The sequence below is a fragment of the Drosophila ananassae genome (genome assembly GCF_017639315.1).
Source record: "Drosophila ananassae strain 14024-0371.13 chromosome 4 unlocalized genomic scaffold, ASM1763931v2 tig00000061, whole genome shotgun sequence".
NCBI lineage: Eukaryota > Metazoa > Arthropoda > Insecta > Diptera > Drosophilidae > Drosophila > Drosophila ananassae.
Window position 1 is genome coordinate 790,534 of NW_025319038.1, and position 266,409 is coordinate 1,056,942.

The window sequence follows — 266,409 nt, forward strand, 5'->3', positions numbered from 1 at the left end:
ACTATTATTGTACAACATTTTGAAAAAATTTAATTTTACTTACTAATTAGATAACACAGTCCTGCGAGGGTGACTTTCTAGAATGGCTGTACTTGCCTTCATATTTGAAAACTTTTTTTGGGATAGAAAATTTTTGTGTTTTATTTTTTGGCGAAAAGGTTGCATAGTACATAAATTTAGCTTTTAAACCAATTTTTTAAATTATTCTACGATTTAAAAAAATAAAAGTTATGACATTTTGAAAGTACAATCTTAGTTATGCATAATGTTATATCGCTTTTTTTGATTGAACTGCAACTGCTATTTTCAAAATGTCATCTTTTTTTACAAAAATTGTCAACTTTTTTTACAAAAATTGTCTTTTACTATAATTATATCCCAAAAAAATTATCAAAAATGGCAAAAATGGCCACATGTTGACTATTTAGGCTTCATAATCCAAAAATCTTGACGTGATGGAGCATTTTGGAGGTCACATTCGAATTTTGCCCCTAAAAAAAATACTCGAAACAAGTACAGCCATTCTTGAAACTGAAAAATGTTAAATTTCGCAGGCCTGTGAAATTAGTCTATCGTTTTTCAAAAGCTGTTAACGACATTTAATTTTATTCGATTCGATAACGTAGGAACCTTTATATAAATTGGCATATGCGCAAAGTGTTTAATAAACAAAGGTTAACACCAAATACACTTTTCTAATTAAAAACTTGTCTCTTATTCTTTCGCTGTTTGCTGCGCTGGGAAAAATAATTATCACACCAAACATAACAAAATATACCAAAAAATAATAATTCTTTTCATTAAACCATATTAATTTCCGAATGAGGAAAGTTTTTCTTTGAACTCTAACTCACTTTACCAAAATTTTCAATTATTCCCTAGTTTCCACTTTTTCTCTACGTTTGCAATAAAACTTAAAAATAAGCATTATGAATTCTTAAGCTATCCCTCTCAGTTCTTTCTCTAGAGTTCAATGAACCCTCTGGGGGACATTTGGGAGCTATGCTCTATCGCACCTTCACTAACGAGATGATCCACCTCGTGCTATCACCTATTTCGCTTTGGCGATCAAAACTGCAACGGGGCTTTCGCACTGATTCAGTCCGTCTCGCTCACTCCTTCATACCAACATGCAATGGGGCCTGAACTCGGAGCTTTATTCCTCTTCGGACTCGTCGGAGTGCAGGGATTTTGATGGAGGGATTTTTTGTAAACTCAAATCATTCTTTAACAGCTAAGCACTATTTAGGTATTACATAGGGATCACCAAACTAACCAAATTATCTGGACTGGGTCGGGTGAGGTTAGGTTTACTTATGGGTCACATTATCCCCTCTAACCCTCTCAAAGATTCCCTTTTTAAGCTGACTTTTCTTAAAAAAACTGAACAATTTTCTTAAATAAACCCACGACACTGTAGTCTCATTGCGCCGAGGGCCTCCTGCAACCGCACCAGGGGTTTCGCCGAATTCCGTCGTCGATGCTTCGATGCTTGTGGACCGCGGACTGCCTGTTCCCAGAGCTTTGCCTCTTTCGCTTAGGTATTCTGCTTTTGGGAGCGATGCTGTTGTGGCCTACCCAAAAAGAATATCGCGGACTTAGAAATCTCCTCTCTTATAATGACTAATGTTCCCCCAAACGCTTACCTTCGGAGTCAATGCCAACTGACTACGTTCCAAATTTTCACATTTATCTGCTACAAACTTTTAATTGAATTTATGTTTTACCACTTTCAACTGCACTGGTCTGAGTCTCGATGTGAAACCCAGGGCCAGCTATTCGGGAGTTTTTTTGCCAAGTTTAACCGGTTACAAATTTCTCCACCCATTTCTATCGCTAAGTGAGAGCGCTGCCACTAACAGTCCCTAAGCCTACCCGTTCCTTCATGACAGTTTTAGAGCCAGTCGCCTCAAAACTACATCAGCAATGCATCCGATACAAGCCGGTACAAGGTTGCCTCCATCAACACACTTCCAACGAAAGTGTCTGTTTAAAAATGCTAAGTAAAAAATTCTTCATCAAAATCAAATTTTATTTGTATATTTTCCACATTCTATTATTGAAATTTTTTATTCATTTTAACAAAATATAATATTATACATATATTTGTTGCAAGTCTCCATTTCTTTACAGTCTATTTATTTTAATTGTATATGCGAATAAACAAAATAATATAAACATGTATATATTTCATTAATAAACACTTCAAGCTTTCAGTTAATTACACTCATATATAGCGTAGATTTATATTCACAGCCAATTTTTAAACACATTATAAATATTTTTTTTCACTTGACCTATGCGAATAATTTAAGACTATTATTGTACTACATTTTGAAAAAATTTAATTTTACTTACTAATTAGATAACACAGTCCTGCGAGGGTGACTTTCTAGAATGGCTGTACTTGCCTTCATATTTGAAAACTTTTTTTGGGATAGAAAATTTTTGTGTTTTATTTTTTGGCGAAAAGGTCGCATAGTACATAAATTTAGCTTTTAAACCAATTTTTTAAATTATTCTACGATTTAAAAAAATAAAAGTTATGACATTTCAAAAGTACAATCTTAGTTATGCATAATGTTATATCGCTTTTTTTGATTGAACTGCAACTGCTATTTTTAAAATGTCATCTTTTTTTACAAAAATTGTCAACTTTTTTTACTTTAACAAAAAAAAAATTGTCGTTTAAAAAATTGTCTTTAACTATAATTATATCCCAAAAAAATTATCAAAAATGGCAAAAATGGCCACATGTTGACTATTTAGGCTTCATAATCCAAAAATCTTGACGTGATGGAGCATTTTGGAGGTCACATTCGAATTTTGCCCCTAAAAAAAATACTCGAAACAAGTACAGCCATTCTTGAAACTGAAAAATGTTAAATTTCGCAGGCCTGTGAAATTAGTCTATCGTTTTTCAAAAGCTGTTAACGACATTTAATTTTATTCGATTCGATAAGGTAGGAACCTTTATATAAATTGGCATATGCGCAAAGTGTTTAATAAACAAAGGTTAACACCAAATACACTTTTCTAATTAAAAACTTGTCTCTTATGTGAATGAGTCTCATAATGATCGCCACATACTCGCAGTTTGGCCTATACATTAAGTTTTCTTTAACTCTAAATGTTGTTTAATGAATATGTATGTCTTCATTATTTCGTTAAGTTTATAAAGGTAAAATTAATTACGTGTTCAGAATCAATTTTTGAAAATACTCTAAAGCAGGGCAAACTCAAATTTTTCTTTCATAGGGCCCTAAATTCTGCTCCTAAACTTCAAAGCCCAAGCCTTAGAATTGAATTTTTTCAATGAGTTACACAAGACGACGATTTTCAATTTTTTTTCTTCTACGTAAAATATTAACTGTTCCATAACCTTTAGGCTCCCCTGAAATAAAGTCCAGTCCAGAATAGGTTCCATCACCTGCAGTTTCCGCGGTACACCTAAGAGAAAAAATTTATCAAATTTTACCAAATATTGAATTATGTAGGCCGTGAAATTTCCCTGATCATCATTGTTTTAGTAAGTAACATTTGTTAAATGTATTTATTTAAAAAATACAAGTTGTATTTTACCCACTCTGAATTCTAAAGAAGTTTTCAAATTTACCGCGTGAAACGTGAGCGCTGTTTGATGCGCGCTGTTTGATTTTTTTTTCGATAGACATATTATATGATGACTATACATAAAAAAAAAATTCAAGATCACATGGCGCAATCGATGACCTTTTTTAGGGAAAATTTCGAACTACCCACTCAAACTAAAAATGATCTGCCGGGCCTGACTGTGGGTGATGGAACCTATGTTTGTCTGGACTTCGCCCTATAATAAGGTGTAGAAAGTTAGTTCAACCAAGTCCAACTTTGAAACCTATTTCACGTCATAGAGTAATTAACTAATTTTCGATTGTATATTTATAGTTAGATTGAACACTTTCATATAGCTCATATCCTCATTTGAGTTGCATTTGCAACATCTCCGATTTTTTTTATACCCTTGCAGAGGGTATTCTAATTTTGGTCAAAAGTATGCAACGCAGTGAAGGAGATATCTCCGACCCTATAAAGTATATATATTCTTGATCAGGATCACCTCCTGAGTCGATATAAGCATGTTCGTCTGTCTGTTTCTACGCAAACTAGTCTCTCAGTTTTAAAGCTATCGAGTTGAAACTTTGCACACATCCTTCTTTTCTTTGCAGGTAGTATATAAGTCGAAACGGCCGGGATCGGTCGTCTACATCCTATAGCTGCCATACAACTGACTGATCGGAAATGCCATAACTTTGGTGTTTTTTAAGTTAGACGGTTGAAACTTCCCACAAATGTTATATTTTTTTATAAAAAATTGGATGTATGTCTTGTAAATTGAAATTGTATTTTGGCATAACTTTGGTGTTCTTTAAGTTAGATGGGATTTGGTACAAATTCTATTTTGGGCAAAATAATACGATTTGCCGAATTTCATAAAGATCGGCCGACTATATCCTATAGCTGTCATATAACTGAACGATCGAAATTAGCAAACCTTTGGACTTTTTTATATATATAGATATTAAAAATAAATCTTTCCTACTTGTAAACGTTTGATATAATATCATAGTTACTTTGACTGTTTTTGAGTTTTTGAGTTACAATTGAAAGCCTGACGTATAGGCCAAATAGTAAGTATAAGGCACTAAATAGTGGACTGAAAATCTATAAAAAGTTTTTAAATAGGAAATGGAAAACATTTTCCGAGAACATTGAAATAATATCCATACAGTAATTTTCAATGTTGTATTTATATAACTACATTAATACATACATAGATACATATGTAAGCTTACATACCTGTGAAAAAATATTAATTGAGCATAAAAAACAAAAATTACTTTTCTTTCAATTCCGTATCTGTATCTGGTATCTGGTGCTTAAGACCTTTAAAGAAAATATACTTGAATAGTTCTTGGTTTTAATCAGAACTTTGATAGTCTATTTACATTTTATAATACGCTATGTAATGAATGTTTCAAAATTTAATCTTAAATGTTCATTATCATTATCATTATCATCATTATCATTAGAGCTTACAAATTCTATGAATTTACTATTTCTGTCCAGATATTTGTAATAATTTGAATGATCACTGATCTAAAAAAGGATACATATAAATATACATACATATATATACAAATATACAAAAATATACATATATAAACCTACATAGGGGGCGTTCCAGTATTACGTGACACTCATGGGGGTGGGGGGGTGTTCTCAAAATGATCATAATCCATCACTCTGGGGGAGGGAGGGGGTCGAAGCCCATGGTCACGTGATATTATCCTCCTTTCACAAAATAACTTTTTCTTTATATTCTCAAAATAACTTCAATATATCACGTTTTTCATACTGGGGTTTTGTTCATATCATGCGTTATCATTGTAGGGGGGGAGGGAGGTGAATAAACCAGAAATAAGTATCACGTAATACTTGAACGGCCCCATATATGTATTATATTGAACATTTTTCAGATCAGACAACTTTATATGTATGTATATTATATACATACACCACTGTGGACGGAAGTCCACGAGGTGACGACCTGCATGCCTAGGCGTGCGCGAGGAAACTCTATATATAGCCGAAGAATTAAAAATTTTTTGTAGGCAACCGATCTAACTGAATGATATACCAATCAAAAGGTATTGTTTCAATTAGATAATTTTTGTCGAAACATATTCCAAAAGTTTTATATATTCGCATTCTAGAGCTAAATACGCGTCGATTGGTACCTCAATCGACCCGATCCGACATTTCATTCAGAAGTTATTCGAAAAATTCGATTTTTTCTTCTTCTTCAAAATGAAGCCAGTTGTCGGTTTGTCTGTTTGCACTATTTTTATCTTAAAAATCCTGAAAAAAAATTGGAAAATGTTTGATACTATCATATGAGCAACTATTGTTCTACAACTTTTTGAAATACCTTAAGCTTACGTCAAAAAATTAAAAAAACTTTGTTAATGAAAAAATTCATAACTTTATAATTAAGAAAGATATTAAAAAGAGCTTTGCATCGTTGAAATGGTTTTTTAAATATCAATTTCACTTTCTTTGGGACCAAACGTCTATATAGTACACAAAAAAAATACACTGAAAATAAACTTTTTTTTTAAGAAAAAAAATTATTTTTCAAAATTTGGTCGACTGATCCTTTTTATATTGCACGTGGAGATAGCTTTTGAGATGACGCAACTTTTGATATATCGCTCATATCTGGCAAAATCCGATAACTCAAGATATAGTCCTGTAAGTGCAGCTTCCCATTTTGTACAGCCTCCTGTGAAGCTTGCATTTACTTATATGTACATGTGTGTGTATTTGATTGGCAACTTTGCTTTTTGCATATATTTCGTCTATACCCTAAAAAATATGGAGTATATCTTTTCAGATTTTAGTTTATTTATTTAAAAATAAAATCCAAATAAAAAAAGGCTTCAAAAAGTAAAACGTAAACATTGACTCAACTTGGACTCGAACCCAGGCCCTCCGTGTTAGGAACCACCACGCTCTCCACTCGGATAACCTCGAACTTTGTTGCTTGATGGCAACTTTTGATGTAATTCTGCTTTGTGTTTCAGTGTCTCATGTCTTAATGAGAAGACTCAGAAGATTGGTACTTCAACCCGGTCCGACATTTCTTTCAGAAGTTATTCAAGAAATTCGATTTTTACAGTTTTTTCAAAATGAAGCCAATGTGTCTGTTTGTCTGTATTTTTTTCTTGGCAATCCTGAATAAAAGTGGAGATTTTTGTTATTGTCATATAAGCAATTATTGTTCTACAACTTTTTGAAAAAGCTGTAAAAATCTAATTTCTTGAATAACTTCTGAAAGAAATGTCGGACGGGTCGGTTGAGGTACCAATCTTGAGGTCCCAAAGAAAAACAAGAAAGGAAAGCTAACTTCGGGCGAAGCCGAACTTGATATACCCTTGCAGTTGTGCCATTTCCAATCGTTCAGTTATATGGCGGCTATTGGATATAGTTGGCCGATCCCTATGAAATTTGGCCAATAAGATTATTTTGCCCAAAATGGAATCTGTACCAAGTCCCACTACCCTGCCCCCACTGAGCATATAAGGCATATAAATAAATGCAGCCACCACCGTTTTGGGCCAAATCATGGATTAAAAGCTAAAAAAAAAAAACCAGACAAACCAACTCCAATACTTTTCTAATATTTATTATTTTATATCGCACACCCAAAATAAATTGTTACATTCAACAATTGGTTTAACTAGAAAAACTGGAAAAACGTAATTTCCAGTTTTTTTTAACTCTTTAGCTTTGCGCATTTATTTTAGATATAATACATGTTTATTATATGATTGATCGGATATGCCATAACTTTGTTTTCTTTTATAAGTTAGAAGGATGGGACTTACTACAGATTGCATTTTGGGAAATCTTATCCAATTTCAAAATTTTATTAGGATAATTGGCTTAACTTTGTTGTTTTTGAAGCTAGAATGATGGGACTATCTATGGTTTCCGTTTTGGGCAATCTAATCCTATGTTTCATAAGAATCGGCCAACTATATCCTATACTTGCCATATAACTGAACGATCGGAAATGGCACAACCTTTCTATTTTTAAAGATGCTTGGGGCTGTTTCCAATATTTTTATTAGAAATTTTGTTGATGGTGAAATTCTCATAAGGATCGGACAACTATATAGGATCCGATATATATAATAATAACATAAGCTTCTGCTTAACTGCAAGGGTATATCAACTTCGGCTCCGCTTGAAGTTAGCTTTCCTTTCTTGTTTTTTATACCCTTGCAGAGGGTATTATAATTTTGGTCAAAAGTGTGCAACGGAGTGAAGGAGACATCTCCGACCCTTTAAAGTATATATATTCTTGATCAGGATCACCTCCTGAGTCGATATGAGCATGTCCGTCTGTCTGTCTGTCTGTCGGTTTCTACGCAAACTGGTCTCTCAGTTTTGGAGCTATCGAGTTGAAACTTTGGACACATCGTTTTTTTCCTTGCAGGTATATAAGTCGGAAATGCCATAACTTTGGTGTTTTTTAAGTTAGAGAGTTGAGACTTTCCATACATGTTATATTTGACCAAAATATTTAGTGTACAAAATTTTATAAGGATCGGCTGACTATATCCTATAGCTGTCATAGAACGATCGGAATTGGCATAACTTTGGTGTTTTTTAAGTTAGAAAGATGGGACTTGGTACAGATTACTTTTTGGGCAAAATAGTTCGGTATGCCAAATTTCATAAAGATCGGCCGACTATATACGATCCGCTATATATCTAATAATATAAGATGCGTGGCGCCACCTAGCGGACTGCGACTGACTTTGCAAGGGTATATCAACTTCGACTCCGCCGGAAGTTAGCTTTCCTTTCTTGTTTTGTAATAATTTATTATATAGTGGAACTCTCATAAGGATAGGCCTCTCATCTGTTAATTTGTTCAAATAATTTGGTTTCCCACAATTACGAAACAATTTTGGATTTTAAATACATTTTTGGGCAAATTTTTAATTAAAATTTTTAAACTAACCAAATTCTAAAACCTTTGTAAATTTAAAATACCTATAACTTCAGAGCCACTGAAGCTATCGAAAAATTCTTTACGTCTTTGGAAAGGTTTTTAATTATTCCACCTTCTTGAATGTCAAAATCTACAGAGTTAAAAAAAAAAGAGTTTTGAAGTTTATCCTTATAATTAAGGTATTGCTTACTGTGTGAATCGCCTGTCCAGAGGTTACTTCCATATATATATATATTCTATATATTATGCGTTCTGTTTTAAATAATTGAAGATCAATATATACAAAAAAACAACTGATATCATATAAAAAAACCTCTTGACGAGGTAAAGTACCGGTGACGAACCTGCATGCGAAACCCAAAATATCTGATATCAATTTTAGTGACGAAAATATGCTACATAGGTGTACAAAATTGCATATAAAAAATATTCTTGTTCGGCACGTGCAAGAAAAACAAAAAAAAAATCAGTCACGTGCCGAACAAGAATATTTTTTATATGCAATTTTGTACACCTATGTAGCATATTTTCGTCACTAAAATTGATATCAGATATTTTGGGTTTCGCATGCAGGTTCGTCACCGGTACTTTACCTCGTCAAGAGGTTTTTTTATATGATACATACATACATAGCTGACAGGAACGGTCGGCTCAACTTTTTATTTTTCACACCTGATATTTTTATACCCTTGCTCAGTGAAAGAGACGACCCTATAAAGTATGTATGTATGTATATACATTTATTCTTGATCATAATCACCGATATAAATATGTCCATCTGTCTGTCTGTCTTTATGTCTGCAAGTTTGCCTCTATGTTTCTACGCGAAATAGTCTCTCAGTTTTAAAGCCCTCGACTCTAATCTTGGTACACATTCTTCCTTTCTTTCTATACAGTAGCCATAGACACATATCCATAAGGCCGGCATATAAGGCCGGAAATCAGCAAAACGGCGCCACCTAGAGCAAAAAACCAAACAGATTATTGAAATATACATTACTGGCTATCGTTCGACATATGGGATTTTAAATACATTGATTAGAAAAAAAACGCCGTTTTGCTGATTTGCTGTCAACCAGGTAGTTTCAAAAAGACTAGAGAAGAAAAACATGGCCGCCAAAAAAAAAAAAATTTTTTTCGATAATTCAAACATTGATTAACATATTTGTAAAGTGTAAAGTTTATCGGAACGTCCGTTTTTCTGTAATAAATAAAATAAAAACCATTTTTTTTTGACAATTCAAACATTGATTAACATATTTGTAAAGTTTAAAGTTAATCGGAACGTAAGTTTTTCTGTAATAAATAAAATAAAAATCATGTTTAAAATCGCAGTTTACAGTGTTTGGGGCCCCTTAAAGCTCGTTGAACTCTTACTTTATCAATTTTTATATCAATTTCAATATCAACATTTTATTGGCTTTACACAAAAATATAGAGGTGGTCAACTATGTCATTGAGAAGCTTAAGCTGAAAATTATCGAAAGGCGCCACGATCGAATGACAACGTTGTTAAAAATTTTATTTTTTTTGCCAATATCGAGTGGCATCACGGTTGAAATGACAAAATCGAATTACAACGTTGCAAAATTTTTTTTTTCTCAAAATTTCTAGAAAATACCAAATTTTTCATGCTTCGTGTTTTGTCGTGTTTTGGAAGGTCGGCACGAAAACGCACGCACGCGTGTTAAATTATAATTTTCAATACGAACACGCGTGGCCACGCCTGCGCACGCGTGGTACGACGAAAACACTAGCCCACGCCCACCTCTAGTTCTGATGTTTCGGAGATACAGCCTTAAAAAGGTGGTCGCACGAGGTCAGGGGTTTCACGGTTTCAAAAAATATAAAATTTTGTTTTTGTATTATAGAATTCTAAAATATTTCTAGAATATAGCGATAGTCCTAAATTTCAAGTTGATCCGACTAATCGGAGATAGAGCCTTACAAAACATTTAAACGCGTTTTTCTCAAAATTCTGTTTTTACAGTCGGTCGTCAAGATTTCTCACAAACTACTCAACCGATCTTAATGAAATTTTACACAGGTCTTCGAGATGTCGAGAAATGTTCATCAAAATTTTCATTATTTTATAAAAGCGTCTGCCAAAAATCAAATTTTTATTTTTTTTCCTTCGTTCAATACCTAGTTTATTTACGAAAACAAGTATTTTTATACCCTTGCAGAGGGTATTATGATCTTGGTCAAAAGTGTGCAACGCAGTGAAGGAGACATCTCCGACCCTATAAAGTATATATGTTATTGACCAGGATCACCTCCTGATTCGATATAAGCATGTTTCTACGCAAACTAGTCTCTCAGTTTTAAAGCTATCGAGTTGAAACTTTGCACACATTCTTCTTTTTTTTTGCAGGTAGTACATAAGTCGGAACGGCCGGGATCAGTCGACTACATCCTATAGCTGCTATATAACTGATTGATCGGAAATGCCATAACTTTGGTGTTTTTCAAGTTAGAGGGTTTGGACTTTCTATGGATTCTATTTTTGGCAATATAATTCGACCTGCCAAATTTCAGACCTGCTGACAACGCGGAGGCACCTTTTTCCCGACGGACTGCCGGAAAAAGTAACGTAATGACCTCCATTTTGATATTTTCACAAAATATTCATTAAATATGTACCTATTAAATAACAAATATTCAATTTTTAATATGCAAAAAAATTCTTTAAAAAGCCGGTTTTTTGCCCGAGAAACCCATGTAACCGCTTGTTCGCTATTCTGCCACTGATCGTATAGAATTTTTGGCCAATCCAACAAAACCTACATTGCATTTGTCCCCATTGCAACTCCAAATAAAATTGTTTTTTTTTTAGATCGACTACACTGACATTTATAAAATAGCTGTCCATATTTGGCATCAAATATTAGAAAAAAAACTTAAATGTAAATTTGAAAAAAAAAATCAAATACACAATTTAAAAGCGATTTTTTATTTTTTATAAGAAATCGATCTATATAATAGAAGTAAATAAGAAAACTACATATATACTAAACTAACATAGTCTTTGAGATCTACAACAGCATATTGCTGTTGATGCTTATCAAAAATTGATTATATACATACAAATATTAGAATATTTCCGTGTGCTCTAGAAGTATCACTTATAGAGAAAGAAAAGCTAACCATGACCGCAGCCGAAGTTGTTATACCCTCGGAGACAAGGTTTCGAATCCTAGCAACTGTCTAATGAAAATCTTTTTGTCTTCTTTCTTTTTTCCTTTTGGTTTTTTATTTAATTTAAATACTTTTAAAATAAAAAAAATTAAAAAACAAAGAAAATAAGGGGTACTGAACGTTGCATTATGGCTGAGAATGTAGCAACACATTTAAATAAGCCGTACGCACACAAAAAGAAAAAATAGATTTTTTATAAAAATAATAAGGGACGAAGAGTGTTAATTTCTGTCGACTCAAAATTCGCTTTTGAAGAGATAAAATCGCAAGAGTTTGGTGACATTGAATTTCTTTCCATTAAAATCACTTTGTCCGACCAAATTTGTATGTTACCAGTTCTTACTTACTGGTAACATTTGCAACACCTATGTAGTTCAATAATATCTCTGTGCCAACATGGAAGCGCCGCTCCACCACTACCAACTTATTGGAGCTAACATCTTTTATCACGGATGGGTTCCGGAATGGCTTAGAAACAGACGTCATTTACATGTCTTCAGTAAAGCATTTAACTCTGTTAACCATTCGCTTATAAGTAACCATTACTTATAAGTAAAATCAGTCTTTTGGGATTCCCAACTGATCTTCTTACCTGAATTTCGAGCTACTTATCTGGGAGAACCCAACCTGTCTTCTTTAAAAATGTTTAGTCCGCGCCACATCTGGGGTGCCCCAAGGAAGCCATCTTGGACCCTTACTCTTTACACTGTTTATTAACGACTTGCCCCTTGCCTTAACTATTTCACTTTTACATATGTACGTTGATGACGTTAAGCTTTGTCTTCAATATAAATTCACTAGCACCCAGTCTAGACTTCAATCCGATTTGGATAAATTTCAAAATTGGTGTTTTGCAAATAGCCTAAAGCGTAATGGATTGAAATGTAAACTCATGTCATTTTATCGATCTAGTCCTCACCAGGCTATGTAATTTCTCTATGGGAACGCCTTAGAACGATTAACTCAGGTTAACGATCGAGGTGTCCTATTAGATTTGAGATTTAAATTTACCGACCATATATGTACCATGGTTAATTAAGCTATGGGTGTGCTTGGTTTTATTAATAGATGGTCAAAAGAATTTAATGACCCGTACATAAGTAAAACGTTATATACATCATTGGTCCGTCCGATTCTTGAGTATGGCAAATTAAGACAGCCAGCATTTACTAACACGCTTAAAATTTAACGTTCCTAGTAGAAGGACAAGAAACTTTAGTCCTCTACTCCTCAGCCATTGTAGTTCGACATATGCCCAACACGATCCGTTCAAGGTATTATGATCGGACTACAATGGTCTCTACCACATCTTGTTACTTTGCTCCACTAACAATCTTAAATCGCATATATTAAACGCCTTATCTTTCTCCTACTCTTCGTTTAAACAATCTGGGATCTATTCCTGCGATGCGAATGAGAATAAAAGTTAACATTTTAACTTATTTTATAAATATCAGAGTTGGAGTTATTCGGGTTAGCGATAGAAAAATCAAATGAAGTTAAGTTTTGGTTGTATTAGCCAGAAATTCTATTACGAACGGCGGCCGAAACAAGAATATAATTTCCGGCCTAATTCAAGAATTTAAATCGTTAGTCTAAAATGCCGGGGAGCACTCGAAAATTTCAGCGGTAAAATATTATTATATAATACTAATAATTGCATAATAACCCTAAATACATATATTCATATTTATAATAACTAGGCCAAATCGAACTATTTTTATAGGAGTCATAGACTTGAGTCGGCTTTCCCAAAAGTATTTAATATGTAATTTGAATATTAGGTATTACATTGCTTATATGACTTAATTCGACGGCTATAGTCGAGTTTACCGGCAATTTCAGACCAGGTACCTCTTCTACCATTCCACACCCTTTCTGTTTGAAACCGTTGCTTTTAAAACTGAAACAGTAGCGTCGAAACTTGCAGACTTACAACCTTATATCGACTCTGGAGGCGATGACGATAAGGAATATATATTTACTCTATACTATATAGTCTATAGGGACGGAGATGTCCCCTTAATAGCGTGGCAAAGTATTTTGAACAAAAGTATAGAGCAATCTGTAAGGGTAAACAAACATTATTACGTAATAAGGGTAAACAATTAACGAAAGAAATTACCAGTGACGAATGCGCAAAGCCCAAAATATCGGATATCCATTTCGATAACGAAATATTCGTATATAAGTAGGTACAACATTAAAAACATATTCTAATCTTATTAATTTGAAAATAGGGTTATTTTGCGTATGAAAATATATATATGTAAGAATATTTAAAATTGTTATCACATATTTTGGGCGAAAATTAACACAATTGTATGAGATATGTAACAAAGTAATTATTACCTGTGGAACCGAAACCGAAATGAAAAGTGTCGAAAGTGTTTAAAGAACAAAAATATTGAACCAAAATTGTTAAAAGTTATTAGCTCTTTATACTAACCTTTTTATATTAACTTCAATTAGTATATTTTTTTTTAATTTTGTATAAAATTAGGTAAGCATGCAGTATTTATGGCATAAATTAAGAAAACATAAGCATGCAGTATTTATGGCATAAATTAAGAAAACATACGCAGGAATTACCAGTTCCGATAGTTAAGTTATATTACAGCTATAGGATGTAGTAAACATATCCCGTTTTTTTTCTTTATTGCTAAATATAATCGATAGAATATAATCAGGGGAGCAACATCGCTAGCAGAATTAATTCAGCTGAAAGCCGTTTCCCTCAAAAATTTCAGTGGGGCCACAGGATGAAGTTTTCGAGCGGAAGCGATTTCGGTGGCTCCCGTGACTATCTATATATACGTATATTAGAATATGAAAAACAAATTCTTTACTTTAACAGAGGCGCCCATTGCCCTGATAAAAACTGATGCTCTTATATAATAATCTAAGCTTATAAAAAATTATACTCTATGAGTTTAAACTCTCTGCTTCCTTGCGTTATATTCACTTGGAAAAAACTAAACCGTATCACGGCTGCATTATAATAATAGAAAGAGCTCCTATAAACTCTGCTCCTTCGTTATTCCTACTTAAAGCACACCTAAAAATGTATTAATTTTCGTTTTATGAAAAAAAATATTTTTTGAGAGTGTTTGTCATTTTATACTTAAATTACTCGTATTTTCTACAATCTAAATCAAGAGTACTGTAAATCATAAAATTGTTTCCATCATGATTCAAAGTCACGGCTCGCGTATTCTTCAATATAGCGCCCCGATGCTGAAAAATAATTTAATCAAATTATGTACATATGTCAACTAAAAAGAAACTTACCATCATCCATTAATATTACTTGAGTATTTTCTATATTTGTACTAGATATAGAATGCGATATTACATTCAGCTCTTCTTCGTTCCAACGTGCCCGCGTACTAGAACGCGTAACAGCCATTGGAGCTGAATAAAGGCTCAAATTTGTGGGGCTTACAGCTCCAGACATGGTGGAAATAGGGCCCGTATATCCCAAAAGCTACAATTTAAAGAACAATTTCCATTCATTATTTTAATAATGGTTTTTATAATGAAAAAAACACAAAACACAAGAAAGGAAAGCTAATCCGAAGTTGATATACCCTTGCAGTTATGAAGCAGCTTATATTATTATATATATATCGAATCATGTATAGTTGGCCGATCCTTATGAGAATACCATCAAATCAATATTCTAATAATCCACCATCAAATCAATTTTATAATAAAAATGTTTAAAAAAACCCCAAGCATCTTTAAAAATAGCAAGGTTGTGCCATTTCCGATCGTTCAGTTACATGACAGCTCTAAGATATAGTCGGCCGATCCTTATGAAATTTGGCATCGGATAAGCAAGGGTATATCAACTTCGGTTCCGCCCGAAGTTAGCTTGCCTTTATTTTGTCTACTATTAAGACGTTTGGTCTCAAAGAAAGTTATTTCAAAAGATATTTCAAAAATCTTTTCAACGGTGTAAAACACGTTTTGATATCTTCATTGATATTTTAATTAACAAAGTGGTCACAAGTGAAACTTCTTCTTAACTTGTTTGTAAAAATATTCTTTAATAGTGGACTGTAAAGAATAAAGAATAACTGGCTTAAAATCAAATGCGACGCTGCGAATAGACGCTCTATGTATACTTATATGGATATGTGTATGAGTAGGGAAATTATCAAAGTATATAAGAAAATGATCAAGCGTTGATCAGCGTTGAAATGTTATTGTGTACATAGCATCTTACGATATGATTAAAGAAAACGAGATTCATGTTCCCTAATTCTACGCAGCATGAATACATACAAAGTTGCCAAAATGTATTCTGTTTCTCAACACAAAGTTTTTTTTAAATATTTAACGTAAACTTTGAGTATTTTAATAAGTTGTAGAACAAAAGTTGCTCATATCTTGGTAACAAACATCTCTAATTTTTTCAGGATTGCCAAGAATAAATTAGTGCAAACAGACAAACTGCCTTAATTTGAAAAGTGTCAAAATTTCTTGAACAACTTCTGAGGCGATTAAGAAAAATATTATATTTGGGGACTAAAATGTCACCACCCAATTTAGTGATTCAAAATTTTTTTACTTTCCCCCAAACCAAACGACTTTTGGAAAATGTTTCGACAAAAATTATATAATTCCAACAATTGATTGGTATATAATTCATTCAGTTTGGATAAATGCGGAAAATTTGTTATTCCCCGCGAACGTCAAGGCATGCACTTTGTCACCTCGTGGACTGCCGTCAACAGGGATAATTTTAAATTTGTAAAATGTATTTAAATTTATTCCAAGAAAAACAGTATATCAGTACAAAATTTTCTGATTATTTCTTTTTGAGTAAAAATGAATAATTCGTTTCAGCGTACGATTGCACACAGTAAGATTCCTAAAATATCATATGAGTATTTCCAGGGTGGCGAACGGTACATTCGTATGGAGTAATTTGATGGAAAAACATCTAATGTTACAAAGAATCGTATAGTTTTCGATATATAGAAACATTATACCCTTGCGGGTATTTTTTTGAATTTTGGTCAAAAGTGTCCATCGCAGTGAAGGAGACATCTCCGACCGTATAAAGCAGTGGTTCCCAAACTTTTTTCTGTCATGGACCCCTTTGAGGACTTTGCAGGATCCGGTGGACCCCCTTCAGCACTCCCTAACAAATAACCGCAAATCTCCTCGTTCTGTGATATTCAATCTGTTCCTTTTTTTTGTTAATAAGTTTGTAACGGCACTAAAACTTTTATCGACGAGATATGATGAGGGAAACGCTATGAGAAGCTTTTGCGTGATTGCCCACAGGATATTTTTTAGGTATTTCTGCCTGCAACCAAAATTTCTGATACCCTTTTTTAAATGTCACTTTCAGCTCCTCATTAGTGCTGAGCTCGAGTAGCTCCTCTTGTAATATCACATTCTCCACTTCTGTTTCATCAAATGGATTTATGATCCATGGTGGTATTTCCATCGACAGAATGTCTTCAAATCTAGTATTAAAATCACCATGCAGGGCAATCAAATGTTGAATGTATGTCTGAATATCTTCATCAAGGCATTCTACCTGCGATAAGTTTGAAAACTGTGAAAATTCGCGCCGACCAATATTTCCCTTCATAAACTTCAATTTACCAATAAAAGCTGAAATTACACTCTTTGTTGTTATTAAATTAAGGCTGTCCCCTTGTAATTGTAAGTTGAGCTCATTAAATTTTGAAACAAATCTGTCAAATAGGCGACGTCTGCTTTAAAATTGATTAGGTTTTTTTTTAAATCAGGATCTTTACTGCCCAGAAATTCCTGTCCTGAGTTGAAAAGTGAATAAAATCTTGATAAGCATGCACCTTTCGACAACCAGCGTACTTCGGTATGTAACAGCAATCGTTGGAAATCTTCATCATTTTCATCGCACAATTGTGTGAATAAGCTCGTATTTAATGCATTGCTTCTAATTTTGTTAACTGCATTAAGCACAAATTGAAGCGATTGGTGCAATCTGTCACTTAAATTTTTCGCTACTAGATGTTGTCGGTGGATAACACAATGAATTGTAGTTACCTCTGGTATAATTCTTTTAAGATGGCTTATAAACCCACGATATCGCCCGACCATGGCAGGAGCTCCATCTGTTGCCACCGAAATAACGTTTGTGAATGGAATCGATTTTTCTTTAAAAAAATCACTGAGAACAGCAAATATTGATTCACCTTTAGTGTCCGTCTTCAAAGTTCTTGCAAATAGTAGCTCTTCATGGATTTCTTCGCCCATAACAAATCGAACATATGCCAATAATAATGCTTCGTTGCCAGGTAAAGTTGACTCGTCCAGTTGAATAGAAAAATGAGTTGTTTGCAGATAATCACACAAGAAACTTTCAACATCAGAGCTCATTTCATCAATACGTCTTTGTACAGTGTTGTTACTCAACGGAATTTTTTTTGAATATGTCTAATGAAGATTTGTGCAGAACAGTTTTTAAGACCTCTTCAACAGCAGGTAAAATTAACTGTTCTCCAATGGTGTGCGGTTTTCCAGATTTTGCTATGAGTAATGAGATATTGTAAGATGCCCGCAAGCCATCATCATTGCTTTCAGACGTTGAAGCAAACATACTGTGCACGGTGGGTTTTTTTTCATATTTTTCTTTTAATGTTTGGAAATATTTTAAATCTTTATCTTTTTTATCTGAATGACACCTTCGTAGGTGCTCTTCCAGCTTTGATGGTTTCATGGAGTCATTGCCCAAAACTTTGTTGCATAAAATGCATGTGGGCAACCGTTTGTCTGCCTGTGATGGAAGAAAACCAAATTTTAAATATTCAACACTATACTGACGACACTTCTTCTTAGATTCGGTCATGTTTCGTATCAATTACCAATCTGCAATGTAAACAATAAATAAAAAACCGAACAATCAAATACCTACTGAACTTATATACTTTCATAAAATAATATATTATTATAAATATACCTATCTCATATAGAGTAAGGTTGGTTGGAAGAGATTTCTTTCCATTTAATTAACATTTTTTGTAAAAAAAATTGTAAAGTAAATAATATATGAAATAAAAATACAACTCGTTAATTAAATAACGCAAAACCTTACAGTAGTTTGTCGAAAATCAAGAGAAGAATCGATTCCACTAATAAAAACATTAGGGTAAAATTTTATCCAACAAAATTGAAATTATGCCGTGTTTGATTATTACTCAACTTTTGATTAACACAGGTCTTACGCTTTTTGATTAACACGTTATTGTATATACCCATTACTTTTTTATTGTTTTTATCCCACAGGAAGGTGATACTACTCATGATAATAAACAACTTTTCCTATGAAGCCGCTTCCGAAATCTCGAAAAAAATCTGTTTTTCCATACTTCCATTTCTGGAGATTTCATAGGGAAAGTTCTTTATTTATATGAGTTGAATCACTTTCCCGCGAGAACAAAACGATAAAAAAGTCACGGTGTATGCATATAACAAATAGGCAGGTATGTACTTATACTTACTTTTGCGATACTGGTAATCACTAGGTAATATCGATTCACTTTACTTTTAGAAAGTGTGGAAACAAATTATGGCACTAATATCGATTCAGATTTCCTTATGACATTTCGGAAATGAGAAACGTTTCTCCTTGACATTCGTATTTATAAACAAATTCATTTGCACGTTTGTAGAGGTGCAGAACTTGCTGAGCTTCTCGATGTTTTTTAAAATACATCGATGTTTTTCATTTTTCCAAAACATCGAGGTATCGATGTTTCCATCGATGTTTTCTGCACCTCTACACGTTTGAACAAGTATTGCGGACGGGACGGTTGCCGGCAGCGGCGCGTCGACGACAAGTCTCGACGCGTTGTACTGAATATGGAACAAATTTTTACAATTTTACAGGGTTTTACAAGTAACAGTCGCTGAGCTTCTCAAAATATTATCTGCCTATAGTGATAGAAGTCAAGCCAATATCTTAGTTCTTCACTATCGAAACCAAATTAATTTTCATTCACCCCCGCTTACAAAGTGTAGACCCCCATTTTTTGTTAGACCCAACGTAGACCCCCGTCGAGTCTCCCGTGGACCCCTGGGGGTCCACCTGGACCACTTTGGGAACTACTGGTATAAAGTGTATACATTCTTGATCAGGATTACTTCCTGAGTCTATATAAGCATGTCCGTCTGTCTGTTTCTACGCAAACTAGTCTCTCAGATTTAAAGCTATTGAGTTGAAACTTTGCACACATCCTTCTTTTGTGGGCAGCAGCTTGTAAGTCTATAGGACTATATCCTATAGCTGAAATATAAATGATAAATCGGAAATGCTATATCTTTGGTGTTTTTCAAGTTAGAGGGTTGGAACTTTCCACATTTTATATGTGGCCAAAATATTCAAAATTTCATAAGGATCGGCCGACTATATCCTATCGCTGTCATATAACTGAACTATCGGAATTGGCAAAACTTTGTTGTTTTCTTACTACATAGATGGGACTTTCTACGGATTCCATTTAGGGCAATCTTATCCGATCTGCCAAATTTCATAAGGATCGGCTACTTAACTGCAAGAGTATATCAACTTCGGCTCCGCCCGAAGTTAGCTTTCCTTTCTTGTTTTTTTTTGTTTTAAATCATGGGATTTTATTATATATGTTTCTTTTTGTCAGGTCTTCTTAAGTTCGATCATCATTTTCGCCCCTTTCTACAAAGTTGGGGCTTAACTAAGCACAAGTTCATATGGACAGTACCATTGTACTACAGAGGGGGTTGTATTTTAACTGTTGCAGCCCAGGATGTGACAATGTCCAAAAAACAAGTTCTAATAGCACGCTTTTAATTATTATAATATTACACGAGCTTTAAAAAATCTTGTTCGTCTTTCGGCTTCTTCTGTGACTAACTATTTGAGATGACATGTTGTCGTGTTGGCGCTAACATTCTCCCCCCCCCATAAACGCCTGCAGGGGTTTATCCATTCTTCACGTCCAACACTGCTATTTTGGTTGCTGGTCGCACCATAGTTCCATAGTGGGTCTTCACTGTAGCCTGTAATTATGGGAATATACTCCTTGACCCATCGTTTCCAGAAAAGATCTGCCACCCCATTGGCTTGATGCCAGCGTTGCCTTGCAACCGAGTCCTTGGTGACGATTGGGTTGTTCCCGTCTGCGGATCCTAACAATAAATGATTTTGAGTGGGGGCATCATCATCTTTTGCGTCTAAGGATACGAATGTTAGAGGACGGGAATTGATACTCAGCGTTATTCAAGGCGTTTCTTAGGCTTTCGTCGTTAAAACTGGAGAATTAGGACAAGAATTAGGAATTAGGAATTAGGAATTAGGAGAGATGCAGACTTACATAGCTTGTGATAGTATTTTTAGCCATTTTGTCCAGCAACTCTGTGAAGGTTCCGGTAATTCGTCGTCCCATGCGATCCCTGATCGCCATTTTTCTTGTAGAAGAATTTTAAGTCCAATAGTATAGCATGACAAAAAACCAAGGGGGTCATAAATTGACATCAGAACCTGTAGAGCTTCCCTTTTAGTGGGGAGGACCGTCTCACTTAGTACGTTCCTTTTTAGTTTTGCGAATCTGAAAATATATTTAAATGTATCACTCTCCGGATCCCAAAACATAGCCAAGACTTTCTCAGTGTCCACTAAGTCCTTTCTAGGCTGTGTTGGGGCTGATTCTTCATTTAATGCGTTTAAGACTTCGGGAGAATTGGAAGGTGTGGTTATGAGCTATGAAAATTGGAAGGTATCAAATACGGTTGTGATAGACTTCTTCATTTTTTAACTCGATGGCGTAGCCTTTTTTCAGCAGATTGTTGACTTGCTCCTAAATTTTTACTCGTAGATCTGGTTCCTTCTCAATTTAAGCATTCAGACAATTTAGGCGTTTTAGTGCGATTGTGTAGCTTTCAGGAAGTACCGTATCTTTATGGCGCCAAAGCAGGCCGATTTCGTACCGTCCGTCGATTTTTACGCACGTCTTCTGCATAATTTTGAAAGCTTTTTCATCATCTTTAGAGCGAAATGTCCTTGGAAATACGGGTTCAACGTTAAAGCTTTCTTTAACGGCCTTATCAATTTCAGTCCAGTTGCATTGACAGTGGTGCATAGAAAAATGTTTATTGTCTTTTCCGGACCCTTGCACACTCCAGCCGAGCATGCACTTGGATGCGATGGGATCATTCCACCTTCCTTCTTTTATTTTCCGGGGAACGGCTAACTTCTTAATTGTCTATTCCAATCAGCAACATTGGTTCAACATCCGTATATGATGCGATCGGTAATCTTTAATAGGTTCTGTTGGTGCCCATGCTAGAGACTTTTATGTTAAAGCGAACGGCTTCGTTCTCCCTTCTTGTCGTTTGATTCGTCCACTACATGCAGATGGGATACTGAGTACCTTGGATGTTAAACTTTTTGAAGAGTTTTTCGTCTATAAGTGTGACCGATGACCCTTCATCTAGAAATGCAAATGTATCAATATAGGAGTTATGAGTGTACATTTTGATTGGAACGATACGAAAATATTGTTCCCCTCCGGGTGGATTAGTTCGGTGCGAAGAGACGTTGTTAGGATTCGCATGGCCTTTGTGCAGCAGAGGGTGGTGTCTCGACTCGCATCCTCCGATCCCACACAACTGAGTTGAAAAGCACCTGCGACCATGACTCTTCAAGCATTTGAAGCAAAGCTTGTATTCCCTAACCATTTCCTGCTTCTTTTCGTAAGGGAGCTTTTGGAATGCCTCGCATTCAGTGATAGGATGGAGTGTACTGTTGCAGGCGTTGCAATGGGTAGCTTCCCTTTACGAATCGTTGTACCTTGGTGGATGGTTGTACACCGAGTTACCTTGGGCATCCATGCTGTACTGGACGTGTGTGTGTACGTTGCTGGCTCTGGAGTAAATTGATGGCGTCACTGTGGATGCTGCTTCGGCGATTGTGTAGAGCCAGTCGCTGAGCGACTTAATCAATGCAGCGCTTGAGTCTTTTGGGAGCATTGTCTACTAACTCTCTTAACAGCATGGGGTTGTTTAGATGGTCATTGAGCTGACAAGCCTCCATTGTAGCACAAATAGTCAAGTCGTTCCTTATTAATAGAGATTTTTCTCGGTTTTTTAATTAATCCCTCTAGTATCTGATCAGGACGTCCGAAGAACGTCTTGAGCGTGTTTATGACGTCAGGGACCATAACTGGAAGCAGAAGCTTATCTCTTACTAGTTCGAGTGCCTTTCCCTTGAGGCATTTTTGGAGTCGTAGCATATTTTCGACATTTAAAAACCCAGCTACAGTGGTGCTATTTTCAAATGCACTGAGGAACGCAGGGCAGTCATCCGGATTACCGTTGAATGTCGGTAGATCGGGTGACAGTATTTGACGTGCTGACAGCTGGGTACTTGTAGGCCCGAATGATGTGGTCAGAGCGGCTCAACTTTGCTGAGCTAGTATATTGTACTTTTGTTCGATGTAGCTTTGATCGGCCTGCCGCTTTTCCTCTAGCATTTGTAGCATTAGAGTATTGTTATGTATCAAAATATGTTCATTGGTACGTTCAGCTTGTAAAGAAGTCGGCAGTTGCTTGTGCTGTTTTTTCACAGCCCTGGTCGAGTGTCCCGATGTCGGAGCGATGTTGGTACGGTCTAGCGAAACAGTTCTTTGCGAAGCGGCACTTTGGACAGCGGCTGTGTCGGCGTCAGTCAGCGCGGTTGGGTCAGGTGGCTGTTTACTGCAGGATCCATCCTTTTGTATTCTGGGTGTTCTCGTGGTACCACGTCGTGCAAACATCGCAATGCACCCATATAATGTCTTTGCCGGTACTACTCTTTTTGCATGCACTGCATTCTGTTAGGTTGTATTCACGGGATATCATGGTTATTACTTCTGTTCTTCTTGCTTCTTGTCTTTGTTGTAGCTATGCTTGTTTTCAGTCTTATTAGACAAGAAAGAACTGAGCTGTATTTTTGTTCACGTTAATTGCGCAGCAAAGTTTGATATGTTTTCGTAGGTATACTTCGTATTTTCGCGGTGACTACTCGCTTCTATTCAACTTCGACGCCTGTGTGTATGTGGTCCGATGATGCAGCGGAACTTCTTCGTTCATGTATGAATAGATACGTACGCGGCAATAAACCAAAGATCACACACGGGGAGTTTGAGTAAGATTTTTTAAAGAATGTTGCAGCCCAGGATGTGACAATGTCCAAAAACAAGTTCTAATAGCACGCTTTTAATTATTATAATATTTATTTAATCAAATTACACGAGCTTTAAAAAATCTTGTTCGTCTTTCGGCTTCTTCTTTGACTTACTATTTGAGAAGACATTTTCCAATTCGCTTGTTCTGCTACTAATTCATTCGTTATTTTACCATATGTTGTCGTGTTGGCGCTAACAATAACAGTATGTGAAGTATATGGCAAAACATATCATGTGTCATATCATAACATATCATATAAAATTCTTTCAATGGTGTTTCTGTTAGTATCACAGGTTTTTGTCGATTTTGATTTTTGTCATTGAAGACATTTCTGTACATGATTTGCAACGTCACGTGTCGTATTTTTTCCAGTAGTAATGTCTTTTTACTTTTGTTGGCGTTTTAAGTTATGCCTGTCTGTCCGCTTTGTAATAGGTCGTCAAGCAGAATAAGCAGAATGGTTTTTTTTTTGTATTATTTTGTATTATACTACTTTCACCTGCTGGAGCAGCACTGCTCTTAATTTAAATATAATAATAAACCCATTGTCCTTATTTTTTAATAGATCTATTGAAACGAATTCAAAGATTTTCTCGCTCGGTGTCATTTTAAGTTGTTCAGTGTTGTTTAAACCGACTGCTTTTTTTAAACCTTTGAAAAAATGATCTAAATCGAAGATGCCATTGGTATACAGATCATCAACATTTTTTCTTGCATATATTTGTTTTCCCTTCTTAAGAGAACACTTCGATATTGTTAAATGCAGGGTCACTACTTTTTTAACATCTTCGTTACGAATGACGTCCAATATGTTGGGCTTAGAAGCTGTCGGTTGCTCTTGCAATCCGAACTAAATGTTGAAACTTCGCAGTTTTTGTTCTGTTTACTTTGGCTGTTCTTATAGTGACTTTTAGTATTTGTCTATTTATTTCGATGTTTATTCTTGATAAGGCATCTGCCACATAATTGTCTTTCCCTTAAGGTATACTGCAAGAAAATTGGTGTTCTTTAAAATATAATCTCATTCTAGTCAATTTGGAAGTTGGGTTTCCCATTGAAAATAGACTTTTTTATGGTTTGTGATCTGATTTTATAGTGAAATTTTTGCCATATACGTATGTTCTAAAATAATTATCTGCCCAATGTATTGCGTCAATTTCTGTTTAGTTGTGGATGAGGCGTCATCATCATATGATTGGGTTAGAACTGCACCGCATGCTTGCTTACTAGCATTTGTTTTTATACAAAATTCCTTATTAAAATCTGGGTATTTTAATAATGTTTGTTTGACTAGTACGTTTTTAATATATTTAAAAGCTTTTTGACTCTTAGTAGTCTAGTTACATTTTACATTTTTATGTAACATTTTTACATACTTAAGGGATGAAACGTGTATAGTAATTGCAGACGGCTCGGAATCTTTTTGATTCATCTTCGTCGGACGAAACAAGGTAGTTAGTTATTAGGGTACATTTTTTAAAACCGGGTAATATTTCTTTGTTTTTGCATTGGTGTCCTAAAAATGTGTTCTTCGTGCATAAAGAATGATCATTTTCTGGGTGTAACTTGAGATTTTGTTTTCCGCATAGATTGATTACATTAGTTAAATTTTTTATCAAATGATTTTCGGAGCAAACTATAACTTCTAAGTCGTCCATGTGAAGGAAAACTTGGGAAGTGCTATTTTACTTCATAGCCTAATCTTTTGAATCTGTATGACCCAGTGCTCGTTGAGAAGAAAGTTATTTCTCTGGGCTCTTTATATATTAATATATATTAATATAAATAAAGTTAGTCTGATGAAACAAAAATCCTGCCTCACGAGAAAGGCGTTTATTAAACCAAGGTGGATGATAGGACAAACTTGGTAAACACGTCATGAATTACTTCATCAAATGAATTGGTAGCAGATTAGATAAGGTTGAAAGATGAAAAAAATTTCCGATCAATTTCAGCCAAATGATTGCAAAGGGCATTATAATATCAATTTTTCTAAAAAAATTTAGTGCCGTGCTGAATCTTATACCCAGCATCCATATTAGGAACATCGATTAGCACAGAATCTAATAGTAAAGGATGGTGTAAGTCCTCTGAAAGCGATAATGGCGGCGACCGAATTCTTCTCACAGAGGATATCACATTAAAGATCTAGAGATTTTAAATGAGTGTCATAAATTTGATTAAGTGGGAAAAGTGCAATATCAGTTAAGCCACCGATAGTCATTATGACAACTGGAAAGTAGGAAATTATCATCCCCACACGGGATCCAGAGAATAAGGGGTTGAAATCGCCCATAATTTGGATTAAGTCCGAGTCGTTGACCAACGATATACCGACTTAATAGCATGAATGTGGTGAAAATATACGAATATACGAAATTAAGTTATGTATTTTTGGAGCAGTTTCCGTAGATTGGCGAATCTGAGGGTCTTTTTTTAGAAATTCATGAATGATACCTTACTTAGGCTAGGCCTCAGGATGAGGTATTTTTAAAGGAAGAATAAGAAATAACTATTTTGAAATATTTTGTTTTTAACTACGCTTGTGTTTGAAGTTATACCTTAAAATAGCTCATTCATTAGTTGCTACCTTAAAATGGTTGCAGAGGTGACTCCGGACATCATCCATACGGCATAAGAAGCATGCAAATCTGACTTTACAAGGTGCAACTGCTTAGAGCAGACCAGAAGGTCTTATAGGGGTAACACCAGTAAGAGGCCTTGGAAACGGTACCGCAGGAGCGTTATGTAGGTTGTCCAACGACGGAGGTTCCAAGATTATAGGTGGACCCAGATCGCTTCCACCGGAACATCAGTAGACGAGGATAATATATTTGGCGTTAAAAATGTATAGGGGTGTACCACATGGGAAATAGGGGTACCCCAAAAATTTTACCGTCAGCAGGCTATTATTATACCCTTGCAGAGGGTATTATAATTTTGGTCAAAAGTGTGCAACGCAGTGAAGGAGACATCTCCGACTTTATAAAGTATATATATTCTTGATCAGGATCACCTCCTGAGTTGATATGAGCATGTCCGTCTGTCCGTCTGTCTGTCTGTCTGTCTGTTTCTACGCAAACTAGTCTCTCAGTTTTAAAGCTATCGAGTTGAAACTTTGCACACATCCTTCTTTTCCTTGCAGGTCGGAACGGCCGGGATCGGTCGACTATATCCTATAGCTGCCATATAACTGATTGATCGGAAATGCCATAACTTTGGTTTTTTAGGTTAGAGGGTTGGGAGTTTCCACACATGTTATATTTGACCAAAATATCTTATGTACAAAATTTCATAAGGATCGGCTGACTATATCCTATAGCTGTCATAGAACGATCGGAATTGGCATAACTTTCGTGTTTTTTAAGTTAGAAAGATGGGACTTGGTACAGATTACTCTTTGGGCAAAATAATTCAATATGCCAAATTTCATAAGGATCGGCCGACTATATACGATCCGCTATATATATAATAATATAAGATGCGTGGTGCCACCTAGCGGACTGCGACTGAACTGCAAGGGTATATCAACTTCGGCTCCGCCCGAAGTTAGCTTTCCTTTCTTGTTTTATTTAGAATTTTTCTCCTTAGAGATTCGCTTTACAACTTGAGATGGAGGAATTGTGTTTGAAGTGTAGTAAATTGCTCAATTAGTGCCGAAAATTTCTTGCCGACATCAAGAAAATCATTTCTTGTCTGCTTCATATAAGTCCACATCTCAGACTCAATTTCTCTGCAAGCGATACAAGGCCACGCCTTTCTTTAAGATGAGAACGCTTATACGCCATTGTGTTTACCACCAGAAAATGTAATATTTCAGTAGTTACTGCAACGCCAGAAGGACATTTAAGAATCCCGGGTAATGAATTTTTGGATTTTTTTTTTTGCAAACTCGAATTTTTTGACTCTAATCAAAAAGCATGAAGAATTAAACTAGGCTCTCTGTGGCAGAGAGTAGATGTTAAGAGGAGCCCTTCAAATAAGTGTTACTCCAATGAGTTCTGTTTTAAAACTGTTTTTATTTCACACACTTCTCTTACAAGAAAGATACATGAAAATCTTAAATCTATTTAAAACTACTTATCAACGGACTGCTCGCTGACATGCTATGTGACCCTTTCTTAAGTGCCTCAAGTGCACCACATAAACATTTGGTTAGACTGCAGGAGATCGTCTTTCAAACCATGCTGTTAATCACTTATTCACATGGGTCCGATCTCCTACATTCTATGTTTGGAATTTTTATCGTGTTCAATGCTTGAACATTCTGCAAAGGGCCACAAAAAAGGTGTACATTTTATATATATTAAATTCATTATACTGTCCATTGATAACGCTAGATAGCGGACTATATATGTATATGTGTATTTCTGCTTTTGTATTAAATTTACAAATTTCTTTTCAATATTCTTTTCAATATTAAAAAATATTATTATTATGATTATTCGATAACAATATGTTGTTAATTATATCATTCTATTACATATTTTTAAATAGTTTAACATTGTTTAAGTTATTTTATTAGCTCCCATGTTCAACTTAATGTTTGAACATCCTGCAAGGGGCCACAAAAGTGCTAGATTTGTGTTTACATTTTTAAATTAATTATTATTTCTGTTCGATTTCTTAGTGGACATCTTGAAAACTTTTTTCATTCGATATTTTAGTGGACTGTAATATTATATACATTTTTTAATTTTTTGATTTTAGTGGATATCTTAAAAACTTTTTTTTTTTTCATTAAAATTAAATTGAAATTATAAAACCAAAAAGAAAACAAAACTTGCCGATGACTATAATTGCTGATGTTATTTGCTGCTCTTGCCGATGCTTTTGTTTCCGTTGTTGCTTTGGCTGCTGTTGCTCCTGATGTTGCTGTCGCTCGGATGTTGCTTCTGCTTGGGGTGCTGCTGCTGCTGTGACTGATGTTGCTTTTGCTGGGGTGTCCCGGAAAAAATACCATAGAAAGGAACGATTTTAAACTGGGCTCTTTTTTGCCCAGATCGCACCCTTATTTTATGCTCATTGGCATTTACACAATTTTACTTTCTGTGTTCCTTACCTATTGGGGGAAACGACAGTTTTGTTTTTTTTTTCATGACTACGATTTTAAACTGGGATCTTCTTTGCCCAGATCGCAGCCTTATTTTATGCCTATTGGCACCTTTATAATTTAATTTTCTGTGTTCCTTACCTCTTGGGGGGAAACAACAGTTTTTTTTTTTCTGACTACGATTTTAAACTGGGATCTTCTTTGCCCAGATCGAAGCCTTATATTATGCCTATTGGCATTTTTATAATTTAATTTTCTGTGTTCCTTACCTCTTGGGGGGAAACGACAGTTTTTTTTTTCTGACTACGATTTTAAACTGGTCTCTTTTTGGGCCAGATCGAAGCCTTATTTAATGCTCATTGGCATTTTTATTTATAATTTAATTTTCTGTGTTCCTTACCTCTTGGGGGGAAACAACAGTTTTTTTTTCTGACTACGATTTTAAACTGGGTCTTTTTTGCCCAGATCGCAGCCTTATATTATGCCTATTGGCATTTTTATAATTTATAATTTAATTTTCTGTGTTCCTTACCTCTTGGGGGGAAACAACAGTTTTTTTTTCTGACTACGATTTTAAACTGGGTCTTTTTTGCCCAGATCGCAGCCTTATATTATGCCTATTGGCATTTTTATAATTTAATTTTCTGTGTTCCTTACCTCTTGGGGGGAAACAACAGTTTTTTTTTTTTTGTCTGACTACGCGATTTTAAACTGGGCTCTTTTTTGCCCAGATCGCAGCCTAACCTGAGTCTCTTACCACAGGGGGGAAAACGTCAGGGTGTCCCGAAGGACCACATGATAAGAGGAGCCCCTTATACAAAGGTGTTACTCCAATGAGTTTTCAAATGAAACCTTATTAGTATAGGGGCTTCTCTTATCAAGTGATCCGGCTCGAAGGACCAAATGTTAAGAGGAGCCCTTCAAATAAGTGTTACTCCAATGAGTTCTGTTTTAAAACTGTTTTTATTTCACACACTTCTCTTACAAGAAAGATACATGAAAATCTTAAATCTATTTAAAACTACTTATCAACGGACTGCTCGCTGACATGCTATGTGACCCTTTCTTAAGTGCCTCAAGTGCACCACATAAACATTTGGTTAGACTGCAGGAGATCGTCTTTCAAACCATGCTGTTAATCACTTATTCACATGGGTCCGATCTCCTACATTCTATGTTTGGAATTTTTATCGTGTTCAATGCTTGAACAGTAGACGTTCATATTAGCAACAAGAGAAGACGTAACTAAAGATATCTGTAAATAAGGCTGGGATTCGTGAGAAATAATACACTTTAGAGTAACAACAATGTAGCGAGTTACGCGAACATACTTAAAGCACTGCAGAAATAATATAAACAAATTCATTGTATATAAAGATGTAAATAGTTCAAAAATTCTTCGAAAATTATACATTTTTTTTTAACTTGTCGCAAAAAAGTGGAAGCAAAATTTGAAAATATAGACAATCTAACGAAAGCGAGCAAAGACGTCCGGATACGGCACCGTTCGAAGTGCAAGTCGGATTACCAAATAATAAAAACCGCTGACATCAGTATGCCATCAAAGCTTTTTCAATATAATATCCTAAACTACGCTATTAAAATATGTTATTTGTCTTGATCTGATTGGAAAAAACTTGATCTGATCAAGATGTACATATAATTTATGATAATGCAGCAGATAACGCAGATAATTGCATCTCCCTGTTACATACATTCACACGAATACAATATATACGTATACTTACGATTCAAATATATGTGCCCGTACGCCTAGACTTGCAATACGATTTGTTTCATCAGTTTTTGGCCAGAGAAAATGATTGTTCAAAAACATCCGCCAAGTTCAAGAACATCGAATAGCGGACAGGTATTTGCGGGTTTTTGGAAGAAAAGTTTAGCGGCACAATTTACCACCAGAGGGCCACCAGACCACAACCCCGTAGAATAGAATTGATCAAATGATTTCCGTGTATATCCATCTAACTATTTTTAGATATATACCCTATTTCAGTCCTACAGCCCTTCAACAAGTGTAGATCGCTCTCTCAGCGTTTGCCGCTCTCTCAGCGGTGTTAAGCTCTCAGTCCAGTTTCCTGTTTACCGTGATGCCTAGGTGTTTTGCACTTCCACGGAGGTTAAGAGTTTCTCCTAGAGTTTCGGATGCTTAAAATTTGAATTTTTATTCTTCCTAGTGAACAGAACAGAGTTCGGTCTTAGGCTATTCTTATTAGCATGTGATGCCGGCATGGGATGCCGAGAGCACTCCTAGTTTACCCGTCATATGGTCACAAAGAGTTTGTGGAAATTTCTCAGCACAGACAATTTCAACATCGTTAGAGTTTTCACTCTTCCACCTTAAGGATCATAGTAGGTTATTAAATGCCACTAGGAACTTTCAGTGCCTCTCCGAACGTTTAATATCTCTGAATAGACGATCCTCCTAATATCGCGTAAACACTCCTGTTGACCAGAAACGTTTTAGGTGAACGGATCGATCGTCTACTCCTAGTTCCGTCAGTGCATCGGTTATTGAGCATGGTAAGGTGTTAAATGCACCTTTAACTAACTCATGTCACTAAAAAACCATAACAATTCAATTAGGCGATAACAGTAAAGCAAGCTAATGGTAACATCAATGCTCTTCGCACTATCAAATTTTTGACTGCTACCATCCGGATTTTTTACTCTTTTTCATTATGTACATACTGGTTACCGTGAAATGATAATTTATTGTCCCCGAAGATATCACAAGTTTCGAATAATTCGGCATTCCATGCTCAGTTTTAGTTACTCGCTTACCTGCTCGATTTGAGGTACTTTGAGTTCGAATTAAAACTTTTTAAAATTTAAAATTTTTAAATTTTCACAGCATATAGCATACACAGAAATAGTTAATTAACACAATGAGGAAAACTTTATCTTACTACGACCGTGATGACTTTTTTTTTACAACTTTATTCGACTGGCGATTATGCTACTTTTGTTTTTTTTTCAGATTTTACATTTGGATTAAGCGACTTTTCAATTTTTACTGCGATTTTTTTCTTTTTACTATTTGCCTCCGAGTGATCAGATTCCCTTTTTTGCCCTGTCCTTCAGCAATGCTTTTCCTTCAGCATTCTTAACCGCTATTGTATTTATTCGGAACGGACGCGAACAGATGATAACAAAAAATTATTTTTGTCGCATAGTTTTTTTTGGTTTTTTAGAGGTATCCTCGCGTAGCAAGTTTCATAGTCGCTTTTTGTGTATAGAGTTGGGAGAAACAAATTTTTAAGCATTGTTATGAAAGTCTAACGGTATATTTTCTGAATACATTTTAAATAATAGATATTAGACTTGCATAAACGCTTATAACGGTAAAAAAATCGGTAACAGTCGGTGGTTATCGATATACCTATGTATGATATGTTAGTATATACTATGAATATGTACATATGTGATTATATATTGTGAATTATGAATTCAGCATGAACAATTTCCCTTCAAAAAGTAATAGATCAGAGAGTCAGAGATTGTAAAAATTATATAAAAAGTATTTGTTGTTAAAGGCATGAATATTCATATTCAGCATGAACATCCCGGCCCCCTTGCAACGCAGTTGCAAATTTGGGCCTTTTGTCAATGGCCGCACGGGCCCGACAAAATCCATCCAAAGGCGGAATTTTGGGCGACAGGGGATCCTCGTTGACCAGCAATGAATCCCGAACGGATGATGTGAGGATACACTTCGGCCCCTAATACCAAGAATATGGTACTCGGCCTAAACCAGCGTTCATCCGCCAGGGCGAGGTTTGCGAAGCCTTCGTATGCCGTCGGATCGATTTCCCGTGCAGGCGATCTCTGCTGTAGCTGGGAATCAACGTGGAAGATGACTTCCTCGTCCAACGGCCCCCTGATTGACTGAAGCCTCGCTGTGCACACACCATTGGTCCCAACGCTTGTGTCGGAGAGGCCCAAGGACCTTGCCAAGGATGCACTGATCCGACTGGTAGGACAGCAAGGGTCGATCAAGGCCTTCAATTCGAACTTCTTGACTCCGGTGTTGATAACCACCTCAGCCGTAGGCAAGACACTCGTGGCCTTATGTTGCAGGAGGGTAGACAGCGTGGTGGTATAGGCGCCACGCTGATCCTCCTGAAGCGCAGCAGGAGAACTAGGCCTGGCGGAGCTCAACGGCTCAACCCCTAGGCCTGAATCCGACCGCCCCAGCGGACGGCGGTGAGGGGATCTGGATGGTGACCGCCTACGGGAGGAGCGGGAACGTTGAAGTGAGCGTCTTCGACGGCCCCCTTCATTGTGCAGATGCAGAAGCGTATGGTGGTCCCTTTGGCAAAGTCGACACTTTCCCGCACTGCGGCAAGAGCGCCCGGAATGCTCATGGGCTAAGCAATTGCTGCAGTACTTATTGATAAGTACTGCTCGCAGGCGTTTCTCGGCCGTTAGCTTGAGGAATTGCTGGCACTTCCGCAGTGCATGAACTCCTCTGCACACTCGGCACCGATAGGAAGCGGTTCCTTGCGGCGGATAGTTTGGCTTCTGGGCCTTCGGACGCGGTGCCATTTTCTCTGTATGATAAGGAAAGAGAAGTAGAATTAGTGGTATCCAAAAACATATGACTAGACGTGAACATGGACAAACGAACATTGAAGAAGCATAGCGTAGGAGTTACTTTAGGAGTGCAAGAAGTATTAATTTCGCGATCGGCCGACGTATTACGCCTCTTGACGTAAGAACATCCACCACTCGGACCTTGTCGTCTGCACCTGGGCAAACCTTCTGAATTCGGCCGAGGCGCCATTCGTTCGTGGGCAGGTTGTCTTCTTTTATGACAACCATGTCATCGACCTGGAGATTCGTAGTTGGTGACTGCCACTTATTCCGTTTGTGGAGCTCCTTTAGGTATTCTTCCTTCCATCGGACACAAAATTGTTGATGAAGGCCCTTTAAACGTTGCCAACGGTTGATGATGGATACTGCGTTAGCTTTAATTTCTGGTTCAGACCAGAGCTAGCAGTGGGCCAGAGCTAGCAGTGGGCCACCGATCAAAAAATGCCCGGGAGTCAAGGCTAATAAGTCAGTAGAATCCTCTGACATTGGAGAAATGGGCCGTGAATTGAGACACGCCTCGATTTTTATTAATAATGTCGAAAGTTCTTCAAACGTATATTTGACTGAGGAAGCAGACTTGTAGAAATGCGCCTTAAAGCTCTTCACTCCTGCTTCCCACAGTCCTCCCATATGTGGCGCACTTGGCGGATTGAAGTACCAGAATAGGTTTTGGTGGCTGTAGTGTGCAGTGACCATCTCTCTCGTTGCTTGTAGGAAATCCCGCGTGATAATGGCTGAGGCACCCACAAATGTCTTACCGTTGTCTGAATATAATTTCTGTGGGCAGCCTCTTCTACCAGCCAAGCGCGCAAAAGCCGCCAGGAATTTCTCACTCGTCAAGTCTGACGTAGCTTCAAGGTGGATTGCCTTTGTGCTGAAGCAGACAAATACACACACGTAGCCCTTTGTGATAAGGCACGCACGGCCTGTAAAATTTTTAATTTCAAAGGGACCGGCAAAATCTACGCCAGTGTGTGTAAACGGACGTGAGAAAGTGGCCCGTTCCGCGGGCAGCTCCCCCATGAGTTGGGTCTGCAACCGCTTTCGGTAGATCATGCACACCTTGCATGCACTAATAGTAGCTTTTAGCAAAGTTTTAAGCTTTGGAATCCAATACTTGGATCGAATGAGTCGCATTAGGAGCTGACTCTCACCATGCAAGGATATGCGGTGAGTAAATCGAACCAGTAGACGGGCCCATGGACTGGAATATGGTATTATAATCGGATGTCTCTCATCGTAGGAAAGCGTGTCAGACGCAACAAGCCTGCCCGATGCTCGCAGTACCCCTCTGTGGTTCTTGAGAGGGCTGGATGATGGGATCTGTTGCTTTTTTAACAAGCATCTGTATTCTTTTGGATACCCTTGCCGTTGGGTCAGAACATGAAGACACTCCTGTGCCTCTCGGATTTCGGCGGTACTGATTTCAGTTGGCAAGACCGTAGATGGTACCTTGCAACGCCTTAGGAACCGCAGGACATAAACGGTCACCCGGAGGGCACGACTTAGGTCTGAAAAACGATCTATGTAATCCTCCGATGGTGGCAACTTAGCCAAGTTGCATTTGATAGGACGCTGCTCAAGTTCTGTCTCAGGTACGGATTCTATTGGAGTAGGCCATTGCTCCTTAGGAAGCTGTAGCCATTGTGGGCCATTCCACCACAAGTTACTTGAGACGAGATCCTGTGGAGCCACGCCTCTACTAGCCAAGTCAGCTGGATTGAATTCAGACCGCACGTAAGACCACTTCCCAGCATCTACGGACTGTGTAATCTTGGCAATTCTGTTTGCCACAAAACATGTCCAGGTACATGGCGGTTTGCTTAACCATGCTAGCACTATCGTGGAGTCCGTCCAGTAGAATGTGTCGAAGTCATCAGGAGGGAGTTGTGGAACAACCGATTGGAATAACTCAGCCAGAAGAACTGCACCGCATAATTCTAGGCGTGGTATGGACATGGTCTTTACTGGAGCCACGCGAGTTTTAGCGGCCAAAAGAGAAATAGAAACCTCCTGAGCGTGTTCAATTCGGACATAGATCGCGGCTCCATATGCTTGCTGCGATGCGTCGCAGAAGCCGTGATATTGAACTTTGGATTGTGGACCAAATTTCACCCATCTTGGAATTCGGATTTGGTTTATAGTAGGATAGCTCATAAGAAATTCGTTCCATTTTCCCATGAGCTCAGCAGGGAGTGGATCGTCCCAACCGGATGTAATATCGGATGGGGCGAAGAAAAATTCATCTTTATTTGCCTGCCAACGAATCCCGAGAGTTTTGGCAGTGCTCTGATCATCTAGCTCTAAGAAACCCTCTCTTAGCAAGTGATCTTTAGGAATGTCCTTGAGAATGCACTTGGAGTTGGACGTCCACTTGCGCAACGGAAATCCTGCGCTCCTGAGCGCCGCACGTAGCTGTTCAATAGCTACACCAGCAGATTGCTTTGTGTGCGCCCCAGCCAGTACGTCATCTACGTACATAGAAGTAGATATAATTTCACTTGCCAATGGAAAAGTCGTTCTCACATCTTTCGCCAACTGCTGCAATACTCTTATTGCAAGGAACGGAGCACAATTTACTCCAAATGTGACTGTTTTGAGTTCATAGTCACAGATTTGGTCATTTGCATCACGAAACAGGATTCTTTGGATTGGAGTGTGCTCTGGAGCAACGAGAATTTGCCGGTACATTTTCGTAATGTCGGCATTGAAAACGAAGCGAAAGAACCGCCAGCGTAAGACCTGCAAAGTCAAATCGGACTGTAACACAGGCCCTGGATGAAGGATATCATTCAGGCTCTTTCCATTGGAAGTAGGGCAGGAAGCATTGAATACTACACGAACCTTGGTAGTAGTGCTATCTGGCTTAAAAACGGCGTGATGAGGCAAGTAGAAATTCTTCCCACTGGAGTCTGGAACGATTGGAGACATATGCCGCTGGTCTAAGTAATCCCTGATTACTGCTTCATATTCTTCTTTAAGAGTTGGATTTTTTCTCAAACGGCTTTCGTTCTTTAGGAATTGAGCCAGTGCTATGGATCTTGAATGCCCTAGATCAATCCGATCACAACTTCGGAATGGTAGGGTGACGACATATCTCCCAGTGTCATCTCTCCTTGTTGTTTGCACAAAGTTCTTCTCACAGAAAGAATCGGACTCTTTTACCGGCTTCCCTGGAAGATCCTCCACCTCCCAAAACTTTGTGAGAAGTTTCTCGAGTTTAGCTTCAGAGCTTATCGAGACCTTTGTGGAAAAGTTCGAAATAGATTTTGGCACGGCCTTGGAGACTGGCCCACTCAGGATCCAGCCAAATACTGTTTCCTGACCTAACAGAGTGCCACAAATCTTTGTCCTCGAGCCACTCAGAAGAATAGACGGAAGAATATCCGCCCCAATCAGCAAATCAATTTGTGAGCTCTCGAAAAACGAAGGATCAGCCCATGTAAAACTGGGAAGGTCCTTTAACTGCTCCTTTGGTATGGAGTTTGAAGGCAACTTTCCGGATAGAAGTGGTACGACAAATGCTTCTGCCTCGATGTGTAGTCTAGGTTTTATTGGCGACCCAATTTGAAAATGGCACATCTTAGTTGATTGGGCAGCTACTGCTTGATTTAAGCCGGAAACTCTAGCTTGTACGGATTGGTACGGAAGCTTCAAAATCCTAAAGAGACGCTCCGTGATAAAAGTAGCCTCAGACCCGGAGTCAAGTAAGGCCCTTGCAGTATATGTCACTCCTAAGTGACAGACATTTATCATTGCCGTACTAAACAGCACACCTTGTATGGCTGCCGCTAGATAACTTTGCACATTGGTAGGCGTAGTGGACTGTATAGTTGAAGTAGTAGGATTATTATTGTATTGAATTGTAGTCAACTGAGGAAGGTCAGCTCTGTGCAGGAGCGTATTGTGGCGCCCTTAACACGTGAAACAATTGTGCTTACTGGTACACTCTTTAAGTTGGTGTCCCCCAGCGAAACAGTTTAAGCACAATTTCTTTCTCCTTATATATGCGGATCGTTCACTGACGGGCATTTGGAGAAACCGAGGACATACCCGCACTGGGTGATTCTCTTTTGCGCAAAGGTCACAGTTTTTGGGTCCTTGCGTCACGTTGGTCTCAAAGGAGTTGATCCTTTTTGAGCCTGTGTTTTTTGAAGGCGGTTGGGAGTTAACCATCTTAATGCTGGAGCTGGGTTTAACATCCTCTATGGCTTCCAGGGTGCGATATCGTTCGCTGAGAAACGAGTTCATTTCATGCCATGCGGGTATCGCGCACTTATTGGACAAGGATTGTTCCCACAAAGAAAGGGTCAATTTCGGAAGCTTGGAGGAGCAGAGAAATACGAGAAGACAATCCCAATTATCGATTGAAATTTTGGAGTGTTCTAACGCCGTGAGACAGCCTTGGATGGTACTTTGCAGCTCCTTTAAAGCTGCACCGGACTCAACAACCACTACGGGAAGATTGAACAGGATTTTTAATTGGCTGTTGACAAGAAGACGCTTGTTTTCATAACGGTCACAAAGCGCGGTCCAAGCCGATTCAAAACCGTCATGCGTGAGTGGAGATTTTGCTACTATACCCTTCGCTTCTCCCTCTGTTTTGGCATTTAAATGGAATAACTTTTCCACCGGCGTCAACCTCGGATTGTTGACATAGATAGCAGTGAAAAGGTCGCGGAACGTTGGCCACCGTAAGTAATCCCCCCTGAAAACTTCAGTGTCACAGGGCGGAAGTCGGCATCCGCTAGACATGGACAGTTGGGCAGTACTTGATGCCCTTGTAAGAGTTGGAACGGACATTCTTTCGATAACCTCTGTTAGCTGGGCTACACAGCGTTCATAAACGGAATAGCAGTAGTCATACTTGGCTTCTATTGCCTGTCACTCACCACTGCTGGAGGCTTCCTGCTGGAGAACTTGGGAACATTTGTCGTACTCGCTCTCAATCGTCTCCCAAAGTTTCTTTACGTGGTCACGGCGGACCTCAAGGGCGTATTGAGTGGGCTCAGAAGTCGATGGTTCATTGATCTTGGCCTCGAAATGGCTTAGTTTATCGCACACGGAAATGAACGTCGCAAGAGCCATCGTGGTTGCAGAAACTGTCTTCCGAGTGACGGATCGGGTTCCTATTGGGGTTCGTGAGATGCTCTGCGGTTTTGGTAGCGTGGGCGTCAGGGACTCGCTCTTGGATCTGGTATTCGCAGATCTTGCTAACGGATGCGAAGGAGGAACTGGAGATGAGGATGTACTCCTTCTTATAATTTTGACGGGTGCAAAACCTTTTGGTTTTGTCTCTCGTCCAGAGGACATAATATGGGAGCCTTGGATAAGTTCAGAGGGTACGAACCCCCCTGCAAAACGCGATAGGAATAAATGGAATTTAATAGGAATTTTAACCAAATAATTTAATTTATTAATTTCTTTTTTTTTTTACGTACAAAGGTTTCGGGTTATTTTTTTTTTTTATTTCCTTTTGCCGGTACATTTTTGTAATGTCGGCATTGAAAACGAAGCGAAAGAACCGCCAGCGTAAGACCTGCAAAGTCAAATCGGACTGTAACACAGGCCCTGGATGAAGGATATCATTCAGGCTCTTTCCATTGGAAGTAGGGCAGGAAGCATTGAATACTACACGAACCTTGGTAGTCATTCAGAAGGTAGAAGGATATCATTCAGGCTCTTTCCATTGGAAGTAGGGCAGGAAGCATTGAATACTACACGAACCTTGGTAGTAGTCTTGGTCTTGCTAACGGATGCGAAGGAGGAACTGGAGATGAGGATGTACTCCTTCTTATAATTTTGACGGGTGCAAAACCTTTTGGTTTTGTCTCTCGTCCAGAGGACATAATATGGGAGCCTTGGATAAGTTCAGAGGATACGAACCCCCCTGCAAAACGCGATAGGAATTAATGGAATTTAATAGGAATTTTAACCAAATAATTTAATTTATTACTTTTTTTTTTTTTTTATACGTACGAAGGTTTTGGGTTATTTTTTTTTTTTATTTCATTTCTCTTAACGCGTTAAATGGAGTATTAATATATAGGATATATAGGAATAATATATAGGAATAATAGGAATAATATATAGGAGAACTTTTCTAGCAGCCCTCGGCAACAATTTGTATGTATGTATATATGCAGAAGATGAGGTGATAGAAGATGATGATATTTTTATATATATTTTTTTTGAAGATGATAGTAGGAATGAATAAATGTGGGTAAATATGTTTCGGTTGTTATATGTCTCAACCAAAAATAATTTAGCCACCTGAATAGTGAACTTGCCGTTTTGTGTCGGTGATATCCGGCTCGAAGGACCAATGTGGTGCCAGGATTGAGGAACGGTAGGTAAAAAAAAGGATTTGAGGATGATTTCAAAGACACTCGGGTTAGGTTTAATTCACTTTCCTTTCTTTATTATAAAAACGAATTTTAGCGGCAAGAGATAACTCCCAAAACTTAAGCTCATTCCAGAGATGGTAAAATTCTCAAGTGATGGCACAGTCGGTGGTTATCGATATACCTATGTATGATATGTTAGTATATACTATGAATATGTACATATGTGATTATATATTGTGAATTATGAATTCAGCATGAACAATTTCCCTTCAAAAAGTAATAGATCAGAGAGTCAGAGATTGTAAAAATTATATAAAAAGTATTTGTTGTTAAAGGCATGAATATTCATATTCAGCATGAACAGCCTCTTAACCGAAAACTATCAACTATCAAGTAACTAAAACAACGATTTTGTTCAATTTTGTCGCACAGTGTAATCTAACTAACATACTACTTAAAAATGCCTAACAAGTAAGTAATGAATATTTATCTGAGCCCCACTTGCCTCGGAGGCTAGGCTGTAACGAATTAAAGTAAGATAAAGCCCGCTCCGCGCAATTACCGAACAAGCTGTGGAATGGCGATCACCCTTGTATCTCCTGTTCATCGACTTCCAAAAGGCATTCGATTCAATAGACAGAGCAGCGATATGGCGAGCACTTGCAAGGAAGGGAGTGCCAGTGAAGATCATCAGCATAATAAAAGCTATGTACGATGATGCGGATCTGGCCGTACTGCACAACGGAAAAATAAGTGCACCCTTTCAGACAAACACTGGAGTAAAGCAAGGATGCCCCCTATCACCACTTCTGTTCAATTTGGTAATTGACGAAACTATGATTGAAGTATGCAGACCCAGGCGCGGAATCACATGGAGCTCCACCCGACAGCTTGAAGATCTGGACTACGCGGATGACATCTGCCTTCTCGCTCATAAATTCGAAGATATCCAAGCTAAAGCAAATGACCTCGAGACCCGAGCCAACTCAGTCGGACTAACAATCAACGCATCAAAAACAAAGGCGATGCGCATCAATAATTCCAGCCAAAGCAACATAACCATTGGAGGAAAAACTATCGATTTCGTCGACAGTTTTAACTACCTGGGATGTGTCATAGCAGCCAATGGTGGAGTGGAAAGAGATGTAGACAGTCGACTGAGCAAAGCAAGATCTGCATTTGGAAGACTACACCGAGTATGGAGAAACCAGCAAATAAATAGACAGTTTTAACTACCTGGGATGTGTCATAGCAGCCAATGGTGGAGTGGAAAGAGATGTAGACAGTCGACTGAGCAAAGCAAGATCTGCATTTGGAAGACTACACCGAGTATGGAGAAACCAGCAAATAAATAGAAAAACAAAGCTACGCATCTTCAACTCGTGTGTTAAATCCATACTACTGTACGGATCGGAGACGTGGCTGACCACACAAAGAATGCTGATGAAAATACAATCATTCATCAATAAGTGCCTAAGAATAATATGTGGTATATTCTGGCCTACCAGAATATCCAATGAAGACTTGTGGCACTGCACAGGTGAGGTCCCAATCCACCAACAGTTAAAGAAAAGAAAATGGAAGTGGATTGGCCACGCACTCAGAAAGGAACCAGGAAGTATCGTCAGGATGGCGCTAGAATGGAACCCACAGGGAAGTAGAAGAGTGGGACGCCCCAAGATGACCTTGCGCCGTACAGCACTCCGCGAACTGTCCTTAGGAAGAATTACATGGGACACAGCAAAGCAAACAGCACCAAATAGAGTCCGGTGGAAAGCCCTTGTAGAAGCCCTAAGCTCCCAGGAGGAGTAAATAAGGAAAAAAAAAAAAAAAAAAAAAAAAAAAAGCCCGCTCCGCATGCGAAGATCCCTCGGGTGCTCATTAAAGTTAAAGCTTATTAAAGTTAGCTCATTAATAAGCTTCAATAAATGTTGTTCGAGACAATACTATTATCAAAATTATTGCTGCCACAGTACGTCGATCATCCTGTATACAAATATGAAGGAGAAGGCACTGGCTATGATAAGTGGGAAGAGGATCCACAAACCTTAAAGGGAGAAGTGCAAATTTTACAACATTTTCTTGAACAGCCGCTTAAGTCTATTAGAGCTTATTTTGGCTCCACGATTCCAAATAATTGAGGCATATTCCAGCCTCGACCGGACGAATGCGGCTTACACACTAAGCCTCGAGTACGGACTTTTGAACTGGTTAGTGTGCCTCTTCACAAAGCCCAGCATGGCATACGCCTTAGGCATTATTAAGTATAAGGGGCTGGAAAATTTTAATTTTTTATCAAAAAAGACAACCACCACCTCTTTTATTGCAAGTTGTAATTACCCTGTTGGCACCTAGTGCCAAGACCTACTACCCTATATGCACACTTAGTAATTTGATCCAATCAATATGCATCAGCATGTCGCAATATACAAACCCACTAACCGATTTTCTCACTTATAAATAATTTGTAATAAGCATAAAACTATATTCAACCTATTAACCCAGCACTAGTAGACGGCGCCAGAAGCAGAATCAGCATATCAGCGGGAAAAATGACCGACTGACCGATGCAGGCAAAAACAAACACTCTGAGTCAGCAGACTCAGAGGTGGATGACCCTGGCATTAACATTAGGTTTAGCACGTCCATATCATTGACTTTTTAATTTAGCATCTTATATAAGAGTTGTTCTTCTGAAATAAAGATAGTTCCGAAATCAGAGTCAATCGTCTCGTTACTCAGTGTCTGGACCACTGCACTTAAAATCAACCTACTTCGAGTGATCCTATGTAAAACGGTTCACAAGTAGAATCCGCGGCATACCAGTCTACTTCTAGTGTTGCTCCCGTGAAACGGACCACAAGTAGACCCCGCGTCACCTTATTACTTCGCGTGTTGCTCCCGTGAAACGGACCACGAGTTGATACCGCGGCATACCAGTCTACTTCGAGTGTTGCTCCCGTGAAACGGACCGCCAGTAGACCCCGCGTTACCTAACTACTCCAAGTGTTGCTCCCGTGAAACGGACCACGAGGAAACCCCGCGGCATACCAGTCTAGCTCGAGTGTTGCTCCCGTGAAACGGACCGCCAGTAGGACCGGCCGATACGGAATCAGCCCAACCACCATACCACCGGTACTTGAGGAAAACCACCACAGGACTTCAAGCACATCAACTCCAGCCTGATCACCGCAAGCGTCTGGCCAACCCGAGCAGTCCCTTGCAGAATACAGGTAAATTTAGTCAAGACTATTTACGGTCTTTGACTACGACTCCGGGACCTACCGTTACTCCCGTGAGTTCAAGTTTGACGTAGTTGCCGCATAACGCTCTACGAACGAACATTTGGTGACCCCGACGTGATCCTTTACTAAAGGATCACACCCTAAACACAAGCCACAAGGCATTTCATCTTGATAAAAAAAAAAAAACAAAAAAAAACTTACACCGCAACCATGGGATCAGAATCAGAACCTGTAACCCAGATGTTCATTGATGAGAAAATTGAAAACAACATAGCCATCCAAAGGCTTATAAAACATTTCACTAAGGACTCCGCAGAGCGAAGGCTCAAGGACGGATACTTCCAGGAGAGACTAAAACAGCTCACTCACTCATGGACCCAATTTAAAAGGAACGACGCCAAGCTCCGTGAGCTGGCGCTAAGCCCGGAAAATGATTATTTCACAAAGGCAAAGGCGCTAGAAGAACTGGTGAAGAAATATGAAGCCATATTTTCCGATGGAATCCCATCAGGGTCAGGCCCGTCAAAAAGGCCCCGGAAAACAGGAGAAAATCTTGAGCAAAAGGCACAAGTGCAAGGAACCGAGGGAGAAGACCCTCACGTAACATCATTAAAACGAAGACATGAAGGACGACTAGACGATATGGAAGACTTTCTGTGCAACCGCACCGAAGGACGGGAAGTTTCCACACACGTCAGACAACACATGAAGGAGCTATGGAAGGAAATCGTCCCGGGATACCATGATCTCATTGACCTGGAACCAGCCATAAAAAATGATGGACACACCGATGACAGATTTCAGGTGGTACGAGCAGAATACTTTTCGTTTTTGAGCGAAGAATCGCAATCAACTTCAGCATCAACACAAAAACCCGCGATTGCACCTCCGTTTGTAATACCACCAGTAGAAATTCCAAAGTTTGACGGAGACTACCGGCATTGGCTACGATTCTACGAAATTTTTACGGAATGCATCCACGATCAAGACTACAGCGATGCAGTAAAATTCCGTCATTTGGAGAATCATGTAACAGGTGAAGCACAAAACCTAATCGCAACGTCGATTGGCGGACAGACCAGTTACCAGGATGCATGGCAACGACTAAAGAATCGATACCAAAATGAACGGCTGTTAATTAAATCCGCGATTCAAGAGCTTTTCGGACACCCCAGAACAAATGGATCAGCGGACCAGCTGCGCAGCTTACATGATACCGTACTCCGAACGGTCGCCACTCTCAACGCACTCAAAGTGTCAACAGACAACTGGGACCCAATCTTGGTACACATCATTGAGGAAAGATTGGATCCACACACGCTGTCAGCTCTAGAACTAGCCGTCACCGATCCAACCAATCGACAATCTCTGAGGCAGATGTTAGAAATCCTTGAGCGTCAGGCAACCAGTCAAGTAACAATGCAGAAAAATACGTCGGCTGCTCCACTTTGATCCAGTTCATCACGATTGGTGTGTTCAGCCACAGCCCTGCTTACAGATAAGCCCACTGTTCTGTTACCAACCGCCCAAGTGGCAATACATGGACCAGACGGAACCCCTCAGCAATGCCGCACACTCCTAGATTCTGGATCACAGATTAACATAATCACCAGAAGGATGGCTGACACACTTGGACTACAATTGGAGCCATCCACCCTGAATATCGCTGCACTGGGAGGAACAACTAACAGATCACGAAAAAAGGCTGTGGTGACCCTATCATCATTAACCACTGACTTCGAAGATCAAATTAACGTCCCAATCAACCATCCCACCCTATTCAAGCGCCAAGAAACATCTCACCTCAGTTGCGCTTAGCCGATCCTGAATTTACGCAGCCCCAGAATATTGATCTGTTGTTGGGCGCCGAAATCTTCTCTCAGCTTATGAGGCCACAACAGACATATTTGGGAGAAGGACAACCACTACTAAAAAATACCGCGCTTGGATGGATTGTGATGGGGCCAGTGCGACCGGAATCAGCTCCTAACATCAAGGCAGATCAAGTCGTTGGTAATACGACGGCTTGGACACCGGAAGCTAACGAGCCACGACAAGGTTTGATTGCATGCATCGAGCAAATAGTAAAATCCGGAAGGGTACATAGTTCCCCACTCATTGCGGATCAACAAGAAGATAACGAGCCACGACAAGATCAACAAGAAGAGCCGCAGACGGACCCCAAACCACAAGCCCAAGGTTGTCAACTCACAACTGAAGAGCACAGAGTGCAAGGGCCAGTAATCAAGGAAAGTCAAGAAGTAGAAGTCACCTCCTATCTGGCATGGGTGACATGCATCTCCAAAGGGAGCAAGAAGCAAGGTTAAGAGAAGACCAAGAGTCCTGTATGCGCACTGACCAACCAGAAAGAAGGTCTAGTACTTCATTGGATGCCCAAGGAGAATGGTTACGAAGGCGCGCAACAAGACGAAGGAGACAACAGGCCGGATAGAATTATCATTGGTATCGTATAAATGTTGGAGATCTCACCCACATGATGCAAAAATTTTTTGTTAGTAACATTAGATTTTTAGGAACTAGTTTTAAGATCCACAATATGTTCTAGTGCAAGGGTACACATCGGTTCACTGAGACGGTTCAACAACAACGCACAGCCGCATTGGATTGAGTCTCTCAATGGGGGGGGGGGAGAATGTTGCCACCTAGTGCCAAGACCTACTTCCCTATATGCACACTTTGTAATTTGATCCAATCATTATGCGTCAGCATGTCGCAATATACAAACCCACTAACCGATTTTCTCACTTATAAATAATTAGTTATAAGCATAAAACTATATCCAACCTATTAACCCAGCACTAGTAGACGGCGCCAGAAGCAGAATCAGCATATCAGCGCGAAAAATGACCAACTGACCGATGCAGGCAAAAACAAACACTCTGAGTCAGCAGACTCAGAGGTGGATGACCCTGGCTTTAACATTAGGTTTAGCACGTCCATAACATTGACTTTTTAATTTAGCATCTTATATAAGAGTTGTTCTTCTGAAATAAAGATAGTTCCGAAATCAGAGTCAATCGTCTCGTTACTCAGTGTCTGGACCACTGCACTTAAAATCAACCTACTTCGAGTGATCCTATGTAAAACGGTTCACAAGTAGAATCCGCGGCATACCAGTCTACTTCTAGTGTTGCTCCCGTGAAACGGACCACAAGTAGACCCCGCGTCACCTTATTACTTCGCGTGTTGCTCCCGTGAAACGGACCACGAGTTGATACCGCGGCATACCAGTCTACTTCGAGTGTTGCTCCCGTGAAACGGACCGCCAGTAGACCCCGCGTTACCTAACTACTCCAAGTGTTGCTCCCGTGAAACGGACCACGAGGAAACCCCGCGGCATACCAGTCTAGCTCGAGTGTTGCTCCCGTGAAACGGACCGCCAGTAGGACCGGCCGATACGGAATCAGCCCAACCACCATACCACCGGTACTTGAGGAAAACCACCACAGGACTTCAAGCACATCAACTCCAGCCTGATCACCGCAAGCGTCTGGCCAACCCGAGCAGTCCCTTGCAGAATCCAGGTAAATTTAGTCAAGACTATTTACGGTCTTTGACTACGACTCCGGGACCTACCGTTACTCCCGTGAGTTCAAGTTTGACGTAGTTGCCGCATAACGCTCTACGGACGAACATACCCATATCATAGAAAGTACAAATATCATGCGGCCATACTGTAGCGGATTAACTAGCGGTTTAGTGGAAGAAAATTAAGGGAGCACGAAGAGGAGAGTCGGCGCAATTCCTTCTGCAAAAAAAAGCTTTCTCTAATGCAGCCAATGGCCGTATAGCTTTAAGCAGGAAAATTATATAGTAAGTAAAAATTGTAAGTACTTCCTGCTCTTCCCAAAAGTCCTTCGGCTCCATGTTTGATTCAAAATATATAGCAAAAAGGTCTGAGACGCCCTTATCAGAGTTAACAGTGGAAAAAGGTATGTCAAAGGATGATTTTTTACTATTCACAAGCCACCAAAACGCTTTAGAGTTGGATCTGAGGCAAGCTTCAAAATCAGATGTATATTGGTTGTACAGATATTTTTTGAAGAATTAAATCTCCCGCGTGAATTGCCAGGACTTCTCACCAACTCTATGCTTTCTTGTTTTTAAATATGGCTTATAAAATGCGTCCCTTCTATTCATTAAGTTTAACTTTTAAGCAAAGTTTTACAAGTTAAGGTACAAATCCATACGACGATAAGATTTCAAGAACCCAATTAATTGAAAGAAAATTTATAAAAAGTAATGTTATAAATTTGAACTGATTGGCAGCACAAAAAAGATCAAAAAGCTGACTACTAACTTTGTCAGAACATTGAAAGAAAAGAATTTTGGAAAATAAAATTACTCAAAATTTATAAGGATTATATTAGGCGTCCGGGCAAAACGGGCCACTTATTGGGTCACTAAGGTTCTATGTGTGTGCGTCTAAACTAACCGGCTTAAAACAAGGTGCGTGTATAACTTATAAGTGGAAAAATCACGCTGTATCATCGGGAACAACAAAATCGATGGCGGTCATCGGCCCTCGGATGGAGCAGTGAATAGGAATCTAGTCGAAGCAACAAGATCTCATTTACCGGACAGGACTTGAAAACAATATCGAGTATTGGAGGTGTTCATGCAGAAACACTTCAAGCTATACCCTTAGCTCTATCAAGTGGATGTAGAGACCCCGGAGAGACAATAAGCTGCAGCACACGAGGGCGGTAGTAAATCTGGGAGTCTCAAGCGCAACAGGGTACATTTGGAAACCTAAACTTAGGTCTAAGCGTTATTTAGGGCATGAGTGATTTTATAATTTTTTTGTTTTTTTCATAAATATATTGAGGGTGGTAAATTTGCTAGGTCAAAATCCGGTCTGGTAGGTATTGAGGGTAGTGCGTTTCACTCTATTCTTGACTCGATTAATTGTTTCAGAGATGTTAATAGCTACGGTATCAAGTTTTCTGGCTGGGCTGCTGGGGTGTTCATTTAGCCTTTCCCTGTATTTCCGAGGAGGTTCCTGCAGCTTGTATCCAAGTTTTGGCACATTGAGATGACGTTCGATGTCCCTGGTTCGTATATACCACGGAGCTCCATAGACCGTTTGAAGAGCTTTCGGGATTTTTGCGTGGTGCGAGAGGCCAAGCCATTAGAGCAACTTTGTCAAAAGTGAGTTTTCGGCCCAAAGTAACTGACGTTGTCCACCGAGGTACTTGTATGCATGAAGGACTCCGATTGGACATACGCTGACTTCGTAGGTACTTCGCCAATTGGTTACATTGCCACATTTGTCTGCGTTTACTCGAATGTTGCAGTTCATGGCCTATTGATGAAAAGCGTGCAGATACTCCTGCAATGCAAATGTTGATTTGTTCAGCTTCTGATTTTTGTTAAGACTCTGATATTTGTTAAACTTTATGTTTTTTTGTCAGCTAATGTTAGTTTTGTTTTCAGTTTTCGTATTGAGTTTTTATGCCAGATTTTTATGCAGATTAATGTAAAATCGTTTAAAGCAGTCAGTTTATGAACTAGCACTTCGTTGTTACTGATACTGTAACAACTTGTCACAGGATAAGCGAGAAGTACAGCGACGCGATGACCAAGCAAAAGCGATAAAGCTAAAGCATTGCTAGAATAACAGCTGTAAAATCAACTCTCATTCAACAATGTAAAGTCAAAAAAGTTCGATATTAGAGCAACGAATTTTGTTCAATGAGTTTTAATAATGACATAAGGATCATATATAACCAAAAATCACAAGGTAGATGTTGTTCTTTGTAGCGCATGCAATTTGGGGGCTTGGGTAGAGCTTCAGCGCCCAAGCTCTTAGATATGCACTTGTATTTTTGTACCCTTGCAGAAGGTATTACAAATTTGGAGACATGTCCGACCCTATAAAGAATATATATTACTTTGTGATCAAGATCACCTACTGAGTCGATATAAGCATATCCCTCTTTCTGACTTACGAAAAATAGTCTCCCAGTTTTAAAGCTATCGAGTTCAAACTTTGCACCCATCCTTCTTTTGTTTGCAGGCAATAAGTCAGATAAGTCGGTCGACTATATCTTATAGCTGCATATAACTGTATAATATAGCATATAACTGATTGATCGAAAATGCCAAAACTTTGGTGCTCTTTAAGTTACAAAAATGTGACTTGGTTCAGATTTCATTTCGGTAAAAGTTATCCGATCTGCCAAATTACATATAATTTTATTATATAACTGAACGATCGGAAATGGCACAACCTTGCTATTTTTAAAGATGCTTGGGGCTGTTTCTAATATTTTTATTAGAAAATTGATTTGATAGTGAAATCAATCAACAAAAATTAGAAGTCGTAGTCTTCAAACGCGTAAATGCTTTTAAGCGCGAGTTCAAATGCAAATCGTCATGAAAATGCGGAAAACACTTGCACTGATAGACGAACGTTCGGCATGAAATTTGAGTGAGTCAAAGCTAGCTGAGCAATTTGGCATCGATAGTTCCTCAGATAATCTTTATCTACTTTATCTTGGATAAGTTTGACAATTTCATCAACAGATATATTTTCGCCCAAGCTTGAGACCGTGAAAAACTCATATCTACGTCCTCTTTGGCGATATGAGAAGATGAAGCTACCGTCCAAAAACGCGCATGATGCGACACCAAGAATTTAAAAACCTAATAAACCAGCAGCTGAGAAGATATGTACGTAAAGTAGAGAAAAGTAAGACAACAGGCGAGACCTGTTCCTGGTGTTCGCCAATATGAGTTGTCACTAATCCAAATAAGCAATAAGGTTCACAATACACTCTATCAATACAGCATTACTTAAAGGACCAGATCAATTGCGGTCAGAATATCAGAATGCGCAACAATTTGTTTGGAGTCTGTGGAGTCAAGTGTCGCCAGGCAGCGGCGGGTTTATCAGCAGTTCTATTTTTGTTTATTTCTCCCCCGTTCGCATGCGCTTTACTGTTATTTGTAGCGCATGCGCTTTTGGGAGCTTTTTTGTAGAGCTGCTGCACACTAGCTCATCTTGCATTTCTGTGCGTTCCCCCGCCTCGCCTTTTGCCAACGAAATGATAGACAAATGCATTGATCTGAGTTTCTATTGCTAAGTTTTCATTTACTTGTATTTTTGGAACTGCGGCTGCGATTTTAGGGTTAGATTGAATCCACAAATAAAATATTGAATTAAATTGAAATTGAACCTTGAAATCGACTATTTATTCAGCCGCTATTAAAAAATATTAATAGCGTAACATTTTCGTGACCCCGACGTGATTTTATCCCGGTTGATTATTGTGATCAGCCTTAAAAGTGCCACTAAAACGTCGCTGTTTTTTTTGTCACAAAGTTGCAGTTTAATTGCAAAATGGAGTTAGGAGCTGAATCTACTGGATCTGCTGCGTCAAGTAGGGAGAGGATGCTGCGGAGGCTTGCAGAGGTGACGTGTCAGGAAATGGAGGTCCTGCATCGGATGCAGACCGACGATTCTACCATTCTAACCTTCGAGTCAATGGAGCGATCACGTGTGTGGGTGGCCCTCATGAGTTCCGGGACGTCGGCCGAAATTCAAGGTTGCCTCCTCATCCAGATCATCTTCCAAAAGCTGGACCCTGCCACAAAGGCCAAGTGAGAAGGCTCTCTAGCAGGAAGCAGTTATGACAGTCTGCCAACTTGGGAATCTGAGACGGTGGATTTGGCCTAAGCTCCGCGTTTGCCAGCGAATCAGGCGGTCCGAAGTAGGCCATTTAATAACCGATCGTTCATGCTCCAGAATACTCCGCTTCATGTGCCCCGTGCGGAATCCTGGCACACGCTGTGCCTTCTTGCCCAAGGATCCTCGCCTTGTCAGTTGAGGAACAATACGATGAGGTCCGGCGTCTTGCCCTCTACTTTGTTTGCCTCAAGTCTGAGCACTTAGACCGCGTATGATCATCCTCCCGCAACTTCCGTTTCCGCTTCCGGCTTGGATCCAGCCAATGAAGCTGTGGTTGCGACTTCTCAGGCTCCGGCTCACAAGTTCATCTTATCACATCACGGCTGGCCAGCCAACTTCAGCTTCATCGGTCCAAATGCTCTGTATCAGTAACTGTTCTTGGATACGCTGCATTCACTACAGATGAAGCATCGGTTAATGTTTGCCTGAAGTCACACCTATCCACGTATTTTGTGTACATTGAGGCAGTTGTGGCGTCTCACATCATAGAGCGTCAACCTGGCCTGGCTAACTGGAAGGTTCCTGCCAATGTTGTTCTAGCTGATCCGAACTTCCACAGGGCTCAGCGTGTGGATCTGCTGATTGGAGCAAGCATATTTTTTGATCTGCTTTCAGTTGGGCAAATCCAGCTAGGAGACGCTCTGCCTCTTATGGATGGGTAGTTTCTAAAGGAGTTGGCCCAGAAAAACCTCGTTTGGCCGCCTCATGTAAACCCTTTTGACGATCGCCTCGATTATCTTCTCGACCAATTCTGGGAGCTGGAAGCCTGCACTGCTCCTATCGTTCAGGCTACAAAGGGGGAGCTCGATTGCGAGGCCCACTTCGCCACGCACCACGTCCGTCTTAAATAAGGTGCTTATTCAGTTCGTCTTAGAATCAAGCACAGTGTGGATCTGTTAGGAGAATCCTACGCACAGGCCTTGCGGCGGTTCCATTCACTTGATCGCAAGCTGGATCGTCACTCTAATAAGGACCCAATATACGTCGTTCATCAAGGAATACTTAGATCAGGGACACATTTTTTCTAGTACCGCAGAATTTGCGAGGTAAGTTCCAGTATTTCCTTTCCCATCACTCCTGAAGAAAGACAGCTCCACTACTAAGCTGAGAGTTTTGTTCGAAGGTTCCGTTGCTACATCCACTGGTTATTTCCTCAATGATATCCTGATGTCCGGTCACGTTATTCAACCTAAGCTTTTCCATACCTTGCTTCGGTTTCGGTCTCACCTTGTAGCTATGACTGGAGACATTTGCAAGATGTACCGCTGTGTCTTTCCGGATAATAGAATCTCTCTTTGGAGAAACCAACTAGGAGATCTATATTATCTTTCGTCGCTCGTTTTTATGACCCAATGGGGTTAGCAGGTCCTGTCGTCACCAGGGCAGAGATCTTATTGCAGAAGCTGTGCAGAGAAAATTTGCCATGGGATTAAAACCTTCCTCAATCCCTTCTCTTCGAGTGGTTGCTATTTGGTTCCAGTTTTGACCAAACTCAGAAAATAAGTTTCCTTGTTTAGTCATTCCCTGCCAAGAAAGGTTGGAGCGACGCTAGCTTGGATGCGTATGGAGCTCGCGTATATGTATTGTCAGGGTCTGATTGTCGGTTGTTTTGCTCAAAGAGTCGAGTGGCACCCATAAAAACTCAGACAATACCGAAGCTGGAACTATCTGGAGCTGAGTTACTAGCAAGACTAATGGCTGAAGTTGTTGATCTTGGAACATATAAAGGAGATTATTATTGTTGGTTTGACTCCTCGGTTGCCTTATCCTGGTTTCAAGACGAACCTGCATGATTTAACATGTTTGTTTCTAATCGCGTCTTTTCCATATAGGAGCTCACCAAGGCAATTTAATGGTGTTATGTTCCTACTGTTCCGATCTACTGTCAAGAGGTTCTCTCCCCAATAAGTTATTAAACTCCCAGCTTTGGTGGAGGGCACTGGGGCCCTCCATCTCTTCGTGGTCCCAAAGATCGCTATTGTGGCCGAAAAGGCAACCATCGAACTTCGAGCGCCAGGACCTTATTGGCTACGGCTCCACCCAGGGATATCGCCGCATTGTCAAAGTTTTCCAACTCGATTCCCGCCCTACAAAGAGTTCGCCTACATTTTCAAATTTGGCCGCCGCATCCGTTACGAAGGGATTTCAGTGAAGGAACCCATCTGCTATTGCGCGTCGTTCAGCTTACAGAGATTAAGGAAGAGATAAGCTTACTAAAATCGCGCAGATTGGTTTCGCCCTAAAAGCCCGCTTGCCGCGCTGGCTCCTTTTGTGGATGATGCTGGTTTGCTTCGTGTTGACGGGTGATTGCGAAACTCTGCGCTGGATTTTGATGGACGTCATCCGATCATTCCTCCCAGAGGCCATTTATGCGGACCGTTTTTCTACAAGGAAGAGTCTTGGAATAAGGGCTCTATCAAATGTTATGTGAGCGTATTCATCTGCTTCAGTACAAAGACAATCCATTTGGAGTTAGTCAAGAAACTTTCCACAGCTTCGTTTCTGAGCGCCCTCCAACGGTTTATTTGTACGCGACGTAAACCCAGACAGATATGGTCGGATAATGCTGAAAGATGAGAATCTACCCCCAATGAAGTGGCCTCTGGCCAGGATACTGGAGATAGTTCCTGGGCGTGACGGAGTGAACTGTGTAGCCATACTTAAGACAGCGGTTGAACGACTAAAAGTGCGGTGTCAAGGTTGTGTCTACTTCTCCTCAAGGATTCTGTTGAAGGTCCAGCCTTCAATGGGGGGCCAAAGCAGCCAAAGGCGAAGCTATTTAAAATTATTTATAAATTGTAAATCGGAGGAACAGCGGCGGGTTTATCAGCAGTTCTATTTTTGTTTGTTTCTCCCCCGTTCGCATGCTCTTTACTGTTATTTGTAGCGCATGCGCATTTGGGAGCTTTTTTGTAGCGCTGCTGCACACTAACTCATATTGCATTTGTGTGCGTTCCCCCGCCTTGCCAACGAAATGATAGACAAATGCATTGTTCTGAGTGTCTATTGCTAAGCTTTCATTTACTTGTATTTTTGACACCTCGGCTGCGAATTTAGGGATAGATTGAACCCTTAAATAAAACATTGAATTAAATTGAAATTGAACCGTGAAATCGTCTATTTATTCGGCCGCTATTAAAAAATATTAATAGCGTAACACTCATGTTTTATTGTTATAAATCTGTAAAATTTTTCATGGATTTTAAATATTTTGAGCAGAAAACTTTCGCTTCATGGATTAATGATCAATATTTCTGCCTTTAGCGACAGATACAAGGAGACAGATACGTTATGTTTGTTTTGTTTTTTTGACCTTCTTGTTTCGTGACATAAGCCCCGGACAAGAATTCCAAGCGATTCATTTCCAAGTACCCAGAAACAGTGGACGCTGTCTTATATTTTTTTTCATCGAGTTATTTGTCCTTGAAAAAGAGGGGGGAAAGAGGCCCTGTCCTCGTCGCCATAACTTCTAGTCTGATCGTCATTTCAATTAATAACATATGTTTAATATTCATACCAAATTCCAAGTAAATCGACTAATTAAAACTTAAGATGTTATGGCTACCGGATCCAAAAAAGTAGTTTAAAAAAAACAAGGAAGGAAAGCTAACTTCGGGCGGAGCCGAAGTTTATATACCCTTGCAGTTGAGTCGCAGTCCGCTAGGTAGCGCCACGCATCTTATATAATTAGATATATAGCGGATCGTATATAGTTGGCCGATCCTTATGAAATTTGGCAAATCGAATTATTTTGTCAAAAGAGGAATCCTTTGAAACTCCCAACCCTCTAACTTAAAAAACACCAAAGTTATGGCATTTCCGATCAATCTGTTATATGGCAGCTATAGGATATAGTCGACCGATCCCGGCCGTTCCGACTTATATACTGCCTGCAAAAGAAAGAAGGATGTGTGCAAAGTTTCAACTCGATAGCTCTAAAACTGAGAGACTAGTTTGCGTAGAAAGGCAGGTCAAAAACTTAGAAAGAGAAGCCGAATCTTTAACCGCAACCATTCAAGCTTTCACCCTAATATTCGCGTTTGAAGACGTATCGACAGAGTCAAAAAAGTTCACAAGTTTACGGATCTATACACCACTTCCACCTAAAAATTCCACCATGCCACCAATTCATTTGACAGCTAGGATATGGAGCGCGGCTAGATCATGTCAGTAATTCCGAAACAAGCGATCGGGAAAAGAAAACCAGTAAATGGGAAGTTTAGTAATGGACCGATTGGCGATCAAAAAGGTACCGTTTAAAAACACTTAAACGGATTTTATTATTTTCTGGAACTTTTCTGGAACACTTATTTTCTGGAAATGGAAGTCAATTTAGGAAAACGACGCGAGAAGTATTCTTGACAGTCCGTGCGCTACTACTAGCAAAGTGCGGTATTACCGTAATATTTTGCAGCAAAGTAGTTCGCATAGAAACTAGACTATAGTGAAGCTGTCTAAATTGGTCGTCAGACTTGATTGGCAACGCGAAACATATCGCTCACCTGACCAGAGCAACGACAATTTTGATTGGGTAAATGACAGAGCGGGGCTAAGAAGAAGAGGAGTCGATTCGCAGTTATATAAGGAGAGGCTTTCAAGTTAGTGGATTTGAACACAGGGTCTTCCATGCAAAAGTCAAAATTCTTTTCGCTTGGCTAACCCAGTACTTTGTTGTTTGATGGATTGTTTGATTTAGAGGTTATTCGAATTATTAAAAAATCTACGGGCAATACGCTTTCTAAGTATTCCTTTTTTTGGGGCCGTAGCAAAACATTTTATTTGAAAATAACATCCATATCATAGAATAAAAGCTAAACATAGAAGGCAAACCGACTGTACAGAACCTCTACTGCTACTGAAGTTTGCTTTTAACTTTATCATTATTTATCATTATAAATCTATAAAATGTTCCAGGAAATGTCCGCCGAAAACCTTCCGCTGAAAAAGGGAAGGATAGTAAAGCCCTGCTGAGCGTGGCGCAATGATGGAAAGAAGGAAGAGGAAAGGGAAGGCAATCAAAAACAGCCATCCGAAGTGAACGGTCATAAAAGAATATCATTGCGACTCGCTGCCATTTCCCGACAAATTCAATAATTTTTTTATTGAAAAAAGATATAAGCTGAAATTGCTTCATATCTTGCAAAGCCACATAATTGGCAGTCCTTCGCAGCCTTCGCGGATATCTGAAGACACGGAGCTGAAGAATTACAAATTTTCTGTGTGCGTCCCTAAATAAACGATACATGAATCGTAAGGAATTCTTTTGATTGTGCCTCATCCATCCCGATCAGATATTCCGTTCACAATTTATTCAAAAAAGAGTATTTTTTCCGCATTTTTTCCTTGCAACGCAATGAAAAATGCATATATTCCTGATCAGGATACTTAACTGCAGGAGTATATCAACTTCGGCTCTGCCTGAAGTTGTCCGTCCTTTCTTGTTTAAATGAAAAAGTTGTTTTGTTTAATATTATACCACGCCATCTGATGATTAACTTTATTTATTGAAATATAAGAGCTGGCTCAATCGCTTAATTTCGCCATCTGTCTAACAAAGCAAGCAAAAACTCACACGCCGAACTTGCAATCGACGCTTCTAGTCCCTTCTTCTTTTCTACATAAACTTATTGTGTGCCCAGTTTTCAAATTGAATTGTTAATTAATGCAGTTTCCAGTTTGACAGTGACCGTTCATCAACATCCCGGCCTCCCCTGAAACACTGTTTCAGAATTTGGTAATAGGGCGATCTTGACAATTGGACGGGTGGTTTCTCCAGTTGGAGTCCTAAGTCGTACAGCGCGGACCATTCCATCCTTCCCTGGATACGTTTCGATGACTCTTCCGAGAGGCCATGCTGCTGGCGGGGTGTGAGAATCCTTAAGGAGCACGATGTCATCTTTGGCCATGTTGACCGATTTGTTCATCCACTTTGGCCGATGCTGGAGTGATGTAAGATATTCCATGTGCCATTGTTTCCAGAAGCCTTGCAGCATACCTTGAGTCTGTTGCCAATAATCCAAACGGTTGATTGGTACATTTGATAGATCGCCTTCTGGTACTGTCGTGTAGGGACGGCCAATGAGGAAGTGTGCTGGCGACAGATAGTTGACCTCAGTGTCCGAAGTTGAGAATAGTGGACGTGAGTTGACCACAGCTTCTATTTGGGCGAGAAGTGTGTGCATTTTCTCAAAAGTGAGGACATTCTTGCCAATGACTCTATGAAGATGCAGTTTGACAGAGCGCACAGCTGATTCCCATTTGCCACCCCAGTGTGGTGCATGGGGGGAATGAAATTCCAGTTGATTCCTTCGTCGGCCTTCAGTACAGTGTTGTTCTGTTCGGACTTCAGAAGAGTTTGCATTTCGTTTAATACCCTTTTTGCCCCGACGAAGTTTTTCCCGTTGTCGCTATACATTTGCGAGCATTTTCCGCGGCGAGAGATGAATCGTCTGAGTGCCGCCAGGAATGTGTCGGTTGTAAGATCTGTAGCCAATTCCAAATGCAAGGCAGAAGTGGCTAGGCATACAAATAGGCAGATGTAACCCTTTTCCTTGCGTGGATTTCGTCCCTTGTGGACCTTGAGGGTGATTGGCCCGGCGTAGTCGCAGCCAGTGTTTGCAAACGGAAATGCCTGCCGGACCCGGACAGACGGCAGATCTGACATGAATTGGTGAGATGTGTGTTGGCGTTGTCTAAAGCATTTTAGACAGTCATGCGTGATCTTTCGAATAAGGTTGCGTGCGCCAAACACGCAGTAGCGTTGGCGTGCGATCACGAATAACGCCGATACTCCAGGATGTAAGTGAATCCGGTGCTCATGTTCCAGAATGAGCTTCGTTATGCGATGAGATTTTGGCATAATTATTGGATGCTGCACATCCGCTGGCAGTTCTGAGTTACCTAAGCGGCCACCCACTCGCAGGAGTCCATGTTTGTCGATTTGCGGTGAGAGGGTGCGCAATTTTGATTTGTTTCCCAAATCTTGCTGGTTGAGGAGTCGCTTGTAGTCAGCTTGGAATTCGTCTTGGGCATGGCGCAGGTACAGGATCCGTGCGTCATGGATCTCCTCAAATGTCAGCGTAGCGGTGTTGGATTTTATGCAATTGCGTCGGATGAACTTGAGAACGTAGGCGAGAATACGAAGTAGCTTTGGCCACGAGGAGACACGGTCGATCAGTTGGCCCAATAGTGAGGTTTCAGTGTTGTATGTTCTCATTGTCGTGAAAGCGGAACCTTTTACTTCAGCCTGGACTTGTTCATCTGAAATGAAACTAGAATGTGGAGTGCTAGGTGTTTTTACCCATTCAGCTTCGGTTGAGTATAGCCAGTGTGGGCCCTTCCACCATAGGTTGTGATTTACTAAGTCAGCAGCTAGCAAGCCCCTTGAAGCGCAGTCAGCAGGGTTGTCATCTGATTTGACATGTTTCCAGTGATCTCGTGGAATGATGCTGAGGATTTCGGCAGTGCGGTTTGCGACGAAAGTCTTTAGTTTGCCAGGTATGTGCGAGAGCCAAGCCAAAACAATGGTAGAGTCGCACCAGGCGTAAACAGTGACGTTGTAGTTTTTTAGTGCAGCCTTGACTGAGTTGATGAGTCGACTTAGTAGCAGTGCGCCGCACAATTCCAGGCGTGGAAGTGATTGTGTTTTGAGCGGTGCAACACGAGTCTTTGCGGCAATAAGAGTAACCTGTATGTTACCATCAGGGAGAGTGACTCTACTGTAAACGGCAGCGGCGTAGGCTTTTATAGATGCGTCCGAGAAGGCGTGCAATTCAATTGTGTCAGTAGAGTTGCCAATGTAGCGTGGAACCTCAAGTTCATTGAGCGTGTTGATATCGTGCTTGCATTTGAGATACCAATCTTCCAGGCTGAGCGGTAGCGGGCTGTCCCAGTCTAAGTTGAGAACCCAAAGTTCTTGGAACAGGATTTTGAATTGAATAACCACTGGAGCCAGCAATCCAAGTGGGTCGAAAATGCGAGACACGTCTGATAAAACTTGCCGTTTTGTAATCTTTCCCTCGCTGGGCAAAGATACCTTGTATGCCAATGTGTCCGTGTGCGGTTGCCAATGAATTCCCAAAACCTTGTTCGTAGTTTCGAGTGGACTGTATGATGTATTGTTTGTGATTGTTGTCTCAGGGTCGACAACGCGGTTGCTGTTGGAAATCCATTTTCCAAGCTCGAGTTGAGCACATGACATTAGTTGAATTAGTTCTTGTTTGTATTGTAGAAGCTTTTCCTCGGTGTCAGCTCCTGTTAAAACGTCGTCAACGTAGAAATCTTCAAGAAGAATGCGCGCAGCAGTTGGATGCAAATGTTGGTAGTCTCTGGCCAGTTGCTCGAGAACCTGTACAGCCAGAAATGGTGCACACGCAGTGCCATAGGTTACAGTGCAGAGTTGGTAATGTAGAAGTGGAGCTGAAGGATGTTCTCTCCAATCGATACGTTGATAGTTGCGGTGATGCTTGTTGATCCAAATTTGCCTGAACATCTTGATAATGTACGCAGAAACGTATTTATGTAAACGAAAGCGTACGCATACATCGAACAGGTTTCGTTGAATGCTCGGCCTAAGGTTCAGGGCGTCGTTTAAAGATTGACCAGAAGAATCTTGGAAGGGTGATGTGGCATGTAGAATACCCTTCCATCGTTGGTGAGAATTTCATCAGGGTTTAATTGGCGCATGTGGCCTAGAGAAATATACTCTTGCATGAATTGTACATACCGTGAGTGCAGATCTGAGTCTCTATATAGACGGCGCTCCACAGAAGCAAAGCGTTGGGTTGCTCCCTGCAGAGTGTCAGTGAATTGTGGATCTGCATCCTTGAATGGAAACTCTACGGTGTATCTTCGCTTGGAGTCGCGTGAGTGCGTGGTTTGAAAATGCTCTTCAACCTTAACATTTTCAGGATCATGGTGAGTGGTGATTTGGGAGTCCTCGATTTCCCAAAACCTTTGTAGAGTAGCATGGATATCGACTGTAGACAAAAATGACGTGGTGATTGATGGATTTTGATACGCAATCGATGTGATAACCCATCCAAAGATTGTTGAAATAGCTATTATGTTGCCTTGCGCATCCAGCTTCCTGTTGCCGGTTAAAATAGCCCCTACAGAATCGGTGCCTAGTAGGACGTCTATAGGCGATGCCGAGTTGAATTCAGTGTCTGCAAGCGGAATCCCATTGATGATCTCAAGCGCAGATGCATCGATGTTTTCCCTTGCCAGCGTAGATGTGATATTTCCTAGAATATGAGCTTTTACTTGTAGCGAGTGATCAGAAACTCGAGACTTGATCGTGAGTGTGCTGAATCCCCTCGTGGTATCGGCCTTGATTGAAGAAATGCCGGAAATGAGAATCCGGCCAGGAACCCGACTAAGACCCAGTGCCTTAATACAGCGTTCCGATACATATGATAACTCCGAGCGAGTGTCGAGTAGCACCCGGCAGTTTGTGTATGTGCCTTGAGAGTTGCGGATGTGTACCAATGCAGTTGGCAAAGTACATGTTCGTCCTACTTTACCATGTGACAATAGGGTTGGCGTGAGTAATGCCTGTGACATGTGACGCAGTCACCGATGTCGTGTCTGGATCCTTGTGATCGCTTGAAGACGTGGATGTGATTTGACCCTCGTTGGTCTGCACAGCATGCGTGTGTATGAGTGTGTGGTGTCTGCTGCCACACTGCTGACAGTTGTACTTTGAGCTACAGTTTGATGACCTGTGACCTGGTTTGAGACAGTTAAAGCAGAGAGATTTGTGCTTTACAAACCAATGAATTGAGGACACTTAGACAGTAGATGCCCATCAGCATTACAATTCACGCATTTTGTCAGCGCAGCAGTTACCATGGCTCTGCTTGTCTTCTTGTTGTTACCACCCTGTCTCGGTACAGGATCGCTTTGACACAGCTCAAATTCTTCACATCTTGCGTACAGGAACTTGAAGAACTCTTCGACTTTTGGTGAATTTGAAGCACGGCTTGCATCTACCCATTTGCGGCGTGACTCTGGATCGATTTTGTTCAGCAATAAATGGATAACCCAGCAGTCTCGGTCCATATGGCCAATTGAGTCCAATGCACGGATGACCTCATTTCCACCATCTGATATGCTACGCAATATGGATACCTCTCCATTGTTAATCGATGGTAGCTCCATAAAGGTGTCCAACAGGTTGTGAATAATTTGCCGTGGTCGATCGTATCTCTCGTTGAGGCGCTCCCAAGCGTTGTCATATGCCGTCTCAGAAATCGGCAAATGGCGTACCAAACTTGCAGCCTCGTCCACGAGGAACGATTTTAGATAGTGGTACTTTTGTATCTTACTCAGATGTTGCTTGCTATGTACAGTGCTTATGTACAGTGCTTTGAAGGCTGGCCACTCCTTGTAAATGCCACCAAACGGTTTTATGTGTATTTTCGGTAATTCTGTCTCCCTTACTGGCGCCGCGCCGTCATCCTGGGTTGGTGTTGAAGTTGCTCCTAGGCGTTCGAAAAACTCTTGTTGTTGCTGCACTAAGCGAGAAATAGCGTCGTTGTTAGCTATTGAATCTCCTTCTGCATGTCTCGTTGTTGTTGGTGTTGTCGGCTCCTGTGAGCGCTTGAGGGAAAACAAAAGCGCACGGGCTTTTATGTACTTCGTCTCATACTCGTCGTAGTCATCCGCAGGATCAACCCAGCCCTCGACGTCGTCAAGCACGCTCAGATCATCTCCGGCAAGTTCGAAATCATTCCAAACCTTGTCGAGCCTGACTAGCAGTACCTCCACGGCGTCAGCGCCGATTGATGCGGAAGAGTTTTCTGCTGTGTGTAGCAGTTTGGTGAGGCTGGATTTGAGACGGCCCCTCACTCCCTTTAGCCCTTTGAGTTGTTCCATCGCAATGGTGCTTTACTTTACTAACAATAACGAATCTGGCTCTGAAGGACCAAAATTCCTTATGATGATTAACTTTATTTATTGAAATATAAGAGCTGGCTCAATCGCTTAATTTCGCCATCTGTCTAACAAAGCAAAGCAAAAACTCACACTCCGAACTTGCAATCGACGCTTCTAGTCCCTTCTTCTTCTCTACATAAACTTATTGTGTGCCCAGTTTTCAAATTGAATTGTTAATTAATGCAGTTTCCAGTTTGACAGTGACCGTTCATCAACACCATCTGCTTATGTGGTATAATATATTCTATATCTAATATATAAATTTCTCATGTCACGGTGTTATTAGCTCTACTCCTCCGAAATGGCTCGACCGATTTTCGTGAAATTTTGTGGGCATATTCGTTAGGGCTGAAGATCGGACAACATCTATTTTTCAATTTGAAATTTGATCTCTCGCCTTCGCCGGTCGATAATTTATCAACTACGAGTATCAATCGATCAGTTATCCCCGCTCCAGTTGTCATTCCGGTCCCCTATCGCCATTTTGTATTGTGTACAATCGTAGCAGTGAAGGTTATACGTATTACTGTCGCAATGCCAAGAAAAGGCAAAGGGGCCAATTTGAGTCGTCGAACGGTCAAATCCACAATCAAGCGAGATATAAGAGCACGAAGATCAGGCGAACAAATCGAAGAAGATAATGCAAATGCGCGTGTGAGCATGGAGAAGTTGCGTCAATCAGAATCGCGAGAGACATGAGATGAACGTAATCAAGAAAGACAACTGAAACGAAGAGAAGTTAAATTTACAAATACAAAAGTTGTTGCCTGGGGACTTGATGTCATACAAATCTATTGATGCAGTTTGTGATGGTAACGAAACTGTGAATTATCCAATTGAGTTCTTAAATTCATTGAAGGTTGGAGCTCCAAACATTCTACTTCGTAACTTGAACCCTATACTGCTGTGTAAGGTACACGATTAGTAATTAAAAAATTAATGAAAAATATCATTGAAGCCAGCATTTTGAATGGGAAGTTTCGAAGCGAAAATTGCCACGAATCCCTATGATTCCTACAGATGTGCCAAATGAATTCAAACGGACTCAATTTCCAATTCGATTGGCATTCGCTATGACGATCAATAAGTCACAAGGCCAAACATTATCTATATGTGGCTTAGATTTGGAAACACCATGCTTTTCCCACGGACAACTATATGTGACATGTTCTCGCGTGGGAAAACTATCCAGTTTATTTGTTAAAGACGGACTAACCAAGAATATATTATACCACATAAACAGATGCTGAACAAAACCACTTTTTCATTTAAACTAGAAAGGTAGGACATCTTCAGGCAGAGCCGAAGTTGATATACTCCTGCAGTTAAGTATCCTGATCAGGAATATATGCATTCTTTACTGCGTTGCACACATTTGACCAAAAAATATATATATATATAGAATATACTTATTTTGCACAAGAATACGAGTAACGTGTGATTTCGTACACCTATTCCATTTTTTTTGTCGCAAAAATTATATAATACCACATATTTTGTATCTATCTATTATACCATTACCGGTATTTTATCCATCAAGAGGTTTTTTATATGATTTCAATTACCCATAAAAGACAATACCTGACAATACCTAAATGAACACTAAAAGCAAAGAATCGTGGAAAATAGGGGGAGCTATTGGGAAAACGGGCCAATAAGTTCCATTATCTCAATAATTTTATTTTTATAGAATATACTTAAAAGAAATATATTTTAATAAACTTACCGGGGACGCTTGTGAATGAAAATGATTAAAATATTCTCTATTATTTGAGGAAGAATACATTTGTGCGGTTATTCTGCTTACTGAGTTTAAACCAGCCGATGAAGCTTTGCACCGACCAGAGTCATTATAATTTTGTGGATTTGGGGAAGTCGAAGCATTCGCATGCGGTCGAGGGGACGAGCCACCTATTAATTCGTTTTCAGAACTGTGAACGTTTTGTTGAATAGTATCCGAAGTTATTGGTCTAGTATTGGTCTCTATTGTATCTAGAGATCTATTGTTTTCCGAATCCGAGTTACTTTTAGCTACGTCTGATATGTTGCTCGTCACGTTGGGGGAACTATTAACGGAGTTTATGGCAGGCGATGGTGTTTGAACTAAAGTCAAATCTCCGCTGCTTCGAATTATAGCTACTGGTCGCGCCATTGGCGGGAGCATAGGCGGTAGCATCGTACTATGGTAATGAGTCGACGGTGAAGACGCTAATTTCGCGCTGCGGAGCTGTTGATGTATTTGAAAATGTGATGCTGGTCCATGTTGAAATGTATTATTACCAACTGAACCCGTAATAGTATTGTGATTAGAATCCTGACACACATACGTAACAAATTCAGAAATATCGTGGGGCTCAGTAACGCGATTTTGATCTTCAGCCAATGTAGTTATTTGTGATCGTTGATTGCTTTGTTGTGGATAATATAGGGCACTGGCCGGTGATGAATGCATAGAAGAGGAATTATGATGTTGAACACCTTAAAAAGAAATCTATAAAATAAATAAAAATTTTAAAATTTTATTTCTCTTTACCTTGGGGTATGGACCTATTATGGAGCGATGAATAGCGATGAAGGGAAGATTCTGATTCTGCTGACTTTGGCTCTTCACTTAAGCTGCTACTATCTGTCGCCCTTTGAAGCATTGAAAAACTATTACGGCCATTTTCTGATGAAGCATTTATAACTGTTGGGGAATGAGTTCTATCGATCTCATTATGATCATTTGCGTTGACACTTGTTCCTTGAGTACGAATTAATGTATTTTGAGGCATAAGCATACTCCTTTGATCTAAAAAATTAACTACCCAGTTAATAAATATTTGTCATATAACTTTTTTAATTGTATGTTTCACTTACCATAACTGATGGGTATGGGGTTAGTCACAGCTGATCCCACTTGAACTATACCCTGAACACCGGGCATTGAAGTTTCTGAACTAAGTTGATATGTATTGCAGTCATAGGTAGCCCCAACACTCTCCCTTTTTATTAGGCTTGAGTCCAAACCTCCATCGTTTACTTCATCCAAAATTGATTCTATAATAAAAAAAAAGGATGTAATCGAGTTTCCGGACTATAGATACACAGTACTTTTCTAAATGCGCTAATTTCAATGAGGTCTTGAGGTCTTTCAATGAGAAACAACATATATATTATATTATAGTATTATTGATGCAACACTATATTAAGGTCTAAGACATATGTAGGTATTATATATAATATAAAAAACCTCTTGAAGAGGTGAAACTCTTGAACCTGCATGCGAAACCCAAAATATCTGATATCAATTTTAGTGACGAAAATATGCTATATAGGTGTTCAAAATTGCATATAAAAAATATTCTTTTTCCGCAAGTGCCTGATTTTTTTTTGTTTTTCTTGCACGTGCCGAACAAGAATATTTTTTATATGCAATTTTGTACACCTATATAGCATATTTTCGTCACTAAAATTAATTCTATTAAAAATCCAAAGTTGTTTCGTATTTGTGGGAAACCGAATTATTTAAACAAATAAACAGATGAGAGGCCGATCCTTATAAGGGTTTCACTATATAATAAATAATCAAAAGAAACAAACGTTAAGTTATATGGCAGGTATAGGATATAGTCGGCCGATCCTTATGAAAGATCGGATTAGATTCCCAAAATTCCGTAAAATAATCCGTAGATAGTCCCATCATTCTAGCTTCAAAAATAACAAAGTTAAGACAATTCCGATTGTTCAGTTGTATAAGAGTTGTATAGTCGGCCGATCCTAATCAAATTTTGCAATCGGATAAGATTGCCCAAAATGCAATACTAAGTCCCATCTATCTAACTTAAAAAACATCAAATTTATGCCAATTCCGATCCTTATGAATTTCGGTCGATCCTTATGAATTTTGCCCATAAGATATTTTGACCAAATATAACATGTGTGGAAAGTCCCAACCCTCTAATTTAAAAACACACCAAAGTTAAGGCATTTCCGATTAATCAGTTATATGACAGCTATAGGATATAGTCGACCGATAGACAAATAAAGTAAAAGTTAAAAGAATTTGCTCCATATTTTCAAGTTTATTGCACACATGCATGCATAAGCTCAAAAAAATATTCCCCATAAAATATACACATCCATGTACATACATATGTACATATGTAACCTATCAAAGTTAATGATTTTTGCCAGATATAAGCGATTTATCAAAAGTTGCGTCATCTCAAGAGCAATCTCCACGTGCAATATAAATAAGATCAAATGAGCCAATTTTGAAAAATAATTGGTTTTCTTAAAAATAATAATTGTTTTTCTTAAAAAAAAATTATTTTCAATGTATCTGTTTTTGTGTACTATTAAGATGTTTGGTCTTAAAGAAAGTGAAATAGATATTTAAAAAACCTTTTCAAAGCACGTGTAAAGCACGTTTTAATATCTTTCTTGATTATAAAGTTATGTATTTTTTAATTCCTGGGTTTTTTAAATTTTTTAACGTAAGCTTAAGGTATTTCAAAAATTTGTAAACCAATAGTTCCTCATATGATAGTAATAAACATCTCCAATTACCAAGAAAAAAATACTGCAAACAGACAACCAGACAAACCAGACAAAAGCTGTAAAAATCGAATTTTTTGAATAACTTCTGAAAGAAATTTCGGATTGTCGATTGAGGTACCAATCGACGCGTATTTAGGTTTAAAATGCGAATATATAAAAATATTCTATCTGGGGACTAAAATGACCACCAATTTAGTAATTCCAAATTTGTTTACTTTAACCCTAATTTCTCCCAAAACCAAATAACTTTTAGAAAATGTTTGGACAAAAATTATCCAATTAAAATAATACCTTTTCGGATTCAGATAGGATGCCTACAGAAAATTTTTAATTCTTCATTTGTAGGCTCGATTGAATTTGTGATTGATGTGTGCCATAAAATCTTCCATTGTTGGTATTAAGTAATGTTCTCGTTTAATTGCATTATTCAGTGGCTTGGGGTCTAAACAAAGTCTTAGTTTCTTTTCCATTGGATTTTTTTACTACTTGCAGGTTATTTACCCAACTGGTAGGATATGTCACAGAGGATATAATTTTTTCTTGTACCGAATTATTCAGTTCTTTTTCCAATCCTCATAGTAAGCTTTGGGGAAACCTCTTTTTATAATGCAGAATAGGCTTTGAATCCCTTCTCAAGACAATTGATTGCTTATTTGGCAGTTTCCCAAGTCCTTTAAATAACATTTTAAATTTTCTACAAATCTACAAACTCCGCCTTTTTAGTCGGTAATTTACAGAGTGAATCTATATTTAAATGATTAATCAGATTTAATTCAATCAACGACTTAAGACCTATTAAAGGTTCACAGTTTGAGTCGACAACTAAAAAATTGTTTGTTACCCCGTTTTTTATGCTGCTCACAGTATCTCACAGAATGTCCCAGTTTTCGACAAGCATGACATGTCGCCTCCTTGGCGCGGCACTCGACCAAATGATTTGTGTTAAATATAGCTCCACAATTATAGCATTTGCGAGCAACATCATTGTTTGTACTGCTCTCCCACAAAACACGTTGCTGATTTTGTAAAATCGCGTTGTTTTCCGTAGCAGCTTCATAGGCTTTGCACTCGTTTAGCACATCCTCTAGCTTCTTATTTTTTGACTTTAGAAGCTTTAGTTGTAGCCTTTTGTCGTTTATGCCAAAAATGATACGATCCATTTGCATCCTTTCTTTGTACTTCTGGCCACAGTTACACTCAAAATCGCATGACTGTATTTGCTTGCGTAGTTGCGTTTCGAATCCAATAAAGGCTGCCCATCTGCATGTATGATATTATTGAATTTATAAGTTTCTATTGTAGTATTTCGAAATGGAATACTATGTCTGTCGAATGCTTTCAGTACGTCGTTCAGTGAGCGACCAACAGCTTCCACAACTGATGATGACGGGTCTGCTGACGTTGCTGTAGTTCCTAACATACTGTTTGTTGTTCCATCCTTGGGAAACATTGCATTGTAGATTCCCGTTGCTTTAGATCCCGCCAACCCCAAGAATGTGGCTATCTTCTTAGGCTCTGGATCTGCACCTTTTCTAAAAGCCAACATGTACATAAGAAAGCTTTGTTTGAACTAAGAAATATTGAGCAATCCAACTCTGATAGTGCTCGATCCATTTTAACAATTATTTTTTTCTTCTGACACCATGTAATAAGCTTTTAAAACGATTTATTTAGTTCTAGTTTAAGCCATGTGATTTTATATTTTATCCATTTTCCGCCAAGCTTACTAGTGTGTCCATCCTTCGTTAGCATTACACATAATACTTAATATCTATGAAACTATATAAATACTTAATGTATACTATTATTACATTATTATCCAGACTTAACTTATTACAAAATTTGCATGTTTGTTTATCTAATTCATAAATAAACTTACGTAAACTATTTTGATATTTCATTTTATGTAAATCCATGATCATGAGATGAGGGGGTTTTGATGAGTTGAATTCGCTGATGAGTAACGTTCTTAATTCATTTCAGTCCTAAGTGGAATTCCTAAGAAGAATCGTACGTGCAGGTCCAACGATGAGGTTTAGGATAGCTTTTTGAATGATTTCATTCTGAGTAGACGATGTTTTTTTGTATTGGGTAATTAACTTATCACCCTCCTGCTCCATATCGCAGAGAGTGGAGCTGACGTGGCCCTCATCCAAGAACCCTGGATCCATGGAGACAGGATTCTCGGTTTCGGGGCGTCGGATTTCAGGCTGTGCACAGCCGATGTAAAAGGTAAAAAACGAGCATCCATACTCGCAAAAAAAGAGCCTTAACATTTTCTTGCTACCAAATTTCAGCAATGAAGATCATGTAGCCGCATCGATAGAAGGCTCAGGCGGCCATCTAAGAATATGTTCGGCGTATATGGGTCACCACATAGGACCTCCACCGCACTTGCTACTCAGGCGGCTTGTGGAAGACAGCGACAGGAAGAAAATCGACCTACTAATAGGATGCGATGCCAACGCTCATCACAGTCAGTAGGGAAGCACTGACACAAATGAGAGGGGTGAGTCAATCTTCGATTTTATCCTCAGCTCTAAGCTTCTAGTGGGTAACAGAGGTTCAGAACCCACCTTCGCCGTCAAGAACAGGAGAGAGGTTCTTGACATTACATTATTCTCGCACTCCCTGGCTGATGCAATCACCAGCTGGAGAGTCCTAGACAAACACTCCTTTTCAGACCACCGCTACATTGAGATAGCCGTAAATTTTGAAAACTTCACCAAGCAAGCTGTTCGAAATCCTAGGAAGGCAAGTTTCCTCAAAGTTCTGTCGGCCTGGGCGCAAAGGAACGGGCTGGGAGTCAATCCGTCCAAGACAGAGCTCGTGCTGTTTAGGTAGTGCGAAGTAAAATGTAATTTCACAGGAAACTGGACTGGAAGCTGAACACCGCAGATAAGACTAAGAAAGCGGCAATAGCAATCTATATCTGCCGCAAGGCGGTAGGCCTAAAATGGGGAATGTCCCCCAAGATAGTCAGAGGGTTATACACAGCGATCATCAGACCAATCTTATTTTATGGAGTTGTGGTCTGGTGGCCTGCCCTGGACAACTCCCTATGCAGGGAAAGGTTCAGGAAGACGCAGCGCATGGCGGAAGTCTGTATAAAAGGCAGTCTACGCACTACGCCTAGCGATGCCCTAGATCTCATCCTTGACTTACTACCGGTAAAACTGATAGGGGTAAAGATAACCACACTGGCGGCAATAAGACTGCGAGAGGCGAATCTATGGAGCAAGAATAGTTTTGGTCATACCAGATTGGACCTGCATCACTTCATGCTTGAGGGGGTACGGATTACTGCGTTCCCGTCGACCAACCCACCACTAATTCCAAAATCATCATCCCCTCGATGGGAGGAAGGGATGGGATGCACGGACACCGAGACCGGAGGGCTCCCTTCACATCTACACAGATGGATCAAAACTCAATGGCCAGGTGGGAGGCGGTTACTTTTGTGAGCATTTGAGCCTAAAGGAGTCCTTCAGACTCCCTGACCACTGCAGAGTTTTCCAGGCTGAAGTAGTAGCCATTTGGGAAGCACTGGAATCCCCAGCACTAAGGGGCAATCGGGGTACAATATGCATCTTCTCAGATAGTCAGGCAGCGCTCAAGGCACTTGACGGATTCTCGTCCAACTCCAGGACAGTCAATGATTGTCGCAGATCTCTCAACGAGATGGCTGAACAGCATGACATCTACCTCATTTGGGTTCCCGGTCACAGGGACAACGAGGGAAACTGCGCCGCAGATGAACTAGCTAGGGCAGGGACTACCAACCCTCTACTACCGGAGAAAGAACTTGTAGGCATTCCCTTGGCTACTTGCAGGCTAAAGTGCAGGGAGTTTTTTGACGTGGCAGCCAATAGGAAATGGAGTAATCTCCAGACCTGTAGAACCTCACTTCTGATCTGGCCGACACGCTCTCAGAAAAGATCGGCGAGACTTATTGCTCTCAGCAGACCAGACTGCAGCCTAGCGATTAGGGCAATTACTGGACACTGGCTGATATGCGAACACGCGGCCAGGCTTGCAGTCTCCCACAAGGTTTATGGCAGGAGCTGCAGGGATGAAGAGGAGGTAGAATCGGTCACGCACCTCCTATGCCACTGCCCGGCGCTCGGTCTCGGAGCACACTCAAATACTTCGGGTCCACAGAACTCTCAGAACTTAGAGATTTCTCCACGTGGACTGGTTGCCTTCATAAAAAAAGCAGGTTGGGACCATGGGCCGCCACAGGAAGTCTAGGCATATATGCACCCTGGTAGATAGGAATGGGGGGGAGCACTTCGGTGAAACCCTTGCCCTAGCGGTAGCACAAGGAGCCCTAGCGGCTCAAGTGGAAGCGGAGGGGTCTTCTATGTCCCTCAAGCATCACCGCCATAACCTAATTGAATTATTAACACTTTTTATAAACAGTGCTAAATACATTGTATCACCATCAAATTTATCAATTTGTTTTAGTTGCATGAAGAAATGATTCATATTGCTATCAGACAGGATGTGCCTTACTGCAGCTGACGTGGACGCTTGTTTAGATTCCATTTGCACGTTTTTAATTTAATTTAATTTAATATATTTTTTTTAATTGTCTCGATTGTTTATTTTAAATAGACATTAGAAATCCTCATTCGTGTTTTGACTATTGCTGAGTCCACTGGTATTAATTTTTTTTTGTGTAATGTTTGTTGCACTTCACACTTGAAATCCTCATTCGTGATTTTACTAAAGTTTAAAAATGTTTATAGATTCGTGTTTCGGATACAATAAATCATGCACGCCAAGGCATGCAGCTCGTTTGGTTGAAAAAGCTGTTTTTGAAATAGAATTTTCATCCATTTGAATTTGATGAAAACCCTTGGTAAGTTCAATTGTTGTAAAGTAATGACACTTTCCACGTTTGTCAAGTATTTCATCCATAACTGGTATGGGATATTTATTTTCATTTTTTATTTTATTTTACTTTATTTATTGAATGTAACAATCAACTGCTATTTATAAAATTTTTTAAATTATTAAATTAAAATAAATTTTAATTAAGAGTTAGGCTAAATTATTCTTATGAAAAAACAATCAATTTATATTTTAATACATCTAGGGTTAAGTCACATTTATTTTAGGGGAAAATAAATGTGACAATAGATGTGACTATGTCACAATATTAGATAACACGAAACAATTGGTAAACAAGGGGGTCGGAAAGATCTGGATGACCTCTTTGGAACAGAAAAAAGTATCTTTTCCAGTAAAAGTTTCGAGTCAACTTGACCGAGAATGACTTTATGAAGTAACATGACCCCAGCACAAGTACGACGTTCCTGCAATGGTGGTAGGTCTAATAACTTTAGCCGACAACGATATGGTGGAAGGAGACCATGAGTCCCTGTTTAAATATTTTATAGCAAATAAAAGAAACTGCTTTTGCACTGATTCCATACTTCTTTGATGAACCATATACTGCGGACTCCAAACGCATGAACAGTATTCCAGAATCGGTCGAACCAAAGAGACATACAATGTTTTAGTGGTGAAGGGATCATAAAACTCAAAGTCTAGTAGCATAGCTAACGACACTAGGTAAGTCGTTAAAATAGAGGATAAACAGAAGAGGTCTTAAGTGACTGCCTTGCGAAACACCAGATGTAAATTTGATAATTTGAGATGTGATGTTCTCGAAAAAAAACCCGCTGCGTACGATTCGATAAATGTGAAGTCATCCACTGTATGATATTATGAGGAAAACCCATAAGATAAATACCCATAAGAGAAGGAGACGATGATTAACAGAATCGAAAGCTTTGATAAATCGGTGTAAACCACATCGGTTTGCAAAACGAATGCAAACCGATGTGGATACGTGGTTAGATAACCCTTGTGGACGATCGAAGTGAATTCCACCAGATTTGTTGTTGCAGAACGATGCTTGAAAAAACCATGCTGGGTGGAGGAAATTATGCTTTTGCAATGATGTTGCACTTGCGATGTTACCAGAATTTTATAAGGGTACAAGAAAACCCAGCAAACGTTGTTTTGCCATATATATTTTTTCTAAAAAATTTTTTTTAGTTCAATAAGAATAAGATTTAGATTCAATAAGAATAAGATTCTCTCAGCGCAATGGAGTGCGCAATATTCTTGGTTAGTCCGTTTTTAGTCAGCACAAATAAATGGAATGGGATGGTTTTCCCACGCGAGAATCTAAGCCACATACAGATAATGTTTGGCCTTGTGACTTATTGATCGTCATAGCGAATGCGAATCGAATTGGAAATTGAGTCCGTTTTAATCCAATTGGCACATCTGTAGGAATCATTGGGATTCGTGGCAATAATACATTTTCGCCTCGAAACTTCCCATTCAAAATGCTGTCTTAAATGATATTTTTCATTAATTTCTTAATTTCTTCTTACGATTACTAATCGTGTAGAATGATCGGAGCTCCAACCTTCAATTGTAAATGGTGTGGCGGCATGCCTGGCAAATCCAATGAATTTAAGAACTCAATTGGATAATTCACAGTTTCGTTGCCATCACAAACTGCATAAATAGATTTGTATGACACCAAGTCCCCAGGCGACAACTTTTGTATTTGTAAATTTAATGCATTGACGTGTACATTTTTTGCTGGCAAAATCGCTCTTTCTGCCAACCACTTATGATTTTCATATTGTGTGTGTACATTAGGAAATATGCGATCAATGAGAGTATTTTGCGAGTCGACAATTTTGCAGAAGTCCGTTTGTAATTTTATACATCCAGTATTTTCATATACAGCAACTTTTCCATTGCCAATATCTAACAGTTTTTTAAAGAAAGTTTCGCCAGATGGTTCCCGAAGCATTTGAACGCGCATGTTCTTTGTCAGTTGTACTTTTTCAACATTACGCCACAGTCGCAATGATTTTAAGCAATCATTGATTTCATCAGCGTACGTGCGTACGTACCATGTTCAACTTACGCTGATGCAGAGAGCCGCCATATATTTTACGTTCTTGTTTGTTTCGGCTTCTGTAATAATATGTACTCAAATTAATTAAAGTTTTATTCTTTACTAATACTTACTAATATTCTTACTTTAATTATGTTAATTATGTTGTTGTTTGTCGTGGATATTAGAGGGCGTAATATGAACGGTAAGTGTCACTGATGAACTGAAGATCATTATTTCTTCTTCGAATCACAATTTGTCGCGTAGCTGTACGGTCACCAACCATGATTCCAGCAACGTCGTTAACAACAGGTGCGTTGAATCTACGTATATGCTCTCCAGCTGGTGTTCTATCAGGGTTGATGACAATAGCGGATGGTTACTTTCTAGCTTATGCATGTGTGATTTGAATAATTTCAATAAGTCATTGTGCTCATTTAACAGAGCGTCCAGCTCGCCGATGATACGCCTGGCATCGGTGAATTGAGATTATGGTAGTAGCATCGTGCATCCACACGATTGGCAAGTGCACTTGTGGAGTCCTCGCCACCCTTAAAGTAGATTTGTAAAAATTTAAGAGATTCGTTCGGCATTGGCAGCAATGAGCCCACTTGATATATGTTACTTGGCCTTTGATTGTGAACGTGTAATTGAAATGTTGAGCGTTTCCAGCAATATTTCTGTTGCTCCAAACGATGTCATTTGGAATCATGAATTGAATGTACGAATTGACAGGGTAGAATCTGGATCTGTACCGAGAAGTAAACCGCGTAATGGTTCAGGTGGTGTTTCGATTTCGGGTAGTTGTACTTTTCCCTAGTGCTAATTTCCCTAGTGGCTAATTTTTAAATTTAATTGCATGACAATTCAGGCATTCCTTATCCAAAGTACCAATAATCTCTTTGGAATGAGCAGAATATTCAACATCAGGTTCGTACTGGAATGCTAGTCGAAGAAATGCCCCTGTCAATTCCTCGAAGAAATGTCAATTCCCTTAAATCGATTAACTATGAATCTGCGTGCTTCTATTCGTTTCAGTTGTATTTCTTGATTACATACATCTCGTGCCTCTTGCGATTTTGATTGACGCAACTTCCCCATGCTCACACGCGCATTCGCATTATGTTCTTCGATTTATTGCTTGATCTTCGTGCTCTTAAATCTCGCGTGGTTGTGGATTTGACCGTTCGACGACTTAAATTGGCCCCTTTGCCTTTTCTTGGCATTGCGACAGTAATACGTATAACCGTCACTGCTACGATTGTACACAATACGATTGTACACAATACAAAAAGATTGTACACAATGTATGGTGAGTAAGATAGGGGACCGGAATGACAACTGGAGCGGGGATAACTGATCGATTGATACTCTTAGCTGATTAATTACCGACCGGCGAAGGCGGGAAATCAAATTTCAAATTGAAAAATAGATGTTGTCCGATCCTCAGCCCAAACGAATATACCCACAAAATTTCACGATAATCGGTCGAGCCATTTCGGAGGAGTAGAGCTACTAACACCGTGACATGAGATTTTTATATATTAGATGTAGAACTTAAATCATATGAATCGGACGAACAGGTTGATTGAAAAAATGAAGCAAAGAGATTAGCAATACCTTGTTCTGAAGAATCAGAAATATTTTTATAAGTAAAGGAAGGAAGAAAAAGACTGGATTTACATTTAATATTGACAAATGGAGCTTGGATAATTTGGGAAGCTTACCTTACAATTCGCGATGTAATGCTTATAAAGTTGATTATTAAGAATAATAAACTGGTTGTCAATTTAAAGAAAATTTCTCTGATGAAACAAAGATCCAGACTTAAGAAACAATTTGTAAGCTCTAGATTTCCCGTTCTTCCCGTGTTTATTAAACCAAGGCGGTTTCGTTGATGAAGACGATGAAACTACAGGAACAAATTTGTCCAACGCGTTGTGTATTACATCATAAAAATAATCAGTAACAGCATCGATAGAGTTAAAAGATGAAAGATATTCCCAGTCAATTTCTGCTGAGTATTTATTATTAACAGAAATGAGGACACCGCCTGCGAAAGATGGCCTATCCATTCGAAACACAATGTACATAATCAGAGACAGAGGAATTAAGCCTGGTTATAGTGAGTGCAATAGCATCAAAATCAAAAGAAGCACTCTTAGTAAAAGATTAGCTCAATTTACCCAGAATACTTCGAACGTTGTGGTAGCAGCATGAAAATGCATTATTACTCAGTTTTTTGGAGCTGAATCGGCATAGTTGGGATTTGGAGGGTCTTTGGCTTAAAATTCATGAATAGTGCTGTGCTGATAGGCCAGGCTGATGGAACAATTCCTTTTTGAGGTAGGATTCAGGAATTACAATTTTGAAAGAAGATATGTTACGCTTATGTGTAAAATTAAGCTTAAAGACTGCTAATTCATTAGGAGCTACCTTGAGATGGTTTAAGAGATGACTCCTGACATCATCCACAGTAACATCCGGCATAAGGCGGGATACAAATATAGCTTTACGAGGTGCAACAACTGTAAGCGAAAGCCCAGAGGATCTTATTTCAGGCGCCACACCAGTGAGAGGCCTAGGAGACTGTACCACAGGAACTTGCAGGTTTTCCAACAATGGAGGATCCAAGATAATAGGTGGACCAAGACTCCTTGACGATTCCATTGGCTTGGTGAACGGTGAACGGATCACTTTCACAGGAACAACAGTAGGCGATGATGAATTAGGCGTTAAAAATGTATCCGAATGAATCACATTCCACAGTGGTTGGGCTTGTATGGAGCCGGGGCCAAAAATATTTCTAGTAGTGATATCGCAATGAAATTTTGGCCAAAATCTACAAAAGTATTCTAAACACACTGAAAAAAAATCGTATCGTATCGTATTTTTTCCAATACTAAATTAAATATTTGACATTTTAATACAAACGTTGGTTAAATTGTAATCCCTAAACAATCCCCACCCGTAATTCCTGCCAGAAATTTTACGTAACTTGGTATTAAGTTGAAATATACTTTACTAATAACAAAACTACGAATAAGCAAATATTGATGTTTACTCATATTTGTATCAAGAAAGAGTGATAAGACTTCAACAAGATTAAATTCTGTAAATTCTGTTGAGATGAATTGCATGAGCGTAATATAGTAGCAATAGATTCTTCGGTTTTTGACAGATCAACAATTTTCAGACGCTTATTTAAAATCTGCTTTGGGTCATCCACGGTCAGGATTTTTCGATGTTGATTGGGTGCATCTTTCATTCAACCAATCAGATCGATATTGTAGAATTGACGATTTCAAGCGTTTGTAATTTACCCAAAACGTTGCAATCCTTTTGCAACCGTATCCGCTATGATACTTCAATCTTGTCAACAATATAGCCGTTTTTAATAATATTTTCTTATATACCTTCAATAAATTTTGTTCGCCTTTCAATGGCGCTACCCTCTTCGCTACATCATTCATTAAAAACATATAAACGTGAGAATACACACTTATAAGAAGAACCTATTAAAGTTTAAAGCAATGGAATAAACAAAAATTAAATCCAAACTATTAATAAATGAAAAACTATTCATAAAAACAAACTCAAAAGGCGAAGACAAAGCAACAGAACAACAATCACACGAGCGAAAACAAATTTGTGTAGTGCAAAACTGACTCTCAAAAAGTTAAGAGGGTGTTCGAATTTTCACGATTTTAAGCACATCTGCAAATTTCTGCAAAAAAAAATTACACATTTATTACGTTAAGAGCCAGGCGAACACACAAAAAACATGTATTTTTTCAAATTAATATAACAAAAACAGTTTAACAAGTACAATTTTTTATAATATCTCAAATTTTAGAAAATACCTTAAACTTCAAAATCTATTACAAATATTTTAAATTTGGATACGTAATAAATAATCTGACCAGTTCAAAGTTCGGTTTTGTTCTGAAAAATTCGCGATGCGCGCAAGATGCACTGTGAAAATGAACACCTGCACTCAACTTCAATTCCATTTTTAGAAAGAACGGTTAATTTGCCAGACAAACCTAGTATGCCACAAAGAAGTTTGGACAATTTAGAATTGATTTGTTTACTTTTCCTACATTTTTGTTGTTATGACTTTTTTTATTTTTGGCCTATGGGCGCAACCACTGTGCATTCGGATTCACATTCGGGAGCTCGGCCCACTGTTTTAAATATTGGCTTTAATAAAAACAAGCACAGTTCGATTTATAGATTTTAATACAATTTATTTAATTGTTTTGGGGTCGTCTTCATCCTCGCTGTCACTGCAGCTGGGCGGCTTCACATGTACACTGGGTAACATATGACCTAGCAAACTAGCCACCACTGTGCAGATCCCTGCCAGACGCTTCTCCATGCGCTGCTCGAAGTGACGACGGTGTCTGTAATATTTCTCTTTTTCACTGAGCACTTTGCGGAGGCGCTTCTTCTTTGACTTGGAAACAAAACTGCAATGAGACTCCACCTTCACCGGCTCTGACTGTTCGGCTGCCATGAGGACCTTACCATCGTCAGGACCTTCGCCTCCACAAACAATCCAACCGAGCCGAGTTTTTTCGATGGAGGGCTAACCAGGAGACAGATGAATTTACCCCACACAAAGCAGCTCGTAAAATAATCCAGCTCCAATTAGGAAATCAACTGGCTGAGGCTGGTGAAAATGAGGATCCGCTAGCTCTACATTAGCGGGAATTTTCCAAGAGCAGAATGCAAAATTGGGCTGAGGGTCAGTTATGTTGGAGGCTACGAACACAGTTTATTGCGCAGAGTAGTCAGAGCATTGGGATTGCAAGCTGACTTGTACAGAATACCCATCTGTAGAGAACCCTGCGCCTCCTATACCGGATACAGTCACCGAAGTCTTTATCTTCCACAGCTGCAGCTGGATCTCCGGAGCGGTAACCAGAATATTGGCAGTGGCTAGCAACCCCACATCACCAAAACGATCATCAGTGACGAGGGAATTGACGGCGGCCAACTCTGAACCAGAAACAGCGTTGCTAGATGTGGAAACCTCGGGAGAAGGGTGATGGCCTTAAGCTGGCGAATTGCCACCAAAATGCAGCAGACTATAATGTCTGCGTCCTCACGCACGGCAGCTTGACGAATTTGAATGCCGAGACAGGGCTCGCATATGCGAATTAAATTTGTCCGAAAGCTCGCGAAGCCTCGTCGCCGATACAGATTCTACGGCCCTCAGATGCATTATCTCATTAACATGAGCTTGAAAAATATTGCAATGGTCATTGTTTATCAAACCATTGGAAAACGAATTCAGTAGTTGTTTTTTGGAATTTTTTTTTACCTGTCCAAAAAATGACCAAAACTAAACACTTAAATATTTTAAAAACTACAAGTTTTTTCAAAATTTTAAATGATGACCATTGGTGGTCAAACGCGTTTATTTCGAAATTAAAAAAAAAATCGTAATCTTTTTTTTCCAAAAAATATTATTTTACCCGACCCAACTTCTCGTAGCTGCGAGGTAGCTGCCCAAAGGGCATACATAAAAGACTTTTTAATTGCCATTCCTGAATTTAATTACCAAAAAATTCATCTACAAAGTTTTGTCACAGCTCTAAAACTGGTCAACATAACAAAAGGACCATAGGAAAATATTGCTGTTGAGGTACCAAAATCCACAATAGTTGGATCTCACACAAAGTTCAGAGTGAAGATACAATAAATGGAATAATATACAAATTACAAACAATGGTCGGTGAAACATCCGACGTAATAAAAAGCTAAAATGGCAAGCACATCCCAGAAAGATAAGGCCACAAAAAGATTTACTGCGGAAATCGACAATTTGCGATAGCTCTTAGAAACGTCATATATTAACAAATGCTAACCATTCGAACATGCTGTTAAGTTTAGTACTAAGGAAGCTATAAACACAATGATTAACAAACAAGAAAGGAAAGATAACTTCGGGCGGAGCCGAAGTGGATATCCCCTTGCAGTTACGGTTGTGCCATTTCCGATCATTCAGTCATATGGCGGCTATAGGATATAGTCGCCCGACCCTTATGAAATTTAGCAGATCAAATAAGATTTCCCAAAATGGAATCCGTAGAGTGTCCCATCATTCTAGCTTAAAAGACACCAAAGTTATGCCAATTTCGATCGTTCTATGACAGCTATAGGATATAGTCGGTCGATCCTTATGAAATTTTGTAGAGAAGATATGTTGGCCAATTTAATATGTATGAAAAGTCCCAACCATCTAACTAAAAAAAACAACAAGAAAGGAAAGCTAACTTCGGGCGGAGCCGAAGTTTATATACCCTTGTGGTTGAGTCGCAGTTCGCTAGGTGGCGACACGCATCTTATATTATTAGATATATAGCGGATCGCATATAGTCGGCCGATCCTTATGAAAGTTAGCAGATCGTATAAGTTTGCCCAAATTAGAATGCATAGAAAGTCCCATCCTTCTAACTTGAAAAACAATGAAGTAATGGAAACTCCGATCAATCAGTAAAATGACAGCTATAGGAAATAGTCGACCGATCCCGGCCGTTCCGGCTTATATACTGCCTGCAAACAAAATAAGTATGTGTGCAAACTTTCAACTCGATAGCTTTAAAACTGAGAGACTAGTTTGCGTAGAAACAGACAGACAGACAGACAGACGGACAGACGGACAGACAGACAGACGGTCATGCTTATATCGACTCAGGAGGTGATCCTGATCAAGAATATACTTTATAGGGTCGGAGATGTCTCCTTCACTGCGTTGCACACTTTTGACCAAAATTATAATACCCTCTGCAAGGGTATAAAAAGGAACGCTAATTTTGGGCGGAGCCGAAGTTGATATACTCTAACAGTTAGGTAGCAGCTTATATTATTAGACATATATCGTATCGTATATAGATGTCCGATCCTTATAAAAGTTTCACCATCAAATCAGTTTTCTACTAAAAATGTTGGAAACAGCCTCAAACCTCTTTAAAAATAGCAAGGTTGTCCCATTTCCGATCGTTCAGTTATATGGCACACTTTTGACCAAAATTGACCAATAATACCCTCTGCAAGAGTATACAAATTGTGAGAAAATCCAGATCAGTTCAATGTCAATGTCCAATCCAATAATATAGTAAATATACAAGGCATAAAACAAGAAATTGTGATATAAAAAGAATCAACATCAATTAAGATCCAAACAGATATATATGTTGCAGCACCGTTGTTTTCCGACATTATAATAGCACAGCGAGTTTCGGTTTCGCACACACTACGACCTCTATACAACTGCCTGCGTCGTCCCTTTTTCTTTCTATGCTTACCACCGAACCCCACTCGGCGACAGCGACACTACGCTGTCGCCCTGCTAAAACGACACTTCTTAAAGCGACAAAATACACACAAGCAATTACAGCGCAATTAGTGACTGATGCAATATTCCTATAATGATGAAATTAAGCATCTGGTGAATTTCCCACAACAGCATACCCATACACTGTCGTGCTCTTACTTCTGCCAAGTCGACCTCTTCCACCATATCGCAGGGTGGAAGCAATTTCAACGGGCGGGAAACTTTACCGATAAACAATTCTAAAGGGCTTGCCTTTGTCACTCGACTAACCGTACAGTTCAAAGCTAATTGAACTTCTCCTAAGGTATCTTGCCATGATCGATTGCTAATTTCAACGGCAATTAATAAGTTCTTTATGGTGCTCATAATGCGTTCAACTTGCCCATTTGCTCTACTTGCACCTAATCTACTTGCTTTAATTTTTTGTTGTGAAGAAAACTCGCTAAATCTTGTGCTGGCGAAACATCTGACCTGATCCGCTATCATGCGGTTTGGTACTCCAAACAGAGAAATAGCCGACTTGACAGCATTTATGCAATTTTCAGCATCAATTTTAAGCGTGTGGGTTAATTAAACAAATTTAGTAAAGGCATCCACCTGGACAATGATATACTCTTTTTGATCAGATTTGCCACTCAACTTCCCAGTTATGTCGATGTAAATGGAGTGCCAAGGTGTATTTACTTTTGGTATTAGATAAAGACTTACTTGAACTTTACCCGAAGAAGACTTTGACAGTCATAGGCCTTATCTTAGGTCTTCTCCTACTCAAATGCATGATGGACTCATGGATCTGATTTATTACGGACTATCTAAATGATCGAGGAACAATTGATACAGATCGAGTTGTCCGATATTTCTGCCAAATTAACTCGTTTTTCTGGAATTTTGCAAGTCAACTCTGCTGAAGGCAGATTTCTTGAAAAGAAGTCAACATGAGACATTTATATTGTATTTATATTGACTTTATATTGAATGTCAAGTGTAAAAGACTGTAAATACGCCCACCATATTTACATTCTGGGACATACATCCTGTTTAGTTTTTGATGCTTTAAGTGAGTTACAATCAGTAAAGACAACAAAATATCTACCCCATTAATAATGACAAAAATGTTTTATAGACAAAACAACAGCAGGAGTTTCTAATTCATAGGAATGATACCGTGATTCAGCAGGAGAAGCAGCCTTACTAAAATATTCAATGACATGAGACTTGTTGTTGATTTTGTGTAACAGGATAGCACCGTATCCCCTAGAGCTTGCATCGGTATGCAACTCAATAGGATGGTGCGGATCAAAAATTACTAATACTGGCTTTTGTGTAAGAATAGAAATAACTTTCTGTCCAATTTCTTCATCCAACAAAATCATTCTTCTCCGAAGTCAAAAGGTACAATGGTTTCATTAAAGAGAAAAATCCTTGCTTAAATTGCCTGAAATAAGACGCAAATCTAATAAATTGGCGTAAAGCAGAAACTGACTGAGGAGGTGGAAAGGTAGTTAACGCTGTAACTTTAAGCGAATTCGGACGAATTTCACCTGCACTCACTTCATATCCTAGATATTGAACTGTTGACTTCAAGAAAGAACATTTTTTTATATTGATTATATATAATTGCAACCTTTCCAAAGCCTCACTTTTTGTTGCAGCAGCCACCATTACGTCATCCATATAAACGACAACAAACTTTTTTGCAAGAATGTAAACCAGTATTTCAGTATCTGGATGTACGTCCAGTAACGTATGTGCTAAACATGTTAAATATTTCGCTCCATAAAGTCTGGCTTTCTGGTCCGATATGAGGGGTAAGGGATATCTATCTGCAACTGTATTAGAATTTAATTCACGTTAATCAACACACACTTGCGTATGGTGATCAACTTGGCTGTATATTTTTACATTGTAATAATTCATCAATCTTGTCTCGTACCAATTCTCTCTCTTTTGGGCTAAGCGGATATGGTCTTCTTTGAACAATTTTTGCATACTGCATACGTACAGCCCACCTCCCGTCCAACCGACCGAGGGACGCTGCCGCGTGACGTACGGCTCGAATCGCGGGAATAGATCCGAGATAGTTTAGAAGAAAGGAGGAGAAAGATATCACGAGGAAGAGTGTTGCACAGATAAGGCGGTTAATATAAGCGATTAAAGATTGTTAGTAGAGCAAGGTGGTAGAGATGTGGTAGAGACCATTGTAGTCCAAACATAATACCCTGAACGGATCGTGTTGGGCATATGTCGAACTACAATGGCTCAGGAGTAGAAGACGAAAGTTTCTAGTCCTTCTTCTAGTCCTTCGTCTAGATTTTCACAAATAAGATTGTATAGAAACATGACACCCAGCATCGTTCTAAGTTGATTAGTAAAAGTCTTACTACGATAAGAGGGGAGGTAAAGATTTGCATCCCAATTAAGTCCCCTAAGCGCAAAAGTAAGGAAGTTTTTTTGTACAGATTCAATGTGATCTTGGTGTACTCCATATTGAGGACTCCAGACACACGATCCATACTCAAGAATCGGACGGACCAATGATGTATATAACGTTTTAGTTATGTACGGGTCATTAAATTCTTTTGACTATCTTTTAATAAAACAAAGCACATCCATAGGACACCTAGATCGTTAACCTGAGTTAATCGTTCTAAGGCGTTCCCATAAAAAAAGTACATAGCCTGGTGAGGACTAGAACGGTAAAAAGACATGAGTTTACATTTCGATCCATTAAGCTTTAGGTTATTTGCTAAACACCAATTTTGAAGTTTATCCAAATCGGATTGAAGTCTTGACTGGGCGCTAGTGAATTTATACTGAAGGCATAGCTTAACGTCATCAGCGTACATAAGTAAGTCGTTAATAAACAGTGTAAAAAGTAGGGGTCCAAGATGGCTTCCTTGGGGCACCCCAGATGTGGCGCGGACTAAACGCGAGGTAACATCTTTAAAGAAAACACGTTGGGTTCTCCCAGATAAGTAGCTCGAAATCCAGATAAGAAGATCAGTTGGGAATCCCAAAAGACTGAGTTTACTTATAAGAAGCGAATGGTAACAGAGTCAAATGCTTTACTGAAGTAAGTGTAAATGACGTCTGTTTGTAAGCCATTCCAGAAGCCATCCGTGATAAAAGATGTTAGCTCCAATAAGTTGGTAGTGGAGGAGCGGCGCTTCATGAAGCCATGCTGGCACGGAGATATTATTGAACTACATAGGTGTTGCAAATGTGGAGTGATAAGTTTTCCAAAAAGCTTTGGAATTGCTGACAATTTAGAGATGCCTCTATAATTCGCAGCGTCGGATTTTTTCCCTTTTTTGTGCAGCGGAATAATGAAGGATTCCTTCCACATAAGGGGAAAGATCGAAGTTTCCAGCGATAGATTAAAGAGTTTAACGAGCGGTTTGCACAGAGCCTCGGCGCAGTTCTTCAGAACACAGCCTGGTACTCCATCAGGGCCTGGCGAATACACGGGCTTGACCTTAAGAAGATCCGATAACACACCACTTTCATCGAAAGATGGGCGAAATATAAGATTGGCTGATTAGATATCATAAGTGTAAGGCTGAGCTGAGCTGCTGCTAGGTGAATACGTAGTTTGAAAAAACTGTGCAAAGAGATCGGCCATTGCCTGATCAGTGTTCGCATAAGAGTTCTCAAACGTAAGCAGTGGGGGAAAATATGTTTACGCTTAGTGTTTACAAAGTTATAAAACTGCTTCGGATCCTGAGTAAACTGAATCCTGCAGCGGCGAATATAACTCCTATAACATTCTGCGTTGTGCACGGTGAAATTGGACCGGGCTACTAAGTATCTAGAATAACTAACTGTACGGCCAGATAATCTATATTTATTCAAAAGTCTACTCATACTATTCATTAAGTTGTTAAAATGCCTTGTATACCAAGGCGGATTCGTTGAAGCGAACGGATATTTCCACGGCACACAAACGTCAAAAAATGAGTTACAGTGAAATAAAATTTTTGTAATGCTAAGTTTATATCATCGCATGCCAGTAAATCAGACCAATCAAATCCCGAAATTATCTTATTTAATTTCATAAAGTCAGCCTTACGAAAGAAACGAACTTTATGAGATTTAAGTGTAGACAGAAGGTCAATTAAGGAGTTGTTTTCAATTGAAAGCTCAAGAGAGGGATGATATGGATCTTCAGGGTCAGAAAGGGGCAAAGTTCTGGAAAGAGTAATTCCATCAGGATCGAAAACGAAACATAAGTCCAGAAGTCAACCTAAAGAATTTCTAACGTGGTTAATTTGCCCGAGTGACATGTCAAACATGCCCACAAGGAAGTCGTGGTGGGAGTTAAGCTGTAAAGACGGTGAATTTTCAACATTTGACCATATAAGTTCTGGGATATTAAAGTCACCCAGAGCTATCAGCTGGTCACCATCAGACAGACGATCGAAAACCAAACGAATAGCGGACAAATGTTGCCAGTATGTTAGCGGTTCGGACGAAGGTGGTATGTAAGAACAGGTAACATACAAAGATTAATCGGACAAAGTGATTTTGATGCAAAGGAATTCAATGTCACCAAACTCTTCAGAAGCGAGTTTGGAGTCTACACAGATTAACACTCCTCCTCCTCTTCGCAGAGTTTTATCACATCTAAAAGTGGTGTACCTACTAGGAAAAACTTCGGAGCTTAAGATGTCCGGCTTTAACCAAGTTTCTGTAAATACAATAATGTGAGATACAAAGAAAAAACTATCAGAATACAGTTTGGGAAGTTTACTACGTAACCCTCTTGTATTCTGATAGGTAAGTGTTAGAGAAAACATTTGTTTTTTAATACAGAGGAAGATGAAGTGGAAGGTTGGTCAGTGGCGAGTTTTACACGTGGGAGTTTTACACCCACAGGTTTGGTTATTTTTTTTTTCACCGTACTTGGCTGATGTTCTTGGACGAAAATATTCTCTGGCCAAAAGCTGGCGGAACAAATCGTCTTGAACATCTGCAAGGGCACACGTATTTTGAAAGATGACGTGTGCCTGGTGTATGAATTTTGTAATGTCCACCACATTTATGTCGACTTTTGTACGTACCGGGGGTCCGGACGGTTGATTGCCCTGTTTGGTGACTGTTACAGACGTTTGAATTATTGGGTCTGGGATCACTTGAAGCGATACCACAGAGGACATATCAGACAATTGCTCATTAATCCTGAAATATTCGGAAGCCGAATTTTTCTCAGGTCCGGCCCTTGGGGTGGCCAGAGATATAAGCGGCTGCATAGTTGTCGGCTGAGCAGGCTGAAGATTATTCGCCACAAGCACATCACTAAAAGAGGATTTTTTACGCTTTGGAGACTCGTTTAGTAGTTGAAGACTACTAAACGGTGTATCGAGCGCACAGAGTTGGTCATTGATTTTTCGAAAACCACTAATTAACTCCTTGAAACCGCTTTTAGTCTGCCTCATGAACGATCTCATTTTGTCCTGAACAGCACGACAACCGTCACAGCAAAAGTGGAGACCAGACCTACGCGAGATTGCATCCGAAGCTGAGGCCGTGAACCCGGCACACTTAGCGTGTAAAACGTTTTCACAGAGCCAGCAATGGATGGTAGGCTGGGAAGACGAGATTGTCTTATTACCAGACTTCATTGCACAGACAATTTAAATTCCATAATTATTAACATTTTTAATAATTAATTTATTAAAAATTATTAAAATTTCAATAATTAATTTATTAATAATATTGATGAACCTTGTACCACTGTACCAGGGAAGCGAATGGGGGAGATTGAAGAGAGCAGTTAGTGCGAGTTAGTAAAATGCAAAGAATAGAGATAAGAATCTCTATTGAGCGAGAAATAGGAGCAATAGAATAGAAGCAACATCGTAAGAGATGAAGAAGAAGAGCAGGGCTATGTTTGGAAGAAAAATTTATAAAATTATTATTTTAGCTCCAAATGTATCACTGCACACGCGAAGCGATACGGATCTATGAATTGCAATATTTGATTTTTTTTTTTTTTTTAAGTGAACAGAAATAAACACCGATTGTTTATGCAAATTTAATAAGCAAATTTTATGACAACGCAGTGCGCACAAAAAAAAAACACGTCCGTCCGCTTTGAGATAAAGAGAAGAAGATCTTGGGTCTACTAATTTAATTTTCATTTCACCCGAACTAACTCTAGTCGAAGGAATTCAATTAATAAACGATTTTTAATTTTTTCCAATAAATCTTGTAATTTATCTTTATTATAACAAGATCAGTATTAATTTCACAAAATTTCTTATCATTTGAAATATAGTTTACAGTTTTTGATCTAATAATTTCGAATCACTTTTCTTTTCGACCAATAATAATGTCATTCTTCAAATACTCATTATCCAAAACTCCTGCCACTACTGTTTGTAGCCTGAGACGAAAGATGATTTTGATGCTGTTTAGCTCGACATTCCCTCATCTTTTGGCATAATTTTCCACAGAAATTACACTTTATTGTTGAAAGTTTTGAACGCTTTATGTCAGGTGACGATATTTTCTCTTGTAAATTTTTCTTTCTCTTGTTGAACGTGCATGCTTTAAGCATTCACTCCCTCCAGTGCAATTCACTCCTGGAGCGCATATTTGAATTGCGAATTACTGTAAAGGTTAAAGGCATAATTGTAGATCGTTATCGGTCGGACAATTAGCTAACATTCACAGAAATATGGCCGCTGGCTTTTCCACAAAGTCAGAACGCTACTCATTAGGTAGCGAGCCAGATCCCACTTCTGATGTTGCAGCACCGTTGTTTTCCGACATCGTAATAGCACAGCGAGTTTCGGTTTCGCACACACAACGACCTATATACAACTGCCTGCGCTGTCCCTTCTTCATTCTATGCTTACCACCGAACCACACTCGGCGACAGCGACACTACGCTGTCGCCCTGCTAAAACGATACTTATTAAAGCGACAATGACAAGCAATCACAGTGGAATTAGTGACTGATGCAAAATTCCTATAATGATGAAATTAAGCATCTGCAGAATTTCCCACAACAGCATACCCATACACTCAAACACTCGTGGAAGTTTTTCCACCCACTCTTCTTGTGCGCCGACATATACATAATTACACAAAACTTTTACTTGGTAGACTTAATTTGCCTATACCATGCATAGGAATAATTGGCATGGACTTATTAAAAGATTTATTTGCTTATTAAAGATTTAATAATTCAATACTATTACCAGCTATATCCTGAAGTTGTCCGTAAAACTTGCTGATGAAGAAAGTGTACTCATCCCCAACGGGGAAATCCAAAATTGAATTTATGTCGCAAATACCATTGCAACCTCTAAAAACACCGTCGTCCGATTTTTAATTACTACTGACACTGATCAGTTAGTCCAAATAAATAAACTCAGACATGAAGCACTTTCGAACTATAATATTATTCAAACAAATCAATAGTCCATAAAGAAAATAGTCTTATCTAAATTATCCAAAAACATTTCACCAGAATTCCAAACTCAACTTAAAAGTCTATGTGTGAAAATATCTACAAATAATTTCTACAAACAAAAACTGAGATTAAATAATGAAACACCAGTCTATATAAACCCTCATAGTCAAGTAGAAGAAATGCAAAGGGCAAGTGCAAAAATTAATAAATTATGGAATAGTTGAGCCGTCCGTCTCAGAATACAATAGCCCCTTCTTTTAGTACCAAAAAAAGCACTTCTAAACAGCGAAAAGAAAGAAGGATTAGATTAGTTATTGGCTATCGCCAAATTAATAAAAAGATATTATCCGACAAATTTCCCTTCCAAGAATTGATGACTTATTGGATCAACTAGGCAGAGCTAAATATTTTTCACGCCATGACGAAAATTTAAGAAATATAACGTCCATTTCAACAAACCAAGGCGCCTACCGCTTCACGCGGTTGCCATTTGGTCTAAAAATTGCTCCCAACTCTTTCCAGAGAACAAGCATATGGATGATTTAATAGTTATTGGTTTTTTAAAATAATGATGATGAATTGAAAACATAACCAATGTTTTTAACACATGTAGGAAATATAATCTTAAGCTATACACTTAGGCACACTTAGCGTGTAAAACGTTTTCACAGAGCCAGCAATGGATGGTAGGCTGGGAAGACGAGATTGTCTTATTACCAGACTTCAATGCACAGACAATTTAAATTCCATAATTATTAACATTTTTAATAATTAATTTATTAAAAATTATTAAAATTTCAATAATTAATTTATTAATAATATTGATGAACCTTGTACCACTGTACCAGGGAAGCGAATGGGGGAGATTGAAGAGAGCAGTTAGTGCGAGTTAGTAAAATGCAAAGAATAGAGATAAGAATCTCTATTGAGCGAGAAATAGGAGCAATAGAATAGAAGCAACATCGTAAGAGATGAAGAAGAAGAGCAGGGCTATGTTTGGAAGAAAAATTTATAAAATTATTATTTTAGCTCCAAATGTATCACTGCACACGCGAAGCGATACGGATCTATGAATTGCAATATTTGATTTTTTTTTTTTTTTTAAGTGAACAGATATAAACACCGATTGTTTATGCAAATTTAATAAGTAAATTTTATGACAACGCAGTGCGCACAAAAAAAAAACACGTCCGTCCGCTTTGAGATAAAGAGAAGAAGATCTTGGGTCTACTAATTTAATTTTCATTTCACCCGAACTAACTCTAGTCGAAGGAATTCAATTAATAAACGATTTTTAATTTTTTCCAATAAATCTTGTAATTTATCTTTATTATAACAAGATCAGTATTAATTTCACAAAATTTCTTATCATTTGAAATATAGTTTGTAGTTTTTGATCTAATAATTTCGAATCACTTTTCTTTTCGACCAATAATAATGTCATTCTTCAAATACTCATTATCCAAAACTCCTGCCACTACTGTTTGTAGCCTGAGACGAAAGATGATTTTGATGCTGTTTAGCTCGACATTCCCTCATCTTTTGGCATAATTTTCCACAGAAATTACACTTTATTGTTGAAAGTTTTGAACGCTTTATGTCAGGTGACGATATTTTCTCTTGTAAATTTTTCTTTCTCTTGTTGAACGTGCATGCTTTAAGCATTCACTCCCTCCAGTGCAATTCACTCCTGGAGCGCATATTTGAATTGCGAATTATTGTTAAGGTTAAAGGCATAATTGTAGATCGTCATCGGTCGGACAATTAGCTAACATTCACAGAAATATGGCCGCTGGCTTTTCCACAAAGTCAGAACGCTACTCATTAGGTAGCGAGCCAGATCCCACTTCTGATGTTGCAGCACCGTTGTTTTCCGACATCGTAATAGCACAGCGAGTTTCGGTTTCGCACACACAACGACCTATATACAACTGCCTGCGCTGTCCCTTCTTCATTCTATGCTTACCACCGAACCACACTCGGCGACAGCGACACTACGCTGTCGCCCTGCTAAAACGATACTTATTAAAGCGACAATGACAAGCAATCACAGTGGAATTAGTGACTGATGCAAAATTCCTATAATGATGAAATTAAGCATCTGCAGAATTTCCCACAACAGCATACCCATACACTCAAACACTCGTGGAAGTTTTTCCACCCACTCTTCTTGTGCGCCGACATATACATAATTACACAAAACTTTTACTTGGTAGACTTAATTTGCCTATACCATGCATAGGAATAATTGGCATGGACTTATTAAAAGATTTATTTGCTTATTAAAGATTTAATAATTCAATACTATTACCAGCTATATCCTGAAGTTGTCCGTAAAACTTGCTGATGAAGAAAGTGTACTCATCCCCAACGGGGAAATCCAAAATTGAATTTATGTCGCAAATACCATTGCAACCTCTAAAAACACCGTCGTCCGATTTTTAATTACTACTGACACTGATCAGTTAGTCCAAATAAATAAACTCAGACATGAAGCACTTTCGAACTATAATATTATTCAAACAAATCAATAGTCCATAAAGAAAATAGTCTTATCTAAATTATCCAAAAACATTTCACCAGAATTCCAAACTCAACTTAAAAGTCTATGTGTGAAAATATCTACAAATAATTTCTACAAACAAAAACTGAGATTAAATAATGAAACACCAGTCTATATAAACTCTCATAGTCAAGTAGAAGAAATGCAAAGGGCAAGTGCAAAAATTAATAAATTATGGAATAGTTGAGCCGTCCGTCTCAGAATACAATAGCCCCTTCTTTTAGTACCAAAAAAAGCACTTCTAAACAGCGAAAAGAAAGAAGGATTAGATTAGTTATTGGCTATCGCCAAATTAATAAAAAGATATTATCCGACAAATTTCCCTTCCAAGAATTGATGACTTATTGGATCAACTAGGCAGAGCTAAATATTTTTCACGCCATGACGAAAATTTAAGAAATATAACGTCCATTTCAACAAACCAAGGCGCCTACCGCTTCACGCGGTTGCCATTTGGTCTAAAAATTGCTCCCAACTCTTTCCAGAGAACAAGCATATGAATGATTTAATAGTTATTGGTTTTTTAAAATAATGATGATGAATTGAAAACATAACCAATGTTTTTAACACATGTAGGAAATATAATCTTAAGCTATATCCAGAAAAATGTTCATTTTTATACATAAAGTCACATTTTTGGGATACAAATACACAGATAAAGAAATCTTGCCAGATGACAAAAAATATAACTTAATTGAAAATTATCCAGTTCCACACGATGCAGACAGTGCCAACCGATTTGTTGCGATCTGCAATTATTATAGAAGATTTATCGAAAACTTCGACGACTATTTGCGGCACATACCTAGATTATGCAAAAAGAATATTGTTTATTGAGATAAGTTTACCTCACACTTTCGAAAAAACTAAAGGTGGCTGTTTACTATAATTTTAAAAGACGACGAAAAATAATTCACAAGCGTTCGACTCAACGTTATAATTCGCAATATTTTTACCAAAAGAACTTAAGCCTAGCTTATTTATTGCGGCGGAGCGGGGCGAATTCACGGGAGAGCGCAAGTGAGCTTTTCTTGCGCTCCCGCTCCGCCCTATGCTAACTTATACTAGACTTAAATACAATTCAAAACTTAATATTCAACATTAATTCTACACCGGCCCCGTTGAAGGCCTTCATCAGGTTTCAACCACTGGCAACCTCGCCAGCTTGTGGACTGCTCTCCTGAACACCGCTCCTGCACTAGTCCTCCTGCACGCTCCTGACGTCGGCGACCCTGACCCTTCCGTCCGCGCCGGCGTGAGTCTCAACGACCCTGGCGGTGATCCACTGTTGGGGCGGCTGGTTTTCCTCGGCGACCAAGACCAGATCGCCCTTCCTGGCGTTCTCCTGCTCCCGCTGCCACTTCGACAGCGCCTGTAGGTCCAAGACGTACTCCCGGGACCATCGCTGCCAAAACGTTTGCTTGATTGACGAGACAAGCCGCCATCGCCGCAAGCACGTTAGACCCTGCTGGTCCGGGGTCCGCGGTGCTGGTGGGGCGGGCTCATCGCCCGCCAACAGGTGCCCAGGAGTCAACGCCTCGCCGTCCCTTGGGTCCTGACTGAGGGTACCCAGGGGCCTCGAGTTCAGGACGGCCTCGACTCCAACAAGGACGGTCTGCAGCTCCTCTGCGGTCAACTTCGCGCTGTACACCGCTCGTAGGAGTAGGTGCTTTGCAGACTTCACACCTGCCTCCCATAGTCCACCCATGTGCGGAGCCCGCGGTGGTATGAACGCAAATACGCATCCTTTCTTTGATGCGTATTGTCGCAGTTCGTCCGCCTCGTCCTCAATTCGCTGCCTCAGTGCTGCGAAGTGGCGACTCGCTCCGACGAAGTTCGTCGCGTTGTCGCAGTGCACGATCTGCGGTCATCATCGGCGACCCACGAACCTTTCAAATGCCAATAAAAAGGAATTAGTTGTTAAATCAGATACTACTTCTAAATGAACTGCCTTGGACGCAAAACAAACAAAAAGGGCAATGTAAGGCTTGTAGGGTGGCCTACCACGAATTTTCAATGTCGTTTCAATAGGGCCACAGAAATCCACGCCACAAATGGAGAATGGGCGGAGAGCACGGATTCGATCTAAGGGTAAATCTCCCATGATTTGAGTCATCAGATGAGGCTTGCATTTAAAACAGCGTATGCATGACCGCATTATCTGACTGCAGACTTTCTGCGCGTTTACTATCCAAACGCGCTGTCGCATGAGACTCACCAGTGCTCGTGGACCCACATGAAAATTCGACTCGTGCAAGTATCGGACGTAGCTCTGAACAAATTGAGAGCGCTTCGTCAACAATACTGGAAACTTGGCATCGTACGCAATAGGAGCATTAGCTAGTCGCCCCCCGACCCGCAATAACGAAAAGGTAAGCCCAGCCTGAGAGGTTTCATGGACAAACGGACTTAGCTTCTGTAGGCTTGGGCTAACAACAAGATTTTTTCTAACATTTTTAATTTCCTCTTGATACTCGTGCTCTTGGACTATCTGGACAATTTTATTAAACGCGTCTCGATATTCGACAGGGGAAGGTACATTATCAGAAGGAACTACTAATTTTTTACACTTCTTTATAAAGCGGACCACGTAAACGAACACTCGCAGCAGTTTTAAGTGAGAGGAAAATCTTTCTATCACTTCCAACAAATATGAGGTAGAGACCATTGCAGTCAGTCCGACCGCACTCTTCTTTGCTTACATCTGCAAAATCTCTGGTGACGGATCAAACCGGGGGCTCGTTGGCCACTTCTCTTCCGGCTCCGTTAAAAACGATGGACCTGTGAACCAAATTGATTCTATCGTTTCCGTCACGTCTCCACCTCTTGACACAATATCTGCCGGGTTCTGTTTAGTTGGTACATGCCGCCACGTGCTATCCTCTGACCACTCTTGAATCTCAGCAACTCTATTTGATACGAACGTTGACAACGACGATGGATGGGAACGAATCCAATGAAGACAAACTTCCGAATCTGACCAATATACACTTCGTTTGATCGGTGCTTTGATAAGAGGTTTTATTTTGCGACAGAGGTCCGCGTGAGCGGCACCAAGGTGAGCGGCACATAACTCAAGACGGGAGAGCGTCTTTGTCTTGAGCGGCGCTACTTTGCAGTCAACAATGAGACTTTACTACCTTCTGCTGATTTGCAACGGATATAGACGCAGGCTCTCATCGATGCGTCAGAGAAGGCTCACTCATCACAAATCTCGGTATTGAGATATCTTCTAACTGTGACAAGGCAAGCTGAATTTTGTTCCACGCGGTTTCCAAGTGCAGTGGAATCGACTCATCCCAATCTAGCTTATTAAGCCAAAGTTCCTGCAACAGGATCTATCCTTTAATAAGGATCGGGCTTAATAAGCCAAGGTAGTCGAAAAGCTTTCATGTCACCGTAAGAATATTCCGCTTAGTCGCCCTTTGACCCATGACTGACCTATCAATTTCGAATTTAAACACGTCATCTTTAGGAACCCAAACGATTCCTAATGTTTTTGTCAGCTCTGAGTTCGAAAGGGTTATTGGCTTAACCGTGTCCTCGGATGCAGTAACTTCAGGCGAGTTTGAAAACCACTTACTCAATTCAAACCCAGCGTTTTGAAGAACCTGAGTTACTTCAGACTTGATTGTCTTTAGCTCCTCCACGCAACTCGCACCCGTTAACATGTCGTCGACGTAAAAGTCAGACCCAATAACTTTAGCAGCTCGAGGGAATGTATTTTTCGCGGATTCACTCAACCTCTTCAAGCACCTTATGGCCAGGAATGGGGCTGGTGCAGTGCCATAAGTAACGGTGTTGAGCTTGCACAATTTCAAGGACTCAGACGGGTCTTTTCTCCACACTATCAACTGGTATCGTCGATCTGCTTTATTTACCATCACTTGACGATACATCTTTTTTTGTCGGCTACCAGAGCGAATTTGTTTAGCCGAAATCTAAGAAGAGTTGAGTAAAGCTCTTCCTGAATTGTTGGACCCACCATCATTGAAACACGTCTGTGTGGATGTCTTGCAGGACGCATCAAAAACGACTCGTAGTTTGGTCGTTGTACTTTGAGGCCGTAAGACACACTGGTGGGGTATAACGTAGTGTGGAGAAGCAAGAACGTCATTGCTTGCAGGGGACTTATGGCCTAGGGATTCGTATTCTTCCAACGGAGAGAACTTCGATAAATGACTCAGCTCTTAATAACATATCTATCCGCTGAGGTTTATAAAAATATGGGTCTGCTAAGGGGAAGTTCTTTGGTAGGGTCCAATTTTTCACGTTCACTGACTGGTCAGGGTGATATCCTGAAATGATTTTTAAAATCCAAAAGTCGAACGGAAACTTGCTACCATTGATTCTCGACTTCACCACGGTGTGTATCTTTTTCTTTACTTGTGAATTGGATTGGCCAATTCCAAGCAAGTTGTGCACGATTCCTCCCTGCGGATCTGTAAGCGTTGAGCAAGATCTTCAGTAATGAAATTCATTTGTGACCCTGAGTCAAGTAATGCTCAGGCCAATATGTGCTCGCCATTGTTTGTTTGAAAGCTTACGATCGACGTCGCTAACAATACCCTTTCTAGAGCCGTCGCATGCAAAGCATGTGAAGTAGAAGGGCCATCATTCGTTAACTCTGGAGGAGAATTTTCTGTTGGTGGTGGTAACGCTAAGATTTCAGTCACTGTAAATCGGTGCAGAAGTTTATGGTGGGATCTTGCACAGATTTGACATCTAGTCGATTGGCACTTCGCTACAGTGTGACCTTTTCGTAGACAATTTAAACAGAGAGGTGCTGACTTAACAAACTCAAACCTTTGCAATTCAGCAAGGCGAGCGAACGGACTGCACTGGGCCAAAAAATTTTCTTGAGCGTTGCAATAACTGCAAGCTGGTTTGGTGTTGGCAGAGGAGCAAGCCAACGAACTTCTATTAAGTTGCTTGCTAAGCCCAGTTTTCTCCTGTTTTATTTTGCCCGTCTCTTCAGCGGATAGGTGCTGGTACCTAAGATTACCATTACTAAGGTACCAGTGACTCTTCCCATTTTTCCCTGGTCACTGGATCTACTATACTCAAAACTAAATAGAGTTTGCAATTTTAGTGTCATTTCCTATGGATAATAATGATCCATAAATCGATGACACAGTGTTGATGAGACCCCTCAACGACGACGCAGAGTGCTAGGAAATTTTCGGAAGGCTGAACAATTGACTTATTTGGTTCGCAAAGATGAGACATTCGTTATCATAGACTCTTTTTAGACTAGTGATAGCTTTGTCATAATTACTCTCGGTGCCTTGGAATGCCTTGATAGTTTCTAAGGCTTCACCAGAGAGGCAAGAAATTCAATGATTAAATTTCTCAATAACAGGAATGTTCACATCTTTGTGTACCAAGGTCTCGAAAAGACTTTTAAAATTTTTGAACTTCGAATAATTTCCACTGAATTTTGGTAATGCCAAACAAAGGAAGTCTAGTTCGAGTTGGGCTGCAGAAATTGTAGTAGCTGGGCGGGAGTCTTCAGCTGTATTGAAGGCATTGCAGAAGAACATAATCCTTGCCTTGATTGTTATTGCTAGTTCTTCCAACTCGGCTCCAAATTCATCCATTTCGTTTAATTGCTCCATCTGGTCTTGCAACTCATTTGCTGTAGGAATTGTCTCCTCTAAAACCTGAAGCCTGCATTCTAGCTAGGTATTTTCTAGAAGAAGTGATCCAGCTTCCAAACGTTCCTCTAACCGGCGAATGCTTTTTACTTTAACATTTAATCTTCTTTTAATCTTCTTTCTCCAAACTTTAATTAAGTTTGGCTTTATTCCTCTCCATTCTATAAAAATAATTTATTTTCTAAAAAGGAGCGAATTTGATGCAAACTTTAATATTTAAAAATTATTTATTTAAATATTTTTTTTTTCAATTTATAAAATTAAATAAATTTAAATTTTTATTTCGGTACAAAACAAACGAAAACGACAATAATTAATTAATTTAATAAATATTACTTTAATTAAAATTTTTTATTTTAAAGTAATACTGCGAATTATAATTTTTTATTTTTTAAATTAAATAATAAATTATTAATTTTCAACCAAAGAAAATAATTAATTAATTAATTGATAGTCGAATAAATCTATAGACGAGGCACTGAGTAATTAAATATTTGTTCGCCAGTGATACTGAAAGCAATGTACCGAACCAAATTGTAGTGTATCGCGTCACTTGGCGTTCCGTTGAACAAAAGGCGCCAAAATTGCATATACGTGCATACATACAGCAGCGGCTAACGGTGGGAGGCGAAAACGATAAGTTCACCGCTGCATCTATTTGTATGTACCAATTATTTTTGCACAAATATATAAAATAATTTTGTGGCTGCACTTTATCTACTTTATTGGCAAATATTTACAATATCGAAAACGAGGGGTAGGGGGCGACAGTGATTTTGGAATAATTTATGCGTTTTTATTTTTGTCCACAGGCAATTGTTCATTTGTATTGGCAATATTTAATAAAATTTATATATAACTTTATTATTTACTTTAGCTCTACTATTTTTAAAGTACGTATGAGCCAAGAATTGAAAGGAGGTTGCAATATTCCAGCACAAGACGAATATTATTTTGTCTTTTCTCAACTTTCAATTTTTTGCACAAATACCTGCAGTTCTGATTTTGGATCCTTTAATCCTGCGGCTACTTCCCTAGGACAGTCGATGGAGGTGCAGGACATGGGAATAATGATGACTCCAGTTGAAAAAAATGTTGTTTCGCGACGCGACCTTTAAATTGTTTTTTTTTGTTTTTAAATGTTCACAACACTTCCGTCGCGAGCAACTTTTTATTTTTGTTTTTAAATGTATTCTTTGTGTCACTGTCACTTGTTGCTTTATTTATAAATTATAGTAAACCAAGTCCACCCGGGGGCGCCAAAATGTTTATTGAGATTAGTTTACCTCACACTTTCGAAAAAACTAAAGGTGACTATAATTTTAAATGACGACGAAAAATAATTCACAAGCGTTGGACTCAACGTTATAATTGGCTATATTTTTACCAAAAGAACTTAAGCCTAGCTTATCTATTGCGGCGGTGCGGGGCGAATTCACGGGAGAGCGCAAGTGAGCTTTTCTTGCACTGCCGCTCCGCCCTATGCTAACTTATACTAGACTTCAATACAATTCAAAACTTCTACAAAATCTTCTACATTAATTCTAAAAATGTTCCATTTGATTGGACTTTTGAGTGTCAATATGCTTTCTTATACTTAAAATCACAGCTCTTAAAGCAGACCTTATTACAATACCCCGATTTAAAGAAATAATTTTTTGCTGTTTTGACACAAAATCACATTTACAAGGGGGGAAAGTGAAAAGAGTACAACCGACAAAGAATTAAAAGAAATTTATTGGGCAATAACCTATTTCATACCTATTTCCAGTATATTGATGGAATTCACTTTACAATCAAGACTGACCATAGACCACTTATATATCTGTTCTCAATTACCAATCCAAGTTTAAAATTAACACGCATAAGGCTAGAATTGGAGGAATATAATTTCACAGTAGAGTATCTAAGGGATAAAGACAATCATGTAGCCGATGCGCTATCAAGAATTACAATAAAGGACTTAAGAGAAATTACCAGAAATATAAATAAAAACACTACTAGATATCAAAGTAGACAGAAATCCTGCGCAGGAGAAAAACAAAAAGATTGCCTAGGCAATCTAAAGAAATAGCTTCAAAGCTCAATGTATATGGAGTCATATATTCCAAGTACGTAAAGTAATACCTTGCACGTAATAAATAAGACTTGTTTTTTTAAAAATGGAAAAAAAATTACTGCAATATATAATGTTAGCGATTTATTTACCAATGGAATTCTAAACATAGGTCAGTTTTTCCAACGGCTTGAAAGCAAACCGGTAAATATAAATTAGACAACTAAAAGTAGCACCGTGGGATAAAATCTTTGAATACGTTTCAATTGATACTTTCAAAAAAATGGGCAATAATATATTGAGTTCATTGAGAGTAATGCTACTCAACCCGGTGACCATAATTAATAATAACAAAGAGAAAGAGCTATAATGTCTACATTCCATAACGATCTAATACAAGGAATCATTAAAACCTTGGCAAAAATCAAAAGATATTATTATTGGAAAAGTATGACCCAATACACTACTCAGTACATAAGAAAATGTCAAAAGTGCCAAAAGTCAAAAACGACTAAGCAATACGGAACAATACGGAACAATACAAGACAATACGGAAACCCCAGAAAAAGCTTTTGACAGGGTAATTGCGGATACGATCGGTCCGCTACCCAAATCCGAACAAGAAAATTAATATGCAGTAACCTTAATCGGCGACTTATCGAAATACCTCGTAACGATACAAAACAATCAAAAACAAAAGTGCGAAAATAGTTTGCAAAAGCTATATAAATGGCACATCCCCCCCTTTTTTTTAAAGATGCTTGGGCCTGTTTCCAACATTTTTATTCGAAAAATGATTATGGATCAATGAAAATTTCATAAGGATCGGCCAACTATTTACGATCCGATATATACATAATAATAAAAGGTGCTACCTAACTGCAACGGTTTTTTTCGTATTTTATTTATTTTCTCTTAAATTTATCCTACCAATTATTTACATTACTATAAATTTAAGTTATTAATGGGGCTAGAGGCACTTGATGCTATTGTGTTGGACGGTACGGCCGTAAAGCAATGCTTCGCCCAACTCCTGCAGCTTAGTCCTCCCCCCGTTACGCACCCTCTCCAGGGCTCTCAGCTCCTTCAAGACCTTTGCCATAAACTTGGCTGTCCCATTTGCGCCCCGACTCCATCATCAGTGGCACCATTCTCTCTGGTGAGAAGGTTTCCTCCAAGCTCTCCTCTAGGTTGATGCGCTCCTCGTCGAAGCGCCGACAGACGAAGAGGACATGGAGGGCGTCTTCCATGACCCCCTGCCACATGAGGGGCAGCCATCCTCTCGTTCGTGCCCGAAACGCTTCAGGTAGCTTCTGAAGCACCCGTGTCCGCTAAGGGCCTGAGTCATGTAGAAATCCACCTCGCCGTGCTTTCTTCCGGTCCATATGCCCACATCCGGAATGAGCCTAAGCATCCAACGTCCCTTTGTGGAGTTTGCACATAAGTTCTGCCAGTTGGCCAGGCTTCTGGCTCTCGCCGCTAATTTCCTAGCCGACGCCGACGTGGTTTCGTCCTGCGCCGTCTCGGCCAGCTCTGACCTCTCCCGGACCAGTTCCCTTAGCGGAATGAGACCGGCGATCACGAGTGCCGCGTCGTCCGACACCGTTCTAAAGGCGCATGGCGTGCGTAACGCACAGAGCCTATAATCGTCCTCGATGCCCCGCACATAAGCCCGCATGGTCATTGCATCGGCCCACACCGGGGCGGCATACAGTATCTGCGAGCTTACCACGCTGGTGATCAGCTTACGCCTTTCCTGCCTCGGGCCTCTAATGTTGAGCAGCATGCGTGAGAGTGCCCTTATCGTCTCACTTGCCCTCTTGTGAGCATACTCCAGGTGCTCCCGGAATGAGAGCCTCGTGTCCAGCATCACTCCAAGATATTTAATGGCTCTCTTTGAGGTGATGGCCACTCCTCCTACTCGGACCGTCGCCGTTTTCACTTTTTACGGCTCGAGATTAGAACTGCTTCCGTCTTGTGCGGTGCCAATTGTAGTCCGGCGGTGGACAGCCAGGCCTCCACTTTCTCGATCGCACGGTTCGCAGTAGCTTCCACCTCCCCGACTGTCTTTGCCACGACCACCACTGCAACGCCATCGGCGAATCCAATTACGGATGTTCCCTCGGCCATTAGAATCCGAAGAACACCATCATACATTGCTTTCCAGAGCAGTGGCCCGAGCACTGAGCCTTGGGGCACTCCGGCGGTGACCTCGTGCTCTTTGTGAGGGGCGCTTGTCGCATAACGTACGGCTCGAATCGCGGGAATAAATTCGAGTTAGTAAATATAAATATAAATAGAAGGATTATTAAGAAAACGAGGAAGAATTAGTAGGCTCTTGAAGGTAATTTAAAATGGAGGTTTTCATATAATATTTAAAAGGGATGAAAGAGAAATAATATGATACAGACCATTATAGTTCGAACATAAAATCCTAAGGGGATCATGCTGTGCATACGTCGATCTACAATGGCTTAAGAATAAAGGACTATAGTTTGTTTCTGGTCCTTCTATTCGGAACGTTAAACTGTAAGCGTGTTAATAAGTGCTGGTTATCTACATCACCATTAATAAGGTTGTGTAGGAAAACGACTGGGTGCATGCTGGGTGCATTGTTCTACGATTTGTTAAGGAGGGTAAGTTTATTAGAAGGAGTCTACTATTATACGAAGGTAGTTGAAAATTTGCGTCCCAGTTAAATCCTCTAAGAGCAAATAATAACAAGTCTTTTTGAACGGATTCTATGCGGACCAGACACATGAACCGTACTCCAGTATCGGACGGACCAAGGATATAAATAAGCTTTTAGTAATATAAGGGTCGTTAAATTCTTTAGCCCATCATTTAATAAAACCGAGAACACCTTTATCCTTATTAACCATTGAAGAAATATGGTCGGAAAATATAAGTTTTATGTCTAAAAGGACACCAAGATCATTAACTTAAGCCTGGTGGGGACTAGTACGATAAAAAGACATAAGTTTGCATTTGGATCCATTAAGTATTAAGTCATTAGCTAAACACCATTTTTGAAAATTATCGAGATCGAACTGAAGTCTGTTTTGGGCAGACGGGAACTTATATTGCAGACAAAGCTTAACATCGTCTGCGTACATTAGTACCAGCGCGTTCGTTAAGGATGGGGGCAAGTCATTTATAAAAAGAGTGAATAGTAATGGGCCAAGATGGCTTCCTTGAGCGACTCCAGATGTGGCACGGACTAAGCGGGAGTATTGATTTTTAAATAAGACTCTCTGCGTTCTTCCTTTTGGAAGCCATCTAAAACAAAGGATGTCAACTCCAATAAATTAGTGGTGGTTGAGCGACGCTTAATGAAACCATGCTGACATGGAGAAATTATTGATGAGCATAGGTGTTGCAAATGAGGAGTTATTAATTTTTCGAATAACTTTGGAATTGCTGACAATTTTGAGATGCCTCTGTAGTTGGCAGCATCGGATTTTTTCCCCTTTTTGTGCAGAGGAATTATGAAAGATTCCTTCCATTTAAAGGGGAAAATCGAAGATTCCAAAGATGAAAAGTTTTTGAAGAGGTTTGCACAGGGCCCTAGCACAGTATTTTAGCACACAGCCTGGTACTCCATCGGGGCCTGGCGAATAAACTGGTTTTACCTTTTGAAGATCCAATAATAAATTGTTTTCAGAAAGAAATGGAACAAATATACGATTAGTTGGTTGAATGTTGTAAGCGTATGGCTGATCTGAAGTTTTAGGAGGTGAATACGTTGTTTGGAAAAATTTTGGAAATAAATCAGCAATGGCCTGATCTGAAGTCGCTGATAAATTTTTATACGTAAGTAGAGAAGGAAAAGATACATATTTACGCTTCGTGTTTACAAAGTTATAAAACTGCTTTGGATCCTGAGTGCGCTGAACCCGCAGCGGCGAATATAATTTTTATAACATTCGGCGTTATGCACAGTGAAATTTAGCCAAGCCATTAAGTTTCTTGAGAAATCTATGCTGCTACAGGTTCTTTTATATTTATTTAAAAGCCTGTCTTTGTCTGTTTTTAATTTTGTTAGGCACCTTGTAAACCAAGGAGGATTATTTGTAGCGGACGGATATTTCCACGGCACACTTAAGTCAAAGAATGTATTTAATGTCAAACAAAATTTATCTAGGATGATATTTATATCAGTGCATGCCAGAATATCGGACCAGTCAAAAGTATCGATTAACAAATTAAGTTTACGAAAATCAGCCTTACAAAAACAAGGAAGGCTTCTGATTGACAACAGAATTTGTTTCAATTGAAACTTCAAGCGTAGGGTGGTATGGATCTTCAGGGGTTGAGAGGGGCAAAGCTCTGGAAAGTGTGATACCATCTGGATCAGATACAAAACATAAGTCAAGAAGCCGACCTAACGAATTTCTAACATGGTTGATCTGGCCTAGAGACATTTCAAAGATGCCCGCCGTGAAATCATGATGGGTGGAAAGTGATAAGAAAAATACATTTTCAGTAATTGACCAATTGAGTTCTGGTAAATTAAAGTCTCCAAGAACTACCAGAAGGTCAGTATCTGACATAAGATTGGAAACAGACTGTATAGCCGACAAGTGATACCAGTATGAAGGCGGCTCGGAAGATGGTGGGATGTAAGAACATGTAATAAACAAAGATTGAGCAGACAATATGACTTTAACGCAAATGAATTCGAAATCACCTAACTCTGGTAACTTTACCTCTTTAGAAACGAAATTGGAGTCAATAGAAATTAAGACTCCTCCTCCTCTTCGCAGAGGTCGGTCACGTCTAAAAGTGGTGTACTTAATTGGAAAAACTTCGGAGCAAAGGATCTCCGGCTTTAACCAGGTTTTAGTAAAAACTAGAATATGGGACGCAAAGGAAAGACTATCAGAATAGAGTTTAGGGAGCTTGCTACGTAGGCCCCTACAATTCTGATAGGTAAGATTGATAGAAGATGTTAGTTTTTTGAAGAGTCGGATTGGACAGATGTTGGGAGCTTGACTCCAGCAGGCTTCGAATTTTTTTTCTTTACCTTACTCTGCTGATGCTCTGGTACAAATATGTCCTCTGGCCAGAAGCCAGGCGAACATAGCGTCACAAACATCGGCATTGGCACACGTATCGTAAAGGATGACATGCGCCTCGAGTAGGAGTATTTAAATTTCCTAATGGGTTCCACTATAATAACGACCTTGGTTTTGGCTTTGATATAAGCCGAGACTTTCTTGCAACTTTTACTTTAGGTGAATAAATAAAATCCAAAGCGGAGAAATTTTTAGAGGATTTAAAATTATTTTTATTCTGATTCCCATATTGTCTTGCAGAATTTTAAAACGCTCAGATTTTTATACCCAGAGGGTATTATAATTTTGGTCAAAAGTGTGCAACTTAGTAAAGGACCCTATAAACGATATACATTTTTGATCAGGATCACCTCCTAAGCCGATACCAACATGGCCGTCTATCAGTCTGCCTATTTGTCTCTGCCAGAACTAGTAACTCAGCTTTAAACCTATCGAATTGAAACTTAAACTAAGTCAACTCGATAGCTCTAAAACTGAGAGACTAGTTTGCGTAGAAACCGACAGACAGACGGACAGACAGACAGACGGACATGCTTATATCGACTTAGGATGTGATCCTGATCAAAAATATATATACTTTATAGGGTCGGAGATGTCTTCTTCACTGCGTTGCACACTTTTGCCCAAATTATAATACCCTCTGCAAGGGTATAAAAACATCTTGACGAGGTAAAATACTGGTGACGAACCTGCATGCAAACCCTAAAATATCTGATGCCAATTTTGGTGACGAAAATATGCTATATAGGTGTACAAAATTGCATATAAACAAGAAAGGAAAGCTAACTTCGGCCGGAGCCGATGTTGATATACCCTTGCAGTTAAGGTTTGTGCCGTTTCCGATCGTTCAGTTATATGGCAGCTATAGGATATAGTCGACCGATCCCGGCCGTTCCGACTTATACCCACCTGCAAGGAAAAGAAGGATGTGTGCAAAGTTTCAACTCGATAGCTTTAAAACTGAGAGACTAGTTTGCGTAAAAACCGACACACAGACGGACAGGCAGACAGACGGACATGCTTATATCGACTCAGGAGGCGATCCTGATGAAGAATATGTATACTTTATAGGGTCGGAGATGTCTCCTTCACTGCGTTGCACACTTTTGACCAAAATTATAATAACCTCTACAAGGGTATAAAGAGGCTTTGAATGAATAAAGACTATTAAGTTCTATACTTGTATCTTTTATCTCTCTCCAATAAAAACCTGCAAGGACACACCACACCACACAGCGCAGCTATCGTGGAACGCACTAATTTGCTAATACAACGCGTTAATTTTCCAAAGTCCAACAAGTCTAACCCAGAATTATGTTTCACGCAACTGGAACGTTCAATGAAACGGGAACTCTGATAACGCAAAATTCAACACAGTAACCGTGCAATTGGAGGATGATATTGTGCAAAAGATCGAGGATATAAGTCTATCACCCCCAGAGCAGGGGAAGTATCAAGTTGCCCACCCAGTTTGGCGAATCCCCGGAATGTAAATTGAACCGTCTTTTACAGGGATTGACACAACAGGTTTAAAGCCAACGGCGTAGGTAACGAAGTAACCGTACGATGCCACTATCCCTTCCGCCACTCTCTGACGGAAAATGGTTTCAGCACCCCACGCCAAAACAGCTGACAAAATGTTGGAGGCTAGTAAGGCGGACAACATAATAAGTGTGGACGTTATTTCCCAGGAAAAAAACGGTACAAAAGTATAGAACTATAAATTATTCAGGCAAGAATATAGTTTAAAAAAATGCTATATATATATAGTTCTAAAAACGAATTGAAAGGTGACTCGTCCACTCGACCGCATGCGAATGCTTCGATATGCGTTTTAAATAGGTGTGCCATTTAAAATTTTAAAGAAAATATTATATACAATAAAATTAAATTCACCCAAATTGGACGATTTTTATTCTGTTTTTTTTTCTTCGCTTAGGTTAAGTTAAAAAATAACCTTTATAGAAAGAAGAGGCATGGGGTGAAAGAAAGATGTACTGGATAACATATAATCGCGAAATACCAATGTAGCCATTCTTATTAGTTTTAATTGAGTACTAATTAAAATTGATCACAGTTTTTGGCCAAGCAGCCAACGGCAAAGCTGTTTAGAATAATGTTATATAAGCAGGTTCTTCTTTCTGTTCTGTTTATTTCTCTCTGTTTCGCATGCCCATTGCAGGTATTTGTAGCCCATGTGGAAGCTTTCGAAGAGCTATTGCATACTAGCTCATCTTGAAATTGTATGTGTTTGCCCCGCCTCGCTTCTCGACCTTAGTGTGATAGAGAACATTGGAACTTCTCTTGCTAAGCTACTTGTATTGTATTTTGTATGATCGGCTGCGTATTTTTCGGGGTAAAATTGAACCCCGAATAAAATTTTAAATTTCTTCTATCATTAATTTGCCTGCTCTTGAAAATCATTATTAGCGCAACACCCATCATTATTAGATATTATTATTTTGCAAAGCACATACTACAAATAATTTAATTTGAATCTTGATCTTTCTTTCCCCTAATTATTTTTAGACCGCTACTTTTTTCGTAAAATATACGTAAAATACTTTGTAGGTATCGATTTTGGATATATTGTTTATTGTAAATTTACCCGCCCACTATATATAGTTACGCATATTGCATTATTTTTTCATCTTACCGAAAAAAAAAAGTTTTTGATAGGATATGATAACCGGAGTTTCAAGCGGAGCTCAAAGAGTTTGGAAATTAATATGGTTCGATTTTTTTGTATGAATAAATAATTAGAGACTTGTGATTGTTATTAGATAACAAGTAGAATATTACCTTTAGATAATTCCCATAGTTCTTTGGATGAAAACACTCCAGTTGCTAAAATAATATCGTTACACATCACCCCATTATAAGGGTTGTGCTTAATTTTCTCATTTTTCAAATCATCACCATCATCCTTTTTATTCGATGAATCACTACGATTATATAATGTCAACAGAGGGGATCGTGATATTGAGCGTACCATGGTGGAACAATTTAAGGTTGAATGTGAAACTGAATTATGAGTGTTTATAAAGTTTGCCAAATATAAGTCAAGTTCTCTTACAGAGACATTTATATGATATGGGTTGACACACAAGCCTGGATGTAGGCAGTCTGGATTTTTTTCTAAGCGCTCGCCGTCGGTGCTTTCTAATGGAATTGCTTTAAAAAGAATGACCATGACCAAGTCAAGCCTCCATACTTTGTCAGCTTGTCGCAAACAGTCAATGCGACGCATTTTTCCCTTCTGGTCAGGGTTTGAAAGCACACAAATAGATTGGCGCTTGCCGATTATAGATTGAACAAAGTCCTCCCGACTTTCTTGAGTAATATCCTTCCGAAGTTTTCCAAGCAATCGTGAGGCCCACTTTTGTTTGACTTCAGTCTTTTCATTCTATAAAGGTATACTCATTAAACTATAATTGTTAAAAATATATATATCCTCACCTGCAGTTCATCCTTGCAGTGCCTTTCCTCTTCCAATGACATTCTTTTTTCATGTTTCTTATAATATTTTCGTTTTGCGGCTTGCAAATTAAACCAAGAGTAGGAAAATGACTTAACGTATGGTAAAAGTGCCTCAATAAAGGGGTGAAATTCATCCTGTGTAAATAAAAATATTTTATAAATTTATATATTTATTTATAAAAAATGATAATTAACTATGACCCCATGATAAGAGAAATTTAATAATTTAAAGTTTATTTACGTCCAGGAATAATTAAAAAATTGATTGGGTATAAGGTGGCAGTTTTTCAAATAATGTAAAGAGGCTCATGTTTGGCGTTGTTGGCTCTACGGATTGGTAACTACAGCAGTTGGAATGAACCTAATTAGGTTTTTAGGTATCGTTAAAAATTATATGTTATTTGATCCAAAAGTAATTGTAAATCAAATAGATTCAAAATATAATGCCAAGCCTAATTGCTATGAGCTATGAGACTGAAAGTCTTCAGCTAAACGACCTTGTCATCATCAGGGCCTGATTTCCGCCGTCACAAAAACCCAAGGACGGATGCGTTGGTCCGGGTGATTACACTTAAAACCAAGCAAGGCCAATTGAAAACTTCAGTATCGAAACTGCCAATCCATTTTTAAGCGTCAATCTCTTACTTACACACCTCAATAATGCAATTTTTTTTTTTGCACATTTCTTCTTCTTTCCCACTGCCAACAAGGATGGCTGGACAAACGAAAATTATGCTAATTCTAGCATTGGGGGGCGGCATGTTGAGTTTGAACATTGCTCGCTTATTTGGAAATGGTTCTTAGAATTGGGTTGAGAGGGTAGTCTAAGCTACCCCGAACGCCGCTGGTCTAACGTTTGCACACTTTACTTACAAATACGCTTGTAAATACATAAATCTAAAGAAATGAATTATAACGTTATTATTCGAATTAATTCGGTCTTGTCTATACGTGGAAAAACCTCTTACAAAGATCTGTTTTAGCCAAGGGATACAACTCTATATAGTGTTTATATCTTCGTAATATTTATCCGATATATATCGTTTACATATATTATGATATACCAATGTCGATTTATACTATGATTTATATTGCAAATATTGTATAGTTTTATATAATAAAGAAACCTCTTCAATTACAAAGCGTTTTCAGAAATTAGCTTCTGCTTAGACTTCTGCCAGAATCAAATATTGCAATTATCACTAGCCGTAGCGGTCCACTAATTGCCCGTTATCAGAAATTCTATATTCTTTGATTCTCCCAGATTCGCATGCGCTTTGTTGTTCTTTGTAGCGCACGCACTTTGGGAGTTTTGTTGGACCGGCCGCTGCGTTTGTTTTTGGGTTAAATTGACCCATAACAAATCGAAATTGGATTTGTTTAATTCGGCCGCTATCGAAAAGCTGATAGCGTTATCTAAGCCTTTAACAGAATCTTGAAGGGGCAGCAGGCATAATTTGTTTACGACACACCTTGTAGCTCTCTTTTTAGCTGTTTTTACAGAAGCTTCCCATAATTGTCTAAAGTGAGGAGAGCGGGGAGGAATAAATCGCAATTTAATGGATTCAGGAAGGAAGAAGTCCAAAACTGCACTCTGACGATCATTGGCGAGAAAAACTCCCATCATTTCTCGCAACTGCATTTTTGCTCCAACAAAGCAAAAACATATTTTTGTAGTGTACAACTGACCCTGAAAAAGTAAAGTCGTTGTTACCGGTTACCTTTAGAGCCAGGCGAACACATTGGTATACAACTTAATTGTGGATTTATTTGGGGTCACTACCAAAACTGTAGCCAAAGATAAAAACAACGTTCAAAATTTAGGCAAAAAACATGTATTTCAAATTAATATAAATAGAACAGTTTAACAAGTACGTTTTTATACCCTTGCAGAGGGTATTATAACTTTGTTCAAAAGTGCGCAACGCAGTGAAGGAGACATCTCCGACCCTATAAAGTATATATATTCTTGATCAGGATAACCTCCTGAGTCCCTATAAAGTATATATATTCTTGATCAGGATCACCTCCTGAGTCGATATAAGCATGTCCGTCTGTCCGTCTGACCGTCTGTCCGTCTGTCCGTTTCTACGCAAACTAGTCTCTCAGTTTTAAAGCTATCGAGTTGAAACTTTGCACACTCCCTTTTTCCTTTTGCAGGCATTATATAAGTCGGAACGGCCGGGATCGGTCGACTATATCCTATAGCTGCCATATAACTGATTGATAAGAAAGGCTATAACTTCGTTGTTTTTCAAGTTAAAAGGAGAATGGATTCCTCTTTGGGCAAAATAATTCGATATGCCAAATTTCATAAGGATCGGCCAACTATATACGATAAGCTATATATCTAATACTATACGATGCGTGGCGCCACCTAGCGGACTGCGACTCAACTGCGAGGGTATATAAACTTCGGCTCCGCCCGAAGTAAGCTTTCCTGTTTTGTTTTTTTATAATATCTCAAATTTTAAAAAATACCTTCAATTTTAAACTTCATTACCAATATTTTAAATTTGGATATTGTTCGTCCGTAGAGCGTTATGCGGCAACTACGTCAAACTTGAACTCGCGGGAGTAGCGGTAGGTCCCGGAGTCGTAGTCAAAAAACGTAAATAGTCTGACTAAGTTTACATGGATTCTGCTGTAATCAGGCTGGAGTTGATGTGGGGTGCTTGAAGTCCTGGGCTGGTTTTTCTCAAGTACCGGTGGTATGGTGGTTTGGCTGACTCTTTATCGGCCGGTCCTACTGGCGGTCCATTTCACGGGAGCAACACTCGAAATAGACTGGTATGCCGCGGGATCTCCTTGTGGTCCGTTTCACGGGAGCAACACTCGAAGTAGTTAGGTAATGCGGGGTCCCGTTTCACGGGACCAACAATTGGTATTGGTAGTAGACTGGTATGCCGCGGATTCTACTTGTGGTCCGTTTACACTGGAGCCACGCGAAGTAGATAGCCTTCAGAGAGTCCTACTTGTGAACCGTTTTACACAGGATCACTCGAAGTAGGTTGATTTTAAGTGCCGTGGTTCAGACACTGAGTAACGAGACGATTCACTCTGATTTCGCTCTGATTTTATTTCAGAAGAACAACTCTTATATAAGATGCTAAATTGTCATAGCTTGCAAATAACTGTCAACCGTTTTTTTGCTTACGCTCTGTTTGCGAGAGCAACCGAAACAAAGCATGCCGTTTCGGTTTCTCTCTGAGCAGCAGGCTTTGTTTTGTTTTGTTTCGGTTTTCTGTTGAACGAATTACGATGAGCAAATCATGAAACTCTCGTCTACTGAGCATCGTTCAATGACAGATTCGAGTGACGCTCTCCGAGAGAGACTCAGTAAAAGACCGATTGACTGAAAAAGTCAGTGCAAAAAGTCTTTTCAATAATTTGTTTTCGTTTCGCTGCACAGTGGTACATGGTACATGAAATTTTCACGAAAAAACTTCTTAAAATTTGAACGTGAATTTTTCCAATTTCAACCTAATATATTGATTATTTAAATTAAAAAATGAATAATTTTTTTTTTAATTCATTTATTTTGAGTTAAGCTTAACAACTAATAAAGAATTTAAGTTTTTTGAATCTAGTGAACTACGCCGTTCGCTTAAAATAAAATGTAAAGCTGAAAATGCTCTTTCCACCGACACTTGAGTAGCCGGTGTGGCTAGTACTACTTGTGCCAGCGCACTCAAATGTGGCGATTTCAGCTTGACATTTTTAAAAAAATTCAATATATCGTCATTTAAAGGTAAGCGACGGTACATTTTGTCGAAGTTATCCACCTCAAAATATATTTTGACAAGTTGGTCCGAAACAGGCTCATCCTTTGCTTCTGGAACAGTCTGTACGACATCCAAAAATGCTGATAAAAGCGACTTTTCTTCTGGTGGGGATGAAAATGATGAGTCCTTATCCAGTTCAACATCATCAATTGGCTGCGAAACAACAGTTTCTGTGGAATGATCCTTTAATAATAAAAAAAAAATTAATGTTAAATTTGATTGTTTTCAATAACAACTTAGAAGAGCTGTTAGTGTTTGACGAGGACAATTTTAACTATTAAAACTAAGAACACGTATCTAAAAGCAGCTATAACATAAAGGAAACAGGACTCAAGCTTCAATCATACTTCATCTTACATGTTTCAGCTCAAACAATCGAAAAGCAATTTTTTTTAAATTCTGTTTAGCCAACCATTTCTGGTGTTCTGTTAAAATGCAATTCACTCGTGGATCCATATAAATTGCAGATAGTAAAGCTTCGTTCTCTAACAACTTACACTCTCGAAGTTTGATTTGGGCAAATAATTTTTTTTTTATAATATTTTGGCTGTTTTCGCACTTCAGTTTAAGTTCCATCCAAATAATGAAAAATTCACTATACACTAAATTTGTATTTTGCAGCTTTATGGTCGCATCATATGCGTCCTTGAAAGCGTCGACATACGTCTCTATCCAGTCCCATTCTACGGTGGTATCAATGATACACTGAGCGGCCAGAAACTCTTTTAAAACAAGAAGTTTTTTTACCATTAAGTACGTTGAATTCCACCTAGTGACAACGTCGAGCGAGGGTATAGTTTTGTTGTGCTCGATTAAGACGCGTCTGTGCAGGTTATATTTTTATTTTAAACATGTATTTTAAAAATAGATTTCTATTAAAACTTTACTTACCTATAAGTTTCAGTGCGCAATTTTTTGCATAATTTGCGGCAGATACTAATGTTTTCGCTAATCTCGCTCAGCTTATTCACATCATAGACACACAGCTGTAGAGTGTGCGCAGCACACCGTACGAGGTGAATATTCGCCAAATCCAGATCATCTAGCTTACCCATCAAATTTTCCTCTTCTGTGTCATCTTCAAAAAGGGATTTCTCCGTTTCGTCATTTAGAATTTCTACGGCTTTGATCATGTTTCTCCCATTATCAGAAGTAACACTGTGTATATAAATTTTTTTCTTTAATAACAAACATATTAAAAACTAACTAAAAACACATTTTCACCTGAAGATTTGATTAAGATGAATGCCATAATCGTTAAGAATTTCCAAAATTTTTTCTTTTATGTAGACCCCAGTGTGTGCATGAGTGAGCTGGATCATTCCCAATGTCTTTACAACAATCTCCATTTTATTAATATTTGTGGGAATCATTTGCAGATTCACACCTAGAACTGCTGTTTCCATTCTAGTCGCCACGTCGATTTTTAACGATATCAGCTTTCCTTTAACTAACGCCCTTATGCCGTCTTTGATAGCCTGTTCTTTTACAGAAACGAAACTCATAATGTTCCTTGATGTAATTCCGTTCATACCAAGGGCATTATAAATTGGGTCAACAATTTCTTTGAATCCCTCGCTGTCCAAGAACATAAATGGCTTTCCATCTGTAGTGACAATTTTCACCAGTGAATTTATGATTGTGTCTTCACTAGTTTCAAATGAAATTTTTCTTTTCTTCACAACTTGAGTTTCGGTGACTTCTTCGCTGTCGCAGTCTTTGAATATTTCATTATGCTTCGATGTCAAATGGCGTTTTAAATTTGTAGAGTGAAATCCTGCTAATTTAACTTCGCACACTTTGCACACCGATTTGTTGTCCATTTTGTTAAAAATGAAAAATTGATGCACTTTTTTATTAATTTCTCGTCCCATTGTTAATAAATTTGATAAATCACTTTTCACACGAGAGAAATTAAAAAAGGAAATTGACAAGTTGAGCCCACTAAACTTCACATACACACATACAAGCACAAAAGACTTTTTGAATTGTCGAACGAAAGCAAACGGTCCTACAATGAGCAGACTAAACGAAAACAGAATAAAGTGTGCTTTGACTGAGCGCGAGCAAAATTTTTATACGAGCAACTCAATCGGTTGCTCTCAGACTTTTTGCTTAAAGTCTCAGTGACAAACACTTATTTTGAGACCGCTCGAATCGGTTGACAGTTATTTGCAAGCTATGTAAATTGTACATCATTAAATCTAAGAAAGGTCAATGTTATGGACGTGCTAAAACTAATGTTAATGCCAGGGTCACCCACCTCTGAATCTGCTGACTCAGATTGTTTGTTCATGTACTGCTTGCACACGCATTTCGGCTTAGCTGGCTGGTTTTTGCTTGCTTCGGTCATTGTTCCCGCTGATAATGCTGATTCTGCTTCCGGTACCATCGACTAGTGCCGGGTTAGTAGGTTGGATATTAGTTTATGCTTATTGCTAATTTATTACTAGGTGTGCAAATAGGCTAGTGGGTCTGATGCTTGTATATTGTGACCTGCTGATGCATCTTGATTGGATCAAATTACTAAGTGTGCATATAGGGTAGTAGGTCTTGCCACTAGGTGCCAACATTCTCCCCCCCCCCATTGAGGAACTCAATCCAATGCGGCTGTGCGTTGTTGTTGGACCGTCTCAGTGAACCGATGTGTACCCTTGCACTAAAAAATATTGTGGATCTTAAAACTAATTACTAAAAATCTAGTGTTAATAACAATAAAAAAATTTTGAATCATGTGGGTGAGATCTCCAACATTGATAAAATACCAGCGATAATTCTATCCGACCTGTTGTCTTCTTCGCCTTTTTGCGCGCCCTCGTAACCATTCTCCTTGGGCATCCCATGACGTACCATCCCTTCTTTCTGGTTGGTCAGTGCGCATACAGGACTCTTGGTCTTCTCTTGACCTTGTTTTTTGCTCCCTTTTGGAGATGCATGTTACCAATGCCAGATAGGAAGTGACTTTTACTTCTTGAATTTCTTTGGTTACTGGCCCTTGCACTCTGTGCTCTTCAGTTGTGAGTGGACAACCTTGGGCTTGTGGTTTGGGGTCCGTCTGCGGCTCTCCTTGTTGATTCGCAATGAGTGGGGAACTATGTAATCTTCTGGATTTTACTATTTGCTCCACGCCGATGCATGCAATCAAACTTTGTCGTGGCTCGTTAGCTTCCGGTGTCCAAGCCGTCGCATTACCGACGACTTGTTCTGCCTTGATATTAGGAGCTGATTCCGGTCGCACTGGCCCCATCACAATCCATCCAAGCGCGGTATTTTTTAGTAGTGGCTGTCCTTCTCCCAAATATGCCTGTTGTGGCCTCATAAGCTGGGAGATGATTTCGGCGCCCAACAACAGATAAATATTCTGGGGCTGCGTAAATTCAGGATCGGCTAAGCGCAACTGAGATGAGATATTTCTTGGCGAATAGGGTGGGATGGTTGATTGGGCATTATTTTCGGTAGTACAACGACATTGATTTGATCTTCGAAGTCAGTGGTTAATGATGATAGGGTCACCACAGACTTTTTTCGTGATCTTTTAGTTGTTCCTCCCAGTGCAGCGAAGTTCAGGGTTGATGGCTCCAATTGTAGTCCAAGTGTGTCAGCCATCCTTCTGGTGATTATGTTAATCTGTGATCCAGAATCTAGGAGTGTGCGGCATTGCTGAGGGGTTCCGTCTGGTCCATGTATTGCCACTTGGGCGGTTGGTAACAGAACAGTGGGCTTATCTGTAAGCAGGGCTGTGGCTGAACACACCAATCGTGATGAACTGGATCGAAGTGGAGCAGCCGATTTATTTTTCTGCATTGTTACTTGACTGGTTGCCTGACACTCAAGGTTTTCTAACATCTGCTTCAGAGATTGCCGATTGGTTGGATCGGTGACGGCTAGTTCTAGAGATGACAGCGTGTGTGGGTCCAATCTTTCCTCAATGATGTGTATCAAGATTGGCTCCCAGTTGTCTTGGTTGTCCCAGTTTCAGGACTTGGTGCTAGCTCATGGGTTATGGGTCCATAACTGGGTCCATGAGTGAGTCTCTCCTCGAAGTATCCTTCCTTAAGTTTACGCTCTGCGGAGTCTTTAGTGAAGTTTTTTATTAGCCTTTGGATGGCTATGTTGCTTTCAATTTGCTCATCAATGAGCATTTGGATTACGGGGTCCGATTCTGATCCCATGGTTGCGATGTATCCTTTTTTTTTTGTATTTATGTATTTTATGTTTTTTTTTTTTTTTCTGAGTTAAATTGCGTTGCAGCTTGTGTTCAGGTTGTGATCCTCTAGAAACGAAGTTGATGTGGGGTGCTTGAAGTCCTGGGCTGGTTTTTCTCAAGTACCGGTGGTATAGTGGTTCGGCTGGTTCCTTATCGGCCGGTCCTACTGGCGGTCCGTTTCACGGGAGCAATACTCGAAGTAGGTTAGGTAACGCGGGGTCTACCGGTGGTCCGTTTCACGGGAGCAACACTCGAAGTAGTTAGGTAATGCGGGGTCCCGTTTCACGGGACCAACAATTGGTATTGGTAGTAGACTGGTATGCCGCGGATTCTACTTGTGGTCCGTTTACACTGGAGCCACGCGAAGTAGATAGCCTTCAGAGAGTCCTACGTGTGAACCGTTTTACACAGGATCACTCGAAGTAGGTTGATTTTAAGTGCCGTGGTTCAGACACTGAGTAACGAGACGATTCACTCTGATTTCGCAACTGTCTTTATTTCAGAAGAACAACTCTTATATTTTTTTTTTTTTTTTTTGATAGCAGGGTAACGTTTATTTAAAACTGTCCTTAGGGACAACCATTAAATGTTATGACATTAACTTCACTTATTGATAATTTACATATTAATTGGAGAACTAGATTAGAGTTTAATTAGGGCAGAAATAACTCTTATATAAGATGCTAAATTGTACATCATTAAATCTAAGAAAGGTCAATGTTATGGACGTGCTAAAACTAATGTTAATGCCAGGGTCACCCACCTCTGAATCTGCTGACTCAGATTGTTTGTTCATGTACTGCTTGCACACGCATTTCGGCTTAGCTGGCTGGTTTTTGCTTGCTTCGGTCATTGTTCCCGCTGATAATGCTGATTCTGCTTCCGGTACCATCGACTAGTGCCGGGTTAGTAGGTTGGATATTAGTTTATGCTTATTGCTAATTTATTACTAGGTGTGCAAATAGGCTAGTGGGTCTGATGCTTGTATATTGTGACCTGCTGATGCATCTTGATTGGATCAAATTACTAAGTGTGCATATAGGGTAGTAGGTCTTGGCACTAGGTGCTAACAGATATGTAATAAATAAACTGACATCTTCAAATTTCAGTTTTTTTGTGAAATATTCTCGATGCGCGCAAGATGCGCTGTGAAAATGAACACCTTCTCACAACTTCAATTCTATTTTTACAAAGAACCGTAAGACTTCCAGAAATATCTAGTTTGCCATGAAGAAGCTTGGAGATTTTAGACACGATTTGTTTACTTTTCGTACTTTTTTGTTGTTATGATTTTTTTACATTTTGCGCAACCACGTTACGTGTCAGTTATGTATGTTGAAATTTTGCAGAGGTGATTATTAGGCCAAAAATGGAGTCTGTGGTAAGTCCCATTATAGCCCACTTATAGCCTAAACACCATGTCACTATTTAAACTTGTGGGGGTCGCTAGTTGGATCAAACCCAAAACAAAAAAAAAATAAACAAAAAATAATTTAAATATTAATAAAAAAAGAGAGAAGAAAAATAGTAAACAAAAAAACATATGGTTTAATTTACACATTGGACCCAATGCAGCTAATTAAAAATATCGATAGGCTCAGCTGACCCCAACTGACATTCACCCCCACCACAGCTGAGCAGCTTTTTGGGAATTCACCCACCCACCTGTCAAAAAGTGACAACCAAAAGATGCATTTCCTGTCTGCCACCTGATTTAACTTTTCTTCTGAAACTCGCTGCGGGCAGACCATTAAATATGTTCATAAAAATTATTAAACCAGTGACCCAACCTCGTGGAAAAGAAATTAGTGAGTGATTTTTTTTATAAGAATAGAGGTGAGAAAATATTAAGCTCCATGCCATTTCCTGCATTGGCTTAGTGATTATTTTCCCGTCTAGCGGATTTTTGTTGCTGGATGACCCTCGATGCCAGTGGATTTGGAGGCACCACCTGGACCAACCCCGGCATCCATCCATCGTAAGCACCAGCACCACCCCCAAGCTTCAGGGATTATATTTACGACCCGTCGCTTAAATTCCGCCGGTGACATCAACCCCTCTGCCTGTGGAGTCTTGGATTTTTCTATGTATTTTTTTATATAAAAAATTACAAATAACACGTAAATATATTATTAAATATCCTCGCGAGAGAGGACAAAAATCCAGCAATTTCAAACACCCTTCAAACGTATAGCTTCAAATTCAAAATTTAAAATTTCAAATCATATAGTTTACCAAATGAAAAAGAGGACAAACAAAAAAAAACATAAAAATCCATAATTATCAATTTTTTTATGTCATTTTCTAAAAGGTCTTGAATTATTATTTCTAAGCAATCCCATTTAAAAAAAATTACTTTTTAAGCACCAAACCTGAATTATTATTTTTAATTATTTTAATTATTGTTGGGACTTGTGCCAGCATCAAAAATCATAATTATTTCTATTTCTATTCTCTCAGTGTAACCAGCCGCAGCGGTCCACTAATTGCCCGTTATCAGCTGCTCCATATTCTTTGTTTCTCCCAGATTCGCATGCGCTTTGTTGTTCTTTTGTAGCGCATGCAGTTTGGGAGCTTTGGTGGAGCTTCTGCGCAAGCTCTTAGGTTTTTTAGCACTTGTAATTCGGCATTGTTGGGATCGGCCGCTGCCGTTGTTTTGGGGTTAAATTGACCCAATAAAATTATTGAAATTAAATTGTGGATTCTTTATTAATTCGGTCGCTATCAAAACGCTGATAGCTCAACATTGGTGACCCCGACGTGATCGCGCTCTAATTGATTTGTGATCATTAAAGTGCTTAAAGGAAACCTTGCAAAGGAAAACTTGTTGCTGTTGTTTCCATTGCATTGCACCTTGCACAAAAACAAATTGCATAATGGAGTCTGGAGATGTAGCTAGTGCCTCGGTTCCTGCAAGCAGGGAAAGGCTTTTGCGGCGAAGAGCAGAAGTGACCTACCAGGAGATGGAAGCCCTGCATAACAAGGTCAAGGCTGCAGTTCAGAAGGAAGATTTGACCATCATGGTACTGGAGCCGTTGGAAATTGCGTTGCGCAAGAAATTTACCACGCTCCAGGATGAGTTAGATCGATTGAGCTCTGTTGAAATCGGGAGTGAATTATGCTGGAAGTTCTCCCAGCTTGCCGCTGATGTGCGCTTTGACATTCGGGTGGGAATGGCAAAGCACTCCATGAGGGTACCTGCACACTCCACTTGTCTCGACGGCCCCAATGGTCCCACTGCTTCGTCAATGGCAGAACCAACCATAGCGGTGGTGAAGGTGCAGGATGGTCTGTTGGAAAAGCGTCGCTCATGCAGTCAGGATTACCCGCTGGACTGCGACATCCAATCGAGTTCTCAGGTTTTTAAATTGGAGCGAAACCTGAACAAGGATCACGATAGCCAGGACGTGTCCAATTGCGTCTCATCAGTGCCCCTGCTATCCACCGCTCCCCCCATGATCGCTATTTCAACGTCGCATCTGGCAGTTGTCTGCGATGGATTTTCTGAAGCTGCTGAACTTAATCCCTCATCTGGCTCGGGATTTGGATTATTGTCACCGTTGCCGATTAAGTCAGCACCCAGGTCTGACTCCATTCTGAACTCTAGCCTGCACCCTTCCAATGGGGGGAGGTCGTCCGCATCGCTGCTGCCGCCGTCTGCAGCTGCCAAGGTGGCTGCTGCTCCAGGATTTTTTGTTGAAAGATGGAATTCAACGGGGGGAGGATGTTGGGACTTGTGCCAGCATCAAAAATCATAATTATTTCTATTTCTATTCTCTCAGTGTAACCAGCCGCAGCGGTCCACTAATTGCCCGTTATCAGCTGCTCCATATTCTTTGTTTCTCCCAGATTCGCATGCGCTTTGTTGTTCTTTTGTAGCGCATGCAGTTTGGGAGCTTTGGTGGAGCTTCTGCGCAAGCTCTTAGGTTTTTTAGCACTTGTAATTCGGCATTGTTGGGATCGGCCGCTGCCGTTGTTTTGGGGTTAAATTGACCCAATAAAATTATTGAAATTAAATTGTGGATTCTTTATTAATTCGGTCGCTATCAAAACGCTGATAGCTCAACAATTATCTTTAATTATTATTATCTTTACTATTGTTCTAATTACGGCCATATTAATATTAATTATCATCGAAAATATCTTTTTATGGTTAATGCAAACCACCTTATGTTAATTTATTTTATAAGAGATTTTCCTGAATTATAACGTTAACTAAAATGAATTTATACTAGACCTTTTGTTTGGGCACCGGAAGGAATCTCGCCACCTCAAACATCTTAGCCAAGCAATTTGCTTTTTTTTCTCCCCCCCAACACAATGCTATTTAGGAATCCTTCTCCCAGTCTCTTTTCTATTCGATCTACGACAATTCGCGTGACGACCATGTCCCTACTGAAGGTACAAGAACCACTCCCACTTTCCCTGAGCACGGCTGGAGTCTGTTAGTAGATCGAAGTACCTTCAGGACATGTGCCAAGCCGTTACAAACTTCACTCTTATATGAAGAGTTCAACTGATCTATAGGAAGCATTTAATTCACAATTTAACTGCGTAAAAAACAGTGGAACTACAAAAAAAATTCTCAAAAACTCTCTTGTTGGACAGAACCCCATACACTTCCCTCATGCCAACCTGCTTAGCCACGGTCACCAGTACAGTGACATCCCTAGCAACTGCAACGGCAACTTCTACAACAACTACAAAAGTATGGACTGCTCGCGAACGAAATCTGCTGTGCAAGCAAATAATGCAGCACCTTACATCAGCGCTCTCTTCAAAACAATGTTCGGGCGTGCAGACTGGTATGGATCGGTATATACAAATAAAACGTAAGCTCAGCCCGCACAACTCTAGACATGGTAATTCTGCTAAAATAACTCGCGGCACCTCAAAACAACCCACAACAGAGAAGCCCATAGAAGCAAACAGATTTGCTATTTTGTCAGATAAATCCGATGATATACTTCCTAAATACATCGTAGGGGACAATAAAAAGCCTAAGCCGCCACGGATTTACATTCAAGAGAAAAGTTCTAATGCTCTCATGAACTCAATACTGAATCTAATCGGACTAGACAATTTCCACATAGCTCCAATAACAAAGGGAAATATTCACGAAACAAAAGTTCAGACTACTACGGAACTAAACGACGACAACAACAAAAACTTCTACACATACCCATTAAAAAGCAGTAAACGCCAGCAAGTAGTTCGCCGGTTCAAAGGTATTGAACCGGAAGTAACCAGCTGAAGTTACTAGCGCACTGAAAGAGAAAGGTTTTAATGTAAAAAGTGTTATTAACATTTTGAATAGAGAAAGAGAGCCTGAACCTCTTTTCAAGGTAGAACTTGAACCCGAAACCAAATCCAAGCCTCTGAAAAAAAATTAAGTGCATCCAATTTTTACTCTCCAGTTCCTACTACACCGCAGAATAACCGTAGAACTTCGTCCAGTATGCGTTGTTTGTGGAGTCGTACACACCAAAGAGAGTACACCAACGAGAGCCACCTATGAAATCTACGCGTGATGTCTTCCCCCCTACAGCCGTGAAATCTTCAGCTAACAATGAGTTCACCGATAAACCCGAAAGCTTGCAACTGCTCTGAAAATGGGTCCGAAAAGCACCGCTCCCACCAAGCCACGATCATCAGTTTCCCCTCATCAACCAGGAGAACAGTCTACTAACAAAATTGAAACAATGATATGTAATCTCCAACAAAGTCTGATGGATTTCATGTCATTCATGAAGACAACTATGCAAGATCTTATGAGAAACCAGAACGTTTTGATTGAGCTGCTTGTTGCTCAAAACCAGACTAAGTAATCAATGGCGCCACACCGTATATTACTATGGAACGCCAACGGCCTCTCACAGCGCAAACTCGAGTTAACTCAATTCCTTAACAATAACCGTATCGATGTAATGCTACTCGCAGAAACTCATCTTATTTACAATTAAAAAAAACAATTTACAAATTCGAGACTACTTCTTCTATAACACGAATCACCCAGACGGGAAAGTACACGGAGGCACCGGGATTCTGATTAGAAATCGCAATAAGCACTGCTTTCATAATAGTTTCGCCACTAACTAAATGCAAGCTCACCTATAGATGTACAGATGGGTCACCGTTCCTTAAAGCTTCCCGCCTTATACTGTCCTCCTCGGCTTATAATATCCGAATCCCGATTCATGGACTATTTCAACTCTCTGAGCGAACAACTTATAGTAGCAGGAGACTTTTATGCCAAGCATACGCACTGGGGATCTCCACTTGTGACTCCAAAGGGTAGGCAGTTGTACAATGCAATAATAAAAGCAAGCAACAAGCTGGACTGTGTGTCACCTGGGACACCTACATATTGGCCAAAAAATCCCACAAAATTGCCAGACTTGATAGACTTTGCCGTCAAAAAAAAACGTTCCACGCAACCTATTAAGCGCCAACTCCTTATCAGATCTATCGTCTGATCACTCGCCTGTACTCCTCCAACTAAATCTACATCCAGTTGCGGTAGATAAACCATTCAGACTAACAACGAATAAAACCAACTGTCTTAAGTACGCTTCCTCTCTTTATCTTAAAGCGGACGGACGTGTGCTCTGCGTTTTTATGAAATTTGTATAAAGCTTTCCATAAACAATCGGTTTTTATTCCTTTACACATATAAAAAAAGAAAAAAAAAACATATTGCAATTTTTATTGCAAAATGCAAATTTTCCTTCCAAACATAGCCCTGCTCTGCTTCTTCACTCTTACGGTGTTTCTATTCTATTGATTCTCCTCTCGCTCAATAGAGATTCTTATCTCTATTCTTTGCATCTTACTAACTCACACAAACTGCTCTCTTTAATCTCGCCCTTTCGTATCCCTGGTACAGTGGGTCAAGGTATTTAATTTTTAATAAAATAATTATTTAATTTTTAATAAATTAATTATTTAATTTTTAATAATTTAATTATTTAATTTTTAATAAATTAATTATTTAATTTTTAATAATTATGGAATTTAAACTTGTCTGTGCGCTGAAGTCTTGTAATAAGTCTTGTAATAATCTCCTCTTCCCAGCCTACCATCCACTGCTGGTCTTGTGAAAATGTTTTACACGCTAAGTGTACCAGGTTCACGGCCCAGTTTCGGATGCTATTTCACGTGGTCTGGTCTCCACATTTGCTGTGACGGTTGTCGTGCTGTTCAGGACGAAATGAGATCGTTCATGAGGCAGACTAAAAGTGGATTCAAGGAGTTTATTAGCCGTTTTTAGCGGCTCGATACACAGTTTAGTAGTCTTCAACTACTAAATGAGTCTCCAAAGCGTAAGAAATCCTCTTTTAGTGATATGCTTGTGGCGAATAATCCTCAGCCTATTCAGCCGACAATTATGCAGCCGCTTATATCTCTGGCCACCTCTAGGGCCGGACCTGAGAAAAATTCGGCTTCCGAATATCTCGGAATTAATAATCAATTGTCCGAGATGTCTTCTATGGCATCGCTTCAAGTGATCCCAGACCCAATAATTTGTAGCGAGCACCCTATATAAAAATACAAAATAATTGACTTCCTAGGCAGGCCAATATTTCTTACCCTTACTGTATGGAGAGAGAAGGGAGAAACAAATTGAAATCCACACGCATCCACTGACTAAAAGTATGTAGAAAATCATTCGATCTTACCGTTGAAAAAAAGTTGGAAATTGTCGGCCTGTGTTATTATGATCTTTACTATTGTTCTAATTAAGGCCATATTAATATTAATTATCATCGAAAATATCTTTTTATGGTTAATGCAAACCACCTTATGTTAATTTATTTTATGAGAGATTTTCCTGAATTATAACGTTAACTAAAATGAATTTATACTAGACCTTTTATTTGGGCACCGGAAGGAATCTCGCCACCTTTGCAGTTAACAACAGTTAGCCACCTCAAACATCTTAGCCAAGCAATTTGCTTTTTTTTCTCCCCCCCAACACAATGCTATTTAGAAATCCTTCTCCCAGTCTCATTTCTATTCGATCTACGATGATTCGCGTGACGACCATGTCCTTACTGAAGGTACAAAAACCACTCCCACTTTCCCTGAGCACGGCTGGAGCATGTTAGTAGATCGAAGTACCTTCAGGACATGTGCCAAACCGTTACAGAATAATAGCGCCTAACGTGGGGCAACGACGCGGCTTAATTATCCTTTAAGGATATTCGAAAAATATAAAGTTGCAATGCCCGATTTCCTTTAACCTTTTCCTACCCCGAATAGTATTTTTTTTTTCTTCATTCAAAGTCAATTCTTTAATTTCTTTTTTTGATTAGGCTTTTTTTTTTAATTAAGATTGTTCATGCTCCTAAGCTGTTAGTATGTCCCTCTTCATGGAAGGTAATCAAACAAACTTCTATAGTATTCTTTTTTTGGATATTTTGTTTTTTTTATTGAGATTGCTCAGGCTTCGCAAGTATGGAGTCTGTTCCCCTTCAAAAACAAGCAAAACTCCAGTAGTAATTGTTCATTCCGGTTTTATTTTTATATTTCTACTTGAATTGAGATTTTTTTTGTTTTCGCAAGCTGTAGCGGATTACTCTTCCAGGAAGAAATACATTTAAATTTTATCCCCACTAAAATTATTAGGCAAATTTAAAGTAACAATTATAATAATTGTTCAATATCATGGCGGTTAGACGAAGTCTTGAAAATAACCCTGCATTGTCACAGCCCAGGAAATCTCATACTTGCACCATTTGCAATGATGATAATGAGGAAGCAGAATGGACTATAACCACGTGTAGGCATCAATTCCATTTGAGGTGTCTTACAACTTGGCTTGAAACCAACACCAATTGACCCCTCTGCAGAAGAGCATGTAGTAGAAGCGAATTAGGGAATCCTGAAGCAGATGATGCCCGACAGTTGATCGAGGTAGTTCCATCGACTGGCAATAGTCCGCGTACAGGCACCATTCCGCGTACACGGCCTCAGACCAGGCAGGGGTCTCGTAATAATCGAGTTGCCACCACCATTCCCAGGGTAACTCGGAATACCATGCAGAATCCCGAAAGAGCGAACCATACGCGAAGTTCTTCGGCTGGCAACGGCATCTCAGCAGAGCGGGTATACCAAATAATAGCAAGGAGCTTAGAAAATCAGATGTCGAGCTCTAATCAAATTAGTGCCACAATGGAAAATTTAAATTTGGGTCCAAGTCGTAGAGGATCACGGGGCGAAATTCCACCCGAATGGGATAATGATGTACCCAGTTTCGTGTCTAGGGGGGTTCCGTCAAGAAATCGTTTAAGCAATCACTCAGTAGACAGACCAGATAGAGTATCTAGTGTAATTTCAAACTGGAACCTCAAATTTAGCGGTTCCAATGGGGCAATCCCTATCAAGGATTTTATATATCGAGTGAATATTTTAACCACTCAGTGTCTAGATGGAAATTATGATTTACTGTTTCAATTTGCAAACTTATTATTTACGGATCTGGTATTGAAGTTTAATTGGCGAGTACATCGGTCTCCGAAATAACGGAAGAGGTCCGACATAATCTTAGGGCGGAATTGAAACACGAGTTGTTGCATGTTCCAACACCAACCTTGGCTGCGTTGCGCACTGAATGCCACAGGCATGAAAATTCCTTCAAAGGATTTCGTAATAGAGCCGTCCCGCGAAAAAATACTCGACCTTCGCTTAACGAAATTCAATTCATTAACCAGACGGAGGAGGATTTTGATGGCGTCCAGGAATCATATGATGTTTGTGCCATTCGTTCGACGGACAAAATCAAATGTTGAAATTGCGACGAAATAGGACATCGTTATCAAGATTGTATAAAAACATGTCGCATATTTTGTTATAGATTTGGGTCGATTAACACTTATAAGCCCAATTGTTCGAAATGTCATCCCGGTTCGGAAAACCGATCTCGGGATATTCGCCAAAACCTATAAGCGAATATCGTTTTCAAATCTAGGAACCAATCAAATCAGAACTCGATGAAGACGAACTTAACGTAAACTATATCAAATTTACTCCCTATCATATGCGTTTAGACAAACTTATATCTGACGGCGAAAGTAAAAACAGTTTAACAGCCTCAAGAGTTAAAAGTCGTAGCGCTGAGCGCATTCAAAATTATCTTAGAAACGTTCGGGAGGTAAAGAAAGTCATAATTTCATCGCTCTTACACAAGTATAACGACATTCGTCCCTTTTCACAAATAAAAATATTAGGTCAACCATATTTAGCTCTGCTGGACAGCGGAGCCAACAAAAGTGTAATAGGTGGTGCTTTAGCAAAACGCATACTGGCGGAGAAAAATAATTTTAAGTCCCGAAAGGGGATGGTAAAAACCGCCGATGGGCAAATGCAGAATATCTCTGGAGTGATCACCGTATCGTATCATTGACGTTTAACACCAAGCATGACAACATAGAGTTTCTAATAGTACCGTCAATAAATCAGGATGTTATTTGCGGCATGGATTTCTGGAAGAAATTCAGAATTTCATTATCTTTAGTGGGATAATATAAGTGGGATAATATAAATATAAGTGAGATAAACCAAACGGAAGGGGAAACGGAAAAAGACAAAATTCACCTTTCCCCTTCGGAGAAACGTCGTTTAAAATCGGTAATAAATTCTTTTCCATCCTTTGAGGTAGACGGGTTTGGGAAAACTTCTCTGGTAGAACATTCTATCGACACAGGGGAGGCAAAACCTATCAAACAGAGATTTTATCCGTTATCCCCTGCCAGGGAAAAACTTATATGTGAAGAAATTGATAGAATGATCGCACAAGATGTAATTAAAGAAGCACCTTCATCAGCGTGGTCATCACCAGTAACGCTGTTAGTAAAACCAAACAAGGTTCGATTCTGTCTAGACGCAAGGAATCTAAATTCAGTCACCATAAAAGATGCATATCCGATGCCTATATTAGAAGGGTTGTTGAGTCATTTGCCACCCGTGCACTGTATTTCGAAAATAGATCTCAAAAATGCCTTTTGGAAAATCGAGTTAGATTCTCAATCAAGGGCGAAAACAGCGTTCACAGTCCCCAATCGACCATTGTATCAATTCAAACGTATGCCATTTGGATTGTCCAATGCACCGCAGACTCTTTGTCGACTAATGGATATGGTGATTCCATATAGTATGAAATCTCATGTTGTGGTTTACCTTGATGACTTATTATCTATCTTCAACATTTGAGATTCATCTGAATGTCGCGAAAAGTCAATTTGGCTTGAAACAAGTACAGTACTTGGTAGGAGGTTTTATAGTAGGAGAAGGAATGTTGCAAACCAACTCTGAGAAGGTTAGAGCAGTAGCCGAATTTCCCGTTCCCGGTACTCAGAAACAGCTAAGACGGTTTTTGGGAATGACTGGTTGGTACCAGCGGTTCTTATCCCAATACACCACCGTAATATTTCCACTAACGGAGCTCTTAGGAAAAAAGGCTTTCAAATGAAATGAGCAAGCTCAATCCGCATTTGAAGAAATAAAAAAGAGACTATGTTCAGCACCTTTATTAATGTTCAATGTGACGCATCTTTTCATGGAGTGGGTGCTGTACTCGCTCAGTAAGATGACAACAACATAGAAAGACCAATTGCCTACATGTCAAAGAAATTAAACAAGGCTTAGCGTAATTATACCGTAACCGAAATAGAGTGTTTGGCTGTTGTTTTGGCAGTTTTGAAGTTTCGAATGTACATCGAAGGGCATCCTTTCAAAATGGTTACTCATCATGCCAGTTTACGGTGGTTAATGAAACAGACCGATCTTAGTGGTCGATTGGCCCGATGGGCACTCAAATTACAACGATACACCTTTCAAATTGAACATCGAAAGGGATCGCAGAATATAGTTCCCGATGCGCTTTCTCGTTCTTTCGAAGAAGCGGATGTGGTAAATGCTATTGAGTTAGAGCTTTCACCAACAATTGATTTAACGTGAAGTGCCTTTAAATCCGAAGAATACCCGGCACTAAAAGACAAGTTTATCGAAGCCGGATTATCCGATTTCCAGGTTATCGACAATTTCCTTTACCATCGAAATTGCTTTTCCACATCTGGAAATAGAGATGAGGTTTGGAAATTGTACGTTCCAACCGCCCTGCGAGAGGATGTTATCCGCTCTAGTCATGATCAGCCTTCTTCGGCACATGGGGGCATAGCCAAATGTTTGGAACGTATCCGACGAAATTTCTTTTGGCCAGGATTGGCTTCAGACGTTCGGCAATATATTGCAAAATGTGAATTATGTAGGACGTCAAAGTATCCAAAGTATCGTCATAGCCAAAGACCACCTATGGGAAGCCAGATCATCAGTGAACGACCTTTTCAAAGATTGTATATTGATTTTATAGGGCCTTTTCCTCGATCAAAAAAAGGCAATATAGGTATTTTCATCATACTTGATCACTTCTCCAAGTTTACTTTTCTAAAGCCTGTTCGGAAGTTTTCGTCCCAGATCATTATCGACTTCTTAAGGGATGGAATCTTTGCGTGTTTCGGAGTTCCCGAATCTATTGTAAGTGACAATGGATCGCAATTCAAAAGTCATGAGTTTGCAGCATTTCTTACTAAGTATGGTATTAAGCATATCTGCACTGCGTCGTACGCCCCTCAAGCTAATGCCGCCGAACGAGTTAATCGCTCCATTAACGCAGCGCTCCGAACCTATGTCCGTCATAATCAGAGAGATTGGGATATCATCCTGCCCAGTATAAACTGCGCGTTGAGAAACTCCATACATCAATCAGTCGGAGCTGATCTTTACCGTATTGTGTTTGGTCAGTACGCATGGAAAGGATTACACGTTGCTTAGGAAGTTAGATCTGTTAAATAGTGGAGCAGGACATATAGATAGAGAATTTACCAACATTCGTGCTGATATTGGGAAATTCTTAAAAAGGGCATTCTCGAAAAATATAAGGATCTACGATCTGAAAGCAAGACCAAAATCGTTTGAAATAGGGGAAGAGGTTATTAAACGAAATTTTCAGCTTAGTAATTTGGCATCGAATTTTAATGGTAAATTAGGGCCAATCGGCATCAAAGCCAGGATAAAACAGAAAGTTGGCTCTGCCATTTATAGATTGGAAGACCTTAAGGGAAAGGAGCTAAGCAATTTTTATGCTAAGGATATCTGGAAGGCCTAATTCCAACTCGCCGACCTTTTTCAGCTTTTATTTAGGCATGAATACCAAAATAAAACCTGTGATGTGGGGGTCGCTAGTTGGATCAAACCCAAAACAAAAAAAAAATAAACAAAAAATAATTTGAATATTAATAAAAATGAGAGAAAAAAAATAATAAACAAAAAAACATATGGTCTAATTGGATCCAATGCAGGTAATTAAAAGTATCGATAGGCTCAGCTGACCCCAACTGACATTCACCCCCACCACAGCTGCTCCCCTTTTTGGGAATTCACCCACCCACCTGTCAAAAAGTGACAACCAAAAGATGCATTTCCTGTCTGCCACCTGATTTCACTTTTCTTCTGAATCTCGCTGCGGGCAGACCATTGAATTTGTTCATAAAAATTATTACACCAGTGACCCAACCTCGTGGAAAAGAAATTAGTGTGTGGTTTTTTTTTTAAGAATAGAGGTGAGAAAATATTAAGCTCCATGCCATTCCCTGCATTGGCTTAGTGTTTATTTTCTCGTCTAGCGGATTTTTGTTGCTGGATGACCCTCGATGCCAGTGGATTTGGAGGCACCACCTGGACCAACCCCGGCATCCATCCATCGTAAGCACCAGCACTACCCCCAAGCTCCAGGGATTATATTTACGACCCGTCGCTAAAATTCCGCCGGTGACATCAACCCCTCTGCCTGTGGAGTCTTGGATTTTTTTTATGTATTTTTTTATATAAAAAATTACAAATAACACGTAAATATATTATTAAATATCCTCGCGAGAGAGGACAAAAATCCAGCAATTTCAAATACCCTTCAAACGTATAGCTTCAAATTCAAAATTTCAAATTTCAAATCATATAGTTTACCAAATGAAAAAGAGGACAAAAAAAACCTAAAAATCCATAATTATCAATTTTTTTTATATCATTTTCTGAAAAGTCTTGAATTATTGTTTCTAAGCAATCCCATTTAAAAACAAGAAAGGAAAGCTAACTTCGGGCGGAGCCGAAGTTGATATACCCTTGCAGTTCAGTCGCAGTTCGCTAGGTGGCGCCACGCATCTTATATTATTAAATATATAGCGGATCGTATATAGTCGGCCGATCTTTATGAAATTTGGCATATTGAATTATTTTGCCCAAAGAGTAATCTGTACCAAGTCCCATCTTTCTAACTTAAAAAACACCAAAGTTATGCCAATTCCGATCGTTCTATGACAGCTATAGGATATAGTCGGCCGATCCTTATGAAATTTTGTACATAAGATATTTTGGTCAAATATAACATGTGTGGAAAGTCCCAACCCTCTAACTTAAAAAACACCAAAGTTATGGCATTTCCGATAAATCAGTTATATGGCAGCTATAGGTTATAGTCGACCGATCCCGGCCGTTCCGACTTATATACTACCTGCAAAGGAAAGAAGGATGTGTGCAAAGTTTGAACTAGATAGCTCCAAAACTGAGAGACTAGTTTGCGTAGAAACCGACAGACAGGCAGACAGACAGACAGACAGACAGACGGACAGACGGACAGACGGACATGCTCATATCGACTCAGGAGGTGATCCTGATCAAGAATATATATACTTTATAGGGTCGGAGATGTCTCCTTCACTGCGTTGCACACTTTTGACCAAAATTATAATACCCTCAGCAAGGGTATAAAAATTACTTTTTAAGCACCAAACCTGAATTATTATTTTTAATTATTTTAATTATCTTTAATTATTATTATCTTTACTATTGTTCTAATTACGGCTATATTAGTATTAATTATCATCGAAAATATCTTTTTATGGTTAATGCAAACCACCTTATGTTAATTTATTTTATGAGAGATTTTCCTGAATTATAACGTTAACTAAAATGAATTTATACTAGACCTTTTGTTTGGGCATCGGAAGGAATCTCGCCACCTCAAACATCTTAGCCAAGCAATTTGCTTTTTTTTCTCCCCCCCAACACAATGCTATTTAGGAATCCTTCTCCCAGTCTCTTTTCTATTCGATCTACGACAATTCGCGTGACGACCATGTCCCTACTGAAGGTACAAGAACCACTCCCACTTTCCCTGAGCACGGCTGGAGTCTGTTAGTAGATCGAAGTACCTTCAGGACATGTGCCAAGCCGTTACAAACTTCACTCTTATATGAAGAGTTCAACTGATCTATAGGAAGCATTTAATTCACAATTTAACTGCGTAAAAAACAGTGGAACTACAAAAAAAATTCTCAAAAACTCTCTTGTTGGACAGAACCCCATACACTTCCCTCATGCCAACCTGCTTAGCCACGGTCACCAGTACAGTGACATCCCTAGCAACTGCAACGGCAACTTCTACAACAACTACAAAAGTATGGACTGCTCGCGAACGAAATCTGCTGTGCAAGCAAATAATGCAGCACCTTATATCAGCGCTCTCTTCAAAACAATGTTCGGGCGTGCAGACTGGTATGGATCGGTATATACAAATAAAACGTAAGCTCAGCCCGCACAACTCTAGACATGGAAATTCTGCTAAAATAACTCGCGGCACCTCAAAACAAGCCCATAGAAGCAAACAGATTTGCTATTTTGTCAGATAAATCCGATGATATACTTCCTAAATACATCGTAGGGGACAATAAAAAGCCTAAGCCGCCACGGATTTACATTCAAGAGAAAAGTTCTAATGCTCTCATGAACTCAATACTGAATCTAATCGGACTAGACAATTTCCACATAGCTCCAATAACAAAGGGAAATATTCACGAAACAAAAGTTCAGACTACTACGGAACTAAACGACGACAACAACAAAAACTTCTACACATACCCTGTTGAGTCACATATGTTATAAGTCTGAGTAGCAGCGGCGGGTTATCGGCAGTTCTGGTTCTTGTTTACTTCTCCCCGTTCGCATGCGCTTTGCTGGTATTTGTAGCGCATGCGCTTTGGGAAGCTTTTTTGGAGAGCTGCTGCACACCAGCAAATCTTGCATTTGTGTGCGTTCGTATTGCTAAGTTCGTATTGCTAAGCTTGGGTACTTGTATTATTGTATTGATTGGAACAGCTGCAAGTTGGGTTAGAGTTGAACCCTTTAAAAATAAAAACTGAATTTGGATTGAAATTAAACATTGGAATTTTAATTCATTTGGACGCTATTAACAACAATAGCGCAACATTTTGGTGACCCCGACGTGATTAGCATCCCGTTCAATTGTCGTAATCAGCATTAAAAGTGCCACTAAAGCACCGTTGTTGTTTTTGTGTCCCCAAGTTGCATTTTAATTTAATTGCATAATGGAATCTGGAGCTGAAGCTACTGCATCTGCTGCGTCAAGCCGTGAGAGGATGCTGCGGAGACGCGCAGAGGTAACATGCCAGGAAATGGAGGTACTGCATCGGAAGGTCAAGGCTGCGATTCAGACCGAGGATTCAACTATTCTGACCCTCGAGTCTATGGAGAAACGTCTGCGCGACCGTTTCACCACGCTGCAGGAGGAATTGGAGCTAAACTACAGCGAGATCGGGAGCGATTTATATTGGCAATTCTCTCAGATGGCTACGGACGTGCACGTTGACATCCAGGTGGAGGTGGCCAAGCGTTCTATGCGGGTTGCTGCTCACTCTACACTTTTGGATGCTACCAGTGGTGCTGGGATTTCAAACGCTCCATATAGGCGTGCTCTCTCATTGCCCCCGTTGCCAATGCCAACATTTAGCGGTGGCTATGCCGAGTGGCCGGATTTCTGCGCCCTATTTAGGACCACCATTGACAGCCACCCGCACTTGACGCAGATGGAGAAGCTCAGGTGGCTCATTTCCTGCCTGCGGGACTCAGCCCTGGAGACGGTGAGGGCGCTTGAGATTACCGACGCGAACTATGAGGTTGCCCTCGACCTTTTGCGCAACCGTTTCAGCAACCGTCGCTTAATCTTCCAGGCTCACATCAACGAGATCCTGCAGTTAAGGGCTGTTGAGCCGGGATTCGTTTCTACTCTTCGAGAATTATCCGACCGATTTAATGGACATATGCGGGCCCTTATGAGTTCCGGGACGTCGGCTGAAATTCAAGGGTGCCTCCTCATCCAGATCATCTTTCAAAAGCTGGACCCTGCCACAAAGGCCAAATGGGAAGACTCGCTGGCAGGAAACACTGATGATAGCCTGCCAACTTGGGAATCTATGGCTCGGTTTCTGGAGCAAAGGTGCCGTACCCTGGAGACGGTGGATTTGGCCTTAGCTCCGCATTTGTCAGCGAATCAAGCGGGCTGTCATAGGCCATTTAACAACCGATCCTGCATGCTCCTGAATGCTCCGCCTGCTTCGTGTGCCCTGTGCGGCATCCTGGCACACGCTGTGCCTTCTTGCCCAAGGTTTCTCGCCTTGTCAGTTGAGGAACGATACGATGAGGTTCGACGTCTTGCCCTCTGCTTTGTGTGCCTCAAGTCTGATCATTTAGCCCGCGGATGCTCATCCTCCCGCTGCCCAACTTGCCATCGCCGACACCATGCGCTATTGCATCCTTGCGAGCGTTTAGCCAGCGCCACTTCCGTACCTGCTTCTGGATCGAATCCGGCCAATGTAGCAGGGGTTGCGACCTCTCAGGCTCCTCCTGCTAATGCTCTTATTGCACAGGATCGCAGCGCTGAAATAGTGTTTTTGCCCACCGCCAACATTCTCGTCCGTGGCAGATCAGGAGCCTTTCTTCCTTGTCGAGCGCTACTTGACTCCGGCTCCCAAGTTCATCTCATCACATCCCGGCTGGCCAGCCAACTTCAGCTTCATCGGTCCAAATGTTCTGTAGCAGTGACTGGCCTTGGAGACGCTGAGTTTATTACGGATCGGGCATCGGTTAACGTTTGCCTGAAGTCTCGCCTATCCACGTATTCCGTTTACATTGAGGCAATTGTGGCGTCTCACATCATAGAGCGTCAACCTGGCCTGAACTTAGATGTGTCCAATTGGAAGGTTCCCGCCAATGTGGTGCTAGCTGACCCGGACTTCCACAGAGCTCAGCGTGTGGATCTGCTGATTGGAGCAAGCCTGTTTTTTGATCTGCTCTCAGTCGGGCAAATCCAGCTCTGTTGCAGAAGACACGTTTTGGATGGGTAGTTTCTGGAGGAGGTTGCACCCCGGGAAACCCTCGCTTGGCCGCATCATGTAAGATGATTTCTGCTGACTCAGCAACCTCGTTTGACGATCGCCTCGATTATCTTCTCCGCCAATTCTGGGAAGTGGATGCCTGCACTGCGCCTATCGTTCAGGCCACTAAGGAGGAGCTCGATTGCAAGGCCCACTTCGTCATGCACCACGTCCGCCTTGAATCAGGTGCCTATTCCGTTCGCCTGCCAATCAAGCACAGTGTGGATCTGTTAGGGGAATCCTACGCACAGGCTTTGCGGCGGTTCCATTCACTTGAGCGCAAGCTGGATCGTCATCCGAATTTAAGGACCCAATATTCGTCTTTCATCAAGGAATACTTGGATCTGGGTCACATGTCTCTGGTGCCGCAGGAATTGCGAGGTAAGTGCCAGTATTTCCTTCCCCACCACTGCGTCCTGAAGGAAGAAAGTTCCACCACTAAGCTGAGAGTTGTGTTCGATGGTTCGGCTGCTACGGCTTCCGGCTATTCCCTCAATGATGTCCTGATGTCCGGCCCCGTGATTCAGCCTAAGCTTTTTCATACATTGCTTCGGTTTCGGTCCCACCTTGTAGCTTTGACTGGGGACATTTGCAAGATGTACCGCTGCGTAAGGGTCTTTCCGGATGATAGTTTGCTGCAGTGCATCCTCTGGAGAGATTCTATCCACGATGACGTGAAGGTTTTTAAGCTCGACACGTATGGCACAAAGCCAGCGTCTTTTCTATCTATTCGCTCAATGCACCAGCTGGCTAAGGATGAAGGTGCCGGTTTTCCCGTTGGCTCTCGTGTTGTCCTCCAGGATTTTTATGTGGACGACCTTATATCTGGTGCCCCAACGAAGACTGAAGCGCTTGAGATAATAGCTCAGACATCGAGCCTGTTGAACAAGGGTCAGTTTCAATTAAGGAAATGGTGCTCCAACATCCCAGAGGTTTTGGAAGGCGTGCCCGAAAGTGATAGAGAGTCTTACTTGAAATTTGACGATGGCAGTCCGTTCACAAAGACTCTTGGATTAGCATGGGATCCTTCAGCTGACCTGCTGCTTTTTTCCTTTGAAGCTCTTCAGCCCACCGCCAAACCCACCAGGAGATCTATACTATCTTCCGTCGCTCGGTTTTATGACCCAATGGGCTTGGTAGGTCCTGTAGTCACCAGGGCAAAGATCCTGTTGCAGAAGCTGTGCCGAGAAAATTTGTCATGGGATGAAAGCCTTCCTCAATCCCTTCTCTCCGAGTGGTTACAGTTCTGTTCCAGTTTTGACCAAATTCAGCGAATTAAGTTTCCTCGGTTAGTCATTCCCTGTCAAGAAAGGCTGGAGGTCCACGGATTTTGCGACGCTAGTTTAGATGCGTATGGAGCGTGCGTGTATGTATTGTCAGGTTCTGATTGTCGGCTGTTATGCTCAAAGAGTCGAGTGGCACCCATTAAAACTCAGAAAATACCGAAGCTAGAGTTATGTGGAGCTGAGTTGCTAGCAAGACTAATGGCTAAAGTTGCTGATCTTGGGACATATAAAGGAGATCATTATTGTTGGTGTGACTCCTTGGTTGCCCTATCCTGGATTCAAGATGAACCTGCTCGATTTAACGTGTTTGTTTCTAATCGCGTTTCTTCCATTCAGGAGCTGACCAAGGCAATGAAATGGCTTTATGTTCCTACTGCCGTCAACCCAGCCGATCTACTGTCCAGAGGTTCTCTTCCCAATGAGCTATTAAACTCCCAGCTTTGGTCCCAAGGCCCTCCATTTCTTCGTGGTTCCAAGGATGATTGGCCCATTGCTGTTGTGGCCGAAAAGGCAGCCATCGAACTTCGCGCCAGGACTTTATTGGCTACGGCTCCACCCAGGGATATCGCCGCATTGTCAAAGTTTGCCAACTCGTTTCCCTCCCTACAGAGAGTGTTCGCCTACGTCTTCAAGTTTTGCCGCCGCATCCGTCACGAAGGGATTTCTGTTCAGGATCTCAAAGGAGGAACCCATCTACTGTTGCGCGCCGTCCAGCTTGCCGAGTTTAAGGAAGAGATAAGCTTACTAAAGTCACGCAGATTGGTTCCGCCCTCAAACCCTCTGGCCTCGCTTGCTCCCTTTGTGGATAATGATGGTTTGCTTCGTGTTGACGGGCGATTGCGGAACTCTGCGTTGGATTTTGACGGACGTCATCCGATCATCCTTCCCAGAGGCCATCCCGTCACTTCGGCCATAGTGACTCACTTTCACGAGAAGAACCTGCATTCTGGTCCTCGGGCACTAGTGGCGAAAATCCGTTCTCAATACTGGCCCATTGGGGGGAGGAAGACCGTTTCAAGGGTTGTGAACAAATGCGTACGTTGTTTTCGCGCAAAGCCTCGTCTACTGGAGCATGTTATGGCTGATCTTCCGACCGAGAGAGTTGCAGAATTCCAATGTTTTGATGTCACTGGTGTGGATTTTTGCGGACCGTTTTTCTACAAGGCAGAGACTCGGAATAAGGGCCCTATTAAATGTTATGTAAGCGTATTCATCTGCTTCAGTACGAAGGCAATCCATTTGGAGTTAGTTAAGGACCTTTCCACCGCTTCGTTTCTGAGCGCCCTCCAACGGTTTATTTGTACGCGACGTAAACCCAGACAGATATGGTCGGATAATGCCACCAATTTTGTGGGTGCCAAGAATGAGCTTATGGAGTTGAAGCGAAGATTCCTCAGCCAGGAGCACCAGGCTTCTCTGCACGATTTTTGCCTGTCTGAGTCTATCGAGTGGCGATTTATTCCTCCACGCTCTCCTCATTTTGGTGGTCTATGGGAAGCAGCAGTGAAAACGGCTAAGCACCATCTTTATCGTGCAGTTGGTCCCGCAGTTCTTGGCTTTGAAGAATTAAGGACTTTGTTGTGCCGCATCGCCTCAATTATTAATTCTCGGCCCCTTGTGTCGATTTCAGTGAATCCTGCGGATCTAGATGTCCTGACGCCGGCTCATTTTTTAAATGGCGGACCGCCTTCAACATTCATCGAGCCGGACCTTACTGCGCTAAACTTTAATCGGCTGGATGGGTGGCAGAGAGTCTCCTTCCTGCAGCAGGTTTTCTGGGCTCGTTGGAAGGAGGAGTACCTTACGCTGTTGCAGCAGCGTTCCAAATGGCGCACCCCTGGCCCTGTAATTGCTGTTGGAGACATAGTCCTGGTGAAGGATGAAAATCTACCCCCAATGAAGTGGCCTCTGGCCAGGATACTGGAGCTGGTTCCTGGGCGTGACGGAGTGCACCGTGTGGCCGTTCTCAAAACAGCGGAGTGACTAAGCGTGCGGTGTCACGGCTGTGTCTGCTGCCTGTCAAGGATTCGGTTGAAGATTCAGCCTTCAACGGGGGGAGGATGTTGAGCCAAGCAGACAAGGGCGAAGCTGCTAAATAAGTCACATATGTTATAAATCTGAGTAGCAGCGGCGGGTTATCGGCAGTTCTGGTTTTTGTTTACTTCTCCCCGTTCGCATGCGCTTTGCTGGTATTTGTAGCGCATGCGCTTTGGGGAGCTTTTTTGGAGAGCTGCTGCACACCAGCAAATCTTGCATTTGTGTGCGTTCGTATTGCTAAGTTCGTATTGCTAAGCTTGGGTACTTGTATTATTGTATTGATTGGAACAGCTGCAAGTTGGGTTAGAGTTGAACCCTTTAAAAATAAAAACTGAATTTGGATTGAAATTAAACATTGGAATTTTAATTCATTTGGACGCTATTAACAACTATTAATAGCTCAACATACCCATTAAAAAGCAGTAAACGGCAGCAAGTAGTTCGCCGGTTCAAAGGTATTGAACCGGAAGTAACCAGCTGAAGTTACTAGCGCACTGAAAGAGAAAGGTTTTAATTGAACTTGAACCCGAAACCAAATCCAAGAGCCTGAACCTCTTTTCAAGGTAGAACTTGAACCCGAAACCAAATCCAAGCCTCTGAAAAAAAATTAAGTGCATCCAATTTTTACTCTCCAGTTCCTACTACACCGCAGAATAACCGTAGAACTTCGTCCAGTATGCGTTGTTTGTGGAGACCTTCGTGACTCCCACAAATGCCCAAAAAAAAAAGATCCCAGCAGCAAGAAGAGGAATGCGGCAGCAAAAAGTGTGGAAACTGTGGATGTAACCATACGGATAACTACAGGGGCTGTCCAGTCTACAAGGGACTGAAAAGTCGTACACACCAAAGAGAGTACACCAAAGAGAGCCACCTATGAAATCTACGCGTGATGTCTTCCCCCCTACAGCCGTGAAATCTTCAGCTAACAATGAGTTCACCGATAAACCCGAAAGCTTGCAACTGCTCTGAAAATGGATCCGAAAAGCACCGCTCCCACCAAGCCACGATCATCAGTTTCCCCTCATCAACCAGGAGAACAGTCTACGAACAAAATTGAAACAATGATATGTAATCTCCAACAAAGTCTGATGGATTTCATGTCATTCATGAAGACAACTATGCAAGATCTTATGAGAAACCAGATCGTTTTGATTGAGCTGCTTGGTGTTCAAAACCAGACTAAGTAATCAATGGCGCCACACCGTATTTTACTATGGAACGCCAACGGCCTCTCACAGCGCAAACTCGAGTAAACTCAATTCCTTAACAATAACCATATCGATGTAATGCTACTCGCAGAAACTCATCTTATTTACAATTAAAAAAAACAATTTACAAATTCGAGACTACTTCTTCTATAACACGAATCACCCAGACGGGAAAGTACACGGAGGCACCGGGATTCTGATTAGAAATCGCAATAAGCACTGCTTTCATAATAGTTTCGCCACTAACTAAATGCAAGCTCATCTATAGATGTACAGATGGGTCACCGTTCCTTAAAGCTTCCCGCCGTATACTGTCCTCCTCGGCTTATAATATCCGAATAATATCCGAATATCCGAAGTAGCAGGAGACTTTTATGCCAAGCATACGCACTGGAGATCTCCACTTGTGACTCCAAAGGGTAGGCAGTTGTACAATGCAATAATAAAAGCAAGCAACAAGCTGGACTGTGTGTCACCTGGGACACCTACATATTGGCCAAAAAATCCCACAAAATTGCCAGACTTGATAGATTTTGCCGTCAAAAAAAAACGTTCCACGCAACCTATTAAGCGCCAACTCCTTATCAGATCTATCGTCTGATCACTCGCCTGTACTCCTCCAACTAAATCTACATCCAGTTGCGGTAGATAAACCATTCAGACTAACAACGAATAAAACCAACTGTCTTAAGTACGCTTCCTCTCTTTATCTTAAAGCGGACGGACGTGTGCTCTGCGTTTTTATAAAATTTGTATAAAGCTTTCCATAAACAATCGGTTTTTATTCCTTTACACATATAAAAAAAGAAAAAAAAAACATATTGCAATTTTTATTGCAAAATGCAAATTTTCCTTCCAAACATAGCCCTGCTCTGCTTCTTCACTCTTACGGTGTTTCTATTCTATTGATTCTCCTCTCGCTCAATAGAGATTCTTATCTCTATTCTTTGCATCTTACTAACTCACACAAACTGCTCTCTTTAATCTCGCCCTTTCGTATCCCTGGTACAGTGGGTCAAGGTTTTTAATTTTTAATAAAATAATTATTTAATTTTTAATAAATTAATTATTTAATTTTTATTAAATCAATTATTTAATTTTTAATAAATTAATTATTTAATTTTTAATAAATTAATTATTTAATTTTTAATAATTATGGAATTTAAACTTGTCTGTGCGCTGAAGTCTTGTAATAAGTCTTGTTATAATCTCCTCTTCCCAGCCTACCATCCACTGCTGGTCTTGTGAAAAAGTTTTACACGCTAAGTGTACCAGGTTCACGGCCCAGTTTCGAATGCTATTTCACGTGGTCTGGTCTCCATTTTTGCTGTGACGGTTGTCGTGCTGTTCAGGACGAAATGAGATCGTTCATGAGGCAGACTAAAAGTGGATTCAAGGAGTTTATTAGCGGTTTTTAGCGGCTCGATACACAGTTTAGTAGTCTTCAACTACTAAATGAGTCTCCAAAGCGTAAGAAATTCTCTTTTAGTGATATGCTTGTGGCGAATAATCCTCAGCCTATTCAGCCGACAATTATGCAGCCGCTTATATCTCTGGCCACCTCTAGGGCCGGACCTGAGAAAAATTCGGCTTCCGAATATCTCGGAATTAATAATCAATTGTCCGAGATGTCTTCTATGGCATCGCTTCAAGTGATCCCAGACCCAATAATTTGTAGCGAGCACCCTATATAAAAATACAAAATAATTGACTTCCTAGGCAGGCCAATATTTCTTACCCTTACTGTATGGAGAGAAAAGGGAGAAACAAATTGAAAGAGACATACGCAAAGCCCTGTTACCCACGCATCCACTGACTAAAAGTATGTAGAAAATCATTCGATCTTACCGTTAGGTTGGGAAGCTTTAGTGCAGCAGGGAATGGCTGTACATACCCACTCTCGTAGAAATCATTTTATTCTGATCTTTTGCCGGGTGAAGAGCCTCGAGCACATATTGTGAAATAATAAGAAAATCCCGCGGACACGTGAAGTGTGAAAAAAAACTATACAGTGAAGGAAGTGTAGGCCATTCAGCCAACAGATTTAAGACAGTTTAATAATAAAAAGCTGCTTGTGTTTGTGTGTGGGTTAAAAATTCATAAGGTAAGACTCCCAAATAATTGAAATAGTGGAAGTTTAAAACCTGACCAATCCCTTGTCAGGTAGCCCATTTGACCAGGATCAGCCTGATAGGCTCTCCGTGTGGCAAGTGGCCTCGGATCGGTCGTCGGATCAGTCAGAAGGCAGTAGCACCACCAAAGCCACCCCCGCCTAATCAGTGGGACGCCCATGGTGCTTGTAGCCGCATCGTACCATCAGTGCACCGTACCCCAACTCCGATCTTCTCCCCGGCTGGCGATAAGGTGTTGTTCAGCAGCTGCAGTAGCAACCAACGGAGGCCGCCGCGCCCGATTAGGATTTCTTTTTTTGCTTAAGTGAGCTGCCGTCATGATTTTGTGAGCCGGCCTAGGACCCACATAGCCAAGTATTTAGTTTTAATCACGATGACCATGCCTGCGAGCAGGTAAGTGTGTCAATATTGTATTTAACGCAAATTGACGCGAATAATTTTCACGGCGAACCTCAACAACTGCGCCAAAAAAGTATCGACTCCCAACCATAATAAATATTTCCTTTGTTGTAGTACTTTAAATTGGATTTCATAAATTTCTGACATAGATGCAGTCTTTCACATGTATGAATTAATTAGTGTAGGACCTTATCATTAAATTTAGTCTCAAAGCAAACCCACCCAGCCTCGAAAGAGAGATCAGCCAGGTCTTTTCCCCATTTTACAATTTTCTAATAGTATTAAGTCAACAGCAAAGATCACCTACGTCATCTTGGGCCCAACGATGGATACAGAATCGGTAAAGCTGAGTGAGTAAAGAAAACGAAGAGTAATAGTTGCATACACATGGATAAGTACAATGGGAAATCCCTGTTATGTTCTGCCTTTCTATCCCAAACTATGAAGATTAGTTGTAATTTTAGTTTAGTACCGATACTTTTGAGAATATTCAATTATACGAAATGAACATGAACTAATATCTTTCACTTGGAGCACTTCGGATCCGAACATTGTAGTTGAACATGGGTAGACTGTTTGGTGAAACGTTTACATGGTAGGGAGGGTATAGAAGAAGGACCACAACATCCAGTCTTACAGGTATCAGGGTCAGTAGAATCAATCACCCAGGGTCAGCCTACTCCCGACTTCCCCATCCCTGTCTACGAGAAAATCCGTAACGTACTAGATTGCCGTGCCCTCACCCACGCCCCTTTCGACTGAGCCCAGCCGTCCCCAAGGAGACAGAGGAGGTGTGGCAGATACCATTCTTGCAGTGTTAGGGACAGTTTACTGTACTTAATAGTTTGACAAAACCGTACGTCCGTTATAGATTTTTGGCGCCCAGCATAAGGGCCGAGATTCATGTATATTTAACCGAACAACGTTATATGAATCAGCCCAAAAAGCCCCTCTCTATTTACCATCCCTTTTTGAATCCTTTCCTTTGGCCAATTTCCAAATTTTATATATAAAGTCAGCGTTTGCTTATGTACACCAGTGAATTGCTGTGACTCTGAGAGCAGTCGGACACAGACCGTGGTTATAAAGTATACAAAGAAACATGGATTCTAATCGAATCCAAGTCAAAAGGCGACTATGACAGGCATAGGATTTTTATCATTGAGCCAAACTCGATTTTATACCATGTACGCTTTGTTTCCCGCTTAGTGTCCATTTGAAAAGTAAGAGTGAGATCGTCTATATCTGGTTCATATCGAAATAGTCCTCCTCTACATCTCATATAGTTGTATTCCGTTTAGCTGAAAATAAATCTCTACTGCCCTAGAATATAATAATCAACGCAATGGGAAGATCCGAGGGTAAGCCTCTAAAATTATTATCGAATATATTATTTACGTCTTGAATCTTAAGTAAATCATTTATCGCGAACTTCCGTTAGTATACTTTGTGCGACAATGTCGGTTAGAAGAAGTACCAAAAATATAGCAGCCACTCCGTTGGAGAGTGTGGTGCTGTGTGCCATTTGTAACGATACGAGCCCTAATGATAGTATCTTGGAAACTCCTTGTAAGCATAAGTTTCACAAAGCATGTCTGTTAGAATGGCTGGAAAACAATGATACCTGTCCGAACTGCAGGCAAAGCTGTCCTCGAGCTTTGATGATAGATAGACAGTGTACTCCTTCCGAACGTAGAATGCCAAGTAATATTCAGACCGACCAGGAATCAAACCCAAATCATTCTGGAGCCATTCCACGATCTCGTATGAATACCAGGTCACAGGCTTCTAACAATTCAAATACTAATAATCAGGAACAAGAGCGGGTAGTTCGACCCCTAGACGTGAACTCGTTCAGGATAGGATCTCTAGGGAACAAAACCCAATGCAAGAGGAACGTATTCAGAGAATTATTTCCAGTTCATTGGAGAATTATAGTATGACAGCCTCAATTAGTGACCAAATAACTACAGCCATTAGGAATTTAAACATATTCTCTCAAGACCAACAAGAAGAAGCCCAACTTGAATGGGATAACGATATAGCACCTTCGTTACCACGAGTCAGCAATGCACGCAACAACAGTCAGAGATATAGACCACCAAATGCTAGATCAAATGATGTCATTTCCAATTGGCGCATCAAGTTCAGTGGTACGACCAATGAACTTCCTGTCGAAGATTTCATTTACAGAGTCAATTGTCTTACTTCCCAGTGCCTTAATAGTAATTTCCAGTTGCTTAGTCAGTTTGCCCATCTTCTATTCGCTGGACCAGCACTTTCATTCTATTGGCGTATCCATAGAATGTCCAAACAAATGAATTGGTACGAGCTGTGCAGTCACTTGCAGAAAAGATACCAGGACCAGAGATCAGATCGTGATATTAAAAACGCTATTAGACGCAGAAAGCAAGAAACAAATGAGAGTTTTGATGAATTTCTTGACTCAATCTTATCTATATCCGATTCATTGTGCGAACCAATGTCAGATGGCGACATAGCTATTGAGGTTAGGAACAACATAAGACCAGACCTAAAACTAGAACTACCACATGTAGATACCTCAGATTTAGCAAGTTTACGAAAAGAATGTCATAGGCATGAAGAGTTTTACCGTAGTTTTCATACTCGGTCAACAACACGACCAACTATGCGTAGGAATTTCGTAGACGAACTATGTTCTCAAGAAGAATTTGAGGATACACCTGGCGAAATCGAAGAGAAATTTCCGGGCAAAGTCTTGGCCATTAGATCACCTGAGAAAGTAAAATGCTGGAATTGCGAGGAGATAGGTCATCGATATCATGATTGCCTTAAGCCACGCCGAATTTTGTGCTATGGTTGCGGCTTGCTCGATACGTACAAGCCAAGCTGCTCTAAATGCAACGCGAACCCGGAAAACTCCGCCAGGGATATCCGCCGCAATCCGAGAGGGGATGTCCGCCAGTAGCCTCGGACCCAGTAGCAACAAATTCCAGTATCACCAGCACACTGATCAATTCTACAGTCTCTAGACTACTTAAGCCCGACCATATTCGTCTTAAAGAGTACCAGAAGCGCAGAGAAGAATTATTTAGTAACCCCTGTTCTTCCACAGTAAGTGCAAGATCGTCTCAACGTATGCGCGAATTTTGGTGCAGAAAGAAGAACTTGCGAAGTTTTACCATCTCGTCAATTGTACGAAACGGCGAAGATATACGACCATTCACTTCACTTACAGTCTTCGGTGAGGAAGTTTTGGCACTGCTAGATAGCGGTGCTAACAAGAGTGTTATAGGAGGAAGCTTAGCACAAAAAGTTATAACGCAAAACCCTTTCCCTAAGAATTTAAAAGGAGTAGTCCGAACCGCGGATGGACAGACACAGTCCGTATTTGGTCTTATTAAAATTCCGCTAACATACAACTCAATATCAGTTGAGTTCTCATTTTTAGTAGTACCGTCAATGAAGCAAGACTTAATTTGTGGAATAGATTTCTGGAAACGTTTCGGAATCTCCATCTTACATTCCAGTTTCTTAAACGAAATAAGTGTACCAGATTCCTTACAACCGCCTCTGAGCCTCAAACAACAGGCACAACTAAAGACAGTTATCCTCTCTTTTCCGTCGTTGGAAAAAGAGGGACTAGGATACACATCGTTAATCGAACACATGCTTCATGTCAAGCCAGGCAAGGTTCGTTTGTGTTTGGATGCTCGGAAACTTAACTCAGTAACCGTGAGGGATGCCTATCCTATTTCTATAATGGAAGGACTCCTCAGCCGTCTCCCACCGGTTCACTACATATCCAAGATTGACCTTAAAGACGCCTTTTGGCAAATATGGCTCGACAAAGATTCTCGAGCAAAAACTGCCTTTACCATACCGTACAGACCAGTGTACCAATTCAAGCGGATGCCATTCGGACTGACGAATGCACCCCAAACAATGTGCAGGTTAATGGACCTGGTAATTCCGTACAATCTCAAGCATAACTTTTTAGTTTATCTAGACGACCTGTTGATTCTATCGAATAGTTTCGAATCCCATCTATCACACCTATCTGAAGTAGCCACTCAACTACGGAAGGCAGGACTAAATATAAACATTAACAAAAGCCAGTTTTGTCTTAAACAGGTAGACTACCTTGGTTATATAGTTGGGGAAGGAACCTTACGAGTCAACCCAGACAAAATTGCTGCTGTCAAAGAATTTCCAATCCCTCAGAACCAACGACAACTCAGACGATTCCTTGGAATGACTGGTTGGTACCAACGCTTCATTCCTAACTATTCAACGATTATATTTTCCTTGACCGAACCCCTAAAAGGAAAATCCCTACAGTGGAATCCTATGGCACAAGCAGCTTTTGAGGAGATCAAGAAGCTACTGTGCTCTGCTCCATTTTTAAGACATCCAGACTATGAAAAACCATTCATTGTGCAATGTGATGCCTCTTTATATGGTGTAGGAGCGGTCCTAGCCCAAAAAGATGATTCAGGATCGGAGCGTCCCATAGCATATATGTCTAAAAAACTAAATAAGGCACAGCGTAACTACACTGTGACAGAACTGGAATGCCTAGCCGTAGTTTTAGCTATCCAGAAATTCCGAATGTATATTGAAGAACATGTATTTGAAGTAGTCACAGATCATGCAAGCCTTCGTTGGCTCATGAACCAATCCGACCTGAATGGACGATTGGCAAGGTGGGCTATTAAACTGCAGGGATATGGGTTCACAATTGTTCACCGCAAAGGAAGCGAGAATGTTGTGGCCGACGCCCTTTTAAGAACGTATGAAGGTACGGTCACAGATGCCATTTCCACTATCGAGTATGAAACTCTTTCGCAAATCGACTTGGATGCAGAAGCATTCAAGTCACCCGAATATACTTCACTGGTAGAAAAGTTCAAAAGCTCTGATCTGCCAGATTTTCAAGTCATGGATGGTTATATTTACCACCGAACCGAGTTTTCTGATAACAGCCATGCGGATAATCGTTGGAGACTGTTAGTTCCCAATTCACTGCGTGTCGGAGTTATATATGCAGCACACGATCAGCCGGCTTCAGCTCATTGCAGCATAGCCAAATGCTTAGATCAGATTAGGCGAAGATTCATGGTAACAGACGTTCGAAATTATATCAAAAACTGTGAGGTGTGTCAAACGACCAAAGTACCAAACCGACCTTTAAAACCACTAATGAGAGCTCGTACAACAACGGAACGACCTTTCCAACGTTTGTACATCGATTTCATAGGACCATTCCTTAGAACAAAAAGAGGTAACATAGGCATATTGATTATCCTTGACCATTTCTCAAAATTTACATTTTTGAAAGCTGTTAAGAAGTTCACCTCAAGGACAGTAATAGATATCCTAAAGGAGGACATATTTACATGTTTTTGAGTGCCCGAAATTATCGTTAGTGATAACGGAACTCAATTCAAGAGCCGCGAAATCACTGACTTCCTTTCTCATTTTGGTGTTCAACAAATCTTCACTGGAATATATGCCCCACAGTCTAATGCAGCGGAACGCGTAAATAGGTCAATAAACGCAGCCCTTAGAGCTTATATCAAAACAGACCAACGCGAGTGGGATACTTTCTTGAGTAGCATAAATGCCGCTCTTAGAAATTCCATCCACCAATCGATAGGAATTTCACCTTATTTCGCAGTTTTTGGCCAACACATGCTTAATCACGGCCAAGATTTTAAGCTGTTACGTAATCTAAACCTCCTATCCGAAGGCAGTGCTAGATTACCCAGAGCTGACGAATTCCAACAAATCCGATCGAACATAGATAAGTATGTGTCGAAAGCCTACGAACGAAATAAACGAAGCTATGATCTGAGATGTCGACCGCGAACCTTTGAGGTAGGGCAAAATGTCATCAAAAGAAATTTCTAGTTAAGCAAGGCCGCTGAAAATTTTAACGCCAAGCTTGCCCCAGTTGGAATGAGAGCTCGAATCAAGAAGAAACTAGGCCAATCTTGTTACTTGCTGGAGGACATGAATGGCAAGGAAATAGGGAAATATCATGCCAAAGATATTTGGTAACTGGGTACTCGCTAAGTGTTATCCAGTTTAATGCAAGAGTGCAACGCAAACTGTTATCCAGTTTTCCCTCGATTCAAACTGTAGGCGAGGGGTGTATAGCGAGCACCCTATATAAAAATACAAAATAATTGACTTCCTAGGCAGGCCCATATTTCTTACCCTTACTGTATGGAGAGAGAAGGGAGAAACAAATTGAAAGAGACATACGCAAAGCCCTGTTACCCACGCATCCATGACTAAAAGTAGGTAGAAAATCATTCGATCTTACCGTTAGGTTGGGAAGCTTTAGTGCAGCAGGGAATGGCTGTACATACCCACGCTCGTAGAAATCATTTTATTCTGATCTTTTGCCGGGTGAAGAGCCTCGAGCACATATTGTGAAATAATAAGAAAATCCCGCGGACACGTGAAGTGTGAAAAAAAAACTATACAGTGAAGGCAGTGTAGGCCATTCAGCCAACAGATTTAAGACAGTTTAATAATAAAAAGCTGCTTGTGTTTGTGTGTAGGTTAAAAATTCATAAGGTAAGACTCCCAAATAATTGAAATAGTGGAAGTTTAAAACCTGACCAATCCCTTGTCAGGTAGCCCATTTGACCAGGATCAGCCTGATAGGCTCTCCGTGTGGCAAGTGGCCTCGGATCGGTCGTCGGATCAGTCAGAAGGCAGTAGCACCACCAAAGGCACCCCCGCCTAATCAGTGGGACGCCCATGGTGCTTGTAGCCGCATCGTACCATCAGTGCACCGTACCCCAACTCCGATCTTCTCCCCGGCTGGCGATAAGGTGTTGTTCAGCAGCTGCAGTAGCAACCAACGGAGGCCGCCGCGCCCGATTAGGATTTCTTTTTTTGCTTAAGTGAGCTGCCGTCATGATTTTGTGAGCCGGCCTAGGACCCACATAGCCAAGTATTTAGTTTTAATCACGATGACCATGCCTGCGAGCAGGTAAGTGTGTCAATATTGTATTTAACGCAAATTGACGCGAATAATTTTCACGGCGAACCTCAACAGCTGCGCCAAAAAAGTATCGACTCCCAACCATAATAAAAATTTCCTTTGTTGTAGTACTTTAAATTGGATTTCATAAATTTCTGGCATAGATGCAGTCTTTCACATGTATGAATTAATTAGTGTAGGACCTTATCTTTAAATTTAGTCTCTAAGCAAACCCACCCAGCCTCGAAATAGAGATCAGCCAGGTCTTTTCCCCATTTTACAATTTTGACTTAATAGTATTAATAGTATTAAGTCAACAGCAAAGATCACCTACGTCATCTTGGGCCCAACGATGGATACAGAATCGGTAAAGCTGAGTGAGTAAAGAAAACGAAGAGTAATAGTTGCATACACATGGATAAGTACAATGGGAAATCCCTGTTATGTTCTGCCTTTCTATCCCAAACTATGAAGATTAGTTGTAATTTTAGTTTAGTACCGCTACTTTTGAGAATATTCAATTATACGAAATGAACATGAACTAATATCTTTCACTTGGAGCACTTCGGATCCGAACATTGTAGTTGAACATGGGTAGACTGTTTGGTGAAACGTTTACATGGTAGGGAGGGTATAGAAGAAGGACCACAACATCATGTTTTTCAGGTATCAGGGTCAGTAGAATCAATCACCCAGGGTCAGCCTACTCCCGACTTCCCCATCTCTGTCTACGAGAAAATCCGTAACGTACTAGATTGCCGTGCCCTCACCCACGCCCCTTTCGACTGAGCCCAGCCGTCCCCAAGTAGACAGAGGCGGTGTGGCAGGGACAGTTTACTGTAATTAATAGTTTGAAAAAACCGTACGTCCGTTATAAATTAAAGCCCGTGTAACAGTCACCAAACAGGGTAATCAACCGTCCAGGGGTAACAGGGTAATCAACCAAACCTGTGGGGGTAAAACTCCCAGATGTTACGGCCACTGACCAACCTTCCACCTCATCTTCCTCAGTTTCAAAAAACTAATGTCTTCACTAACACTTGCCTGTCAGAATACTAAAGGGTGACGTAGTAAACTTCCCAAACGTTTTATTCTGATAGTTCTTTCTTTGCATCTCACATAATTGTATTTACAGAAACGTGGTTAAAGCCGGAGATCTTAAGCTCCGAAGTTTTTCCTAGTAGGTACACCACTTTTAGATGTGATAGAACTCGGCGAAGGCAAGGAGGAGGGATACTTTCTGTAGACTCCAAATTCGCTTCTGAAGAGTTAAAATAACCAAAGTTGGGGACATTGAATTTCTTTGCATCAAAATCACTTTGTCCGATCAATCTTTGTATGTTACCTGTTCTAACATACCACCTTCGTCCGAACCGCCAACATACTGTCCGCTATTCGTTTGGTTTTCAATCGTCTGTCTGATGGTGACCCAGAACTTATGTGGTCAAATGTCACCAAAAATTTCTTCTGTGCAAACCGCTCATTAAAGTCTTAAATCTATCGCTGGAAACTTTGATCTTTACCCTTATGTGGAAGGAATATTTCATTTTTCGGCTGGATAAAAAAGAAAAAAAATCCGACGCTGCAAATTATAGAGGCATCTCTAGTTGCAACACCTATGTAGTTCAATAATAACTCCGTGCCAGCATGGCTTCATGTAGCGCCGCTTCATGAAAAGCCGTTTAGTCGGCGCAACATCTGGGGTTCCCCAAGGAAGCCACCTTGGACCCCTACTTTTTACACTTTTTATTAACGACTTGCCCTTTGCCTTAACTAATTCACTTGTACTTATGTACGCTGATGACGTTAAGCTATGCTTTCAGTATAAATTCACTAGTGGCCAGTCTAGACCTCAATCCGATTTGGATAAACTTCAAAATTGGTGTTTACCAAATAACCTAAAGCTTAATGGATCGAAATGTAAACTCATGTCTTTTTACCGATCAATTCCTCACCAGGCTATGTACTTTCTCTATGGGAACGCCTTAGAACGATTAACTCAGGTTAACGATCTAGGTATCCCATTAGATTTGAGACTTAAATTTACCGACCATATATCTACTATGGTTAATAAAGCTATGGGTGTGCTTGGTTTTATTAAAAGATGGTCAAAAGAATTTAATGACCCGTACATAACTAAAACGTTATATTCATCATTGGTCCGTCCGATTCTTGAGTATGGATCGTGTGTCTGGAGTCCTCAATACGGAGTACACCAAGATCACATAGAATCTGTACAAAAAAACTTCGTGACTTTCGCTCTTAGGGGACTTAATTGGGATGCAAATCTTTACCTTCCCTCTTATCATAGTAGACTTTTACTAATCAACTTACCATCATTAACAAACCCTAGAACGATGCTGGGTGTCATGTTTCTATATAATCTCATTTATGGAAATGTAGACAGCCAGCATTTACTAACACGCGTTAATTTTAACGTTCCTAGTAGAAGGACTAGAAACTTTCGTCCTCTACTCCTCAGCCATTGTAGTTCGACATATGCGTTCAGGGTATTATGTTCGGACTACAAGTGACAAGATGTGGTCTCTTCCACAAGACCACTCATTACTCAGCGCCCATTAAAATCTGCTATTCCAATTAGGACATCCACAGGCAACTGGGCGCGCAGCGACGGAGAAAGAGCAGAGAGATTTGCAGAACATCTTCAAAATGTATTTCAGCCTAATACAGCATCAAACGGGATCTCACTGCCAGCAACATCAGATATCGACACATCTACTTTCGCTGATGACACAGCGATCTTAAGCCACTCGAGATGCCCCAAGCAAGCAACGGCGCAACTTGCTAAACACCTGGTGCCAGTGGAGAAATGGCTATCCGACTGTCGAATCAAAGTTAACGAACAAAGAGAAACAAAAGATCAAGACTGCCCTCAACACATTGGCCCAAACATTGCCCAAACAACACATTGGTTCCGATAGCAAATGAAGTAACATATCTTGGCGTACACCTCGATAGACGTCTTACTTGGCGCAGCCACGTTGAAGCCAAAAGAACATATTTAAAGCTCAAAGCCAGCAGCCTCCGCTGGCTTATCAATAGCCGCTCGTCCCTTAGCCTGGACTATAAGGTACTTCTATACAACACCGATTTGAAACCAATCTGGATGTACGGCTCTCAGTTGTGGGGGAATGCCAGTAACAGCAGTGTGGATATAATGCAAAGAACTCAATAAACATTCACAGGGACCTTCATATATCACTCGTCAGAGAAGAGGTAGCAAAAATCACAACAAAGTACTACAAAAGGCTGAGTTCATTTAAATCATCTCGTGAGAGCCCTCACGCGAGTTTCCAGCAGCTTATATTATTATATATATAATATATCGGATCTTTTATATTTGGCCGATCCTTACGAGAATTTCCCCATTAAATCCATTTTCTAATGAAAATGTTGGAAACAGTCCCTAGCTTATTTCAAAATAGCAAGCTTGTGCCATTTGCAATCGTTCAGTTACATGGCAGCTAAGGATATAGTCGGCCGATTCTTATGAAATTTGGCAAATCGGAGTACTTTTCCCAAGGTAATCTGTACCACCTTTCAAGCTTAAAAACTCCAAATTTTCCCGACCGTTTCGACTTTTATTCTGCATGCAATTAAAAATAGGATGGTAAGGTGTGGGGCCAAGATCCCAGGACCGAGCCCTACACGAGTCGGCGGTGTCCCTAAGAAAAGCCCCGATTTGGCTCCCAATCACTCCTTGCATCGGAAGGACTCCTACAAGGACTCCTATAGAAGGAGAGCGGCCTTCATCCTTATGAGCGCGGAATCAAACCCGGACCAGGGCGAGATTATCAAATGGGCAAGAGAGATCTTGCCCGATTTTCAGCCGGTAAAGGTGCTAGATTGGAGGCGGTAGGACAAGATCCCCAGCCGACAAAGAACCCTACTACAATCGTGGCCATGATGAGGATGTGCAACCGCATACTACCCAAGGCGGACTGGAGGGTCGCCAAGGCAGGTTATCTCCACACTCAACAAGGCAACCACGAGAATTCTTAAAGTTTCCGGCAGCCGTATCAAAAGAGTAAATCAGGGGGCATCGAATTCGAAATAGACGTCCAAGAGCCAGACTGGGAGGAGCCTACTGAAGAAGTGCGCCCTGAAGGAATGGCAGATGTGGGGGACATTCTGGAGGGGATACTGAGCTGATTTGGAGCAGATTTGGCCCCTATCTAAGAACCCAGGATCCACGAAAACAGGATTCTTGGTTTAGGGGCGACAGACTTGCTTTGGGGCGTGTTACATCGGGCTTCGCACCGCCGATTCTTGCTACCAAATTTCAGCAACGAAGAGCAGTTGTAGAGGACCCAGGCAGTCCTTTTAGAATATGTTCTGCGTATATGGTCCACGGGCGTATATGGATCTCCCCCACAAATGCTACGCAGTCAGCTCGTACATGACAGCGATAACAAATAAATTGGCCTACTAATAGGATGCGACGTCAACGCTCATCAACTACAATGTGGAATCATTGACACAAACGAGGGGGTGAATCAATTTTCGATTTTATCCTAAGCTCCAAACTCCTAGTCGACAACAAAGGCTGACCTTTATCGTCAAGAACAGGAGAGAAGTCCTTGACATAACCCTTTATAAGCACTCCTTTTTAGACTACAGCTACGACAAAATAGCGATTAACTTCGAAAACTTTACTAAGCTAGCAGTACGCAATCCTAGGAAGGTTAACTGGGAGCTGTATAAAAAGATTCTAGATAGATCTGACAGGACTTGGAATAAACGATCGATCTGTTCACCTAATATGGCAGATTCTGGTCAACAGGAGTGTCGAGGCGAATCTTGAAGAATCGTCTATTCGAAGATAAGCCAAGGGGAAAAGGGGAACCCCGCAAGGAGGTGTACTCTCCCCACGGCTTGTGGCGGCTTGTAGTTTATGGTGGGGTGATCGACGGGGATACAGTAGTCTGTATCTGTATCTGGCATGAAGTAGCAGGCCACCAGACTCCAACTCCGTAAAATAGAATTGGTCTAATGATCCCCGTGAATAACCATCTCACTATCTTTGAGACATTCTCCATCCAGAGCTTTCAGCCCAGTTTCCTTTCTAGAGTTACGCCTAGGTATTTCGCACTACCACTCAGGTTCGCCATCCCTTCACATCTAAACACCCCCTACAAAGGGGTGAGCTTTGATAACTTCAACCTATTTAGCAGTGGTTGATTCTTCTGGATAAGCATTCGGTCATCTCTAAATAATAAAATTGGATAAAGCGTAAAACAAAGTCCAGGGTACTTGTTTCAGGATGAGCATAGCTGTGGTCTTATGAATCATTTTCTGAAATATTCAAACAAACTTCGCACTTTTGCATTTTTACCGTGTAATCATCTTCGTCGAGAAGCCACGGTGGTCCAAAGTCGTCATCCCTATCGATGCGCAATTTGCTGGGTTTTTTTTTTAAGCTTACGTGGTGCTAATCATGTACTCAGAAAAAAACCAAGAATCTCGTACTTAAACTAGGTACGAACGCAAGTGGAAGTCGACAAAGCACGACTTTAATTAACTCAAGAAAAAAAATATTGGTTAAGGTACAGTTTTTTTCCCCGAAGTTCGATTTTGAGAACGAAAATTCTTGATTCAAGCGTGAACCAGTTTTCTGGTAAAAAAGAAAATGCCTACATTATAAAAATAATAATTATATTTTTTTTCATAAATCTTAATGTTTTCATATGTTTCTTATTAAACAGATCCGGGAATATTAATAAACGTTTTAACCATTCAGCTATTGCCACATACACTAGGATAAAGTCGGCCGATCCTTATAAAATTTAGCAGATCGGGTTCGATTGCCCTAAAACATGTGTGGAAAGTCCCAACCCTCTAACTTAAAAAACACCAAAGCTATAGGATATAGTCGACCGATCCCGGCCGCCCCGACTTATATTATGCCTGCAAACAAAAGATGTATGTGTGCAAAGTTTTAACTCGATAGCTCTAAAACTGAGAAAAAATTTTTCGTAGAAACAGATACACAGACGGACAGACAAACAGACGGACAGACAGACAGACGGACAGATGGACATGCTTATATCGACTCAGGAGGTGATCCTGATCAAGAATAGATATACTTTATAGGGTCGGAGATGTCTCCTTCACTGCGTTGCACACTTTTGACCAAAATTATAATACCCTCTGCAAGGGTATAACCAGATAAAAATCTAACTTTGGGCGGAGCCGAAGTTTGTATACCCTTTCTTTTAAGGATTTAGAATATTATATATATATCGGATCTTATAGTTATGTCCAATTTAAGTCCAAATCAATTTTCTTATAAAAATGCTTAAAACAGATCCAAGCATCTTTAATATTGGCAAGGTTGTGCAATTTCCGATCGTTCAGTTATATGACATGTATAGGATAAAGTTGCAGATCCTTATAAAATTTGGTTAATACTTTGGTCAAATATAACATGTGTGGAAAGTCGAAACCCTTGGACATAAAAAACACCAAAGTTATGGCATTTCCGATCAATCAATTATATGGCAGTTATAGGATATAGTCAACCGATCCCGGCCGTTCCGACTTATATACTACCTGCAAGGAAAAGAAGAATGTGTGGAAAGTGTGAATGTGTGCACGCACCATTAGGACTGCCCAAACAGAAGCGCCAGGACAGAATGTGGACGCCACGACTTCACAGATTGCGACGCTCATGACAAGGATCTCTTGAGTGAAAATCTGACATCAGATCCACTAGAGTCAGTGACGCCATCTTATGATGGACAGTTGCCGGCACAATTGAGTGGAAGCTTGCCGCCATATTTGAGCGGTTATGCGGGAACAGGGCAACAAGTCACACGGTCAGGCTGTACAACTGTAAGCTACTCGCCGCCATGTTTTGTCACAGCCACGGTGCAGCCAGAACGAGGTTATGTTCAACACAGCTTCGCGGTACCTGCGCCAACACCTGGATCCTATGGATCAGTCGATATGGGCGTCCAGAGCAATTGATCCGGAGCCAACTAGAGAGCGTGCGGGAGCTACAGCAAATTCATGAGCACAACATAGGCAGGATTGTATCGTGTATTGGAAATCCCACCCTGATGCAGGAGCTGATCGCCAAATTGCCCCTGAGTAAGAGGTTGGACTGGGCCAGGTACGCGGCCGCGATAGAACCATATCCGACGATAGAGCACCTAAGCGATTGGCAAAGGGAGCAGCTAAGTTGGTATGTACCATTACGGACGTGGCAGTAAATACTTAAAGCGAAGGGCGAGCATCAGGAAGACATGGAACAGAAGGGGTATAATGACCACCCCAGAGGTTGCCGCATGTGTGAATGATTGCAAGGAGTTCAACAACGCTCCTGTCAGGACGCGGATGGAGGTCGTCAAGAAGCATCGGATCTTTCCGTGTGCCTTGAAACCAGGCACATGGTGCGGTTCTGCAAGAGGACCCGTAAATGCAATGTCTACGGATGCCAGAGGAAGCATCACTACTTGCTGCATGACGAAGCCGATAGCCCCAAACGGTCACAACAGTCAGACGGTGGCCACAGGACGAAAGGTACACGAAGTCATCAGTCAACGCAAGCGGATTAAGTAGTCAGCGGATCCAACAGTGCATAAAGTTTTCACGCGTATAGAAAATGAGAATCAAAGTGGCCAGGAGATGCTGCATCGAAACCTTTGTTGCGTCGATTCGGATGGAGGCCATCTGCTGCTATAGAAGGATGACGAGACGAGACTTCCAGACAGTTGCAACATGGCACTACGACGACTCGTTAATATTGAAAGGAAAATGAAGCGCGTTGCGAACTTCGCGCAGGCCTACAATGGAATCATGGATGACTACCTCAAGAAGGGATACGCACGGCGACTAGAGCAGCTTATGGCAAACGTGCAAGTTGTAATACCTGCCGCACTTCGGGGTCGAGAACCCTAACAAGCTGGGGAAGATCCGTCTAGTTTTCGACGCAGTAGCCAAAGTAAACGGCGTATCCCTGAATTCAGCACTACTCAAAGTCCTCCAGAACTACCCGGAGATCTACGAGATGACAGTGATGACGTTTGGAGCAGCTTGTTCGCCATGCTCTGTGCAGCACGTGAAGACCGTAAATGCTTCAAGGCACGTGCGCATTGATCCCAAGGCGGTGTTGTCCATTAATGAGTACCACGAAGACGAAGAAGCTATCGCCGTCTCAAAACGAGTAAGAGAGATACACACAAGTTCCGGTTTTGATCTGTGTCGGTTTTCTTCCAGCTCGGCAAGATTGGTCAGAGCCTTAAATCCGTTAGGCAACAACGAGAAAGTCGAGTGGACCGAATCCGAGCTGAAGGTATTGGGCATGTATTGGCATCCGGATACAGATGACTTCAAATTCAGCGTCAAGTACCATCGAGTTCCCAGCAGCAGAACCCGATTGGGTTCTTGAGCTGCTACATGGTAATTGCCAAGCTTCTTGTACGAGAGGTTTGGCGGAAAGGAGTCACATGGGATGAGCCGTTGCCAGGCGAGCTAGCCACGGCATTCGAGAGCTGGCGGCAAGAGATAGGCAGATGTGTACTCTAGCAGGCGCAAAGTAAAGCGATCTCCGGAGAAGAGAGGGACAAGACTGGAAAGATCTTGAAAAAAGTCACCCAACTGCGAGGTCTGTCCCCGTATTTCGACGACGATGGAGTCATGCGTGTAAGGGGAAGGAACGACGCCGCTGCTTGTATGCCATACAGCGCCCGGCACCCTACTATACTGTCGCACAGACCTAAGCTGACGGTGATGGTAGTAGTACACCACTACCACGAGAAGATGGGGCATCAGAGCCACGATGTGACCATAGGCGGGATACGGAAGAAGTTCTGGATAAAGAGCCTACGGAGGCTACTACGGAAGGTGGTGGCTGACTACCAGATCTGCAAGATGCGGAGGGCACAACCGATGCAGCAAATAATGGGTCCCTTGCCTCAGAACCGACTGGAAGCCTACGGATGGTCATTCAAGCACACAGGCTTGGATTATTTTGAACCGTTGCACATGACGATTGGACGTCGCATCGAGAAAAGGTGGGTGGCACTTTTTACCTGTTTAACCATAAGGGCCATCCATTTGGAGAGGGCCCATGATTTATAGGAGCGATAATGGGAAAAACTTCGTTGAAGCCAATCGAGAAGCCAGAAGATTCAACGAAGTTTGCGAGCCAGAGAAGATCCAGGGCGAGCTGCCGTCCAAAGGAATCGAATGAATATTTAACTGTCCAGCGAACCCAGCTGAGGGTGGTGCCTGGAAGCTGAGGAAGCGGATGTGGATGGATGAGGATGAGGAGAATCTGTTATTCGAGGCGGAGAACATAGTAAATTCTCGCCCACTTACGCATCTGCCAGTCACTGTGAATCAGGAGGCTCCACTGAGTCTCAACGACTTGTTGAAAGGAGTTTCCAATCTGCCGGAACTACCCGGAGACAATGGACAGCCGTTGGAGAGGTGCCCCCAAAGAAGCAGTGGCTTCTGGCCTTGATGATGAGAGTCCGCTTCTGGAAGCGATGGGTACACGAGTACCTGTCTACCCTTGTGCGCAGGTAAAAATGGTGCGAGCATGTCGAGCACCTGCGCTGTGGAAACTTAGTGTTCATCTGCCGGCCACATCACGTCGAGAGTGGAAAGGAGGCATCGTGGAGGAGGTGTTCACTGGAGTAGATGGAGTGGCCAGATACGACGGTACGATCGGGCCAGGATGATTTCTACCGCTTCGAAGCTAGCTGTTCTGGATGTAGTGAGTGCGGCTGCTTTACGGGGACGAGGATGTCGCGGAACGGATAAGCCAACCTGCTAGAATATCGGTTGTTACGCACCACTAGGGTGAACTTTCGTTAAGTATGTTTGTGTTTGTGATTCAAACTAGGTTTGTAATTGGCCACACTGTTTTTTGTATAGTATACCAGTATACCCTGCCATACCTATCAAATCATATATAAACAACATTCCAGAGCCTAATTTGGGAATAATTCAAAAAGATTAGACTAACCCTTTCTCATGGCATTATCATTGGCATCAAGACATAAACATAGACATAAACCATTCGTAGACGTAAACATCAAACCCCTTTTGTCCAAATTCATGTCAAATACATGTCAGCATAAAACTCTAACCAAACAAAACTATTCAACCAAAGTTCATCTATGCTGCCAGCGTCGCTGTCACCGATAAAAGCTATAGTTATAAGAAAAATGAATTTTTAAAATCAGTTTATAATCAACGATCAATCCAATATGATATCTTTATAAGTCATTCTTGATATTGGTTGGTTGGTTGAAGGGCTCCATCCGTATTCAACCAACCGGTAGCCTCGCCAGTTTATGGATCGCTCTCTTGAATACAGCTCCAGAGCTAGTCCTCACGACGGGGACCCTGACCCTTCCGTCCGCTCCGGCGTGAGTTTCAACGACCTTGGCGGTGATCGATTGTTGGGGCGGCTGGTGATCTTCTCCGACCAGGACCAGATCACCTTTCCTGACGTCCTCCTGCTTCCGTTGCCACTTCGATCGCACCTGTAGGCCCAAGACGTACTCCCGGGACCATCGCTGCCAAAACGTTAGCTTGAATGACGAGACAAGCCGCCATCGCCGCAAGCACGTTAGACCCTGCAGGTCCGGGGTCCGCGGTGCTGGTGGGGCGATGAGCGGCCCGCCTGTCAACAAGTGCTCGGAAGTCAACGCCTCGCCGTCGCTTTGGTCCTGACTGAGGGCGCCCAGGGGCCTCCACCTCGCGCTGCCCACCGCTCGTAGGAGTAGTTGCTTTGCAGATTTGACACCTGTCTCCCATAGTCCGCCCATGTGCGGAGCCCGCGGCGTATGAACGCAAATACGTTTTCTTTTTTTTTATGCGTATTGTCGCAGTTCGTCCGCCTCGTCTTCGATTTGCTGCCGCAGTGCCGCGAAGTGGCGACTCGCTCCGACGAAGTTTGTCGCGTTGTCGCAGTGCACGATCTGCGGTCATCATCGGCGACCCACGAACCTTTCAAATGCCAATAAAAAGGAATTAGTTGTTAAATCAGATACTACTTCTAAATGAACTGCCTTGGACGCAAAACAAAAAAAAAGGGCAATGTAGGACTTGTAGGGTGGCCTACCACGAATTTTCAATGTCGTTTCAATAGGTCCACTGAAATCCACGCCACATATGGAGAATGGGCGGAGAGCACGGATTCGATCTAAGGGAAAATCTCCCATGAATTGAGTCAACAGATGAGGCTTGCATTTAAAACAGCGTATGCGTGACCGTACTATCTGACTGCAGACTTCCTGCGCGTTTACTTTCCAAACATGCTGTCGCAAAAGACTCACCAGTGCTCGTGGACCCACATGAAAATTCGACTCGTGCAAGTATCGGACATAGCTCTGGACAAATTGAAAGAGCTTCGTCAACAATACTGGAAACTTGGCATCGTACAATATAGGAGCATCAACAAGTCGCCCCCGACCCGAAAAAATGAAAAGGGAAGCCTAGTTTGAGAGGTAAGCCTAAGTTAGTAAGTTAGTATTAGTAGTATACAATATTTGTAGTATTGTAGTATACAATATTTTCTTCAATTAAATTGAAGTTTCTAAGTCACGACTTATTTAAAACATGATATTAAAACTTTTTAAACTTCTAATTAATTGGGGGGGCCTCATAGCCTAGGGGTTAGTGTACTAGCTCGCTAAGCGTGAGGTCGTGGGTTTGAGCCCCACTCGTGTCAAGTGCATGGCCCTGCAAGTTTTTCGGTGCTCGCGCATATGATGTAAATAGCGAACAAAGCTCTCGTTGGATTTTTCGCTATTTATAATTATGTGCATGAGACCCGAAAAACCGGCATTCCCAGATGTCGTTAGGTGGCAGCCCCACTTCTGAGATAGGTTGCACTCGGCTAATCACCGGATCGACTGAACAATAACGATTACAGAAACAAAAACACAAGATCAGAAAACACTCACACCCCCAACCCGATGACGACCCTCCGCTTTTCGCAACGGACACGAATTGGACAATGGAATGTAAGGACCCTAATGGAGCCTTCCAGGCTTGCGCAGTTTGAAAAGGAGATGGAAAAAATGCAGATCGCAATTGCCGGCATAAGCGAGATGAGGTGGAAAGGCACTGGGACGAAGGCAGTGCAATGCTACGCCCCGACAGAAGACGCCAGCGATGACATCAAGGACGACTTCTACAATGCCCTCACATCTTCACTCACCAAGAGCAAACGAGGTGATATTAAAATTCTCATGGGAGATTTCAACGCGAAATTAGGCCCCAACAACAACGGATTGGAATCAATCATGGGCCGACACGGTGTGGTAACACGTAGCAACAATGGCGACAGGCTGGCCGACCTATGCCAGACATTCCAACTAGTCATTGGTGGCACTGTATTCCCCCACAAGGAAGTGCACAAGTACACGTGGACATCACCGAGTGGGCATACACGCAACCAAATCGACCATCTGTGCATAAGTAGGAAATGGAGACACTCCCTTAGCGATGTACGGAACAGGAGAAGTGCGTCAATTGACAGTGACCATGAACTACTAGTCGGAGAGCTTTTAATCAAGCTCAGACGAAGTCACACGGCCACCAGAAGAAGCACAAGACGACCACCCCCCATGAACTTACACCGACTTGGAGACCCTGTCATATCCACCAGATTGGCAACAATGCTACGTGAACAGCTAACACCACAGCAGAACCACACATGGGATCACACATGCAGCACACTGAGGAGCACCGCGGAGGGTTTGCTTGGCACCCGACAACGCAGGAGCACAGACTGGATCTCGACACGCACATGGGAGCTTATCAGTAGAAGAAATTCCCTCAAGTCGAAAGCGGATCACGACTGCAGAGCCCGGAATGAATACAAGGAACTCTGCAAGCTAGTGAAGAAATCAGCCAGAAATGACAAGAGAGCACTGATAGATAGGCTTGCAGAAAATGCAGAGAGCGCCGCCAACGTCAACAACATGCGCTCACTATACCAGACAATCGGTAAGCTATCTGGAAGCCACCAAAAGCAGAACCATCCAGTACGAGAAGTCAACGGAACACTCCTTGTCGATGATGATGCACGGATCCGCAGATGGCGACAACACTTCTTAGAAATCAGCCACACAGAGCATGCGAGCAGCGCAGATGACGACTTCAGAAGTATTGTACCCAACACCAACACCAGAATTCCTCACACGACACCATCTGTTAGAGAAATTCGTGATGCAATCAGGAAATTGAAGAACAACAAAGCAGCCGGAGAGGACGGCTTACCCGCAGAACTGCTCCAAGTTGACACGCTTCTAATGGCCGAAACGTTGCACCCGCATTTCGAGAGCATATGGGAGAACGAGCGAATCCCCCCATCCTGGAAGAAAGGCATCATCGTAAAATTACCGAAGAAAGGAGACCTCAGTGATTGCAATAATTGGCGAGGAATCACCCTGCTGAACACCAGCTACAAAGTGCTAGTCACTTTACTGAATGAACGTCTACTTAAAAAAATCGAGCCAACAATACGCGATGAACAAGGAGGCTTTAGGCCACACAGAAGCTGCGTAGACCAAGCGAACACATTACGCGCAATCACCGAACAAGCTGTGGAATGGCGCGCGCCGCTGTACCTCCTGTTCATCGATTTCCAGAAGGCGTTCGACTCAGTAGATAGAGCAGCGATATGGCGGGCGCTTGCAAGGAAGGGAGTACCACTCAAGATCATAAACATAGTGAAAGCTATGTACGATGATGCGGATTTGGCGGTACTCCACAATGGAAAAATCAGTGCACCCTTCCAGACGAACACTGGCGTGAAGCAAGGATGCCCTTTGTCACCGCTGTTGTTTAACTTGGTGATCGATGAGATTATGAGTGAAGTGTGCAGATCGAACCGCGGCATAACATGGAGCCTCACCAGACACCTAGAGGATCTGGACTACGCGGACGACATCTACCTCCTAGCTCATAGATTCACCGACATCCAAGCCAAATGCAGAGACCTCGAAGCTCGGGCCAAAGCAGTTGGACTCTCCATTAATGCAGAAAAAACTAAAGCGATGCGGATCCTCCACTCCCACCAAAGCAGGATCACCATATGCGGGAAAAGTGTCGAATATGTCGACAGCTTCGTATACCTAGGCACCGTAATATCCGCGAACGGGGGAGTGGAAAAAGACATGGAGAATCGTCTGAGCAAAGCCAGATCTGCTTTCGGGAGATTGCAACGCATATGGAGAAACCAGCAGATCAGCAGAAAAACAAAGCTGAGAATCAAAGCCGTACTGCTACGCTTTTAGAATGGTACTAAAGCTGCAAGCCTTCGTCAATAAGTGCCTTAGGATCATATGTGGTAATTGAAGAAAATATTGTTTAACAAACTGTAATAAATTTAATAAAATTATTTAGAATTTTCTTTTAAATCCGAAATTAAAACATAATCTACTGATTTCAAAAAGAAAATAAAAAGAAAGGAAAGCTAACTTCGGGCGGAGCCGAAGTTGATATTCCCTTGCAGTTTGATTGACGTTTATATTATTATATATATATCGGATCGTATACTTGGCCGAACCTTATGACAATTTAACCATTCAAAATAACAAGGTTGTGCCATTTCCGATCGTTCAGTTATATGGCAGTTGTTGGCACCTAGTGCCAAGACGTACTACCCTATATGCATACTTAGTAATTTGATCCAATCAAGATGCATCAGCAGGTCACATTATACAAGCATCAGACCCACTAGCCTATTTGCACACCTAGTAATAAATTAGCGATAAGCATAAACTAATATCCAACCTACTAACCCGGCACTAGTCGATGGCACCGGAAGCAGAATCAGCATTATCAGCGGGAAGAATGACCGAAGCAAGCAAAAACCAGCCAGCTAAGCCGAAATGCGTGTGCAAGCAGTACATGAAAAAACAATCTGAGTCAGCAGATTCAGAGGTGGGTGACCCTGGCATTAACATTAGTTTTAGCACGTCCATAACATTGACCTTTCTTAGACTTAATGATGTACAATTTAGCATTGTTGGGACTTGTGCCAGCATCAAAAATCATAATTATTTCTATTTCTATTCTCTCAGTGTAACCAGCCGCAGCGGTCCACTAATTGCCCGTTATCAGCTGCTCCATATTCTTTGTTTCTCCCAGATTCGCATGCGCTTTGTTGTTCTTTTGTAGCGCATGCAGTTTGGGAGCTTTGGTGGAGCTTCTGCGCAAGCTCTTAGGTTTTAGCTCTTGTAATTCGGCATTGTTGGGATCGGCCGCTGCCGTTGTTTTGGGGTTAAATTGACCCAATAAAATTATCGAAATTAAATTGTGGATTCTTTATTAATTCGGTCGCTATCAAAACGCTGATAGCTCAACATTGGTGACCCCGACGTGATCGCGCTCTAATTGATTTGTGATCATTAAAGTGCTTAAAGGAAACCTTGCAAAGGAAAACTTGTTGCTGTTGTTTCCATTGCATTGCACCTTGCACAAAAACAAATTGCATAATGGAGTCTGGAGATGTAGCTAGTGCCTCGGTTCCTGCAAGCAGGGAAAGGCTTTTGCGGCGAAGAGCAGAGGTGACCTACCAGGAGATGGAAGCCCTGCATAACAAGGTCAAGGCTGCAGTTCAGAAGGAAGATTTGACCATCATGGTACTGGAGCCGTTGGAAATTGCGTTGCGCAAGAAATTTACCACACTCCAGGATGAGTTAGAGCGATTGAGCTCTGTTGAAGTTGGGAGTGAATTATGCTGGAAGTTCTCCCAGCTTGCCGCTGATGTGCGCTTTGACATTCGGGTGGGAATGGCAAAGCACTCCATGAGGGTACCTGCACACTCCACTTGTCTCGACGGCCCCAATGGTCCCACTGCTTCGTCAATGGCAGAACCAACCATAGCGGTGGTGAAGGTGCAGGATGGTCTGTTGGAAAAGCGTCGCTCATGCAGTCAGGATTACCCGCTGGACTGCGACATCCAATCGAGTTCTCAGGTTTTTAAATTGGAGCGAAACCTGAACAAGGATCACGATATCCAGGACGAGTCCAATTGCGTCTCATCAGTGCCCCTGCTATCCACCGCTCCCCCCGTGGTCGCTATTTCAACGTCGCATCTGGCAGTTGTCTGCGATGGATTTTCTGAAGCTGCTGAACTTAATCCCTCATCTGGCTCGGGATTTGGATTATTGTCACCGTTGCCGATTAAGTCAGCACCCAGGTCTGACTCCATTCGGAACTCTAGCCTGCACCCTTCCAATGGGGGGAGGTCGTCCGCATCGCTGCTGCCGCCGTTTGCAGCTGCCAAGGTGGCTGCTGCTCCAGCCGTGAAGGCTCCCGATCCTGCAATCGAAAGGTGCGCCTACGCGCAATGTCGGAAAGATGTTTCCTTCCACTCTCGCCACTCTGTTGACGCTTGGCTCGAGCGCTCTCTGGATCTGGATGGACACGGCAGCCTGCAACTGAGAATTATGGACCTTGAGGTCATCAGCAATATTATGTGATGAAGCTGCCCCATGCCCCTAAGGATTTTTTGTTGAAAGATGGAATTCAACGGGGGGAGGATGTTGGGACTTGTGCCAGCATCAAAAATCATAATTATTTCTATTTCTATTCTCTCAGTGTAACCAGCCGCAGCGGTCCACTAATTGCCCGTTATCAGCTGCTCCATATTCTTTGTTTCTCCCAGATTCGCATGCGCTATGTTGTTCTTTTGTAGCGCATGCAGTTTGGGAGCTTTGGTGGAGCTTCTGCGCAAGCTCTTAGGTTTTAGCTCTTGTAATTCGGCATTGTTGGGATCGGCCGCTGCCGTTGTTTTGGGGTTAAATTGACCCAATAAAATTATCGAAATTAAATTGTGGATTCTTTATTAATTCGGTCGCTATCAAAACGCTGATAGCTCAACAAGCATCTTATATAAGAGTTGTTCTTCTGAAATGAAATTAGAGCGAAATCAGAGTGAATCGTCTCGTTACTCAGTGTCTAAACCACGGCACTTAAAATCAACCTACTTCGAGTGATCCTGTGTAAAACGGTTCACAAGTAGGACTCTCTGAAGGCTGTAACGAACTGTTTTTGCTATATTTTGTTCGCAACAAATGCCGCGAATATTTATATGCACCGAATTTATAGATTCGACGTGATTGCCCGAGCCCAGAAATAACACGGAATGCATCGTTTCAATCAAATCCCCTTTATTGTCTTTACTTTACAAAGAATAAGAGAACCTCACCGGCTGTGTGGCTCAGCCGACCGACCGCTCGCCCTCCCGTCGATCCCCGATCCGGGTTGGTGCCAATACACACGCCCTCCCAAAGCTTGCGACCGGCAGGTCGTGTGGTCTTGGTGCCTGGCACCGAAACGGCTCACGGTTCCCTTCGTTCGGACTCACGGACTCTGGTTGCGGGGCCTGTGTTGTTGTACGGGGCCTGTGCTGGTCTTCTGCTGCCGCTGCTCCCTCATCGATGCTGCTGCTTCCTCGTTGCCGTCGTCGCTCCCTCGTCGTCGCCTCTGTTGTTGCTGCTCCTCCTTTATGGGTGCCGTGGACCCACTTGCCCTTTCGCCGTGGCCGGCACCTAATCCGTGTTAAGAGTGTGGCCGAGTGGCTCACCCAAGCATACGCCGGGCAGGATATGCTCCTCGCTGCTTAGCGGCCGGATCACGGCACGAAGGGCCTACCTACCGCACAGGACACGCCCCCGGTCGCGTTCGCCACTCGCCTTCAAACACCTGCGTGCCTACGCCCCGCAGGATCTATGGTAGGCCAGAGGTTTGGGCGTCGCGTCTCCTTTGACTCCAGGTGATACGCTGTGCATACGCTCCAGCGCCTGGATCAGGATTCTCTTGACTTTCCCGGGGTGTCCCTGCGGGGTTTTACTGTTGGGCTTGAGTTCCCGAGCTGGCTATCCCTCGAGTTACAGGATCACACCTGGATCGAACGGTCAGGAGCAGGCAAGGCGTACGCCAGGCAGCTACCTCCTCCTCCTTCTTTCGTGCGCGACGCCGTGCGAGTTCCTCTTGCCCCCGCTGCTGCCCCCGCATGCCGGCTGTGCTCGACGCATTTCTCAATTTCCGTTTTTCTAAACACAGCAGCGCTGGCCCATCCGACGCTGCAGTGCTGACTTGCTTGTTCCCCCCCCCCCCCCCCCCCCCCCCCCCCGCTGCTGCCCCTCTTGCCACCTATCTCGGTGTGTGGGAGATCTAATCTCCTCACACTTCCCCCCTTCTTCGAGAACGACAGAAGCTTCGTGGTTCCAGCTTCCTGTTTGGCGTTTTTTTTCTTTTTTTTTTTTTTCCTTGTTTTTTCTTGTATTTTCCATTTCATTTTTTTTTTCTTTTTTATAATATTTTTTCTTATTTTATATATTTTTAATATATTTTTTTCTTTTAATATTTTTTTCTTATTTTATATATTTTTAATATATATATTTTTTCTTTTTTGTTTTTTTTTTTTCTTTCGTGTTTCTGTGGTTTATGCCTGCGCCGACTCCTGTGCTTGGGCTTTCAGCTCACTCAGGTGGGCCCTCTTTTCCTTCCTTGTGCCAGCGTGCCGTAGCACAGCAATCACTGGCGACACAAAGTTCACCACCGTGTACGGCCCGTCGTACTTTGGCGCTAACTTTGCCGCAAATCCTTCGGCCGCCTTGGATAGATGGTGTTCTTTTGCCCATACTGAGTCGCCGATCTTCGGGCTCCACTCCCGCCTCCTCAGATTGTAGTGCCGAGCTTGCTCCTGCGCCGCGCGCTCCATGTTCCTCCGCACCAGCTCGAACACTTCCTGCAATTTTTCTGCATTTTCTGAGGGAGTGGCTTGTGCTTCTCCTATCCCCAATGCCCCTTGGTCGAATATTGCTTTCGGCATTCTTGGCTCTCTGCCTTGGGTGATGAAGCATGGAGAGTACCCTGTGGAGTCCGACACGCTCGTGTTCACCGCCAGCATCAATTCTGGCCAGTACTCGTCCCACGTCCTTTGGTCCTTTCTTGAAGCTTCTACTGGTGAATTGAACACCATTGTCCGTCACCATCACCTTTGGCACCCCGTACCTAGCGATGATCTTTTCACGAATTGCCTTCTGCAGCGTCTCTGTTGTGGCTTTTCGCATTCGGACCATTTCTGTCCATTTTGAGAACCGATCGATTATCACTAGTAGCATGGTGTTCCCATGCTTGGACCTCGGCAACGGTCCCACGAAGACTGCACATACCGTCGCCCAAGGCTCCTCTGGGACCTGTGTTAACATTTTCCCTGCGGCCTGTATCTGGCTTGGTTTATACCGCATGCATGTCTCGCATTTCCTGACATATTTCCTCACGTCCCTCTGCATCCCTGGCCAGAAGTACCTTGCTGCTACTTTCGCAATCGTTTTCCTTCCGCCTAGATGTCCCGCTGTTGGTGCGTCGTGGTTCTCTTTCAGCACCTGTTGCCTCATGTCCATCGGCACACATAATTTCCACGATGCCATTTCCTCGCTCCCGGCTCTGTATGGAACATGTCGGTAAATCAGGCCTGCCTCCTCGACGTTCCGGATACTTCTAAGGGTTTTCCTTTATTTTCTTCTTCAGTGAGCCTATCCAGATGCATTCCACGTCTTCGGTTGCTGTGGCACTCCTCAGCTTCTCCACAATCGGCTGGCGGGAAAGTGCATCCGCGACTACGTTCAGCTTGCCTTTTCTGTAGCTGATAACGTAATCGTACTGTTGCAATGCGAAGACCCATCTCGCGATCCTTCCGAATGGGCTCTCTATGTTGTTCAACCACTTCAGCGCCATGTGATCCGTGATCACGTGGAACTGGTACCCCACCTGGTATGGTCTCATCTGCCGAATGGCCCATATTATTGCCAGGCACTCTTTCTCCGTCGCCGAGTAATTCTTCTCTGCGCCTATTAGCGTTCGGCTGGCGTAGGCGACCACTCGCTCGCCCTCATCCGTGTCCTGCGTCAGTAATGCACCCACGCCGTAGTCGCTGGCGTCTGTTTGCAGCACAAACTTCTTCGTGAAATCGGGGCATGCTAGTACTGGATCCTCTGCTAAACGTGATTTTAACGTCTCAAACGCTTCTTGGTGTCTTGCCGTCCACTCCCACTTTGTTCCCTTTCGTAGGAGATCGTTTAAGGGCCTTGCGATCCCAGCGAAATCAGGGACGAATCGCCGATACCACGACGCCATACCTATGAATTGTCGTACTCCTTTCACGTTTGTCGGTGGTTCCAATTCCGTGATCGCTGCATCTGTACCTCCGCATCTGTTGCACGCCTGTGCTGGGTTTTCTACATGTCCCTGTCCAGGCGTCGCTGCCCACTGCATGTTCGGCTGCCTTTGGCTTTGGTTTGCTGCCCATCGTTGATTCGGCTGCTGTTGCCTTGGGCCTGTCCATTGCTGGCTCGGCTGCTGTTGCTGTGGCATTTGGCGATGCTCCTCAGGCTGCCATCTCTGCCCCCACCCCTGTCCTCGATGGCTCTGCTGCTCCGGTGGTTTATGGTGCGGTTCCTCTTTTGGCCATCTTTTGTCTACCGCTGAGGTTTGACTATTGAATACCTCCTCTTCCAAAGCCAGCTCCTCGAATTCCTCAGCTAGACCCATGACCTCCTCGAGTGATGCACATGCGTATGGTCTCATGAAAATTTTCATGCGCGGCATGCAGTTTTCCACTAGCCTATCAATGACCTCTTTTGTGGACTTTCCTAAAGGCTTCATTAGCGCCTGAAGGTGCACCATGTACTCTTTAAACGGCTGTCCTCGTTGCTGCTTCCGCTGCTTTACCTGGTCTGCCAGTTTCTCGAAGTATCCTTTTGACAGGAAAAAGGCCTCGAAGCTCCTTCTGAACTCCTTCCTCGTCGTTCATTAGGAACCATTTTTGCGCTATGCCCTGGAGTAGTTCGGGCATCGCTCGCGGGATTGGGTTTATATCCATCCCGTATGTTTTGGCAGACCATGCTACTCGGTCCACGAACTCGAGAGGATCCCCTGTTCCGTTGAATCGGAACGACCACTCTCGGACTTGTCTCGCCACTTTCGCATAGTCCACCTATACCGGGACAAGCTTTCGCACTTGTGGCTCCTCATGCTCTTCATTTCTGGCACTGCCAGACTTTGAATGAGCTTTTCCGATTCGCTCACCGCTCTCTGCCTCGGCGTGGACCTCTGCGCGAACTTCTCCTCGAATCCACGCGCGACCACCATCACTTCTTTGTTCTTCTTTGCACCATCACGTCCTTTGTTTCGTCGACCCACCTTGCCACCAGTGCCCTCATGATCTCCACGGTTCCATCCGCTGCGAGACCGAGCTTTCTGCACAATTCGCAGGATATGCTCCTCGCTGCTTAGCGGCCGGATCAGGGCACGAAGGGCCTACCTACCGCACAGGACACGCCCCCGGTCGCGTTCGCCACTCGCCTTCAAACACCTGCGTGCCTACGCCCCGCAGGATCTATGGTAGGCCAGAGGTTTGGGCGTCGCGTCTCCTTTGACTCCAGGTGATACGCTGTGCATACGCTCCAGCGTCTGGATCAGGATTCTCTTGACTTTCCCGGGGTGTCCCTGCGGGGTTTTACTGTTGGGCTTGAGTTCCCGAGCTGGCTATCCCTCGCGTTACAGGATCACACCTGGATCGAACGGTCAGGAGCAGGCAAAGCGTACGCCAGGCTGATCCTTCGTTGCCGCTCCTACACCAGGATACCTGTTGTGTCCGGGAATAACTCCACCCGACTCGTTTACCCTTAGGCCTCAGCTTTACCGCGGATCCTTGATCCTTTCCCCTTGCTCCTTGCTCGACTCGCGTACCGCCGCCGGACTTACCCACAGGGGGTCCTTAAGCTATTTATCGCCGATCCTCGCTCACTCGCCTTAATAGCCCGCACTTAAGACTGTCGGACTTACCCACGGGGGGTCCTTCAGCCTGTACTCCTAATTCCTCCAAGGCAACTTTCCCACTTGAATGTCAGACTTACCCGCGGGGGGTCTTTCACTCAACTCTTTCAGCTTCCCTAGAAGACTCGGTCCCGATTTGCTCCAGGGGCCCTCCTTATATAGTCCCAGAGGCGCCCGTTAATCCTTGCAAATCTACTTCCTGCCGTTAATCCTCCGCTCATTTACTTTCTCCGTTAGCTTTCTCCAATCCCGCCGTCTTTCTATCGGCGGGCTTTCTTTATTGTCCTTCCCCCGATTGCCCTGCTTGGGCCTCCGATCCGCATTGTTTTTGTGCCGGTTATGGGACTTCGTCCAGATACCCCGCGATCCCCCCCTGGACATTCCAAATGCATTTCTGTGTTTTGTGCATTTTGTAAACACAGCTGCGCAGTCGCCGGCCGCTTCTTTCCCCGCCGTCTCCGCTGCTTCCTATGACCTTCGAGCGCGGCCGCGGAGGCCCGGCCGGGACCGTTACGTTCCACGGTGATTCCTCCTCCTCCTTCTTTCGTGCGCGACGCCGTGCGAATTCCTCTTGCCCCCGCTGCTGCCCCCGCATGCCGTCTGTGCTCGACGCATTTCTCCCTTTCCTTTCTTTGATTGGGCTTTTCAGCGTTATTGGCGATAATACGATCTCCTTATTGGTGGAAGAGTGACTGTACTCAAGGCGACAAATAAATGCGTCAGATTTTTTTCGGACGAAGTCTTGTTTGTTAGAGCATGTAATGGACGATCTTCCGAAGGAGAGATTGAAAGGTTATCCGGTTTTTGATGTAACCGGTATTTATTTTTGCGGTCCTTTCTTTTATAAGTCAGAGGTTCGCAACAAGATCCCCATAAAATGTCACATCAGGGTTTTCATCTGTTTCACGACGAAGAGCTTGTAAGGGATCTGTCCACTGACGCCTGCATGTACTGAGAAGATTTATTGAGTTGGGCGCTGCGGTTATTCCGATCGGCGATCCCATTAGAGAAGGGAGGAGATACGGCGGTATGTATAAGGAAATAGAATAGAAGTTGAGATTCGATGCATTGCTACTTGAGTGAGAAATTGCTCTCCGTTTTGGTTAAAAAATTGTGATGGATAGATAAATATAAAGTCGGGTCGATTCGTATATTAAAAGCAAAATAAATACAAATCCTAAGGACACAAGGTAATCTATGGACAATTTTCCCTTTTTAACTGAAAAGTTTCAAGGACAATGATTACTTTTTGCTCTTACGATTCTGTCTGAGGATCCTAATATGTTATTGTGTGTAAAATGTTATATAATAAATATAAAAACTTACGACCTAAGAAATTGGACTTCAATAGATAATACTGTAAAAAATACAATTGATAAAATCGTAACCAATCTATGATAAAATTAAATCCAATCTGTTGGGACTTGTGCCAGCATCAAAAATCATAATTATTTCTGTTTCTATTCTCGCAGTGTAACCAGCCGCAGCGGTCCACTAATTGCCCGTTATCAGCTGCTCCATATTCTTTGTTTCTTCCAGATTCGCATGCGCTTTGCTGTTCTTTTGTAGCGCATGCAGTTTGGGAGCTTTGGTGGAGCTTCTGCGCAAGCTCTTAGGTTTTATGACTTGTAATTAGGCATTGTTTTTGGACCGGCCGCGGAATTTGTTTTGGGGTTAAATTGACCCATAATAAATTGATTTGTAAAATTGAACCTGGTCTATTAATTCGGCCGCTATCAAAACGCTGATAGCTCAACATTGGTGACCCCGACGTGATCGCGCTCTAATTGATTTGTGATCATTAAAGTGCTTAAAGGAAACCTTGTAAAGGAAAACTTGTTGCTATTGTTTCCATTACATTGCACCTTGCACAAACACAAATTACATAATGGAGTCTGGAGACTTATTTAGTGCCTCGGTTCCTGCAAACAGGGAAAGGATATTGCGGCGAAGGGCAGAAGTGACCTGCCAGGAGATGGAAGCCCTGCATAATAAGGTCAAGGCTGCAGTGCAGAAGGGAGATTTTACCATCATGGTACTGGAGCCGTTGGAAATTGCGTTGCGCAAGAAATTCACCGCACTCCAGGATGAGTTAGAGCGATTGAGCTCAGTTGAAGTTGGGAGTGAATTATGCTGGAAGTTCTCCCAGCTTGCCACTGATGTGCGCTTTGACATTCAGGTGGGAATGGCAAAGCACTCCATGAGGGTACCTGCACACTCCACTTGTCTCGACGGCCCCAATGGTCCCACTGCTTCGTCAATGGCAGAACCAACCGTAGCGGTGGTGAAGGTGCAGGATGGTCTGTTGGAAAATCGTCGCTCATGCAGTCAGGATTACCCGCTGGACCGCGACATCCAATCGGGTTCTCGGGATTTGAAGTTGGAACAAACCTTGAACAACGATCACGATAGCCAGGACGTGGGCCATTGCGTCTCATCAGTGCCCCTGCTATCCACCGCTCCCCCCGTGGTCGCTATTTCAACGTCGCATCTGGCAGTTGTCTGCGATGGATTTTCTGAAGCTGCTATACTTAATCCCTCATCTGGCCCGGGATTTGGATTATTGTCACCGTTGCCGATTAAGTCAGCGCCCAGGTCTGACTCCATTCTGGACTCTAGCCTGCACCCTTCCAATGGGGGGAGGTCGCCCGCATCGCTGCTGCCGCCGTCTGCAGCTGCCAAGGTGGCTGCTGCTCCAGCCGTGAAGGCTCCCGATCCTGCAACCGAAAGGTGCGCCTACGCGCAATTTCGGAAAGAAGTTTCCTTCCACTTTCGCCACTCTATTGACGCCTGGCTCGAGCGCTCTCTGGATCTGGATGGACACGGCAGCCTGCAACTGAGAATTATGGACCTTGAGATCATCAGCAATAGTATGTGATGAAGCTGTCCCATGCCCCTAAGGATTTTTTGTTGAAAGATGGAATTCAACGGGGGGAGGATGTTGGGACTTGTGCCAGCATCAAAAATCATAATTATTTCTATTTCTATTCTCTCAGTGTAACCAGCCGCAGCGGTCCACTAATTGCCCGTTATCAGCTGCTCCATATTCTTTGTTTCTCCCAGATTCGCATGCGCTTTGTTGTTCTTTTGTAGCGCATGCAGTTTGGGAGCTTTGGTGGAGCTTCTGCGCAAGCTCTTAGGTTTTATGACTTGTAATTCGGCATTGTTTTTGGACCGGCCGCGGAATTTGTTTTGGGGTTAAATTGACCCATAATAAATTGATTTGTAAAATTGAACCTGGTCTATTAATTCGGCCGCTATCAAAACGCTGATAGCTCAACACAATCTTTGTGTGAAATTTGTGTGTACACCTATATCTCCTATTCTGTAGTTATGGTCTATGTAATTCGATCAGACAAAAATTGCTGATTCGAGTATCGCTGCATTTGCCATTTTTTTATTAGACTACGCTCGGGTAACTATGTTTGTTTTCTGTTCGGATTTATTTTGGACTAGCCAGTGTTTTTTTTTTTTTTTAAATTTACATTTTTAAATATACTTCGTAAATTTTTCCGCTATGTCATGTACGTTCCAAGATGTTTAATTTATTTTGAATTTTTTAAATCACCTCTTTTGTGGATTTGACCCCTGTCACATCCTTCTTTTGTACACATCCGTCATATAACTGAATGATCGGAATTGGCATAACTTTATTGTTTTTGATGGGATGGTGGCTAGATGGATGGGACTTTCCACGGATTTCATTTTTAGCAACATTATCCGATCTATAAAATTTCATAACGATCGGCCGACTAATCCTATAGCTGCCATGTAATTGAACGATCGGAAATGGCACAACTTTTTAAAAATGCTTGAGGCTTGGGGGAAATTTATTTGATGGTAAAATTCGCATATATATATAAATAATATAATATATATAATATATCTTACGTGAAGGTTTCCTGGAAAATTTCAATAGATATACATTTTCCATATACTTTTAAATTACTCTATTGAAAACTATAAATATAAGTCTTACAAATATATACGATCCGATATATATACAATAATATAATATAATCTGCTACCTATCTGCATGGGTATATAAACTTTGGCTCCACCTGAAGTTAGCTTTCATTTCTTATTTATTAATAAAAAATTCGACATCTTTTTACATATGTATACAGAATTATTGACATAGAATCAAGCAAAAAATATTGGTATATAGGGAAATACTTTATAGCAGTACTTTATCTGTTCAGATATTACGAGAGTATTCAACTATTATATTATATACTATTATATACGTGTATATAATATATATAATATATCTTACGTGAAGGTTTCCTGGAAAATTTCAATAGATATACATTTTCCATATACTTTTAAATTACTCTATTGAAAACTATAAATATAAGTCTTACTTGTCCAGTTGATGATGTTTGCAAATAAGAAGAAACGTCCGTCTCAATCATACAGCCTCTTAAAGTATCCGGTATGAACATACCTTTGCGTATTTTTCATGCATTGAATCGATCTTTCTTTTCCGAAGACATTAAAATAAATCTAAAAAAATATATTTTATGTGCATTATTATTATTATATTAATATTTATTATTTATTTATTATATTTTATGCTGTTCCGTTAAATAAAAAACTACCATTTCTAATTAAATAAAGGGTGAAAGGGTGAGCCATGTAAAATAAATTTAAATAAAAAAACAAAAATTCATGAAAAATGTTTTATGTTTGTATTACTGTTTCGCCTTTTATGAAGAATAAAGGGCCGATGATGGTTGACGCACAAAAACCCGTCCAAACTGTCTGTCTCGCGTCGTGAAAGGTTTCTCATGAATAAAGCGGCAGTTATGTTTATTGATGCCGCCAGACAGGGTGAAATGTGCTTTACCGGGCAAAAATTTAAGACAATAATCCGTTCCGAAAGCATCTTTTCGAGAATCCGAAATCCCAAAGCTCCGTTTCGGGAATATCTGAAAATTTTCGGGCATAAGCTAACCGCCGCTGCTTGTCTTAGGGCAACAGTTGAGTTATTTGTATTTTGAACCGGAATATTCCCAAATCCTTCAAAATACGACGTATTGCCGACGATCGTTGCCTTATCGTGGTAAATACTGCGAACGCCGCCGGTACGATACGGTGAGGACCTCCTCTACACTATCCCAGCCGCTATCACAGCAGTGGAACGCCTCGGCATGGTCGTTTTTGTAGCTCACGGCTCGCCATTGAACCGCATTTAAAAAAACTGTTAGCCAACTGACGAAATGTATTCGCGGAAGGCGCGGAAGATGGCGCATCCTGTAGAATTTTGGGGATGACGTACTGACGATATTTGTACTGACAATGATGACAACATAAATATTCCTAATAGACCAGTATTGTTGATACCTAGTTCCAAGACCTAATAACCAAGCTCTAATAGACGGCGCCAAAAACAGAAATCAGCAATATCAGCGGTAAGAATTACCATTACCAAGCGATCTGAGTCAGCAGACCCAGAACTAGTACCTAGTACCTAGTAGTACTAGTACCTTAATATTGACCTAGGACATTAGTGTTCGTTCTTTCATTAACATTGACCAGCTAACCCCAATCACACATTAACTTCTGCCTGACAACAGCAAGCAACTGATCAACCCGAGCAGACCCTTAAAGAACCGAAGTAAATTTAGTCCGACTTTTTTTTACTTTTTTTGGACTACGACTCCGGGACCTACCGATACGCCCGCGAGTCCAAGTTCGTCGTGGTGGCCGCATAAAGCTCCCCTGACGAACAAGTGTCTGATGTTAAGTTTAGGAAATTCCAAAAGATATCGTCGCTTTGAATATATTAATTTTATATTAAAGTAGTAATGTTAAAAGTATATATATTACAAATCTTATAAGCTGATTTATATTATAAGGCTTATATTGAATTGAATATACATAGTGAGGAGCAAAAGTGAGTACATGTTCATAACTTGACGTTTAAAAGGCTACGACACATAAACGCGAAAATAAATAGTAAATCCTTTTATTTTTAAAATTATGTACATAACAAAAAGGCATAATTATTTTAATCATGAACGAAGCCGTTTAGTAGATTTAATTTAGATAAAGTTGCAACATGCATATACTAATTTTTAGGCTGAGCAGCCACCAGAAAAGCCGATTAGAATATTGATAATTTGTTTAGCTGCAGCGGCATTTAATCTTTAATGTCTGTGTCCCAGTTTCGCATGCACTTTGTTGTCATTTGTAAGCCATGCGCTTTTGGGAGCTTTGGAAGAGCTTCGGCGCCAAAGCTCTTGTTTTTTCTTGACGGGCCGCAACTTTGTTATATTGCGCGGAATTAACTCTCAATAAATTATAAAAAGGAATTTGAAATTGTTTTTATTCGGCCGCTTTAAAAAAACTGGTAGCGCTACACTCATTTTGGAAACAGACTTGATTCGAACTCCTTAGCTATTTTTGATAAAAACTGATAAAATGAAGAAATCATCGGAAGATAAAAAGATTGTCTTGTCAGGCAGCAGCCACGGCATAAATTGAATCAATATAAATTTAACATATATATATAAATGTAATAACTACAGTTTCATCACATTTAATCATTTATATCATTTATATTAATCATTTATTTAATTTTTTAGAAATGTCATAACTTTGGTGTATTTTTAGAGGGTTGGGACTTTTCACGCAAGTTACATATGGCCAAAATATATTATGTACAAAATTAATAAGGATCGGCCGACTATATCCTATGGCTGTCATAGAACGATCGGAATTGGCATAACTTTGTTGTTTTTGAATGTTGAATGATGGGACTTTCTTCGGATTCCATTTTGGGCAAAATAATCCGATTTGCCAAATTTCATAAGGATTGGCCGACTATATCCTATAGCTGTCATTTAACTGAACGATCGGAATTGGCACAACTTTGCTGTTTTTAAAGCTAGAATGTTGGTACTTTCTACGAATTCCATTTTGGATAATCTAATCCGATCTGTCATTATAATTTTGGTCAAAAGTGTGCAACGCAGTGAAGGAGACATCTCCGACCCTTGAAAGTATATAAAACAAAGAAAAGTACTAGAAACATATTTTCTGTTAGTGTCCGCTGTATGACGATCGAGATCTGGGTGGGTTGGGTATGATTCAGGCCGGGAGGGACTTTGACTTTAGTCAAGTGCTCCCCACGAGCGATAGGATTAATAGGTTGAATGTGTTTGCGAGAGCCGTATTCAGTCGTCGACGAATCCGCGCAATCAACGCGATTTGTAGATGTAGATAGCCGGTATGTGTTAGGGATGAAGTTTGTGTGAATCAGGATCGAGTGAATAGGTGCATGTAAACCCGCCACCAGTCCCCGAGCTTCATGGTAGCTGAAACTGGGAATGCTTCTTTTAGTGGTACGAACCTGACCAGAGGATTTTTCTGGTACCACGGGAGATGAGAAACTACGGAAATGGTGCTCCAACTCCGCCTCGTCAAAAGCCCCTTGGGGTTGTTGGGAACACAGCTGGCTGTCATGGAGCGTTCTGGTCACTGACCAGCAGCGAATGCCGGTGGATAACATGGTGGATAAAAATGTAACACATTATGGTTTGGCCTCGGTCACTTCAAAATCTATTCCGAGCAGTTTTGTTGGAACGGAGCCTAACCGGAGGCCATGAAAATGTTCTGTCCTGTCAATAATAGATTGAGGCCCCTTTGGGAACTACGAGGTACGACACAACGAGGAATACCACACAGTTTATTACCCAAATGCGGGTAATGCCCTTTGACTTGACGTAGAGTTGCGTTATTAACAGGGTATCATGATCCCATAGATGTTTAGATAGGCCTCCATCCTTGACATCCGTAATACTAAGGCCGTAATACTAAGCCAACGTGACAGGTGCTCACGTTAAACCATTCCAGCATCTAATATTATTATATATGTATATATCGGAGCGTATATAGTTGGCCGATCCTTATGATAATTTCACTATCAAATCAATTTTCTGTGACTTCTACGACTTTCTACGAATTTCATTTTGGAAAACCTTATCCGATCTGCAAAAGGATCGGCCGACTACATCATATAGCTTCCATGTAACTGAACGATCGGAAATAGCGCACCCTTGCTATTTTTCAAAATATTATTATATTATTATACATATATATATCGGATCGTATATGGTTGGCCGATTCTTAAGAGAATTTCACCATCAAATAAATTTTCAAATAAAAATGTTGGTAACAGCCAAGGATTTTGAAAAATAGCAAGGTATATAAAATAATATATATATAGGTTGTTTATCCTTATAGCGTTATGCGGCCACTACGTCGAACTTGAACTCGCGGGCGTAACGGTAGGTCATAGTCAAAGAACGTAGAAAAGGTTTGACTAAATTTACCTGGGTTCTTCAAGGGTCTGCTCCGGTTGAGCAGTCGCTTGCTGTGGTCAGGCAGAGGTTGATGTGAGATATTTGAAGTCCTAGTTGGTTTTCCTCAAGTATATGTGGTGGTGGTGGGTGGTAAAGGTTTCGGCTGATACGTATCGATGAGTCCTACTGACGGTCCTTCTGGCGGGAGCAATTCAGCGGTGGTTACGTATCGGCAGGTCCTACTGGCGGTCCGTTTCACGGGAGCATCACTCTAAGTAGGTTAGTTTTAAGTAACATGAGATAATAATGAGTAACGAAACAATTTTCATTAGCGCAAACGATTCACAAACGATTCATACTAGCACATCTTGCATTTGCGTGCGTTTCCCCGCCTCGCCTCTTGCCAGCGAAATGATAAACAAATGCATTGTCTGAGTTTCTATTGCTAAGCTTTGATGACTTGTATTTTTTGGCACTAACTTGAGCGGCTGAGAGTTTGGTTAGATTGAGCCCTCGAAATAGAACATTGAACTTTGATTGAAAATAAATTGTCGAATCGTTTATTTATTTGGCCGCTATTAAAAAATATTAATAGCTCAACCTTTTTGGTGACCCTGACGTGATTTCATCCCGTTTAATTATCGTGATCAGCATCAAAAGTGCCTCTAAAACACCGTTGTTTTTGATGTCACAAAGTTGCATTTTAATTTAATTGCACAATGGAATCGGGAGCTACAGCTTCTGCATCTGCTGCGTCAAGCCGTGAAAGGATGCTGCGGAGACTCGCAGGGGTGAAATGCCAGGAAATGGAGGTACTGCATCGAAATGTCAAGGCTTTGATGCAGACCGACGATTCTACTATTCTGGCCCTCGAGTCTATGGGGAATCGTCTGCGCGAGCGCTTCACCACGCTCCAGGAGAAATTGTAGCAGCTAAACTACAGCGAGATCGGAAGCATTTTATATTGGCGGTTCTCTTAGCTGGCTATGGACGTGCACGTTGACATCCAGGTGGAGGTGGCCAAACGTTCCATGAGAGTTGCTGCTCACTCTACGCTTTAGGATGATACCAGTGGTGCTGGACCAACATTTTGCGGTGGCTATGCCGAGGAGCCGTCGCCACTCTGCGCCCTATTTAGGACAACCATTGACAGTTATCCGCACTTGACCAAGATGGAGAAGCTCAGGTGGCTCATTTCCTGTCTGCGGGACTCAGCCCTGGAGACTGTGAGGGCGCTTGAGATTACCGACGCTAACTATGATGTTGCCTTTGATTTTTTCCGCAACCGTTTCAGCAACCGACGGTTAATCTTCCTGGCTCATATCAACGAGATCCTGCAGCTAAGGGTGGTTGAGCCGGGATCCGTTGCTACTCTTCGGGAGTTATCCGATTCAATGGACAATGGACATATCCGATTCAATGGACATATGCGGGCCCTCATGATTTCCGGGACGTCGGCCGAAATTCAAGGGTGCCTCCTCATCCAGATCATCTTCCAAAAGCTGGGCCCTGCCAAAAAGGCCAAATGGGAAGACTCTCTGGCAGGAAGCACTGATGACAGCCTGCCAACTTGGGAATCTATGGCTCGGTTCCTGGAACAAAGGTGCCGTACCCTGGAGACGGTAGATTTGGCCTTAGCTCCGCATTTGTCAGCGAATCAGGCGGGCCAACGTAGGCTTTTCTACAACCGATCCTGCATGCTCCTGAATGCTCCGCCTTCTTCGTATGCCCTGTGCGGCATCCTGGCACACGCTGTGCCTTCTTGCCCAAGGTTCCTCGCCTTGTCAGTTGAGGAACGATACGATGAGGTCAAGTCTGAGCACCTGGCCCGCGGATGGCAGATCAGGAGCCTTTCTTCCTTGTGTACTTGGATCTGGGTCACATGTCACTGTTGCCGCAGGAATTGCGAGGTAAGTGCCAGTATTTCCTCCCCCATCATTGCGTCCTGAAGGAAGACAGTTTCACTACTTAGCTGAGAGTTGTGTTTGATGGTTCATCTCCTACATCCTCTGGTTATTCCCTTCATGATGTCCTTATGTCCGGCCCTCTGATTCAACCTAAGCTTTTTCATACCTTGCTTCGGTTGCGGTCTCACCTTATAGCTTCGACTGGAAACATTTGCACCGCTGTACCGCTGAGTAAGAGTCTTTCCGGATGATAGTTTGCTCCGGAGAGATTCTATCGATGATGACGTGAAGGTTTTTAAGGTCGACACCGTGACGTACGGCACAAAGTCAGCGTCGTTTCTATCTGTTCGCTCAATGCACCAGCTGGCTAAGGATGAAGGTGCCGGTTTTCCCGTTGGCTCTCGTGTTGTCCTCCAGGATTTTTATGTGGACGACCTCATATCTGGTGCCCTAACGAAGACTAAAGCGATTGAGATAGTTGCTCAGACATCGAGCCTGTTGAACAAGGGTCAGTTTAAATTAAGGAAATGGTGCTACAACGTCCCAGAGGTTTGGGAAGGCACTAAAAATTTTACGATGGCAGTCCGTTCACAAAGACGCTTGGATTAGCATAGGATTCTTCTGCTGGCCTCTGCTGTTTTCCTTTGAAGCTCTTCAGCCCACCGCCAAAGCAACCCGGAAATCTTTACTATCTTCCGCGGTTTTATGACCCGATGTGCTTGGTGGGTCCTGTCGTCACCAGGGCAAAAAGATCCTATTGCAGAAGCTGTGCCGAGAAATTTTGTCATGGGATGAAAGTCTTCCTCAATCCCTTCTCTCCGAGTGGTTGCAATTCTGTTCCAGTTTTGACCCAACTCAGCGAATTAAGTTTCCTCGTTTAGCCATTCCCTGCCAAGAAATGTTGGGGGTCCACTGATTCTGCGACGCTAGCTTGGATGCGTATGGAGCATGCGTATATGAATTGTTATGGTCTTATTGCCGGCTGTTATGCTCAAAGAGTCAAGTGGCACTCATTAAAACTTAGACAATACCGAAGCTGGAACTATCGGAAGCTGAGTTACTAGCAAGACTAATGGCTGAAGTTGCTGGTCTTATAACATATAAAGGATATTATTATTGTTGGTGTGACCCCTCGGTTGTCCTATCCTGGATTCAAGATGAACCTGCTCGATTCAACGTGTTTTTTTCTAATCGCGTCTCTTCCATACAGGAGCTTACCAAAGCAATGAAATGGCGTTATGTTCCTACTGCTTTTAACCCAGCCCATCTACTGTCACGAGGTTCTCTTCCCACGGAGCTATTAAACTCCCCGCTTTGATCCCAAGGCCCTCCATTTCTTCGTGGTTCCAAAGATGATTGGCCTATCGCTATTTTGGCAGCAAAGGCAACCATTGAACTTCGCGCCAGGACTTTATTGGCTACGGCTCCACTCAGGGATCTCCCCGCATTGTCAAAGTTTGCCAACTCGTTTCCCTCCCTACAGAGAGTGTTTGCCTACATTTACAAATTTTGCCGCCGCATCCGTCACGAAGGGATTTCTGTCCAGGATCTCAATGGAGGAACCCATCTGCTGTTGCGCGTCGTCCAGCTTACCGAGTTTAAGGAAGAGATAAGTTTACTAAAATCACGCAGATTGGTTCCGCCCCCAAACCCGCTTGCCTCGCTTGCTCCCTTTGTGAATGATTCTGGCTTGCTTCGTGTTGACGGGCGATTACGGAACTCTGCGCTGGATTTTGATGGTCGTCATCATTCTTCCCAGAGGCCATCCCGTCACTTCGGCTATATTGACTCACTTTCACGAGAAGAGCCTGCACTCTGGCCCTCGCATTAATTGTTGGTGCTCGCACTAATTGCGAAAATCCGTTCTCACCGTGAAAGTTGAAGGATTCCAAAGTTCTGGTGTCACAGGATTTTTGCGGACCGTTTTTCTACAAGGCAGAGACTCGGAATAAGGGCCCTATGAAATGTTATGTGAGCTTATTCATCTGTTTCAGTATGAAGGCAATCCATTTGGAGTTAGTCTACCGCTTCGTTTCTGAGCGCCCTCCAACGGTTTATTTGTACGCGACGTAAGCCCAGACAAATATGGTCGAATAATGCCACCAATTTTGTGGGAGTGAGCTTATGGAGTTGAAGCGAAGATTCCTCAGCCAGGATCAACAGGCTTCTCTGGACGATTTTTGTCTGTCGGAGTCCATCGAGTGGCGGTTTATTCCTCCAAGCTCTCCCCATTTCGGCGGTCTGTGGGAAGCGGCAGTAAAGACGGCGAAACACCATCTTTACCGGACAGTTGGTCCCACAGTTCTTGGCCTCGAGGAATTGAGGACTAACTCTAGACCCCTTGTGTCGATTTCAGAATATCCTGCGGACCTAGATGTGCTAAATCCGGCTCATTTTCTAAATGGCGGCCCGCCTTCAACGTGCATCGAACCGGACCTTACTTCCCTAATCGTCTGGATGTGTGGCAGAGAGTCTGCTTCTTGCAGCAAGTTTTCTCACGCTGTTGCACCAGCGTTCCAAATGACGCACCCGTGGCCCTGTAATTTCTGTTGGGGACATAGTCCTGGTGAAGGATGAGAATCTAGCCCCCCATTAGGTGGCCTCTGGCCAGGATACTGGAGCTGGTTCCTGGGCGTGACGGAGTGAACCGTGTAGCCATACTTAAGACAGCAGTTGGAACGAAAAAGCATGCGGAGTCAAGGTTGTGTCTGTTGCCTCTCAAGGATTCTGTTGAAGATCCAGCCTTTAAACGGGGGGAGGATGTTGAGCTAAGCAGCCAAAGGCGAAGCTATGTAAAATATGTAATATTCTAAATCTGAAGAGCAGCAGCGGGTTTATCAGCTGTTTTTGTTTATTTCTCCCCCGTTCGCATGCGCTTTGGGGAGCTTTTTTGTAAAGCTGATGCACACTAGCACATCTTGCATTTGCGTGAGTTTCCCCGCCTCGCCTCTTGCCAGCGAAATGATAAACAAATGCATTGTCTGAGTTTCTATTGCTAAGCTTTGATGACTTGTATTTTTTGGCACTAATTTGAGCGACTGCGAGTTTGGTTAGATTTAGCCCTCGAAATAAAACATTGAACTTTGATTGAAAATAAATAGTGGAATCGTTTATTTATTTGGCCGCTATAAAAAACTATTAATAGCTCAACAGTACGTATACTAAGATCAATGTTAAAGAAACTACGTGCTATAAGGTTAATGTTAAAGAATGTACGTGCTAGGTACTAGTTCTGGGTCTGCTGCCTCAAATCGCTTGGTTTTGGGTTTCTGCACAGCTCGCTGGTTGTGCTTGCTCCGGTCAGTCGGTCATTCTTACGGCTGATATTGCTGGTTTCTGTTTCTGGCGCCGCCTATTAGGGCTGTGTTTTTATGTCTTGGCACTAGGTGCCAATATTCATATTGAAAAACTTGGGCTTGTGGTTTATTGTCCTTCTGAGGCTCGTCTGTTGATCCGCCATCGGCGGGGAATTCTTATATTTTCCAGGTTTGCCAGTAGTTCCTTGACGATGATGAGCTTTCGGTGCCCTAAGCGTATGATTAAGGACAATTTCTGCTTTGGGATCTGGAGCTTATTCCAATCCCACTGGCCCTATCACAATCCATCCCAGCGCGGTATTTTTGAGTAGTGGTTGTCCTTCTCCCAAATGTACCTGTTGTGGCCTCATAAGCTGGGAAAAATATTTGGCGCCCAACAATAGTTCAATCTTCTGGGGCTGCGTAAATTCAAGATCGGCTAAGCGCAACTGCGGTGGGATATTTCTTTGCGCCTGAATAGAGTGGGATAGTTGATTGGGCATTATTTCCGATAGTACGACTACGTTGATTTGTTTTTGGAAATCAGTGGCTAATGATGATAGGGTCAATACAGCCCTCTTTCGTGATCTTATAGTTGTCCCTCCCAGATTAGCGATGTTCATGGTTAATGGCTCCAATTGGAGTCCCAGTGTATCAGCCCTTCTTCTGGAGATTATGTTTGGATTGACCCGGTAACCGTACCAATAATACAACAATTATTAATTAATAATGGCTGAGGCTGAACACACCACTCGTGATGAGCTGGACTGACGTGGCGCGGTAGACGTATCTTTCCGCATTGTCACTTGACTTTTTGCCTGACGCTCAAGGTGTTCTAACATATGCTTCAGAGATTGTCGAGTGGTTGGATCGGTAATGGCTAGTTCTAGAGATGACAGCGTTCGTGGGTCGAATTTTTCCTCAATGATGTGTATTAATATTGGATCCCAGTTTTCTGTTTGGGATCTGGAGCTCATCATGTAAGCTGCGCAAGTGGTCCGCCGATCCATTTGTTCTGGGGTGTACGAAAAGCTCTTGGATCGCGGACTTAATCAACAGCCGTTCATTTTGGTATCCATTCTTTAGTCGTTGCCAGGCATCCTGGTAACTGGTCAGTCCGCCAATTGATGTTTAGATTAGGATTTTTGCTTCACATGTTACATGATTTTCCAAATGACGGAATTTTGCTGCATCGCTATAGTCTTGATTGTGGATAAATTTCGTGAAAATTTCGTCGCCATTGCCGGTAATCTACGTCAAATTTTGTGATGTCAACAGGTTGGATTACAAACGAAGATGCGGTAGTGGGTTTTTGCGTTGATACGACTTGAATTCGATTGTGATTCTTCGCTCAGAAAAGATAAATATTCTGCCTTTACAACTTGAAATCTATCATTTATGTGTTCATCTTTTTTAAGGTTGGTTCCAGGTCGATGAGATCATGGTATCCCGTGACGATTTCCTTCCATAGCTCCTTCATATGTTGTCTGATGTGTGTTGAAACTTCCCGTTCTTCAGTGCGGTTGTACAGAAAATCTTTACGATCGTCTAATCGCCGTTCCTGCCTTCATTTTAATGATGCAAGTTGAAGCTCTTCTGTTTCGTTTCCTCGCGATTGTGCCTTTGGCTCGAGGTTATTGCCTGTTTTTCGGGGCCGCTGTGACGGGCCTGACCCTGGTGGTACTTCATCCGAAAATACGGCTTCACATTTTTTCAGAAGGTCTTCTAGCGCCTTGGCCTTTGAAATACTTATTATCAGGATTAGTTCTAGCTCATGGAGCTTGGCTTCATTTTTCTGTATGTGGGTTTAATTGGGTAATTGGGTTTTAATTGAGTGGGTGAGCTGTCTTATTCTCTTCTCGAAGTACCCTTTTTTGAGTTTCCGCTCTGCGGAACCTTTGGTGAAGCTACTTATTAATCTTTCGATGACTATGTTGCCTTTAATTTGTTCATCAATAAGCATTACATTAATAAGTCACTGTGGACGGTCCACGAGGTGACGACCCACATGCCTGGGACTGAGCGAGAAGACTTTTTATATAGCCGAATATGTTCTGTATTGAATAAATTATCCGATTTGAATAAATTATATACCAATAGAAAGAACAAACGACTTTATAGTAGACAAAAATAAATGCACTAAAAATAAATTTTTTTTTAAGAAAACAAATTATTTTTTAATATTGGCTTATTCGATCTAATTTATATTGCACGTGGAGATAGCCCTTGCAATAACGCAACTTTTGATATATCGCTGATATCTGGCAAAATTCGTTAACTCAAGATATAGTCCTATAAGTGCAGCTACCAATTGTACATATGTACATACATGGATGCAATAAACACACATATTATATTTGGTAAAAATATCTTATGTAAAAAATTCATAAGGATCGGCCGACTATATCCTATAGCTCTTATATAACTGAACAATCGGAATTGGCTTAACTTTGTTGTGGATGATGGAACTTTCTACGGATTCCGTTTTGGACAATCTAAGCCGATCTTTCATAAGGATCGGCCGACTATTTGTTTTTTTTTGATAAATTATTAAATTATTATTAGAAACTCTTATAAGAATCGGCCTCTTATCTGTTAATTTGTTTAAACAATTTGGTTTCCCACAACTACGAAACATTTTTTGATTTTTAATAGAATTTTGGGCACATTTTTATTACCATTTTTTAACTAACCAAATTCAAAACCTTTGTAAATTAAAAATACGCTATCACAAGCTAAAAAGCTATCGAAACATTCTTTACATCTTTGGAAAGGTTTTTAATTATACAACTTTCTTTAATGTCAAAATCTATGGAGTAAATAAAAAGAGTTTTGGTGTTTATCCTTACGTTTAAAGTATTTCTAACTGTTTGAATCGCCTATTCAGAGGTTACTTTAATATTCTATATATTATGTGTTCTTTTTTAAATAAATAAAGATTTTTATATTCATAAAAAAAATCAATTTTTGTGCGAAAATATGCTATATAGGTGTACAAAAATGCATATAAAAAATATTCTAAATGTTTCTAAATGAATGTCTTCAAAAATTGCAATACCAGAATAAAAATTGCAGCCAGAATTATGGCTGTCGCAAATCGAAGCCCAATTCGTTCTGGCAGGAATAACTGCAGAAGACACGAAATTCAACACGATCCTGGCGTCAATCGAAGACCCGGTACTGGCCCGAATTGCCGACGCCATCGTCAACCAACCAGGCACAGGCAAGTACGAAAACTTAATGTCGTGCATTTTGGAACGCTTCTGCGAAAGCAAGCAGAAGAAAATCCAGAAGTTGATTTCGAAGACTGACCTTGGTGCAAGCGCCCCACACAACTGCTCAACGAGTTAAACGCACTCGCCGCAAACAAAGTTGACGAAACTTTCTTAAAAGCACTGTGGCTGCAGCGCCTACCAACACAAGTGCAAGCGATCTTGCAAGCATGGGACGCTTGCCTAGCAGACTTAGCTAAGTTGGCAGACAAAGTGATGGAAGTCGGCGATTTTCATCATATACGCACCGTTGACGCCAAATCGGCGCCATCAAGCAGCACCGTTTTCGAAGAACGTCTAGACCGCAGCGAGCAACAAATCAACGCGCTGTTCAAAAACCGTTACCGCAAGAACAGTTCATCCACATTAACGGATCGTCACAGAGTCACGACTTCAGGCTTGTGTTGGTACCACAGCAAATTTGGCAACGCCGCCAAGAAATGTCGCCAACCGTGCTCGTTTTCATCCAAACCAAAAAACTAAAACAGTCTTCGGATTCGGCGGACAAATTCGAAGAAGACCACAACACAATTGCCCGCCTCGCCATCAACGACAATTACTCCAAAACTCAATTTCTCATCGACACCGGTGCCGACATTTCAGTGATGCCACCCTGCAGATTCGTAAAAACTATGCTCACTCCAAAGCTTCTTTTCGCCGCCAATGGTACGAAGATACAAGCCTATGGAGAAAAACGCATAACATTGTCGCTGGGATTAGGACGAAACTTCGTTTGGACCTTCGTATTAGCTGACGTCAACTGCGCTATTATTGGAGCCGATTTCCTTCAACATTTCGATTTACTCGTCGATAAGAAATGAGCTACGCTGCACGAATCAACATGTCACGCGCCTCAACGTAAAATCAACGCGATTTTATCCTACGACACGAGCAACCAATACGCTAGATTGCTTAACGAATACCGCGATCTCGCAACGATCAACTCGAACCGGCTGCCAGCAGAGTCCGAAGTAACGCACTTCATCTCGACCAACGGCCCGCCTACTCACGCCCGCGCCTGACGACTAGCGCCCGACAAACTCAAAGCTGCACAAACTGAGTTCTCCTACCTCATCGAAAAAGGAATATGTCGCCCCTCAAAAAGCCACTGGTCCAGTCCATTACACCTGGTAAAGAAAACAAACAGAGAGTGGCGACCATGCGCCGAATACCGAGCACTAAACAACGTAACAGTGCCGGATCGATACCCTATTCCATACATACTGGATCTAACGAGCATCCTACACGGTAAAAAGATATTTTCAAAAATCGACCTGCAAAAAGCGTATCACCAGATCCCTGTCGAACCGCAAGATATTCCCAAAACCGAATTATCACGCCTTTTGGGCTATTCGAATTCTTGTTCTTGACATTCGGCTTACGCAACGCAGCGCAAACTTTTCAGCGTCACATAAACAACGTAATGCAGGATCTCGACTATGTTTTCGCATACATCGACGACATTCTGATCGCTTCAGAGTCCGAGGAGCAGCACGAGACGCACCTCCGTACGATCCTTGACCGCCTTCGAAAGGCACATCTCACCGTGAACTTCGAAAAGTGCTAATTCGGTAAATCACAACTCACATTCCTGGGACATGACATCAGCCAGCACGGCTAACCAACACATACTCCCTACGCTAATCCAAGGCAATAAAAAGAACGAAAAAAACCCCGATACTCTGGTCTACAGAAGCCGACTACGCATTCGACGCCTGCAAGAACGAGCTTGCAAACGCTACATTGCTAACCTACATGCCACCTAACTCACAATTAACACTAATCATCGATGCCTCCGATGACACCATGGGTGCCGTGTTACATCAGATTGTCAACGAGCAGACGCAACCACTGGGTTTCTTCTCCAAGAAATTCACACCGACGCAAAAGAAGTACAGCACCTTCGATAGAGAACTGACTGCCATCTACCAGGCCATTTTGCACTTCAAATTCACATTGGAGGGCAGAAACTTCATAATCTAAACAGCGAAGAAGCATCAACGCGCGCGCCAACTGGATTTCATCAGCCAGTTCAGTACCGATATCCGGTACATCACAGAAGAGGAAAACAACGTGGCTGATCTTCTCTCACCCATCGAAGCCATGAAACACATCGACTTCGACGAGATGGCACTGGAACAGGAAAACGACGACGAACTAAAATCAATTCTGATCCAGAAAATACCATCTCACTAACGACATTTTCCCTTTCAGGCTCAAACAAGCAATTGTACTGCCACGTCGCCAATAACCAGATACGCCCGTTCGTGCCCAGATGCCTACGCCAAACCGTGGTTCAAGCCGTGCATTCTCTGAGCCATCCAGGAGTTTAGGCGACGAATAAATTGGTCGGCAAACACTATGTTTGGCCCCACATGGCGAAGGATGTGGCTAAAATCGTACGCTCTTGCATCCCAAGTCAAAAAGCCAAAATCCTACGACACACTGCCTCTCTGCCTCACGTGTATCGATCGCTTCTCAAGATAGCCCGCAGCAATTCCCTTAATCGACATCACAGCACAATCTGTGGCCAACGCAATGATTTCGGACTGGTTCGCTCTGTACGGAATCCCTCTCCACATCACAACGGATTTAGGCCGACAATTTGAGTGCACACTGTTCCAAGAGCTCGCCAAAATTTGCGGTTTTAAGCACCTGCGCACGTCGGCGTATAACCCACAAAGCAATTGAACGCTAGCACAGAACGTTAAAAGCTGCCTTAAAATGCGCCGATCCAATCAACTAGTGCAGTTCCCTGCACTTAATCCTCCTAGGCCTACGTACAACAGTTAGAAGCGACATCGGGCTGAGCCCAGCTAAATTGGTTTATGGCACCGCTCTACGGGTCCCTGGCGGATTTCTTTCAATAAACACACAAAAACATACCGAATCTGAGTTCGCCGAGGCTCTTCAAAAAACCATATCTCAGCTACCAACCACTAAGCCAGTGCACCATAATACACCGCAAGAATTTGTGCACCCGGATTTTAACCACTGTATCCTCGTCTTCGTCAAAACCCCCCTGGAAGCAAACTACGAAGTGGCAACCCTAGGAGGGGGGTACTGTGGCAACCCTAAGTGCTTACGATAGCACAATCGAACTCCATATCTCATGGGAGTATCGATATCGCTGGAGACCATCTCTAGAGATATAACACTTTTGACGCCTAAAATCATCGACTTTTTGTTAGTTTTAAGAAGTGAATTGACGAATATTAAAAGCCTAAAAAAATCTCAGGAATTATTAATATTCAGTAATTGGCATAGAAATACAAACGGACCATCAATCCTTATCATTCACTATTTCAAATAAAAATCCGAACATATATATATGAATAAATGTTATTCCATTTATTATGTTTATTGTTTATTTTTATGTTATGAAAAAATTTTATTCCATTTATTATGTTTATTGTTTATGTTTATGTTTAAGTTAAACATATTATTATGTTTATTAAGAATTTTAGACCAAAAATAAAATATAAACCCGAAACAACAAATGTTGTAGCCGATGCATTATTACCAATTCAAATCAAAAATATTACAAATAGCGATATAGACGGATCCAAACAGTCAAGCTCAGATCAAGGCACACAGCATTCTGGTGAAAGAAGTTTTGAAAATTTAATACAACAGACCCGAAAACCGTTAAAGCAATTTAAACAACAATTGTTTATAACAGCGGGGATTATATATTATATATATTATATATTATATTATTATTTAATACTATATTAATATAATTAATATAATATAATTATATATATTAATATATTATATTATATATATTATATATTCTCTATATTAAGAGAATATCTTCCACCTAACATAACGGTTGTAATTCATTTTAGTTTAGAAGATTTATACCATATTCAAGTATCTTTAGAAAACAATTTTCTAACAAATTTCTGGTTACATGAATATTTCTGCAAGACGACGAAAACGCTAAAAGATAGAGCTATATTTATAGAGGAAACACACACTCGAGCTCATAGGGGACTGGGCGAAAATCATAAACAAATTAGTAAATTATATTATTGGCCAAATTTATATACAAAACTAAAAAAATACGTAAAAATTGTAAAATTTTCAATGAGAGAAAATACAAATTAAAATTCCAATAAATCTCCATTGGGGAGAATCCCCAATAACAACAGGTGGTCTAAACAGCCACCAGATAAGCCGATTAGAATATTGATAATTTGCTTAGCTGCAGCGGCATTTAATATTTGTTCTTTGTTTAATCTTTGTTAAACTTTTCAACTGTTAAACTGCAATCTTTGTTTAATCTTTGTGAAACTTTGTTGTCATTTGTAGCGCATGCGCTTTTGGGAGCTTTGGAAGATTCTTTTGCTACCAAAAAGCTGATAGCGTAACATTTTGGTGACCCCGTCATGATCGAGCCCGAAATTCAATCAGTTTAATTGGCCCAGAAGCTGAAAAAACTGCGTGATACTAAAAACAAAACAAAAACAAACATTTCTGGGTTTTGCATCCCTCGCGCTGGAAATTTTCGGGATGGAGTCTGGATGTGAAACTAGTAGATCTACTGCCGCGACCCGGGAAAGGATGCTGCGGAGAAGAGCAGAGGTGACCTGCCAGGAGATGGAGGCGCTGCATCATAAGTTGTCAGTTAAGTTGGAGTCATTGGAGAAGCGTTTGCGTGAGCGGTTTACCGCGCTTCAAGTAGAGTTGGAGGAGCTTAATTTCAGCGAGAGCTGGAGTGAGGTGTATTGGAGATTCTCGCAGCTAGCGTCTGATATACAGGGGGATATTCAAGTGGAGGTTTCCAAGCGCTCCATGAGAATCGCTGCCCACTCCGCACTTCTCGACGGTGCCAGTGTCTCACCTATGCCATACAAGTCAGCCCCCTCTTTACCACCGTTGCCGATGCCAACATTAAGCGGCGGCTATGCCCTCTGGCCGGATTTCTACGCCCTTTTTAAGCAACGATTGACAGCCATCTTCACCTAACAAATATTAAAAAATTCCGGTGGCTCATTTCATGCCTGCAGGATTCAGCCTTGGAGACAGTGAGAGCTCTGAAAATTACTGACCCGAAGTACGACGTGGCCCTTGACCTATTGCGCAATCATTTTAGTAATCGGCGATTAATTTTCCAGTCTCACATCAATGAGATCCTGCAGCTTCGTGTGGTCGAGCCAGGGTCGGTTGCTAATTTGCGGGAGCTATCAGATCTCATGAGTTCCTCATCAGCTGCCGAGATCCAAGGATGATTGCTCATCTAGATTGTCCTCCAGAAATTGCTACCCACGAGCTAAGTTGTTCGAGGTAGATCTTCGAATAATCGATCTTCGTGCATGGTTATTAACGCCCGTCCAGCTCTATGCGCCCTGTGTGGTGTTTTTGCGCACGCGCTTCCTACTTGTCCAAGCTTTTTTGCCTTTCCAATTAGTCTACGGTACGACGAAGTGCAACTGAGCCGCTGTTTTGTATGTTTTTGAGGATGTAAATTTTGGACGCGGATATTCAGCTTCCCGTTGCCCAACCTGCAATCGCCGACATCATTTCTTTTTGCACCATTGCGGGCAGCTGTCCAGTCCTAACAATTCCCCACCAGTACGAGGCTTGGTTTTCACCGATGGTGCTGCCGTTGCTTCCCCACCATCCTAGTCAATCAACACCGTCTTGACTCAGGATCGCCATACTGAAGTTCTTCTGCCAACCGCCAATATCCTTATACGTGATCGATCAGGTGCCATCCTGCCTAGCAGAGTGTTATTGGATTCCGGTTCACAAGTTCACCTTATCTCATTGCGGCTGGCACGTCGCTCCAAATGCTGTGTCTCGGCGACACTGAGTTTGCTACGGATGGAGCCTCCCTTAATGTGGGTGTGAAGTCTCGACTAACCATATCCTAGTTTTGCAAACCTAGAGGCTGTTATAGTTTCTCATATTGCAGACTGTCAGCCCAGCCTTAAAATTGATATTTCAAAATGGAAGATTCCTCACGACGTAGCTCTGGATGATCTCAACTTCCACAGACTGCTGGGTGTGGACCTGCTAATTGAAGCCAGCCTGTTCTTCAACCTTTTAACAGTTGGCCAAATCCATTTGGGTTAATGCCTCCTAAATTACCCAAAATACACTATTTGGCTGGTAAATTTCTGGACGCAATGGACTACCGTGGGAGGTTGGATTGCCCTACGCAGAAAGAGAAGCAGAAAAGAATCAACGTTCCGGACCACCTGCACTCGTTACGAGAACTCGATTTCCACATTGGTCTATAGGGGGGAGCAATGCATGGTCAAAGGTTTGGAAGAAGTTGGGGTGCTTTGTTCACCCTGCACAATTCCTAGATGGGACGAATGCTTTTAATAAAGTCGTCTTAATGCAACTATGCAACCCGTGGAATAATCCATTACACAGATGTGTCTGCTGCCCTTCCAGAATTGCCCTTCAATAGGGGGGATGTTGGGCTAAGCAGCCACCAGATAAGCCGATTAGAATATTGATAATTTGTTTAGCTGCAGCGGTAATTAATCTTCAATGTCTGTCTCCTAGTTTCGCATGCACTTTATTGTCATTTGTAGCGCATGCGCTTTTGGGAGCTTTGGGAGAGTTTCGGCGCCAAAGCTCTTGTTCTTACTTGTACATGAGGTTTTAATTTCGATCGGCCGCTGCATTTTTTTTTGGGTTAAATTGACCCATAATAAATAGTGAAATTTAAATTGAGCCTCGTCTATTTAATTCAACCGATATCAAAACGCTGAATAGCGTAACACCAACTAAAGAAGAAGAAAACTTACACATTGACATATACTATGCCCAAAGTCTAACTTCCTTCATATCTTGTCTGATGTGTGTTGAAACTTCCCGTTCTTCAGTGCGGTTGTACAGAAAATCTTTAAGACCGTCTAATCGCCGTTCCTGCCTTCATTTTAATGATGCAAGTTGAAGCTCTTCTGATTCGTTTCCTCGCGGTTGTGCCTTTGGCTCGAGGTTTTCGCCTGTTTTTTGAGGCCGCTGTGACGGGCCTGACCCTGGTGGTACTTCATCCGAAAATACGGCTTCATATTTTTTCAGAAGGTCTTCTAGCGCCTTGGCCTTTGAAATACTCATTATCAGGATTAGTTCTAGCTCATGGAGCTTGGCTTCATTTTTTTGTATTTGGGTTTAACTGGGTAATTGGGTTTTAATTGAGTGGGTGAGCTGTCTTATTCTCTTCTCGAAGTACCCTTTTTTAGAGTTTCCGGTCTGCGGAACCTTTGGTGAAGCTTCTTATTAGTCTTTGGATGACTATGTTGCCTTTAATTTTTTCATCAATGAGCATTACATTAATAAGTCACTGTGGATGGTCCACGAGGTGACGACCCACATGCCTTGGCGTAAGCGAGAAGACTCTTTATATAGCTGAAGAACTAAAAATGTTCTGTAGGCATCCGGTTTGAATAAATTATATACCAATAGAAATGTATTGTTTTAATTAGATACTTTCAACTTTCAAAACAAATTATTTTTCATTATTGGCTCATTCGATCTTATTTATATTGCACGTGGGGATAGCCCTTGAGATGACGCAACTTTTGATATATCGCTGATATCTGGCAAAATTCGTTAACTCTAGATATAGTCCTATAAGTGCAGCTACCAATTTTGGCCAGCCACCTGTGAAGCTGTGACGTGTGACCTACACATACATTGTACATATGTACATACATGGATGCGTATATGCGCTTGTGCATGTATGCGTGCAATAAACTTGAAAACATAAGGTAAATTCTTTCCACTTTTACTTTATTTGTCTATCGGTCGACTATATCCTATAGCTACCATATAACTTATCGATCACAAATGCCATAACATTGGTGTTCGTTAAGTTAGAGGGTTGGGACTTGCCACACATGTTATATTTGGTCAAAATATCGTATGTAAAAAATTCATAAGGTTCGGCCGACTATATCCTATAGCTCTTATATAACTGAACAATCGGAATTGGCTTAACTTAGTGGTTTTTGAAGCTAGAATGATAGAACTTTCTACGGATTCCGTTTTGGACAATCTAAGCCAATCTTTCATAAGGGTCGGCCGACTATTTTTTTTTTTTGATAATTTATTAAATTATTATTATTTGTTTAAACAATTTGGTTTCCCACAACTACGAAACAATTTTTGATTTTTTAGTTTTCAGTTTTATTAGTTACCAATTTTTAGTTACCATTTTTTAACTAACCAAATTCAAAAACCTTTGAAAATTAAAAATACGCTATGGAAAGCTAAAAAAGTATCGAAACATTCTTTACATCTTTGGAAAGGTTTTTAATTATACCACTTTCTTTAATGTCAAATTCTATGGAGTAAATAAAAATAGTTTTGGTGTTAGTATTCGGTGTTTGGTAAAGTATTTCTAACTGTGTGAATCGCCTATCCAGAGGTTACTTTAATATTCTATATATTATGTGTTCTTTTTTAAATAAATAAAGATTTTTATATTCATAAAAAAAATCAATTTTTGTGACGAAAATATGCTATATAGGTGTACAAAAATGCATATAAAAAATATTCTTGTTATCACGTGCAAGAAAAACAAACAAAAAATGAGGCACGTGCCGAAAAAGAATAAGAGCGGCATTTAATCTTTGTTCTTTGTTTAATCTTTGTTAAACTTTTCAACTGTTAAAATGCAATCTTTGTTTAATCTTTGTGAAACTTTGTTGTCATTTGTAGCGCATGCGCTTTTGGGAGCTTTGGAAGATTCTTTTGCTACCAAAAAGCTGATAGCGTAACATTTTGGTGACCCCGACATGATCGAGCCCGAAATTCAATCAGTTTAATTGGCCCAGAAGCTGAAAAAACTGCGTGATACTAAAAACAAAACAAAAACAAACATTTCTGGGTTTTGCATCCCTCGCGCTGGAAATTTTCGGGATGGAGTCTGGATGTGAAACTAGTAGATCTACTGCCGCGACCCGGGAAAGGATGCTGCGGAGAAGAGCAGAGGTGACCTGCCAGGAGATGGAGGCGCTGCATCATAAGTTGTCAGTTAAGTTGGAGTCATTGGAGAAGCGTTTGCGTGAGCGGTTTACCGCGCTTCAAGTAGAGTTGGAGGAGCTTAATTTCAGCGAGAGCAGGAGTGAGGTGTATTGGAGATTCTCGCAGCTAGCGTCTGATATACAGGGGGATATTCAAGTGGAGGTTTCCAAGCGCTCCATGAGAATCGCTGCCCACTCCGCACTTCTCGACGGTGCCAGTGTCTCACCTATGCCATACAAGTCAGCCCCCTCTTTACCACCGTTGCCGATGCCAACATTAAGCGGCGGCTATGCCCTCTGGCCGGATTTCTACGCCCTTTTTAAGCAACGATTGACAGCCATCTTCACCTAACAAATATTAAAAAATTCCGGTGGCTCATTTCATGCCTGCAGGATTCAGCCCTGGAGACGGTGAGAGCTCTGAAAATTACTGACCCGAAGTACGACGTGGCCCTTGACCTATTGCGCAATCATTTTAGTAATCGGCGATTAATTTTCCAGTCTCACATCAATGAGATCCTGCAGCTTCGTGTGGTCGAGCCAGGGTCTGTTGCTAATTTGCGGGAGCTATCAGATCTCATGAGTTCCTCATCAGCTGCCGAGATCCAAGGATGCTTGCTCATCTAGATTGTAGGTAGATCTTCGAATAACCGATCTTCGTGCATGGTTATTAACGCCCGTCCAGCTCTATGCGCCCTTGTCCAAGCTTTTTTGCCTTTCCAATTAGTCTACGGTACGACGAAGTGCGACTGAGCCGCTGTTTTGTATGTTTTTGAGGATGTAAATTTTGGACGCGGATGTTCAGCTTCCCGTTGCCCAACGTGCAATCGCCGACATCATTTCTTTTTGCACCATTGCGGGCAGCTGTCCAGTCCTAACAATTCCCCACCAGTACGAGGCTTGGTTTTCACCGATGGTGCTGCCGTTGCTTTCCCACCATCCTAGTCAATCAACACCGTCTTGACTCAGGATCGCCATACTGAGGTTCTTCTGCCAACCGCCAATATCCTTATACGTGATCGATCAGGTGCCATCCTGCCTAGCAGAGTGTTATTGGATTCCGGTTCACAAGTTCACCTTATCTCATTGCGGCTGGCACGTCGCTCCAAATGCTGTGTCTCGGCGACACTGAGTTTGCTACGGATGGAGCCTCCCTTGATGTGGGTGTGAAGTCTCGACTAACCACATATTCTACTTTTGCGAACCTAGAAGCGGTTATAGTTTCTCATATTGCGGACTGTCAGCCCAGCCTTAAAATTTATATTTTTGATCAAAACTCCTTTTGATCAAAATAGGAGGTGATCTCCTTTGAAAGGAGAGATCTCCTCCTATATCCTATAGGGAGTGAAGGAGACATCTCCGACCCTAAAAAGTATATATATTCTTGATCAGGATCACCTCCTAATTCGTTATAAGCATGTCCGTCTATCCGTCGGTTTATACGCAAACTAGTCACTCAGTTTTCAAGCTATCGAGTTGAAACTTTGCACACATCCTTCTTTTCCTTGCAGGTAGTACATAAGTCGGAACGGCCGGGATCAGTCGACTATATCCAATAGCTGCCATATAACTGAACGACCGAAAATGGCACAACTACAAGGGTAGATCAACTTCGGCTCCGCCCGAAGTTAGCTTTCCTTCCTTGTTTTTTATGATACTTTTATTGAAAATATCACTTAGCAAACAAATTTGTATGCTGCCCAAAAGGATGTCAATACTTCGCACAACAAAGTTAGAAATTCGACAATTCTTTCTACGAAAAACTGACATCAAAATAAAATGCCAATAAATATTTTATTTTGATGTCAGTTTTTCGTTACCCAAATGTTCGTTCATTGGGTGGAGTTCGCATTTGAAACAATACGAAACGCAATGTCAAGAAATCAATTTGAAAAAATATGAGGAAATTTGCATTTTAATGACAACAGTAAGTTGCCCTCCAAGGATTCTGCCGACCACGATTCTTTATATAAAATACGGCCGCTTGCGACTCATTTCAATGACAAGTATCAATTAGTTCCGATGCGCCAACGCTTATCTGTGGATGAACAAATGTGTGCAACAAAAGAATTGATTACCTAATTTTTTGTTGGCCTATCATCCCAAAGCCGCCTCAGGCGGTCCAAGGATACAGTCATATAAATCTCGATCCGAGCAAAAATAAATTTTTTTTTAAGGGGGTATGCGCAGTTGAAGTGCCAAAAAATAGACATTTTTCCCAATTTTTTTTCTCGTAAACTATTGAATTTTTTTGAAATATCGCTTTATTATGTGGGAGTTTATCATTTTAACTTCGAAGTGAGGACCGTCTGATAAACACGAGTCGCGGTGACCAAGACTGTGGAAATTTGGATCGTCGGAAATCAAAAAATTAAACGGATTTACATTTTTTGAAAGTTTATCTAGTACTTAATCGATGGATATTAAAAAAAAAATATTCGACAAAATGGCGACCTATCAAAGTTAAACAATCGTTTTTCGTTAAAAAATGCGCTAGTTTTTCAGCTGTAAAAAAAAAAGTTTTGCATAAAGTACTAAGTAACTAAGTACTAGATTATTATGTATTAAAGAAGCATGCAAAGTTTCAAGACAATCGGGTCACTACTACTTTTCGAGTAAGAGTGGTCACCGACTTCAAAAACGTAGTTTTGAGAAAAACGTGTTTAAAGTTTCAACTCACTATTACATAAACCGGACGCCCATACCTTTAAACATATGTATCTCAATGAATTTTCACCGGATCATTTCAAAATTTTGTGAACACATTTCTAAATAACATATATGCACTTTAACCCTTTCGACCCCAACTTTTTCCCTGTCGAAAAAAAAATTTTTTTTTTGTTGTATTCTGTTTGTATTGGGCCAAGCAGTATTTGAGTAAAGTTTGAACTCCCCACCCCCACTAGTTTGGGCGCTACCGGATGTTGCTTGTGGGCAACGTTGGGCCATAGTGTATATTAAAGAATACATTTTTAGTTGATGGTTATTTTTGTTTATTTTCAATTTTTAAGTATGGTAAGACATAAAACAGTTTTTATTGTTGTTACAGCATAGGTGTACTTTACATTTAATACATTTTGACATTGGGGCTCCTGTTATAGCTGTCGTAGAAGTCCGGCGGTACGACCTCCTCGTCGTCCACCTCCTCGATGTTCTGCCGGAACTGGGACGCCTTCGGAAGGATCTCGTCCCTCTGACCCTCCGCTAGTCTCCAGAGTGGAGCAGAGGCTCTACTCCGTGGCCAGGGACTGGGACTGGGACTGAGAGAGGCTGCTGAGGGGATCGCTCCCGGGCAGGACCAGGGCCAGGCCGCCCTCACCGCTGCCGCCCCTGGCCACGCCCCCTTTGCCGCCCCCCTTGGGCGACCGCTGGGCATATAGCTTCTCGATGTCCGGCAGCTGCCGCCCACGACCCCCCTTCTCCCGTTCCCGTTCCCGCTCCCTCTCCCGATCCCGCTGCAACATCTCCTGGATGTCCATGCTCCGTTCCCGCTCCAGCTGGTCCATGATCTCCAGGTCCCGTTCCAAAGTGCTGGAGGAGAATGTGCTGCTGCTGCACTCGCTGAACGAGACGTCCTTGTGGCGCAGGAGGGCGACGCCGCCCGGAAGCCACCGCTGCGGCGGCACCATCATGCTGCTCACCACGGAGCTCTCCTCCCCGTCCCCGTAGTTGCGGGTGCTGCTGTCGTCCGTGATGGCGATGCTGGTTCCGTTTCCGCTCCCATTCCCGTTGCAGTAGGCGGTCAGTTTCAGGGAGCTGCGATGCCCCGGACTTGACGCCTGACCACCCGGACCCTGGACCTGGCGGCTACGGTTGCTGCTGGCGCTGCCGCTGGCACCGCCGCCCAGCTTGCGGTGGGGGTGGGCGTGGCCAGTGCCCCCGTCGGATATGATATTGATGTTGATGTTGATATTGACGTCGTGCTTCTTGCCGCCCACGTCCTTGCCGAGATTGTTGACGACTCCGGTATCCCCCGGCCCTCTCCCTATCCCTATCCCTGTCTCTATCTCTGTCCCTGTCTTCAGAGATGTCTTCCATTTCATCACCACTTTCTTCGTCACTGGAGACATCCCAATCGAAGTTGACAATTCTCTCAATATCATCATGTGATAAACCTTTTTCTTTTGGTCTCATATTTTGGTGGTGCAATGGCCCAAGGTTGCTCACAAGCAACTTTATTACTTTGAAAATTCCTCAGCTGTTTTTTATTAGAAATAAATTAGATTGAACTACAACATGCATTAAAGAATTCATTTATTAACAAATTTCACTCACATTCTTCAACTTTTAATGCGTAATTTAAAAGTAAATCACTTTTTTTTCAATATACCTCACAATACAACAAACACTTTTTACGCGAGGCACGTCCAGCACATTCCAAATAATTTCGTCAAATGATGCGCAAACTAGAATTTTTTTGCTTACATTATAAGTATACACATCAAAGCACCGCTATCTCGAGGAATAAGCAGATAAAAACAAAAGCACCGACTACCGATAGCCGTTAAACTTTTGAAATTGCTCACAGGCAACTTCGGGGTCGAATGGGTTAAGAAAATGCAAAAAAAAAAATTGGATTTTTTGAAATTAACAAGTGTGCATGCACCCTTAAAACAAACATTTAATTTTACATACATACTGAATCCAAAAATAATTTTTTTCTTGGAAAAGAAAATTTGGGCACTGGGTTAAGTTAGATGGGATTTGGTACAAATTCTATTTTGGGCAAAATAATCTTATTTGCCAAATTTCATAATTCTATTTTGGGCAAAATAATCTTATTTGCCAAATTTCATAGGGATCGGCCAACTATATCCAATAGCCGCCATATAACTGAACGATCGGAAAAGGCACAACTGCAAGGCCATATCAACTTCGGCTCCGCACGAAGTTAGCTTTCCTTTCTCGTTATACCCTTGCAGAGGGTATAATAATTTTTTTTTCATTTCGATATAAACGCGTTTGACCACCAATGGTCATCGTTTAGAATTTTGAAATGCTTTTAGTTTTTAAAATATTTAAGTTTTTAGTTTTGGTTATTATTTGGACAGGTAACAACAATTTCAAAAAAAAACTAATGAATTCGTTTTCCAATAGTTTGTTAAACAATGACAATTGTTTATTTTTAAAATATTTACAATACATATTTACTATACACAATACAACAATATTTTCAAAATTCTAAAAGAAGAATATTGGTGGTCAATTGCGTTTCGTTGGAGCTCAACAAAAGGTTTAGTAATCGCAGTAATCGCAATATTTTTCAAGCTAATGTTAATGAGATAATGCATCTGAGGGCCATAGAATCTGCATCGGCGACGAGGCTTCGCGAGCTTTCGGATAAATTTAATTCGCAAATGCGAGCCCTGTCAAGCATGGGCACAACGAAGCAGATTGCTAGCTGCATCATAATCCAAGTGCTGTTGTAGAAGGTTGATGATGCCACGCAGTCTAAGTGGAAGGAAATGCATGCTGACTCGAATTCCTAGGATTTCATTCCATCGCCAGTTTTCTTGAGCAAAGATGCAGGACTTTGGAGAGCATGGATTTGCCGACGACATCACATGCACCAAACTTTGCGGTAGGACGACGTAAACCCTTTCATCTAGGTAACTCTCCATTTGTGATTACAAACTCTTCCGCATGCATGATCTGTGATGGCCTGCCCAAGGTTTTTAAGCTTGTCGCCTGAGGATCGTTTAGGCGAAGTTAGGCGATTGGATTTATGCCGAAAGTGCCTTGGATCTGGGCACCTATCTTGGCATTGCAATTCGTCAAGCTGCCGTGCGTGAGGACGCAGACATTATAGTCTGCTGCATTTTGGTGGCAATTCGCCAGCTCAAGGCCAACACCCCTCTCCCGAGGCTTCCACATCAAGCGACGCTGTTCCTGGTTCAGCGTTGGCCGCCGTCAATTCTCTCGTCGCTAAGGATCGTTTTGGTGATTTGGTGTTGCTAGCCACTGCCAATATTCTGGTTAGGAACCGCTCCAGAGATCTACGGCCCTGCTGAGCTCTGCTCGATTCTGGCTCTGAACAGCTGCAGCTGCGGAAGATAAGGACTCCGGTGACTGTATCCGGTATAGGAGGCGCAGGGTTCTCTACAGATGGGTTTTCTGTGCAAGACAGCTTGCAATCCCAATGCTCTGACTACTCTGCGCAATTAACTGCGATCGTAGCCTCCAACATCACTGATCTTCAGCCCAATTTTGCATTCTGCTCTTGGAAAATTCCCGCTAATATAGAGCTAGCGGATCCGCAGCGAAATGGCTGCCGAGATGCCATCGCCCAGCTGCAATGACAGCGAGGATGAAGACGACCCCAAAGTAGAAACCCCAAACCAATTAAATTAAGTCCGACGGACATGCTTATATCGACTCAGGAGGTGATCCTGATCAAGAATATATATACTTTATAGGGTCGGAGATGTCTCCTTCACTGCGTTGCACACTTTTGACCAAAATTATTATACCCTATGCAAGCGTGTAAAAATCAAAAAGAGAAATTTTAAAATGCTCGAAAATTTTTGAAAATGTTCATATTTAAATATTTTCCAAACGGGAGGTGGTCATTTCAAAATATTGATGATCATTCGTGGTTATTTGATGGACAATCGATTGCAACCTTTTTTTCCAAAAAACATTATTTTACTCAACTTCTCACAGCTACGAGATAGCTGCTCAAAGGGCGATTAATGACATTTCAAATGCCATTCCTGAATTTAACTGCCAAAAAATTCATCTACAAAGTTTTATCACAGCTCTAAAACTGGTCAACAAAACAAAAGGACCATACAAAAATATTGCTGTTGAGGTACCAAAATCCAAAATAGTTGGATCAACACTCACACAAAGTTCAGAGTGAACATACAATAAATGGAATAATATACAAATTACAACAAACAATGGTTGGTGAAACATCCGACGTAATAAAAAGCTAAAGTGGCAAGCACACCCCAGAAAGGTGGAAAGCGGAAAGGCGGAAATCGGCAATTTGCGATAGCTCCTAGAAACGTCATATATTGACGAAGGCTAACCATTCGAACATGCTGTTAAGTTTAGCACTAAGGAAGCTATAAACTCAATGATTAACAAACAAGAAAGAAAAGCTAACTTCGAGCGGAGCCGAAGTTGATATCCCCTTGCAGTTAAGGTTGTGCCATTTCCGATCATTCAGTCATATGGCGGCTATAGGATATAGCCGCCCGACCCTTATGAAATTTGGCAGAACAAATAAGATTGCCCAAAATGGAATCCGTAGAAAGTCCCATCATTCTAGCTTAAAAGACACCAAAGTTATGCCAATTCCGATGGTTCTATGACAGCTATAGGATATAGTCGGCCGATCCTTAGAAAATTTTGTAGATAAGATATTTTGGCCAAATTTAACATGTATGGAAAGTCCCAACTATCTAACTAAAAAAACAACAAAGTTATGGCGTTTACGATCAATCAGGTATATGGCAGTCAGATATATAGTCGACCGATCCCCGCCGTTCCGTATACTGCCTGCAAACAAAAGAAGGATGTGTGCAAAGTTTCAACTCGATAGCTCTAAAACTGAGAGACTAGTTTGCGAAGGAACAGACAGACAGACAGACAGACGGTCATGCTTATATCGACTCAGGAGGTGATCCTGATCAAGAATATATATACTTTATAGGGTCGGAGATGTCTCCTTCACTGCAATGCACACTTTTGACCAAAATTATAATACCCTCTGCAAGGGTATAAAAAGGAACGCTAATTTCGGGCGGAGCCGCAGTTGATTTACCCTAACAGTTAGGTAGCAGCTTATATTATTAGACATATATCGTATCGTATATAGATGTCCGATCCTTATAAAAGTTTAACCTTCAAATCAGTTTTCTACTAAAAATGTTGGAAACAGCCTCAAACTTCTTTAAAAATAGCAAGGTTGTCCCATTTCCGATCGTTCAGTTATATGGCACACTTTTGACCAAAATTGACCAATAATACCCTCTGCAAGAGTATACAAATTGTGAGAAAATCCAGATCAGTTCAATGTCAATGTCCAATCCAATAATATAGTAAATATACAAGGCATAAAACAAGAAATTGTGATATAAAAAGAATCAACATCAATTAAGATCCAAACAGATATATATGTTGCAGCACCGTTGTTTTCCGACATTATAATAGCACAGCGAGTTTCGGTTTCGCACACACTATATACAACTGCCTGCGTCGCCCCTTCTTCTTTCTATGCTTACCACCGAACCACACTCGGCGACAGCGACACTACGCTGTCGCCCTTCTAAAACGACACTTCTTAAAGCGACAAAATACACACAAGCAATTACAGCGCAATTAGTGACTGATGCAATATTCCTATAATGATGAAATTAAGCATCTAGTAAATTTCCCACAACAGCATACCGACAAGGCCATCCTGACCATTACACGACCTCGTGCAATTTTTCCAAAAATGATTTGTTACGATTTAATCAACTTATAACAGTTTATTCAAATATAACTTCTCATTTATCATCTAACGTTAGAATTTTTAATAAAAATTACATCTTCATATTTCTGTGTTTTTTTCTTAACTATACAAATTTTTTTTTCTTAACTATACAAATTTTTATACCCTTGCAGAGGGTATTATAATTTTGGTCAAAAGTGTGCAACGCAGTGAAGGAGACATCTCCGACCCTATAAAGTATATATATTCTTGATCAGGATCACCTCCTGAGTCGATATAAGCATGTCTGTCTGTCCGTCTGTCCGTCGGTCCGTCTGTCCGTCTGTCTGTCGGTTTCTACGCAAACTAGTCTCTCAGTTTTAAAGCTATCGAGTTGAAACTTTGCACACATCCTTCTTTTCTTTGCAGGTAGTACATAAGTCGGAACGGTCGGGATCGGTTGACTATATCCTATAGCTGCCATATAACTGATTGATCGGAAATACCATAACCTTGGTGTGTTTTAATTTAGAGGGTTGGGACTTTCTACACATGTTACATTTATCTTTAAATATCTTATGTACAAAATTTCTTAAGGATCTGCCGACTATATCCTATAGCTGTCATAGAACGATCGCAATTGGTATAACTTTGGTGTTTTTCAAGTTAGAAAGATGGGACTTGGTACAGATTCTATTTTGGACAAAATAATCTGATTTGCCAAATTTCATAAGGATCGGCCGACTATATACGATATGCTATATATCCAATAATATAAGATGCGTGGCGCCACCTAGCGGACTGTGACTCAACTGAAAGGGTGTATAAACTTCGGTTCCGCCCGAAGTTAGCTTTCCTTTCTTGTTTTCTTTGACATAGCTCATTTTTACATTATCATTAACCATTCAGTTTTTACATTATATTGTCCAATGCGCCACACGCCATGATCAAAAAATTGTTTTGCATCTGTGCTTACATTATTATTACAAATTTCATTATTAGCCCTTAAGGCACCTGTACTGTCTCTTGGAACAGTTTCTCTTTACATGATTTCATTACCGTTTCTTTCAACAGTGTCTTTTTCATTACTGTCTCTTTCAACAGTGTCTTTTTCATTAGTGTCTCTTTCATCAGTTTCTATTTCAATTTCATTATTTAAATCCTTATTAAACTTTGAAATTCAGCTGGTATTTGTCCATCTGTCATTTTTTTATGTCATCATGAGCATATTTATATTTTCTATTATTTGTCAAAGACCTGAGCATATATCTATCCCCCTCTAACAATTCAGTTATTTGAAAAGGCCCCCTAAACTTTGGACTTAACTTTGATTGATGCCTCTCTTCATTTTTAAACAATACGAAATCTCCAACCTTGCATTCAACATTTTTAGACTTGATTTTATCAAATTGCTTCTTGTTATATGCTGCTGCAGCTAAAATAGTTTGACCTGCTCGTGCTCTCACTTCTGCCAAGTCGACCTCTTCCACCATATCGCAGGGTGGAAGCAATCCCAACGGGCGGGAAACTTAACCGAAAACAATTCTAAAGGGCTTGCCTTTGTCACTCGACTAACCGTACAGTTCAAAGCTAATTGAACTTCTCCTAAGGTATCTTGTAATGATCGATTGCTAGTTTCAACGGCAGTTAATAAGTTCTTTATGGTGCTTATAATGCGTTCAACTTGCACATTTGCTCTACTTGCACCTGTCGCAATCAAATGCAATTTAATTTTTTATTGTGAACAAAACTCACTAATTCTTGTGCTGGCGAAACATCTGACCTGATCCGCTATCATGCGGTTTGGTACTCCAAACAGAGAAATCGCCGACGTGACAGCATTTATGCAATTTTCAGGATCAATTTTAAGCGTGTAGGTTAAATAAACAAATTTAGTAAAGGCATCCACCTGGACAATGATATACTCTTTTTGATCAGATTTGCCACTCAACTTCCCAAGGTATGCCAAGGTGTATTTACTTTTGGTATTGGATGAAGACTTACTTGAACTTTACCCGAAGAAGACTTTCAACTTGTTGAACTTTACCCGAAGAACAATTTCAGTATCTTGACTCTATTTGACCAATATCCAATTGTCCGATATTTCTGCCAAATTAGCTCGTTTTTCAGGAATTTTGCAAGTCAACTCTGCTGAAGGCAGATTTCTTGAAAAGAAGTCAACATGAGACATTTATATTGTATTTATATTGTCTTTATATTGTATGTCAAATGTAAAAGACTGTAATTACGCCCACCATCTTTACATTCTGGGACATAGATCCTGTTTAGTTCTTGATGCTTTAAGTGAGTTACAATCAGTAAAGACAACAAAATTTCTACCCCATTTCATGCAGGAGAAGCAGCCTTACTAAAATATTCAATGACATGAGACTTGTTGTTGATTTTGTGTAACAAGATAGCACCGTATCCCTTAGAGCTTGCATCGGTATGCAACTCAATAGGATGGTGCGGATCAAAAATTACTAAGACTGGCTTTTGTGTAAGAATAGAAATAACTTTCTGTCCAATTTCTTCATGTTCCGATTTCCCAACAAAATCATTCTTCTCCGAAGTCAAAAGGTACAACGGTTTCATTAAAGAGAAAAATCCTTGCATAAATTGCCTGAAATAAGACGCAAATACAATAAATTGGCGTAAAGCAGAAACTGACTGAGGAGGTGGAAAGGTAGTTAACGCTGTAACTTTAAGCGAATTCGGACGAATTTCACCTGCACTGACTTCATATCCTAGATATTGAACTGTTGACTTCAGGAAAGAACATTTTTTTATATTGATTATATATAATTGCAACCTTTCCAAAGCCTCACTTTTTGTTGCAGCAGCCACCGTTACGTCATCCATATAAACGACAACAAACTTTTTTGCAAGCATGTAAACCAGTATTTCAGTATCTGGACGTACGTCTAGTAACGTATGTGCTAAACATGTAAAATATTTCGCTCCATAAAGTCAAGATTTCTGGTCCGATATGAGGGGCAAGGGATATCTATCTGCAACTGTATTAGAATTTAATTCACGTTAATCAACACACACTTGCGTATGGTGATCAACTTGGTTGTATAATTTTACATTGTAATAATTCATCAATCTTGTCTCGTACCAATTCTCTCTCATTTGGGCTAAGCGGATATGGTCTTCTTTGAACAATTTTTGCATACTGCATACGTACAGCGCACCTCCCGTCCAACCGACCGAGGGACGCTGCCGCGTGACGTACGGCTCGAATCGCGGGAATAGATCCGAGATAGTTAAACGAAAAGGAAAAGAAAGATATCACGAGGAAGAGTGTTGCACAGATAAGGCGGTTAATATAAGCGATTTAAGATAGAGCAAGGCGACAAGATGTGGTAGAGACCATTGTAGTCCGAACATAATACCCTGAACGGATCGTGTTGGGCATATGTCGAACTACAGTGGCTGAGGAGTAGAGGACTAAAGTTTCTAGTCCTTCTACTAGAAACATCAAAATTAACGCGTGTTGTAAATGCTGGCTGTCTATATTTCCATAAATATGATTGTATAGAAACAAGACAACCAGCATCGTTCTACGGTTTGCTAATGATGGTCAGTTGATTAGTAAAAGTCTACTACGATAAGAGGGGAGGTAATGATTTGCATCCCAATTAAGCCCCCTAAGCGCAGAAGTAAGGAAGTTTTTTTGTACAGATTCAATGTGATCTTGGTGTACTCGATATTGAGGACTCCAGACACACGATCCATACTCAAGAATCGGACGCACCAGTGATGTATATAACGTTTTAGTTATGTACGGGACATTAAATTCTTTTGACCATCTTTTAATACAACCAAGCACACCCATAGCTTTATTAACCATGGTAGATATATGGCCGGTTAATTTAAGTTTCAAATCTAATAGGACACCTAGATCGTTAACCTGAATTAATCGTTCTAAGGCGTTCCCATAGAGAAAGTACATAGCCTGGTGAGGACTAGATCAATAAAAAAGAATTAAGTTTACATTTCGATCCATTAAGCTTTAGGTTATTTGCTAAACACCAATTTTGAAGTTTATCCAAATCGGATTGAAGTCTAGACTGGGCGCTAGTGAATTTATACTGAAGGCGTAGCTTAACGTCATCAGCGTTCATAAGTAAGTCGTTAATAAACCAATATGGCTTCCTTGGGGCACCCCAGATGTGGCGCGGACTAAACGCGAGGTAACATCTTTAAAGAAAACACGTTGGGTTCTCCCAGATAAGTAACTCGAAATCCAGATAAGAAGATCAGTTGGGAATCCCAAAAGACTGAGTTTATTTATAAGAATCGAATGGTTAATAGAGTCAAATGCTTTACTGAAGTCAGTGTAAATGACGTCTGTAAGCCATTCCGAAAACCATCCGTGATAAAAGATGTTAGCTCCAATAAGATGGTAGTGGTGGAGAGGCGCTTCATGAAGCCATGCTGGCACGGAGTTATTATTGAACTACATAGGTGTTGCAAATGTGGAGTGATAAGTTTTCCAAAAAGCTTTGGAATTGCTGACAATTTAGAGATGCCTCTATAATTCGCAGCGTCGGATTTTTTCCCTTTTTTGTGGAGCGGAATAATGAAGGATTCCTTCCACATAAGGGGAAAGATCGAAGTTTCCAGCGATAGATTAAAGAGTTTAACGAGAGGTTTGCACAAAGCCTCGCCGCAGTTCTTCAGAACACAGCCTGGTACTCCATCAGGGCCTGGCGAATACACGGGCTTGACCTTAAGAAGATCCGATAACACACCACTTTCATCGAAAGATGGGCGAAATATAAGAATGGCTGATTGGATATCATAAGTGTAAGGCTGAACTGAGCTGCTGCTAGGTGAATACGTAGTTTGAAAAAACTGTGCAAAGAGATCGGCCATTGCCTGATCAGTGTTCGCATAAGAGTTCTCAAACGTAAGCAGTGGGGGAAAAGATGTTTACGCTTAGTGTTTACAAAGTTATAAAACTGCTTCGGATCCTGAGTAAACTGAATCCTGCAGCGGCGAATATAACTCCTATAACATTCTGCGTTATGCACGGTGAAATTGGCCAGATAATCTATGTTTATTCAAAAGTCTACTCATACTATTCTTTAAGTTGTTAAAATGCCTTGTATACCAAGGCGGACCACAAACGTCAAAAAATGAGTTTGCAGTGAAATAAAATTTTTGTAATGCTAAGTTTATATCATCGCATGCCAGTAAATCAGACCAATTAAATTCCGAAATTAACTTATTTAATTTCATAAAGTCAGCCTTACGAAAGAAACGAACTTTATGAGGTTTAAGTGTAGACTTAAGGTCAATTAAGGAGTTGTTTTCAATTGAAAGCTCAAGAGTGGGATGATATGGATCCTCAGGGTCAGAAAGGGGCAAAGTTCTGGAAAGAGTAATTCCATCAGGATCAAAAACGAAACATAAGTCCAGCAGCCGACCTTAAGAAATTCTAACGTGGTTAATTTGCCCGAGTGACATGTCAAACATCCCCACAGGGAAGTCGTGATGGGAGTTAAGCTGTAAAGACGGTTAATTTTCAACATTTGACCATATAAGTTCTGGGATATTAAAGTCACCCAGAGCTAACAGCTGGTCACCATCAGACAGACGATCGAAAACCAAGCGAATAGCGGACAAATGTTGCCAGTATGTTGGCGGTTCGGACGAAGGTGGTATGTAAGACCAGGTAACATACAAAGATTGATCGGACAAAGTGATTTTGATGCAAAGGAATTCAATGTCACCAAACTCTTGTGATTTTACCTCTTCAGAAGCGAGTTTGGAGTCTACACAGATTAACACTTCTCCTCCTCTTCGCAGAGTTCTATCACATCTAAAAGTGGTGTACCTACTAGGAAACCTACTAGGCTTTAACCAAGTTTCTGTAAATACAATAATGTGAGATGCAAAGAAATAACTATCAGAATACAGTTCGGGAAGTTTACTACGTAACCTTCTAGTATTTTGATAGGTAAGTGTTAGTGAAGACATTAGTTTTTTGAAACTAAGGAAAATGAGGTGGAAGGTTGGTCAGTGGCCGTAACATGTGGGAGGTTTACACCGACAGGTTTGGTTATTTTTTTTTGTCGCCGTACTTGGCTGATGTTCTTGGACGAAAATATTCTTTGGCCAAAAGCTGCCGAAACAAATCGTCAGATATTCAAGACGATTTTTTCCGCCAGCTTTTGGCCAGAGAATGCAAGGGCACACGTATTTTGAAAGATGACGTGTGCCTGGTGTATGAATAATTAAATTTTGTAATGCCCACCACCTTTATGTCGACTTTTGTTTTGGCTTTGATGTAAGCCGAGATATCAATCTCAGAAGTCTCAGGGGCAAGCCGGGAAACAAAAATATGTTTCGATGGTGGGATCACCTGCTAGGGTTTTGGTGCCGCCGCAACTAGTACAGCGGCATCAGTACGTACCGGGGGTCCGGACGGTTGATTGCCCTGTTTGGTGACTGTTACAGGGGTTTGAATTATTGGGTCTGGGATCACTTGAAGCGATACCACAGAGGACATATCGGACAATTGCTCATTAATCCTGAAATATTCGGAAGCCGAATTTTTCTCAGGTCCGGCCCTTGGGGTGGCCACAGATATAAGCGGCTGCATAGTTGTCGGCTGAGCAGGCTGAAGAGTATTCGCCACAAGCACATCACTAAAAGAGGATTTCTTACGCTTTGGAGACTCGTTTAGTAGTTGAAGACTACTAAACTGAGTATCGAGCGCACAGAGTTGGTCATTGATTTTTCGAAAACCACTAATCAACTCCTTGAAACCGCTTTTAGTCTGCCTCATGAACGATCTCATTTTGTACTGAACAGCACGGCAACCGTCACAGCAAAAGACCAGACCTACGCGAGATTGCATCCGAAACTGAGGCCGTGAACCCGGCACACTTAGAGTGTAAAACGTTTTCACAGAGCCAGCAATGGATGGTAGGCTGGGAAGACGAGATTGTCTTATTACAAGACTTCAATGCACAGACCAATTTAAATTCCATACTTCTTAAGATTTTTAATAATTAATTTATTAAAAATTATTAAGATTTCAATAATTAATTTATTAATAATATTGATGAACCTTTTACCACTGTACCAGGGAAACGAAAGGGGAAGATTGAAGAGAGCAGTTAGTGCGAGTTAGTAAAATGCAAAGAATAGAGATAAGTAGGAGAAATAGGAGCAATAGAATAGAAGCAACATCGTAAGAGATGAAGAAGAAGAGCAGGGCTATGTTTGGAAGAAAAATTTATAAAATTATTATTTTAGCTCCAAATGTATCACTGCACACGCGAAGCGATACGGATCTATGAATTGCAATATTTGATTATTTTTTTTTTTTTTAAGTGAATAGAAATAAACACCGATTGTTTATGCAAATTTAATAAGCAAATTTTATGACAACGCAGTGCGCACAAAAAAAAACACGTCCGTCCGCTTTGACATAAAGAGAAGAAGATCTTGGGTCTTCTAATTTAATTTTCATTTCACCCGAACTAACTCTAGTCGAAGGAATTCCATTAATAAAAGATTTTTAATATTTTTCCAATAAATATTGAAATTTATCTTTATTATAAAAAAGATCAGTATTAATTTCACAAAACTTCTTATCATTTGAAAAATAGTTTACAGTTTTTGATATAATAATTTCGAGTCACTTTTCTTTTCGACCAATAATAATGTCATTCTTCAAATACTCATTATCCAAAACATGAAGCAAAACTTCAATACAATGTTGGTTAATTTTTTCCTTGCTAAGTATTTACAATGTGCTACATATGCCACCACTACCCAGCAGTACTGAAATTCCTGGCACAATTCAATAAGGTTTGCTCTTCGAACGTCAAAGCAAAGTAGGCGAAGTAATTCTGCCGGCCCTCTGCTGCTTAGCGAATTCGAAATTACGCATATTCGATATTAGTTATTAATTCCAAATATTTTCTTGTCATTCGACCCCATGGTTCAATGTTTAAGGCATTTGCCTGATAATCGTAAGGTCGTGGGTTCGATTCCAAGCGATTCCTTGATAGCTTAAAGGGTTGCATGTCGGTCCGGTATACAAAAGCACTAAGGTTTGAATCCCAGGGTGAGAAATTATTAAATATAGTTTTCAATATTAAAAATGTAATGTTACTTAACATATTAATTTAGTTTACAACATAAATTTACAGCAATTTGTAAGAAATACATTCTAAGGAAGGGAGATTCTAAGGGGAAATAATTATACCCTTGCAGAGGGTATTATAATGTTGGTCAAAAGTGTGCAACGCAGTGAAGGAGACATCTCCGACCCTATAAAGTATATATATTCTTGATCAGGATCACCTCCTGAGTCGATATAAGCATGACCGTCTGTCTGTCTGTCTGTCTGTTCCTACGCAAACTAGTCTCTCAGTTTTAAAGCTATCGAGTTGAAACTTTGCACACATCCTTCTTTCCTTTGCAGGCAGTACTTAAGTCGGAACGGCCGGGATCGGTTGACTATATCCTATAGCTGCCATATAACTGATTGATCGGAAATGCCATAACTTTGGTGTTTTTTAATTTAATCTAATAATATAAGATGCGTGCGCCACCTAGCGGACTGCGCTTCAACTGCAAGGGTATATAAACTTCGGCTCCGCCCGAAGTTAGCTTTCCTTTCTTGTTTTCTTTAATTTTGGGTCATGAATGCAACCTGATTTAGCCACGATTTTTAGCGGGGAATCATGCTTTCTTTTCGGAGCTGATTCCGCTCTGAAATTCAGGTCTGAATCAGGGGTGGTTTCGAGACAATTTTCGCGCCGGAATCCGGATTCGAAATCCGGGCCGATTCTGGGCTGATTCATGCCTGAAATCGAATTTCGGGCCGAGAGGACATTTTCAAAAATTTCAGTACAAAATTCCGGGCCGCTTGATTTCCGGGCGGATTCCGGGGTGATCCGGGGGGATCACGGGTGAATCCAGGGTGATTCGTGGGGGATTGGTACTGCTGGGTACCAATACCCTTCAACATCACTAAATTGTTAAATCATTTACCAGCTAATTTGTCACTTATCTTTTGTTTTATTAATGAACATTCCGCTTCAGAGTCGAACGTTGTTATAAACTCAATAACTTCGCAGAGCTCCACTCTTTTCATCTGGTGTGTATCCTTGACCTTGTCCACTTTAGGATTACTGCAATGTGTTGAAATATGACCAAGTTCACCACACTTAAAGCAGGTTACATTCGCTTTTTGATGGCCAGATACACTCCTGCCACGACTGTTTGTAGCATGAGACGAAAGATAATTTTGATGCTGTTTAGCTCGACATTCCCTCATCTTTTGGCCTATTTTTCCATAGAAATGACACTTGTTGAAAGTTTCGAACGCTTTATGTCAGGTGACGATATTTTCTCTTGTAAATTTTTCTTTTCCTTGTTGAGCGTGAATGCTTTAAGCTCGGTTTGCAATTCACTCCTGGTGCGCATATTTGAAGTAAAGGTTAAACGCTGCAATCTGTTATCAACATGAGCCATCTTCGCAAGCGTCACCGAAACTGCAATTTCCTCTTCGTTCATGTCACGCTATTTCGTGATAAGTGACGTCACCATACGACTAGCATAATTGGAGATGCATTCGCCATCGGTCGGACAATTAGCTAACATTGACAGAAACATGGCCGCTGGCATTTCCACAATGTCAAAACGCTGCATGATAAGTTCTTTAAATTTTTCCCAAGTTATCTCAGGGTAACATATTTGCGGAAGCCACTGCGCCGCACTACCTTCCAACGATGCACTCAGAGCCATTACCAACTCGCTGCCTTTTACAGTATTTTCTGCCAAAATTATATTTACGGTGAAACACCACGCTGATGCGTGTCACAGTGCATTTAGTGACTGATGCAAAATTCCTATAATGATGAAATGAAGCATCTGGTGAATTTCCCACAAAAGCATACCCATACACTCATACCAACTTCCACACACTCTTGGTGTGCGCCGACATATACATAATTCCACACAACTTTCACTTGGTAGACTTAATTTTCCTATACCATGCATAGGAATAATTGGCATGGACTTTTTAAAAGATTAATTTGCCAGTTGGATTTCCAACCAGCGGAAGATTGGTTAATAATTAGACCAAATAACTTGAAATATACGTTCTACGTTCCAATATCGAACAGTTCTGGGAATAATCCAATACTATACCAGCAATATTCTGAAGTTGTCCGTAAAATTTGCTGATGAAGAAAGTGTACTCATCCCCAACCAGGAAATCCAAAATTGAATTTATGTCGCAAATACCATTGCAACCTCTAAAAACACCTTCGTCGATTTTTAAACACTACTGACACTGATCAGATAGTCAAAATAAATAAACTCAAACAAATCAATAGTCCAGAGAGAAAATAGTCTTATCTAAATTATCGAAAAGCATTCCACCAGAATTCCAAACTAAACTAAAAAGTCTATGTGTGAAAATATCTACAAATAATTTCTACAAACAAAAACTGAGATTAAATAATGAAACACCAGTCTATATAAACCCTCATAGTGAAGTAGAAGAAATTCAAGACCAAGTGCAAAAATTAATAAATTACGGAATAGTTGAGCCGTCCGTCTCAGAATACAATAGCCCCTTTCTTTTAGTACCCAAAAAATCACTTCTAAACAGCGAAAAGAAAAATGGATTAGATTAGTTATAAATGGATTAGATTAGCAATAAAAAGTTATTATCCGACAAATTTCCACTTCCAACAATTGATGACATATTGAATCAACGCAGAATGAAGGCAGAGTTAAATATATTTCATGCCATGTCGAAAATTTAAGAAATATATCGTCCTTTTTAACAAACAATGGCGCCTACCGCTTCACGCGGTAACTTTTTGGTCTAAAAATTGCTCCCAACTCTTTCCAGAGAACAAACATATGGATGATTTAATAGTTACTGGTTGTTCCAAAAAGTATATGTTTAAAAACATAACCAATGTTTTTAACACATGTAGGAAATATATGCATTCATTTTTATGCATGAAGTCACATTTTTGGGACACAAATACACAAATAAAGAAATCTTGCCAGATGACAAAAAATATAACTTTATTGAGAATTATCCAGTTCCACATGATGCAGACAGTGCCAGACGATTTGTTGCATTCTGAAATTATTATAGAAGATTTATCAAAAACTTCGACGACTTGTCGCGGCACACAACTAGATTATGCAAAAAAGAATGTTCCATTTGATTGGACTTATGAGTGTCAATATGCTTTCTTAAAATCTTAAAATCCCAGCTTTTAAAGCCGACCTTATTACAATACCCCGATTTAAATAAATAATTTTTTATAACCAAGAAAGTACAACTGAGCAAGAATTAATAGCAATTTATTGGGCAATAACCTATTTCAGACCTATTCTCAGTATATTGATGGAATTCACTATACAATCAAGACTGACCATAGACCACTTATATGTCTGTTCTCAATGACCAAACCAAGCTTAAAATTAACACGCATAAGGCTTGAATTAGAGGAATATAATTTCACAGTAGAGTATCTAAGGGGTAAAGATAATCATGTAGCCGATGCGCTTTCAAGAAATATAAATAAAAAGACTACTAGATATCAAAGTAGACAGAAATCCTGGGCAGGAGAAAAACAAAAAGATTGCCTAGGCAATCTAAAGAAATAGCTACAAAGCTCAATGTATATGGAGTCATAAATAATTTCGAAGTACGTAAAGTAGTACCTTGCACGTAAAAAACAAGAAATTGAAATAAGAAATTGTTTTTTTAAAAATGGAAAAAAAAATTGTTTTTAACAAATATAAGTTTATATACCCTTGCAGTTGAGTCGCAGTCCACTAGGTGGCGACAAGCATCTTATATTATTAGATACATATATAGCGGATCGCATATAGTCGGCCGATCCTTATGAATTAGAGTGCATAGAAAGTCCCATCCTTCTAACTTGAAAAACAACGAAGTTATGGCAACTATAGGATATAGTCGACCGATCCCGGCCGTTCCGACTTATATACTGCCTGCAAACAAAACAAGGATATGTGCAAGGATGTTTCAACTCGATAGCTCTAAAACTGAGAGACTAGTTTGCGTAGAAACAGACAGACAGACAGACAGACGGACAGACGGACATGCTCATATCGACTCAGGAGGTGATCCTGATCAAGAATATATATACTTTATAGGGTCGGAGATGTCTCCTTCACTGCGTTGCACACTTTTGACCAAAATTATAATACCCTCTGCAATGTGATTTAAGATTGTTTAAGATTGTTTTCAAGTTTTTTTGGGTAGCATGTATCTCTCTAAACTCCAGGGGGGTTATATTTGCTTCTATTAAGAGATTATTTATTGGTGTTGTACGGTGAGCAGAGAATGCAAGTCGGATGGCTGTGTGGTAGAAAGTTTTTATTTTGTTAAGGATGGATTTTGGGGCTTTTCCGTATAGATGTATTCCATAGTCAATTTTAGTCATTAAAATGGTTTTTACTACGTAAAGAATTTTGGTAATATTGAATTCGTACTTTTTGTTGGAAAGACACTTGATTATGTTATGCCTTTTTGTTAGTTGCAAAGATAAGTTTTCGATGTGGTTGTTCCATTTGTATTTCTTATTAATTGTTATTCCCAGCAATTTTAGTACGTCTACGTTTTGCAATGGCATATTATGTATTTGAAATGAAAAGTTGTAGTTCCTTTTCCTGCATACATGTAAGTGTTTGGTTTCTGATAGAGAGGCTCCTGAGTACACACCATCTTTGGATTTCTCTAAACAGTAGAGGTGGAGAAATATCGATAGTCGGTGCCATCGATAGCCGGCGATTGTTTTTCGCAAACCCTCGATAGTGCCGTCGATAGTCACCGATACTAGTCGTCCAACATTAAAATATTTTTTTTAAGTTTTCAAGAAAATTGTTTTATTTTAATGAAAAGTTTTGATTTAATAATAAGAGTATGTTAATATTTTCCTTCTTACTCCTCTTACTCCTTTTTGAGTTACTCTGCTTATTGGGTACAAAATCCTATTCAGAGTCTGTGCTGGTGCAATCGCAGTCTTGCTTTTCTGGACTTGGCGCAGTAGTCGTTGCGGACCTCCGACGCGTACCTTAAATTCGCCACATCCATCAAAATACTTTTGTAGAATACATCAAACATACCTTTTTTTTTAAACGCGATTCATATTTAATAGTTCCTTTTTAATTGCCGTCAATTTTTTTTTTTGCGCGGTTCCCACTGCATATGTACAGCCCACCTCCCGTCCAACCGACCGAGGGACGCTGCCGCGTGACGTACGGCTCGAATCGCGGGAATAGATCCGAGATAGTTAAGCGAAAAGGAGGAGAAAGATATCACGAGGAAGAGTGTTGCACAGATGAGGCGGTTAATATAAGCTATTTAAGATTGTTAGTAGAGCAAGGTGACAAGATGTGGTTGAGACCATTGTAGTCCGAACATAATACTCTGAACGGATCGTGTTGGGCATATGCCGAACTACAATGGCTGAGGAGTAGAGGACGAAAGTTTCTAGTCCTTCTACTAGTCCTTCGTCTATATTTTCACAAATAAGATTGTATACACCCAGCATCGTTCTACGGTTTGTTAATGATGGTAAGTTGATTAGTAAAAGTCTTACTACGATAAGAGGGGAGGTAAAGATTTGCATCCCAATTAAGTTTTTTTGTACAGATTCAATGTGATCTTGGTGTACTCCATATTGAGGACTCCAGACACACGATCCATACTCAAGAATCGGACGGACCAATGATGTATATAACGTTTTAGTTATGTACGGGTCATTAAATTCTTTTGACTATCTTTTAATAAAACAAAGCACACCCATAGGACACCTAGATCGTTAACCTGAGTTAATCGTTCTAAGACGTTCCCATAAAAAAAGTACATAGCCTGGTGAGGACTAGAACGGTAAAAAGACATGAGTTTACATTTCGATCCATTAAGCTTTAGGCTATTTCCTAAACACCAATTTTGAAGTTTATCCAAATCGGATTGAAGTCTAGACTCGTCGCTAGTGAATTTTTACTGAAGGCATAGCTTAACGTCATCAGCGTACATAAGTACAAGTGAATTAGTTAAGGCAAGAGGAAAGGGGGAAAGTCGTTAATATACAGTGTTAAAAGGGGTCCAGAATGTCTTCGTTGGGGCACCCCAGATGTTGTCTCGGACTAAACGCGAGGTAACGTCTTTAAAGAAGCCACGTTGGGTACTCCCAGATAAGTAACTCGAAATCCAGATAAGAAGATCAGTTGGGAATCCCAAAAGACTGAGTTTATTTATAAGAAGCGAATGGTTAACAGAGTCAAATGCTTTACTGAAGTCAGTGTAAATGACGTCTGTAAGCCATTCCGAAAACCATCCGTGATAAAAGATGTTAGCTCCAATAAGTTGGTAGTGGTGGAGAGGAGCTTCATGAAGCCATGCTGGCACGGAGTTATTATTGAACTACATAGGTGTTGCAAATGTGGAGTGATAAGTTTTCCAAAAAGCTTTGCAACTGCTGACAATTTAGAGATGCCTTTATAATTCAGAACACAGACTGATACTCCATCAGTGCCTGGCGAATACACAGGCTTGACCTTAAGAAGATCCGATAACACACCACTTTCATCGAAAGATGGGCGAAATAGAAGATTGGCTGATTGGATGTCATAAGTGTAAGGCTGAGCTGAGCTGCTGCTAGGTAAATACGTAGTTTGAAAAAACTGTGCAAAGAGATCGGCCATTGCCTGATCAGTGTTCGCATAAGAGTTCTCAAACGTAAGCAGTGTTCGCATAAGAGTTCTCAAACGTAAGCAGTGGGGGAAAAGATATATGTTTACGCTTAGTGTTTACAAAATTATAAAACTGCTTCGGATCCTGAGTAAACTGAATCCTGCAGCGGCGAATATAACTCCTATAACATTCTGCGTTATGCACGGTGAAATTGGACCGGGCTACTAAGTATCTAGAATAACTAACTGTACAGCCAGATAATCTATGTTTATTCAAAAGTCTACTCATACTATTCTTTAAGTTGTTAAAATGCCTTGTATACCAAGGCGGATTCGTTGAAGCGGACGGATATTTCCACGGCACACAAACGTCAAAAAATGAGTTTACAGTGAAATAAAATTTTTGTAATGCTAAGTTTATATCATCGCATGCCAGTAAATCAGACCAATCAAATTCCGAAATTAACTTATTTAATTTCATAAAGTCAGCCTTACGATAAAAACGAACTTTATGAGGTTTAAGTGTAGACTTAAGGTCGATTAAGGAGTTGTTTTCAATTGAAAGCTCAAGAGTGGGATGATATGGATCCTCAGGGTCAGAAAGGGGCAAAGTTCTGGAAAGAGTAATTCCATCAGGATCAAAAACGAAACATAAGTCCAGCAGCCGACCTTAAGAAATTCTAACGTGGTTAATTTGCCCGAGTGACATGTCAAACATCCCCACAGGGAAGTCGTGATGGGAGTTAAGCTGTAAAGACGGTTAATTTTCAACATTTGACCATATAAGTTCTGGGATATTAAAGTCACCCAGAGCTAACAGCTGGTCACCATCAGACAGACGATCGAAAACCAAGCGAATAGCGGACAAATGTTGCCAGTATGTTGGCGGTTCGGACGAAGGTGGTATGTAAGACCAGGTAACATACAAAGATTGATCGGACAAAGTGATTTTGATGCAAAGGAATTCAATGTCACCAAACTCTTGTGATTTTACCTCTTCAGAAGCGAGTTTGGAGTCTACACAGATTAACACTTCTCCTCCTCTTCGCAGAGTTCTATCACATCTAAAAGTGGTGTACCTACTAGGAAACCTACTAGGCTTTAACCAAGTTTCTGTAAATACAATAATGTGAGATGCAAAGAAATAACTATCAGAATACAGTTCGGGAAGTTTACTACGTAACCTTCTAGTATTTTGATAGGTAAGTGTTAGTGAAGACATTAGTTTTTTGAAACTAAGGAAAATGAGGTGGAAGGTTGGTCAGTGGCCGTAACATGTGGGAGTTTTACACCGACAGGTTTGGTTATTTTTTTTTGTCGCCGTACTTGGCTGATGTTCTTGGACGAAAATATTCTTTGGCCAAAAGCTGCCGAAACAAATCGTCAGATATTCAAGACGATTTTTTCCGCCAGCTTTTGGCCAGAGAATGCAAGGGCACACGTATTTTGAAAGATGACGTGTGCCTGGTGTATGAATAATTAAATTTTGTAATGCCCACCACCTTTATGTCGACTTTTGTTTTGGCTTTGATGTAAGCCGAGATATCAATCTCAGAAGTCTCAGGGGCAAGCCGGGAAACAAAAATATGTTTCGATGGTGGGATCACCTGCTAGGGTTTTGGTGCCGCCGCAACTAGTACAGCGGCATCAGTACGTACCGGGGGTCCGGACGGTTGATTGCCCTGTTTGGTGACTGTTACAGGGGTTTGAATTATTGGGTCTGGGATCACTTGAAGCGATGCCACAGAGGACATATCGGACAATTGCTCATTAATCCTGAGATATTCGGAAGCCGAATTTTTCTCAGGTCCGGCCCGTGGGGTGGCCAGAGATATAAGCGGCTGCATGGTTGTCGGCTGAGCAGGCTGAAGATTATTCTTACGCTTTGGTGACACAGAGCGCACAGAGTTGGTCATTGATTTTTCGAAAACCCCTAATCAACTCCTTGAAACCGCTTTTAGTCTGCCTCATGAACGATCTCATTTTGTCCTGAACAGCACGGCAACCGTCACAGCAAAAGACCAGACCTACGCGAGATTGCATCCGAAACTGAGGCCGTGAACCCGGCACACTTAGAGTGTAAAACGTTTTCACAGAGCCAGCAATGGATGGTAGGCTAGGAAGACGAAATTGTCTTATTACAAGACTTCAGTGCACAGACCAATTCAAATTCCATAATTATTAAGATTTTAAATAATTAATTTATTAAAAATTATTAAAATTTCAATAATTAACCTATTAATAATATTGATGAACCTTGTACCACTGTACCAGGGAAACGAAAGGGGAAGATTGAAGAGAGCAGTTAGTGCGAGTTAGTAAAATGCAAAGAATAGAGATAAGAATCTCCATTGAGCGAGAAATAGGAGCAATAGAATAGAAGCAACACCGTAAGAGATGCAGAAGAAGAGCAGGGCTATGTTTGGAAGAAAAATTTATAAAATTATTATTTTAGCTCCAAATATATAACTGCACACGCGAAGCGATACGGATCTATGAATTGCAATATTTTACTATAATTATTTTTTATTAGTAAATAGAAATAAACACCGATTGTTTATGCAAATCTAATAAGCAAATTTTATGACAACGCAGTGCGCACAAAAAAAAAACACTTCCGTCCACACAATTTGACACAAAATTTTTCAATTTTTACACAAGCGAATGTTGAAATTATTTTTGCGATGTGAGACGCCATCGAAGGCACCATCGATAGTGGTTGGATCACTATCGAACGTGTCTGTGACTATCGATTGCGACTCGATAGCGGCCAACCATCGATAGTGTCGATAGCGCCATCGATAGTTCTCCACCTCTACTAAACAGTGGATCTATATTAAGGTTATAATTATTAGTCTTTTTGTTTAATTTGTAAATAATGGTGTAATCTTTTGCGTAGGCCGTAAATTTACAGATATTGTGTCTGCTTATTATTTGGTTGAGCTTATTGTAGTCTATGACAAAAGGGATAACCGACAAAGGTGAGCCTTCCGGTATTCCGTTGTCTAATGGTCGGGAATTGGAATAAATCTTATTAGTAAGGACTGTTATTTTTCTGTTGGTAAGGATGTTGAATATGTAATTTTCTATCATTGGTCCTATTTTCCAACTTTTGATACTGATTTTCCCTTTTTGAATCAAAATTGACGGCTGTCTAATCGCTTGCCGTTTGTAGCTAGCCACCAGAGCCGTTTAGAAATGATAAGAGTTGGTGGCAGTCTTGTCCGTATTTGGTTCATGTAAAATGCAGCAGACTATGATGTGTGCGTCCACACGCATGGCAGCTTGACGCATTGCCGAGATAGGTCCCCAGATCCAAAGCACTTACGGCATAAATCCAATCGCCTTACTTCGCCTAAACGATCCTAAGGCGACAAGCTTGGGCAAACAAAAAGGCGACAAAACCTTGGGCAGAAGTTTATTACGTGAGAATGGCCATCACTAATCATGCATGCGGAAGAGTTTGTGATCACAAATGCAGAGTTACCTGGATAAAAGGGTCTACGTCGTCCTAACGCAAAGTTTGGTGCATGTGATGTCGTCGGCAAATCCATGCTCTCCAAAGTCCGGCATCTTTGTTCAAGAAAACTGGCGATGGACTCCCGCGTTGGAATGGAAGCCAAGGAATCCGAGTCAGCTTGCATTTCCTTCCTTCAGCAACAGCATTTGGATTATGATGCAGCTAGCAATCTGCTTCGTTGTGCCCATGCTTGACAGGGCTCGTATATGCGAATTAAATTTCTCCGAAGCGTCGTCGCCGATGCGGATTCTACAGCCCTCAGATCTCATTAACATGAGCTTGAAAAATAAGCCTACGGATGGAAATTACTGTCCAGAGCTGAACTCGACCAATAGTCAGTAAAAATGTTGTCTATTTCCTTTTTTTCGAGAATGTTTTGAGATGCGTTATTAGGGTCATTGATGCAATGAATGTCATGTCGAATCTTCAATCCGCAAAATCGGTTTATGTTTCACCATATTTTGGAGACAGGTGATTTTGGGTTTATCTCGGCGGTGAAGTTTTGAATAGATTTTCGTTTCCTAATCTTAATTTCCCTTTTAAGTCTGGCGTTCGCTTTTTTGTAGGCAAGTATAGTTGTCATGTTAATGTTTCTTTTAAGATTTTGCCAACATAAGTTTTTTTCATTTTTAAGTTTCTGAAGGGTTTGGAGTCCAAACTTTGGACCCACCATTTCTGTGGGACAGATTTCGGTATCTTAAATGTCTGTGTTTGGGGGATGGTTTCGTTAGCTGCTTGTATGATTATTTTAGGTATATTGGCTGTTTCTTTGTTGATGTTCGAGCTAGGGGGTCTTTTGATGGATAATTTTTCGGAAATTTCCTGAAATAGTGGCCAATTCGCTTTTTTAAGGTTGAGTCTGGGTCTTTCAATAGGGACGGTGTTGTGATCTTCAAAAATGTGTATGTGTATGTATGATCACTACCAGCTAGGTAGTTATCTGTGTGCCATTTAGATTTGATAGAGATGGAGGGCGATGCGAGGGCAAGGTCTATGTGGGTGGGTATGATTTGTGGAAAAGTGAGTTGGTGAGCCATTATTGAGAGTTATAAGTGAGGACTGGTTGATGTATTTGAATAATATGTTGCCTCTTGTATTGTTGGCTGGTGAGTCCCAGCTTCTATGCCAGCTGTTAAAATCTGCAGTTATAAGTAAGGGTGGTTCTATATTATCGTATGTGTTTCCAAGGTTTTGAATCTTAAATGTTTTATTCGGTGGCATGTACGAGGAGACTATTATGAATTTGATTTTGGAGTGGACTATTACTGCTATTATGTCGAAGTCGGAAGCATTGAATGTGACGTTGTTGTATGGAGTTGTGGATTATACCCGTTATATTATATCCGACCATATCCGTTAGTGGCAGTATTTTTGTGGTAGAGGGTGTAGGTAATTAGAATGGGGATATTTTCTATAAAGTGTAGGTGGGTTTCTTGTAGGGATATAATTTTTGGATTGTGGATTTTAATGAGACTTTGCAATTCATTGTAATTATTTATGTATCCATTTAAATTCCATTGAAGTACTTTTACCATTGCGAAAGCTAAGTATTGTTAGAAAGGCATACTTAAGTATTAAGATGTAGGTATATTTGGATTGAATTTGATATAATTAAATGCTGTCGCTGTCACTATTGAGAAGAGGGTTATTGTTTTTATTGCTTTTTTTAGGTTTTTGTTCGTTTTTTCTTTGGTTTTGAGGAGTTTGGCAAGTGTGTGTTGTTTATTTGAGTAAATTCTAAGTTTAAGATCTGCTGAAAGGGATGAGTTGAGTGTAGGTGTTGATGTTGATGGAGATGTTGATGATGATGATGATGCCGATGTTGATTTTGATGCCGCCTGAGAGGTGGGTGAGGTGTTCCTGGGAGTATCGAGGTCATCGTCTGAAAATGATTTCCTTTGTTGTGATTTTTTTCTGTCGCCGGTTGGGGCGGATTTGACGAAGAGCCATTTTTGTTGGGTTGTTCTGCTAGTTTTGTAGAGTATAGAGTTGCATCGTGGATGTGACGAGTGTGGTAAATCTTAAAAGCTGTTTTGTGGTCAACCAGAGTTTTCCAGAGTTTTAATTGATGTGAGCTCTTTGTGTTTTATAAATGCTGGGCATGTTTTGTCCATTGGGCTGTGTTTGTTGTTTGGCATTTCATATTTGCAGTTTATGCAGAATTTTCGCAGTTGCGTGTTTCCCGGCGGAACAGTTGTTGCATAGTGTGGGTACTATACAATCGGTTGTGGGGTGTCCAAGTCTGTGACAGTTGCGACATCAAAGAAAAAGAGGTATGAATGGCCGTATGTTTACCTTTTCGTAACCGATAATCATTGTTTCTGGGAGAGTCAATGAGGCAAAGGTTATAATGATGAGTCCTGTTTTTTTTAAGTTCATTTGGTTCGATTTTTTTTATTTTGCGTATTTCTGTTACTTTTTGAGGTTTGAGTTCATCCAGTATAGTTTCTTCATCGATGCCTCGCAATTCGTTAGAGTAAATAACTCCCTTGGAGAAGTTAAGTTAACTGATACAGGGAACTCGTGAAAGGTCTTTAGTCTTAAAAGTTTCGTTGCTTGGAGTGTGTTTTTGGTTGGTCTTGATAAGTAGTGTGCCGATTCTTGTTTTATAACATGATTACTTTTAATCAATTACTTTTTTAATTAGAAAGGGGCTTGTTTTTTTAATTGATCCGTTGTCTGTTCTTTTTTTGATGATGAATTCGTGTTCGCTTGCTTTAAAAAGTCTTCTTATGTCGGGAGGGATTGTTGTTTCCGTAGGGCAGATGCCCTGTCACATGTTATCAACTTTGTCTGAAGCATGTTAGTAGTTGTTGTTTTTTATTATTTTAGAAATTGTTTAGCAAACTTTTATCGTTGCTTAGTTGTGGTTGCTGTTATTTAGTTGATAAGGCTTGGGTCTGAACATCGCACTCGGTTACACGTCTTTACTCCTCAAAGCATAGAGTACAACTGAGGTTTTTTAAATATCTATTTTACTTTCTTTAAGACCAAACGTCTTTATGGTAGAAAAAAAAATCCATTAAAAATAAATTTTTTTTTATGAAAAAAAATTAGTTTTTAAAATTGCCTCATTCGATCTTATTTATATTGCACGTGGATATAGCCCTTGAGATGACGCAACTTTTGATAAATCGCTTACATCTGGCAAAATTTGTTGACTCAAGATATAGTCCTATAAGTGCAGCTACCAATTTTGTACAGCCACTTGTAAAGCTTGGTGTGACGTACCCATACATACATACATACATACATGTATGTACATATGTACATGGATGTGTATATTCGATGGGGAATATTTTTTTGAGCTTGTGCATGTATGTGTGCAATAAACTTGAAAACATGGAGTAAATTCTTTCAACCTTTACTCTATTTGTCTATCGATCGACTATATCCTATAGCTGCCAAATAACTTATTGATCGGAAATGCTTAAGTTAGAGGGTTGAGACTTTCCACACATGTTATATTTGGTCAAAATATCTTATGTACAATATTCATAAGGATCGGCCACCTTTATCCTACAGCTGTCGTACAACGATAGGATTTGGCATAACTTAAGTGTTTTTTAAGTTAGAAAGATGGAACTAAGTTTTTGGTTTTTTTTTTATATTATTTTATTAAGTGAAGAATCTGTACATCAAATAAGTACCTTAACTTCACATGAAATGTATATACAATGAAAGTCTAACCAAAATATATAAGGACTATGAATTTCTAATGTCTGATTATATTCTAATTAAGTGTCTTACAAAAACTTAGACGTTTAAGACGCCTCAATGGTCTAGCTGGAAGTAAATTTTTAGCCAGTAGGCTGCGATGTCTGACAAGTTTGTCCCTGTAACGCTTTTGTATCTATTTATCTGTTCTTCCACAGTACGTACATTAAGGTCTCTATGAAGAGTGGAGCCGCGAACGTACCAGGGAAAACCTGTTATGGTTTTTAGCATTCGGTTTTGCGACACTTGGATGCGCTTATAGTTCGATTTGGCTGCGATCCCCCAATTTGTATACCATAAAGCCACATTGGCAGGATGCAATGAACATATACTGCCCATTTGCATCTAAGCGGCATGGTGCTTTTTGTACTTATCAGCCAACGCAGCTGCTGAACACTCATATTACATTTTTTAGTCGTTGCCTTCAGATGTGGCCCAAAAGTAAGTCGCTTGTCCAGAATAATACAAACATATTTTGCTTCGTTTTGCTGATCTACTGAACCTTCCTCTAGTTGGATTTGAGGGTTATTAATAATAAGCGTTTTCAGTGTAAAACAGACGTTCGTTGTTTTTAGCGGATTAATATTCAGGTTCCATCTTTTGCACCAAGCTGCAAGAGTGACTAAATACTCCTGTAATCCATTGGAAGCTTCTCTATGACATCTGTAGTTGTAAATGACTGCCATGTCATCTGCATAGGTCGCAATAAGTGCTTTGCTAGCAACGGTCCAAGCACACTACCCTGTGGAACTCCTGCTCTCATTAAAAAGTTATCCGAATACGTATCTCTGACTTTGACTTTGAACTCTCGTCCTTCCAAATATGATCTAATTAGTCCATAATACGGCGCAGGTAAAAGATTTTCAATTTTAATCAATTAGCCATCAAGCCACACCTTATCAAAGGCTTGCTGCATATCAATAAAAACTGCGTAGGAATACTCCTGATCGTTAAAGGCCTGCAAGATATGTTGCACCAGTCTGTGGACCTGTTTTACTGTGCCGTGTCTTCCTTAAAAGCCAAATTGATGATCTGGCAAGATATTGTTTTCAGTCATAATCCTTTTAACTCGATCCTCTGGTTTCCCTGGCTTGTGGATCATCATTATCGCAGCCAATTTCCACTGTTTTGGAAACACTTGGATCCTAATAATTGCATTAAAAATTAGTGCTAAGAAAAGTATCGTTCTTGTAGGCAAGGCCTTTAAAGTAGCGTGACAAATTCGATCAATACCCGGAGCTTTGTTTTTGGGCAAAGATTGAATGACATCAGATATTTCCTCAACTCTTATAGGCTTAATAGGCAATGACATCAGCAATGGAGTCTCCAAACTCTGATGGGTCTATCAAGTCTGTTCTACCGATGCAAAGTTAAACTGAGTGAAGCGATCCTCAAAATGCTGACCAAAAGCATTAGCCTGCTCCAATTCATTTTTTGCCAGTTCACCATCAGGACATCGGTCGTTTTGGGGCTGTCGTTTAAGCGATTCTGTGCACTTCCATAGTGAGTAGTTTGCGTCAACGGTGTAGTCCATGGAGGACAATTATTGCTCGAAGTTGCCTCTCTGCCTGGTGCTATTTCAGTCCAAAGGATCTTGAGAACGAAGTACTCTTCTTCGAAAGCGCCTTTTTTTATTGATTAGCTCTCTGGCTTCCCTTGTAAGAACAATACCATAGCTTTTAGGACGAAGAACAGGTTCTAGTGGCGTTGAAGCAATAGCAGCTCTATATATATTACGCAGGTCGACAATTTCCAACTTTTTTTTTCCTCCACGCATAATTTTAGGTGCTCCATAACATTTAGGCTCCCCTGAACCAAAGTCCAGAACAAACATAGGTTCTATCACTCCCAGTTTCCGCGGTACACCTAAGAGAAGAAATTGATCAATTTTTACCATATATTGAATTATGTAATCCATGTAATTGCGTTGAATTGCGTTTCCAATTGTTTCTAGTGAATATCATTTTTGAAGTGTATGTGTACCAACTAAAATTAAAAAATGGCACTAGCAGTTACTTTATCTTAGGAATACTCATCCAAAGTTGAAATCTCCGGTTTTCTACATTAATTTTTGGTCTTCTATGATTTTTCCCCAAACAATGGATGATTTTTATTTTCTTATTGAAATCAGTAGAGTGTAAGTGTCGCCCCAAATCTAATGTCTAGCATTCCAGTCGCCACCGACCAGATACCTTTGACCACAAGAAGTGAGTATGTCATTGAAATGCCTTTCTTCGATTTTGTTTCTTGAAGGACAGTATATTGCGATTACTACCATGAAACCCAAACCTGTGGCAACTTTGATAGAGGACATTTGAATGGTTTCTGTTTCAATAACACTTTGTGGGAAATGACTAAGAGAGTTCCTTACCAATACCACCGCTTTTTCGGTGCCGTGATTGTGCCGTGCTCGTTTATATGCTGGATAAAAGGAATATCCATAAATTTTGACAATTTCTCCTCGATTGATCCTTAATTCACTTAAGAGTAGGATATTAACGTTGTTGGTGTGCGCGAAGAGTTCTGCTTTACCTAAAATGCCATTGACATTTCAAATAAGAATTTGATTGTGTTTATTGTGAGGCTGAAGCTTTTTTTGCATTTGTTGTTCTTGATGCTGCTGCCTTAGTCACACAAGGAATTGCTGCTGCTTTTCTTGGAGTTGTTGTTGGCATTTCATAAATAGCTGTTGCTGTTGCTCTAAAAATGTCTGAAAATCAGTCGCATATTGTTGTTGCACATTTTCCTTCGTTTTGTGTACTTGTGACTGCGCTTGGAGATCATGTAGACGGCGTTGAGCTGGTTCATTTTCATTTCTTACTATTGAAGTATAAGAAAAACCTCCACTATTGGTTGTTGAAATGTATGGAGTATGTTGTTGCCGAGTTGACTGTTGTTGCTGATGACGTTGTTGTGGTTGTTGTCGTGTTGTTTGCTTCTTTTCAGAACCCATAGATCGCCTGAGGTAATTTTGATACCACTGAGAACCCTTGTAGCTTGCCGAATGATTGCCTCCACAGTGCATGCAGATAGGCTGTTGATCTTGGAGACGAACACATTGATTTGTTAAATGGTCTTCGCCACATCGAGCACAATTGGGGTGTCGATGAAAGTACTATGAAATGAGATCAAATAGATCATTTAGGTTAGTAATACTTAAAACTATTTGCGGTAGTTTTGCATTTTTTTAGGATTATAATTTCTATCATCATTTTGTTGAGATCTATTGCCTAAATCATCTTTATCTACATTATCGTCAGATATATTTTCTTGAACAGCCATATGAGAGCTAGTAGGGCTTCCCTCTGCATGGTTTGTTCTTTCCTCAGCATGTGTGTTACTGTTAAGGTCCACTTCCATGTCGTGTAAGGCAAATCTATTGCTGAAGCTTTCAAGGCTGGTTGATTCTGAGGGTAATCCAAACTTCAGTTATCTGTGCACCTTTTCAGAGATGATAGTGGGTGAAAGTGGTTTCTTCCTCTTTTTCAAAAGATTTCTTAGGCCAACCTTCAACTTGGTAGCAGCATCAGCATGTCAGATGAGCATTGCATGGGATAACCATTATTATTGCCTATGGTATCAGTAACACGCACACTGCTAATTGTGGCAGTTGTCGCAGTTGACGTGGAGAATACTGTGTTACTTGTAGCACTAGTAAATTTTATCGTTGTGGTCACTGTGCTGATGTTCTGAGTCTTATAGCTCTGTGAGCGTTGAGCAATGATGATTTCTTCCCTGATCTCCGAGGGTGTTTTTCCAGAAAGGTGGTCAATTTTTTCGTAATTAATTTGCTTATTTCTAAGCTGAGAGTGAGAATAATGTCCATCCATTTACAATAGGCAAGAGTTTGCTTTGATCCTTTAAGACTTTTTCAGACTTAAGACTGCGCTGTCTTTATTACCCCTCGTGTGCAGCCACGCACCACGTGAAGGGTGATGTAATACCCAATGGGCAAGAATGCAGTTTTTTCGCAATGCAGTAAAGTGTTTTGTATTTTCCAGTTGCCGACACTGTGCAAGACAGCATCCAAACCAGTCAATGGTATTTTCGCAAGAGGATTGGTCTTGTTTTCCAAATTAATATAACACAAAAAATTATATTGCTCACAATTCTTTGGGTAGTGTGCCTGGAGGGTTGAAGTTCCATTTAATATTGTCGTACTTGACGATCAGGTTATTGAGGTCTACATTCTTCAGCTCTTCCTTGACAACTTTCTCAATTGCCTTGAAATTGGTACCATCATCCGAATATATTTCTTTGGGTGTTCCTCGTCGGGCCATCACTCTTTCGTTAGAAAGAAGTCTTCGTTAGGTTTTTAGTTTGTGACCTTCCTTGGGTGCGAATTGTACCACAATCGTCTAGGTAGACGTCCAATAGGTCCCCTTGTCCTTTGGATATTTTTGTTTTTATAAGGAGAACCTAATTTGTTTTGTTGCTTTTCTTTGCGCTACTTTGAAGGTCCTTTCCTTGGATAACTATTTAATCGAACAACGTTTTAACGATGATTTCTTCTCGACATTTCGCTTCCAGGATTTGTACATACGTGATAAAAGTCGCTGTGGTACGGTAAAGGCGTTTCCACTGCATCTTGTAGTCCTCCGCATTTTTATCCCCGACGAATGAGCTTTACAAGGGGCACGCAATACAGACCCCTTTAGGAATTGCGTTCGCACATCGACCCACTTTCCTTTATTCTTATCTGGTGAAACATTTCTGCTATGCTACTGCAGACTGCTATCTTGCTTGCTCTGAAATTCATCAAGACGTCAAACAGTTAATATTGAAGATACGGACTAGTAATCATGAAATCGTTTAAAAAGGCGCCATGAGATTTAGCTGCGGCATTCCACACCAGTCATAAAAAATTACACGGTAGCAATTACGGTTCTGGTAAAACTAGTATCCACTTGAATGCGATGGGATCTTTCCACCTTTCTTTTGTGAACTCCTTTATGTCCAACATATACTTTGGTAGTCTTAAATTTTTCACTGTGCGTATGTTGTTTAGCTTTTATTTTTTGTTGGTGTCTATGCTGAGGAATCTTATGTTAAGGGGGCATAAGCAGTCAGCAACGCGAACAAAGACGGTGTTACTCAATTGTTTTTGTACGAAACTAATGGCGGGTTTGTATTAAAATTTTTTGCACAATACTTGTCGGAGGAATATTTTGTAATTTTTTTGTTGAGAGATAATAATATCAAAATATAATATCAAAGATATAACGAATTTTGTGTGACTCCTAAAAAATAAGTCTTTCAATGGTGGACACAATAAGTCCCGACAGGGTCATCTATAAAAATATTTCAATAGTAGATTAGTTCGTTTAGTGCTTGGACAAAGCACATTTTGAAATATTTTTTTTTCAATTTTTATACGGTACTTTGATTTGAAAATTATGATTTTTTCTTAAAAAATGAATCTTTTTGTTTCTTTTGAACAGATTGTACGTGCTTTAAGAAACACTTTTCTTCGTTTTTGTGAAAGATGAGTGCAACATTTCAAAACTCTAAAACGTTGGCTCTAGGATTCAGACTACCTTGGACGTTTACATTTTTGAAGTAATTTTGGGCAATTCTTTGGGTAGTGTGACCGGACTCATGGAACTTAGTAAAAATTGCATTTTGGGCCATCTTACCCGATTTGCAAAATTTTATTAGGATCGGCCGGCTATATCCTATTGCTTTTATATACCTAAACAAGCGGAATTGGCTAAAGTTGTTGTTTTTGAAGCTAGAATGAGGGGATTTTCTACGGATTGTCCGTTTTGGACAATCTAATCCGATTTTTCATAAGGATCGGCCGACTATAACCTATACCAGCCATATAACTGAACGATCGGAATTGGCATAACTTTGCTGTTTTTTAAGTTTGAAAGATGGGACTTGGTACAGATTCCATTTTGGGCAAAATAATCTTATTTGCTAAATTTCATATCGGCCAACTATATCCAATAGCCGCCATATAACTGAAGGATCGGAAAGCTGCAAGGGTATATCAACTTCGGCTCCGCCCGAAGTTAGCTTTCCTTTCTTGTTTATATGCAATTTTGTACACCTATATAGCATATTTTCGTCACAAAAATTGATATCAGATATTTTGTGTTTTGCATGCAGTATCGTCACCAGTATTTTAGCTCGTCAAGAGGTTTTTTATGATATGTATGTATAATTTATATGTATGGAAAAAATCCATTTAATGGAAACAATACCTTTCATTTGGTGCCTCACTCATTCAGATTGAACGCACACAGAAAATTTGTAAAGTTTTTGCTAATGTCTTCACGCGATTGCTACAAGCTGGGCATGCGTGTCGCCACCTAGCGGACTGTGGTCCGCTGTGATATTTTAAGTAACTTTTCAAAGTATAGATTCATTAAGTAAAATTGTTTGCATACTTTTTAGACTTTCGAAAGAAACAACTAAAACTATCTAATGAAAAACTCCGTATCCGTAAAACCTCAAAAAATTACTGGTGCTACATTCAGATTTTATTTTTGGGGCGAGAGGGGGCACAATTTATACACACACTCGACCTGCTTAGGTATTATAGAAGTCTACAATAAAAAATAGCTCTACATATCTCTTATAGTGTCCAAGATCAACACGCAACACAGGAAGAAAAAATATTAAATACACTCGCAAGAATAAAATATATTCTGTATATTCTTGTATGCTAGGAGTACCGCATTTAACAATAACCATTTGTAACCGATATACTTTAGATGCTCATATCTTTAATGAAAAAGAAAAAAGAGGGCGAACCGGAATTCTTGAAAAGTTCTCGTTGGATGTATACATACGATATGTATGTATGCCCCACGAAATATTGCTTTGATAAGTCTTAAAAATAGCTTAATAATAAATAATAAAGATCTTGCACATTGGAATTATATTTATTGCAAAAATCTAATCTAAGTACACCGACACACAATAAAATTTGGCTCGCCACCAGAGTCGGGATCAAATGAAAAAAATATTTCAAATGAGTTCTATCCTATTTATTAGCAAATTCTATTTATGATCGGCGATGGGCAGTTCTGTTTATTTACATAAAAAAACGGATGCATTTTTACATAATAAATTGTGGTTGGATACTTGGATTTACTATAAAATATATACATGAATACGTATTTATGTATATTGAAGTGTATGTTTCTTTAAAAGTATGAGTTTTTTTTAATGCATTTATTTGATTATTATATTTTTACCCATCAATTAAAATACATGGTTTTTAGTTGTAATTTACATAGGTTACTAGTAACTATAATTACCTTTCCTGTAATTATATATCACGCCAGTTTAGATGGAAAATCAAAAATCAGAATGCAGTGACATATTTGTAAATGAGTAACACAATAGATTCATATAGCTGTATAATGTAAAAGAAGTATCTAGAGACTAAATTTAAAATTGGCAACTCAGCATGTGTATGTCTGCTGGCACTTTTGTTTCGTCACGTCTCTTTAAAAGGCATATGTAATCAACAAATACATAGATGACCTAAAGGGCCTAAATGAACGAAACGTTCTATAATTGGACATTTCCACTCTGAGAAGACTACAACTAAACAAGAGAGAAAAGCTGTCGGAGAGCTAATTGAAATTCGTAATGCGCATGTGACAAACAACGACAGTACAAACTCGACATACTTGAAGAAAAAGTTACTATTCACAATTGAAGACAATTACCATTAATTTAAAAATATATAATACCCGGTAACTCCACTCACAAGATTTCTTTAAAAAAAGATTGTTTTTAATTTAACTAACCTTTTAAATCACAATAGCCTGGTTTGCATGGAACCGCGACATAAATAAAAGTATTAAAACTAATAGTACTATTATTAGAAAAGTCTAGAAGAAAAAAAAAAAGTTTGGTTAGGTGGCAATTTATATTATGAGATACATACATACATATACAGTTCTTAAGGAAATATTCTAATTGGTCCTATAAACAAAAATGGACGAATAGAGGAAGAAGGAGTTGTGCAAATTTTTAAGTCGATAGCTTCGAAACTGAGGGACTAGTTTGCGTAGAAGCAGACAGAAATACGACAAACCATATATCAAATTTGGAATGATGCTGATTATGAATATATACACAATATACACTTTCTGACCAAAATTATATAACCCTCGTCAAGGGTATAAAATAACAAAAATTCCTTATCGAACATACACAGGCACATACACATATATTTTGAATAATATATATGCACATATCCATGGGGTACTTCTTTTTCAAACAAAAAAAATTTGTTGTTGCATACTTTTATATGTTTTGTAATACAGAATTCAAACAATCCATTATGGAAGTAGAATGAAAAGTTCGTTACTCCTGTATAAATTATAAGATGTGAATTTTTTTGTGAATTATAAGGGCAGCATGCTAAAACTTTGGCACAATCTTGATGTGCGTGGGTTATAAGTCTACATATCAAATTTGATAGCGCTAACTCATATAGTTTCTGAAATCCGCGCGTTCAAAAATTTTGCTAGGCAAAAAAAAAATTTAAAAAAATAAAAATATCTGCAAATTTTTGTTTCATTTATTCAAATAAAATAAAAAATATACTTAATATTTGCTAGTTTATTTCTCACATACATATATGCACAAGATTAACGGATTCTGTCAAATATGAGCGATGTATCAAAGGTTTGAATATTTCAAAGTATCTCCATATTTGCTACATGCAATTTAAATAATAATAATAATATAGCATTAAACCATAACCAATAACCAATAAAAAAAAAAAAATTTTGTTCTTAAAAAAAAAAACGAAATGTCGGATGGGGATGGTCGAGGTACCAATTGACGCGTCTTTCGAAGTATAATATAAATACAGAATACATATATTTTATCGGGGTACTTAATTGTCTACAAGAGCCCCAATTTAGTGAATCAAAATTTACTAACTTTCACACAAATTTCTCCAATCCAAACTACTTTATAGGATCTGAGATGAATTCTGCAAGGGTAAAAAAAGTGATTTTTCTTTATACAATATTTGTTTAACAAAACTAAATAAATAGATGGATTAAAAGTAACATTAAAATTTTAAAACGTACACAGTATCCCAAAAAGAACATACATATATTCTACCCAAACTTTACCATTTCAAGAAATAGATTCTTAACAAGAAAGGAAAGCTAAATTCGGGCGGAGCCGAAGTTGAATGGGTTTCGCTGTTTCAAAAATTTGAATATTTTTTTTGTGTTATTGAATTGTATAAAATTTTTAGAATATTGTCCTATATTTTGAGTTGATTCGACTAATAATTTCGGAGATACTGCCTTGAAAAGGTGGACACTCAAGGTCAGGTAGAGGCAGGGCGTAAACCTTTAAAAGTCAATACTATGTGTTCAAAGTCGGTTGACAAGATTTCTCGCAAACTACTCAACCGATCTTAATGAAACTTTGAGATATCATTGACAAGGTATTAACCGAAGGATTTTTTTAATAGTTGTTCTATATACAAAAAAAAAATGAAAGCGTCTGCCAAAAATCATTTTCATTTTATTTTTCCCTCGTTTGATACCTATTTTATTGTCTGCATGCCCCAGAATTCTGTTAATGCCCCCTAAAAGACCTCTTGGCGAGGCTAGGTGACTTGGTCTATATCGGAAATGTCTTCATACTGGCCATCTCCTGCGTAAGTGTCTTGCTGCAAATTACCGCTGTTGTGGGAGGAGGCATAACCGCATACTGCCTTTTTTTGGATTTGCTCACTTCCAGCAACCAGCCTTCGTTTTTCGTCTACTTCAGTCACAGCCGAGTGCATCGAACCCGTAAGCACTTTACCATCCACGGCTAATGAACAAGGCCCTAGGTCGTAGCGGTGATAAAGCTTTGCTGGCTACAGCGAACATTCTCGTTCGGAGTCGCGCTGGGGTTTTTGTTCCTTGACGAGCTCTATTGAATTTAGGATTGAAGGTGCCCGTAATTACGTACCGACTAGCTAGTCAGCTGCAACATCACCGACCTTCAGCCTTACTCCCAAGCCGTGAGGCGATTTCGCTCCCTCGAAGGGAAGCTTTGCCGCCACCCTCATTTGAAGGATCAGTATGCTGCATTGGAGTTGTGGTATTTGTCTCCAGTCCCGGCTCCAGTAAGGCACGACTCACCAGCCAGTAGATCGGGAATCGTTACTTAGGTTTGAAGATGTCAGTAATTTTGCAAAGACTCTGGGCCTCGCTTAGGATCCTGCGACGGATCGCTTATTATTTCCGTTTAAAGGGCTTCAGTCAATCTCAAAGCCCACTAGGCGCATCATCCTTTCTTCAATCGTCGGCTGTATTATCCGATAGGAGTTGTTGGCCCTGTCATTACGCAGGCAAAGATCTTTGTCCAGAAGTTCTGCACTCCGATTGGGAGATGGTTTTCTGCGGCTTCACCATGGCGCATCATGTTGAATTCCATAAATGGTCACTATCATCACAGTCTTGGTCCCCCAAGTCTGTCGGTCGGACGGTCGTTTAAAAAATTCGACGTTGGATTTTGATAGCCGTCATCCAATTATATTGCGTTACCGCCATTCAGTCACTTTGGATATAATTTTTTATTTCCTTGAGCTTAATCTACACAAGGGGCCTCAGGCTCTGCCAGCTATTATTCGATCCTATTACTGGCCAATCGGGGGGAGGAAAAAGGGGACGAAGGCATTGCAAAAATGAGCTCAATGCTTTCGCACCAAGCCTCGATTGCTGGAGCACATTATGGCTGATCTCTCGGAGCAAAGAGTCGACGGTTTCCAGGTCTTTGCAGTTACTGGTGTTGATTTTGGCGGCCCATTTTTTTATAATCTTGAAATTGTTACGTGTGTGTCTTCAATTGTTGTATTACCAAAGCCGTGCACTGGGAGCTTGTGAAGGATCTATCGACATCTGCTTTCTTGCAAGCTTTAAATCATTTTATAAGCACCCGGTGAAATCCGCAGCTTTGGTCTAACAACGCAACCAATTTTGTTGGAGCTAAAAATGAGCTAAAGAACCTGCTCCAACTCTGCAAAGCGATGAGCATTAACGAGCGCTGCTAGAATTCTGCGCGATTGAGTCCATCGAGTGGGATTTATTTTTCTCCTCGATCTCCGAATTTTGGTGAACTCTGGGAAACGACTGTCAAAAACGCAAAGCATAATTTTTACCGGGCTGTTGGATCCTCAGTTCTTGGATTTAAAAAGCTGCGATCTTTGCTGTGGCTATCCCACCGCTGCGACCTAGGGCAACTAAAGCATTAGCCGCGGATGGTGAAGCGCCCATTGGCTCTGCTCATTCGGCTGTGGCTGATGTTGACGGCACAACTGAATGTTGGCTGAATAACTGTTGTTCAAAAAATTCAGCAGGCTATGATGCCTCCTCCCACTACTTTGACAATTAGCATCGAGGCACTCACGCAGGTGATGGCCAGTTTGGAGAAATTTCCGACAAAGACTGAGTCTGGGGCATGCAGACACTACACAAAATTACCCACTGCCTAATACATAGGCAGAGGATGGTGAATTATTGATAATAAAAGACCATCTACTCTTATTTGAGACTCTACGTATTTCCTCCTGAGTGCCCGGCGCGTAAGTGGCCATGACCACATTCATAGCCTCCAGAGTCCTGCATCGCTGCTCAAAAAATTCAGCCATCGACTCTCAAGTAGGGATTAGGTCCGAGTTTGAGGCATTTCGACCTTCCTCCTACTTGGCCTGGGTTGTTAGATCCAACCCTAGAAGGAGCACTTGGACAATAATGCTGCTGGCGATCTGAATTGAAGTCCCAAAAATTTTTCAAGGCTCGCATGTGAGCATTGTGTGTGTATTGATAGTATTTAATTATATTTGCGCGCAGTGAACACGATTTATTCCATTGTGTGCTTAGAACCGTACATTGCATAGAACCGTATAATAATAAAGAAGTCGAATTATACATCCAAGAATGTTTGTTTTTTAGCCACTGATGCATTGTATGCAGTTTATTTCAAATTTACATACATATGTTTAAACACACTGCAAAAAACTAAACTACATGACGTTCCATGGACGTACATGGAACGTCATTAAAAAATCTGAATGACCAAAACGAGTGGTTTTCGCAAAATCAATAACCAACTCTGAAGTTTACAGTTTCACAATTCACAGTTTAGAGGTCTTCCAAATATATATCTGCTAAATGAGTCTTCAAAGCGTAACAAATCCGCCGTTAGTGCTTTACTCATGGTGAATAATCTATCTTAAACCTACTCAGCCGACAATTATGCAGCCGCTCATATATCTGGCTACCTTAAGGGTTGGGTCGTTCCTGTCAACCTAACATACAAAACTCTCAACAGGACCCAGGACGGCTACCGGGCACACATCAAGTTATGATGGAATTAATATCATTCATGAAAACGTCCATGCAAAAACTTGCAATTCTCAGCGACTGAACAACCAAAAAAGTTCAATGAGAGTATGAGCGTAAAAATGAGAGTAAGATTCTTTCTTGGGCCTGCTGGGACCTGTCGCAAGAAAATTTGGCGTCCATTTTTGTTGTATGAAATGAGAAGTCAATAGGTAATATTAGTGTTGGTGTAATATAAGTGTAACAGCCCCAACCATCTTTAAAAATAGAAAGGTTACGCCATTTCGTTACATGGCTATAGGATATAGTCGGCCGATCCTTATGTAATTTGGCAGTTCGGATTAGGTTGCTCATGGAAATGCAATGAAATCCTTAGTCCCATCACCTAGCTTAAAGAACAACAAAGTTATGGTACTTCCAATCTTTCAGTTATATGACGGCTATAGGGTATAGTCGACTGATCTCGAAACAGACAGACATACGGACATATAGACAGACATGCATATATGGACTCAGGAGGTGATCCTAATCAATAATATACTTTATATACGTTATGGGGTCGGCGATGACTAAATAAAATTAAGAATAGACAATTAAATAAACATTAAATGCTGGCGTGCAACCTGTTGTTAGTTAGCCTGTCGCAAAAAGTTATCAAAGTTTTATTAAATGCTGCCGGATCTGAAGCAATTTTATATATTTTTAAACACTGAGCGAAAACATGTATTTTTTTTAATTAGTCTTACGTTTGAAGTCTCATCTACGAACAGTGATCAGGAGATTGCCGATCTCTTTGCACAGTTTTTCCAAATGACGTTACAACTTTCAACATTCCGGCTCAGCCTTAGACTTATAATAAAACATATTATAATAAAAATATTGCTTACCTAACCATAAAACTGTGCGACAAAATCTTTATTTAAATTACTTTTTTGAATGTTTTCGGTTAAGGGGCATAAATTATGCACAAGAATATCTATGCCACCAAGTGATAAAATTTTTTTTTATGATAAATTTTTATGATAAAAAACCCACGTTTTTGCATATTTCACGGCCTTAGATATTGGGATATTGGGAAAATATTTTTTTTTACCGTTATAAGCGTTTATGCAAGTTCAATTTCTATTATTTAAAATGTGTTTACCGTTATAGAAAATATACCGTTAGACTTTTATAACAACGTTTAAAAATTTTTTTCTCCCAGCTCTATAAAAAAAAATGCGACTATGGAACTTGCTACGCGAGGATACCTCTAAAAAACCAAAAAAATCAGGAAAAAAATTCAATTTAACAAAAACAGTAGTGTATTGAAAGTAAAAAAAGAGAATAAGAGAGAATTGTGTAAATTAATTTATTATTTATTAAAATATTTTATAATTTATAACTTTAACAAATTAAATATCTATTAAAATAGACATCTTTAATGTCTATTTTAAGTGAACTCCGTTTTTATTAAACCGTTTTATTAAACTTACAAACAATCTTACAAAAAATCGTGTTACATTTGGAGGTAAATAAATAATTTTTTTCTGCTAAATGTGTCTCTAAACCGTAAGAAATCCGCTGTTAGCGATATGCTTGAGACGAACAATCTTCAGCCTGCCCATCCGACAATTATGTAGCCGCTCATATCTCTGGCCACCGCAAGAGCTGAACTGTTAAAAAATAAAGAGCTGTTAAAAATTCGGCTTTCGAATATCTCTGTAAAACCGGTACATACACATAGAGGTATAAAGTCGATATAAACTTACAGATGATCCCAGCATCGAAACATATATTTGGTTCCCGGCTTGCCACTGACACTACTGAGTTTAATATCTCGGCTTACACAAAAGCCAAAACAACAACATAAAGGTGACGGACATTACCAAAATTTAAATTCTAGGAACACGTCACCTTTTAAAATATGTGTGCCCGTGAAGATGGTCAATACAATTTGTTCCGTCAGTTTGAGGCCAGAGAAAATTCAAACTCTCACATTTTAGAGCCAATAACATTTACCTAGTGATATTCTCCTGCTAAGGAGATGAGAATTTAGTGACATAGAATTTCTTTGAATAAAAATCCTTTTTTCTGTCAATCTTTAAACGTTACCTGTTCGTATACACCTTTGACCGAACCTACCACATACTGGCAACCCTTGTCAGCTTTCGATCTAATCTTCTGTCTGATTGTGACCAGCTGGTACCTCTCGGTGATTTCAATATGCCAGAACTCATGTGGTCTAATTATGATATTTAATGATGATAATTGTATTGCTTACATCATATCACACGTTCAAATTAACCACGTTTATTTCGATTCAGTCTTCAAAGTCTTTTCTTAAATCTCATAAAATTAATTTCTTTCTTAAGGCTGACTTTATGAAATTAAATATAAAAAAAATAAAAAAATTTCCTTACATAAATTTTATTACACTTTGAAAGTCTCGCGTGCCGTGAAAATATTCGTTCGCTCCAACAAACTCTTCTTTTTATAAAAGGCACTTATTAAATTTATAGAACAGATAAATTCTTAAATAAACATAAAATAAGCCCCAGACTAAAATCTATAGTTAGAAACTATGTACCTTAGCGACCACCTTTCGAATATGTGTTTGCCGGTTCTTCTAATTTATGGGTCATAGCAATTTTCATAGCAGCCAAATCAAGAGGCGGGGCTCCAGCAAGCACTTGCAATGCCAGGGCTGACACGGTTTACCGGAAGGCGTCCTAAAAGGAGAAGCCTCTGGCAGGCAAGAAGTCGTCTGCAAAACTTTCCTTGTCGTCACGACATACCACTCCGAGGCACTAAACAGTGCAAAAGGCACTGTTCGTTAGTGGAGCGTTATACGGCCACTACGTCGAACATTAACTCTCAGAGGTAACGGTAGGTCCCAGAGTAGTAGTCAAAGAACGTATTAAAGGTCTGAATAAATTTACCTGGGTTCTTCAAGGGTCTGCTTGGGTTGCGCTGTCGCTTGCTGTGGTTAGGCAGAGGTTTTTGTGAAATTCTTGAAGACCTGCTTGGTTGTCCTCAAGTATAGGTGGTGGTTGGTAAAGGCTTCGGCTGATTACGTATCAGCAGGTCCTACTGGCGGTCCGTTTCACGGGAGCAACACACTCATATGCGAACACTGATCAGGCAATGCCCTATCTCTTTGCGCAGTTTTTTCAAAAAAGTAATAACCTTATAGCATTCCAGCTCTGCCTTATACGTCTTATAATAGCTCTGCCTTATAATATCAAATCAGTCAACCTTGTATTTTGCCCATCTTTTGATAAAAGTAGTTTATTATCAGATCCTTAAGATTCAGCTCGTGTATGCGGCGGGGCCCGATAAAGTACCAGGCTGTGTTCTAACGAATCCTTGAGCTATTATAATAGCTCTGCCTTATAATATCAAATCAGTCAACCTTGAATTTGGCCCATCTTTCGATAAAAGTAGTTTATTATCAGATCCTTAAGATTCAGCTCGTGTATGCGGCGGGGCCCGATAAAGTACCAGGCTGTGTTCTAACGAACGCACCGAAGCACTACGCAAACCTTTAAAGATTTAACTCGTGCCTTAACTAATTCACTTGTACTTATTTACACTGATGGCGTCTTTAGTATAGATATTCTAGTGCCTAATGTTCAATCCGATTTGGATAAATTTCCAAATTGGTGTTTATCAAATATCCTAAAGCTTAATGGTTAATGATAAGTTTAACGGTTTAGGTAGATTTGAAACTTAAATTTACCGATCATATATCCACCATGGTTCAAAGATGGCCAAAAGAATTTAATGAACCCTACATTACATAAAACGTTTTAAAAATCTTTCGTCCATCCGATACTTGCGTATGGATCGTGTATCTTGAGTCCTCAATACGGAGTGAACCGAGATCACATAGAATATGTGCAAAAAACTTCATGATTTTCGCCCTTGGGGGATGCAAATTAATTAATTTTTAATCACCTTTCCTCCTACCATAGTAGTCTTTTTTTAATTAACTTACCTTTGCTAACTTACTTATTAGAATGATGCTGGGTGTCGAGTTTCAACATAACCTTATCAATGGTAATGTAGACAGCCAGAATTTACTAACACGCTTAAAATTTAACGTTTCTAGTAGAATGACTAAGAAAATTTGTCCTCTACACCATAGCCATTGTTGGGCCAAGCAGCCACCAAAGAATGCATATGAAATAATTCTAATATACTAAGCTGCAGCTGTTGTTATCAGCATGATTCGTCTCTGTTTTGTCTCACAGTTTCGCATGCGCTTTATTGTTATTTGTAGCGTATGCGCATTGGGGAGCTTTTTTGTAGAGCTGCTGCACACTAGCAAATCTTGCATTTGGGTGCGTTCATATTGCTAAATTCATATTGCTAAGCTTTGCCACTTGTAATTTTGTTATTGATTGGAGCGACTGCAAGTTGGGTTAGAGTTGAACCCTCGAAAATAAAGACTGAAGTTGGATTGAAATTGAACTCTGGAATTTTAATTCATTTGGCCGCTATTAAAACTATTAAAAGCACAACATTTTGGTGACCCCGTCGTGATATCATCCCGTTCAATTATCGTGATCAGCATTAAAAGTGCCACTAAAACACTGTTGTTGGTTTTGTTGTCGCAAAGTTGCATTTTAATTTAATTGCACAATAGAATCTGGAGCTGAAGCTACTGCATCTGCTGCGTCAAGCCGTGAAAGGATGCTGCTGAGACGCGCAGAGGTAACATGTCAGGAAATGGAGGTGCTGCATCGGAAGGTCAAGGCTGCGATGCAGACCGACGATTCAACCATTCTGACCCACGAGTCTATGGAGAAGCGTCTGCGCGACCGTTTCACCACGCAGGACAACCAATGACAGCCACCCGCACTTGACCAAGATGGAGAAGCTCAGGTGGCTCACTTCCTGCCTGCGGGACTCAGCCCTAGAGACCGTGAGGGCGCTTGAGATTACCGACGCTAACTATGATGTTGCCCTCGACCTTTTGCGCAACCGTTTTAGCAACCGTCGCCTAATCTTGCAGGCTCACATCAACGTGATCCTGCAGCTAAGGGTGGTTGAGCCGGGATCCGTTGCTACTCTTCGGGAGTTATCCGACCGATTCAATGGACATATGCGGGGCCTCATGGGTTCCGGGACGTCGGCCGAAATTCAAGGGTGCCTCCTCATCCAGATCATCTTCCAAAAGCTGGACCCTGCTACAAAGGCCAAATGGGAAGACTCTCTGGCAGGAAGCACTGATGACAGCCTTCTATCTTGATTCTTAGAACAAAGGTGCCGGACTCTCGAAAGCGTTGACTTTTCTTTGGCGTATTCACCAGTTAACCAAGTAGGCCGAGGAAGATCGTCCAATAACTGATCCTCGTGCATGGTTATTAACGCCCGTCCTGCTCTATGCGCCCTGTGTGGTGTTTCGGCGCACGAGCTTCCTGCTTGTCCAAAGTTCAGTGCTTTGTCAATTGAGGAACGTTACGACGAAGTGCGGCATCTGGCTCGCTTGTCTGGAGGATGGCCATCTCGCTCGCGGATGCTCAGCTTCCCGCTGCTCGACGTGCAATCACCGTCATCATATTCTGTTGCACCCTCGCGGGCAGGTTTCACCCGCACGAATCTCACGTCCCATCGGTGCAGTTGCTGGTGCGAACCCATCCCGCTCAATCAACCCTGTTATGAACCAGGATCGCAATGCTGAGCTAGTGCTCCTGCCAACAGCAAATGTACTCGTTCGTGGTCGATCTGGAGACTTCCTGCCTTGTCGAGCGTTATTGGATTCCGGTTCACAAGTACATCTCATCTCGTCGCGGCTGGCGAATGAACTTCAGCTTGGCCGCGCCAAATGCTCCGGTGGCCGGTTTCGGCGGCGCTGTATTTGAAACAGATGGAGCATCCGTTTATGTGTGCTTGAAGTCCCGACTTAGCACATATTCAGTGGAAATTGAGGCTGTTGTAGCTTCACATATAACGGACTATCAGCCTAGCCAGGACATAGATGCTTCGGGCTGGAAGATTCCTGGCAATATGGATCTAGCTGACCCCAACTTCCACAAAACGCAGCGAGTGGACCTGCTGATTGGAGCCGGCTTATTCTTTGACCTGTTGTCGGCTGGCCAAATCCAGTTAGGTCACGGGCTCCCAATTGCTCAGAACCCTCGATTCGGCTGGGTGTTTTCTGGCCACGGTGGACTATCACGGGATGTGTCGGCGCTCTGTGGTAGGGAGGACAATCCATGGAATAACCTCTGCAATAATGTGACTGCTGTCCCTTCCAACATTGTTATTGAAGGCCCACCTTTCAATGGGGGGAGGATGTTGGGCCAAGCAGCCACCAAAGAATGCATATGAAATAATTCTAATATGCTAAGCTGCACCTGTTGTTATCAGCATGATTCGTCTCTGTTTTGTCTCACAGTTTCGCATGCGCTTTATTGTTATTTGTAGCGTATGCGCATTGGGGAGCTTTTTTGTAGAGCTGCTGCACACTAGCAAATCTTGCATTTGTGTGCGTTCATATTGCTAAATTCATATTGCTAAGCTTTGCCACTTGTAATTTTGTTATTGATTGGAGCGACTGCAAGTTGGGTTAGAGTTGAACCCTCGAAAATAAAGACTGAAGTTGGATTGAAATTGAACTCTGGAATTTTAATTCATTTGGCCGCTATTAAAAACTATTAATAGCACAACAGCCATTTAAAAAAAATTCTTTTCAATTTACTTTTTATACCCTTGCAGAGGGTATTATAATTTTGGGCTTAAAGCCTCTCAGATCTAAAGTAATCGACATTAAACTTTGCAATCATTCTTTTTTTCTTTGCAGGCAGTATATAAGTCGGATTGGACGAGATCAGTCGTCTATATCCTTGATCGGAAATGACATTGAAAAGATTTGGACTTCATACAGATTCAATATGGGTTAAGCTTATCCGATATACCAAATTTCATAAAGAACGGCGAGCTGCCATATAACTGAACGATTGGAAATGATACAATTTTGGTATATTGGAAGATTTAATACTTGAAGCTAATATATTTTTTATTTGGGGAAAAGTGTTTCAAGATAAAAGTTTTGGACTTTTTCCAAATTTTTTTTTGTAGAAATGGATTTAAAAAGGCCTCGGGCGCACTTGTAAATTAAAAAAATGTATACATGATCAATTTGTTAATGTGTATTTGTTAGTGTTTGCATAGTCGTATAACTGCATCTAAGTTCCATTTGAAATTTATTTAATTGAATTAAACGAATGTAAAAATATTTCTTTTAAATTATGTCAATAAGGCCTCGCGATAAGTCCACGGCCCAGGGCCTCGCGTTGGCTAACGCCGGCACTGTGCAAGGATATATCAAATCTCCCCCCAGTTGAGGCCTGTCCTTCAACTTCATCCTTAAGGGACAATAGGCAAAGCTTGGTCACTGCGCGCTTGGTAGTTCCAGAAGCGGTTCTAACCACCGCCACTCGAGGCACTCCATCCCGACCAGGGACTAGATCCAGAATTCTAGCCAACGGCCACTTCATGGGGGGTAGGTTCTGGTCCTTGACTAGCACCACATCGTTAATCGCCGAGGCAGGGCCGGACACACGCCATTTGGAGCGCTGCTGAAGAAGGCTTAAATACTCCTCCTTCCATCGGGCCCAGAAAGACTGCTGCAGGAAAGACACACGCTGCCAGCTGTCCATACGGTTGAAATTCAGCTTTGTGACATCAGGCTCGATAAAGCTGACTGACGGGCCACCAGTTAAAAAATGGAATGGCGTTAGAACATCAAGGTCTGCAGGATCCTCTGAAAGAGACAATAAAGGCCGTGAGTTTATGAAAGCACCAATGTGACAAAGCAGAGTTCGCAGCTCGTCAAATCCAAGAACTGAGGATCCAAAAGCCCGGTAAAAATGATGCTTTGCGGTTTTGACAGCCGCTTCCCAGAGTCCACCAAAATGCGGAGATCGAGGAGGAATAAAATGCCACTCGATGGACTCAATCGCGCAAAACTCCAAAGCGCTCGTTGATGCTTATTGCTTATGAAGAGTTGGAGAAGCTCCTTTAGCTCGTTTTTAGCTCCAACAAAATTGCTCGCATTGTCAGACAAAATGGGCTGAGGCTTTTGGCTAGTGCTTATAAACCGTTTTAAAGCATGTAAAAAGGCAGATGTGGATAGATCCTTTACAAGCTATAAGTGCACGGATTTAGTAGCAAAGCAAATGAAAACACTCACGGGAGCTTTATTGCGAACTTCTGGCTTATAGTAAAATGGGCCGCAAAAATCCACACCAGTCACTCCGAAGACCTGGCAACCGCTGACTCTTTGCTCCGGGAGATCAGCCATAATGTGATCCAGCAAACGAGGCTTGGTGCGGAAGCATCGGATACACTTGTGCCATCGTCACCGTTTCCCTTCCCCCGATCGGCCAGTATTGGGATCGAATAATAGCCAGCAGAGCACTAGGCCCCGTGTGTAGATTGTGCTCATGGAAATCAACAATTATAGCCCGAGTAACTAGATAGCTTCTAGGCAATATAATTGGATGACGACTATCAAAATCCAATGAAGAATTTCTTAAACGACCGTCCACACGCATCAGGCTAAACTTGTCTAAAAAAGGAGAGGATGTGGCAAGTATGCTGGCTGACGAAATTTCCTTTCCATTCTGAAGCGCCTTTATGTCATCCCAAAAATACACACGCTGCACCAGACGTAATAGTAGGTGGGTTCCAACCTTGATGTCGCTAGCAGTGACACCCTTTTGATGGACTCGCTGTGAGAACTTGTGTACATAAGCAAACACACGCTGCAGTGCTGGAAAAGAGTTGGCGTACTTGGAAGCAGCTCGTCACGTCAACGTACGGGGATTTTATTAGCAGAACCCTCGCCCTTAGCTCCAGAATGGGTTTTTCAGATAGCACCGCTGCTGGCCACTGGTCTTGAAGTCCAAGAAGAAACGCAGGACCATGGGACCACAGGTTGTCAGTAACTAACTCCTTGGGAAGAGCACCACGCGAGAGGATGTCTGCCGGGTTCAAAGACGTAGGAACATAACGCCATTCCATCGTTCTGGTCTATTCCTGGATTGTTTAAACTCGATTGGCGACGAAAACATTAAAACGAGCGGGCTCCTCCCGAATCTAGGACAGCGCCACAGCAGAATCTCCCATCGTAGACCTTCAACTGAGCTACTTCCGACATAAGCCGAGCCAGCAACTCTGCTCCAGATAACTCCAGTTTCTGTTCTGTTGCAGTTTATCCACTAACTGTTTTTAGAGGAGCGACTCGGGACTTTGAGCAGAGTAAATGACTTTCTGACCTTGTACCCTTCGATACGACATAAATGCAATCACCATAAGCCTCGATGCTGGTGTCACAAAATCCATGAATCTCCACTTCAGACTGTGATGATAGTGACCATCTAGGGAATTCAGCACGCTGCGCCATGGCGAAGCTGGAAAAAATTATGTCACAATCGGAGTAGCTTGAGGTAGACTTTCATCCCAGGACAACTTCTCACGGCATAGCTTCTAAAGAAAAATCTTCGCCTTCGTAATGACAGGTCCAACAAGCCCTATCGGATCAGAAAGCCGGGCGATTGAGGAGAGGATGATGCGCCTAGTGGGCTTCGAGGGTGACTGAAGCCCTTCAAACGAAAATACCAAGCGATCAGTAGAAGGATCCCAACCTAGGCCAAGAGTCTTCGTAAAGTTGCTGCCATCATCAAACCTTAGGAACGACTCTCGATCCTCTTCCGGTACGTCAGAGAGCACTTCAGAAAAATTGGAGAACCACTTTGTCAACCGGAATCGGCCCTTGGCGAGGATCCCCGATGTTTGCTGCATTATGTTGGTTGCATCCTCTATGGAGTCAACTCCGGAAATTAGATCATCAACATAAAAATCGCGACGCAGAATTTCGGCACCCTTTGGAAACATAGACTGCTCATCCTCTGCCAACTGATGCATTGCTCGAAATGTTAAAAATGAGGCCGGCTTTGTCCCATAAGTGACCGTATCCAGTTTAAAAACCTGCAACTCATCCTGGGTGGAATTCCGCCAAAGAATGCACTGCAGATATCTGTCCTCGGGGAAAACTCTGACGCATCGGTACATTTTGCAAATATCTCCTGAAATGCCCACTCGATGGCAACGAAACCTTAGAAGAATGTGCAGCAGCTTTGGTTGGATAACTGGACCATCATCAAACATCAAAACGTCATTCAATGAATACCCAGACGTAGTGGCAGCCGAACCATCAAAAACATCCCTGAGCTTGGTTGTTGAGCTGTCCTCCTTCAAAACGCAGTGATGTGGCAGGAAATACTGTCTGGCACGTCGTAGACTAGGCGGGACTGGAGACATATGCCCCAAATCTAAATACTCCTTTATGAACGCAGCATACTGATCCTTTAATTGAGGCTGACGGCAAAGCTTCCTTTCGAGGGAGAGAAATCGCCGCACGGCTCGTGAGTACGATTCACCTGACCTTCAACGGCAGCTTCACCGAGTAGGCGCCTGACTTGAGCCGAGCCGAATTCTGCACGAAATGCGTCTTGCAATCCAATTCCTCTTTCGTCCACTTTACAATGGGCTCGAAGCAGTCTTCGATTTCCCAAAATTTACGGAGCAGCCACTCTAAGCGCTCATCCAGCTGGCTTGGGCTCTTCACAACGTCCTTGGTTTGACGGAATATTCCAGCTGGAGACATCCAAGCTAAAACTAGGCTGGAGGTCCGTGATGTTGTTGGCGATTACAGCGTTGACGAGGGCCGAATACTCAGAGCACTAGGACCGTAGGAGTACATCAACAGAGAATCCGTCTGTCGCGAAGCCAGTGTCGCCAATGCCCGACACTGCCACGTACGATTTGCATCTACGAAGCTGCAGCTGACTAGCCAGTCGAGACGTAATCACGTGCACCTGCGATCCAGAATCCAAAAGAGCCCGGCATGGAACAAAAATCCCAGAACGACTCCGAATGAGAATGTTCCCTGTGGCCAGTAAGGCTATCTCACCGCTGCGACCCTGGGCAACTAGTGCATTAGCCGTGGATGGTGAAGCTCCTATTGGCTCGGCGCACTCGGCTGCGGCTAATGTAGACGGCACAGCAGAAGGCTGGCTGCTGGAAGACTGTAACTCCAAAAAATTCAACAGACTGTGATGCCTCCTCCCACAACTGCGACAATTATCAGCGAGGCACTCACGCCAGTTTGGAGACATTTCCGACATAGACCTAGTCGCCTAGCCTCGCCAAGGCGGCTCTCAGGGGGCATTGACAAAAATCTTGGGCATGCAGAAACTACATGGGACCACCCACCGCATAATATACAAGCAGAGGCAGGTGAATTAGTAATAATAAAGGACGCTCTACTGTTATTTGCGACTCTACGTCTTCCCACCTGAGTGCCCGGCGCGTAAGCGGCCAAGGCCACATCCATAGCCCCCAAAATGTTCCAAAAACTCTGCCATCGACTCCCAAGTAGGGATGAGATCCGAGTTCGAGGCATTTTGACCTTCTTCCCACTTGGCCTAAGTAGCTGGATCCAACCTTTGAAGAAGTACCTGGACAATGATGCAGCCGGCGATCTGAACTGTCGTCCCCAAATTTTTTAAGGCTCGCACAGCCCTCGAAGCGCTGCCACTGAGTCACCTTCCAATAGATTGAGGACCAGAATCTCGTTCACATGAGCCTGAAATATCAACCGACGGTTATTAAATCGATTCTCCAAAAGCTACACTGCGACATCATAATTCTCCTCGGAGATTTCCAAGGAACGGACTGCCTCTAAAGCGGAGTCTCGAAGACAAGATCGCAACCTCTGAAACTATTCCACCTTACTTATATAACGATTGCAGCCTACGATCGTCGAAAAGACCGAATGAAACTCAGCCCACTCTGAATATCCTCCGCTGAAAGTAGGAAGAGGAAGAGGAGGCAAGTCTTGAAAACTCCGACTGAGCGCTGGTTCCACCTGGACACTGGAAACTTCGCTGGCAAGGGTGGAATGGGCAGCAATTCGAGCAGAGCGCAACGACGTCGATTTCGGCATGCATCGTAGCTACAAGCTCAGACACTGTCCATCGCAAGTCGCTGCTTATTTAAGCAATGTCTAACTCTTCAAGCTCCCCGTGGATGGCCTTAAAATCCTCGTACATGGCGACCAACTGGCCATGACGCACATGGAGCATAGCATCCTCCACCTTTGACATTGGCTGCAGGGCGCCTTGGATCCTCTTCAAAACCTGGAGGATACCCTTTGCCTTGCATTTTAAAATCGCCCTCCGAGATGGAGTGGGTGCTCCTGTGACTGTGATTTATTGTTTAAAAAGTTATATAACTGCTTCGGATCCTGAGTAAATTCAATCCTGCAGCGGCGAATATAGCTCCTATAACATTCTGCGTTATGCATGGTGAAATTGGACCGAACTACTAAGTTTCTTGAATAACTAACTGTACAGCCAGATAATCTTTGTTTATTTAAAAGTTTACTCATACTGATCTTTAAATTTATAAGGTGCCTTGTATACCCTGGCGGATTCGTTGAAGCGGACGGATATTTCCAGGGCACGCAAGCGTCGAAAAATATGTTCAAAGTGTAATAAAATTTTTGTAATGCGATGTTTATATTCTCGCATGGCACTAAATCAGACCAATCAAACTCCGAAAATAGCTTATTTAATTTCATAAATCAGAATCAGAAACGAACAATCAGTCCAACAGCCGACTTAAAGAATTTCTAACGTGGTTAATTTGGGTCGAAGGTAGTATGTAAGAACAGGTAACATACAAAGATTGATAGGACAAAGTGATTTTAAAGCAAAGAAATTCAATGTCACCAAACTCTTGTGATTTTATCTCTTCAGAAGCGAATTTGGAGTCTACACAGATTAACACTCCTCCTCCTCTTCGCAGAGTTCTATCACATCTAAAAGTGGTGTACCTACTAGAAAAAACTTCGGAGCTTAAGATCTCCAGCTTTAACCAAGTTTCTGTAAATACAATAATGTGAGATGCAAAAAAGAACTATCAGAATACAGTTTGGGAAGTTTACTACGTAACCCTCTTGTATTCTGATAGGTAAATGTTAGGGAAGACATTAGTTTTTTAAATAGAGGAAGATGAAGTGGAAGGGTGGTCAGTGGCCGTAACATGTGGGAGTTTTACACCCACAGGTTTGGTTATTTTTTTTTCACCCACAGGTTTGGTTATTTTTTTTTAGAAGTAGATAGCCTTTTGAGAGTCCTAACTTGTGAACCGTTTTACACAGGATCAGTCGAAGTAGGTTTAGTTTTAAGTGTCGTAGTTCAAACACTGAGTAACGAGACGATTCACTCTGATTTCGCAACTATCTTTATTCCAGAAGAACAATTCTTATGTAAGATGCTAAATTATACATAATTAAATCTAAGGAAGGTCAATGTTATGAACGTGCTAAAACTGATTTTAATGTCAGGGTCACCCACCTCTGAGTCTGCTGACTCAGATTGCTTGTTTATATATTGCTTGTGAATGCATTTCGGCTAGCTGGGTTTGCTTGCTTCGCTCAGTCGGTCATTTTTCCCGCTGATAATGCTGATTTCTACTTCTGGCTCATTCTTCCGGCTGATAATGCTGATTTCTGCTTCTGGCGCTGGGTTATTAAGTTGGATATTGTTTTATGCTTATTGCTAATAGGTTAGTGGGTTTGTATATTGCACCATGCTGATGCATGTTGATTGGATCAAATTACTAAGTGTGCATATATGGTAGTCTTGGCACTAGGTTCCAACACAAGACTTCAGCGTACAAACAAGTTTAAATTCCATTATTAAAGATTATTAAAAATTCAATTATTAATTTATTAAAGAGAGCAGTTAGTGCGAGTTAGTAAAATGCAAAGAAATAGAGATAAGAATATTGAGCGAGAACTGAAGCAGTAGAATAGAAGCAACACCGTAAGAGATGAAGATGCAGAGCAGGGCTATGTTTGGAAGGAAAATTAATCTAATTATTATTTTACCTCCAAATATAATATATCACTGCACACGCGAAGAGTTTTTTGTTTATAAAAATAAACTCCGATTGTTTATGTTAAGCCTTTTAAACATTTTATAAAAGCGCAGTGCGTAAAAAAAGTCCGCTTTAAAACACAGTCCGCATTAAGATAAAGAGAGGTGATGTATATAAATATGGAATGTCGCAATCTTTTTGGGATACTTTCATTATCGTTTGCCTATTTTGTTACTATAAAATAATTAATGAATTCAAATGAAAGGATTCAAATTCATTTTTTCTATTAATTACACAGGCCGACAATTTCCAACTTTTTTTTCCTCCACGAATAATTTTACCTGCTCCATAACTTTTAGGCGCCCCTGAACCAAAGTCCAGAACAAACATAGATTCTATCACCCACAGTTTCCGCGGTACACCTAAGAGAAGAAATTGATCAAATTTTACCTTATATTGAATTATGTAGGCCGTGCAATGGCGATGACCATCATTGTTTCTAGTACATATCATTTTTAAAATGTAAGTGTACCAACTAAAATTAAAAAATGGTATCTAGCAGTTACCATATCTTAGGAATACTCATTCAAAGTTGAAATCTCCGATTTTCTACATTAATTTTTGGTCTTCTATGATTTTTCTCCAAACATTTTTCTATGGAAGATTTTTATTTTCTTATTGAAATCAGTAGATCATACCATCATTCATTCAGTAGATCATTTGCATACAAGTGAAAGGTAAGGTATACATGCGTATGTATTGGTATGCAAAAGCATTGAAAAGGATCAAATTTATGCATAAACTCAGCATGCTTGTTTTTTTTATTATTTTAGAAACATCAATATTAACTGGTGATGATTAGAATAAAGCTGCAATTGGTAAGCTCTTGTTCTTCAATACGAATTATGATCTCTAATAAAACAACTTGTTAGTTATTATTTTTATGTTTTTACTGAATTTTCATAAGCCTTGTAGCTTAAGCAGGGTTTTTAAAAAACTATATATTGTGTAACACTATATATTAAAACACACTATATCGGATAGTGTATATCGGACTTTTTTGGCTATGCATTATGCATTTTGGCTATCCACCTTTCGCCAGTCCGGGGTGGGAAGGTAAGGGTTGCATATTTATAGCATGGTAAGGATCTGGTGTGCGTCCTTAGTGTATGTCGGCATCCGAATCCACGCCCGAGGTCTATTCGCCACCCAAACATAGCCCAACAAGTTTGGCACCATACATGGTCGTTGTAGGGCTCTAGCCATTACATGAAAATATTTTCACACTTCCTTCACAACGGACAGCCGCCCCGTGCGTAAAAACTTATTGGAGGCTATTAGAGGTGATCTGCATCTCAGCCGATCTAGATATGTTCACGGTTGAGAGTCACGACTGACTGAAGATCACCACGCAAGATAAAAGGTTGCGTTTTTTGGCTTCCGGACTACAGCTCATGTATAGATCGGTTGTGGACAGCGTGCGAGAGTTAAATGCGATTGGTTTTTCCGTCCCATCTGCCATTTATTGACAACCATTTAGTAAGTGTGGCTCCTCACCCGTATGATGCCGCATCGCAAGTTAAGATCAGGGGGCGGTTTGGAAGTAGTGTTTTAGGACCGCACCTGACGCACCAATAAATTTATTTAGTTCTATGAATGCTTTTTGATTCTCTAGTCGCCATAGCCACGTTCTGCTCTAAAAGTCTGTGTGATGGCTCCACAATGGTGGTCTTTCGGGGCAATAATAAGTGTTACAAATTTTTCAGTCCCAGAAACGCTTGAAATTTTTATTGCAGAGGGTATTATAATTTTGGTCAAAAGTGTGCAACGCAGTGAAGGAGACATCTACAACCCTAAAAAGTATATATATTCTTGATCAGGATCACCTCCTGAGTCGATATAAGCATGTCCGTGTGTCCGTCTGTCTGTCTGTTTCTACGCAAACTAGTCTCTCAGTTTTAGACCTATCGAGTTAAAACTTTGCACACATCCTTATTTTCCTTGCATGTAGTATATAAGTCGGAACTGCCGGAGCGGTCAACTATATCATAGCAGCCATACAACTGAACGATCGGAAATGGCTCAACCTTGCTATTTTTAAAGATGCTTGGGGTTGTTTTAAACATTTTTATTTAAACACATTATTTTATTCTTATAGCTGCCATATAACTGAACGATCGGAAATGGCTCAACCTTGCTATTTTTAAAGATGCTTGGGGTTGCTTTAAACATTTTTATTAGACAATTGATTAGATGGTGAAAATCTCATAAGGATCGGACAACTATATACGATCCGATATATATAATTATATAAGATGCTAGATAACTGCAAGGATATATCAACTTCGGCTTCTTTCTTGATTTTTCTCTTTTGGTTGTGGCGCCTCAGTGATGGCTCTAATTTTATCAGATGATGGCCTAATGAGGGGGCGTCAACTTTAAATTAATGAATCTCGATGGAACAGACTCCAAAATCTACGGAGACCCAATATCACACCAAATCCCAGACCCCATAATTCAAACCCCTGTAACAGTCACCAAACTGGGTAATCAACCGTCCGGACCCCCGGTACGTACTGATGCCGCTGTACTAGTTGCGGCGGCACCAAAACCCTTGCAGGTGATCCCACCATCGAAACATATTTTTGTTTCCCGGCTTGCCCCTGAGACTTCAGAGATTGATATCTCGGCTTACAACAAAGCCAAACCAAAAGTCGACATAAAGGTGGTGGACATTACAAAATTTAAATATTCATACACCAGGCACACGTCATCTTTCAAAACATGTGTGCCCTTGCAGATGTTCAAGACGATTTGTTCCGCCAGCTTTTGGGCAGAGAACATTTTCGTCCAAGAACATCAGCCAAGTACGGTGAAAAAAAAAATAACCAAACCTGTGGGTGTAAAACTCCCACATGTTACGGCCACTGACCAACCTTCCACTTCATCTTATTCTGTTTTAAAAAACTAATGTCTTCTCTAACACTGACCTATCAGAATACAAGAGGGTTACGTAGTAAACTTCCCAAACTGTATTCTGATAGTTCTTTCTTTGCATCTCACATTATTGTATTTACAGAAACGTGGTTAAAGCCGGAGATCTTAAGCTCCGAAGTTTTTTCTAGTAGGTACACCACTTTTAGATGTGATAGAACTCTGCGAAGAGGAGGAGGAGTGTTAATCTGTGTAGACTCCAAACTCGCTTCTGAAGAGGTAAAATCACAAGAGATTGGTGACATTGAAATCCTTTGCATCAAAATCACTTTGTCCGATTAATCTTTGTTACCTGTTCTTACATACCACCTTCGTCCGAACCGCTAACATACTGGCAACATTTGTCCGCTATTCGTTTGGTTTTCGATCGTCTGTCTGATGGTGACCAGCTGTTAGCTCTGGGTGACTTTAATATCCCAGAACTTATATGGTCAAATGTTGAAAATTCACCGTCTTTACAGCTTAACTCCCACCACGACTTCCTTGTGGGCATGTTTGACATGTCACTCGGGCAAATTAACCACGTTAGAAATTCTTTAGGTCGACTTCTGGACTTATGTTTCGTTTTTGATCCTGATGGAATTAATCTTTCCAGAACTTTGCCCCTTTCTGACCCTGAGGATCCATATCATCCCACTCTTGAGCTTTCGATTGTAAACAACTCCTTAATTGACCTTAAGTCTACACTTAAACCTCATAAAGTTCGTTTCTTTCGTAAGGCTGACTTTATGAAATTAAATAAGTTAATTTCGGAATTTGATTGGTCTGATTTACTGGCATGCGATGATATAAACTTAGCATTACAAAAATTTTATTTCACTGCAAACTCATTTTTTGACGTTTGTGGCCGTGGAAATATCCATCCGCTTCAACGAATCCGCCTTGGTATACAAGGCATTTTAACAACTTAAAGAATAGTATGAGTAGACTTTTGAATAAACATAGATTATCTGGCCAATTTCACCGTGCATAACGCAGAATGTTATAGGAGTTATATTCGCCGCTGCAGGATTCAGTTTACTCAGGATCCGAAGCAGTTTTATAACTTTGTAAACACTAAGCGTAAACATCTTTTCCCCCACTGCTTACGTTTGAGAACTCTTATGCGAACACTGATCAGGCAATGGCCGATCTCTTTGCACAGTTTTTTCAAACTACGTATTCACCTAGCAGCAGCTCAGTTCAGCCTTACACTTATGATATCCAATCAGCCATTCTTATATTTCGCCCATCTTTCGATGATAGTGGTGTGTTATCGGATCTTCTTAAGGTCAAGCCCGTGTATTCGCCAGGCCCTGATGGAGTACCAGGCTGTGTTCTGAAGAACTGCGGCGAGGCTTTGTGCAAACCTCTCGTTAAACTCTTTAATCTATCGCTGGAAACTTCGATCTTTCCCCTTATGTGGAAGGAATCCTTCATTATTCCGCTCCACAAAAAAGGGAAAAAATCCGACGCTGCGAATTATAGAGGCATCTCTTAATTGTCAGCAATTCCAAAGCTTTTTGGAAAACTTATCACTCCACATTTGCAACACTTATGTAGTTCAATAATAACTCCGTGCCAGCATGGCTTCATGAAGCGCCGCTCCACCACTACCAACTTATTGGAGCTAACATCTTTTATCATGGATGGCTTCCAGAATGGCTTACAAACAGACGTCATTTACACTGACTTCAGTAAAGCATTTGACTCTGTTAACCATTCGCTTCTTATAAGTAAACTCAGTCTTTTGGGATTCCCAACAGATCTTCTTAACTGGATTTCCAGCTACTTATCTGGGAGAACCCAACGTGTTTTCTTTAAAGATGTTACCTCGCGTTTAATCCGCGCCACATCTGGGGTGCCCCAAGGAAGCCATCTTGGACCCCTACTTTTTACACTGTTTATTAATGACTTGCCCTTGCTTTAACTAATTTACTTGTACTTATGTACGCTGATGACGTTAAGCTATGCCTTCAGTATAAATTCACTAGCGCCCAGTGTAGACTTCAATCCGATTTGGATAAACTTCAAAATTGGTGTTTAGCAAATAACCTAAAGCTTAATGGATCGAAATGTTAACTTCTTTTAAATGTCTTTTTACCGATATAGTCCTCACCAGGCTATGTACTTTCTCTATGGGAACGCCTTAGAACGATTAACTCAGGTTAACGATCTAGGTGTCCTATTAGATTTGAAACTTAAATTTACCGACCATATATCTACTATTGTTAATAAAGCTATGGGTGTGCTTGGTTTTATTAAAAGATGGTCAAAAGAATTTAATGACCCGTACATAACTAAAACGTTATATACATCACTGGTGCGTCCGATTCTTGAGGATGGATCGTGTGTCTGGAGTCCTCAATATGGAGTACACCAAGATCACATTGAATCTGTACAAAACAAACTTCCTTACTTTTGCGCTTAGGGGACTTAATTGGGATGCAAATCTTTACCTCCCTTCTTATCGTAGTAGACTTTTACTAATCAACTTACCATCATTAACAAACCGTAGAACGATGCTGGGTGTCATGTTTCTATACAATCTTATTTATGGAAATATAGACAGCCAGCATTTACTAACACGCTTAAATTTTAACGTTCCTAGTAGAAGGACTAGAAACTTTAGTCCTCTACTCCTCAGCCATTGCAGATCGACATATGCCCAACACGATCCGTTCAGGGTATTATGTTCGGACTACAATGTAGTCTCTACCACATCTTATCACCTTGCTCTACTAACAATCTTAAATCGCTTATATTAACCGCCTTATCTGTGCAACACTCTTCCTTGTGATATCTTTCTCCTACTTTTCGCTTAACTATCTCGGGTCTATTCCCGCGATGCGAACCGTACGTCACGTGGCAGCGTCCCTCGGTCGGTTGGACGGGAGGTGGGCTTTATGTATGCAGTGGGAACCGCGCAAAAAAGTCTATATGTTGTATGGTTAGTGTTTATACATACTGTTACTCCGGAGCGCTCGTAAGGTTGAATAGACTTTTTTTGGGAAAAACGTTATAACTTCACCAATTTTCATAATTTTTCGATGAAATTTGTCTCGTTTCTTTCAGAATTAATGAGATAACATTGATATGTGGCATGAATGACAGAATTTTTGTAAATGTACGTCGTCAAAATTTCGAAGAACACGAATAAAAGGCGAAAATTTCAGTTTCAGGTGTAAAAATGTTGTCCTTTTTGTTTAACAAAATCAAAGATATATTTTTTTTCCAAAAGCTACAACATTTAACTATTGAAAAGCACCGAAAATTTTAAAATCGGTTTAACAAAACGCGTTCAGGAATGTTTAAGCGCAAAAAAGTCCCGAAAAACGGTTTTTAACTATAATTGAAGATTTTGAGGGTGTTGCAAATATTTCATACAAGGTTTTGTAATATACTCGACCCAATAGACAATTCCTACTATGTCACTTCAAAAGTTCAGAAACACTGTTGCACTGTGTAATCAATAACTAGCCTTTACGTTTGATTTTCATAAAGCTTGGTTTAATTCGGGACTACCAAAGCTGGTGCGTTATAGGGTGACCGTGAGGCTCTAAATATGCCATCTTTTAGCATTCCTTGAATTTGGCTTTTTATTTCTTACCTAAGCGGTGCCGAATATGGGTAGTGTCCTTAAACTGGAGTATCGGAGAAAGTTTTTATTTCTCCTACAACTCTTGTTGTGTTTAGTTTCGGGTTCTGCGAATATGTTTTTAGGTGTATTAGTAAAACTTTTTATTATTTTTTTTTGAGTTTCTGTCATATGGGCCGATCTTGTTTACGGCTTGAACCGCTAGTTGGTGAATTTTAATTTTCCTACTTTTTCCTCATATCAGAACATCGTTTTTAACGTCTATTATTGTTCCTAGTTTCTTCATAGTGTCGTTACATAGTGTCGTAGGATTCCATGAAAGGTCTTGAATGTATTTAATAAAAATAATTTTAGTGGGCTGTCGGAAATTTTTGCAAGTTTAAGTATTGTTTGTTTCGTTATTTTATTATTCCCTCCTAGTGAGTTTACTGTAAAATTGCTACTATTGGGTTTTGGATTTGGTAAAAGTTGCGCTTCAATGTAATTTTAATTTGAGTCCGTGTCGAATAAACATTTCAGAAATTTTCCGTTCCCCGTAGATACCTTAAAATATGGTAAGGAGGAACGGTTTATTCTAAAAAATATGATTATGACATATAAATGGTGTGTTCTGTCATTGGCCTGGATAATAGTACAGAGTTAGTTAACAATTTCTGTTGGTCATTCTGGGTAAGACTTGAGGCGGGTGTCCCCTAGTGAGTGTCTTCCTGAGTATATGGCTCTTGCGGGCTGACCATTCCTAGTTTTCTGATTTTCTATTCGGTTGCAAAGATGCAATGCATGGCCTAAGTCGTGAGGCTCTTTAATAGCCAAAAGTTGAGAAAGATTGCCGTTCAGGCCTCTTACATATGTATCTAGTGCTTTCTCTGCACTAGATTTCAAAATCAGAGAAGTTGTTGTGGCTTAATAGAATTAAACTAACGGGTTGTTGCCTTGGTTCAGTGCATACAACTGATGTTCTAATGTCGTCAGATCTGGCCTATCGGCAAAATGTGCTGTCAAACACTTTGATATTCCCAATCTAAAGGTGTGTTATAGGATTCTATGGCAGCATCTGCTTGTCTAATGATTTTATTCCTAATTGCTGATATTATGCCATGCTGTTTTGGGGACCCATTTTTTGTTGTCATAAATTTTTATAACACTTTCTACGATTTTCTTCCAAGATGAGTATTCGATCTTCTTTTCAGAAAAGTCTTTAAGTGTCCGCACTATGTCTGGTAATTTATCTAATTCGCCGATGTTGTTGGCTAATTCTCTTTTAATTATTTGTTCTGAAAAGTTTGAAAAGTCTTTTTTTGTATTAAGATTTCCTTAACCAACTCAGCTGAGCTCTCTAATTTCCCTATGTCCCTAATTTTCTCTTCCAAGTCATTCTTCGTTAGTAGTTTCGCACTCGTCCTAGCAGAAGATAGGAGCCCGGCAAGGTTTCCCGGCATCCTATTTATCAAGTGTTGTTGTGTCATTTTTAAGGGGTTTTAAATGAATGATTGTTAATGGGTCTAATGAGAGTTTATAAGTTGGATGTCAGATGATTTTTTCTTAATTTTTTTTCTTAAAAATCTAGCTTCAAATCTTTGTAAAGATTTTCTTTAAATTGGAAATTATGTTATTCATTTGTGAGTTTTGCTTCTCTTATAAGATATTAGTTTTAAATTTATATTTAACTTGCTTACACCAAAATCATTTCGGCGTACTGACGTGACGATTTTTTTTACCGATCTGTACGAGATTCGGAACTTGAATCCTTTCCCGGTGTTGACCAGGTCTTAATATTCTTAATAATATTAATTATTAAGAATTTATTTTATTTTAATTTATTAAAAAAAAATAAAATTTATTTATTTTATTTTATTTTAATTTATTTTTCAACCAAATTTGAATTTACAGTTTAAACTGACAATTATGATTCTTATGATTAATAACTAAATGACTTACACCATCGCTGCCGCGATCGCTGTCGCTTATGTTGTTGCTGAAACTGAAGTCCATGTCTTTGCTCCTAATTGGCATATAAAACTGCACTGTATTATTGGTAGATGCACTTATCAATGTGTTTTATTGAGCTTACCAAATATTTTGGTTTTTTCTTTCTTTTGGCTTTCCCACGATCGCAAGCATAATCAATGCTTACTCAGCGTACGTGTCTTTAGATCCGTGTGAACTTCCGAACCGAAAGAAGTTAGAAACCGTGTGAACTTCTTTTTCTCTTTACCTCAAAGCGGACGGACGTGTTTTTTTTTGTGCGCACTGCGTTGTCATAAAATTTGCTTATTAGATTTGCATAAACAATCGGTGTTTATTTCTATTCACTAATAAAAAATAATAATAGTAAAATATTGCAATTCATAGATCCGTATCGCTTCGCGTGTGCAGTTATATATTTGGAGGTAAAATAATAATTTTATAAATTTTTCTTCTAAACATAGCCCTGCTCTTCTTCTGCATCTCTTACGGTGTTGCTTCTATTCTATTGCTCCTATTTCTCACTCAATGGAGATTCTTATCTCTATTCTTTGCATTTTACTAACTCGCACTAACTGCTCTCTTCAATCTCCCCCTTTCGTTTGCCTGGTACAGTGGTACAAGATTCATCAATATTATTAATAAATTAATTATTGAAATTTTAATAATTTTTAATAAATTAATTATTTAAAATCTTAATAACACAGGCCGACAATTTCCAACTTTTTTTTTTCCTCCACGCATAATTTTACCTGCTCCGTAACCTTTAGGCTCTTCTGAACCAAAGTCCAGAACAAATATAGGTTCTATCACCCACAGTTTCCGCGGTACACCTAAGAGAAGAAATCGATAAAATTTTACCATATATTTAATTATGTAGGCCGTGTAATGGCGATGACCATCATTGTTTCTAGTACATATCATTTTTGAAATGTATGTGTACCAACTAAAATTAAAAACTGGTATCTAGCAGTTACCATATCTTTGGAATACTCATCCAAAGTTGAAATCTCAGATTTTCTACATTAATTTTTGGTCTTCTTTGATTTTTCCCCAAAAATTTTTCTATGGAAGCTTTTTATTTTATTATTGAAATCAGTAGATCATACTATGTTTTAATTTTGGGTTTCAGGAAAAACGCGAAATAATTTTATTGAATTTATTATAGGTGGTTAAACAATATTTTCTTCAATTAAATTGGAGTTTTTAATCTCATATTTTCAAAAAGTCATGGCTATCTACAACTTCTGTAAAGCTTTATGAAACAAGCTGAACCTTCAATAGATACGTTTTGAACAAAGAAACGTATATAGCCATGACTTTTTGAAAATATGAGATTAAAAACTCCAATTTAATTGAAGAAAATATTGTTTAATTACCTATAATAAATTCAATAAAATTATTTCGCGTTTTTCCTGAAACGCAAAATTAAAACATAGTATGATCTACTGATTTCAATAATAAAATAAAAAGCTTCCATAGAAAAATTTTTGGGGAAAAATCAAAGAAGACCAAAAATTAATGTAGAAAATCTGAGATTTCAACTTTGGATGAGTATTCCAAAGATATGGTAACTGCTAGATACCAGTTTTTAATTTTAGTTGGTACACATACATTTCAAAAATGATATGTACTAGAAACAATGATGGTCATCGCCATTACACGGCCTACATAATTCAATATATGGTAAAATTTGATCGATTTCTTCTCTTAGGTGTACCGCGGAAACTGTGGGTGATAGAACCTATGTTTGTTCTGGACTTTGATTAAGGGGAGCTTAAAGGTTATGGAGCAGGTGAAATTATGCGTGGAGATTTTTTGCTGTTGGCCTGTGTAATTATAGAATTTAAATTGGTCTGTGCATTGAAGTCTTGTAATAAGACAATCTCGTCTTCCCAGCCTACCATCCATTGCTGGCTCTGTAAAACCGTTTTACACGCTAAGTGTGCCGGGTTCACGGCCTCAGTTTCGGATGCAATCTCGCGTAGGTCTGGTCTCCACTTTTGCTGTGACGGTTGTCGTGCTGTTCAGGACGAAATGAGATCGTTCATGAGGCAGACTAAAAGCGGTTTCATGGAGTTTATTAGTGGTTTTCGAAAAATCAATGACCAACTCTGTGCGCTCGAGTCTCTAAAGCGTAAAAAATCCTCTTTTAGTGATGTGCTTATGGCGAATAATCTTCAGCCTGCTCAGCCGACAACTATGCAGCCGCTTATATCTCTGGCCACCCCAAGGGCCGGACCTGAGAAAAATTCGGCTTCCGAATATCTCAGGATTAATGACACGGTGCGACAGTGAAAAAACACTTGTGAAACGAGATAGTGTAGGTTGTTAATCTGGTCGAAGAGAACTCAAAAATATTTTTTTTTATATTTTTGGAACCCTCCAATTTTTATTTATTTAAAAAAAACCGTTTTTCGGGACTTTTTTGCGCTTAAAAATTCCTGATGGCGTTTTTTTCAAGCGATTTCAAAATTTTTGCTGTTTTTCAATAGTTAAATGTTGTAGCTTTTGAAAAAAAAATATATCTTCGATTTTGTTGAACAAAAAGGTCAAAATTTTTACACCTGAAACTAAAGTTTTCGACTTTTATTCGTGTTTTTCGGATTTTAATGCCAGTTTTTCGGTACAACTTACAAAAATTCGGCCATTTTTGATACATATCAATGTTGTCCATTCATTATGAATAAAAAGAGACAAATTTCATCAAAAAATTATGAAAATTGGTGAAGTTATAACGCTTTTCCTAAAAAGAGTTAATTCAACCTAGCGTGCGCTCCGGAGTACCTGTGTGTATAAGACAGGAATATGCTCTTCTTCTTATAGTGCTCCCATGGTTTTATTGACTTTTTTTGGGAAAAGCGTTATAACTTCAACAATTTTTATTATCTTTTAATGAAATTCATCTCGTTTTATTCAGTATTAATGAGACAATATTGACATAAATGACAGAATTTTTGTCAGAAGAAAGCAATATACTCTTATTTTTATACACATTGTTACTCCGGAGCGCTCGCTAGGTTGAGTTGACTTTTTTTGGGAAAAGCATTAAAACTTCACCAATTTTCATAATTTTTTTATGAAATTTGTCTCGTTTCATTCAGAATGAATGAGGCAACATTGATATGTATCAAAAATGGCCGAATTTTTGTAAGTTGTACCGAAAAACTGGCATCAAAATCCGAAAAACACGAATAAAAGTCGAAAACTTCAGTTTCAGGTGTAAAAATGTTGTCCTTTTTGTTCAACAAAATCGAAGATATATTTTTTTTTCAATAGCTACAACATTTAACTATTGAAAAATACCGAAAATTTTGCCCCAAGGAAGCCATCTTGGACCCCTACTTTTTACACTGTTTATTAATGACTTGCCCTTGCTTTAACTAATTTACTTTTACTTATGTACGCTGATGACGTTAAGCTATGCCTTCAGTATAAATTCACTAGCGCCCAGTCTAGACTTCAATCCGATTTGGATAAACTTCAAAATTGGTGTTTAGCAAATAACCTAAAGCTTAATGGATCGAAATGTTAACTTCTTTTAAATGTCTTTTTACCGATATAGTCCTCACCAGGCTATGTACTTTCTCTATGGGAACGCCTTAGAACGATTAACTCAGGTTAACGATCTAGGTGTCCTATTAGATTTGAAACTTAAATTTACCGACCATATATCTACTATGGTTAATAAAGCTATGGGTGTGCTTGGTTTTATTAAAAGATGGTCAAAAGAATTTAATGACCCGTACATAACTAAAACGTTATATACATCACTGGTGCGTCCGATTCTTGAGGATGGATCGTGTGTCTGGAGTCCTCAATATGGAGTACACCAAGATCACATTGAATCTGTACAAAACAAACTTCCTTACTTTTGCGCTTAGGGGACTTAATTGGGATGCAAATCTTTACCTCCCTTCTTATCGTAGTAGACTTTTACTAATCAACTTACCATCATTAACAAACCGTAGAACGATGCTGGGTGTCATGTTTCTATACAATCTTATTTATGGAAATATAGACAGCCAGCATTTACTAACACGCTTAAATTTTAACGTTCCTAGTAGAAGGACTAGAAACTTTAGTCCTCTACTCCTCAGCCATTGCAGATCGACATATGCCCAACACGATCCGTTCAGGGTATTATGTTCGGACTACAATGTAGTCTCTACCACATCTTATCACCTTGCTCTACTAACAATCTTAAATCGCTTATATTAACCGCCTTATCTGTGCAACACTCTTCCTTGTGATATCTTTCTCCTACTTTTCGCTTAACTATCTCGGGTCTATTCCCGCGATGCGAACCGTACGTCACGTGGCAGCGTCCCTCGGTCGGTTGGACGGGAGGTGGGCTTTATGTATGCAGTGGGAACCGCGCAAAAAAGTCTATATGTTGTATGGTTAGTGTTTATACATACTGTTACTCCGGAGCGCTCGTAAGGTTGAATAGACTTTTTTTGGGAAAAACGTTATAACTTCACCAATTTTCATAATTTTTCGATGAAATTTGTCTCGTTTCTTTCAGAATTAATGAGATAACATTGATATGTGGCATGAATGACAGAATTTTTGTAAATATACGTCGTCAAAATTTCGAAGAACACGAATAAAAGGCGAAAATTTCAGTTTCAGGTGTAAAAATGTTGTCCTTTTTGTTTAACAAAATCAAAGATATATTTTTTTTCCAAAAGCTACAACATTTAACTATTGAAAAACACCGAAAATTTTAAAATCGGTTTAACAAAACGCGTTCAGGAATGTTTAAGCGCAAAAAAGTCCCGAAAAACGGTTTTTAACTATAATTGAAGATTTTGAGGGTGTTGCAAATATTTCATACAAGGTTTTGTAATATACTCGACCCAATAGACAATTCCTACTATGTCACTTCAAAAGTTCAGAAACACTGTTGCACTGTGTAATCAATAACTAGCCTTTACGTTTGATTTTCATAAAGCTTGGTTTAATTCGGGACTACCAAAGCTGGTGCGTTATAGGGTGACCGTGAGGCTCTAAATATGCCATCTTTTAGCATTCCTTGAATTTGGCTTTTTATTTCTTACCTAAGCGGTGCCGAATATGGGTAGTGTCCTTAAACTGGAGTATCGGAGAAAGTTTTTATTTCTCCTACAACTCTTGTTGTGTTTAGTTTCGGGTTCTGCGAATATGTTTTTAGGTGTATTAGTAAAACTTTTTATTATTTTTTTTTGAGTTTCTGTCATATGGGCCGATCTTGTTTACGGCTTGAACCGCTAGTTGGTGAATTTTAATTTTCCTACTTTTTCCTCATATCAGAACATCGTTTTTAACGTCTATTATTGTTCCTAGTTTCTTCATAGTGTCGTTACATAGTGTCGTAGGATTCCATGAAAGGTCTTGAATGTATTTAATAAAAATAATTTTAGTGGGCTGTCGGAAATTTTTGCAAGTTTAAGTATTGTTTGTTTCGTTATTTTATTATTCCCTCCTAGTGAGTTTACTGTAAAATTGCTACTATTGGGTTTTGGATTTGGTAAAAGTTGCGCTTCAATGTAATTTTAATTTGAGTCCGTGTCGAATAAACATTTCAGAAATTTTCCGTTCCCCGTAGATACCTTAAAATATGGTAAGGAGGAACGGTTTATTCTAAAAAATATGATTATGACATATAAATGGTGTGTTCTGTCATTGGCCTGGATAATAGTACAGAGTTAGTTAACAATTTCTGTTGGTCATTCTGGGTAAGACTTGAGGCGGGTGTCCCCTAGTGAGTGTCTTCCTGAGTATATGGCTCTTGCGGGCTGACCATTCCTAGTTTTCTGATTTTCTATTCGGTTGCAAAGATGCAATGCATGGCCTAAGTCGTGAGGCTCTTTAATAGCCAAAAGTTGAGAAAGATTGCCGTTCAGGCCTCTTACATATGTATCTAGTGCTTTCTCTGCACTAGATTTCAAAATCAGAGAAGTTGTTGTGGCTTAATAGAATTAAACTAACGGGTTGTTGCCTTGGTTCAGTGCATACAACTGATGTTCTAATGTCGTCAGATCTGGCCTATCGGCAAAATGTGCTGTCAAACACTTTGATATTCCCAATCTAAAGGTGTGTTATAGGATTCTATGGCAGCATCTGCTTGTCTAATGATTTTATTCCTAATTGCTGATATTATGCCATGCTGTTTTGGGGACCCATTTTTTGTTGTCATAAATTTTTATAACACTTTCTACGATTTTCTTCCAAGATGAGTATTCGATCTTCTTTTCAGAAAAGTCTTTAAGTGTCCGCACTATGTCTGGTAATTTATCTAATTCGCCGATGTTGTTGGCTAATTCTCTTTTAATTATTTGTTCTGA

At 40.5% G+C, this 266,409-nt stretch overlaps 1 protein-coding gene and 1 long non-coding RNA gene across 6 annotated transcripts; one reads left to right on the top strand and one right to left on the bottom strand.

Annotated features, from left to right (window-relative positions):
- Window positions 1–10,940: 10,940 nt before the first annotated feature.
- On the top strand, window positions 10,941–18,676 carry LOC116656344. Of its 2 annotated transcripts, XR_004311306.2 has the most exons (3): window positions 10,941–11,159; window positions 18,293–18,378; window positions 18,462–18,676. It is a non-coding gene; the product is annotated as an uncharacterized LOC116656344 (long non-coding RNA). The 2 variants fall into 2 exon arrangements; XR_004311305.1 differs by lacking the exon at window positions 10,941–11,159 and having other exon boundaries at window positions 17,917–18,378.
- Window positions 13,087–232,848, bottom strand: LOC6504362 (nuclear factor 1 X-type). 4 transcript variants are annotated; one of them, XM_014903944.3, is made up of 10 exons: window positions 232,549–232,848; window positions 177,451–177,691; window positions 173,476–173,617; window positions 106,931–107,086; window positions 106,274–106,877; window positions 64,739–64,918; window positions 64,413–64,682; window positions 63,606–64,357; window positions 15,056–15,251; window positions 13,087–15,001 (listed from the first exon to the last, which is right to left on the bottom strand). In XM_014903944.3, the coding sequence occupies exons 3-10, from the start codon at window positions 173,554–173,556 to the stop codon at window positions 14,952–14,954; spliced, it is 2,289 nt and encodes a 762-aa protein (XP_014759430.1). In that variant the 5' UTR covers window positions 173,557–173,617; window positions 177,451–177,691; window positions 232,549–232,848; the 3' UTR covers window positions 13,087–14,951. The 4 variants fall into 4 exon arrangements, with proteins under 4 accessions (XP_014759430.1, XP_032311677.1, XP_001967106.1 ...); XM_032455786.2 differs by lacking the exon at window positions 177,451–177,691 and having other exon boundaries at window positions 64,413–64,670; XM_001967070.4 differs by lacking the exon at window positions 177,451–177,691.
- Between the last annotated feature and the right edge of the window lie 33,561 nt (window positions 232,849–266,409).

What these genes read in the sequence shown, in the direction of transcription:
- LOC6504362 (XM_001967070.4), bottom strand. Translation starts at nt 173,556, where the DNA reads ATGTTCATACCGGATACTTTAAGAGGCTGTATGATTGAGACGGACGTT. An exon ending in CCCCATACCCATCAGTTATG is followed by an intron (nt 64,683 to 64,738) that starts GTAAGTGAAACA and finishes TTAACTGGGTAG; the next exon opens with TTAATTTTTTAGATCAAAGG. An exon ending in AGTAATATTAATGGATGATG is followed by an intron (nt 15,002 to 15,055) that starts GTAAGTTTCTTT and finishes ATTATTTTTCAG; the next exon opens with CATCGGGGCGCTATATTGAA.